Source organism: Carassius gibelio, chromosome A23 (assembly GCF_023724105.1).
Source record: "Carassius gibelio isolate Cgi1373 ecotype wild population from Czech Republic chromosome A23, carGib1.2-hapl.c, whole genome shotgun sequence".
In the NCBI taxonomy this organism is placed as follows: Eukaryota; Metazoa; Chordata; class Actinopteri; order Cypriniformes; family Cyprinidae; genus Carassius; species Carassius gibelio.
The window spans coordinates 23,479,251-23,767,608 of NC_068393.1; the positions used below are offsets into that span (position 1 = coordinate 23,479,251).

Consider the following 288,358-nt stretch of genomic DNA (forward strand, 5'->3'; position numbering starts at 1 on the left):
CTGAGCTCACATGGGAGACCCGACCATGTCAAAAGCAACAAATTGAGCTGGTATGTCTGTGTGTGTACGACACTGAAACTGTGTCACTAGTCACAGATCAATCACGTCTCCATCTCTCTTCTTGCGATGAATCATTTCATCTGATTTCAAAAAATAAGTTTCATTAACTCATACCACAACATTTTGTGCACTCTAAATATAATATAATATAATGCTTCTAATAATTTAAAAAAGTATTTAAATAGTTATATTATAAAAAAATATGAATATTATTATATTATATACTAAATATAAATATTATATTATAAAATAATAATAGCTATTATTTTTATTGCTGTGAGCTCCAAGTAATTTCAAGGTTTTCTGACTTTCTGTAACTGATTAAAGATATAATAATTATAATTAAAATAATAATACGTATTATTATTATAAATGTAAGAGTACTTTGTCTTTGTGTTTCAGAACGATATGAGAGAGAATTTAAAAAGACAATGTTTTTTTTTTTGTTTTTTTTTGGTTACCTCTTCCAATGTCAGGTTACCTCTGCCAATGTCAGGCTTATTTATACAAAAAATAAAAAAAAATAAAAAATAAAAATATTTACTAACGGACACTAGCTGGGTTTCCATCCAAAGTTGCGAATATAACTTCCAAATATAAATTCCAAAATTGGAATTTCACATACAAAAATTTGCAAATTAGCACCGTTTCAGTCCAACAAGTCAAAGATAATAAAATTGTCACTTCTTGATAAACTGACACTAAATATCATTAAGAAAAGTAGGAGAAGCCACTGAATAAAAAAAAAAAAATCATAAATAATAAATTACTTGTGCCTCAGAGCCAGCAGACAAAACACAAATGTATTCATTGCTTTCAGAGGTGGATGTTGCTGTTTGGGAACGCAGCTGTGTAAGACAGTTCAGGGAGGCAATTATACAGAAACAGTTTCACGACAAACTTTGCTAGGGCACTTCAGAACGACCATAACATTTGAGATGCTCTACAGCGAGATCTTTATTATTTGCATTAACCCTTTTTCACACAAGTCAAAAACCACCTCAAACAAGCGTAAAAACGTTTTGGGTGAATTAAAGAATTTTTTTCTGAAATTTGGCGTTTCCATCCATGCAATACATAATAAAAATTAATGATAAAAACATAGTTATGAAAACATAGCTACTGTCATAATGGCTCTCGAGTTGACCATATTTGATAAAGAAACACAAAAGATAAAAGGCAGGACCAGATTTTAGCAGTTATCCATTTATGTAGATATGCTTTTGCCAAAATACAATGCATAAATAAAATCCCAACAAATAAAAGTATCAGAATTTCCTGAGTGTACTCTTATAAAATTAAGCCTTGCATGTCTGTGATCCCATTCTCAGCACTGTTACAGATAATGGAATACTCATAGTGGCCTGTAATATGCAGCTTGTTCAGTACACTGGAGTCCTGGGATCAGATGGTAATAGACTGGAGAGGCTAAAGATGAAGCGGCCCGTGAAATCCAACACACAGATGAATGGCTCTCTATCCGTGATTCACCAACAGATTCTGTTCAGAAATGGAGAGAATAACAAAAACGGGAGACGATAAAGGTCTTTTAGAATCAAATGTATTTATTTAATATAAATTCAATTAATAAATTCAATATTACAATGCATAATTACAGAAAATAAAAAAGCGACGAGAACACTTTTTGTACACGAATAAAACAAAAATAACGACTTTATTGTATTCTCGTCGCTTCATGACATTACAGTTGAACCACTGATAGCAGATGGACTATTCTGACGATGCGTTTCATTCTTTTCTGGACCTTGACACTGTTATTTTCCTGGCAGTCTATGGGACAGTCTCAAGCCTCCCAGTTTTCATCCAAAATATCTTTAATTGTGTTCCAAAGATAAACAAAGCTTTTACAGGTTAAATGTATAATTGAAAAGTTAGACAAAACACGTACATAACAGTGTGTGTGTGTGTGTGTGTGTGTGTATTATGTCATCACTGCCTGTGGGACTGGGGCCCACATGAGTGAGGGGGGGAACTACATTGCATAGGTAATCATCACCGACTAAAGGTCAGGGCACTTAATTCCAGTCATTCAGATGTGCTCCGTACATTACAATGGGTGTGTGCCAGAGAGGAGGGCAGGAGGAGATAGAGGGAGGACAGGCCATGAGAAGAGGAAGGAGATGAAGAGAGAAACAAAGAGGATTAGGAGAAAGGGAGGACAATGCAATGTCATCACCCAGATTCAAAGCAACCCACATAACTATTATTTCTGAATGTTGGCCCTGACCTCCGTAGCTCTTCGGCATACATGCAGAAAAAGCGAAGAGGCTGCAAACGAAGAGGGTGGAAGTTAATTAAAGCAACCTGTCAGCAACACCAAGGGCCAGTTTAACCTCGCAGGATTTATGTTTTTCAACCCAGAGGTAAAAGATCAGCCTGGGTCAGGAAATCTGCAGCTTTGATACCAATTACTGTGCATGATCCTCGAAGAGACTCAAACAAATATAAAATTGGCTTTCTGAAAGGTAAGGGTGTTAGTAAAAGAAGAGATCATGGAAAAGATGTAGCCTACACATGAATAGATCTTTCTTCAACTATGGACACTTTTGGCAATGTGGAATTTTGGAAAACTCACTTTCAACACAATCTAACAAGTTTATTTGTCTACCAAAAAAGTTCAATACTAGACACATGTCATGAAGTCATGCACATTTGCACCACAATGTCATTTCCATCACATCTAAAAATTATGCATACGACATTTCAAATATGTTTTAAATAAAATGGCAACTTGCTAAAGTTTTAATGTAACAACTAATATTTAATGCATCCTCAATAAACAAATATGTTAATATTTTTTAAATTAGTTTAAATAAAATGTAAACAATTAAAAAACATTATGTTCACAAATTATATTAATCTTCATTTTTCTTTTTCTTTACAAAGCACATCTAAATTTAGCGATTTCCTTAGTAGAAAAAAGTGCACTAACCTTTGAAAAAATAAATGGCTTTAGAGGCAAAATGGTTGCTTGTCATGGAAAAGACGACAACTGAAGTTGTAATTGATGTAGTTTAAAGTGAAAAAATTATAATAATATTAGACTGTTAACAATATTTTAATGATTATTAAATAAGTTAAGTATAAAATGCTTCCAAGATGTTTTAAGTGAAAGTGAAAGTGAAGTGACATTCAGCCAAGTATGGTTACCCATACTCGGAATTTGTGCTCTGCATTTAACCCATCCGAAGTGCACACACACAGAGCAGTAAACACACACACACACACTGTGAGCACACACCCGGAGCAGTGGGCAGCCATTTATGCTGCGGCGCCCGGGGAGCAGTTGGGGGTTCGATGCCTTGCTCAAGGGCACCTAAGTCGTGGTATTGAAGGTGGAGAGAGAGCTGTTCATGCACTCCCCCCACCTACAATTCCGTCCGGCCCGAGACTAGAACTCACAACCCTTCGATTGGGAGTCCAACCCTTTAACCATTAGGCCATGACTTCCCCGATGTGTGACCTTTGTGTGACAAAAAGAAAAAAAGTTCAACCCCTGGGACATAAAAACCCTCAAATACAGGCTACATAAATCAGGAGAGATACTTTTAATTCACTAAAGCACATTCTCTATAATTAACACAACCTACATAACTGAGTATCACAAAGAAACTGCCCAGTGGTTGCCTTCCACGGCTTTTGCACAAGGCCACAGTCAGCTCAGCAAGCTTGTATATGTTTGAGTCTGTTATCGATTGAACTGTCTTTCCCAGTGGTTGAAAGCAGCCAAAGCCAGTTTCTGATAACTCTCCTGAGGACCTCCTGGACCAAAACAGGGAACTAACTGGTGGTGGAGGGGAGGCTGAACTAAGAGTGCGGGATATTGTGATAATTACAATAGGCCCAACACAGAGACCTGAGGAACGCCAATGGCACCAACTCTGCCAGTGTGCTGCATTGAACCTGTGGTTGATGGCGGTGTGGTGAGGAGTGGGAGTCATAAAAATGTTGAGAGCTGATAAACGTATAACACATATAAGACAGCTGATAGATCAATATCACAGCTTTGATGGATTACTCAACGAGTGTGTGAGCAGGAGTCAAGAGTTACAGAGCAAGATTCATTTTATTGGTGTGAAGAACACAGAATAAAATATATCTCTATATATATATATATATATATATATATATAGAGAGAGAGAGAGAGAGAGAGAGAGAGAGAGAGAATAATAAAAGCATACTAATACTTACATTTACATTTAATAATTTAGCAGACGCTTTTATCCAAAGCGACTTACAAATGAGAACAATAGAAGCAGTCAGGTCAACAAGAGAACAACAACAGTATATTACATATATTACATATACATAAGATTTAACCAGTGAGTTTAGGTAAGTTGGTGCCGTACCAGTGGTCGTCTTGTAGGCAAGCACCAGTACCTTGAATTTGATGCGAGCGGCTACTGGTAGCCAGTGTAACCTGATGAGGAGAGGAGTAACGTGAGCTTTTTTTGGCTCATTGAAGACAACCCTCGCTGCTGCATTCTGGATCATTTGCAGAGGCTTGACAGTACATGCAGGAAGGCCTGCCAGGAGAGCATTACAATAGTCCAGTCTGGAGAAAACAAGAGCTTGGACAAGAAGTTGGGTTGCTTGCTCTGACAGGAAGGGTCTAATCTTCCTAATGTTGTATAAGGCAAACCTGCAGGACCGGGTCGGGGGAGCAATGTGGTCTGTGAAGCTTAACTGATGATCCATCACAACTAGGTTTCTGGCTGTCCTCGAATGAGTTATGTTTGACGAGCCCAGCTGTATAGAGAAGTTGTGATGAAGCAATGGGTTAGCTGGAATCACCAGGATTCGTTCTTCGTAAGGTTAAGCTGAAGGTGATGGTCATTCATCCAGCTAGAAATGTCACTCAGGCTGAAATGCGAGCAGCTACCGTCGGGTCATCTGGCTGGAATGAGAAGTAGAGTTGGGTGTCATCAGCATAGCAGTGATAAGAAAAGCCATGCTTCTGAATGACAGATCCTCAAGATGTCATGTAGATGGAGAAGAGAAGTGGTCCAAGTCCTGAGCCTTGAGGAACCCCAGTAGCTAGGTGGTGTGACTTTGAAACATCACCCCCTCCAAGACACACTGAAGGATCTGTCAGAGAGATAGGACTTAACCCACAGGAGAGCAGTTCCAGAGATGCCCATCTTTCTGAGGGTGGACAGGAGAATCTGGTGATTAACAGTGTCAAAAGCAGCAGACAGGTCCAGTAAGATGAGTACCGAGGATTTTGAAGCTGCTCTTGCTAGTCGCAGGGCTTCAGTAACCGAGAGCAGAGCAGTCTCAGTTGAGTGGCCACTTTTGAAGCCAGATTGGTTGCTGTCCAGGAGGTTGTTCTGTACAAGGAACATAGAAAGCTGGTTGAACACAGCTCGCTCAAGTGTCTTTGCAATGAATGGAAGAAGGGATACCGGTCTGTAGTTTTCAAGAAGTGCTGGATACTTAATAATACTATATAATAATAATACTATAACTACTCAATTAGATGTCACCTGCTGCCAATGTCTCATTCTCCTCTCTGAGGTGTTGTCTAAACTACCCTTTCCATTAAGGGAAGGGAGAAACAGCTGCTGATGCTATGACGGCAAATAAAAGAGAAGCAGATAAAGAAGAACGATCAAACAAGACAAACAAACAAGGCCAAGGGAGCTCAACTCTGACCTCTGCAATGAGCAGAGCACATGAGGGGAAAAAAAGAGAAAGAAAGCAGCAGCGACAGTGATTTCAATCTAGGAGCAGGTTCCGCTGATTTTAACTTCATCTTCGGATGTGCTGCTCTCTGATCTGTCTGCTCCTTTCATTTCACTGTCAGATAAACCACACAGACACGGGCAATCAAATATGCGTGAGGAAGTACTCCACGAGACATCTGGCATAAAGCATGTCCTGAATAAGACATTTAATGAGCCTGATAAGAGCTGATCTACCTCTTTCTCACTTTATCATTTATTAGGCGGGATGTTTCAATGAGGTATGTCAATTTCTTTCTCTAAAAAAAAGCCAACATGGACAAAATACTTTAAAGGCCTATTCAAAACAAAAGAAAACAAAACAAAATAAATTGAATTAAAATGCAAAACAAATCGCCAATAAAAGGTCTATTCACTTCAAGAGTGAAACAAATTTTCATCAGGCTACATTAAAACTAAATACATTTTTGTACAAATAGGTGATTATCAAAGAAATGCATCACAGTTTCCACAAAATTATTAAGCAGCACAACTCTTCTCAATATTGATAATAAAAAGAAATATTTCTTGAATGGCAAATCAGTATATTAGTATGATTTCTGAAGAATACTGTGACACTTAAGAATGAAGACTGGAGTTGTGATGCTGAAAATTATGCTTTGCATCACAGGAATAAATGACATTTTAAAATATATTAAAATAATAAACAGTTACTTTAAATTGTAATAATGTTTCACAATATTACCATTTCTACTGTATTTTTGAGCAAATAAATGCAGGCTTGGAGAGCCTTTCCCAAAATAAACTAAAAATTACAAAAATCTTATTGATCCAAACTTTTAAACCTCAGTACAAAGTATATTTTACTAATGCTTCCGTTTATGTTTAGTGTTTCTGTTTAAAATCTTTTTCACAATGAACATTTGTTCCATACTTGGTGTGATAAGGCCCTAACGGTGGTTCATAGAACTGAAGCTGATGCTAAAACAGATTGCACTCTTCGGAGCATCAGAACATTTGGAAGACACAAACACACTCACACTTTATCTTTCAAACACGAGCACAATGTCAGTTACTTTCTTTTTCAAAGGTCAGGTGGGTTTCATGACCCCTAGCTCCCTGGCCACTACATCATGTCTGGTGTGACAGGACATTGTGAGGAAGAACGAATATATGCATGACCTCTGCCCTTTTCATCTCTGGAAATAAGCTAGAAATGCCCTTTGCTCTGACATCATCATCATCATCATCCAAACAAAAGCCCCATTTTAACAAAACAAAACACACTTCCAAAATCTCCAAAAAATACACTGAGTTTACAACATAAATATGGAAGAGGAAACTCAATATTATATTTTCAGCCTGCAGCCCTTATCCAATATCAATTCATTCAATAACAAGATGTACTGTATGGCACAAGGACTATATGAATTTATATAAATGAATTATTTTTAGATAAGTCAAATACTCCTTTACTGAATAACAAAGATCCGTATTTGGGTATTTCTTGAACTATGGTCACATATTGACCTGTGAACTTATAGAAAGTAAACTCTCTTAAAACAAGCTTTTAATTTCACCAATAATTTCACAGTGGATATATATGAATCAAAGGAAAATTTTGACATTACCATTTTCATCAGTGCAGGTTTGCGTCAGATTCTGAGTTGCATTATTTTATTCATTTTGAGGAATATTGAATCTTTTTGTGTGTGTGTCCTCGTTTTTGTGACATATCAGGACACAACTCTGTATAATGACATGGGTATGACACAGGTATTACAAGGAGAGGGTGACTTATGAGGACATAACCCATGTCCCCATTTTTCAAAATGCTTATAAATCATACAGAAAGAGTTTTAAAAGTAAAAATGCACAAAGTTTCCCGTGAGGGTTAGGGTTAGGTTTAGGGTTGGTGAAGGGCGATAGAATATACAGTTTGTACAGTATATTCTTATTTATTTTAGAACTACAGTAACATTTGATTTCTGTCAACATGAGGAGAGCTGTCAATCAATAAATTGAAAAAAAAAGTAACTTGCGTTACTTATTTGAAAAAGTAACTTGGATATTCTCTTGTAAATTAAAGAAGTAATGCGTTACTTTACTAGTAACTTGAAAAAAGTAATCTGATTATGTAAGTCGCATTACCTGTAATAGGTAATACCTGTAACCCCAACACTGGAAAGAACAGCAAAAACAATATATGCCTGTACTAGTTAGATGATGGGAGCATTCACATTCCACAAAATGCTTTTTCAAACGAGAAGACATTTCTTCCGTACGAATTGTCTGTAACACAATAAGCTTATTCTGAAAACAAAAAGGCAAACAAACCCCTATTTGTTGCAAGTAAAGGAACCCACAATTTGGTTGCTCTCCTTATGATGTTTTTGAAGGCAGTCCATGGAGGCACTTCAAACCTGCCTTTGTGGAAAGAGTGATGGCTGGTCCAAACAGTATTTTCTATTGCTCCTAACAGCATCAATAGAATAAAACACAGAAAATACCTTCTGGAGACCAGACAGACAAAGTGAACCGCCTTGTTCAGCTGCCGAATGGGAAACAGCACACGGATGCTTTTGGGGTAACAAAGCAAGAAAGCAATTCCTAATGCACTTTTAACACATGGTGAGTGTTGGGGAAAAAAAGAGAGTCGACTGCAGTGCTACTCAGTGAAATCCACACAAGAAAATTTAGAGATTCTATAGTTCAAGTCTAGACTGGTCAATGGACTCGGGGTTATCAGAAAGAAGGCATAGTGGTGCAACTGTGGCTCCGCTGTGGAAAGGTCACATCGGCCACTGTATTTCAGGCTCTTGACCTCGGGTTCCCCACTGACTGTTGCTTCAGGGCTTTGTAAAGATGTTCATAGGCCATGTGGCACACCTGAGCCAAAAAGAAGCCTTCAGAATAGGTCTGATATGCAGTTTGATAGTGCAAAGTGCAGACAATAGCGATAGACCAATTAGAGGGGGAAGCACAGAAGCAAGGCATAAAAGAAGTATAGATTGAAAGATGAACGGAGTATTACGACTACAAAGAGCGGTGAGCCAAACATGTAGTCAGACTTTTTTAATTTTATCTTTTTGTAGTACAAGCACAATGTATTATCATGCTTGTTTCCAATATCCTTCTTCCACACAAGGAGAACTGTAGGTGCAAATTTAATCTATTTTCGCAACAAAGGCCTAACTAACACAACTGCTGTAAAGATTTAACGCTAAGATAAAACCTTAAAGATTTTGATTTATCCAATTACACAGAATGGGGTCTGAATCTTTCAATCCTGAAAAAAGACACGCTTGTACCAGAAAGCTATCATAAAAGTGGTCCATACAACTCGCAATCTACATTCCAAAGGCTTAAGTCATACAAAAACTTTTTGTGAGGAACACACAAATCTTCAATCAATACCCAACACGTTCATCAGATTCATTCCAAGAGGAAACTTGAAGTTGTTGTTGTTCATTGGCACCACTGACTTTGAGTATTTTCCTACTATGTAAGTCAATGGTGCCAATCAACTGTTGATGGTGCCAATCAACATTTATCAAAATATCTTTCTTCGTTTTTAACAGAAGAAGCTCATACAGGTTTGGAACAACTTAAGGGTGAGTAAATGATAACAGAATTTCCATTATATTTAATGTACTTCCTTCTACAGCTTTGATAAAGGCAGAATGCCTTAAATGATCAAGAGCCATAAATCTACATGCATATGTTGTGTCTCCAGGCCTGAATACATTAACACATGTAATTGGGTCCACACAGCAGTGCACCTTTTTGATGTAAAGGCTTTCAGAAATGGCAAGGCAATGTCTCTGTGGTATAATTCAATACAGCACAAATCACAGTTTTCTAGTTTGCAAACCCACCCCACACGTTTCTATAGATGTGCAATAAAATTTAAATAAAGAAAAAGCCCCTCCATCCATTTCCCTCAAGGTCTTTCTCAGTGTGGCCACGTGAAGCTTTTCGAGTCACTATTGCAAACAAGATAATCCTCGCCATCTATTATATTGTGTAAATGTGCTGCTGGAACAATAAGTTTGTCCTGAACTCAAACCATTTTAGCTTGGCACTTTCGTAAAACTTTTCAAATCTGTGCTGCAAACAAACTAGCCATTATACTTGATGTTGTTTGTCAATGCAAGCTCTATTATTTCCTGACACAAAAGGAGGACAGAAAGGGAAGCGGCTGCTAAAAAGAAAGATAATGGTGTTCGCTTTGATTGGTTCCTTCTAACACAGGCAGACCGAGGATCAATTCACTTTTTGAAAAGAGGGGAAGGTTGTTTACAACGAAAGACCTGCAGCAATATGAAAATGAAATCAATAATCCCACTGTGAAGAATGGATGGATGGAGGCTCGAGGCGTCTGGTCTTACATGAGAAAGCGGCAAAAAATAATAATAAAAAAATAGGAAGGACGATATTGGATAAGCCTTGTGACTGCCATTGAGCACTGAGGCATGTATTTTTAGCAGGACTGTAGAAGTTAAAGTATGCGAATAGTTAAAAAGGTTTACCATCATTCTACACTGTTATTTCATTTGACAACAACCATTTTATTCTGTGATTTTTCTGAATAAAAGGAGAATGTTAAGTTATTCTCAATCAATTATCAATTTTTTTTTTAGCTTTTACTACAATACAGATTGTCAACGCAGCTTTGTAGTGTCAAACAGGAAAATAGTTTGTCAATAATGCAAGAAGACAATAACCAATTTTCTTTTAAGTTTTCACTTTTAACAAAAGTGAACTCATTTGCATTATTGAATGATGGAATTTAATAAATAAATAAGGAACATGGAACTTGTAACTATGGAAAAATTTATTAATCACAAGTAAATTAAGCTACTAATTTAATAAATTTCAGCTGGTTTACTTCCTAATACTTATTTCTATGTAATATTTATTAATTAATAAACATGTAATATTGATTACCCTATTAAATGCATACATACTACGGTAATTTCCCCACCTAAATTGTAGGTTCTGTACTAAAATGTGGAACAAATTCAGTGCACAAACTGTAAAAAAAAAATATTGTGCAGTTGTTGTTTAATGTACAATAGGGGAAAGTCCCAGTCAAGGTTTTAGACAGTCACATCTGAGCTACCTGCCTTTAGCTAGAGGGATTTGAATTAGGCTACGAAGAGCTCTTCACGCCAACGGTCGTGCTTCAATAAGCCATGGTGGAGTTGTGTCGGGTGATTAAAAGGTTGCTGTGCACGGTTTCTTACATTCTGTAACAAGGGCTTTGGAGGAAAAGACAGTCCATAGGGACACCGCTTCACAGCGGAGCTGTAACAGTAATCAGTCTTCATCAAATAACAACAAAAATCTTCATCAAACAACAACAAAAATAATGCTATTTGCTTTCTTAATAAATGTTCAATGTCTTATTGTTCAAGATTCATCAGTGCAAGTAATTCCCCAAAAATTATTTACAAAAAATCATAATTTACTCATGTCATTCAAAATAGGTGAGTTTCCTTCTTCATTTGGATAATTTCTACTGTACTTTTAGGAACTTTTGGGAGGTCACTGTCAATTAATGCTCGAACACTGAAAATAGTTCCAATAAAAGTCAAAGCAGAATCAACCATTGCACATCTCCAAACACAGTGGTTGTTCATTACTGAATGAATCAGGGTTTTTGAATAAATCAATTATACACCACTAATGTACAGACTGCAAAGAAGAAAAGTGATGAAAACAGTACAAAGTTCCTGTAGTGTATAGAAGCGCTCTTGAAATGCTGCTCGGTCAATCAAATTCAAGCACTGGAACTGGATCTGTTGTATAATAAAAATTCAGGTCACAACTTTTCACAACAATTTTCGGCAGTTTTAGGTATTGTAAAGGTATATTGTTAGGGCTGCACGATAATGGTTAAACTGATTATCGAAATTATTTTGATTAAAATTATAAATCACGATGATTAATAATGATTATTCTATCCTGCTGAAAAAAAAAACTGCTAAAACCAGCCTAAACTTAGCTGGTTTAAGCTTGTCTCCAAGCTTTCTCAAGCTGGTTTTAGCTGGTTGTTCCAGCTGGTCTCCCAGTCTGACCAGCTAAGGAAGTGGTCAAAACCCCTCTAAAACCAGCCTTCTGACCAGCTTTGACCAGCAAAGACTGGGCTGGATGACCAACTAAAATCAGTCAACCAGGTTAGGCTGGTTTTAGCACTTTTTTTTCTTGTTTTTTTATTTTTATTTAATTCAGCAGGGAAATGCAATAACATTTAATGTGTCCTTTAACCAACCTCAAATGACTATAGACCGACTTCATTTAACCAACTATAATAATACAAAACTCTTGGTTTTGGTTAGTGTTTTGTCATCTGTATTCACGTTACATTTTCTAAGTGACAATTTGTTTGCGAATGGGAAAAAGCCACTCAGATCGCACAGTAAATTTTCTCAAAGATCGTTAATACACACTGAAAACCAACATTGCCATCCCATTTTCAACACGAAAACTGGTAAAAAAAAAAAAAAAAAACACTTCGACACTCTTGATATAAATTGTACATATGTAAGTTTTTCCCCATTGTATTGTCACAGGTAGGAAAAGCACATTTATTCCTCAAACACAATAGATCCATTATTGAAACTCTGTGAAAGTTTGATCATGGCTAGGGCTGGGACAACGCACCGAGGTCATCTAGGTCATCGATGACGTCGACGCAAAAAATACGTCGACACAAAATATGAGCATTGATTCATCGACATGTTTTTATTTCTCTAAAAATGTTTGCAAAACGTTTACCTTATGTGCGCTGAATATACGCGATGGCCGGATCAACATTCTGTCCAACGTTATATAACCAATCCAGGGTTTTTTCTGCATTGATCTTTTTTTTGACAGCTGTCAAAACCTTATTTGATCGGTGAGTAATGTAGAATAGAATGACTGCTGCGCCTAACAGGCAGCACTTGTTTAGTTTTAAAGTAGACAATGACACGCTTTCTATAGATATCTCTTTCATGTCTCTTTGTTGAGTATCAGTTCATTTTAATGACGTGTTTGTAAATGAAGATCAGTGCAGACAAAGGCTGCAGACAGCACACCTTGTTTGTTATCTTTATTTTTTAAGTGCACAAAGTTATGTCTGTATCCAAAAAAAAGTAGACCCTTTCAGATTCGATTGATGTATTGCTCTTATCTGTACGATTAAATCTGAAAGTGTAATTTAAGTTCTTTTCGGGGTTATTGGGGAAAATGACTCATAACACACTGTCTCCTCGACATGATGCCATCACACCAACTGCTAACCAGAGCGTCTGTGTGTGGGGGTGGGGCAGGTCACAGTTTTGTTTCTCCCAAGACAGTAGGCAGAGATTATTTTGCAAAGTGTTCTAGTGACGTACATAGAGATGGGCAAAGGATTTGAAATCTATAACGACTCGTTTCAGCGATTCAGAGTCGACTCCTTACTTTAGAAGCCAATAACTTTATAAATCGTGTACTTTTTGGTTTAATTACTTTGCACATTGTTTACACTGATGGACAGCTACATCATACACTGTAATACAGGTAATTTTTGATTTCCCATCTGTGTGTCTCTGTAACCAAAATCATTAGACACGATAGAAAAAGGGCGGAACGCCAAAGTTTCACGTGGAGCATTCGGAGATTTTTTTTCTCCATGACAGTCTGCTGGCTCCCACTGTTTTTTTTTTTTTTTGGGGGGGAAAAGCACTCTCTGTATTAGCTTAAAGCCCTCAAGTTTACATTGGTTACTATATTCTTTCAATTGCTCTAAACAGGTATTTTGGGTGACCTTTTTTATTGAATGCTAGACATCAAGTTGTTGTTATTTTCATCTGAAAGAATGTGTTCAGTGTTCCCTATGTGTTCAGTAAGCTTGTTTCAGTAAGCTATGTGTTTTCAAGGCTTCAAGGTTTTATTGAATGCTATCTCTATACAAGTGAAAAGTAATGCATTCTTAGTCAGTCTGTTATTTTGTAATTTTAAGAGCAATAAACATATATTGCAATGTTAAGGAATTCATGTTTTTTTCATTCAGGTATGTAAATCAACATGTATAAATTGTTAGTAGTCAATTAATGGGGACATAATCGAAATCGAATCGGTCTGAAAAAATAATCCCTAGATTAATCGTTTAAAAAATAATCGTTTATCCCAGCCCTAATCATGGCAAATTTGGTAACACAAACAGTACAAATGGCTTGTGAAAAAACACACATTGTCTATAAGACACCTTCATGTAAGCAGAATATCGCTGTGTACAGATCGCTAAAATGTTTTCATATCATTATCAGCACTTGTTCCACCATCAGTGAGAATGCACAGGGTTTCCAGATTGCACAAATGAAGTAAAACACTGGGCAGAAAGTGTATCCTTAAAGGAGAAAAGCTCTATTTTGGGGCTTAAAGGTTGTCACATCTGGCAACCACAAGCATAAACGCTAGTAAAGACTTGTTAGCAATGAAAGATAATGCCAATATCCACATCATCTTGATCTGAGAACTCGCGTTAAAACAGCCTTGAGTTGGCACAGCAAGGGTCATGGAATGGCAATTAATTTACAATGCATTGTTATCTGAATATTTTTGCATTTTATTAATGTATTACAATATTTATTATTATTACTATTAAATATAAAATGTATTAGGTAAAAATAATATTAGTAATACATTTAATTATTTAAACACTAGTGGTTTTATTTTACTTATGATTGCTATGAAAACATTTATATAATTTATATAATTTACATTTATTTAATTATTATATGCATAATTAGATGCATTGTTGAAACTTTTTCCATAACATATTTATTATTATTAAATATAAAGATCTATATTGTATTATTATTATTAATGATAATAATGATAATACTACATTTAATTATTATTAATTAATGTAATTTGTATTATTTCTATTACTATTGTTATATATTTTAATATTTACATAGTATTATTATTAGTACCAGTGGTAATTTAGAAGTTTACAATTTAAAAGTTTATATTTTATTATAGTTATTATTAAATATAAAGTTATATAATAATAATAATAATAATAATAATAATAATAATAATAACAACAACAAATCTTGATTAAGACAAACCTGGGGCCTGTACCATGATGGTAGCTGAACAAATTCAGAGTTATAGGATTAGTTTTGAGTTGACAAAACAAAACCTCTCCAATCCGGCTCTGTTGGTAACATGCTGTTCATCAACTTTCTTTGTCAACTCAGGCTTTGATCCTGAGTTTGTGGAGCGCGTGCACATGAATGTGTGACATCACTGGCGAACAGCCAATCACGAGCCTTGCAACAAAAAGCAAGTTTGATTTACTTCTCGTGAGAGACCCAGCGAGATTCAAAACTAAAGGTTAAAGGTTTTGCTAAAGGTTAAGAGACTTAAGAATATGACAAATTTAAATAGGACAAAAAAAAAATAAATCATTTTGCTCTATCAGTGATGTCACAAGTGAAACTTGTTAACTTAGTTCATACATTTGAAAATATATAGTGGTAGAGACTAGAACATAGTGGTAGAGACAGATTTTTTATTTTTTTAAATAGTGCAATCTTTTGATATTACAGCTTATTTATATCACATGATCGGTATACATTTATATTTATTTAAAATAAAAGATTTATAATAACTGTTTAACTAAAATTGCTTGTGTGTAAAAGATAAATAATAATAATAATAATATGAACCACAATAATTATATAAATCATAAAATGACTGAGTAATTATCATTAAAGCCAGACTTCTATTATTTTTATTTTATTTTATTTTTTTAGCATTAGTGACATTTAATTTGTATCAAGATAAACTGGAGTGACTTTGTGTCAGACATGTGTCACTTTTCTCACATCTGATTGAAACAACTTCAGTTTGAGATCTCTAACCCAGAACATAACCTGCCCTGGAGCAGGTTAGCCGTGGAGTGTACGTTACTAAGGCAATGAATGCAGCTAAAAGCCAAGCCACTTACATGGTACCTAAAACCCAGGATTGGTGCAAACTAAACTGAAACTTACCTGGCTAGCCAGCTAATCCAGCTTCATGGTACAGGCCCCTGATGTGTGTATGGATCTCTTATATTTTTAAATGAAAATAATTTAAACTACATACAGCAGCAATTATTAAGCAACGCAACCCCGCAAACTCTCAAACGGCACTACATATATTCATATTTATAGTATCTCAGAGCTCATATGAGTGCTGATGTATATAAATATATGTGGACAGGCACTCTGAAACATGTGTTAGAAGAGCATGCACTGGCCTGAACTGTCATGCACACACACACACACAAACATGGGGCATTAGCCCTTGAGGCTGCAGTGATGCTGATGGCAGAGCTGGGCTGGGGCTTTGGGGGCAAATTTAGCGCTGGGAGAAACAGCATTAAAAGTTTTAGGCAGCCTCTCAAAAAGTTCAGCCTTGACACAACAGCCCCTGCTGCCCCACAGCATCAATCCAGCATCAGACATGGAGGACTAACTAGCCTATTCCCTTCTCCCACTCTCTCTTTCTCTTCCCTTCCATCGTTGTGTTTTTTTTTAATCTCCTTCTATATCTGCTCCCCTCCATCTCTACTTCAGCAGTCGCCCACAAACCTCTCTTTTCTCTTCCTCCCCTCAGTGTTAAATGCATGGGAGCTCGAGACATCAATCACCATCAAAGTCGGTGCATCTGGCCCTGGCTGTAAATGAGCAGGGTGCAGGACGGAGGAATAAGCCAATCTTGGAGTGATTATCCCAGACAATGCCCAGAGAAGCGTGGATGCCCCCTCAGAAGGAGAGCACGGGGTATGCTCTCAGCACAAATGGATCGCCCGTCTCCCGCTCTTTCTCTCCGTCTCCCTTCATTCCAGGGCATGCAGCTTTCTCAAAGTGAAGTGTGTCAAGCGCAAGAGAGAGTTTCTCTAATAAGAGCTTCTATAACTTCAAACTGCTGTCTTGGAGCTGCTATGAGGAGAAGACCCAACATTGATCTGTACTTAAAATTGAGACGGGCGAATTTACACATTTACAAAATTGAGGGTTGCCTGGAAAACTAGTCAACTAATCGGTCTTCATGGACAATCAGGCTGGGTTACTATCATTAAATATAGGAAAAATATTAAACAACATTTACAATAATAAAACAATCAGGCTGAATTTAAATAGACATTTAATAGCGGACTTCGCAGATGGTTTATGTGTTACAAATGCTTGTTTACCTTAAACATGTATTATACACAAATGAATTTAAATTTAGCTATAACTTTTTTCTTGCAATCAAGATTTAAAAAGTCGGTCTATAGCCATTTTGAATAACTATTATAATTTTTAAATAACCGTTTACTATTTTCATATACTTTACAATTTTATTTATTCCTGTAACGGCAATGCTGAATTTTACATCTGTAAAATCCTCAAACTCATTTAGTTTATATGCAAATATAGGGTTCCTTATACTAAAACCATATTTAGTTAAAATCATTGTCTTCAATGCCACAGCTTAGTGGGTTTAATTACTGGAGTCTAATTAAATGCAGCCCGATTTTAACAAGGTCGACTGCGTTATTTTTCACACCTCTAGCAAGCAAAGTCTGTTCTATAGAACTGACAGGTAACAAATGCTGAACTAAGAAAAATATTATCTAGAGGTGGCTCACCTAAGCAAGTGTTACGTATAATAATAACTGACAAGTCTATCATTTAAAGGAATTATACATAATATACTCACCCTCATGTAATTATTAACCTGTTTCATTTGGAGTTTTCTGTAAACACAAGACAAGATGATATTTTATGTTTTTATACATAGAATATAATTATATGATACCGGAGCCCTGCAACACTTCCTGTGAAGAAAGTCATTAAATTACTGAAAATCTTCTCCCCTGCTGTATAGTAGAACTGAACTAAAATGAAGGCAAATAATTATTTTTATTTGAATTTGTATGAAAAAGATCAACAATAACATTCAGCTAAACTACATTTATGACTAAAGAAAGTCATTCAGTTTTGGAACATGAAAAGGTGAGTAAATGAATTTCCAGTTTTGGTTGAACAACAATAAACACTCCTCACTTTTCTTCCATATCACATTTTTTTTAAGGTCAGTTTTGTTTTCATGTTCACTTCACCCACTTTTTGGAAAAAGGAAAGCCACATTAAAAGCCAACCTCTCTTTCCAGCAGGTATAGACTTATTGTAAAGCCTTGCCTCTGGCCCACAAAGTGAACACAAAAATCCAGAGACTTTGTGTGCACTGAGAACAATGTTCGATTAGTCAGTCAAACGAATCCCATTAATCCGGATTCGTGTTTACCACCTCCTGCTTTTGTAGCAATAGCTATTCCCAGCTAATGTGAAAAGTTGGACAAAGACGCAGCATGAAACTGCACACACACAAAATTGCTCGATCAAACTGCATTGAAAACCCTTTATCAACACTCTCAATTCAGAAAGAAAGACTGGCCAAACAACAAGGACATTTTCAAAGTCATTTTCCGGACTATAAGTTGCACTTTTTTTCATAGTTTGGCTGGTCCTGCGACTTATAGCCATGTGTGACTTATTTATACAAATTAATTTGACATGAACCGAGAGAAATGAACCAAGAGAAAACATTACCGTCTCCAGCCGCGAGAGAGCGCTCTATGCTGCTCAGTGCTCCTGTAGTCTACACTGAAAACATACAGCGCCCTCTCGCGGCTGTAGACGGTAATGTTTTCTCTTTTTTATTGGTTCTAAATAAATGCGACTTATAGTCCGGTGCGACTTATATATGTTTTTTTCCTCGCCATGACATATTTTTGGACCGATGTGACTTATACTCAGGTGCGACTTATAGTCCGAAAAATACGGTACCTGTGCTGCTAATAGCAATCAAACTGAGTCGACACTTGAATTTAATAGTTACAATACAGCACGGATGAGTGGAGGTGAGGGGAATGAGGAAGTGAGAGAGATAAACCACTGGCAGCAGCACACGGTAGGCCAGATACACATCCTGGTACTGGTAGCCATCGCCAAAGCAGTGATTATTACACACTATCTGTGTGCAGTGTGTACTAGTGAGCCAGCAACCCATCCACACACACTCTCTCTTTCTCTCTCTCCTTGTGACTGGAGGTGCAATGGAGTGAATCCATTATGCTGCTGTTGCCTGGCTACAACTGAACAATAAAAGTAAAAATCCTGGAGAATTAACACCTTGAAAAGGACACTTTCACCGACAGCACTGCAGCGAGGGCACCACCGACCAACACAAAACACTTCAGTGATCGTAAAGTCTGAAAATACTGGAACCCTGTAATTTATTTTGTTACTTAAAGGGATAGTTCACAAATTACATCATTTACGCTGCCTGATGTCGTCATTACAAATCTGTATAGTTGTTTTCTTTTGTAGAACACAAATGAAGAATGTGAAAATTAGGATATTTTCAAGAATATTCAGGTGCAAACAACATTGGACTTTCTACTGATTTTTCAAAATATCTTCTTTTTTAATTCCACAGAAGAAAAAAAAGCTGTTTTCTATCATGTGCCGTGCACAATTGTGATGACGCAAGATGAACGCAAATGCAACAGGGTTCGAAAGAATCAAGTAAGTGTGAAACCAGACCAACACTGCGGGGGATGCCTGTAACAATCACACTCTGGCACGGACCACTGCAAATGTGCTTAGTGTGAAAGCCCCTAAATGATTACAGAATTTAAATATTTTGTTGAACTGTGCCCTTTAAGGTCAACAAATTATTTTAAATCAAGGTTTCTTGCATCAGTAAATAAAATTTTCCACTTTCTCTTTCTGATCTTTAGGGGCATTCACACTGACAGCGATTTATAACAACAAAATAACTACAAAGTACGTTTTGAGGTGACGGGCTAAAGACCAGTGGTGAGAGACCAACTCTTTGCAAATGCGCTGCAATGCTATGCTGATGCCAATGGGCATTTACATTTTTATTTATGCATTTGGCAGACACATTTATCCAAAGCAACTTACAGTGCATTCAAGGGACAAATTTCATCAGTTTTGATTCCCCAATAAATTAAATCCATGATGTTGATGTTTCTAGTGCCATGCTCTACCAACTGGGCTTTACGTACACCTACTAGCAATGGAAGCGGAAGTGAAGTTTGCACATTCCCCTTCTTGAAGTTGGATACAACTGTTATGTAGGAGTAGGCTGTTAGCAACAAACGTTACAGCAACTTAACACCCTCACTAAACTAATTTTGTATAAAACGTGATTAATATTCATTAATGGTCGACTGATATATTGCCAAGGCCGATATATCGGCCGATATTTGGTATTTTTTAAATCTTATATTTATATATTCTCATTTCAAACTATTGATCACATTTTTATTTTCATATAACTAGATTACATTTTAAATTAAAGTTATTATAAATCATGTCAGTTCTATATTTAAATTAATTTTTGTGAGTACATTTATACCAAACAATTCTTTTATATTCACTTATATTTGTAAATTTGCTTAGTTTTTTTAATACCTGCTGGACAAGTATATGCATGCTCAACTGACATTTTAACATTGCAGTACATCAATTAACTTTGACTGTGCCCCTAAGAGTTCAACTGAGGTTACAAATGCTTCTTAACAAAAATGTTACCATAGAGTCCAGCTAAATCTTCATGGTTTCTTACCTTCTTAGCTGCATTGATGCACTGCATGTACTCTTTGGCCAGGTCTGAGCACTGAAGCGTCTGCTCACGGTTCTCTCGATAGCAGTTCAGGACACACCGGATCCACATTACGTTGCCTGTGAAAAAGGTCAGAGGTCTGAGAGAGGCGGGTCATAAGGGCATAAGTGTTTATCTAACTTTATCTAACTGCAGAGGGATATTGCTGTACACATCCTGGCAGGATCGTACATGCAGTGACAGTAAATATTTTATATGAAGCACAACCAAAAAACAGACTCAGCTGTAAAATACTGTCGCATGACTCACTCACTCACTCACTCATTTCCTTTCCTTCCTCCCTCTCTCTCTCTCTCTCTCTCTCTCTCCCACCACTCCCTCAATTCTGCTCTTCCTGTGAATGGTTTAGTAGAATAAATGAATGCGGGGAGACAGGTTAAACTGAATTACTGGCAGAGTGGATATTCATTAATAACACCAGTGTCAAGAGTGGCAGTGACTAGAACAACTATGATAAATAACCCAGCGAGCAGGAAGGAGGTGGAGCGGGTGAACAGACCCAACAAATTCTTTGGTACATCTGTACAGTTGATCCTTAAGGCAAAAAATAGTCATTCTTCTTCACTTCAGACAAACACCTTCACTCAAACTAATAATGCGAATCTGAACGGCCATTGTATAAATGACAGTTATTGACTCAGATTATGTAATCTGTGCAAGAAAATTGTACTAAAAGACAAAAATGAGTGTTTATAAAACAATCTACCCAATCATGCTAATCATTCTCAATGTCAGTTTAAAAGCTAAAAGAATTTTAATACAAGTATGGATTTGTATAATATATGTGCCACTCAAAATGTTTTTTAAATTATTAAAATAAAACAGCGACAACAAAAGGTTTAATAAAGAGATTTATCCATCTAGCTAATCAATCTGGTTGTCAAGTCAACAAAAAGATCGACTAGCTAGTTCTGACATCAAATTAATAAAGCACAACCAAACAGCTATTGTAGAATTATTACAATTACTGAATCAGATAATGTATGTTGTGAAAAAAAAAAAAAAAAAAAATTATAAATGAAAACTTTGTAAAAAATAAAATGATAATTTGTAAATAATAATAATAATAAAAATAATTGTTTCTTAAAGTAAAAATATTACATATATATAGTCATATTAACAGTTAACAAACCAAATTTGAAATGGCTCTAATTACATCACAACAAATTTATGACATGCAATCAGTCTGCTGTTTTTTTTTTGTTTGTTTGTTTGTTTTTACAAAAATAAAGTTTTACTTGTGCAAAAAAAAATTCTAAAGCGATAAAATGAAAGCAAAGTGGCGGAAAAAAATAGGTTTCATTTTATTATTTATTATTTTACTATTTATTATAAATACCCAATCAAGCTACTCACACAAAAGGTAAGATAGCACAAATAATGTATGGGGTAGTCAATGCAAACATAATCTAAAGAAATACCATTAAATTTAAACTTAAAAAGAGTGAGCTACAATACTTAGGCTTCACACCACAAAAATGTATTGACTACTGATGGCTTGACTGATAAAATAGATAATGTTTGTGGAAAACTGTATCTTTGTTCAATAATATCCTAAACCAACAAAACAAGGCTTTATAGTGTAATTTATCCAATATAATTACTTTGGCGGTCATGCTGATGAAAGCTCGGCTACTCAGGAGTCATGTTGAATATCAATGGACTGATTAAGCAAAGTGAATCCATGCATCCACCTCCAGCTTCACCACAATTGTGGCTTTCAGACAATCGACTGACATCCTGCTTAATTGAAAGGCGATTTAAAGGCTCAATCGGGCTTAGGTTTCACTTGCACGTTCAATTAAATCATCAACAATTGCCATCAATGTGATGCAGGGTAGAGATACTTGAATCCGTTGATCTCTTTTCAAGCTGTGTTGTACATCTTGTCGTCGTTCGGAAAAACCAGACATGGCTGAAAGCAGAAGGGCGAAGGTAAAAAAAAAAAAACTTCCATCAATAGCACATAGAGGGCCGCCACGTATCAGAATGCCGAAACCGTTTTTTGTTTTAATTACCAACCCATTCTCACTCCAAAGGCGTCAAAAACCGAAGCATGGTCAAGCGCCCCTAGCGTCACTTTTATGACGCCAAATGTGCCTCTCGGCGTCGACTATCGAAGCACTACGACCTTCATTGCTTTCAGTGGGAAACTTTTGGCGTCAGAATTCGACACGAGGACATGAGATGTTTATCGCTATGAAATCACGTTCAAGAAGTCTCATTCAGCACACATCGCGCGATACTTGCTATCAGTTCCACAGTTTGGGTGAGTAGTCGTATATACGCTCTTTTAATGCCTTTTATCAAATGTATTCTGTCTTCTTTATTAATCAGATTAGTGCCATATGTTTAATCGCTGTATTATATCGGTCATCCGCGGCTGTCTTTGAGTTTCATTGCGTTTAAATAAATGAACACAGCTGCTAATTAGTGTGATTAAACTCTATCTGTCACGTGACGTGCCATAGACCTTCGATTCCGTTTTATATTATTATTAATTTCAGGATCAATGATGTAAGTTGTATTTGTAGTAAAATCATGGTAATCACGACACAATAATAAATGAAATGTGAAGTTAAAACACAGTAAATGGGACATTAGTAACTGTAACTGTAGTTTTACTATGATATATTAATAATCAATACAACAATACAATAATCACCAAACCAGCTATGTTTGTATCACTGTAATGCTAGTGTTTTTATGTGCTTTTATATGACAGATATCACAGTAATCATGTGTTCTGTACCATGCTTTTAATACCTTTTAATGTGAATCCAAAAAAAAAAAAAAAATCAAATTAAAAATAAATAATAAAACATGTATTTTTCCATCTTGCAGTTCATTCATATCAGTTTATATATATATATATATATATATATATATATATATATATATATATATATATATATATATATATATTTTTTTTTTTAAATATATATATATATATATATATATTTATTTTCATATATATATATATATATATATATATATATATATATATATATATATATATATATATATTTATTTTCATATATATATATATATATATATATATATATATAAATATTTTGCTCACAGATCATTATTAACATTCTGTATATAATTCAATTTTATTTTCTCTCCCCTTTTTTATTATTTATATTTTTAGCTGAAAAGACGTAAAGGCAGTCAGCCCAGTGGTGTTTCTGGAGAGGGATTCCTTCAGAAATGGAGAAGACAGAAAGCTGCGGAGGCAGATATTTGCAGCAGTAAGTCTGTGATAGTTTGTCTCTTTTATCAAAAATTCCTGCTGTTATAATTTGTACAGCATTTGTTGTTTCTTAAACTGTTGCACTGTCCAAATACCCACACTTGCCATCTTTCCACTTGACCACTTGATTACTTATTTGAAGTCTTTCCTGTATTTGGCCTAGTGTTCGAGTGAGCATGATGACCACAAGTGTGTGTCGAACTTTTCATGACCTGATGACTGTGTTTCCCAATCCTGATCCTGGAGAACCCCAGCACTGCACGGTTTTGGCGTCTCTCTTATCTGCCTTGGAGTCTTCACTGATGAGCTGATGAGTTGAATCAGGTGTGTTTGATCAGGGAGACATCTCAAATGTGCAGTGTTGGGGTTCTCCAGGACCAGGATTGGGAGCCACTGCCTTATGGGACACTTATGTGTTTAAAGAGATTTTTAATATCTAATTATCAATATTTCACATACTGTACATTGGACAGCTTTCCGTGACCTCTTGTGAGATCTCGGCAAAAAGTCTGACGATTTATTCCAAAACATGATGCATGATGGGATACACTAAGCTTTGTATAGCGCTCCGGAGCAGTATTGGAGAGGTTTAGTGTGTGTTAAGGACGCTGTGCTTTGGCATTATTAAGACCGGGGACAGTCTCGTTCACACACTGTCATGTACACACACTCTCAAGTGGCCAAGACTGCAAGTGTGGGTATCTGGACAGGGTCAAAGTCTTAAAAATGATCCCTAAACACATCACAGTCTTAATAATCCAGTTTAACACTTGTATGATATTGTACAAGCCCCAGGACGGTCTCATCTGACACTATCAAAAGAATTCATATGACTATAGCTTGTTATTAATTACTTGCTTTCAATAATGGATGCATTTAACTTTTAATTATACAGCATCTTTACAGAGGTGTAATGTACAAGCTGCACGTAATTAATAATATGTCCTTCCTTCTGTCTTACAGGATTTTTTCCAGATAATGCTGTTCTTCTTTTTCAGGTCTAAAATATCAAGCTCAACAGCTCACTCAAGAGCCAACCCTCACAAACCTTCCTAAAACCTAAAAGAGCTATTACTGAGTCTCAGCGAATCTTGCCATGATCAGCTCTTCCCAGGTACATTTGTTTAGAATATTTTTTAATCAACATTTACTCATCAAATGCTCTGGTCTGAATCTTACTTTAAATTAACTTAATTATGTTTAATGAGCAATATTAATTGCTCAGAGAGTAAGTAGAGATTTTCTTGTTTCACAGAAGAGAAGGAAGACCAAGGAAATGATTTGCTCAGGATGAGAAATGAAGACGGCCATCTTGTGCTCAAACAAACAGAAGTCCTTTGGTATGTGTGTGTTGAAGCAATGTTATACAACATTTTATGATGATCTCTCACAGAACTGGTCATGTCAGCCTTGATTTCTTTTTATATTATTACAATTACAGCATGTTAGCAAAGTGTGACTGGACATTTTTAATATTATGTTTTTAAAAACACACCACCTGTTTTAAAAGCAGACAAGTATCATGAAATTGGTTTAGTTGATATAAACACCAATTGACATTATTTCATTGTTTTATAAATGTTATGTTATAAATTGTGAATTGATAGTGAATTGGTTTGAAGCCAGGCCTTACACTGCACCGACTAAAACACATTTGTGAGAGAAGTCAGGAACTTTGGAGAAAGATTCTAGAGGAAGAAAACACATTTACTGCAACAACAGATGAATTCTGGAGTCTCTGAGAACTACACATGCTAATGCAGTCTCATGAGCAAGACCTTTGCCTCTGTTACTTTTTCTTAATTCTTGCAGAATGACATATTTATTGCAGTATTTTTATTTGTACAGATGATCTCATCAGCCAAATGAGGGGTTTTGACCAAGTGATGCTCTTGAAAGGAGTGAAAGAAGAGGATGTGGTAAATTCTCTTCAGAGAAAAAGCTTCTCAAAAGGTCTCAAACCAGCTTGAAGAATGGTAAGTGTACAGTACTACAAGGGTCATAGTTGCTCACACTGCTAAAACCACACAGAACATAAGCTGCGCTCTCTGTCCATTAAACAACTTCTTCTGCATTGTTTGTTTGTTTCACTTTGACCAGGTCTGGGATGTTAGGACTGAGAGATCCTCTGGCTGAGAACAAGCTACACCACATCAGTGCTGGACATCAACCACAAACTGTTTCCAGACATGAGAGAAGAAGAACACGATGGGGAGATGAAACCAGTTTAGATGTGATGATAAGGAATCATTATTTTCTGGAACAGTATCACATGTCTTATATGTATCACATGATCTGTATCACAGTTGACTGGATGGGACTGTGTGACTTTTAAGGACATTTCATCACTCATCTGTGTGAACTGATTTATATATGAGGTTAATGTATCTTTGATGATAATTATTTTCATTGAATCTTATTTGTCTTGGTGCTACTTTATCAAGTTTATAGTCTATGCTTCAATAAAATGAAAATGGTGAATATTGTGTTCTGAAGATTCTTGGTAAATACATCATTTTACTAGGTAGGCTCATATGTGTTTATTTTAGACTTGGAAAAACGACATATTAATTATTGGGATTATTTTTTTATTTAAGACATGAACATTTTTGATCGGATTAATAACATCTGGGACATCAGTACACCAGAAAGTATTTTTTTTATATTTTAGTAACAAATATGCACATTTTTTGTGAAATACAGGGAGTTACAAGATTAATTATTCTGCATTACAAGATGGTGCCATGGGCTTTATTGTTACAAACACTTGACGGATAACTGAGAATGTAGCAGGAATGATCAACGTGGATCTTGTACTGCATTAAAACCAAGAGCACACACATTACTGATGTCCAGCACCTGAGGAGCAAGATACAGGGGTGAGGAGGACATTTTTACACTGATTTCGGCTAATTAGTTATATATAATGCTAATATATATATATATATATATATATATATATATATATATATATATATATAAATTAATATTCTTAGCACTGCATGAATTTGTCCTTGTGTAATAGTGAAGTATCACAATGTGTATACATTGTCCTTGATTACTGCTTTACAGTGGGGAATAGATAATGGCAAGTTGTTGCAGGTTCATCCATTATATTTCTTGCCATTTACTTCAAAAATCAAAGAAATAATCTATTATTTTCATTATTAAATCATTTCTTTCTAATTTTTCCATGTTTCATCAGATGGCCTCACAATGTCCTGTCAAAAGGTATAATAGTCATGATGAATAGAATAGAAAACAGAGGACTGTGAAAACTGTCAGATATAAATGTGACTCAGCTCAGTATGTTGTTCATGATGAGGAGAATACATATATGTAGGTTTTACTGCCCTGCTACCCCCAGGGGCCCAGTAGCACCCCCCGGAAGAGCTCAAAACTGTGCATTTCAAATGGCTGTAAATCAGAGTGCAATTAACATATCAAAGAGAAAATGGGCAGGATTATTACTTATGCTATGCTGATAAAATAATGTTGAGCTCAGTTTTCAGAAATAAGTGGAAAGCTGGCATAAAAGCATTTTAAATATTGCTCACTGTAAAATACCACATTTCAGCCTGCCTCTCAAATATATCACAGATGTTTGCACAATAAACATATTTAGATATCCAGTTTACCTTAAAATAAATAATTTATTTAGTTTCGTTAATAAAAAGTTTTAAACTACATTACCCACAAGCCTCCGTCGTTCTATCTATAGAAAGGCAACACTAGGGGGCTGTTTTTTGTAGTTCATTGAAGTTATGCTTAGGGTTAGGATTAGGATCTCGCTAGAGATGTCATTTTTATCAAGATAGCAACACTTCATTGTTGACTTAATATATTACTAATGTGATGATAGGAGCAAAACATACTTTTTAACATGATGCGCTGTTTAATATGGGTTAAAAGATAGTCCAACCACAGACTGTCCTGAAAAGTCATAGCCAATTACATCTAAGCTGAGCAGCAGCGTCACACTTCCTTATCCATGTATGACAGATGTCTTTCGTTTTTCGGCTGAAGGGATAGATTCGGTTAACAATAGATTAAGCTTGCTACTTATTAGATTCTGTTTTATTAACGTCTTCACCTTCCTCCGTTGTTCAGCTTGACAAAAATTGGGCAATATTGATGTGCACATGCCCAGCAGTCGCAGTTGTATCCAACAGATAGATTCCTCTCATTAAATATAAGACACATTTTTAAGATTTGTATATTTTTTTTTTGACCAAAGACAAATATATTTACTAATCAAATGACGTGCTTCTAAAATTTACATTGTATATTACATTGTGTTTTAAAGTTAAAATTGTTCACATTTGTGTTTCTGTGATTTCTGTGATTTAATGAACAAATAAATACATAAAGCATAATAAACATGCATATTTTTGTAAGGATCTTCCATTATTTATTGATATGTCAAACTCATTTAAAGACAACATGCCCAAATTACTACACTGCGTCCTCTGTCACCAAGCTCGTTTTTGCCACCATAAAGAATAAAAAGGCAGTTATGTTGTAAACATTAACTATTTTCAGTATGCAAATGAAAATGCTTTTATTAAAAAACAAAACAGTAAATACAGTATGTCTTTCAGAGAACACTGGAAAAAGATCAATTTTATTAAAAAAATTAAATTGACCAAAATGTTATACAACACAATGTAAATGTTTCAAACTCACAAAAAAACACCATGAAGACATGTATGTCAAGTGTGCAATATCATCTATAAAACTCAATCAGCACAGCATCAAATAAACACTGATTGTCTGAACAATGGAAGACAGAGAAAGTGTTCAGGAAAACAAACACCTGCTAGCTTTGACAATAACATCATGAATTCACTTCATGACTGGAGCTAGGGGATGACTGTGTATGAATATCTCCTTTACTAAAACTCTTAATTAAAGTCTAAAAAGTTCACTGTATGAAGCTTGAAAAAGAGAACAAAATGCTTTATCAATACGAAAAATACTATTTTTAACTATTGTTTTCATCACTGGTTCTGTAATGTATTCATTATGAGCTTATAAATAAAACAAAGTTACATCTTCTGCAAAAATCTAACCACTGCAAAGTCTAATCACTGATCCAGGGACCATATCTGTGTGTGTGGGGGATAAAGAGTTAACGAGGTGAGTCCTTGTGCGTGATGGAGAACTGCTGTGTTATCCTCAAACAATCCTGTAAAACAGAAATATTACATTACATTCAACTTATACATTACACTGTGTTTTGTTTAGACCATAAAAGCAGCCTCTGTAAAGATGCTGTAAAATTAAATGTTAAATGAATCCATTATTGAAAGCAAGTAATTAATAACAAGCTATAGTCATATGAATTCTTTTGATAGTGTCAGATGAGACCGTCCTGGGGCTTGTACAATATCATACAAGTGTTAAACTGGATTATTAAGACTGTGATGTGTTTAGTACAGTATGTGAAATATTGATAATTAGATATTAAAAATCTCTTTAAACACATAAGTGTCCCATAAGGCAGTGGCTCCCAATCCTGGTCCTGGAGAAGCCCAACACTGCACATTTGAGATGTCTCCCTGATCAAACACACCTGATTCAACTCATCAGCTCATCAGTGAAGACTCCAAGGCAGATAAGAGAGACGCCAAAACCGTGCAGTGCTGGGGTTCTCCAGGTTTAGGATTGTGAAACACAGTCATCAGGTCATGAAAAGTTTGACACACACTTGTGGTCATCATGCTCACTTGAACACTAGGCCAAATACAGGAAAGACTTCAAATAAGTAATCAAGTGGTCAAGTGGAAAGATGACAGTTTAAGAAACAACAAATGCTGTACAAATTATAACAGCAGGAATTTTTGATAAAAGAGACAAACTATCACAGACTTACTGCTGCAAATATCTGCCTCCGCAGCTTTCTGTCTTCTCCATTTCTGAAGGAATCCCTCTCCAGAAACACCACTGGGCTGACTGCCTTTACGTCTTTTCAGCTAAAAATATAAATAATAAAAAAGGGGAGAGAAAATAAAATTGAATTATATACAGAATGTTATATATATATATATGAAAATAAATATATATATATATATATATATATATATATATATATGAAAATAAATAAATATATATATATATATATATATATATATATATATATATATATATATGAAAATAAATATATATATATATATATATTAAAAAAAAAAATATATATATATATATATATATATATATATAAACTGATATGAATGAACTGCAAGATGGAAAAATACATGTTTTATTATTTATTTTTAATTTGATTTTTTTTTTTTTTTTTGGATTCACATTAAAAGGTATTAAAAGCATGGTACAGAACACATGATTACTGTGATATCTGTCATATAAAAGCACATAAAAACACTAGCATTACAGTGATACAAGCATAGCTGGTTTGGTGATTATTGTATTGTTGTTTATTATGATATATTGATTATTAATATATCATAGTAAAACTACAGTTACAGTTACTAATGTCCCATTTACTGTGTTTTAACTTCACATTTCATTTATTATTGTGTCGTGATTACCATGATTTTACTACAAATACAACTTACATCATTGATCCTGAAATTAATAATAATATAAAACGGAATCGAAGGTCTATGGCACGTCACGTGACAGATAGAGTTTAATCACACTAATTAGCAGCTGTGTTCATTTATTTAAACGCAATGAAACTCAAAGACAGCCGCGGATGACCGATATAATACAGCGATTAAACATATGGCACTAATCTGATTAATAAAGAAGACAGAATACATTTGATAAAAGGCATTAAAAGAGCGTATATACGACTACTCACCCAAACTGTGGAACTGATAGCAAGTATCGCGCGATGTGTGCTGAATGAGACTTCTTGAACGTGATTTCATAGCGATAAACATCTCATGTCCTCGTGTCGAATTCTGACGCCAAAAGTTTCCCACTGAAAGCAATGAAGGTCGTAGTGCTTCGATAGTCGACGCCGAGAGGCACATTTGGCGTCATAAAAGTGACGCTAGGGGCGCTTGACCATGCTTCGGTTTTTGACGCCTTTGGAGTGAGAATGGGTTGTAATTACCTTGCGAAAGGAAGAATGACTACTGTAGTCAAATTCTTTTCTCCGGCAGATAAGAAACTCTCCTTTAATTTAAAATAAACTGCCTTCATCAGGAACGGCAAAGGCTTCTGATAGAGCAGAGGGTTTATTAAAGCAGTCTGAAGCAGAAAATTGGCTTGCTCAAACCCGGGCAGAACTGTATTGAACCAAATTGAAGGTGAGGTCTTTAATAAAAATATTAGCCGAGCTGCTTACGAACTGCTCTGTTTGAAGAGCACAAGCCGTGCCTGTTTAAGGGATGCTCATTTCCTCATTTCACATCTGTAAATAAATAACACGGCGCTTAAAGATTAAATGTTAATTACCAGAATTTCGTCTATTATTTGTAATCTCCTTAACGGAGCAGAGTACTACAGAACAAAGTGCGACTTCAGAAACCTTTCCGAGGCGGAAACGCACAAAGCGCAATTCAAAAATATGAAAATGAAATGCAAAGAAAAAAGCAGCTACAAAAGATTAAATTAGCTTAACACACATTCTGCGTGTAGGAGCGTGTGCTCGTAAACTTGAAGAGACAAGCTCATTATTCTGAAGCTAAGGAGCCGCGCTAGCTGAAAAATTGGTAGATACCAAAGACCACGCAGAGGTTTAGCTTCCGCTCGCTCATTAATTATTTCCAATCAGCTCTTGCTGATAAGAGAAAACACGACTTTGGAATTACCGCACGGAAATCTCAGCAAGCCGTGGCTCCAACTTGGATTAGCGTCTGAATGCTTGAGAAAGCAAGATAAACAAATAATAGCTAGATGAGAACAGAAAACACAAAATCAAACTTGATATAACACATAGGTCACAAGGCTTTATCAGCTCAGAGTTCAGAATGACATGTTTTCCCGAGTCTAGAGTCTTAAATTAACTAGATTAGAGCGCCGGTGCCTTGACCTTGCTCAAGCTCAGCTGGTAGATGAGAACCTCGTCTTATCTCGTCGACTCTCCTTCCAGTGGCTCGCTTGCACTCTGACAGCTTTACAATTGACTGAGCCTCCTCGACCGCATCCCTCCAGCCTCCCGTCCAATCTCACCTGTAGGGGTCGGCGTTTTTTTGCAGCGATGGGCCCCACTTAAACTTGACAAGGCGAAAGGAGGATGGGAGGAAGAAACAGATAAAGAGAGAGAGAGAAAAGAGAAGAGAGGCACTCTGAGGGATCTGACAAAGCTGATAATTACTCCCGTAGCCGGGGTCCACATTTGCTAAACTGGCCGGTCACAGTTCTGCACCTCTCTCTGGGGTAACGGCCTCTGGAGTGCTGTGTTCTCACTTCTCTTGCCTCTAGTCAATCAGTGCGTGGAGCTCAACAGTCACGCGTGCTTCTGTAACCTTCGGCCGGCCGCGTGGAGACAGGGGTAGAGAGGAGATGTTACTCTGGTTTGACAAAGTGAGAGTTTTGTTGGGTATGAGAATGGTCTGACTTGTCATCAAGGCAGGAGGTCAGTTTAATCCAACTGGAATTCTCCACTTATTCTCATGTGTGTGTGTGTGTGTGTGTGGTGTGTGTGTGTGTGTGTGTGTGTGTGTCTGCTTGTGCAAGGACAGTCAAATTATGACCACTGTTTATTTGACTTCAGTTGGTCTCTAATAATTAATGCTAATACAAGTCTTACAAAATGACTGGGTTAAATTGACAGCCTTAGTATTCTAGATCAGGGTGGTTTAACTTATACTTCTTTAAATTGAGGAAAAATTTAGTACAGTTTTTTTTTTTTTTTTAACAGCAATTAGTTACTTTATTTCTGTAATGAGAATCACCACTGAGAATAATGGGTACTAAAACAAGTCTTCAGTAAAAAGACTGTATGGTAATAAGAATTTTAATGTTTACATGATCACAAGGAAGCAATTTTTTCTATGTACATTCTTTCACAAGCGTTCTTTCTTGGGATGGAACGTTTCAGTTAAATTCTTAAATTCAGATCTTACTAGGCCACATTACCCCCAATTACAGAGGAAAAGTTAAGATAAGAGTCTAAAATCCCAATGCAAATCCCTCAAAGCAAAGCATCTGCAAAAAATATACATAAATTACCCATGATGACAATGGCTCATTAAGGTCAAATAAAGTTCCTCATTTGAATAAACAAAAGCAAGGAGAGCATGGTGAGAAGAGAATATTACAGGATAATTATCAATATTCAAACCAGAAACCTAGCATGTGTGAAAAAAAAATAAAAAAAATAAAAAACTGCTGGTTTTTACTTTTATAAGGGTTGGGTTGAACATATACTGTTTGCTAAAGCAAACCTCATGACCCCACAGTCTAGTCGTCCCACACTTCCACCCACCCTTCCAGCCAACAGCTCCTCTAATGAGGGCCTTTCTTTTGAGAGACCCCAAACAACATCCATTGAGAAAGAAAAATATCAACAAATGCCTGACTACGGCAATATAATTGGCTGCCATAGAGCAGGAAAGTTTACTGGGAAGGGAGACCAACCACAATGCTGGCCAGATGCATTTCTTACTGTTCTTTTTCTTTACTTCAAAAATATTTTATTCTTAAAGAGATAGTTCACCCAAAATTAAAAACTATGTGTGTGTGTGACTATTTACTCACCCTCAAGTTGTTCCAAAACTGTATGTTTTCTGTGGAACACACAAATAAACTGAGGAATTCAAGATCAGCTACAGCCTGTTCTTATCTGACAAGAGTGAGCCAAGGTGTGGTCTTCTTCTGTAGCCCGTCTTCTTCAAGGTTTGGTTATTTTGTTGTTTGTTAACTGATGCCCTTCTGCATAACTCGGTTGTAACGGGTTATTATTTGAGTTACTGTAGCCTTTCTATAAGCTCAACCCAGTCAAGCCATTCTCCTCTAACCTCTCGGACATCAAGAAGACATTTTCGCCCACAATGAACTGCCACTCACTAGATATTTTCCCTTTTATACGATTCTCTGAGAATCCTAAAGGTGGTTATGCATTACAATCCCAGCAGATCATCAATATCTGAAATAGTCAGACCAGCCTGCCTGGAACCAACAACCATGGCACGCACAAAGTCACTCAAATTAACTTTTTTCACCATCCTGATGCTCAGTTTGAACTTCAGCAGACTGTCTTGACCATGTCCATGTGCCTAAATGCATTGAGTTGCTGCTATGTGATTGGCTGATTAGATATTTTCATCAAAACAGGTGTACCTAATAAAGTGGCAGATAGATGGATGATGGATTCATTCACATAGAATAACCAACAACAGCATTAGCAAACATCTTGTAGTGCACCCAATCCACCCCTCCTCATCTGCACTGCCTAGTCTATATTCCTGACTGACAGGTCAAGCTGAGTTTCTCAACACCCCTGTAGGTTCGGTAGTTCATCTTGGCTGGATCGCAGTTCCTCAGCAGGAATTTTCAATTTGAATTATCAGATCCAGCGCACTCCTCGTTTGGGAACAGGGCAGGATGGCCACGAAAATGTGGTTGTCGCACAGCTCAGAGTGTTGAAGAGGTGAATGACAAAAAAAAGATCCTGAACTGCCCGAGGCTTGTGAAGCGGGTGGGGATTAAACAGCAGCCTTGTCATGCTCCAGGAGACGGGGGTCTGGAGGCTGCCATAACCTCAAGGATTAAAACCAGGATTAAAACATCAACTCCACGCAGGTAGAAAAGCAAAAAATGCTTGCTAAAGCTCCCCAAAACATAACTGCCAACAAGTGGATTGAGTGAACAGAAATGTACATAAAATAGTGAACCTCCGTTCATCTTCGGAACACAGTTTAAGATATTTTAGATTTAGTCCAAGAGCTTTCTGTCCCTCCATTGAAAATGTGTGTACGGTATACTGTCCATGTCCAGAAAGGTAATAAACACATTTTCAAAGTAGTCCATGTGACATCAGAGGGTCAGTTAGAATTTTTTGAAGCATCGAAAATAAATTTTGGTCCAAAAATAGCAAAAACTACGACTTTATTCACCATTGTCCTCTCTTCTGTGTCTGTTGTGAGAGAGTTCAAAACAAAGCAGTTTGTCATATCCGGTTTGCGAACGAATCACTCAAAGTAACCGGATCTTCTTGAACCAGTTCACCAAATCGAACTGAATCGTTTGAAACTGTTCGCGTCTCCAATACGCATTAATCCACAAATAACTTAAGCTGTTAACTTTTTTAATGTGGCTGACACTCCCTCTGAGTCAAAATAAACCAATATCCCGTTGTAATTCGTTTACTCAAACAGTACACTGACTGAACTGCTGTGAAGAGAGAACTGAAGATGAACACCGAGCCGAGTCAGATAACGAACGAAAGATTGACTCGTTCTAGAGTCAAGAACTGGTTGCATTGGTTTTCGGATCACCAGTAGTGATGGGAAGTTTGGTTCTTTTCCACGAACCAGTTCTTTCGGATAATTCGATTCAATAAACCGGTTGAAGAAAACGGTTCACCGGTTCTTTTTCGCTCGACGTAATGATGTCATTGGCGATGATTGCCCTTCATTCAAGCCTTTGGTTTACCCACACTCATAAAATTAGCACAGAATCAGTTCAGAATCAATTATCAAAAGAATCAGTTTGGTTAAGACGCTCGGTGCATCAGTCTGCTTCACACTGAATCACACATGCACAGTTATCATCAGCTCCTCGGTTCTCAAATCGGACGCATCCGACAGAAACGAGGACTACTTTGAAGATGTTTTTCTTACCTTTGTGGACATGGACAGTATACCGTACACACAGCTTCAATGGAGGGACTGAGAGCTCTCGGACTAAATCTAAAATATCTTAAACTGTGATCTGAAGATGAACGGAGGTCTTACGGGTTTGGAACGACATGAGGGTGAGTTATTAATGACTAAAATTTTTAATTTTTCGGTGAACTAACCCTTTAAGTGTCAACCTTTCAATACCAGCCATCTGGCTCGATTCTGTCATGAAACACTCACTTTTCCACGTTTCACACACACACACACACAATCTCATTACAAAAGTAAAAAGGTTTGCGAACACCATATCATGTCGACTTTAAAGAGATGCTTTAGTGTGCTTTCAGCTCAGCTGTCTTAGTAAAAGAATAAGGTCATACACTAGCAACAAAGACACACAAAAACTGAAGTCGTCATGTACAGATGTTCTTCTGTGCTCTGATTGGCAGATGAGACATCCCAGGGGGGTAGCTCATTACCCAGATCCCAACATCATTTGTATAACCTCAAAGCACTCGACTCTTAGCCATCATTGCACCTACGACTGGCACTTAACGACAGCTGCTACGAAACCTGTGAAACTCAAGAGGACAGAAGAGGAAACAATCAAACACAAACACTTACACACGTAAATCACACACACTCAATCAGATGATCTGATCTCGATGCTCACACACTCACACACTGGGATTATCGTTTCAAATCCCTCTTTAAATCTAACACAAAGCATGCTGGGAGAGAATTAGTCACAAGCCATCTGCAGGTTTAATGGTCAAAAGTGTTATTTTTGTATTATCAAACAAAAATGTATTTTTAAGAGTCGTCTGGTGAATTCAGGATTCTAATGTTTTGAATGATTGCCCTTCTTTCAAAAAAATTAGCAAGCGCACACATACCCACAGTGCTTTGTTCTGTGGGGGGTTTGGATGAAAAGCCAGAATTAACAGAAGGGTTCCAAAAGAAAAATGACTTTCAGAAATATCAATAAAGCAAATTATTTTTATGTACATGCAATTCAAAACAGATCAACCACTCACTCTGGAGTTGATCAAAAATAGTATATTATATGTGTGTGTGTGTGTGTATATATATATATATATATATATTTATTAGGGCTGTCAAATGATTAAAATTTTTAATCAAATTAATCAAGATTTTCAGTGGATTAATCAGGATTAATCACTATTTGTAATTACACCTGAATCCTAACCAATTTTTATTTTCTGAAATGCATACCAAAAGATAAATAATAGGACACAAATACATAATTTTCATGTATTGATTCATCAATATGTGGTTCTTTTTTTCTGAATTTAAAAAGTTTAACATTTACTTAATCAAATTTACCTGAGCACTATATCAAACCATGCCATTTAACTACAGATAGTGAAAGAGTTTTAGGTGAACCAGTGGTTAAATATAGCCACATATCTATGAAATTATGCATAGAGAAACTCGAAAGAATGAACTCAAAAACACAAACATGCGCCCTCTGCACTCTGGGCACTCGCCAGTTTGCCAACAAATACGTGAGAAAATTATTGAAATGGCATAGATTATTGAAATTATTGAAATAGCATAGACCTCAGGGAAGGTCTATGCTATTTCATGCATTCTGACTTATTTACACTTAAAAAGTTGGATTTTCATGCTAAACAAAGACAAAATTTCAATGAGCTGGACATATGATGGAGTATTTCGATGCCAAATTCACTCCTTCAGGTTTTGTATAAGTTTTTTGTTATTTTTTTTAGAGTGTGGCCCTGTATGACATACTAAAGGGTGGAATTCCTTGTATGGGCACTGTGTGTGTTATGTCTACTTTAAGTCCACAACCACCTGAAAAAAGAAAAATATTAATTATTATTATATGAATAATATTTATAACTTAAAATGTATACGATAGATTGTGCCCTAGGTTTTAAAGTTTGGGGTCAGTATTTTTTTATATTTTTGAAAGACGTCTCTTATGCACATCAAAGCTGCATTTATTTGATCAAAAATACTGCAAAATATGAATACTGTCACAGTTTTACGCTGCCTGAAGGAATACGGAGTCGAGGATAAACGGAATAAGGCTTTTAATATATCCAACACAGGGGATATCCAACATGGAGCACAGAGGTAGACACACGTAAGTAGCAAGTGATGATCAAGTAGACCCGACGACACTGAACTGAAAGGAAAAGGTTTAAGTACAAAGGATAATAGGGAAACACAGGTGGATGGAATAACTAAATTAACAGGGCCATGAACACACATGAGGAAGAGAATAGACACACCTGGAAACTAATCAAACCAAATACGGAAGACAGAAACTAGGTCACAGGGGCAAAAACACTAAATGAGTCCAGGTGTGTGACAGTACTCCCCCCTCCCGGTAGGTGCGTCCTCGCACCGTAGAAGCCACCGAGGGAGGCGTGTGTGGGAACTTGGGAGGAGGTTCCGGTGGAGGACGGACTCCCAGGAGGGGGCCAGCAGACAGGGACCACAGAGGAAGGAGCCAGGGAGGAGCCAGGGAGGAGACCGGAGCAGGAGGAGCCAGATGGTCCACCAGAGACCAGCCAGGACGGAGATCCAAGGTGGAGTCGACGGCGGGAGGAGCCATGGTGAAGGAGGGGTCGACGACACCAGGGGGCCGACAGGCGGAGACTGCACCGGTGGGTGAGGAGCCCAAGATGGAGCAGCACAGCCGCAGAGCCAGGGGGACGTCGAGGTTCCGGAGGGCCTAGGTGGAGCAGAAGGCTCGGGCGACCAAGGCGGAGGCGGGGTCCTGGCAGACCGCTGTGGAGCCGGAGCGACCGAGGATGGAGGTGGAACCGGAGGGAAGGAGGAGCCTGACAGAGCCGGAGGGATGGAAAGACGAGGTGGAACCGGAGGAGTGGAGTCCCGAGGCGGCGGATGGTCGACGACTGACCAAGGTGGAGCCGGAGGGACGAGGGAGCCCGGTGGAGCAGGTGGGATGACAGGCCACGGTGGAGACGAGGGAGCTAAGAGCCAAGGCGGAGCCGCTGGGTCGAAGGACCGAGGAGGAGTCCAGGGCTCGGAGGCTGGAGGCGGAGACAGGGCCTTAACACGCCAAGGCGGAGCTGGAGACTGGCAGTCCAGCGGCGAACCACCGCGCCCCGATGGCGCGGACTGAGGGTGAGCTGCGGGACTGACTGGCACCAGCAGGGATGACGAGGAACTGGCTGGTCTAGGAGGAGGAGAGAGGAGAAGGATGGGGGGAACGACAGGAGGATCAGGGCTGGATGGAACCAGCGGAAGTGGAGCAGAAGGACCAGCAGGTTTGGGAGGAGGTGGGAGAGGGAGGCTGGGAGGGAATACAGGAGACACAGAAGATTCAGGGCTGGGTGGAACCAGCGGAGACACAGATGATTCAGGACTGGGCGGAACCAGCGGAGACACAGAAGATTCAGGGCTGGGCGGAACCAGCGGAGACACAGAAGATTCAGGGCTGGGCGGAACCAGCGGAGAAACAGAAAACTCAGGGCTGGGCGGAACCAGCGTAGACACAGAAGATTCAGGGCTGGGCGGAACCAGCGGGGAAACAGAAGACTCAGGGCTGGGCGGAACCAGTGGAGAAACAGAGAACTCAGGGCTGGGCGGAACCAGCGGAGAAACAGAAAACTCAGGGCTGGGCGGAACCAGCGGAAATGGAGCAGAGGAAATGACTGGAGGAGGTAGGAGTGGGAGACTGAGAGGGTATACAGGGGAATCAGGGCTGGACGGAACCAGCGGGGAAACAGGAAATTCAGGGCTGGGCGGAACCAGCGGAGAAACAGAAAACTCAGGGCTGGGCGGAACCAGCGGAGATACAGAAGATTCAGAGCTGGGCGGAACCAGCGGAGATACAGAAGATTCAGAGCTGGGCGGAACCAGCGGAGAAACAGAAAACTCAGGGCTGGGCGGAACCAGCGGAGAAACAGAAAACTCAGGGCTGGGCGGAACCAGCGGAGAAACAGAAAACTCAGGGCTGGGCGGAACCAGCGGAGAAACAGAAAACTCAGGGCTGGGCGGAACCAGCGGAGAAACAGAAAACTCAGGGCTGGGCGGAACCAGCGGAAATGGAGCAGAGGAAATGACTGGAGGAGGTAGGAGTGGGAGACTGAGAGGGTATACAGGGGAATCAGGGCTGGACGGAACCAGCGGGGAAACAGGAAAATTAGGGATTACCTCCATAGACCAGTCCATCAGATCCAGAACTTGCTCCATATGATCTTCAGAGACTGCATACAGCTCACCCTCAGTCGCAGGAGTGTGGGCAGGGCTTTCCTCCACGCCCTCGATCTCCACGAGGACTCCCACGATGCACGGTGTTGCCGGCTCACACACCTGGTCAGTCGCGCTCTCAAGTTCCGGCTCCCTGTCAGTGAATGGCTCGGGCTCTGCGGCTGCGGTGGGCTCTGGCTCCGTGTAGCGAGATGGTGGCTGGCTGGTCTCTGGGTCGGGAGTGGGACTGGCGAGATCCTCAATGGGGCAGATGGTGAAAGATGAGCCATTTCTCGCCAGAGTCCACTCCACAAATGCGGCGAAATCCTCCCGAGGACCATCTTCGGGCGACAACGCTCTGCACTTGGAGTTCAGGCTGGTGTTGTAGAAGGTGCAGAGCGCGTCGTCCGGGTAGCTGGTGGCATTAGCTAAAAGAAGAAACTGTCTGGTATGGTCCTCGAGAGAACGTCCTCCCTGCTTCAGCAGGAGGATGAGGAATTCAGGACGATAGAGGGGATCCATAGAACACTACGAAACAAAAAGACTTTGAAAACACAAAAACAAAACGGAGGGAAAAAACACGCAGTTTTCTATTTTCTTTTTCTGGTCGGGTCTTCTGTCACAGTTTTACGCTGCCTGAAGGAATACGGAGTCGAGGATAAACAGAATAAGGCTTTTAATATATCCAACACAGGGGATATCCAACATGGAGCACAGAGGTAGACACACGTAAGTAGCAAGTGATGATCAAGTAGACCCGACGACACTGAACTGAAAGGAAAAGGTTTAAGTACAAAGGATAATAGGGAAACACAGGTGGATGGAATAACTAAATTAACAGGGCCATGAACACACATGAGGAAGAGAATAGACACACCTGGAAACTAATCAAACCAAATACGGAAGACAGAAACTAGGTCACAGGGGCAAAAACACTAAATGAGTCCAGGTGTGTGACAAATACAATTTTAAATAAGTGTTTTCTATTTTAATATATTTTATTATGCAATTTATTACATACAAAGTAATACATTTATTAAATTTATTATATACAAAGCTTAATTTTCAGCATCATTACTCCAGTCTTCGGTGGCCCATGATCCTTTAGAAATAATTTGAATATGCAAATTTTCGGCAAAAGAAACATTTCTTATTATTATCAATACTGAAAACACTTGTGCTGCTCAATATTTTTAGGAAAATGTAATTCTTTTTCTCAGGATTCTTTGGTGAATAGAAATTTCAAAAGAACATTACTTACTTGAAATCAAAAAAAATTGTACACATAAAAATGTGTTAACACTGAAGAACTCTTCACTGTTGCTAATGATCACTTTAATGCATCTTTTCTAAATAAAAGTATTCACTTCTTTTTTAAATCTTATCAACTCCAAACTTTAAAACTGTAGTTTATATTTAAAATGTGTTTAAATATTGGAAACAGTTAGGAGTTTTTAAAGCAGTGCATTCAAAATTTGCATTTTTTTGTGCATCACTACATGATACTGAATAACTCAATGAATTTACTAAAATGCCTAAGGAGAAAATGATTGAGAAAAATACATCCGGAAACCAGACAGCTGAAATGTGAACAGGCACTTTTGAACTACAGATAGAAAGAGTGGCCAGAAAGAGGTAGAGAGAGAGAGTACTGTGGTGGAGATGAAAGAAAAAGGGGCAAGGAGAGAGAAGCGATTAAAAAAAATTGTGAAAGATCCTCAGCCTCAGTGAATGGCGAGCAGCTCTGGGCGCTGGTGGGGTCGTGGCGAGCTACACACAATCTGCATTAAGTACAGCAGCTGGAGATTCATTCGAACCCAGAGAGAACAAAATGCCTGTCTCTCCAGCAGAGGAGAAAAGAAACTTGCTCTAATGAATCTCAAATACAATTCAACCTCACCAGTTCCACGCCTGGCTTCAGAGAGGTGGGAGAAAGACAGACAGTAACCACAACATGAAGCTGATCGCAAAGAATAATAATCAATGTTTTGGCAGGGGCTTCTCGGATGTTGTATTTAAGATAATGAGAGTCCAGCCGTCAATCCTGGCATGTCCTGTTCCTTTCACATGAACTTACTTTCATTCTACCACCAGAGCACGCCTGCCACAGTACCTTGCTTTTCACCTTATCATCAGTTATAGACTATTTCATGAAGTAAACTAGAAGACCGCAAACAGGCTTACCATGACGCCAACATCATTAATTTAATGAAACATTTTCAAGGCACTAAAAAATCTCATCTCTTTTCAAGAAAGTCAAAGTTATTATGAGGCTGTGATCAACCGGAACAAAAGAACCACTTTTATTTTCAGCCATGTTTGTCTAGTAACGGTTTGCATCAACTTTTTTTGGAAGCAGAAACTCAGTTCACTTTTAACCAAAGAAGTTTCTTTTAGGTCTTCAAATTCGGGTGACCAATTTTCCTAGCTAATCATTAAATTAAAAAAAGAAAAAATAAACACTTGCAAGAAACTTTAGCTTGTACTTCTTCAATGCTACATCCTGCCTTGAATTCAAGTAGATGTTAGAACTCATTTTATTCTTAAAAATGTTTGTATTATAATTAAAGGACAATTTTGTAATCTCTTACTTTATATTGGCTTCGCTCCTGGTTGCAGCGGTGTGGAACTGTTCAGCAGACGTCTTGAAGCGTTCCTCATTCTGAAACACAAACAATAAAAATACTGATTATGACCAACTTTCACCTGAATATCTCAATAAACAGACTGCAAGAATGCAAGCACGGGATTATACAATAACCATAGAGCTGATAGAATAGAATAGAATAGAATAGACTTTTTTTTTTTTTTTTTTTTTTTACAATTATTGGCAACCTTATTTTGTAATCTTTGATCAATTTCTTTCTAAAAATATTAAGATTTCACAGTGATTCCAAACATTTGTAGTGTATATATTTTTAAAATGCATCATGATAAGACAATGGCACTTTTGAAAAGTTGCACCAATTTATCCTGTCTTTTCATGTTTGATATTTGCACTTATCAAGAACTCAGTGGTCACATTTCTGATTTCCCCTCTCCTAGAAAAAAAAATGAAATAGAAAAAAAGCCAAACTGTTGCTATGTGAATATGGGAGGTTATGCGGTAATGTATTCAACAAATTTCTCGGGTTCAAAAGACTGAACCTCATTCTACATGCATCTTGAGGCTTATAGAAAGTGTTAAATAGCATGTGGGCGGACCCTTTATCATATGCAAAATAAAGAGGGAAAACTGTTCGTATTATGGTGCAGTCTAGCAGGATTATGACACACTGACCCAAATACATTTCCTGAATCCCTTTATCCTTTCATGCAGCGATCCCTGACAGATCTTCAATTCAGGGTCATTTTCATGCCAGCAGGAAACACTTAATGCTGTAAAACAAAACTAATCCTCAATAACAAGCACTCTCCTGCTGGGGCCAGTGAGCTTAGGACCCGAATTCTGTAAATGAAAAACACTTGCATACAGATCTGAAGCAACTGTTGAGATTTACATGGGGCCTTTGAATACTTTCAAAGCCTTTATGACATTTTTCAAGTCTTCATTGCAAGATAATGATATCTGACCATCATCACAGCTGCTATTCAGATGGATTTATGCTAGAAATGAACAAGTGACTCTAAACGAGAGCACAGAGAGAAAAGATAAGGGTTACCGAATGAAAAACCTCTCGCATCCTCGCATACATTAGCGCTGGGTGGCCCTTCCTGTAGCATCGCAACAGGAAGGGATTTGCTCATTAAAATCACACAGCTGGCAACTGCTTTGTCATTCTCCACTTTACCTGGCACTGCCCATCTCTGACACCCTCGCCTTTCTGTCACATCCGCTGCATTTCTAATCCAATCAGCATTTTAATCTGTATCGGGCAGCTATGCTTCACTACAGGGTGCATTTGCTGCAAGACTTCCTCCCAAGGACGAGCACTTCCTGTGACAGACAGGGATCAGCACTGGGGAATCAATGTTAGACTGTAACCAGTGTTAGAAAAAAAAAATGAAACGTCAATTTTAGAGCCGTGGCATATGCGGTTAGTGAACATTTTTCAGACACTCTGTTATGGCGATATTTTTCTTTTACAGAATTCACGTTTAAAGGCCTACAACACACTGCTGGTAGGGACTACAACGAGCTTCTTCTTGGGTTTGTTACATCACCAGCTCTGAAATTTACATAAACCATGCAACGTCCTGCAAGAACAGTGCTTGCACAGGTTTTGCTCAATCCTCTTCACTAATATGCTCTGTATCTGATTCAGGCTCAAATTTATAAGGCAATATTGATGCCATTGTTTACCATTCACCTCACTGTAAGACTTACTTATATATTATTACCTGTGAGTAATAGAACATACTGAAAAAGGGAAAAAAATATTCTGCCTAAATTTTTTTTTTGTTTTGTTTTTTTGTACACCGATGCCTGCAGTGGCTATAGCTGGAAAACACAATGGGATCACAGCATGAAGCCTTGTTGGCGGTCTGACAAAGACACTGATTGTACCTGCTGTGTTGAATGCATCTTAAAATGATTTGCATCAATCGAATCACAAGCTTTTCAAAGATATGTGGCTGGCGGTAAAGCTAACATGTTAGAACAACATGACTATATTATTAAATATTTTGGTTTTTGGTCACTAAGAATTTTGTTAAATTAATAATTTTATCCAGAAAGGCTGCATTAATAGTTTGATCAAATAAGAGTCAAGAGTTTGATCAAAAGTGCCGAAAGTTACAAAAGATTTCAGTTTTAATCAAATAAACGTTGTTCTTTTAAACTTTCTAATCATCAAAGTATCTAAAATTGATCATGGTTTAATTAAAATATTTAGCAGAACATTCGTTTTCAAAATTAATCATACAGAAATCTTATTTGATTAGGATTATTTCTAAAGGATCATGTGGCACTAAAAGAAAAAAAACATTTACATTTTAACTTTACAATTTGGAATATATCAAAATATAAAATTGTTGTTACATTTTAATAATTTTTCAAAAAATTACTGTTTTTGTGCATTTTTGATCAAATAAATGCAGCCTTGGTGAGCATAATGCTGCGTTCACACCAAACGCGAATAGAGCGTCAAATTTGCGTCTACTGCGTCTAGTTTGCTGCTTGAACATTTTGAATGCATTCGCGCATCTAGAGCGAAATAGACGCGCGTAAAAAGCAAAAGTTTGAAGTGAAATTGACGCGCTTCCGAGGCGAAATCCAGATCTTGTAGGAGGGGCAAGTGCTAGGCAGTTGTCTGTTTGCAAGATGGCTGATGCTGATCGAGCATTCAAGGCTTTTCCATTTTTTCTGCACACGTCTTCTGAATAAACACATTATCTTGTTAGCAAAAAGTAGCTGTATATTAGGGGGAAAATAGTTGTAAATGCGTTTAGCACGGTGCAGTAGATGCAAATTCACCTCATTCACACGTCTAGTTTGCGCGAATTCGCGCTGCTAGACCTCCTGACGCACGTAAACACGTCTTTACATTGACTTAACATTAAAATAATTCATGCGTGCCTGATGCTCTATTCGCATTTGGTGTGAACACAGCATAAGAGCCTTCTATTAAAAACATAGAAAAATCGAACAAATCCCAAACATTGAATAATACAGAAATTATGAATTAAGAGTTACTAAGCCCATAGTATAAACTTCATCTCCTAATTTAAGTAAGGTCTTAATGAACAGCTAATGCAACCCTACCTGCTTTTAAGAGTGTGTGCAACTGATTGCAAAAGATTGTGGGTAACAAACAATCAACCACGCCAGAATTTGTTTGACTTTAGCCAAACTGTAAATATGTAGGAGATGGTCTTCTCTTAGAACAGCAAAATACTGATTTAATATGTCAGAAAAGGCATTTTTTACAACGTAAAAGCCATGTCCAGACTTCCTGTGGGCAATTAAAGAACCGGATCAAGCAAGAAACATAAATATGAAAATTTTATAAAGGCTGAATAAGCAGATGCAACTTATTCATCATACATCAGCGTTTACTTTGAACACTACCAAACAGAGATGCAACATAGCAAAAAACAATGCAAAACCATCCCTCATCTTGATTGAAATGCTGCTCCACCTCCCTGCTTCTCACCATTACAGAGTCAGCGAGCTATTACACTCCTGCTGCCCCTGACATCAACGTACACCCAACACAGAATGGTGAATCTTTGAAGAATAACTGTGCTTTAGAAATAAAAGAAAACAATTTAAATTTTAAATGCTTTGAAGTAAATTAATTTCAGATTTGCTGGTGCTGGTGTCCCAGGCCAGAGAGTGCTATAGATCTGCTGCTCTCCATGCTGTCCAGGTGAAGCCTGCCATAGCCGGTTAGGGAATTTCTAGAACAAGAGCTACCGTTGACAGCATGTCAGCCCGGCTGCCAGGTTTCAGGAGGATTATTATCTCGTACCCACGCTCAAGTGCTTCAAAGTGCTTTGCAACTAGTGACAAGGGAGAAAGAACGATGCGGAGCGGGGGGGACTAAAACGGCAGGGCAATAAAAAAAATCTTGTCTAGAGAGTGCGAAGCAGCTAAGAGCGGGACGCAGACATGAGTGGAGAAGCTTTAGCAGGATTAGGGAGCGCCAGCGCTAATTCAAAACGGTAGCTGAATGCTGCTGTTTACAGCTTTTGCTTTCAGTGGCACTAACTCACCACTTTTGGCAGAATTTATGGATGCTAGGCGATTATGTGAGCCACCTTCAAAAAGAAGGGGATGAAAAAAAGCAACGTTTGCTGTGATAAAAGGCATTCGCCACTTGTGCCGTGGAAAACATTCCTGTGGTGGCTCGTCTGCGCTGCTGAGATATACTTCTTCAGCTGCACCTGCCATCGACGGGAAACAGGAGAAGCGGGATGGATATGCCACACCTCTCAGGGGTCTGTCATGAAGATACCCCCCTTCTGAACCCATCCCAACCCCCCTGCTGGGTTAACAGCAGTGTGAGCAGACATGCCAAGAGCCTGCATTATCCCACTCCCGTGGTCTGACTGTGTCACACGGCAACTAAAGCCTGACTGCAAACACTCTGTGTGCCTTTTATTGCCAGCTTCTGATCCCTTTGGCAAACGGCGCTTCCTTGTAATGAGGTAAATATAAATACTGGGGCATCTGACACACTGGGATGATCCTATTTGCTATATGACAGAAGATATCTCGCCTGTAACCTCAATGCTTGTGAGACAGCAAGTGTGTGTATGTGTTGGTGGGAGGGGGGCTCCCGATGTAGAATGTTTATTTATGATGATCGCACAGTAATTAGCACTGGGTCGCCATTAATCCTCACAGCCTGTGTCTGCCCTGGGCCAGCGACGGAGATTGACACTATGCGGACCACCCCCTCATGTCCTGAAGGGAATTCTTGTTAACCGCTTCCATACCGCCTGTCTCAGAATGACTGTAAATCAAGTCTGTGCACCATTCATCTTAAATCTGAATTGACTTTGAATTGAGATAGCAAACAAGCTGCAGGCATCTGTAAGTCGAATTTGAATAATAGGAAGTAGAATTAAAATTGAGAAAATAATGAGAAAAACATCTTAAGTCAATATAGACAGACAGAGTGAGAAATGACAGACAGACAGACAAAAAAAACAGCAGACAGACAGTCCAACCAACAGATTGACAGAATGAATGGAAGATAGACAGACAGACAGGACAGATGGGGAAAGTTGGGGAAAACCATTTGAATAAATTCTTGTAAATGTGAAATAATTGCAATGCTCGGGCGAACCAAGCAATAGAGTTTGCGTCGCTATAGAGTTAGAACAGGTGAATGTAGTAAACAGGTTTCATAGAAAGAGAATGATATGCGCCAAATGAGTCACTGTAGAAACTGAATACTTTAATGGTTGCGGACAAAGTTTCTCAACACGAGAGCCAACGCAAATAAATGACGTGAAATAAGACTTCATGTTTTAAAGATTAGTGGCTTGATTAAGTGGTGGAAATGATTCGTATTCATTCAATACCAACAGTATTCACTTCATACCTTCCTATACAAGGACTCAGTTAACGTCTGGTGAAATATTAGTAACACTGATTTAATATAAACAGACAAATGGAAAACGGAGCTTGGAAGTGTAATATGACTCAGTCTGCAGCAAAATGAAATGTGAATTAAGTCTGAAAGACAGTGGGGTGTAAATCTGCTGCATGCGAAAATTGTTAACTGTACACCGTGGAACAAATCCCCTCTTTTGAGAGACACAAGCGTTAAATTATCAGCCCGGCAAAGCCACCATGGATGCTGTCCCAGTGTTAATATTTCCCTTTGCAATCCTTTGTTTTTGCATCATAATGAAGCATGTACCAAAAAAATTCATCTTCATCCCCTTCCCCCGAATCACTGGGCCCAAAGTGAATAAACAAAAAGGCAATTCTTCAAGCCAGTGAGTGAGCAACCCTCTTAGTACAGCTTATATGAACAAAGCAAGAGGAGTCAAATAGAGAGGAATTATCTCTCTAAAGCTGTCAAGGTGGCTGGGTTACTCTCTTGTTCTGAATACAGCGTTTGATAGAGAGAATACAAATATTGCATTTAATGCGACTTTCTTTGGTCACAGAAAATAAAAATGACACCTCACATTAATATTAATGGAGGAACAGCCTTGCCATATGTTTTGTTCCAAGCACTGTATTCAACCAAATTTGTCTGACATTACCATGTAACTAGATTAGAATTTTTCTTTGACTGAGGTTCTTTAAATATTTATGTGCATTCTGGGAAACACAGTAGTCAACGAAATTCATTTGGTGTTACTATGCAACTTGGATTAAATGTTTCCTTGACAGTCATTCTATAAATATTACAGTGCATTCTGGGAAATACAGTGATTCTACACAATACGGTAATGTTTAGGGGAGCACGATGTCGTTTAAACATCGATAATGGTAATGATGTGTGAACGAGTCATTATCTGGCTCGGCTCGGTGTTCATCTTCAGTTCTCTCTTCACATCAGTTCAGTCAGTGTACTGTTTGAGTAAATGAATTACTCCGGGATATTGGTTTGATTGAACTCAGAGGGAGTGTCAGCCACATTAAAAAAAGTTAACACCTTAAGTCATTTGTGGATTAATGCGTATTGGAGACGCGAACAGTTTAAAACGATTCAGTTCGAATCGGTCTGGAACGACATGAGGGTGAGTTATTAATGACATAATTTTCATTTTTGGGTGAACTAACACTTTAAGACTTAACTGCTATAAACAACCATGTACGTTAAACATTTCTGTGGCAGTGGTTCTTCAAATAGTGCTGTGCATTCTAAGAAATAAAGTAAATCAATATCATCATAGACAGTCAAATCTGTTTAATGTATTAAACCAAACTCATCTGACATTACTAAGCAACTAGGTTACAATGTCGCTTTATCAGAAACTCTTCAAATATTGCTTTGCATTCTAGGAAATAGTGTGACTCCCCTAAAGTTGACAAAATTCATTTGACATTATTACACTACTAGGTTATAATGGTCCTTTGTTGGTGGTCATTCAAATTCTGCTTCGCATTCTGGGAAATAAGGTAACTCAACCACGTGAAAAATGCCTTTTTTTGGACACCCACTTCAATACAACACGGCCACTGTTACGTGCAGGGCTGCTTTCCTACGGCATGTTGGTGAAGAGGGGAAAGAAGTTTTTTCACTTTTTTGCCTGCTGCATGCAGTCGATAAGACCTCAGAGAGCGAGAGAGAGAGAGAGAACAAGAGTGGGGACTGAGGAAAATCACAATCTTGGAGAGCGACTGACTTCATTTGCCAATAGTTGAATGGTTTTGAGGCTTTGGCGAAAGCACTTTCTGCACCATTGCTCCTCACCTCGCCGAGCAAGCTCTTTCCATTTAATGTAACTTTATTCATTTTTTTTTATGCCACTGGGCATCAATCAAGGTGTGAACACAGCAGATAAATGCAGTCGGCGTTCCTGCCCATCCAAATGGAGCCAATGCACTTCAGATTCCCACTTCAGTGCTGTATAAACCATTATGATCTCTGTCCGGTCATTTACGAAGGATAGATGGCTGAAGGTAGGGCAGTGGAAAATAGCCCCGTTTGGGCATTATCTCTCTCTAAAAATGACTGAATGCAGCAGTAGAGGATAACCGGTGCTTTCATCCTCAAATATTATGGCGTAACGAGAGTAGTGTACAAACAGAGGCGCCTTGCAGCAGAAAAACTGACAACAGCATGGAAACAAGTTCTTAACCACCCACTGATCCTGAAGCTGCTGTCTGCTTATGCATACCTTTCCTTGAGGCTCTGCGGCATAATTTTTTTTCTCAAAAATGTCAGGGATCAACTGTGAAAATTATATGTGAAGAGAGAACTTAAAAGCCAAACATTTCAAAGATCTTCAGAGAAACGCCACAAATGCCGTACTATGGTATTTGTGCATTTACACACTAAAAGCATTAGTATCTGTGAGCTATTTAAAGGGATATTCCAACCCAAAATGAAAATTGTCATTAATCAATTACCCCCTTGTCGTTCCAAACCCATAAAGCATAGTCCGCCTTCGAAACATGATTTAAGATATTTTGGATTAAAACCAGGAGGCTTATGACTGTCCTATAGACTGCCAAGTAAAATACAATGCCAAGATCCACAAAAGTATGAAAAGCATTGTCAGAATAGTCTATCTGCCATCAGTGTTTCAACTGTAATGTTATGAAGCCAAGAGAATACTGGTTGTAAGTGAAGAAAACAAAAATAACGACTTTACTGCCTATTCTACTCTGTGGCAGCTGACACAGAAGAGCGTTGGCAGTTTGAGTGATGTGGAGAGACACAGAGGAGACGACTGATAAAGGAATTGTTGAATAAAGTTGTTTTTGTTTTCTTCGCTTACAAAAAGTATTCTTAACACTTCGTAACATTACAGTTGAACCACTGAGGCAGATGGACTGTTCTGATGACATATTTTATACTTTTCTGGACTTTGACAATTTAACTTACTTAGCAGTCTATGGGACAGTCACAAGCAAAGCTTTTACGGGTTTGGAATGACATGGGGGTATGTGATTAATGACCACATTTTCATTTTGGTGTGAATATCCCTTTAAGCCTATCAGCATTAAGCAGGTTTAAAAAAAAAACTGAAACTGGGAAAAATATCAAAGATAAATTGGGTTAAACTGACAGAAAGACACCAACCTTCTTCTCTAGTTGTGTGATCTGTTCCTTGTAGAAAGCCTCCAGCGCCTTCAGTTCCGTCTCCTTTTTCTCCAGCTGTTTCCCCTGGAAAGAAGTAAATGAAGAGTTTCGTGTCATACAGCTGAGCAGCTGCAAAATTTCCTTTTGTAAATAAAAAATATAAAAAAAAGACGTAAAATTATAAGTAAATAATAAGTAAACACTTTAGTCAACAAAAAACTATGACAGTATTGATGAAGTAATGCGTTTTAACAACCCGCCAAAAATAAAAAATATTTTCGGTCAGTGGGTGGTCAGTCAATTGTTCCCGAATCTTGACCAATTCCAAAAATAAGGACGCTTATTGCAAAATAAATAAAATGTTTGTAAATAGAAAAAAATAACAATAAATTACAAATAAAAAAAAATAATATATTAAAACAAATAAAAAATTAAGCATTAAGGATTTTAAAAAAATAAAGTAACAATTTAGTGAATAAAAAACTTTTACATTTAATATTACTAGCAATTATTTTTTTTACAAATTCATCTTGATGCAGCCAGTGAAAATGTTGCCAGTACATGTAAAAATCTGAACTACTGGCCTGACTGGACATCAAGAAGAGCCCAGAATGTGCTGATGGAACTTCTTACTTAGAAATAAATGTGTGGCAAAACGGAAAGTGACACAATGGCTAAAATCAAGCCCTGGGATCTAGTGGGTGATATTAATAATTTTTATACCATAAGGCTTATAAGCTTAGGACATTGAAAGTCCAACTGTCATTTTTGGAATTTCACTATCTGTTGGCATTTTCAGAAGATTTGTCAAGGTTTTCAAGATTTTTGGGCAGTGAATAAGCAAATGCTTTTTTGCAGCATATGTCCCTACTGGTCCAAAACTGGTCCAAAACCAAAGCCATACACAAGAGAGGCCAGACGCAGGACATTGCACAGTACAGCTTCACTCAAACAGCATGGACCAAAGCTCTTAAAACTGATCAGCGGACTCTGCCAGAGACTTCAGGAAAAGGACAGCTGGTGTAAGATTTTCAGCCCTCGAAAAAAGCACTGAGGGGGATTCGCAACACGGAGGGATTCCAAAAATAAACAGAGAAAATGAGGACGCAAGATAACGATGTACACTTATTCGTAGGTGATTTCCTCCATGCATGTGACGCTCAAACAGGTGTGCAATATCTGAACATGATCGGCTTGTTTGGCACCGATTCTGAACTGGCGTTCTGAGATGATATAGACTATTTGTGAGCATGCAAATATCTATGCCACTGAAAAGCAAAAGCAGCGATTACTTTTCACAACACGGAGAGATACACAAGCACAGGCAAATATACTAAAATTTGTTCAAAGCTGCAAAAAGACTAAGTATTCAAACAATATTCGATCAAAGGGAACGCAGTAAGCGACACGCTAGCACACATGCACGCATCTCCCCTGTAATTAGCTTCCCTCATTCCGCAACTATGTACGTGGCACAGATACATTAAGCCCAGCAGGGTACAGCATTCACACAGACGTGCTTTCTCACATAGACACACGTGCATGAATGCTGTAGAGGAGAGACGCCCCGTGGCGCTGACCGGGAAAGAGGCACATGTACTGCAGCCGCCAGACAACAGTGCACAACAAAGCACAACCCCAAATTACGGGCATACATAATCACCCCCTTCCCTCTGCCTCCTGTCTCGGGCGAGCAGTAAATCACCTCCATCAGCACGAGCATCATATGCAATTTTCTAGCTGGGTAGCTCTGAAACCGCCATGAAGGCCCATACGGTTTGCATGCTCACAATCGGGGCTTATTGCACGAAAACCAAAACCCCATGTTCAAATGAAGACGCGGAGAGACAGGAAGAAAGAACGAATGAATGAGAGAAATGTGACAACGTCTGTGGAATATGTCATGCTTACCCAGGCATCCAGTTCAAAGGCAGGCATGAGAAAGAGAGAATGAGGGAAATAGAAAGGAAAACATCACTTAACACTTAGCCACAGGAAAAAAAATGGTTCACAGGAAAAACATGTAACATCATGTTTGAAATAATTTACATCCATATTTGAAATGTTACGTTTAAAGAAGACATGAAACCACATTTATGGGCCGATTATAATATATTTCTTTCTATTTTCAATGGGAAATACTAAGGTGCAGGACTTGTATCTATTGAGACTTGACTGGACGTTTTAGGAGAGCAGTATGTTTTTAATATTTCTAGTCAATATAAAAACAGGGCTAAAATGGTGGCCGGCAAATTTTCCATTATTATTGCTTAGAACTAAGGTTAGAGTTCTATAACTAGTGATTAAACACATTTTTTTTTTTCAGAAATACTAAATCCAATATGACAATTTTCATTTAGCTGAAAACCCAAAATAAAGTTTATTTAATAGTCAATTAATTAATCACTTGAGTTGCATATAAACATTTAAACTGCACATAAGGCAGGTTTATATCAACTTTTTAATGATGTAATTATGTTTCTACTCCAATTCATTGTTGAAATATAAACTATTGTTGCTTAAATTTTGTTATAAAATAGTTTGAAAGCTCAGAATTACATTCATATCGCAAGTGGCAAAGCACAAAGCTTATTATGATTATTGGATGGTGCACTACAAACTGCGTTAAGTGAATTTTTATGAACTGTCAAATGAAAAAAAAAAAAAAAACTACACAGACTAAAATATCTTGGTTCATTGGAAAGAAGATCAATTAAAAATGAGAAATAAATATTGTCTGACAAGTTGTAGATGATCCATGATGTTTGCATTAAATAGACACTGACATAGTCAAAACGTGCTACTGAAAAATTACTTCCTAAACATGACCGTTTTGGTTAACGATTTTAGCTCTACAAATCTGTTTCAGACATTAAGTAAATGGGGTCAATTTTGATTTAATGTGGACTTTAAATCAAAACCTTTAATGTAAAATGTAGTTAAAATATGACAGAATTCTCTTTGACAACTTCAACAAACGGTTTACATCTTATGTCTATTTTTTGTGCTTGACCAGTTAAATATCAAACATGAAAAGGAGACTGTAAAAGGCCAAGCATAAATCTCCAAGGGATCCTAACTGCAACTGTAAACTGGGTGCTAACAAATGTATGATGTGGTATGGAATCACTCCTCATTATAGAAGCAGCAGCAGGGCGTTTCACACGTATTTAATGATGATGGAGGAGAGGGTAATCTGGACTGCTTGCTGAAGCCAAGTGCTCAACACTGCCAGGGCTCACATGGATCTACAGCGATAAGCAAAAGAAAAGGCGGAGTTAAAACCTAGAGCTGAGCATATGAGGAGATGCACATGCTGTTAACAGAAATCAACTTCAAATTAATTAATCATTCAGTTTCCATTTGATTTCTTTGCTGCATTTATGAAAATCAGTGTTGATAACTAAAATTAAGACTAATAAAAGCCGTTTCCTTAATTGAAATAAAGCTGAAATAAAAACTAATATTAAAATTGGGTTAACAAACAATTTAAGTAAAAAGAATAAAAAAATGTAAAAAAATTATATTGCTTCGGCATCTACCTAAAATAATTTTTTTAAGTACTACAATTGCTAAAACTAAAGATGAAATTGCTGTTTGCATACCATTTTTACACGTGTCTGAAATGCATTTAATTTGTAATGTTTATATTTTAAGTGCTTGTTCAACTGCAACATATTACGAAAATGTCGCTGTTTTTGCTTTTTTTAATCTTTATAAGATTTTGATCAGATGCTGCGCTTTTCTAAAACAGCAAAACGGCAATATGATAAAAGAGACATCCATGTTTAATAAATAATTAAATGTATTCATATCAATAAACATGTTATGTTAAACAAGTAATATAGTTTGCCCACCTAGCTGTTGGCTATTAATATAAACCGGCACATTAAAACAGAATTCAACTGATGTCCAGTCACGGGCATAAATATATTGGCTATTTTGAAACACAAAATTATTATTATTATTTTTTTTACATATTTATGAAATGTAAATTTACAAAGCTACAAAGGTTGTTACCATGATGCCAAAAGAATGCAGACTGCCTAAAATAGCCTCTCGAGGAACTTAGAGACTTTATTACAACTCTTAGCTGAAGAATCAAGAGTTTGCTCCCTGCTGGTCTGATGACGGCAAACTCATCACTCACAGAGCCTGTTGAGAGCCACACACACACACACACAGAGAGAGAGACACAGCTCCTGCCTACACACACGCCTTGTCATTTCTTTATTTATCCTCTTTAAATTCTCTGTGGTGACAAAGCCAATCTGATGGGCGTGCTGCACTCATGTAACGCTCTGTTGGAATCTGGAACAGGCTGATAATACTCAGGCAAGCATGAATTACACTGATAAGTCTAGAAATGAGCCCTGCTTAGAGTTGGTTTACCGTAAACAATGGTGGATGCATGTGTGTTAGGCTGTAACTCAGCACCCAGGCCAGGATAGATGCAAAGTGACAGGCCGTACCCACAAGAAGAAGTGATGCGACTGGAGGAATGATGAACTGAAGGCTGCTGAACACATTACATCAGCTATAGAGCATTATAGAGCATTATCACTAGCCTTCACTTTGCTTCGTAGACAGAGTCTGGAATGGCATAATAGAGAAGTGTTTTCTCTCTCGCTAGGGGGCGCTTGTCTGAAGTTTAAAATCATTGGTTACCCGTAAGCCAATCAGATACGTTTAGTTATGATGTATGTTATGCGCCTGTACAGCCGCATCGAAGCACAGACATCATGCATCAAACTCAAATCTATGATTGAACTTCCACTGTTGTAAACACATGATGATGCGAGCGAAATACCAGAGTGAACATGGCTGTAAACGACTTTTGCAGATTATGGGAAGTTAATCTACGCATCTACGTCACGGCTCTCAGCCCGCCCTCTGTTCGTTGATTGGCCTGGCTGTTTCCAGACCGGTGGCGAACAGAAAGCTCTGACGTTGTATCAGACTGAGTACAGAAGCGAAATGAAATTGAGCGGAAGTCTGACGTAGTCAGGCTACATTATCACTGTTTTCTCCATCAAAGATTCAGCATGTAGTTTGAACAAAGTTGCTAAAACAGCTCAAATATCATGTTTTTCAAAAAAAAAAAAAACATCTTTAAGTAAGACATACTGCTTACCAATTAAACTGTGGAACAAAAAAAAATTTATATTTTGAAAAATGTCTGTTTGTTATTTTGTCCAAACAATGAAAGTTAATGTTGTTCAGACCCCAAAGACTTTTGAATTATGTTTTTTGTAAGTGTTTTAATTTTAGTTAAAAAAAATATAAAATTTTATTAGCTTATGTCTATATTGTTTTTATAAATTTTTATTTCAGTTTTAAGTGTAGTTGTTTAAGTTCGACTAGTTGTAACCTTCATTTCTAAAGTTGGGAAAGTCATAAAATTGAATACAAACTTTATTGGCATTTTTATAATGAATTTTTAATTTTACAGTTATGCCAACTTAATATATATATATATATATATATATATATATTTATATATATATATATATATATATATATATATATATATATATATATATATATATATATATATTATAGGGTAGAAACATTACAGCATCTCAGTTACACTTACAAATTTCAGCATTACATGTTACCAGTTCGAACTAAAATGAGATTTGGATGTTAAGATGTTTCAGTCAGACACCACATAATTCAGAAACATAATTAAAATGGCTCATTTCTGTTTATTACTGCCTCTAGTAATGATAATCCGCAATTAAATGCTCTCCCCGTATGAAACTTTAGATAACATTCCTACCAGACGGCTATTGATTAACCTGGGTCTTATGAAAAACTGATTTGATTTATTTCAACTATTGGAGGAAATATGACTGAAACACGCTATGAGTAACAGTTGCTGTATATTATCAGATTTGTCTCTTGCAAACACACACACACACACACACACACACACACACAGTGCATCTGTTGTGTCCTGCAGTGTGTGTTTATACTCCGTCATCCCCTCTAGGTTGGATGTGCTGCGTTACCATCTGATATCTGGGCACAGCTTCCCTCCCGCTTTCCTCGTCTATTTACTTGTCTGCGTTTATTTAACACGTAGCTTCCGGCTACGCAATAAATTAGCACTTAATATTCAAACTGACTACCCAGAGTGCCCGCCGCTGCGGTTGTCTGGGGAGGGGAAGGAAGGGCCACTTGCTTCTCTCGTGCCGTTGCCATGAATAATTTCTCTGCCGGCGTTTCGCCTCTTATCTGAGCCTGATCCGACCACCGTGTCAGAGAGAGCCGATGTCATTTTCCAGCAGGGTCTCGAACGTGATATTGAGGACATGAGGGAAAAGAGATTAGAGCAACAAGACAAATCAAAAAAAAACTATTTGACGGAGGGTTGGGATTCGTCCGGTGCCAGAGGGAGACACACAGGAGTCAGCCCGAAACGAACAAGTGCTCATGAGGTATAAAAAATTTATATTCTCATCTACCCTTTACTGAATGGCAGGTAAAGTGTATAGCTTGCACCCATAATACCGACTGCCTTCAGGGATCACCTGCCCCTAAATGATACCGTTCTCCATTATCTATCATAGTGGCACCTTTTTTTTTGTAAAAAGCTCAAGGAACGTCATTGCCATGTTCACACGTGTTCACATGGGAAATGTAGGTTTATATTTAGTCCAAGTTCCATTTCCTCTCTCTCCCAAAATAATTTCCTTCCCATTTCAAATTTTCAGTTCAATTAAAGATACAAAATAGTGGAAAATTTATTTTTAAATACTCAAAATAACCTTTAAGAAAACAGTCTGAGATGTGGGCTAGTGGTTATCATATGAGGTGAAATTTTGGTGCTCATTAGGGCTGGACCAGAATATTGGATTATTCAAATATTTGTTTGGTGGTTTGGCATTCAATTTTCAATTTTGAGATTTGAATGGCATCCCATGACACACAACCTATAAAGGTTCCGTAACGACGCATGTCATCAGGGCGTAACGTGTAGTGTACGAGTCGAAAACATTAGGCACGTTATACTTTGTTATACTTTGTTATACTTATACGATCTCAGCTTCAGCACGGAAAGTGCGGAACTAACTGATCTCTGCTTCATTACAGTTTGCACATATTTTTTTATAGCAAACGTTGATCTTCCTTCAAAAGAGCTGGTAAAAGAGTCACGCGATAACGTGCGTCATCACTACGACTCGGCATTAGATCTGACTTTTGTTCACAAAGCGCTCGTCCCGGGATTGAACCCGTCAATGTTACTAGGTCCCCGACCCCAGGTTCAATGCCGGAAAGTTTGCTTTCACACAGAAGGCGACCCGGCAATGTTCCGGCAATTTGCCGGGTCCGACGTGCAGAGTGAAAGGGGCTTAAGTAATAAACCTATAGTTTATCGTTGGTAAAAAAAAAAAACCGAGCTGCTTTTATCCTCCATGTTAATCAGTAATTTTACACATGATAAAACCTAGGGGTGCTCCGATCACGATCGGCCGATCGTTATGCGCGTCTCGTCAGTAAAGCCGGTTCTCTAATCAGCGGTTAATTCCATCAGGTGCGTAATTTCACATAGAGCAGCTGTTACTACACAGAGCCGTTGTTAATAGAAAAGATGCGCAAATCCACTTCATTTTCAGCGTTTATTGGCGCATCTTCTCAGTTAACAACGGCTCTGTGTAGTAACAGCTGTTCTATGTGAAATCACGCACCTGATGGAATTAACCGCTGATTAGAGAACCGGCTTTACAAACGAGATGCGCATTAACGATCGGCCGATCGCGATTGGAGCACCCCTAATAAAACCCCTTGGGTCTGCAGCAATACACCCAGCACATAGGAAGTCAATTGGATGAACGTTCTCGACATAATAAAAATGCAAACAGACAGACAGACACACAAAGATTCCTGTCTTTATTAGAGAGAAAAATGTTCAGCCTCTCTTCCGAAGCTTCGAATATTCTGTGTTGATTACTACCGAAGCTTCGAAGTTCAAAAATTGGTATTCGGACCAGCCCTAGTGCTCATATAGGAAATGAAGGTTCAAATCCAGCAATAATCTTATTTCCTTCCTCTGCTCAAATAATTTCTTGACCTGTCTCCGTTCTAATCCTTAAATCAATAAAAGTCAAAGAAAGTCCGAAAAAAAACTTTCTTTCAAACTAATTTTCTTAAAAATTATCATCCTGGAAAAAAAGGAGTTGTGGCCTAGTGGCTATCACACATTTCAGACTTGATGAGCCTTGGTGCTCATAAAGAAAACACAGGTTTGAATGCAGACAAACTTATTTGACTTTTGCAAGATTATGTCTTTCATTTCACTGTCCATAATGGGGTCAAAATAAGGCCCATTTCAAATTCTGACATCAATAAGGGTGACAAAACGTCTAAAAAGAGACAAACTTTGTTGGTTTGGTGCTCGTATATAAAATAAAGGTACAAATCCATCCACAATCCTATTTTCTCTCTGCTTCAATATTTCTGGTTCCGTTTCTTTTCTAACCTTGCACTCAGTTTGTGAGACAAGAAGAGTCAAGACTTTCTCTCCCAAACTAATTTTTTAGTTCTCCTTCAGGCGGTCTAAAAAAAAGTTAGTGTTAGTACGTTTCAGACACATAGAGCCTTGGTGATCATGCACATTTGAAAGCAGCTAAAATTATTTGTCTATTACAAGATAATTTCACTGTCATTAAAGTCCAAAAATCTCAGCATTTCTATTAAAATGCTCTCTGTTCATGTTGAGGCTAGGTGCCCGCACAGGAAACACAGGTTTGAATCCAGCCTTTGTTTTGTTCCATTTTAACTCTGACCCTTCCTCGACAAATAACTTTCTAATTGTTTGTTCAATGAGGGTCACAAAAAGTAGAAGTAAGTTTAATTTAACACACTGCTCAAACACTTTCATTTTGAGGTTGACATGGAAACTACAAAATCATTCTCAACTGAAACAAAGATGCTTACCAGAACAACCTGTGACACACTCAACAAAAGCCCTTTCGACAGAGTGATAAGGAAACACTTACAAACACAGAGACAACACAAGACCTAATCCTGCACCTAATTCCCTTTTATCCCAAACTCCTGCTTGAACAGCGACGCTAGAACGGAAGAAACGGTGCAGGGAGCACCGGATAACATCTATCCACTCCACCTGCCTGCCGCGGGCCCCGCTGGCAATTACCTGAGCTCTGGCCTGGCTTGAGCTCAGACAGCGCAGGAGTCTTAATGGCTTTGCATGCAGGACGATGTCAGAACTGAGATTACAATTACTGATAGGACTCTGCTACCAGACCGACTCTCTTCTCTCTCTCTCTCGCTACACTGGATTACTCACACTGAGCTTCTCTGATAAACTGCATGACGAAGGGTGATGAAAAGTAGGTAAATAAACGAAGGGATGAAGTTTTCACAAGTTGCGTGTGCTTATTGTTATCTTCTGCTGGAGGTTGTGGGGGGATGCTGATGTCTGTGATGAGGTTTGTTATGAGGCTGGAGTTTCAAAGCCTTAATGAAGAGCTTAAGCTTTCATTAACATTGAAAATCACTAGTCACATTTAATACACACATATGAATACATAAAGAGCTGTAGTGACATTTTCTATATTGTATATTTATATATAGAGAGAATTTGAAGGAGCTTTGGTGAAACTACAGTGTGTTACAGTCTGTTTATATTTCCTGAGTTAATTTAAATTGATGACATTTGGGACATTTCTTATCAGCGTTGCTTTTTGGCGAAATGGTGATACATTTTTTTAAAGATACTTTGATGATTGGAAAGTTCAAATCAACTGCATTTATCAAAAACATAAATATTTTCTAACATTATGCATGTCTTTACTGTAGCTTTTGGTCAGTTTAATGAGTCCTTGTTGAATAAAAGCCCATTCATTCTTCTTTTTTCAAGTACAAACCTTGGTTTCCACAAAAATATATCCATGCTTATATATGTAGTGTAACTGTTTTCAACATCGATGATCAGAAATGTTCCTTGAGCACCAAATGAGCACTTCACAATGATCTCTAAAGTATCATGTGACATTTAGACTGCAGTAATGATGCTGAAAATTCACATTTGCATCACAGCAATAAGCTAAATTTGAATAAACATTCTAATAAAAGTTATTTTGCATTCTAAAAAAACATTTCACAATATTATTTTTTATAAAGCAGACAAGCTCAAAAATTAAAATTATTTAATAGCAAAAAACTAAATCTAAAGGTCTAGCACTGATACTCACTGAAACCTAATGAATGAATGAATGAATGAAGTCTGCCTTGCTTCAGTTTACTCTCATGAGCTAAAACCACACCGTTTTCTCACTTCAAGAGACAGTGACAACAAAAACAGTGACTACTATTCCTAATTTAAAAACTGTAATATGTACCAAAAACATTTTACAATACCAATTAGCACTGAAGACCTTGTAGGCCTTTTTGTAACGTGATGTTATAGAGTTATTGCGCCATCTAGTGACTAAAAACTGAACTTACACTATTTTACTGCATGTACAAATTATATATTCAAAGAAAACAACATTTAAAGAACTACTAATGCAACATCAAAATACTGATCGGGGAATATATATATAAATGAATAAGTGACTGATTTGTATCACTGAACAACCTGATTATAGTGAACAACAGGAAATGAGCCCCCCACAGCCTCCATTCACACACAAGTGTGAAGCTTAGTGCAGTGATGTCATACCATCGCAGGTACACTCAAAAACCAAAATTAAAAAACATCATTAATTTTTTTCGCGAAATCAGGTATGAGAGGTTGGAAAGGCATCAGAGTGCTTGTCGCAGAGATAGAAGCACTCCGATTATTTTAGCATCTCTCATGCATAAGTAACAACGGAGCTAGAGGAGCAGGCAGGCAGCTCGGCAGCAAGCGTGAAGCGGTGTTAATGAGACGAGCTTTTTAATGGAACTGTGGAAAGAGAGCGCCAAATGCAAATGCAACTTATCACCTCTCCCTGCCAACAGGCCAGGAAACGCATTAATGCATTTAAGAGCAAAGAAATCACCCACAGTCCTCCCCTCTCTCCGTTATTTTTTATTAATCTTGTGAAGGCTTGTCATTTACAGTGAGAGCTCATGGAGGGCATCCGCACAGGTCCTGGCAGATAGGAGGAGGAAGTAAAGCAGGAGATGAACAGACAGTGAATGGTGCATTTCACAGAAAGTGTTCCAGCAGTCTGAGTGCAAGTGCACAGGCGGAGGTGACACATTACTGCATTTGAATACATTTGTACTGTCCTCTCTGTGAAAGACAGTATCTTAGAGAACAGCAATCCTTTATGTGAGGTGGTTTTCCAACATCAAATCAGTGTAATGAAAAGGCAAAATTTTAATGCAAGTACAAAACTATCCCCACTAAAATGTGAAAAAAAAAAGGTTTTTGGAATCACACAAAGGGAAAAAAAATCAGGGAGTCAAACCACAAACAAAAAAGCTAAATGAACAAGCAAACCAATCATCTTCAGTTGTTTCGAACTGTGACTCTCCATAAATAAATCGCTTCAAATTTGTAACAACATATGTATGCAACTCCACCAACAACAAGCCTGAAAAGATTTCTGGTGGTCAATCATACACTATAACACAGCAACAGACAAGACAGAAAATATTATATGCACAGGCCAAAAACACTACTGCCACTCAATTCAACTTTGGAACAGATGTGGAGTAAAAATACCAAATCATGGCATATTCATGCTGTCATCATTTACTGGAACACACTTCTAATATTTATAACGGGAACACTTTTATATCAATATTTGAACATCCTTTTGCATGAAACGGATAGCAAAGGATCAATTCCTCCTCGGATGGCTGTGGTGATATCTCACCAAGACTCATGTTTAACGAGAGGTCTCCAGTCATCAGGACATTATTGATAATCATGAATATTTATAGGCGCAGACCTTGATGTTGTGCTCTGAAATGCACCAGCAGAACAGAGAGGAGTTGCCATGTCACAGCTTCATTCTGATTAATGATGAGACTTCTCATTACATCTACATCACACAGAGACGCTGCATGTGGCTTGCAATCCACATATATAGGGTGATTCACTGATGGGTTGCAGGTTCGTAGACTATAGATCACAGAGAAAAGAATCAGAGCTAATTTAAATAATAAAATGCCAGCGACCATATTACAGTACATCAGTAGAATAGCTAATTAAATCGGCTTTTCAGCTTTCAAATGGAAGAAAACGTGATTTTTTTTTTTCCAGAATATTTTTCGTTGTTAAATAAAATCAATTCAGATTCTACTCATCCATCACTTCATATTTGATTGATTGATAAAACAGATAATATTTGATAATGCTGCAAAAAGCTGGACCTACACTATCGTTCAAAAGTTTTGTTTTGGTAAGATACTTTTTAATGTTGGTATCTTATGCATACAATCATTTAATTAGTAAAAACTCAATATTGTCAAACATTACAATTTAAAAGAATTGTTTTCTATTGTAATACAAGTTAAATGTAATTTACCCCTGTGATGCAAAGCCACATTTTTAACAGTCATTGATTTCAACTCTTAATCAGATTTTTATTTTAAGGATCATGTGACACTGAAGAATGATATCAGATGTGTGTGTCACATGATACTTAAAAAAAATCTGATTAAGTGTTCAAAACAATTTTTTTTTTTTACAAAATTAACAGTTGTGCAGCTTAATATTTTCATGGAAACTACAATCATTTTTTCAGGATTTTACTGATGAATAGAAAAGTTCAAAAGAACGATTTATATGTATTAGATAATAATTATAACTTTTGATCAAACTAATGCATTCTTGCTGAATAATAGTATTACTGTCATCTTGGCAACTACCTGAAATGAAAGTTTAAGTTGAAAAACTAAAATTAAACTAAACTGAAATAAAATTTAATAAATAAACTTATAAAAAAATAAATGAAAAAAAAAATATTCAATTGTAAAAATAAAAGCCAATTCAAATATTAATAAATATTTTTTAAGTATATAAAGTGAAGCAAAACCAGCTGAGAACCACTGGTGTAAAAAAATAGAAATCCATCCACACAAACATCCGAATCTCAGCTGAGGGTTGTGGTGACATCTGGCCATGTTCACACATCTGCTAAGAAAACACTGAGGTTGAGAGAGAGATGTTCAGGGATGAAAAGGAGGATTGAGCCATAATTACCTTCACAAGCTGTCTCCACACACACACATAGATGCACACGTTTACTTTTCAAAGCTTGAGCCCAGGGGAAGCTCTTCTATTAAGTGTCCAGAACATGTCAAGAGCTCAGATAAAACACACCATCAAGACGGGCCGTCACGTACAACATCACACACATAGTTCTTCAATCCAATTTCTACAAGACAACGACATGTACATGTGTAACTCGTATAAGACTAGATAAGGTGCCCCCTCCAGGGGCCCAAGAATGAAGGGACACAATCCCTAAAGGACTTGAATAAGTGGATGAGAGGAAGTGGAACATGGGACAAAGGAAAACACCGAGTGGAATTCAAAGAAGCCAATTTCACCCGTGTCAAGAGAGCAGCAGCGTGTTTCTCAGACAGGGACATGACCAGGCCGAGTGTTCCTCGCTGCGGGACTTTATTTAAAAAGAAAAACTTTCAAACTGGCAAATTAAAAGAGATAAGAATATAAGTAATCATTTTTTTTCTTTTATTAGATTTATTTATTGTGGAATTGTGAATTGCTACAGCTAAGAAAGCAAAAAGGCACTAAAGGCCATGTGTTAAAGTCATTTTAAATTAACATAGTAATTAACTTAGTCATATTTAACACAGTTAAATTAACAAAGTAATATTATATATATATATATATATATATATATATATATATATATATATATATATATATACACAGTATTGTTCAAAATAATAGCAGTACAATGTGACTAACCAGAATAATCAAGGTTTTTCGTATATTTTTTTATTGCTACGTGGCAAACAAGTTACCAGTAGGTTCAGTAGATTCTCAGAAAACAAATGAGACCCAGCATTCATGATATGCACGCTCTTAAGGCTGTGCAATTGGGCAATTAGTTGAATTAGTTGAAAGGGGTGTGTTCAAAAAAATAGCAGTGTGGCATTCAATCACTGAGGTCATCAATTTTGTGAAGAAACAGGTGTGAATCAGGTAGCCCCTATTTAAGGATGAAGCCAACACTTGTTGAACATGCATTTGAAAGCTGAGGAAAATGGGTCGTTCAAGACATTGTTCAGAAGAACAGCGTACTTTGATTAAAAAGTTGATTAGAGAGGGGAAAACCTATAAAGAGGTTCAAAAAATGATAGGCTGTTCAGCTAAAATGATCTCCAATGCCTTAAAATGGAGAGCAAAACCAGAGAGACGTGGAAGAAAACGGAAGACAACCATCAAAATGGATAGAAGAATAACCAGAATGGCAAAGGCTCAGCCAATGATCACCTCCAGGATGATCAAAGACAGTCTGGAGTTACCTGTAAGTACTGTGACAGTTAGAAGACGTCTGTGTGAAGCTAATCTATTTTCAGGAATCCCCCGCAAAGTCCCTCTGTTAAAAAAAAGGCATGTGCAGAAGAGGTTACAATTTGCCAAAGAACACATCAACTGGCCTAAAGAGAAATGGAGGAACATTTTGTGGACTGATGAGAGTAAAATTGTTCTTTTTGGGTCCAAGGGCCACAGGCAGTTTGTGAGACGACCCCCAAACTCTGAATTCAAGCCACAGTACACAGTGAAGACAGTGAAGCATGGAGGTGCAAGCATCATGATATGGGCATGTTTCTCCTACTATGGTGTTGGGCCTATTTATCGCATACCAGGGATCATGGATCAGTTTGCATATGTTAAAATACTTGAAGAGGTCATGTTGCCCTATGCTGAAGAGGACATGCCCTTGAAATGGTTGTTTCAACAAGACAATGACCCAAAACACACTAGTAAACGGGCAAAGTCTTGGTTCCAAACCAACAAAATTAATGTTATGGAGTGGCCAGCCCAATCTCCAGACCTTAATCCAATTGAGAACTTGTGGGGTGATATCAAAAATGCTGTTTCTGAAGCAAAACCAAGAAATGTGAATGAATTGTGGAATGTTGTTAAAGAATCATGGAGTGGAATAACAGCTGAGAGGTGCCACAAGTTGGTTGACTCCATGCCACACAGATGTCAAGCAGTTTTAAAAAACTGTGGTCATACAACTAAATATTAGTTTAGTGATTCACAGGATTGCTAAATCCCAGAAAAAAAAAAATGTTTGTACAAAATAGTTTTGAGTTTGTACAGTCAAAGGTAGACACTGCTATTTTTTTGAACACACCCCTTTCAACTAATTGCCCAATTGCACAGCCTTAAGAGCGTGCATATCATGAATGCTGGGTCTTGTTTGTTTTCTGACAATCTACTGAACCTACTGGTAACTTGTTTGCCACGTAGCAATAAAAAATATACTAAAAACCTTGATTATTCTGGTTAGTCACATTGTACTGTTATTATTTTGAACAATACTGTATATATATTGTAATTGATTAATTTGCGCGAGGGAGAGAGAGCAGGACAACGCTCCTGTTGTTTGAAGACGATGAGCGTGCGGCTGAGGCTCGCTCGCTCGCTCACTCTCTCTCCCTCTGTCTCTCACGCGCTCTCGCTCTCTCTGTCTCTCGTGCTGTCTCTCTGCCCCTCTCTCTCGCTCTCTCTCTCTCTCTCTCTTTTTCTCTCTGCCTCTCATGAGAGTCAATGAGACGGGTTTCAGTGATCTGTGGTGTGTTAATGAGGTTTTGTGTGTTGTTTCTGATGGACATCTGGTTTTGCAAATGTAATTTTTGTAAAAAAAATATTTCTTCTATATAATGTGAATTGTTGAAGATTTAGTGTTGTTTTAAATAAAGTTTTGTAAAACCTCTCTGCCTCTCTCTCTCTCTCTCTCTTTCTCGCTCTCTTTTTCTCTCTGCCCTGTTAAACTGACAGGACTTGAAAACACATGCAGATTGTGTTTGATAAAAATTTACTTTAAACTTTCACTCTGTGATGGTTAAGCTGTGCAATTAATCCGCGAATGAATCGGATTCGTCAAGGTCCGAGGAGCAGCTGACCCATACAGTTAATGAATAACGGAACAACTACAACAACCTACATCGCACATCCTGTCTATCGTGGATTCGTACATCGCGATATCGATGCTTAAACGACACATCGTGCAGCCCTAATATATATATTATATATGTTTATCAATTTGCACTGGCTTCAAATAGCTGCTCACATAAAATTCAAGGCATTGATGTTTGCCTACAAAACTACCACTGGCTCTGCACCCATTTACCTAAATTTGTTACTTCAGACTTATGTGCCCTCTAGAAGCTTGTGTTCTGCGAGTGAATGTCGCTTGATTTTGCCATCCCAAAGAAGCACAAAGTCACTTTTACGGACTTTTAAATGAAATGTTCCCTCCTGGTGGAATGACCTCCCCAACTCAATCCGAGCAGCTGAGTCCTTAGCCATCTTCAAGAATCGGCTTAAAACACATCTCTTCCATCTTTATTTGACCCTCTAACTTTAACACTCACTATTCTAATTCTATTCTTTAAAAAATCTAACTACCTTTCTAATCTTTTTGTTTTCCATTTTCTTTTCATTTATTATGCAATTGTATATGTATGTGTGTGTGTGTGTGTGTAAAGACCTCTAACTAGCTTGCTCTGTTCTTTTATTCTATCTATTTTCTTTTTATTTATTATATTAGTTAAAATTTCATGCTACGTGTACGGTGTTAACCTAACTGAGACTTGTTATAGCACTTATATATCATTGATCTTTTTGTTGTTTTTGATTGCTTCCACTGTCTTCATCTGTAAGTCACTTTGGATAAAAGCGTCTGCTAAATGAATAAATGTAATGTAATGTAATGTGTATATATATATATATATATATATATATATATATATATATATATATATAATACAAATATTACTATATTAAATGCATACATTTATGTGGGAGAACTTTTTTTTATTATTAACTTGATGCATTAATAAAGAATGTGGGGTCTTGGGTGACCTTTTTACTCATTTGTGGCGATGTAAAGAAAATCCGCCCCTTCCGTGCCCATATCGGGATGTGGAACAATTAAGGCAAAATTATAAAAAGGAAAAATCGCTTTGAAAAAGGGGGGGAAATGGTAAACGCGAACGCCAAGTGGCAGGGGAGCAAACCAAACAAAGGAGTTGATCGGCGGGAGTGAGACGCACGCTGTATTGGGTCGGTGAGAGTGCGGAAATAAAGATTCACCAGGCTGCAAAGAGTGTAACGAACTGCTGAAGGAACTCACAAGATCGCCATTCCGTTGGGTTTTGCTAATCCGGAGAAAACGCTGCCTCCCAAGGATCTTTTCCCTGCCAGACATGGTCAGCGATATTGCACACACACGCACACACACACTAACGCACTTCATCGCACGCACTTCCTCCACCCATTCGCGGGTCGCTTTGAGTGACCGATGTATTTATATTACTGACTTTCATTTAATTTCCCTTTTCGTATATCTATGACTTTGGTGGTTCAAGAGAAAAAAATATATACTAATCCTGTGTTTTTTTGTTTTTGTTTTTTTTTCTCGCTGGACCGCTGATGAGTGTTTTTGTTTGGAGGAGAAAGCCTCGATCTGCTGATCTTGTTTACTGGGATGTCTAAGTTCATTTAATTATGCCTGTATGAAAAACCTTGTCGTTTACAATTGTTGTTTTTCTATACATTATCATTATTATTTTTATTTTTGTTTTGTTTATTATTGTTCGTTTTTGTTTTTGTTCCTTTCCTCCTGATTATATGGGGTTTTTGATTTGTGTCCAGAATTGTGTATAAAGAAGGGACAAATATATAACAATGAATTCTTTTGAACTGCAAGTTGTTGTTGTTTGTCTTCTATTAACTACTGTACAAGCAACCCATGTAGTTTGAGTAACTGTGGTATTTTAAAAAAAATCTCCCTGGGTTATCACGGGATTTTGATATTTAATTGGTGACAGGCCAAAATCCTGTCTGGCGCCCGAACTATGAAATAGATACTGTTTCCAAAAGGTCACTGGGGCGTGCCACCGTTACACATTAAAAGAGTATAAAAACAGAATCAAAATTCAGAATCAGCACTATGGGTTTTAAAAAACAGGTTATTAAATGCTTAACAAAAAACTGAATAGATAACTATAAACTAGTTCATAATCTCTACCACAATACTTGAGTAATATAAAAATAAAAAAAATATGTTAAATCTGAGTTTCGAAAGAATGTATTGAATCAAACCATTTGAACTGACTCATAAATTAATCAAACATACAAAATGTAACGCTGCTGCTATTTAAATTAAAACGCGCTATTAAAACACCTCCAGACTAGAAACAATGGCAAAACTAGTCTGAACGCATGGTCTTTAGAAAACTTAAAAACCCTACTAACAGTAAACATCAATTATTAAAAAAGATACCGTTACCATGGTACACATAAAGAAGAATATCACCACAGTGCCATAAGACAATTTCAAAAACAATATGATTGTTACCAAACTGCCCTGACTAAAGGAAAAACCTAACATTATGTACAGTATTTACACCACTTGTCTGAGAGTACAGTGACGTCAGAGTGTGTTTGCATGCATCATTACACCTCTGTCCTGAAGTGTTTGTAGAAGAGTCTCACCAGCTGTTTGGTTTTCTCAGACTCCTGCCGCGTCTGTACTCGTTCTCTCTCCACCGCTCGAGTGATGTCCTGCCGGGCTGCCTCTCTCTCTTTGCGTGCGATGTGAGCATGCTCCTCCTGCTGCCGCTCATACCTGTGCAAGAACACACACAGCTTTATTTACATGCCTGTTGCCAAGCCATGATTCATTCACGGCAGTTCTCAATCCTACCACAGAGCGTCAGGGTTTTGTCCTTTGTTCTTAAGCTTGTTTCAACTGTATGATTCACACTTGAACAGCATCCAGGAAAAAGTGAGTCCTCTTATAATTTAAGGTTTTTTTCCCCTTGCGAGAGCTACAGTGTTTAGTATTCATGTCATATTTTATCAATGCATATTTTATTAGATTAGAAGCATAATTGGGTTAAGGCTCTTCACAAGGGTGCGTTATGTGGATCTGTGTTTGGGAAAAATATTGGTGGTGTCTGTCAGACTGGATCAGTTGTCTCAGCTCAAAATGGCGCTGTGTTATGTGATTTTAATATATTGTTGATGTATATAAAAACAGTTTTTCAAGTCCTAAATCCTGTCTCTAAGTGCAATGCCAAATACAAGTTTTTTTTAAAGGCAGCTATATATTTTCATGTACAAGACGCATTTTAGATTCAAATAGCTATACTATATCAAAAATTATATATTTTTGATATGACTAAATTGACTAAATATGAAAATATTTAGTTTGTATTAAATTGCATTTACTTTTTTTGTTCTACTCACTATAGTACTGTACTCTTAGATGTATTATTTATTTTATCAATTTCATCTTATTTTTTTTGTTTACTTGTCTATTTTAATCTTATTCGTATTATTTAACTATTTTAAATAAAATCTTAGAATTTATTCATTTTAATATAATTACATTTGCATTTATTTTAATAAAATATTATTTCTTTTCATTTTTAAGTAAAAGTTATAGAATATCTATTAACTTATCTTTTTTTGATTATTTAGTAATTTTTAAACAGATTTTTCTCTCTAAACTTTCCCACAGAAGGTTTAGCACTCTCTTGCCGAAAACCCTGCACTAGAAAACCCTGCACTAGAGCACCTCTTCCTGAGCTCCTCTTTAGTTTCAGGAGAAGTTGCCCTGGCCTGTGTCTTTGGAGGTTGCGGGTCAGATGTGCTGGAAGTTCGAGTCAGCTGGTTTGCAAGGTTACAGAAAAATTAATCTTCATTAAAAATTTAATATCTCACTAATTGCATCTGACTCAACAGCAATGCATATAAACTGCAAACATTTATGTGCCATACCTAGGTTTTCTTTATTGTTTATAGACGGTCTTGGATCAGCATTGGCATTCTGCATGCGCTGTAGGACGCCTTCAGAGAGCTAAGGACAAAAAAAACAGTGAAGAAGTTACACAGATGTCCTCAACAAGCCAATTAAAGTTTTATAAGAGTGCTCATAATTCATAAAACTCTTCCGATCTTTGGGAGCCAGCAAATACATACTCAATATAACAAGAAATATATACACACAGGGACGATAAAGCTTAATCTTTCCTTCTGGAGCAGCCTTGCAGATTTGTAAACAATCCAATTTTAATAAAGAAGAATAACTTGTTTTGGTTGACTAAGTGTTTCTTCTAACGCAGTCAACTCTATAAAGAGTAACGTTATTGCAATATTGCGACGCTTAACGTCCTGACAGGACTGTAAAGTTACACCTGGACTTGGTTTCAATTAGATTTCTGGACACCTAAGGAACTACTAGATTAGCAAGGACTCGACTGTCCTAAATCAGAGCCAGTCTGTCAATCACGTGCGAAAAAAATCCTACATATCCATGTGTTTGTGAAATGACAGACATCCGAAACAACACTGACTGCGTCGTCCCTTTCAGTGAAGGAAATTTGAGTAACCTGACGCAGATCCACGCTAGAGAAAAAAAAAGTCACACTGACACGCAAAAAAAACCATAGTCGTATGATCGTGAACCAGAATGATTGGTAACGTTAGGTAGGTAGTAAATACGGGATGCTGGATTATCGTTACCTTCACTCCGCGCAGAATCATCACCCGGTCATCCTCGTCCAGGCCGAAAGAAACTTTTTTTTTTTTTTTTTAGGCCGAAAGAAACTCTCCTAGTCGTGTTTTCTCCGGATCCCATTGCTTTTTTTTTTTTTTTTTTTTTTTTTGGCTACAGCTCCTTTAACGGATCTTTAATGAAATATAGATATTTTTATTATTATATTAAAAAGAACACAACACAAGTTATTGCTTAAACGCCGATATGTTTGACAGATTTTTGCATCTTAATTTTGGGAAGTGGCAGTTTGTGAGGGGCAGTATCCTTCCTGACCTATTATTGGCCAATGACAGTGCAATCAGCCAATAGTATTTCTGGATATATATCGGCAACTAGCAGTCAATAAGCCATACTTTTCAATTGCCCGTAATTTAATCAATGCTCATTTAATTTTAATGGTTTGGTGTACTTTGTATTTCACGAGGTTTTGCTTTTTTGTAGTGTTTTAAATTACGAACTGCAATGTTTATTATCTCTATCAATTTAAAAAAAAAAAAACTGAAAACTAAAGGTGTAAAGCTATCCAATTGTGTTGTATGACTGAGGCTATGCTTCAGTTGTTATTTAAAATGACTTCCAAAAGCCCAGGTAGGAGTAATGTTTCTTGCAACTTCTTTTTTTATTACCTCCAACCAAGTATTTTGTACAAAGTGACTGTGGACGAACCTCTCATAAACAGCAACTAGAGCCACAACCCACAAAAAAACGTCTTTTCTGACGTAATTTGATTCTTGGTGTAATACAATGTCGACCAAATAACATTATGTAGCAACTTTATATAGTCCTATATTGCTTCTGATTTTTAAGTCCTTTCAAATACAAGCGAGCAGCTTTTACTATCATTATTAGCCACTTAACAACCCATAAATTAATATTAAAAGCATTCAACAAATAACAATCCTGTCAAACGTGCACAAACTGACAGTCAGCTACTACTAAATATTGTAGAAACATTATTTTCTGTAAAGTTGCTTTGTAAACGATTCGTATTGTAAAAAGCGCTATACAAATAAACTTGAATTGAACAAATGCATGACACAAAATATAATTCAGAGACCAGACAATGTTCTCCTTCAGGTATTGATTTATTCTCAAATGCCATCATATTCCTCACACATAGCATCTTAAGCAAGTACTGTACATATAATAGCATTCCCTGTTTTACAGACAAATCAGAAGTAGTAATGTTTCTATGAAGGATAAGACAGATCTGAATGAGAGGAAGCTGCATTTTTTCTGTTTTAACTTTTGTGACAATGTGTCTAGTAAGTGCACAGTAATCAAAAATGACCTTCACTTTATTTATAGCGCAATCATTAACTTCAAGGGAGAATATTGAAAGAGGTCTGTCTGTTATCCATAACTGGTTTCCATTCAGAATATCCTAAAATTCCCACCTCTAATGTGGCACTTGATGCAGAATGTAACCATGCATGTTCCCTTTAATTCAACAGCAGAATTATAATACAAAGGTACTTCTTTCTTATTTTCATAGGACTGTCCCAGGAGAGGTAAACTGAGGGAGGGATATGACAGTGTGACAGTTTCATTGGACAATGATTATGAATGGGGTACACAAAACAGAAGGCTTGTAATGATTGGATGGGACTGAAAGGGGTCTAGGAGTCATTGACTGACATGTTCTCCACCTTGTTCTCTAGATCAGCATTACCACCCTGCTGTTTCTTCTTCTTCCCTCCTTCCTGCTGTTTCTTGTGCTTCTTGGTTGCCTCCTGGTCGATAGGGGCTGGCTTCACGAACTTGATCATTTCTGTCAAACCTGAGTAAAGAAACCATAATACTGACATATTCAGCTGGCGGCTTCTTGTCAGAGAAAACAGTCTACATTCAATGAACATCTACCTAAAGGACCTAAACATCTACCTAAATCTTTTGAAAACCAGTGTATTCTGATTCCTAAAAAAAATTAATAATTTGAGCCAAAGAATGACTTACGAATCTGAACTTTGTAATAAGTATAGCTAGTAATCAACCAAAACTAATCATTCTTATGAGTCAGATCTTTTTTCGAAAATCAAACACATACAGTAGGGCTGGATGATTATGACAAATCATAATTATTTCAATAATTCCCTTGAAATTGTAATTGTGATTAATAATTGCGATTATCACAATTAACATTGAATAATGTTTGTACCATTGTTTGATGCAACTGCATGCCATATTTTTATATGAAAATATATAGGCTGAAAACACTTACTGAAAAAAACTTTTAGTGCTTTACTATAGTATTAAACCTCAAATGTCAATTATACATCGGATTGGTTTCTTCTTTAAATGATGAAGAAAAAGTATAATAATTATATAGTTATACTAAAACTAAAATTAAAACAGTGGAAAAACCCTAAAGATAATATGTAGGAAGAAAAAGAAGCAGCACGCAGAATAACATAAGTGGACGATTAATTGCCGCTTTGAGCGATTACGTAATTGTGGCATCCGTAACTGTAATCGCGATTAGAAATTTGATTAATTGTGCAGCCCTAACATACAGCATAACAAATGTTGCCTGATTCCTGAACAAATTATTCTTATGAATCACTTCTTTATAGCAAATCAAAAACATACAGCACCAGCCCTAGGAATCATTCAGAGGAATTAGTGTCGGACCTTATCGAATAAGCTACGCCATCCCAAAACAAACAACTAGCACCTCTCAAGTCTTTTTCATGCATTTAGTTCAAGCTTAAACCAAATTTGTCCAAAATCACAGTTAGTATTCAGTGATACTCACCTGGAGGCATGAATGCCTTGAGGGGTTCTGGAATAACGATGCCTTCCTCTGTCTGAAAGTTCTCCAGGATTGCACAGATAACACGAGTGGTCGCACACATGGTGGCATTTAGCATGTGCACAAACTCAGTCTTAAAGAGAACAAACACAAAGACCCATGAAACCAGCTAGATACAGTAAATACAGATTACCCAGAATCCTAACTCAGAACTGTGGAGTAAAACTGTACCTTGTCCATCATTTTCTTGGTCTGCCCGTAGCGAATACGCAAGCGACGAGCCTGGTAGTCTGTGCAGTTTGAGCATGACACAAGCTCTCTAAAAGCCTGGGAGCCTGGGAACCAAGCCTCTAAATCCAGCTTTTTACTAGCAGCATGGTTCAAAGCACCTGTGAAATAAAGCAATTAATGTATTTAATGTATAATGGATAATATATTTGAAGCTTTGTTCTGGGATTACTGATTTTCAACAACAGGTGCCCAATGGCGCTATCAATTAAAATAAAGAGTAATTTTAGCAAACCTGACACAATGTTGACGATCCGGTAGGGGATTCCTAAAGACTGATAAAACTCCTCAGCGGTTCCAATCATCTCATCAAACATCTCCCAGGACTTGCCGTCATATGGAGAGGCGTAGACAAATTGCTCAATCTGGAAAACGATGGAGAGAGATTGTGATTTTGCTATTATATAGTTTTGTTCTTCTCATGTATACCAGATATTTCACTTTCTGCAAAACATGCTGATTTGGCTAGTGGTCTCTTTTTCGTATAATGAAATTAAGTAATCTTAATGCACATATTTAATTGTTCTTCCATTATTCTGGTTTTAGCGAAATTCGGACCTTCTCAAACTGATGGACCCTGAAGATCCCACGTGTGTCTCTGCCGTGAGAGCCCACTTCCTGTCTGAAGCAGGTGGACATGCCGGCATAGCGGATGGGAAGGTCTTCTGGCTTCAGCCACTCATCTCTGAGGAAGGCGGCGATTGGCTGCTCCGATGTGGCAATCAAATATTTCTCATCTACCGTATTGTCTTCAGACTTCTCGCTTCCCTTCCCGATCACCTGAACAAACGCATTCCAGGAAATGTAATTCTTTGCAGGTTCACAACTTTGTTTAGGGTCAGATAAATACTCCTCACATCAAATATATATGCTTATATTTGTTAAAAATAATTAAAGTATTATTAGTAACAGTATTAGTAAAGTATTATAAAGTAACAGTTGAAGGCGAAACCTTGTAGAGCTCCTCGTCAAACTGGCTGAGCTGAGCGACCTCCTGCATGACTTCTTTCCTCATGAAGAAGGGTGTGTACAGGAGGGTGTAGCTCTTGCTGTACAGGATCCGCAAGGCATAGTTAATTAATGCCTGTTCCAAAAAAACTAAAGGCCCCTGAAATCATAAAACAAATCAGCAAAGAAATTACAAAACTGGTGTTGAGGGATTTTTGGCTTGTTTGTTTAGAAGAACTGACAACAGAGCGTGTTTTAATTATTTAGAAAAAAGCTAATTGGCTCTAGGGCTGTCACTTTTGAGAAAAATCTAATTCGAACGGATATCGAATATCATGCAATGTATATCTACGTCTAATATCTAAGAAATAATTCTACTGCCCATATATTCTACTCCCCATATATTCCTTATATTCTTTATTGACGGATTGAGTGCTTTTGAAGCCTACGGACCACGCGCACCTGTCCGCGGTCTTCTGCTCAGAGCCTCGGCACACACTTACCAATGGCGATTTTTACGTCACGCCTACCTAGCGGTCCATAGCGGACTCCCGGATGCGGAAAGTATAAGAGGCTTAAGATGCAGTCTATAAGACGCGCACGGGAGCATGACCCTGATGCGCAACATTGCAGAAAATGTGCATTCACAAATGTAGCCCATGTTGATCCAAATATGGAAAGCACTTTCGAATTTAATAATATGAGGTTCTCTCCAGAGATGCTTTGCCACATTTCTTCAATTAAGGATGATTGCTGCGTGGTGTTTCCATTTGCTTGAACTTCTTCAAGTGAGTTGCGGGGAAAACCAAAAATCCTCTTTCACTATTGATACTGCGACTATTCTTTTGTGTTCATTCGCTGGCATTCTCCACATTTCTTTTTTTCTCCCTTAAAAACAAATGTGTCATTTCTGATGCTCAATTTTACCGAACTGATGGCTGTTGATGACTATTTGAATTGAATTCTGCCAAAGTGCGCGCTTGTCTGAAAACATTTTATGAGAAACAAAATGTTTTCAGATAAAAACATTAGGCTATTGCTTATATTTCTTTAGTAGCCTACTTTTTTTATGTAAAAAATAAAATTAATTGTAAAACCTAAAAGCTTTTTTTATTGTGTTCAGCATATGGTGGGCCGCATTTGAATTCGCGACGGGCCGCGGGATGAGAACCACTGCACGTAGCCTAATAGAGATTCAATCACAAATTTATTAACAGTGAGTCATAAACAGGACTATCTGGATTACTTTTTTTTTTTTTTTACTTAATGTTTGAAACAGCAGGTTATCAACTTAGAAAATCAACTTATATGAAGTGCCACTATACATATCCCAAAACATTAGGCTAAAAAAAAATGTAAAAGAAAAATTCAGAACAGGCACAAACAATAATGTGACAACTTAAACAGCAGCAGGAGTAAGGTATATAGCCTAGGCTAATTCATTTCTTAATATTTTTTGCAAGAAACACCAGTCTATCAACTTTTTATTTAAAATGTTCCTGTGTGCTCCGAACACAGATGTGCTACTAGCTCTTATTCGCTTGATGGGCCTACGCTACAATACGTCTAGAGTGCCCTCTACTGGATAAGATGGCAAAGAATAAAATACAAATAAAACGGTCTAATCATAGACTGTAAAAAATGCGCTACAAATGGCATTTTAAAAAAAAAATGATATTTTATTCATTCATGTTCGAATGCATATTCGGATATCGAATAAAAAGTGACAGCCCTAAACGGCTCCAGATTGTTCAGTGCAGTTATAGGGCAACAAACCTTGAGGAAGTATCCTCTGCTTCCAGCCACGATGGCTCCTTTTTCCCCTTCGTATCCATCCACCATGACAACCAGGTCCACATGAGAGTACTTCTTCTGCACCGTGCAGTCGCCCCAGGTGCGTTCCACCTTATTATCAGCATCCTGGGAAAGAGAATCACCACTTTATCATGGTCTCCAGATGAAGAAGTTAAACAGCATCATTGTAGTATGGTTCATTTGCTCTATTCTAATTCCATGAACGTTCCTTGGTGTTTGCAGTGTATTGTGTAAATCACCTCATCATTGCTGATGGGCACAGAGGGATGCAGGAGGTTGCCGATCTCTCTCAGGTACTCAAAACGCTCGGCCTCCAGCTTTAACCTATCGCTGTCTGTTTTCTGCACGGCCTCGTCCACCAGTAACCGCACCTTCTTTATCTGAGTCACCGTGAGGGGCTGACAGGGACAGGATGAAGAAATACTGGTCACAGATGGATGTGGATGATGAGTTTAAAGCACTTTAATTCAAAAGATGCTTTCAAAAGACGCCTCTCATCCACATCAAGGCTGCATTTATTTGATCAAATATACAGTAAAAGTAGTGATATTATGCAATATTCTAACCATTTAAAGTGTAATTTATTCTTGTTATGGCAAAACGGAATTTGCAGCAGCCATTAATCCAGTCTCCAGTGTAACATGATCCTTCAGAGAATTATAAATGTATTTGCTGTCACTTTTGGTGAATTTAATGTGTCGCTATTGCTTGACTCACTGATAAAGTTTCTCCTGTGAGGGCTTCCAGATTCTGAGCCTCTTCTGGAAGAGTGTCATCATCACCAACTGGCTCTTTTTTCTGCAAAAACAGAATAAATCATCACAAAACTGGCAAGCAGAATATTATAATTACTCAATGATGACAGATTAAAACAAACATCTGATTGACAGCTATTATTACATACCTTCATTTTTTCCCCGATGGCTTTGCTGCACAGATTCTTGGCCTTGTTAAGATTATCCGCAGTGAAGCGACCTGAAGGCAAACAAGAGTATTTTTTAACATCAGTGCATGCCACTGATATGCTGGCAAGAGGCCTGGTAAGAGTAATTATATTGTCTTAAGTTTGGAAATGGTCTGGAGAAGAGGAACAATGTTGGTAAATGAGTAAATGTGCTTTAGAGAGTAAATGTGGAATTATGCCAAATTAATTTAATTTTGTCTACTTTTCAGTAGTTGTATTTCTCATAACATTAAGTATTACACCAACTAATAAAAATCATACTAGAGCTGGGCAATATGTGCAAAAAAAAAATATCCAGTTTTTTTTTGTTGTTGTACTTGTGATATACGGTATATAATGGTATTTTTTTTTTAAATGATGTATTTCTTTTAAAACATTTATTTACATGTTGCCCAATTTTGTCCAGTGCAACATTGTTCATATTAAAAGCTATGAAAACAAATACAGTGAATGTAACTTTATTTTAAACTTTATTTGAATGTAACTTGTATTTTAAAGAATGTTATGTGCTCGCCTCGTATCAATTCACACTGTATACTGAAATAAATGGTATTGCCTCATACCATATTGTTAACAAAAATATATTGATATATCATACAAACTTGATGTATACAGTACAGTGTGGCCCAGCCCTAAATTACAATGCATTACAATATACTGTATTACCATATTTTCACTAGTAGAATAAGGAATACAATATAATATACTGTAATACAACATAATTTACATTAATTGAAATAAACCTTAAAAATATATATATAAATATTAAATAAAAAAATTTAAGTCACCACGAAACGAAAGTTGCAATAGTTTTTCTTCCCTATCATGATATATATCTAAGTAAAAGAGCTTCCTGAAATAGAAGAAAAATGGGGGAAGGTCATCAGATAAGAGATGTCATTGCAAGAGGGAGGATTGCTACTTTGATTAGATATTACTATTAATATTTATAACAACTGTATAATGATATAATGCAATACTAGTGCAATTTTCCACAACTAACTGAAATTAATATTAGAAATAAGTTTAAGTTAAAATTTAAAAATTAATAAAACTAATATATAATAAACTCTTAAAATATTATATATATAATCATAATCCATTACAAAACAAAGATGACAATTATGTACACACGCTTTGCAACTAAAAAAATTATTATTTCTCTATATTATAATAATTAGAATTGATTGGGTGTAGAGCTGAAACAACGAATCGATTTAATCGATTAAAATCGATTATTAAAATAGTTGTCAACTAATTTAGTAATCGATTCGTCGCTAAATAAATTTTATTTGCCATAAGCGGCTCATTTCGTGCATATTTCAAATCTGCGGTGACCAAAGTGTGGCAGTAATGAGCCACCGGAGGTTTTACTCAGCCAGTACAGCAGGTGAAGTAGCGAATAGCCAATAGCTGGCCTCGTTTTATGTCACGTGCTTCCCGAACAGCGTCTCTGCAGCATTCAGCGGGAAGTGGGAGTACTTTACTTTGAGCCTTTAAAATGAAGAGTAACCTGTAAACTCTGCACTACTGAACTGTTTAAGGGGCCGTTCACATATCGTGTCTTTTGCGTGCTCAAGTTCGTTATTTCCTATGTAGGCGCGCAGTATGCACTCTCATAATGGAAGCGACGCGTTCGCGACACGCACGCGGTGCGATGCGCCCGTTTTTCCAGGCGCGTCCACACCGCATCCATTTATCCTTTGCTGAAATTTCCGGGTCTTCATGGAGAGGGCACGTCATGGAGAGAGCACGTCATGGTTGCTTAGCAAAGGCAGACGCCTCAGGGGCGCTTCTGCCCGAGCGCTTTGGAAAGAAGGAGAAAGCGACGCGACTAGCGTTTTCCACGCGTTTTTAGGTGCGATATGTGAACGGCCCATAAGAATTTTATTTGTGCAGATTCTCCAGTACAAGGTTGTTTGCAAATGTTTAGTCGTAAAAGCTGATAACATTGCTTTTTAACAGTTAACATTTAAAGCTTTACAAAATGTTATGTGATCAGTTTGTCGTTTACCAGTTCATAATTCAGACTTGCAGCCTAATTATGACTGAATGAGAGAGGTAAAATGCACTTCTTTTCACTGCTCTTTTTCACACAGCAGGTTTTTTGTGTGTGTCCCATTTTTTTTTTTCTTCTGGACAACCTTCTGATGGATTTTACTTTAAATTGTGAGTTCCATTCAGGTTTCATGCCATTGGCACTTTTTTTCGAAGGATTGTTTACAATTTCACAGCATAAGCTATAAAGCTTTTTCCCAGTAAATAATAAAATACAATGCACTGCAATTTTATTCTGTTTTATCCTTATACTTCGTGAACATATGTTCTCAAAGATTCCTTAAGCTTTGTTTGGGATGTTAAACTACTTTAGGAGCTCTAAGGACTGCCATGGTGAAAACAATATTTGAAATCTCCTTGTGAATTTTGATAGAGTATGGGTCAGTGTTTTGATTGCAGAAGAGTTCGACAAAGGATTACTAACATAAAACAACTCCAGGTATATTTTTGATGAGGATATGACAATGCAAAATGGTTAAAATCTCTTAAAAATCTATGCTGAATGATAAAGACCCTTTATTAATAATTTACTTGGGGAAAAAATGGAAAAAACTAAAATATAAGTACATAAACCGATTAATCGATTAATCGTAAAAATAATCGACAGATTAATCGATTATCAAAATAATCGTTAGTTGCAGCCCTAATTGGGTGCTTAATTGTCATAAAAAATTTAAAGGATTCATTTAATTTCTTCAAAAAAAAATATATGTTTTGATTTTGTCCTGTACACGTTATTGCCAGCTTTCACAAGAATCACACAAAAGCATGACAACCATCTAAAGAACACACAACTAGCTTCTATGTGAGCCTTTGCCTGTGATAAAGCATACCAAGCTCAAATCTCTTATTAGTGAGACTTTTAGATTAATTTAAATGAGTACTGAATGAAAATGGCAGCCTGTCATTCCTTAATTAATACTTTCACTTTAGTGGCAAAGTCAAGAACAAGGTAAAACACTGACAGTCACTCGACAGCACTGACAGTCAGCAGCTCCTCCCGGTTCACTGCCAGAGAGATTGCATCAGATCCTGCCGGACCGGGTGATGCTGCTGCGACACATTTAATCAATACAAACACATAACTCTCCGAATAACATATGATATGAACATATTAGGCTCAGTAGTACATACTAGTTTTATTAAATGAAGTAAAAGAGGTAAAGCACACTATGAAAGCTGTGTTAACTATTTGTGTAAATGCTACATGCTAACGTTAAGTTACTCCACTAACGTTACACACGTATCGCGGTTTCTTAACATTTATACACATTTAATATGAACTTCATCGTGTGCTGTGGTGTAATTAGTCCGTGTTTCTCTTTGTAAAGTTTTAATGTTTAAAGATCTGTTATACGTGTCACAATCTGTTCTCATTCACAGGCTGCCATGCGTTTCAATAGCTGTAGCGTTAGCCTAATGCAACTCACATTTCCTCCATTCTGTGTCCGCCTCGACCAGTTTATCCACCAGAGACACATCTTTGAACCGTTTCCTCTGCGTTTCCCTCACGATTTCTGGATCGCCGCCTTTGTCGGTGCGAAACAGGTCTAAATCAAGCACCATGATGCCTGTGGACGAGGTGTACAGTCAGTGCGGATGATGGAAGGAACGAAAGTGTGTGGAGGGATATGAAGGGGAGGGGCTAGAGAGCAACTACTCATGAATATTCATCAGACTGCAGTGGCGAAGTTCAGAATTATACTACGGCGAAGGCTGAGCTAATGAATATTACTATTTTTAAACCGACGTTGCTTTGCCGGAGCAGGCGTAAATTAATTAATATTCATGAGCCAAGCTTTCACCATAGTGGCAGCATTCATCAATTTGACCGCTACTGGGACTTCATCTATTTACTGCCTTTAACTGCATGATATTAATTTCATTCTATGTGACTATAATTATTTTATCAGGTAAAGTTGACAAGTTATGGCCGATACAGGCCAAAAGGATTAGATTGGTCTAGCAGCTAGCCTACATAAATATTTAATTTGGCATTTAAATGACCAAATGCTCTATAAAGCAGTGCTGGGTAAATTACTAATCACACATCACACATTTTATTTACTTTTAGATGACTTTTGACGTAACTTATCACGCTGATGTATTTAGGGCAACATTATTGATATAAAAATACATGAAAAAGAAAACGTTCCATTCATTGTTATTTACAACATGAAGAGCATTAAACATTACACTTTGCCAAGTTTGTGGATGTAATAAAAAGCTAATAATTAATTAAAATGTGAGATTTAAATAAATATTTTTATATAATAACAATCAAAATAATACACTTACTTTTAAAAAATAAATATTTTATTTGTTTATTTGCATGTGCAAATGTTTTAAATATGTTAATTATTAATTTAAAAACTCAAGTAAATATACGAGGAGAAAGAGGTTAAGCTGACAAAGTGTCTTGGAATAACAGTAAGAAATAACATGATTTATACATTTTAATGTGTCTGAAAGACAACTGCCTTACAGACGCATACTGTAGTAATAACCCACTGAGTGATAATAAAATAAATAAATAAATAAAAATGAATGTTTTCATCAATAGCTGATGGAATGTTTAAATGTTGAGAAATTACTTCTTAAAATGTAAATGTTTGTAAACCCGATCAAATGGTGTGTGGCCTCTCAATTTGTGTGAATGTCCACAAACCTAAGAGACCTTCTGAATACAAGTGGTAAGCTATTTTAGAAAGCAACATTTAAATGATGAAATCATTAAATTATTAATTATTTATTGCTAATGTGTGAATAATATCTAAACATAAAATCAATAAAAAGGTAATTTTTTACTAATTTATTTTCATCCAACTCTGCAGTTAAGCTTAGCATATTCTTGTTTAAAAAATCAGGTTATTGCTCCAAAGTGTTATTATGCTCCTGTGTGACTATTTACTGAAATAGTTCAATGGAAAACATGCTAGAAGAAAGTGTAGCCCAAAGTGAAAGATTTCATTCTAAAGTAGTAGTCCACAATTGAATAAGGGTGAACGTTTAAAATACAAAAAAAACACCTGCATCGGTTTTTGTGTGTGTGTTACGCTAAACTTGAACTCATTCTTGTTGATTTTGCCAAGTTTCCAACTGCTTTAGCAAGATATAACAAGATTTAGTGGCAATGGAATTTACAATTGTTTTACTGTATTCTGGAAAGACAATTATTTGCCATTGATCAAATGCAAAAAAAAAAAAATTATGTCATAAACTTAATGTTGTGTTGATACATTTCATATTCATAACTCAAGGCTTTCTAATAGGAGGTATTTTGTGTGAAGAGCCAGCTGTTTCAGATTGTACACCAATTCAAAAACATCATGTATCAGTCGGACAAAATAGCCCTAGATATTTACAAAAGCAATGAAAGTTTATTTTTAAAACATCATGCATTCATACAGTTTCCTAAACATTTTATGTAACTATTAAATCATTAGCTTATACAGAGATGTGTTAATACACTGCAAACATGGGTGTGTTTTTAATTGTGTCTGAATTTCCTTGCATTATAAAAATAAAATGGTTACGCATTACACAAATACAAAGAGCCTTGAATTATTATAGTGTAAGACCATGCACTGATGTCACAATATATTTTGTTACAATAAAATGTAGTTATATACCTTCATGTTATACAAAGACAGATTGTTGCAAAGCAATACAATTGTGAGAAACTGGCACTATACAATACATAATAAAGGTAATTAAAAATGTAATTTTAGGTCAGCAAACTTAAAATTTTAAAGTCATTCACAGCAAAATTGTCCGAGAGTGTCCTCTTTTTCCATTTGCAGTGGAAGTGCACGCAATTACTAAGAATATTCACTGTAACATGGTGTTTAACATGCATGAACTTAAGCAACAGGACCAAAAAAAAAAAAAAACGGCAAGTCAAATACACATTTATATGAAGAAATCATTCACAGCATTCAGTCACCTCAATATACTTCAGGATCCCTCTTATATATTTTACACAACAATTTAAAGTGGCTCAAGATGCAATTGAGTTAAAATTAGATGGTGCTTTTTATAGTCTGGCATTCAAAAATCAGGAAATTGTAAAGATGTAAATCAGGAAAGTTAGATAACTAATAGCAGCTATGGAAGTCCTGATGGAATCCGTCGGTAAAAATCAACCTACCTAAAGGACTGTTTCCAAATAGCACACTTCCCTTTGTTTTGTCAGAATGGCATGAGTCCATTAATTGATAAAGTTTTTGAAGTCCTTATGAAATGATTGGAATTCCTACATGTTCCTCATCAGTAGGCTCCTCTGAGAACCGTGCCGTGGCCTCCTGGATGGCTAGCTGTAGTGCTGCCCCAGCTGGGAGTTTACAATAACCACTTTCTGAAATGTTCTCCACCTGTAGGTAAACTCCGGGCTTCTGCAAAGCCACTCCGTGAAGATGGGAGAAGAGCAAGGGTAGGTCTTTAGTCAAGGTGTACCTTGAAGCGAGACGTAGTGCTGCTGGGATATCAGACTCTTGCGAGTACTCAAAAGTGGCCACCATGTATTTGGAGAGGTCTCGACCCAATGCTTTGGCTTGGCACAGCTCCTCTCCGATCATGGAAACGATAGCCAAAGCAGTGTTCTCTAATGGTTCCTCATCCTCAGACTGGTTCTGAAGTAGACCTTGTGAGCAGATGACCAACACAAAGTCACACTTATTCAGTCTCCTGCAGTGCCATCCCATACTGCCCTCCTCCATAATACTCAAGACCTCCCACAAGTCCAAATGCACCTGAACAGAAAAAGAAGTATTAACAATAAATTTAATTAAAGGGGTCATATGATGCCGCTAAAAAGAACATTATTTTGTGTATTTAGTGAAATGAAATATGTTTATGAGGTTTAAGATTAAAAATACACATTATGTTCCACATACTGTACATTATTGATTCTCCTCTATGCCCCGCCTTCTGAAACGCATCGATTATAACAAGGCTCATCTCTCTGAAAAGCGAGGTGTGCTGTGATTGGCCAGCTATCCAGCATGTTGTGATTGCCTGAATGCCTCAAGCGTGTTACGGAAATGTTTCGCCTCTTAACATATTGTGAAGCCTTGTCCAGCCGGTGCGACGAGACAAACACATAAAACCCATTATAAACGTGATATAAACATGATTTCTAGGCATGTTTTCTTTTGTAGTTTTGCTTTCTCAAAGAAACAGCATCACACACCGCGGCCTTGAGTGAGCAAAGGCCGGATGCCTAGAGTAAGCCACGGCCAGCTTGAGTGTGCAGAGGCGGGCGTCTTGAGAACGATGCAGCAGGCGGATTCTGCAAAGGAGTGTACCTTGGGCTTGTGGCAACCACATGGTACGACCCCAGGCTGGACGCTGCTTCGTCCACGGGGAAAGCCGATTTGGTGATCCAAAGTGTAATGTTGATGTATTTCCTCAGCGATCAGCACGGATCAGCTCCAGACATGACGAAGCAGATATCGTCCTCTTTTGGAAGGCCAAACAAAGTAGTTTCACTTTCACAGTGAAACACACAGCGTCAATATGACATGGTTGCAGCAGCAAAAACAATACTACAACGAGAATAAAAGGTACGCCTTATTTATTTGCGTGAACATCTTGGCGGCGTTATGCAAATATTCCCACATAGTGACGTAGACATGTGGGGGCGTGTTAGAACGAGCCGTTTCAGGGGGCGTGGACAAGTGAGTTAACTTTTATAAAGAATATCTTTTTGGATTTGAGACTTAAGTCGTTGAAACTTTACAGATCTTCTTTATTCACCAAGAGCTTGTAACACTCCAAAGAGAAAGGAAAATTTTAAATTGCATCATATGACCCCTTTAAGAAATGGAGGCAAAATAACCTTGTATAGACATTATTTTTTAATGAATTCTAATAATTACATTTTTAAATGTGTCAATTTTATTTATTTATATCTTTCAAATTATTTTTTTCATTTTAAATTTTTATGGACAAAAAAAAAAGACTATCGAAGAGTAGTATAGTGTATCCCTCTCATAAATAACAAGGGAAATCTTACATTTTAACTAAAATAAAATTAAATCAAAACTTATTAAAAATAAATAAATGAATAAAGCTAATTAATATAGCTTAGTAATGAAAATTAAAACAGGAAATATATATATATATATATATATATATATATATATATATATATATATATATATATATATATATATATATATAAAAGCTATTAATTAGATTACATTTTTTATACAAAACAAAACAACAACAATTAAGGAACAAGACTACAATATTTATTAATCCATCCATCTCCAAACTGCTTAACCTCTGTAGGGTCACACGTATGCAGGAGCCTAAATACTATAATAATAAAAAAAAATACTAAATAGCAAAAAAAAATATATAAATCCTTAAATATTCAAAATAATCCATGACGTAACTTCTACAATGTGCAGCAGATACATATCTATTAATACATAAAATGTCTAGTAATCTCAAACAAATGTAATTTAGGGTTTCATGACCATATAATAAATATCAGTGTCTTTTGTATGATTTAATCTTAATACACTTACTTGGGTAGCCATGTGCTTCTGCAAAAACACAGCTAGTTGCAGCACGACTTTGACGTGGGCAGGACCATCATTACTTGAGTAGCAAATCAGGAGGCGAGGGGGGCGGGCGGTTCTGTCCAGCAAAACACACTGTCCTTCATCCAGTTTTTTGTCATAGTAATGTTCAATGATCTCTGACAAACAGGAAAAAACAACCCAATTCCCCATTAATACAAAACAACATGGACATTTTAGTAGAAAACAATGTCCCAGTTTTGTTGATGACCAATTTGTCAAAGAAATACCATTAGAAAATTCAAACCTGGTCTCATTTTGGTCTGAACTGTTTTCTTTTTGAGTCGGTTCTTATAGACAACGATGAAGGTGAGCACTGCGGTAGCAGTAAGCAGGATTCCCACAGACAAGAGCACCATTAGTGAAGAGCTCTCTGTGAAGTGTGAAGTCGGCGGTTCTGATCGTGAGAAAGAAAATTACCAAACCGATTACGACACTGGGTTTTTCATTGAAGTAACAGTTTCAGTGGGTGTTGTCGATTTAAAAGCTGCCTGGCATGTTGCTCCACATGTAGGTACTGCACTTGTTGAAAGCAGTGTAAGACATTTTCCCTCCTTGTCACTGAACATGTCTTTATTGGTTTACACTAAATGTGACGGTTCAAAATACCTTCAGAACTATGTTTTATTACAACAATGAATGTTTTCCTGACTGCATCCACAACATCAGCAGCAATCTGGAGGGAGGAAAAGGACAAAAACTACTCAACATGTAATAAGATCATAAACTGCTGTTGTAAAAAAAAGAAAAGAAAAAAAAAACAGCTGGAAGTTATACATTTAGAAAATGACAGCAAGAAATGCACAGCTACTTATTTGCAGAAGACTATTGGCACAGCGTTTTATGTCTGAATGGTTGTGACAGAATGAGAGATAAAATTACATAACTTTTGATTTAATAATAGAGTACACCAAAGCAACACACACCCATTTAAACTGGGGAAGTCGTGGCCTAATGGTTAGAGATTTGGACTTGTAATCCAAAGGTTGCAAGTTTGAGTCTCAGGGTGGCAGGAATTGTAGGTGGGGGGAGTGAATGTACAACAATCTCTCTCTCCACCCTCAATGCCATGACTTAGGTGCCCTTGAGCAAGGCACTGAACCCCCAACTGCTTCCCGGGCGCCGCAGCATAAATGGCTGCGCACTGCTCCGAGTGTGTGTGTGCACTTTGGAATGGGTTAAAGCAGAGCACAAATTCTGAGTATGGGTCACCATACTTGGCTGTATGTCACTTTCACTTTTAAAATGAAGACTCACCTCACAGGTGTAGTTTGTATCTGCTTGGAGATTCTGCAATCGGTAGGTGTGATGTGTCTTATTGACACTGAAATCCTAGGAGGACATCAACAATCATATTCTGATTTAACAGATAAGAATTTATTTTTATTTCAATTATTTATTCATTTTACACTTCGTTACAAATATTGTACAAATCTATTCATTGTTATAAAAAAAAACCTCACTGGTTTAATGCTTGTGTAATTTCGTAGGCCACCTCCAAAACATGATGAAAAATACTGATGGACTTTGAAGTTCTCAGGTGCAAGGTTAAAGGTCACGTAAACATCCCGGTTCTCCTGGTGGACTTCAACGTATCTGGGATACCAGTCTAGAATGATTGACAAAATATACATGAATGCACACATCTTATGCCTATGTGCCATGAACAACAGAATGCAAGTGATAACTACGACACTCACCTTTCTTACACTCTTCAAGACCATTTTTTTCAGGGCATGCTGAAAACACATAAGAAGTGCTTGACAGGTTTATTAAAAGTTGACAACTGATTTCCTAAATGTGCGGTGGCAGGTTGTCAACACTGCTTATACCTATAAAACTAATTACAGGGTTTGTTTCTTTGTTTTTTAACCAGAGAAACTCTTACTGCGTGTGAAAAACAGTTTCCTCTGATAGAACTGGTCCCACTGCTCAGGGACGGGCAGTGCCATGACAGTCACGACGTACTCGCTATCCAAAGACAGATGTGTGAAGGGATCTGAGTGATACACCTGTGGAAATATGTTAAATGAATTGAACATTAGGCACATGCAATAGAAAGCCATAAAGAAAAAACAGGGTTCAAATAGCTCAACATATAAAAGATGTAGAATGTGGGGCTGTCTGTCGATTTAATGTGTTAATTTAGAAGGATTAATTTTGGAACAATTATTGTACAGTTTTTATTAAATAATAAACATTATTTAACATACCCTCTGGGCATGTGCAGGAGTGAGCGATAGATTGGTACCCAGAAGAAAGAGCTGACATAAGACCTGAGACCCACCAAGAGCCTGAAGGGTCACTTGAAATCCACGTAAGAATGCAATACCTGTGTAAATCAGTCAAATACTTAGATCGAGATATAGACAGAATGATAGACAGATGGACAGAAGGATAGTTGTTTGGAATTAAATTGATTGCCATATTAGATTTATCCGCTATTACATGGCAGATACAGATTGAACTGTGAGGAGGTTCAGAGTCTGGAAGGAAGAAAACAGGGTTGGCTTGCTTAGACTTTTTGAGTTTTTATTAACTCCAAAGGAACAAAACTGTGCGTTTCCAGAAACATCTGGAAGCAAGAGTTTCTTGCTTTGCCTGAGCGTCTTAGGTCACTCGATACAACCTATCTTTTAAAAAAGAAAATTAAGGACAGTGGCTGAGCCAGATGTAGAAGCTGCCCATCGACAGAACAGACCTGTTCAAATGCATTTTTCAACATTTCAGCCTGGGACTGTTCTAGGAGAAAATCATCCCGCACTGTGAGGATTAGCTTCTTGACAGCGCTCTGTTCCTCTGGCTCAGGTCATTGGTCCTGGTTCACCTTCTCCTAACTGTGTGACTGCTCTTCTTCTCCGTTCTCCATTTTTCCAAGAGACATCCGCACATACAGTAAATAACCTAATAAATGACTAAAAGCTGGACAATTTGTCTCCAAAATTAGTTGATGTCTGAGGTGCGGGCTAACTCCATCCGCCACACTATGCTTTTGTCCTGAAATTGAATAGCAAATGACATTAAGGGATACTTCACCACACCCCAATGCCCACAACGCACCTGAACCACTCAGCTCTTACTCAATGGCTCGGGCTGAATAAGGGTTTGATGAATCAAGGCTTGGTTACATCCTGAATCCTTCGAAGCCTGATAAGTACCCCCCTTGATAATATTTGGTACAACCCAGCTTGATCAGGGGCAGCCTACGGTGTGTCTGGAGCCCAGATCAATGTCCCCATCTCCATCACCAGACACCGATCAACATAGTGTCCTGGATCCCCACAATGCCAACAGGCTGACCCAGACCACCCTTGTGGCAGGAAGAGGGTCAAGGAATTGACTCGTTCGGCCTGGCCCCCTACCTAGCCCCTGGGTGGGGCTCTCAGGCCAGCTGTAGGTTCAGGAGCCAGACCATACCTCCATTGGGGGTTGGGCTCAAGGAGGGAGATTTCCACTGGAACTAAGGGAAGGGACCGGTCTAGAGGAACAGGGAGCTGGGGAAACCAAAAGGGAGTGGAGAGAGAGAGAGACCGTTGATAGTGACTCGCCAACCTCTGGGGGACGCCACTATCTGGTCCTCTGCCAGTTGAATGGCTAGGTCCAGCATCACTGGGTGATTGAAATGGACCCACTGCATGGTTTTCTTTGGCAGTTGCACAATTAACTGTTCCAGCACCGCTCGGTCGATGATTTGCACAACAATGCTACCCCCAGCCAACATACACTTCCAGCAGATGTCCTGGAGCTGCTGAGCCATCACAAAGACTAGTCACTGTCCCCCAGGTCTAACGTTCTGAAGCTCTAGTGCTGGTGCTGCTGCACAGGGCTAAGGCCGGCCAACCGAACCAGGAGGTTCTGGACTGGCAGCTGTTATGCAGCCATCTTTGCCTCTTTCGAAAGTAGCAGGATGAGGCACACTTGCCAATTGGACTGGAGCCACCCCCATGCCTCAGTGGTCCTCTCAAAGATGTCGATAAATGCCTCTTAATCATTCTGAGGACCCATCTTGTTTAAAGGCACATGAGTGGGCAGGGGGTGGGGCAGATGGGAGACCCCCCAGCCCAAACCTCCCAGTCCATCCAGCTCTGGAACTGTCTGCGGACCTCCCGCTGTGCCTGCCCAATTGCTTGCAATTGAGGTTCCTGATCATCCCTTGTGTCTACTAGTGTTCCTGTAGCTGAATTGGTATAGAGCATTTCGCTATCAAGCACAAGGTTGGGAGTTCGATTCCCCGGGAACACATGATATGTACAAATTTATAGCCTGAATGCACTGTAAGTCGCTTTGGATAAAAGCGTCTGCTTTTTTTTTAGTAGTAGTGCAGGATGGTGTTCTTGAGTCCCTAGAGAAAATGGATGACCTCCGCAAATGGCAAACCTTACAGGGACTGCATGACTGCGGCAGCATTTCTTCTTCCTTCCAGAGTTTTTTAAGGTGTTCCAGAGTGTAGGAGGAGGAACAAAGTGTTGAGTTACTTTGATTTGGCATTTTTATTAACAATGAAGGAACAAAACAAAGTTTCCATAAACAGACCCTTTTCAGATCAAGTACTGACTGTACAGCTCTTATTCTCCACATCCATGCACAAGATCTCAGTCCAGGCTTTCTCTCTTTTTTTCCATTTCCCAGTGGCTTTTTATCCAGCCTCTCCATGCCAATTACTACAATCAGACACTACTACTACTACTACTACTACTAATATATCTAGACAGAAAGATAGATGAATGGATGGATGGATGTGTTGTATCTACATTACCGTATAGGCTTGGGTTCCATGACACAGTAATAGCATCATATGTTGGTTCTTCATTGGCTTCAAACTCAATCTGAATATTGCGTGGTGCATGTACATAATGCTTGCAGACCTCTGGGGTTTCCTCACCTAGAAAAGAGTGACAAGGCCAAGGCACACAACCTGGCCAATGAGAGGAGTTACTACACAGTAATACTAAATGTGCTGCTGTTGTCTTAATGGACTGTTCATTTTACACCTAGTGAAATTTCTTGTACCTTTGTATAGATTGAAAAAAAAAAACTTTACCGTAAATTACCATAAATACATAAAAGTAAATTAACGTTTTTTTTTTTTTTTACTAAACAACATTACTGGCAATATTGTAGAATTGTTATATCTATAACCAGTGTTTGGTGTAACACATTACAAGTAATGAAAGTTACGTAATCCGTTTTTAAAAAAAAATAATTTATAAGAAAAAATCTGAGTAACTTTTTCAAAGAAGTAAGGCCAGTTACTTTCTTTTCCCATTAATTAACTGACAGCTCTCCCCCTGTCCCCATGTTGAGAGAAATCAGGAGTAAGCGCAGAGGTTTTTTTTTTTTTGGCTTATTCGAAAGTTTTTATGCTTTTTTGTCCACAAGTAGCATGTACAGTGCCTTATCCCACTATATAACAAAAACATTTCACATGCCTCAAAAAGAAGGAACAAGAAAAAAGAAAATAAAAAAAGAAGAGAGGATACATAAGAATCAGTTTACAGATAAACAAATTGTATACATATATTTACATTTCCATAGGATATAATGCAATTTTAATACAGAAAATATACTTTGCAGGTCAGAACCATTATTTATTTATTTATGTGAAAATATTAAAGGAGGAGCTTATATTAATGTTGTGTGTGAGTTGGATTCTAAGACCTGAACATGCATTTACTTAACTCAGTTGCACATAAACACATTTTGTATTCCTCAAAATGAATTAAGCACAGCTAAAAGGTTTGTTTGAGTTGTTTGTCAATTGACATTATCATCAGCCTCGAGCTTATTCATTTCACTTTTGCTGTGTAGGGGCTTTTTCACATTTGCCAAAAATATAATCTTTTATTTTATAAAAACAAACAAGCAAGCCCAGCCCAGGTGAGAAAAAGTTAAATAAAAGTTATAAGTACTTTCCATAAAAAGTAACTAATGCAGTTAGTTAATTTTTTAGGGAGTAAAGCAATATTGTAATGCATTATTTAAGTAACTTTCCCCAACACTGTCTATAACACAAATACAACAACAATTTCACAGTCATGTATTCTGAAGAAAGCATTTAAAGTTAGTACACCTTATATAGATTAACGATTAGGTACATTGTTGAACAGTAGAATTCTTGGAGATGTTGTCGCAGTTAAAAACACCCGAAACATCAGACAGAGTATCATAATGAGCTCGTCTTGGAAAGCATCTGGAAAGAACAATCATACATATGTATACAGATATATCTTGGCTCAAGTAAATCCAAATATAAAAATGATTCCCAGAAATGCTGCACCTGATTAAACCGCAAACCAACGTGTTTTGTTTAGTGAAATTATCGCAACAACTGGAGATACAAATCTAACAGAGAGAGTAATGTTCCTACATCACGCAACCTGTAGAAGACTGCTTAATTAATTCTTACACAACATGTGCAAACAATTCTAAATAGCTGTACAAATACAAATCATCATTTTGGTATGTGTCAGCACTGATTGCTGTAAAAGAAAATGTAAACACCTTTCTCCAAATGTTTTAATTTAGTGAAGCAGTGGATGTAAGTCTTCTAGGCACAACATGCATCAATTAAACACACACACACACACACCAGCAAGACTTCAACAATCATTTACTTCTTGTCTTAAATCTTAAAAATAAAGCTAAAAAGACAACAATTGAATCAAATTCAATGTAAAGCTGTAAAACAAAGCTCACCTCATTGATGGTTTATCTACAACATTGTACATAGGTTGTTTTAAGTAAATGTCTATCACGCTTGCTCAGCAATCAAATGACTTACATGAGTTCCAGAGCTGGATTTTGTTGTTTCATTAGGTCTAGGAGTGCTAATAACGGGACAAAATAATGACTTACTTCCAAAAGGGCTGGAGGACGGAATGCTGGGAGATATCTGTACATCGTCTGCTGAGATTCTGCAGTATTCACATCTGGGATCTCCCTGAAAATACATTGTACTCTTTAATATATATATATATATAATAAAACTAAACAAGGCTGATAGTATAAAAAATGCACACTTATGCACATGATCTGAAGAAACCTGAAAAACCAGATACAGAAGATGGTCTCAGAAATCTTCAGGGAGCATGAGAGTGAAACAAATGAGCAAAAAGAAAGCTGCAGAAATGAAATGAGTTTAAAATGCTCTTAATCTGGGAGAACAACTGTTAGGAGTAAAAGTGAAGCTTGCGCAGTGAATAGGAAAAAAGTGTATTACATTTTACATTTTGGGGTCCGAATCAAATATACAAAATTACATTTACAAAAGAGATTTTATACGCATATTACAGGCAAGTGTCTACTTTAATGTTTTAAGTAACTTTTGTGAAAATAAAATGTCCCATCGTCATTCAGTGTAATAGATATATTATAGAAAAAATGAAATTGCATACTTATTCTGGTATTCTAATGTATGAAAAACACATAAAGGTGCATTAAACTTTTATTATTATGCTAAAATAAAATATAAAAATATATAAATAATACATAGATGACAATTTTAAAAAAATTATGTGTATGACAATATTTCTAAAACTTCATTTCCAGGTTTAAATTATTTCATTTTCACATCCACATATTCATCGGATTCTCATTGGGGAATTTTGAGCCCCAACTTTTTGATATATTTTTTTTCTTGGTCATGTTTAATCATGACATTTAGTGTGTGTACTACAATATGTATTTTGCATTTGGTTATATTGCCTCGAAAAACTAACATTAATGCTTTGCAAAATGGATAAAAAAAAAAAAGCACAACTGATTACTTAAATTTTAACACACTAATCTGCAAGTCAAAATATGAAGTCTTACCCGACGGATGCATTCAAGCGTGCAGTTCTGAGGTCTGCAAGACATTTGTTCACCATGGGCACAGAGGGACAAGCTGACCAACAGAAGCAGATGAAGGATAAGCATGGGTGGCCGCATCCCGCTCCCTTCAGGTGTCTGAAGAACCCTGAAAACTGTCTTCAATCCCCAGCACAGCTACGTCCTCGAAGCAGATAAGCCGTCTTAGGTCTCGTGAAGAGCTAAAGATCAGTTGAGTAAAAGTGGAATGGGAGGAGGTAGGCAAAGGGTTGGGAATAAAAACAACAGCAACTGAGGGTGTGGTGGCCTGGGGGGAAATATTAGAGCTGAAGACGCTGTCAAAATACATCTGCTGTGCCACCAGGTATGCTTAACCTGCTATCCTGTCTGTTTTGAAGTTGTTTTTGGCTTTGCACTCAACAGTGCAAATGGAATAATGACCTTAATAACCTCACACCACCACATATTCCTGCAGAACTAACAAGCCAACGGCCAAAAACAATATTCTGCATCTGTGTAAATTATATTGGGGTTCCCCTAACTGCAATTCCACGAAACGCACCATGACAGATTGATAGTCTATGATTTGACATGGCTGTACAGCCTCACATTTGAGATCCAACAATGTTGGGTTTTATTCCAGGAAACTACAAATCTTTCAATACGTGAACAACAACAATCTTCTAAAGTGCTGGCAGCAGCAATGGAGCAATTATGAAATGATTCAACAGGAAAACTCGCAACGGTACATAAATGAGGAATTTATTTTTGGAATGAGATTCAAGAGATCATGGAAACGGTCATGACTTTATTTACAATCAAGGAGAACATGTCAGGTTAGCTCTGTGCAAGATCTGAGTACGAGCGTAAGACAGAATTCACAATCGGCCTGGTTTAGGCATCATCTTCATACAATGAAAACGTGGGTCCAAACAGTTATAGACACTCAAAAGTTCTATGCAAGATGAAGCATTTTGCTGCCTGGTAGCAATAAAACCAACAATACAGTAAGATCGTTCAGGAACTCTTGTAGATTTAGCATCTCACCGAATCTGAAAAGCAATGCGAAATTTGTGTTAACATGCTATGAATCCAACCAAAGTATCTTTTTAACCCCAGTGGACACACTACATTGTCGTGATTTATTTGTACTCTTGTTGTCATCAATCAAAAACCTTTTTAGCTAGTGCTGGGACACATAGGTTTTTAGTTTTAATTAGGATCATGTCAGACCATGTCATGATTACACATGCCACAAAGTTTCTTTCATATGGTTCAGCTCCTGAACATAAAGCTGTGGGCAAAGTGGAGACTTGAATTCAATCCAGAAAAGTAAAATAGCAATTTTAGAGTCAAGACAGAACAGGTTTTTAATGCAAATGCAAAGAAAAAAACAATGACTGGCCTGCAAATACTCACAGTGTATTTGTCCCATTTCTTTTCGGGATCATATGGCTCCCAGCGGCTGGCAGGGAAGATGTGTTTGTTTTTCTCATACCAGCTCCTCAGCACCACTTTTCCCGCATGAGACTAGATACATGAAGAGACAACGATTTTTTGAATGTAGCCAAGGCTATATATATATATTGTGGCTGGTTCTTGCCCAAAATGTGGATCAGACATTATGCTGACAGTCAGCCTTACCTCATCTTTCTCAACAGTGGCATCATTCACCAGCCGAATGTCATCATGCACATCAAAATTGAAAAGAGGCCCTGAGGAGAAAGATGAAAGACTCAATCAGTGCCATAAACAAAGATACAACACAGAAAACAGCAGGCTAGTGTTAAATTTAATAGCTGTTGTCTGAGTCATGTGTGAAATAATACCAGCCACATGAAAGCCTGTCAAACTTAATCTGGGGGATAAAGTAGGAACTTACCACTTTTGCCTCTTGCTTTTGTGACAATGAAATCATAGAAACTGTGGTGCTGCAAGAAAAGCATGTTTTTAGTGTCTGAAAGATGTGTTTTTTTACAGGACAAATGAATTATAATCTGTGTTTTGCTTATGCCTTTCTTTGTATTTAAGGAAACGCTTACTAAAATGCCCTTAAAACATTGTAAAGCAGTTTACGCTGTCAAATGTGTAGATGTGCTTGTCACAAATTCTGACATTTATGCGTTGCATAGGCTTTGTGAATTGTTAACAGTAACACATTGTGCAATGATTTAGTCTTACATAAGAGAAGTTTTGGAAGAATAAACATTTACACAAGCACTTGAAGTTTTGATCCTTCGAAAGCATTCGTTTTGTTGTGGAAACCTTACTCACATGTGGAATGATCAAATCCTCTTTAATGTACATGAGATGCTCCACACCTGCTGATCTGAAGCACAAAAACATACAACATAAGAAGCCTTCTTTACTCAGAGTATTCATTCAACACCAGTTACATGACACTAACAGCAAACTTGAAAATTATATATGCTTTATGATATTTACTTATTGTGAGTTGTACTGTATTTACACAAACTAACACATTTATTAACTCAGAATCCATGCCTGGAAACCTGAGATTATCTACACTATTCATAAGTACTTTCAAGCAATTTTACACAGCTAAAAGATTTTAAGAAACTCTACAACTGTCAACTATAGCTGGACTAATTATTGTGTCCTTAAAAGTGTTCTAATAGCAGGAGTTAAGGAATGAGTTTACCTCAGCTCACTGAAGTCTTTTCTCAAAACTTCCAGGGCCCTCTGGAGAAACTGCTGAATTGTGTTGCCTTTCTTCATCTACACAAACAAATGTATATTTAACTACATGGAGCACAATTTTACAACACAGAGCATGCATTAGAACATGTTTGTCCAGTTTGCACATGCAACATGGTAGCAACAATGTAGCAAATTTTGGGTTACGTGTAGTTTTCTTAAGTTAGAAAATTGGATAACCTGCATTTACCTTGACAGTTTTGCGATGTCCTGAGCCATCCCAGTAGCTGAAAGTGATTTCAATTTCTTCACCTAAAAAGAGCCAAAAAAACTGGTTTGTAGTATGCTGCTTTTGGCTGGTGGTTGCATGAGGATTTATGACTAGACAAGTCAAAGATCAGGAACAAGTCTATAGTTTTAACTGCATCTTTGACCAATTTCAGAAATATTAAATAAAAGATAATTTCTTCATATCTTACTTTTGATCTTCTCTTGTTTTCTTTCCCACTCCTGCCGGAGTTCTTCTCTTAATCGATTTTCTTCTTCCTGAAACATTTCATGCACAGTTACATACACAAAACATCTTATTCATAAGCTTTTAGATATGTTTTCCCATAATCAACTGTATTTTTTAAATGCTTAAAGCTACTAAATACTACAAAAAAAAAATGTCACAAATTTTTAAGAGTTCATGAGTATACAGTCATGGACGACAAGCAACAAAAATGAGAGGGCTTTAAAACTAAAGACTCTTAAAAGGTTTAAAGAAAAATGGCAGTTGACGGCATATCAGAAAAGCTAATGCTGAAAAAGAAAAAATGCTATGCTGAAAAAAAAATATATATACAACTAATTGATAAAATCGACAATGAAAATAATCAACAACAATTGTTATTATCGATTAGTTGCGTCTGCCCACCGCACATGGAAAACTTCCTCCAGTCACATCACACTGCAGCAGTGAAAAAAGCATTTTTATATGGACAAAATGCATCTAAAAATACCAGTTGCTGCAGGAAAGATGCGTGATCCGAGCTGACCTAAACATGAGAATGCTTGATTTTAAACTTCAAGCTAATGCATTAGCATAGTGTTTAACACTGCTCGTCCTGTCAGGTGCTTTGACAGATGCATGTGGTGTTTAATGAGAGAGCTAGGTTTCCTCAGCACATGAACTGCATTTTACGGTAACGTCCCTTTTCTGTAAATGTTACATATTCAGGTGAATGTTTCTATTTTGCTTGAAGGCTCGTCCTGACAGTCTGCGTTGAACTTCAGACGTGAAAGGGCGCCGTCACATGCGCGTCAAACAGACGGAACGCAGTAAAGAGGGATAAATTAATATTCAGCATAATAATATTCACTTAGTTGATAAATATGTAATAGGATGTTAAATTTAGGTTTAAAAGTCAACAGTAATTCAAGTGTTTTATGATAGTAACAGTAAAGGAATAACAGAGTGTGATCGTAAGATGTCTCTTACATTTACAGAAAAAAGAAATGACAGTAACAGGTTACAGTGTTGAGAGTGAAGGTGTGTGTTCCTGCAGAACATTCCTCTTCTCTTTCTAAAATATTATTTCCATTTTTACATAGAGATATTACATAGTCATTTGTCTGATTAAACTGTCCATTTAAACTGTTCTTTATAACTATTTTAAACAATGTATAGATGTGGAAAAGTGTGTTCAGTCAATTAAAATAAAAAGAGGCTTTTTTTAAATAGGCTTTACAGCCCTAAAAAGAGCCCTCCACACATAGAAAGCAAATGCAATTGTTTTATGCAGTTTATTTATTTTTGCTTCTCTATTCGGTTTATTGAATATAAACTACATATTTATTCAGGATATTCTAAATTCTACAATATTTACCTCTCTGTCCCTGTCTGGCAGGAAACTGGTGTCCACATCTGGGTTCTTCCCTAGTTTTTTCTTCTTTACATGTATGCCTGTTAAAAACATTCAAAATGTTATTAGTGTAAAACATTTAAACACATAATAAACATTTTTATAGAACAACTTCATAGCTGTTATTGCCGTAATAAAAGCAATTTAACATATTGGCTACACAGCTTTAAAATACTGGTTAGGAATTAAAAATCTTAGATTCATTAGCAGTACTAAATATGCAGACCTTTTCACAATTTTTATGCCGTTTTTAGGCTAAATATGCAGAATGCATTTAAATATGGTTTGGTATTAAATATCTGCACTTATTGATAGCTTACTGAAACATTTGTTCGAAAGAGTGACAGTTTTGTGGACATCTGTTCCAACTTCTGTGGAAAACTGCAAAGTAAAATGTCATACATATCTCTTCCTCGGGTTCCTCTTCCTCCTCTTCTTCTATCTCTCCTTCATCTGGACTGAAGGATAAACTGGCAATCTTCCTTTTCTGCTCTTCCTTTCTTTTCTTCTCCTTCTGTTTCTCCAGCTTCCTACAAGAATAGCCCAAACATGAAGCTTTAAGATCAAACCGTACACCGATTTTAAAAGAAAAAAGAAACAAAAGAAAAGCAGGATGTATTCAACAGTGTTCAGCCGTCTTACAAGGCGGCTAAAAAAATTACTAAATCTGATTTCTAAATTTATCTGGGCAGAGCTGAGGCTGAGAATTAAATGTGAAGCTCTACAGTTTATAAAGACCAACGGAGGAGTGGGTTTTTACAAGTTAGATCATTATTACTGACCTATGCAGCTAAAGCCAATTGAGACACAGCTGAAGGAAAACACAGACACACTGGCTGACCGTAAAGAAAAGTCTCTGTAAAGAGCCCAAGAGTTCACTCCCTTTTTTTGATGCCCCCAGTCAGCGACAATATTGCAGGTAACAGGTAATTGGACTTAAAAAATATGGAATAAGGTACAGTCACCATTGAAATAGAAGTTCAATAAATACATTTTTATCTGATAAATTTGCAACAGGTAAAAAAAAAAAAAAAACGCTAAACCTATGAACTTGACTTTCTACATCAATTAATTAGCAAAGACCATTTTAACAAAAAGCAAAGTTCAAATGAATGAAACTGGCTTACAGCAGTAGCTCCTTTGACTGCTCCTTCTTGGCAAGCTGTTTCTCTCGTTCTTTGACCAGAGCTTCCTGCTTCGCTTTCATGTCATTCAGAGTCACCAGACCTGCAGAGAACAACATACTTCACTCATACAGCGAATTAAAACAGAATTAATTGGATATTTTTTCACAGTCATCTTAAAGACAAAAAGTGAGAATTCACCCTACAAATTAAGCCTTAATTAAGGCTTAAATAAAATGATTCCAACGGAGGATATGCATTATGACTAGTGTTGCCAAATTCAGAAGATAAAAATTGAAGTATTTTTCAGTGTTAAGACAATCTAATGATAGTCAGACATCAGCTCTAGTCATAGCAATAATGTCTAACTTTTTCAGATCTGTAATAAGTCAGAACAATTCTAATATTCACTTACCAACAGTGCTGGACTTGAGCTCTTGCTCCACGGCGTCATAATGAGCCGAGAACTTTTTATCAATGTTGGACTTCACCATGTTGTCCTGGAAAGGAAAAGGTTAAGGTCATTTAGGCTGAATGTTATACATAAAGTAAAATCTGTTTAGAGCGACTTGGGTTTTCATTACATCAAGTTAACAGATCAGTAGTTGACATACAGTAGCTTCAAAAAAGTAAATAATGTTTTATAATTGATTGTAAAATAATTATTATTCAATTATTATTAAGTGCTGTCAAACAATTATGTATAAATACACAATCATACATATTTATATTTATAAAAATTTACACACACACACACATATATATATATATATATACATACATACATATAATTGATATATGTAAATATACATATTTTATATATCAACAAAACATATTTTTCTTAAATATATACATGCGTGTGTGTGTGTGTTTATATATATGCATAATAAATACAAACAGTACACATATTATGTAAACAAAAACTTTTATTCTCGTTGCAGGTAATCACGATTGATCATTTGACAGCCCTAGAATTATTTAAAAAATATTATGGTATATCATATATTGCTATCATAAATTACTTAAGTGCATACCCTATGAACATATCTGTGAACACATCATGATTACAATTTGACAAGCACATGATTTTACGTATACTAAACTAATGAACGAGCATATTTTTTTAGAAATCTGTGATAATTATACTCAGTGTTGTTTGTAGAATATATATATATATACATTTAATATGGAAATGAGGAGCCAGTAATGTTTTTAATTAAAATAGTAATGTTTACATTAAAACATAAACTACACTAATTGGTTTAGCATAACGTGACTTTATGATGTCTAGAATGGACAAGATAAATAATAATCATATTCTGGGTTACACAATATATATTGAGCTATATAATGGAAAACTTTATATGACATTAGATTTATGAGGGAACCCTGCAGCTATTTAGAGCAGGACTGTAGTCAGAACAGGTTGAATAAGCATAAGAATAAGTTTGTATGTTGTGGTTGTGTTTGTTCCTCAGGCTCACATGCCTCTGCTATCCTCTGTTTGAGCTGCTCGAGCTGCTCTCGCTCTCTTTCTCTCTTCTTCATGAGCTGCATCGCTCTCCCCGCTTCACTCGCCGCTCCCTTATACTGCGCCATTGCTGCTCTTTTACAAGATATTTGGAAAAATAAATAAAAAATACTAAGAAAAAAAAAAAGGCAAATAACTCCAGTCAATAAACAAACGAGAATCTCCTCGAATGAAGCAGGCGGTTGTGGGTAATTTACCACAGCTCTGCTTCCGGTTGATGAGTGACATAACTGCATTCCAAAGTAAAAGTCTTCTTGGTTGCTTTTCTGAAACATTAACTGTTTATAAAATAAATTATCAATTAGTTGTATTATTATTAGTAGTAAAAGTAGTAGTATTGCTACTTCTAAGAATTATAGTTGCATTTTTATTGTTTTAGGATTATTTCAAATATATTGTGTGTAAATTTAATGTGAAAACCACTTTTAAATAGATTAATTTATTTTAAATAGAAAATCAGCAATACGTATACAAAACGATACATATATTACCTGAAATCTAATATGTTATTCGTTTTATTACTATTTTATTACATTATTACATTATTTAAGTATGTTTTCTTCAGATAAACTTTCAGAAATGCTTCTCGTGAATTTGAGCGGACTTTTACTAAACAAAGGTCCGTTGTGAATGGGACTTGGGAGTGAGAATCGAGCGACTCTGAAATCGATTCGCATCCCTGGATTGAGAGAGAGGTGATTTTGATGGAGATGAAGGCGGTGGTGTCCAGTACAGGGCTTATGCTTCTATTTGCGTGGCTTTCTCCAAGCCAAGCCCTTTATTTCCACATCGGAGAGACGGAGAAGAAATGTTTTATAGAAGAAATACCCGACGAAACCATGGTGATCGGTACGTCAATTGTCAAATCGGCTCTCTGTGATCGGTTAGCTTTGTCGGCTAGCAGATCCATCCATCCTGATTTATCAGTGTAGTACTTCACCTTTTGTTTTATTTAAGACACTTAGCATGAAGACAACTGATATAAAATCATATTTAAATATGGATGTGCTTATATGCGTCCATCTGTCCAAATAAAGGAGGGCTTTTAGTAGATCAGCATGATCAATGATGTGGCAGGTGCAGCATCCTGCTCGAGTTCCTGACATACAGGTGCAACCAGTTCCAGCCCGTTTACAGTCTGTTTATAATAATCAGAAATAACAGTAATGTTGACAGTAGACAATGCATGTGCACATGTACTAACAATATACATACTGTATATTGAAATAATAATCAGAATGTTATTTTAATAATTATGTTAGTACATTTTTAAAGGAATAAAATGCCCTCAGAATGGGAATCCAAACAGCTGATAAAAACATCACAATAATCCACACCACTCCAGTCCATCTGTTAATGACTTGTGTGAAGTGAATATTCTTTTTTTTAAACTAGTCCTTAAATGGTGCTGTTGAAAATGCTGGTTAAATATTGTGGTGCCATTTTTAGGGAGATACAGAACACAGTTGTGGGACAAACAGGCTGGCTCTTTTCTCCCATCCACCCCTGGTTTAGGCATGCATGTGGAAATCAAAGATCCTGATGCAAAGGTAGCCTTCATATTTGTGTTCATACTCTACAAACTATATGATACATGTTTGCTGTGTAACAGTTAATAGGGTTATAATTGGCAATACATGGCTATAATATATTTGGATACCAAGATAATTCTCTGAAGTAGTTTTCACATTCTCTCTGTTTTTCAGATCATCCTGTCCCGTCAGTACGGCTCAGATGGCCGTTTCACCTTCACGTCCCACACACCAGGCGAGCATCAAATCTGCCTCCACTCCAACTCCACCAAGATGGCTCTGTTTACGGGGGGAAAACTGGTATGGCTGGAACCATGATAGAGCAGATAGATGAAATTACCTATATATCAGTATAGTGATTTAACATAACAAAATTACACATATAGTATCAATTTTAATATAATACAGTATAACTGAACATAAACAAGGGAAAGCTTATAATTATGCTGTTCTACAGAGAGTCCACTTGGACATTCAGGTTGGTGAACACACCAACAACTACCCCGAGATCGCAGCCAAAGACAAACTGTCCGAGCTGCAGCTGAGGGTCCGACAACTTCTGGACCAGGTGGAACAGATCCAGAAAGAGCAGAACTACCAGCGCGTGAGTTTCAACTGCAGAAACAACAGTAGTTTAAGGTTACGGTAGTGACTGGCCAACTGAAGCCATTTAAACTTTTTGCACAATTGCTGAAAACAGGTACATGCTCTGGATGTTAAACATCAGTCAAACGTCTTGTGAATATTAGGACTGTATCTAATGGTGTTATTATAGTTAAAATTAAGACCATAAAAAAAAAGAAAAAATAGAATGTGAAATGGAATATACGTCCAAGGCAACATTTTTTATTTTCATTTAGTTTAATTTGATTCATTAAAACGATTAAAACTACAGCTGAAATAAAAATGTATATAAAATATAGGTATATTTATATAAGAACAAATAAAAAATTACAAACTGCAGAATTGCTACAATTTTAATTAATATTACAATAAAAATGGAAAATATAAACTAATACCATAAAAAAAAATATTTTGTTACTTAAAATAGAGTAAAATAAAATATAAACATTTCAAATTTTCATTTACTTTAACCTGATGTACTAAAAAACTGAAATAAAAATAAAGAAAACTATATATACATAAAAAACAGAGACTAATAAAAATGACAAAAACAGCAAAATTACAAAAAAAAAATGGAAAATATAAACTAAGACCATTAAAAAATTTTTTACTTCTTAAAAAAAGAATTAAATAGAATAAAATATTAAATAGAAAAATTTAATGGAATAAACATAAAATATTAAAAATATTATTTACTTTAACCTGATGTACTAAAAACGGAAATAAAAATTAAGAAATACTATATAGACATTAAAAAAACAGGGACCAATAATAAAAAAAAATACTACAAATTTAAATAAAATGGAAAATATAAAGTATGACTATAAAAAATATATATACAAATTTCTAAGGTAACATTCCTTATTTTCATTTAGTTTGACTTGATGAACTAAACTAAAATTCTGAAATAAAAATTACAAAAAAACAAATAAAGATAAAAAACAGAAACCGATAAAAATGGCAAAAACAGCTAAATAACTTAAATAAAAAAATTGTATAATTAATAAAAATCTATATTTCAGTATTACTAAAAAACACTGGCATCTAGTCAATGTTATCGTCCAGTGTCTATATGGGTTGTTTTGCGCTCACAATGATTTTTTTTCTCACAGTACCGTGAGGAGCGTTTCCGTATGACGAGCGAGAGCACGAACCAGCGAGTTCTGTGGTGGTCTATCGCTCAGACCTTCATCCTCATCATCACCGGCATCTGGCAGATGAGACACCTCAAGAGCTTCTTTGAGGCCAAAAAGCTGGTGTGAGGATCAGACAGCGTTACAGAGACAATAACTCAAGTAACATTCATTAACGTTATGGTTTTCAAGCAAGGAAATACTCAGTGCTTCATTTTAGTTTTTTCTTTTTAAATTCAGTTCAGTACAACTTTATCTTGAGCAGATAAATTAGGTCACAATGAGCTTAAATAGGTAGAACATTAACAACCCTTAAATCTACAGTACCCCTGATACCCATTTATCATGCATGATCATTTATCATACACATCTAGCATCTAGAACGTTGTTCATTTTACTAAACTGTGTGATATGAAAATGCTATGCCTTTAAAGTGATGATCATTATGGGTGCATGGAAACTACTGTTGACTTCAAGGTTGTATTACTGGTACTTATAAACGTGAAGAATCAAGCTAAAACTAATTTTTAGCATTTCTCAACATTTTTAATATGTATGTTTTGATGTATTTTGATGACTTTGACAAATGTGTGGCTTTGGTTTCATATTCTATCTGTCTTGGGCTCTCAGATAGGTTTGATGTTCATGATTTTGAGGGAGAATGATTCAAGCTAATTGACTGTGTCTTGCATAGAAGCTATTTAGGCCAAAAAAGAAATGCATTTTGACTTTGTGGTTTACAAAATATGATTTCTGTTGTTCTCAGTCTATGCTCTGTTTCGTGCTTTATTTATTTACTGGACCGGCCACATTTAAAATACAATACAAGTAGTTATAACACTATAATTCATGAAAACTAAAGGTTTTCTGGTTTCTTTTTCAATTTTACAGGATCTTTGGAAATTTTTGTACTGGCTTCTTACAAGTACCAATTTATATGTAAAAAAAAAATGCTGGTTTGCATGATGCACAATGTCAAAATCCTCCATTTGTGAAAATTGGAAGGTTAATTATGGGTTAATGCAGCTCTGTATTCTCAAGTGTCATTCAAGCTTTGTAATAATCGGTTCATCAGTGCATGCAAATACTTAACTGTACACTCGGTACTCAGTCTTTACATCATGTTTGACACATGATTCATTAACACTGTCTTAGTTTCTGTGGCTATTTATTTGAGTTGTTTCTTTAAATTAAATGCATTTTAAATTTACAAACGTTCTTTGTCTTCATGAATAAGCAGCATAATGTACTTATGATCGAATAAAACTGTATCTTTTATATATAAATACACATACACTACAATTGTAAACTTTGAGGCCAGTAAGGGTTTAAAAAATATTTTTAAAAGATTAACACTATACTCTTTTTCACCAAGGATTCATTTAATTGATCAAAAGTGACTACATTTTTTATACAAATGATCAAATAATTTCAGCCTTGGTGATGAGCATAAGAGTTCTTACTTTAGAATCAAAATCTTACCAATTATTTTGTGTGTGTGTGTATATATATGTATGTGTGTGTGTGTGTGTGTGTGTATATGAAATACTAATGTTGACCAGTGCATTTATACATGCCACACACAAACCATTTCATTTTCAATTGTTTTTTTTTTTTTTATTGCTCAACTCACCTAAATCAATTAAATTTTATAGACAACTATCTATTGTCAAGATACAAGACTTTATTTGACACACTGATTGAAAAAAAGGATGTTGATTTCTGATCTGGCTTTTTCACAACTAACCACGAACAGTAAACCCATTAGTTTTAACACAATACTGTATTAATCAAAGAAGAAAAAAAAGTGATGCGTTTGCCTCTAAACAAGCTTCTAAGAATCAGGAAAATCTCTCTCTTGCATAGTAAAAGGCCTCAGACCCTCAACATCTCCAAAACTCCGTGTAGCTGCTCATCTCTGCACTCATTTCATTGCATATTTCTATGTTCTGTACTGAAACCAGTATGGCTGTTGATCAGTGCTCAATTCAACACCAGTGTTTAGAGCGATATGAAATACTACACGGATTACATGACGACAACACCACACGAACATCACTCCCCACAAATCTCACTGACACTGCTTTCAAAGCAACAAGTGGATACTAGAGCAGTACTACAAATTAACCATTTATACAATTTACGTTTATGACACACTATAAAATATACCTAACACACTTCTAGGAACAAAAACAATCCATCCTATTGTTTTAAATAGATGTTAAACGTCTAATCTAACGGGAATGACACATTACACTACACATCTATGATTGGGCAAAATGAAACGGAGCATGTGCTGACCCTGTATCTGTTAAAAAATAATCACAAAACCAAGCTTAAGTATTTTACAGAGAGCTGGAGGACACTTCTAGAGATCTTTCCACAATAAAAACACCTTCAGGAAGTAAATTTAGTATTCCGGTTATTAAATGACACTTTTTTTTTTTTTTTTTCCAAGTTCTTTCACCAGAGAAGACCAGGTCAGCAGCATTAGTTAAGACTTATTAAAGGCCCTTGACTGGTGAATGGTGAGCTCAGTCATTGGGTTCAAGCCCAATAGTTCCCACGTTTAGTTCAGAAACCTTCCCCACCCCCCATCATTCATTTTTCTGTGACCGTGAGCCGGTCCATTTTTTTGGCTGCTTCCTCACATACGACCTTTGGCTTTCTCTCTGGACTGGGGCTCGGGGTGTTGGGGTATTCTCGGGTGCCGAAAATAGTGCTGCCGACACGTATGTTGGTGGAGCCGACCTCAATCTAATCGGAGAAATAACTCAAATGTATAATCAATTGAACAAAATCAACATTGCAATAAAATGAACATGGATTTGAAGTACAGTTGAAGAGGATTTTTTGAAATTATGCAACACTTACCGCATGCTCAAAGTCAGTAGACATGCCCATACTGAGCTCCACCTGCTCTACTGGGATCTTCAGACTTTCACAGACTTCCTCACGGTGTTTCAACAGCATCTAGACACACCATAAAGTCATTTAGCTTCTTTTATTACTTCCCATGTTGTAACATCCTTTTAGCATGCTGCTAGCTTGTATAAACTTAATTATTAAGCAGCAAAACCGTTGTCAACATTGAGAATAATAAGAAATGTTTCTTGAGCAGCAAATCATTATATTAGAGTGATTTCTGAAGGATCATGCGACACTGAAGACTTAAGTAATGATGCTGAAAATTCAGCTTGGGCATCAAAAAATATATATTACATATATTTTACAATATTACTGTATATTTTTATAATATTAATGCATCCTTGATGAGCATAAGAAATTAAAACTAAAAATATCTTCAAATATATGCACCTGGAAATCAGGGTTGGGGCCATCGTTGAGGTCATAACCGTAACGACCAATCGTCATGAGCCCAGCGAAGTCAAGAGCAGAACACTCAGACACGATGTGTTTTACCACGTTTACAGTCTCATCGGGTGGCAGGCCATGTTTACCTGATAAAACACGGCGAGAGAGATGATCACGCTGAGGTTACAGGCAAACAGTCATCTGATACACTGAGAAAAGATTTCATACTGCTGAACTGTTTTTGTAAGATATTCACGTCCTGTCCGAAAGGAAATCAAACAGCGTCTGAACCTCTGATATTATGGGCTTTTTCAACAAAATTGCATAACACATCAGCATCCCACTATGATGCTCCCCCACTGTGTGTACCAATACATTTTATCATGAAAACAAAGCAGCAAATGTGATTTCATAACAGTATAAACATGCATCCAGCTGTAATGCATTTAAGGACACAGTTAGACGCAAAATGGGTTTTGCAACCATTGTTCATTTTGATAACATGCATGAAACTAAGGAAAAGTTGTCTGTGTTGACGTTGAAAAAAACTATTTAAAAAAAAACAGGCTTGAGAAATAACAAAATATTAAATTTGCCACAAAATTCTTAATTTTATTTCTTATAAAATAGCAAAACACCATAGGTAGATTTTATATAATCAAGTTTGAACAATTTTCAGAGCTAAATGTTTAGAGCAGATAAACAATTATTCAGGTGCAGAAGACTCACTTCCCTCTCCACTGGTGTTGATCTGAACCATAATCTTTAACTGCTGTGTGTTGGCAGCTCTCATTTTTTGCCACGAGCTGTTCACTTTCTCAGCCAGTTTCACAGAGTCTATCGTCTCTACCATATAGAGGTTTGGGACACCTATGAAGTAGTTAAATAAATGTGGGTTAATTCAGAACAACAGCAAAAAAATGTTAAGTGAAGCTAAATGTGAATTGCTTTGCTCACCCAGGAGTTTGTTGACATTATTCTTTTGCAGATGACCAATGAAATGCCATTTTATTTCAGGACATGATGACTCTACCTACAAAGATGTTATAGATAGATTAAGACGTCTGATCAAAAACAACTAAACCTATGCATTCCAATTTGTCTGACTTCATACCAGAGGATGGGACGCTTTCTCAACAAGTTCATTTACCTGTGGAAAAAGGGGATATTTAAGACAAAACAACAAAACACAAAAGCTACAAAACATGCATGCTTAATTTATCGACTCACATAATTCTCTCCAAAGTTTCGTTGTCCGTGTTTGTAAGCCTCCACCACCATCTCTGGAGGTTTGGTCTTACTAACCGCAACCAGTCGAGGGGCAATACATGGTAACGTCTGCAAGAGAAAAGTTAAATATTGTCAATTCAGATCAACAATATCGGAAATAAACTTTTTCTTATTACAATATTTTCCCCATTAGAATGGATTCTGGGGGGCAACTTTTGCTTTAACCATAAGAAATCAAAGCATGTTTTCCTCTTATGTCAAATGCTTCAATTGAATCAATTTGAAACAATCTTAACTATAAACGCTCAGCTAAAAACTGATTTTTAATAACTGTCTTTTTAATAACGTATCCCGATGATATTTATTTTTTATTTATTAATAACACATTATTCAGCTCTCTTCAGTATTTAGAAAGTTTTAGAGCATAATACAACCAAATACTAAATGTTAGATAAGAGTTTAAAAAAAGATCATATCTAAAAAAAAGAAGCAAAAAAAAAGATAGAGAATTGCAGCAATAGTACTGCAAAATGTTAAAACAGTTAATTATTGCTAGTTAATATATAATATATACAGATTATCCAACATAACAGATTAATATTTGATTAATCAAATGTGGCATTTACATTACCTTCAACTGCTCTTCATATGATTTACTTTAAACATCCCAGTTAAAATCTTCATGAGGCAATATATTTGCTACCTTTGTATACAGTCAAATATATAATTCTAAGTACTTAATATAATGTCATAAAGTGGAAATATTTGTAATTGACAAGTGTCGTGCAGATTCCATTCCCTGGAGCTGAAAGCATTTCAAGTAAAATGCATTCATTCACACACAATAACCTTATTCCTTGAGTAGAAGTTGCACGGTATTCAAACTGAATTCCATAATTCTGAATGCCTTGCAACACGTTAATACATTGTATCGCAAAAATAATTCGTTATAATTAAAAAGCTGTCACTCATTCCTTACTATATGGAGCTCGCATGTGTAAAGGTTGAACAGATTACATAACGCTACAATAACAACACGATGAGCACGAGTGGAGGGTTTGTTTTTTGGAGCATTTCAAAAGCATATTGTTGTTTCGTATCTTACTCGAAAGAAACCCGTGAAGACTGACCTTAGGGCGTCGGGAAACTGCTTGATTCACCCGGTCCACCACCGCCTGCAATTTCTTCCCAACCTCCTCCGACATCACGACTCTCAACATAGCCTCAGCGTGGGCACGATGCACATACACTAGCAGTGTGACGTCACGGGCGAATCCGGTCAACTCTCCGACAAAATAAAAGTCCTGTCTTATTTTAAAGGAGATTGTTTGAATCTTATTGTCGCGCAGTAAATAAAAATGGCAAATTAAAGTATACCGGTAACATAAAAAATAATTTAATAAGTTTCTAATTTATTGCACACTATTTTTATACAGCGCTTATTTTAATGGACCAAGACATTTTTAACTATTTATATAATAATCTGTCCGATGATGTGCAACAGAAAAACAAACCATTAATGCTAGATAAGACAAGGAGTAAGTTAATTAGAAGGAAAATACTGTGCATTTAAATTTTTCGGACAAATCTCTCAAATTAACCAAATTTGACTTTCAACTCCTAACAAGTCAAGATTATTTAAATTCTTCAAAATGAATATTAAATTAAATATTAATCAAAAGTGAATTTACCAGAACACTTTGTTAATCATCACACTGTAGTCCATTTATTCACAAAAATGTATGAATGGTGTAAACAAATTTCTACAGTCGAAGGAAAATACATAATACAAGGAAGGTGTTTACAAAATATTGTTCAAAAAAGTCAAGGATTTCTGCTTTCATTTTTAGTCTTCGTTGTAAACAGACAGGAGAAATCCATTTTGATATTTGCTGGATACAAAAAAAAAAAGTGAAAAAAAAAGTGGGCATCATCCTCATACTCGTTCGAGAGCCTCCAACATGATTATACTGTTTCCTCTGATCACCTGAAGAGACACAAAAACAGAATAAATCACATCACATAAGTCTCTCAAAATAAATATTGATCTAAGAAATCAGCAAATCATGGGGGAAATGTGAGAAGTGAAATATCTGTTTGTTGATCTATTAAATCTCCATTATGATTTAAATATAGCAACTAAACTAATCTGAACATTGTGTCTTTCTATATGATACAAGTGCCAGCTAGTTATGTTACACCATGAGTTGTGTAATATGTTTGATATTAGATTGCGGTTTTAAGTACTGACCACCATGCCAACATTGTTCATTTGTCCCCCAGGAGCCATTTCTATAGAGTCATCCACGACCAGATTCATGAAGGGATCAAATCCTCGCAAGATGCCCTGAACATGACGGCCACCATTGAGCTTCACTGAAAGTGTGCATGAAAACAATGTCTTTACAAATTAAAGAAAGAAAACAGGCCATTTGAAGTGACAGTGATTAATGACAGAGACAGTGTAGTTTTTAACGCATGCTGCCGAATTTTAATTTAGATAACGATCAAATAGTGTTGAAATACACTATTTCTAGGATATTCTACTTCAGATTTTCGGAATAACATTTTTATTTCATTATATTTCACACATGACACTCACGTGATAGCTTCTTGTCCATAAACCTAAAAGGAAAGAACAAAACAAATATTTTATTAAAACCACGATTCTAATCAGACCAGTACTATATAGATACTGCAGCTAACATTCAAACAAAATTCATATGAACGTATAATACATTTTAAACCAATAGCAGGTGGGTTTTGTGGGTTAAATGAGAATAATTTAACGTAATTAGGAAATAACCGCAAACAAACCGACTAACATTAACCTAGCGTAGAAGAACGCGATGCTCAAATGTAGTCTGTCGCATTTCTTAGAGACCCACGATCAGACTCAACAAAAGGCTTGAACTACTTACTTTTTCAGCTCGGGTGGGTGTGCTTTGCTCATGTTTATTTCGTTAGATCAAATAGTTTTGTAAAACAAAAACGTTCGAAACACGTTTCAAGCAATGAAAGAACAGTGGCGGAAGTGGTGTATGTGCGGGGTTTTCTGTATCTGTCACCGAGTGTAATATCGCCCCCTACTGTAGCGGAGGATGAAACTTCAATAACATTAAAAAGTGTCCTGTAGATGGTCGAAGGAAAAACTAAATATTCTACCTCAAATGTAAATGCCATATCAGGGCTACATGTGTGCTTTTTAAAAGCGATAAAATACCAACAAAAACTACCAAACCTTTTTAAACAATTTATTCAAAAACAATGTCAATGTAATGTGTAACATGAGGTCAATTTTGGTAATGGTGAGAAAATGTGAATTTCTTTTAATGAACTATTCCTTAAAGAAATGGAAGCTCTTTCAGTCATCACTGAATTCATCATCATTGTCACGTATCAGATGTTTCTGGCAGTAGAAAAGTGTCCAGGGCACATTGCACACAGTGATAGACTTTCACAATCTTCTCAGCGAGGGGAATCCCACCTGTACACACACTACAACACCTGCACGTGTCAGCTGGTTGATGATGTTCTTCGGGGACTTCCTCTTGGACACACAGCTCAGCTTTGGAGATAAAGACCTGGTCGCATGTTGTACAAGGGTACTCAGCATCCTCACCATCACTGTCGTCCTGCTTAACTGTTTCAGCTGCTTCTTCTTGCTTAGTTTCTGTCAAAACAGGTCGATTTTTGGTCCTCTTCTGCTCTTTGAAGGTCTATTTTCTTGAGAAGGTCTGAGATCTTTTGCTCCCTTTGGGCGGAACCCAGTGGCAGATGATTTGCCACTTAATTTAAGGTTGGTCTGATGGTGAAAGCTGTAGTGAAGGAACTCTTTTCCGCAGTGAAGGCATGCAGGTGGTGCAGCATCCCGTGCTTGTGGCCGAAGGCTTGTCCACATTGGATGCATGCATAGGGGCTGTTGTTAAGATAAGGGATCTTCTGAAGATTCAGTCCTGAAGGAAGGGCAAGGCGAACCCCTTTGAGGTTCCCCCCTGCACGTCTGGCACATGGATGAGGTGTGAGAGCATTTGTGTTGCGGCAGACTAGAGAGCATAGTAAATTCTTGGCCACAGTGTTGACAGCGATGGAGCTTTTGCAGGGCATGCTCTCTTTCCTGGTGATGCACAAGACTGTTCAGGTCGGAGAATTTGTAGCTGCAGTCTTTGCAGATGGAGAAAGACAGCTGTGGTTTTGGTTGGACCAAAACTGGATAAGGTGTCCAACATGGGTCTAGCTCTAGTGGAGATCTGGTGAACCTTTGCTCCATCTATCTATCTATCTATCTATCTATCTATCTATCTATCTATCTATCTATCTATCTATCTATCTATCTATCTATATATATATATATATATATATATATATATATATATAGTCTATATATAAAATTATATATATAAAGTATATCAAATTTATCAATAAAACACTGTTCTTATTAACTTGTTAACTACAACTAAAACGATGTGTTTGTTAGTCGAAATAAAGCTGAAATAAAATAAAATCTAAAATATTAGATGAAAAACCCAACTACTAAAACTGAAATAAACAAATAAATGACGAAAACACTAAAACGCAAACTAAATCATATACAGTACGCAAACATACTATATATAATATAGTATTTAATGATATTTTAATTTCCTTTTTCGTTATGATAGATTCATATTACGAGCGCAAGTAGCAGACTTTTATTATGAAATGTGCTCAAACGGCATCACATCTTCCCCTAGTGAGGTGGAGGGAAACGACACCCCTCTTACTGGGATTATTAATTTATGCTCATTGTTGTCATTGGTTTTTTATTCACCCATATCATTTACTACCACGATTCAAATAAAACGCGCCCGTTTAGAGATGAAATCATAATATTTGTGCTCCTCATGTGACACCGTGTCCTCCTCCGGTCCTGTTGGCGGCAGCTGCACCTGTCTCCGCGCGGTGCCACATCAGAACAGTGTCCCTCACAGTCACCGGCGGCTTATGAAGGCTTCACCGGTTTAACCTCAATCGGGGTTAGATCATAGACAGTAAAAGAAAGGTTTAGACGAATCGCAGGGGAAAGGGCTATTGTTTCAGTTAACGTTAGATTATTATGTAGAAGTCGAAATATGCTACTCGCACAGCGGGGGTTTGATTAGTGAAAAACAGCCGACATATTTATTCACAGAGATGACAGCGCGCGCTGGTTTATTACTGTGCTAATCGTGTGATTGGAGATTCCTCGTTTTCATTTTACTCGCATTGAATAGGCTGTGTTTTTGATGGCCGTGTCAGGAGGCGCCCGAAGGATCCCGATGGGTGTGCGGACATTCAGTGAGTTTCTGGAAATAGCGACGGTCGGTCCGTGTCGCCCCAGCAGAGAGAGAATACAGCACTGGCCCGTCAGGTGAAACACCGCAGTTAACCTTCATATAGATGCTGTTATTATTGAGTGATTGATGCAGCACGTCGTTGACCAAATATTGGAACAAAGCGAGCTGGAAAATCATCTAAAATTACCATATTTTCCGCTAAAATAACTTAACGTTGTGGGATTTCAGTACAAAAAGCTGTAAGAATCTTATTTTATGTATTTTAGTAGTGACAGTATGTACACACTTTTATTTTAATAACGATAAGAGTGGCCTAAAATGACGAACATGATATGTAAATTAATATAGAATACATAAAACAAGGCATATTTAAACAAAATCATTAAAACAAATATACATAGTCAAGATAAAATCAAGAAAAATATCATTTAAAATAGAATACATACAAAATTATATAATAAATTGTAAAATTGTATCGTCAATTCTGTAATAAACCTCCTGATGACAGTTTAGAAATATATAACACATTTGATGATCAGTTATTATACTTAGTTTCACAAAAAACATAAGTATTAGAGTTATATAATAAAATCGGTAGCAGCTGTCATAATAATAAAAGTAAATAAAATGACCAAAAGATTATTATTTCATTTAAATATAATGATATATGAATATACCACCGTTCCTGTATGTACTCCATGCATTGTATTTATCAGAATCCTGTTTTTTTTTTTTTTTTGTATGTCAGACACCTGTCCTCCTGTGGGATCTTGATGACCCGTCATCCTCCTGCTTTCTGTCTCTCTGAAGTGGGTCTGACTCCCACTCATCATCACAGGAGATCTTTCATCAGCCTCACCAATAAGAGAAAAGAGTATTCAGAGAGGAGAATACTAGGGTAAGTTGACTAACTCATTCTAGGGTAGGTTAAGATGAACTGATCCTGAACAATGACCCCTTTCTTCTTTCCTCACGGAGGATGAAGGTAAGCTTTTGTGATGATAAATAATAAATTCACAGAGCTGTATCTAGTGGAGGTGGAGCAGCTGGAAACACAAATCTAAGACAGGGACATAAATACCGTTAATACAAAAAAAAGTTAATAAAAAAATAAAATAAAACTAAGACTGAATAAATAGTAGTACCAAAAATAAATGAAATAAAAGAGAACAAAACACATTTATAGCTTTTTGTATTGTGCAAAAATAGCAGTATCTGTATTTATATTGTGTATTTTATTGCAGTGTATTTTATTTTTTGGTATTCTATATATTATTATTTTATATTTATATTTTTAGTTTTAGTAATTTAATTTTTTATTTTTTTTATATTTATATTAAGCTCTAATTTAATTCCAGTTTTAGTTTAAGTACTTCTTAGTACGGCACTTTAAACATATTTTATTTCATTTAGTTGCCAGTGCAACATTTTCATTTTTTATAAAAAAAAATGTACGTTTATTTTTCATCTAATATTTAGATTTTATTTTATTTACACTCTATTTCAGTGGATTTATTTAAAAACAACAACACTGTTTCATTGTCTGTTTATAAAGGAATTGTATTTATTTCAACTTGAAACTCAGTTTACACTTCGAAAAGACCCCCCCTTAGTTACTGTTGCTATGTCCATGGCACTCTCGCGCCACAGATCATGTTTCACTAACGCAGTGAAAAATACATTGTGGAGCAAAGAGGACACTGAAAATGCACCAACAAGACAGTGCAGGTTACTTTTGGTATGTAATACAGTTTCAACTTTCAAATTTTGTAATTTTTCTTTAAAGAAATTCAAACAATAAATACCATTTTGTGTCTCTTTAATGCATTGTGACAGATCACTGTAGCGCCTCAGTTAAAGCAGCACGTGAACTGATCATCTCTTCCTCTTTACTAGTTGTAACATGAAATAAACATGAATGAACATCAGAAAACGATCTTGTTTCAACTGCGGAAAGACGTCAATAAACGGTATTTTTCAAGTTCAAGTCCACCAACATTAATCTCCTCTCCTGGCTGGTTTGTCGGATAAAATGGTAGATTCAGCATTGTGATTGGTCAGATCGCCTGTCAATCAAAAGCCCTGCGAAGGGTCAGTTCTAAAAATAAAAAGATGTACCTGTGTTTTGTTCTTTAGGTACTCGATGCAAGAGATGTATGATGTGGTAGCCAATGTGGATGACTACAAACACTTTGTACCATGGTGTAAAAAGTCGCAAACCATCATGAAAAGGGCCGGTCATGCCAAAGCTCAGCTGGAAGTGGGCTTTCCTCCTGTTGTGGAGCGGTACACTTCAATGATAAGCCACGTCCGTCCACATCTGGTCAAAGTAAGTCGTCCTGCGTGCATTACAACATCTTTAAAATCATCCCTGAAATTAAAAGTTCATGGTAAATCATTATATTTCAACCCGTCCCGTTTCAGGCAGTGTGTTCGGATGGTAAACTCTTCAATCATTTAGAGACAATATGGCGCTTTAGTCCCGGTATTCCTGGCTATCCTCGCACATGCACTGTAGACTTCTCCGTAAGTATTGTTTACAAACATTTGCTTCCAGTCAACCCTTCACTTAGCCACACCCCCTTGGTTACTGTTGCTAGGTCAGACAAGCTTACAAAATGTAAAATAGAAATTTCTGCACAGTTTTGGGGTACAAATCAGTTTACAACCATCCAAACATGCAACACTTTTATTCATTTAATCAGACAAAAAAAAAAGTTTCTAGTTTTAGTTGATTTAACGTTAGTTGCGTTTTTATTGGGGTTTTGTTTTTAATGTCTGTTTAGTTTTTATTCATTATTATTTCAATTTGGAATAATTTTAGTTCATCACCTTAAACTGTAAAAATTAGGTGGAAATAAAAATTGTTTTTCTTTGTATTGTATTTTTTTTCACTTAACGCCTTTTTTTTTACCGTTTTAATTAGCGATAACACTGGTAGGCCATAATGTTTTATCAAAGAGTCAGTGTTTGTTAGGATGTCAAATCACCAGGTCTCTTTCTTTGAATGTGGTTGGTTTTCAGATCTCGTTCGAGTTCCGCTCATTGCTACATTCGCAGTTATCGACGGTGTTTTTCGACCAGGTGGTGAAGCAGATGGTGGCCGCGTTTGAGCGGCGAGCGGCTAAACTGTTTGGACCCGAGACGAGAATACCCCGCGAGCTCATGTTTCACAAGGTCCATCAAACGTGAGGTGCTCCTTCTCACTGGACTCCTCTGTATCTGGAACTCACAGAACTCTTTAGACCGTTATCACATGACAAACCAGATCACTAGAATACATCGTGATGGTACGAGAGATACCATTTACTTTTAGAAAAAGATTTCAGTTCATCTGAGGTACATGTCCATTTTTGTTTAGATTAATTTATTATTGCAGCCCTGACCGGGAAGGTTCAGACGTTTCTCTAGGGTTTGGTCTGGTTTACTCATTCTGTCTTGCTGCCAGATAATCAGGGCCAAATCTGACTGATTACTGGAACTGGAAGAATATTTTAGGCCAAATCTGTCGCACACCGTTGATTACCACACAAAATTTGTTCTGATTTATACCTCAGATTTTATTAACCTACAATAAAACGATTACGTTCCTCTTGCAAATGCACATCTGATGCAGAAAATTTCTATTGTTTTGTTTTGTGTGGTAATCAACGGCATGCAAAAGGCACAGATAAACCCAGAATATTCTTTCTCAAATGATTTTTTTTTTAATGTAGTGAAAATTCAGACCTACTCGACTTCCACACTGCACTGAATTTATAACATTCATCTCCAGAAGTCACACTCAAGAGGTTTGTGACTCCAATCACAACTGTAAATATAATGGAAATGAATCATGTTATTACAGTGACAACAAGTATTTCTCTCACCTAAATATTTATCCTTACAGACAACACAAAAACATTTGTTTATAGAAGTAGTGAATTGTAATGGAAAGATAAGAGTTATATTTAGCATGCTTTTGCATTCTTTGGATGCATTCACGCAAACTCAGGGCTTTGGAGAAATTCAAAGGAAAGAAAATGTAAGAAGAATTCAGCCTGTTCCTAATAGTGATCCCAGTTCGTGCCTGTTCATGTAGACCGTGCCATTTCTTTTTGTTGCTACATTAATGTTTTAAACACTACTGTATTTGTGTTTTGTGATTTCTTGGAAAGCGAAGCATAGGATACAAGCATAACGGTTTCGTTTTTTCAACATTTTATGAGATTTTATTTTTTAAACCGTTTCAATGCCTTATCTAAGTGTTCATGGCATTTATAAATGACTTCAAATCATGTGATTGTCAAGATGTGGATTGGTAATTTACTTGTGCTGTATCAAACACCTGTCTAACAAGAGTCTTCCGGAGAAATAACGTCACCAATCGGTAGATTTCCAGGGTTTGTCATAAAAAGACCTTGTTAGATGTTTGGTTGAAGAACTGTGAATAAGACCAAAGAGATGAGCAGTGCTTCATTTTTGGAACAAATTCTCTCTGAAATGAATTTATCTGTTCAGTAAACTTTAATTCTGAGTTAACGGGCCTATCATCAGTGTATAATAATCTTGCACAAGCATTTCTTTTAACTTGAGAATCTGTTCATTTATTTCCAATCAAATATGTTGTGCATTTTCTGCTTGAGATTCATTAGGAGGCCGATTTCCTGCTTTGAACTGCGACGTATTTGATCTTGAAGTACACATGGTTTCTTACCTCAGAATGGTAGCTCTATGATTGCTGATCAGATGGATTACACTAGAATCCTGTGTTGAGGGGATGCACAGGGACTTGTGAAAACTTATCCGTGAACAAAGAATACAAAAAGTGAATGAAGAAGCGGAGGCTGAGGAAATCTGAGGAAGGTGGTGGTATCTGGGTCATGTATTTATAACAGCATGAGAGACTATGATGGAGCTTCTTAATCACACTGCACTGAACAGAAGATTGTTTCCATGCAGATCTTAAAACAAAATTCACCATTAAAACTAATTATTTAAAGATGAATGACCAGGCATAGATCTTATTTAGACCATTTATACTGCATATAGTTTGAACAATAACCATATTTGTGAACACATAATTTACAGAGTAAAGGAGTAGTTCCCCTAAATAATTTAAATTCTGACTTAATTTACTCACCATGTCTTTCCAAACCTGTATGTATTACTTCTGTGGAATATAAAATATATTTTGAGAAATGTCTCCGTGTTTTACTTTAAAAACATTTTTATAGTGCATTTACTATGATGTATTATAGTTGTTTTTTTTTTACATTCTCAATTAACTTTTTTTTTTTTTTTTTACGTTCACAAATTTTTATATCTATATAGCTTTATTTTGATTTTTTACTTGTGTAATTTTTGAATTCCATAGCAACATTTTACATTTTTTATTCAAATTACTGAAACACTTAATAATAACAACACTGCTCCATTGTTGATTCCTAATGCTCCTTTGAAAAAAAAAAAAAAAATCATAGCCATTTAAGCTATTTCACTGCTATTGAAATATGGTTTGATTTGTTTGAACAAGTTGCACCCACATTTACTTTAATTTGGATATGTACTAAATATAAATGTATAAGGTAAATGTATAAAATGTTAAAGGTTTTTCATGGAACCGCAGATGCCAATCAAAACTTTCTAAGAGTATCTTATTTGGCTTGGGTTAACAACTTTACATTGGCCTTTTGGATTATTATGGACAGCTGAGTAGTAGAACATGACCGAATTTGATTGACAACAAAATAATATTGTTCATTTAGACAATAACTGAGTGAGGGGTTATCATGTTTAAATAACAAGAGGAAGAAAAGATAAAGTCCAGAGGGTTTGTTAAAAACATTTATTGGTTTTCCTTTTTTGTCAAGTTTTTCCCATTTTCGGTTTTGTTCGCCTAAGCTTCTTTTTCCCATTCAATCCGGAGTCATTTCCCTTGTTCTCGTTCCCCTCCCCATTTCCCCAGGTCAATCCGACTTCAACCAATCCTCTCCATATTCACATTCCTCGTTATTTAAATGAACCCTACAGAGCATAAGCCAATCATGTACATCATGATGAAAACAGTCACACTGGAAAAGGGCATGGAAACCTGGACAGTTATTCTCACGCTATTAGATGAGGAGATGATGAGTGGGGGAAAAGTGCCATTGAGTTAATGGAGTGCTTATGGACTCACTAGCTAAAATAGCTGCTAGATTGTCAATAAAACAACAACAACCACCTGAGAGCAAGCATGCAAGATAGCAGGACCAGTGAGCAGTACATGTTATCTACAAGTCATGTTTTAAATTATATTAAAGGTACAGTATACTTAAAATAAAGGGTTAAGCGAGTCATCACAGATAAGTGGTTTGACTAACAGAGATGGAGACTGTTTTGATATGCAGTACATACATTCAAGCTATATTTACATGAATAAATAAAACCACAGCTTATGTATACCTACACAAAAATGATAGTTTTTCTCTTTATACAAGACATCATTCTTCAAAACACCGGGGAAAAAAAAAAGACACTATAACTCTAAACAGGTAAAAAGAAGCAGTTTTTGAGGGCTCTTGGATGAACGTACAAATAAACGCCACAAATTTGACTTGCTCAAAAGTTGGTACACGCATCACCTGCGCCTAGACTTAACTTGAGTGAATGACACAAATCTTTAACAAATTAAAGCCAACATATCCGCTGATGAAATTCAGAATGCCTGTTCATTTCAAATAAAGAGGGTACCACACGTGCTTCCAAACAACACACAGGAAAATGAAGACGATTGGTTGAAGTCAGAGAGCAATATGAGAGATAACCTAAAGGGGCAGTACCCATTTAAACAAATATACAAGCTTCCCAAGTTGAACTGAACTCATAGAATCAGTTCTATTGAGAGAGGACTGTATTGCCAACATGGAGTGCTCTTAAAAGAAGAAATATGATGTTAGCTAGAGGGACGCCTAGTCAAATTTCGCTCAGAGAGGCTCAAGAGCAGGGTGTTGACATTTCACTTCCTCATACAAACAGAGGCTCAAGTGAACATCTGATCTCAGGGGAGTAAAAACACAAGGCTAAAACTGAATTTATTGTTATGAGAGCTGAGAATAAAGGCTTTATTTACATACTAGGTGAATTAACTCTTCTGAACTAGTATTTCATTGACATTATTAGTTTGAATAAGGAGAGAGGTGATTTCTGGAAAGACGCATCGCTCTCGGCTGTGTTCTTGGACAATAACACAGCGTTCTCCATCAAACCACCTCGCTACATCCATAGCTGCGTCATACGGTCGGGAAAATCTGCGGGAAAACTTAAGAGGAGCGACCGCAACCAATGACTGTGTAATGCTTCTACACGTGCATGTTGGGTGAGAAAGACTAATAAACGTGTAAATGGGATCTGTAATCTTGATGTTATATTAATAACAAAGGCCTTTTTAGATGAAATTTAAAAGTGTACTGTCTCTTTAAATCCCTTAGTCCAGGGGCTTGTTTCTAATTGTTTAAGTTCCTCCCTTTCCTGTCCCCACTTCGCTGGCACGGTCCCTCCCTCTCTAGCCTGATTTGGCCCCAACTAGACCCATGAGTCCGTCTGTGCTCATGGACTTGGGACGCTCCAGAGGGAAGCCGAGCGCTCTGCTCCACACCAGCTGGGAGAGGACACCCAAAGCTCGGGATACGCCAAACAACACAGTGTAATAGTTCATCTCAGTCATGCCATAATACTGCAAAACACAAGAGGAATAACATGAGATGAGTTTCAACCAAGCAAGCGGAAAAATATATAAACACACTTTTTTTTCTGTTATAGAAGACATTAAACTAGCACAGTATGTCAATTGGCTGGGAAAATGTTTACTTTTTAGCATTTAAAAAAAACCAAGTACATTTATGAAGAAAGTAAATTGGGTAAATTAACTTTTAATCATAAATGTACATGTATTACTGGAGTTTCTGGATTCTTACTTGCAAAAGGACTCCGCTGTGGGCGTCTACATTGGGCCAGGGGTTCTTAGCCTTGCCCTGCTCCAGAAGCACGTTGGGTACAATCTTATAGAGTTGAGCTACCAGCTTGAACATGGGGTCGTTGGGAAGGTGCTTGAGGGCGAACTCACGCTGACAGGTATAGCGAGGATCTGTCTTCCTCAGTACAGCGTGGCCATAGCCTGGCACCACCTGAACAATGACAAGAGAGAACAAACTGTGTGAATGATAATCATCCATCATATTTTGATAAATCTGCATTGAGTTTTTATGCTGATGTAGTTCCTATTGAATTGGGAAATAACAAAGGCACTCACTCTTCCTGATTTGAGCGTGTTCCAAATGTAATCTCTCATTTTCTCATCTGACACCTCACCACCGAGCTCCTTCTGTAGGGCTGTCAGCCATACCAGCACCTCCTATAGGACACAAGAGGACATAAAAAAAAAAAGCAAAGCTGGTTAGTATTTTATAACCATGTCCTGTGCAACACGAAGCACTTAAGGCTCAAACCTGATTGGCCAGTCCGTGAAGAGGTCCGGCCAGACCATTCATAGCTGCGCTGAAGGAGAGGTAGGGGTCGGACAGGGCACTGCCAACCAGGTGACTAGTGTGAGCGCTGACATTTCCACCCTCATGGTCACTGAAAAGCAACAAAAGCACACAAAGAGGTTAAGGTTACGGTCAAAGGACACTAAACTAAGTCAGACTGGTAAACAAACATAACCGCAAGAGGGCAGACTTGATTCACTTATCGTCTTTCCTCTTCCATCTTCTTATATATATATATAAATATGTCTACTATATACACAAACACGCACACACACACATCTCGTATAAAAACCATATAAAAGCACTTCAACCATTTAATAAGCAATAAAAGTAATAACTGGTTTTGGTAGAACAGATGGCAGGTGTCACTGGCCCAAAGTCCCTTTTGACACAGCTGTATATTTAACATCAAATAACCAACAATTATCTTGATTAATCTGTCAATTATTTATTGATCCACAGCTTGATCAATGGTCATTGCAGCCATAGAAAATTACTACACACTGCTAACTTGTCCAAGCTGGGGTTAGCATGTTAAGCAGACTGTTTGCATTTAAGAGTACACCAATGCTCTTCATTTCCTTTTTTTGGTTCTTTTACAAATAGCTAATTCACAGTATTGAACTAGTGGCCTGAATGATCCAGCTTGGTAATGGGCATTAGATGCATTAACATCATCCCGGCAGGTCTGGAAGCACATGCTTTACTAATGTGCTTTTCTCCCTGAGGCAAAAATCTTGACTCCTCATAGAGAAGGGCAATCACAAAGGTTAAAAGCCAAGCCGACCTCACTCCTTAAGACTGCCTCGAATGAACCAGTAGAGGAAGTGTTTGTAGGGCATCACCTGTGGATGGTGAGGTAGAGCCTCATGAGTTCTGTGAACTGTGGATCGCTGTAGCCCAGCATGTTGGTGAAGTTGTGTGACCAGTCCAGGTTGGAGTCGATGGCTCCGATGCTGCTGCCTTCACGGTACAAATTACGGTAGATCTTGGCCGCCACACAGGGGAGCTTGGCAATCAAGTCCATGGAGTCCTCATACACAAACTATATAGAAATGGCGTGAATTTTTGAGAATGACTCACTTTGCATAGTAAATAGTTATCTTAGTCAAAAGCTGTTTTTGTCATAGTATTTGTCGCAACACCCTTGACCTTTTAAGTTTCTAGCACAAATGTTTTCTGTGGCTCACCTCCCAGTACTTGGCCTTGTTAACTCCCTCAGAGTACGCCCGAGCGAAACTGCTCTCGCTGTTCAGAGCCGTTACGGCAGCACTGAACTGAGACATGGGGTGCAGGTTGGTGGGGAAGTTGTCCAGCATGGTGACCACATGAGAGGGAAGGGCCGCACGCTTAGCCCACTCCTTAGACAACCAAGTCACCTGAGAAATCAGCCAACAAAGAGTTAATAAAAATGGCCACAGAGGATAATCTAAATTTATTCAACAGATTTTTTTTTTGAGAGATTTTTATTTATGGTTGCCTGTTCAGGGGCACAATTTGATTAACATCACAACAAGTCTTAAACAGTTTTTCCCCCATTTTTGTGTTCAGGATTTTTTGGGCGGGGCTGAAATCTTGTATCTATGACGCCCTGGAACCACTGTGCATGGCCCCTCCCCTAACACTATAATAACTAGAGCTAGTTACTACAGTCTACATCTAGTTATACCTGTCACGTAAATGCATATAACCAAACATGTATGGCCGTGTAAATCCAATTAAGCTGCTGGAGTGAGCATCCACTGAGGTTGTAGCGTTATTTGACAGTTGAGAGAGGTGGCAGCTTTCCCTCGAGTGGGCGTGGTTTTTAAATTCAAATTTGGCTGGATTGTTAATGACATTTTTCTGTGGTGTGAATCTCAACACATTTAATATTGCTTTACACATACTTTAATGTATTTGTCAACCTCAGAGCAGTCAATATGATCAATATAGTCACAGCTATAAAAAGATCACATAGTCTTGCAAATCACATAAACTGCTTGAACTTTTTTTATTTTCAAATCTTTTGTGTTCGCTCACAAAACATTTGCATTCCCCCAAGAAACTTTACATTCCCTCGCAAAGATATTTGCATTATCTGGCGAAACCTATTGAGTTTGGTCAAACATTTCTTGCTTTCTTTACAGCTTGCAGTGGTTCATACAGCCTGAAGAAATACAGTCAGTGCTTAGTTCGAGTCAAGGTTTTATAAATAAAATATACTACAGAGCCTATAGGAAAGCAGATAAACCCAGAATATGAACTGAAAGTGCTAAATTGAAATTAAAGGTTCTCCTCTCATAGAAGATGTTAAAGAAAATGCTTAACTCTGCTTAAGGAAAACTGTGATAAAAAAAGACCAAATTTACTATAGAAATGATGAAAAATATATATTGTGTACATGCAGGCAGATGAGCCCAAATTATGAGCTGAATTGCACAAGAAACACATTTTCCCCCGTGCTGGCTTAATATAAGATAACACAGTGATATAAAAAGCCCACATTTTATATATGTACAGGCAAGCAATCCATTAAGCCACAGTTTGCTTTATAATCCTTTTTTTCTATGGGGGATAAGACACGTGAAACTTTGCAGATTTCGTTCATATTCTGGGCTCATTTCTGTGTGCAAAATATATTTTATTAATATTACAGATTTGGTCTTTTTATATCATATGTCTTCATCCATTGCCCTACCTTAAGTGTTTTCTATAAGGTAGAAAATAACTTAATGTGCACTAGCGCACTGAGTTCATGTTCTGGGCAATTCTGCTTTATTAATAGTAATATTTGTAATAAAGTTATTAATATCAATAGTGTTATTAGTATTAATAGTAATTATTAATACAGAATTTGGTCCTCCACTGTCAATATTTTAGTACTTAAGCCACAGTAAGTGTTTCAGAATATTTTCATAAGGCTGTGCCTTGAACAAAGAACTGATTGCATTTCTTTATACTAAGTTCAAAATAAAACTGGGTTTGAATCCCCGGGAACACATGATATTGTAAATATTGATAGCCTGAATGCACTGTAAGTCGCTTTTGATAAAAGCGTCTGCTAAATGCATAAATGCTAGGTCACTAAGACAATTGACAAGAGCACGTTCTACATGCAAGGCCGTGATTCTGACAATATGACACAGTTTCTTTAATATGCAGTAAATGTGAATATATCCTCACCTGCTCCTCAGTGGGCACCTGTCCTGTGATCAGCAGCCAGAACAGACCCTCTGGCAGCGGCTCCTGTCCATCAGGAGCCTTGGGCAACAGCTGCTGACACTCTGGAATGCTGTAACCACGGAAACGGATGCCCTACAGATGCAATCGATAACACAGGGAGTGCGTCAGTATGTTTGATTGAATAATCACTACAGCTTCGAACTCTGAGAGGGTTCAGGGGTTAGCGGGACAACTACTGACGCCAATATTTATTTATCCAAGGCACTATGGTCCCACTTTCTATTTTCACGTTCCCAGGACGTGTTTGCATACACACAGAAGGCACTTTTTGGGCTATTTTCGGGGATCAACATGCTCTGTGAAAGGGGCTTATGACACACTTTCATCATGCCTTCGAGTTTCATAACCGAAAATGCTAATTTGACATGTCAAGGCTCAAATTTGCAGACTGATGTCTCAATTAATTTTATGAAAGACAGAAACATTTAGTCATTTTTTTTACTTCATTTTAATACTAACAATAAATAGTATGTATGACAAATAATTAAATATTAATAAAGTATTACACAACTATTAATACATAACACAATATCATTAATTTTTTTAATATTAAATAATTATTTTTATGATTTTGTAATCTACAACTTTGTGACAAACCTGTAAAAATGTATTCAATTAAAACTATTTAAAATGAATTACAATTACAACATTTTTGCAATACCCAACAACGTATCTATGAGAGAGTACATAATTGACTCACCTCATCGGGGTCGAGCACAGATGTCTCGTATACTAGACCCTTCATGCCTCTCATTCCTCCATAAACCTGTAATACACAAACATTATTGAAATACCTTTGTTAACACCTGTTTCTGAGCTACAACCCTTCAATTTACTTCTTTAGCCTCTAGTTCAAGTATCAAACATGAGAGTAATAATGCCCCTCAGTTGCAGTTTAATCTGCAAAATAGAACAACTGGCTCTGAGACAAAGACTAAATGACTCCGCTCAAACAACGGCCATGAGAACAGCAGCAATATATATATTAGTAAATACTATAATAGTGTATATATATGTATACATATACTATTAAAATAACCCAGCATTCACAACAAGTTTATAATTATTACAACTAATTTGATTGATTTTAATGTAGCCTCAAGTGATGACATACAGACATGATTTACAGTAACGGTGAATGCAGTGATGTTTCTCTCACCATGTCCACTGTGATCTGACCAATAGTGGTTTTGCCATGCTGCTGTCTGAAGTTCTTGATCCTGCTCTGTTCTTTAGGGATGAGGTCTGCCAGGACGTCTTTCAAATTCTGTATAAGGTCAAGGGAAAAAAGTTTTCAGTTAAAGGATCAGGCACAGATTTAACAACTGTCTTGTACATATATATTATAAAAGCCCCAGACATGTGGAAGTGACTCAACCATTTCATCAAAAGCAAGGCTGCGATCTAATCACTGTAGTGCAATTAAAATCTAAAGTCTGGTTCTGGCTGTGATTATTGATCCGGGATATCTGAAGTGATGCAAACACTTACCGTGGATGCGCTGGCATTTCTGGCAGCCACAACAACACATGCTGCATTCTGGAAGAGAAAGACAAACAATGACTTTGATGAAAGATGCAATGCAGAGGAAGCTGAGCAACATAACCTGGACTAGAAGTCAGATTTCACCGCAGAAGGCCTGCTGACAGCTGCAGGGCAGGTGACTTTGGCTGCACAATGCAAAAAGCATCAGGGGCCCATTTCTTTTTATCCAAATTACAAGCTACTTACTACAAGTTTCTACTGGACCAAATGTTTTCAACTAGCTCTGAACAATTAAAACATTTAAAGTATTTTTCTTCATAACATTTTACAGCTTTGGTGATTAGCTGCTGTTTTTTTTGTTTTTTTTTTGTTTTTTGTCTAAGAGAGTCACAGCACATATATTGAATAGACAAGACTGCTAGAGCAACCAGAAGTGAACTGCATTTTAAACCATTACCACTGTGCCATTCATTATGACAGTCTTATTTGGGGTTCAATACAATTTAATTATAGCAAAGATATACACAATGACAATACTTCACAGGAACATAAAAGGTGCTCAGGTGCAACAGAACACAACAAATCCTGCCGAGACAGGTGTATGGATCCAACTGCTACTTCTGTTACAGAATTCCTTCAGGAAGAATTATGAGTTTATCTGCACAGCCCGATCCATTCTTACAGTGAGAAACATCCTTCACTTCTATATATAGCTTTAGATTAAGAGTCATGTCTGATTGACTCACAGCAGGACCAGATAAAAACTGCCACTGCAGAATCACTCAAGCACGGTTGTAATGCCGAATCAGATTGGCAAGGCATGCAGTGAGATAAAGGAGGCTATGATTCTCCTAACAGAATAATAGTCAGTGGAATCACCATTAATCCTCTTCATACAAACTGGCAGCGGTTAACAGCATTCAGCTGCAGGGTGTGGACTACTCAAATGTTGGTTAGCTTCTAAAAATTGATTTACCTCTGATTACTAGTTAACATTTACATTTATGCATTTAGCAGATGCTTTTATCCAAAGCAACTTACAGTGATTTTTTTTCAGTATGTGAATATAATCAATCACATAACAATTAATCAATCGTTATACATTATGTCAAGTAGTATTGAATAGACAAGCAAAGCTCACATTTTCTTTAGCAAAAATAGTGATGCACCAATTTTAAAATTCTGAAGTTCTATATGTCTTTATGTTTACATGTCGTTCATATCCAAAACAAATAAACATCACACATCACATCCAGGCTTCCTTTCAACTCAACTTACGCAGGGAATGACTTCACCTTCCTGAACAAGAACCAATGCTTCCTACACCATGGACCTCCTGATCACCATCTGGGTCAGTGCTCTGACACCAGACACCTGTCACTCTAAAGATCTTTCTAACACACCTTACACAACATACAGTAGCTGTGAGACCAGAAAGACACTCCAATCAGGTTTAGAGCTCATTTATGGGGCAGTCTGCATTGTTATTGATAAGTAGGTGCTAGTCTCTGATATTCCTACAAGTCTGCGGCCGTGTAATCTGTGGGAAAGGTGAAGCTACCAGCAGCTGTTCGCCTGAACCCAGTGTGAGCACAGAGGAAGGCGATTACATACAGCCTCTGAACTGTAGTAGCGGAATACCTCCAAACGTGTCCAAAACAATACACTTCTCATAACCTAGAAGTGTTAATATTCTAATGTTTGTTATCAAACTGCACCAGACTGATGTATTTAACTTTAAAACATACAAAGTTGAGGGGGAAAATGATACAATGTAATAGAAATTTGTTACTGCAATTTGCAAATTGTTACCGCATATGTAACATTTTTTATTTTATTGAAGCTAAGATGTATGCTATATAAAACTGACTTTCAAGGTAAAAGCACCATCAGAAAGGCTGCAGAAAATACAGCATAGCAGACAGGCTACTAGCAGCTTAGCAAGCTGGCAATCTTAGACCTTTCTATGGCCTTTGACTCAGTTCTATGATATGGAGCCAAATTATATGCAAAATAGATGCAAGAATCATGTGTTTGCAAGAGTCACTAAATACCATATGGAGGAATCGCTGGTCAGGCAAAGAACTCTGAGTTTTTCTTTAGGAAAGGAAAATGTATAAAAGACTCACAGGTATGCTCTAAGAATTTTCAAAACCCTCTGTGCTTTCAGACAAAAACATCTCGTTTTTTTCCATATTCAAAGCAGATGACAGGTGGACAGCGGTGTCAGACAGGTCCGACATGCTTGTCCACCATCTGAATGCTTGAAGAGGAACAGCTCTTACCAATACAGAAAAATCCATTCACATACACTTGCAAATCTCTCTGCAGTATCATTCAAACCTATTAGCATCCAAATATTTACAAAACCAACTACTGGACAGAGGTCTAAACAGAGAAACTCTTCATAGTGCACAAAGGTCATCCTGGGGTGTGAAATGAGTATTAACCCTAAATGACAAGAGCACAGTAACCTATTACAAAGCCAAATCAGCCTTAAAAATTGCAATCGGTGCATCTCTAGTTGGTTTTATCTCTATAGCAGGAGCAATAAAAGACTGCATCATCTTATGACAGCACATCTGAGACAATATATTGATAGAATGCCGGTTTCTATATACATGCCCTTTGACACACCTTCCACTTATCTTTGCAAAACACAATCACAATCTAGTCATATGTTAAACGTCACAAGTCACACACCTGTAAAAATTTAAATCACAGAACCTGAAAGATTACAACTGCAAACCCTAAACATGTCATCATTCAGGAAAATCCTCAAAATGGATTAATTTCCACATTACGCAACTATTTCTTTAATAAATTATAAATATCTAACGCACACACATATATACATAATACATCTACAGTACTATCATGAGAAGGGAAAAAAAAGTGTTATAATATAAAGTAATATAAACAATTTTACATAAATATATTCTTTCATTGTATAACCTGGGTCTTTATACGTAAAATTTTAGCATGGGAGATGGTTTCAGTTTGAGGATGACTTCATTTAAACCCTACTGAAAACCCTAGATGTATACTTTGCATAAACCCTATTCAACCCCTATTATTGTCTATTATAGTGATCTATCAACTTTGCAAGCTACTGAAGCCTGCCATTAATAAATGAATGACAATTATGAAGGTCAGATCAGACACAGAGAACATCAAAAATACTAACTTGTCACACTAAACAGGTGCAGATCACAGATGTCAAAGTGACTGTCAAATTTAGTTATTTTTTATTATAACAACTGAAAACTGCTTAAAGTGTTCAAAGCCCTGTGAGAGGATGACAGCTACACTTCAGAAAGGCCTTGTAATAAAGGAAAACCCTCTGTAAACCAAATAAAAAGCTTTTCTTTGTCAGGTATGTTTCAAAGACACCATCTTCAAGCTAAAATACGACTTCACATTTGCGGTGTCTCAAAAAAAAAAAAAAAAAAAAAAAAAAAAAAAAAAATCACCGATTCCCTACTTACATGCCTTTTTTTTCACCATTTTTGAACGTTTGACAACATTTATGAGTACCTATGTTGTGTAAAATGCTGTCCAGGTAGTCTGTTCATTAGGTTTTTCAAACTAACCACTTACTTAAACATACACTGAAAGAAATAAACACATAAACGATGTTTTTTTATGGATAAATTACCCAAAACAGATACGGTTTCTTATACAGTCTGTCTGTTACTAAAGAAAGTAATCTATGCTATGCTAAGCTAACCGGGAAGCAGCCTGTGTTTTCTTCACTCATATTAAAATAAAACTTTCATACCTTTGAACTGAGAAGTCTTGGAGCTAGTCTGCTGATAGAAAGGAAGGACATTGTTCTTGTAGGTGTGTTTAAATTTTACAAGTGGTTCTTTATCGACCCCTGCTTGAAGGTGCCCCTCTCGTTACCGCGCTCGCAGTGAAGGTTGAAAAGGGAGTCGGGCCCTGTTCTAGGCGCGGGTTGGATCAGATAGGGCCTGGTGAGGGTGGATCGGATACGCGCGTTCTGATTGGTTGAAAATGAGAAAACTGATTTTGATTGGTGGATCATCTCATCGCTTCTTGACTTGATTGGCTCAAGAAAGGAACGCACATTAATTATTCAGACGTAGAATCTAGTTTCGGCTGTAGATCGTACTTTAAACTGCCTGACTAGAAATAGAATGACAGATACTCATGTAAAGTCACGTGCGTTTTTTTAAATTTAACTTAAATCAGTTAATTTTGTAGCTTCAAGGCACCTTCATATTTTCACTATTAAAAGGAATTTATCTTCAAATTATAATTGCATTTTAATTTAATGCCTTAGATTAAAGTTTTGAATTATGATGCTTCTTGTCAATATCAACTAGTCTTGTAAGTTATGTGCATTGTCCCTAAATGACTTGAAACTGCATGTACACAAAGATTTCAGACTTTATTGGAAAAGGCTCATTAAATACAAATATACAGATACAGAAGTTCAAGGACGTTCATTTCAGACTTCATGCTGCCTGTTACATTGTCGTGGCTCTGGCAAGAAGGATTTTCTTGGACCTACGGCACAACAGAACATTCTGGGATATGTAACTTGCTTAGTTGCATCACAATGTCAACACACAAAACTTACAAGGTTTCTACATACACATTTCAACAATACATGAAGGTCACAAAAATAAAGTCAATAAAATATTGATCTGGTACATGAGAAAGTTGAAGGCAGGTGGGAAAAATCTTGTGTTCTATGACTAGAAACTTTAAACTGGCCTACTTATAATACATTTTATTAGCATTTTGCCTGATTTGTTTCCTCAAGCATAGTCTTCTAAAGTTTTATGCCGTTTTAAAAATATGTTACTATGGCATGAGCTGGTGAACTTCTGGATAAAACCTGCATTTACTGAAGAACACTACTGTTCAAAATTGTGGGGTCAGTAAGATTTATATTTTCAACAAGGCTGCATTTATTTGGTCAAACATGCAGCCATATCGTGAAATATTTTTCACTTGTAAAATAGCTGTTTTCTATTTTAATATATTTTTAAATATAATTTATTCCTGTGATGGCAAAGTTAATTTTCAACCGCTTCAGTGTCACACGACGCCTAAGAAATCATTCTAATACCAAGAAATATTATTTTTTATTATAAATTATAAAACAAATTGGTAACACGTATTAATATTCTTACTATTTCTTCTTCTTATTAATGTTGTCCTGCTTAATATTTTGTGGAATTACATGTTTTAGGATTCTTTGATTAACAGAAAGTTAATAAGAGCTTGTAACATTATAATGTCTTTACTGTCTTTTATGTACCATGCTAAATAAAAGTATTAATAATAAATAAATAAATAAAACAAAACATTTACTATAAAATTAAGTATGCATGTTTTTTTTGTTTTTTTTTCTGACATTGTATATAAAAGTGATCTTAACAACTGATTAACTAAATTTAAATATTGTTACAGACTTCTTTTGTCAAAAATATAAATTAAGGTAATCCTGCATAAAGAATCTTAAAGAAACATTTAAAAATACTAAATGCACAAACTGCCACATTCAAAATTGTAACACAAGTCAGTACTGCAAGGTTTGGTCACGTAGTATTTGGCACATTTGATCTGTGAACATGAAATCTGCATATGCATGACAATGGCAACTGCACAAAGCAGGGCTCGATGTTTATGAAAAGATATGCTGTATGCTGGAGACCTTATGAGGCTTCTGTAAACGGCAGCATGCAGTGCGAGTCATTGATTTTGTAGTCTTACAGTAAGGACAGTTTACTGTGTACTTATACCACAATGATATGGAGATGCTCAAAACTTGTTGTCTTTCACACAGTGAAGTATTTTTTCATTAATTTCTTTTGCGTTCGGCACAGAGATTATGAATATACAGCACCATGCAGCCGGTGTGTCATGCATATAAAGAGCCAGGTTCAAATTACATTTTGCAGTTCATTCAATCAAAACAGGCTAGTGATAGATCAGATCTCAGGACATTTTTGAGATTATCATCCAACAACAATGTCAGTTTGGCTGACTGACAGATGTGCAAGTTTAGTTTGGTGTCAATGTCTGAAAAACAATTTCGATTTCCAATTGTTTTGTTAAGAATTTCCTGCCAGCAATCTCATTTGTGGATCATATCTCTCCTGCATCATATTGTCCACCTTTCTAGATATCAGCATGAGATTCATAGCATGAGGTTTTTAGTACTGTTTATATACAAATTCTAGTATTTATAACTTTTAATTTTTATATGTTATTTTAATTTTAGTTAAATAGTAGTTTATTTTTAGTCATTTTATGTGCTTTCATCATTTTGACATTTCTATTTAGCTTTAATTTATTTTTATTTTAGTTTTAGTCATTTTAAAACTATTTTATTTACATTAATTTGCAAGGCAACATTTCTCATTTTCACTCAAGATTAATAATCTAATATTTATATTTGATTGCAGATTTATTTCAATTAACAGTGAATTGTTATAGTATAGGGTCCGTGTATCTTTTGGTCATTTGATTTTCTATTTAAAAATAGTAAACGATAACACTGAATCAGGAAAACCACTAGTATTTTCAACTTTCACAATCCGCAAACCATGTCTTGAAATATCCATCTTTGACCTCAGTGTGGCGCTGCAACATAAAGGTTGATCATCTTTTGCCCATTGTACACATAAACTGCCTAAATATGTTGATTGCATGGGGCCCTTAGTCATTATTCCCTGTATGATTTACTTGAAAAGTGTATGAACCAAAGCAGTTCTGTTGGATCTTCCTGGACGCTCGGGAAACGTTTACGATTGCAGTCTGGGAAAAAAAAAAAAAAAAACTTTCCAAAATTGAGTTTATGGTAAATAGCTGGTGAATTCGGTCCTCTTGATCTCCATTTTGCTAATTTTCCTTAGGAGAATTAATGCATCCACCAGTACTGGGCACCTCTGAGGACCGAGAGCGGACACAGTGGAAGAGATCACTCTTCCTCTTCATCCTCCTCCTCTTCCTCCTCTATGCTGCGGAAGGGGTCGTATTCGAGGCAGTTGTGGAGGTAGTGAAGGAGTGTGCGGTGGAGGTGTTGGATGCTCCGCTCTTCTCTTAAAGTATGGCCTTCGTCTGGGTAAAGCTGAAGGCTGTAGTTGGCCTCTACCTTCACCAGACGACTCAACAACTCAGCGCTGTGTTGGAAATGTACCCGTGCTAAACACACAAACAATCAAACATGACTGGAAATCCACAAATGATGTATGTGAAAGATTTATAATTCTGAAACTGACCATCTGCAGTCCCGTGTATGAGGAGGAAGTTTTCATTCTTTAGCTTGTGAATGTCGTCCAACAAAGATGCAGCCTGCAAAGAAACAACATATAGGCATCTCAGTCTCAGTCCTAATATAGAAGATTGTTTCTGAATGTAAAACGAAAAGGTCACCGCAACTCTGTTACTCATAAATCTCACAACTATAACTTGTACCGGTAATTTTGTCACAATGTGTTTTATTTTACATTATATCTATTTTCCATAACTTAATGTTTGATAATGAATTAAAAGGTAATGCAAATGTCTACCATGTATGAATGATCCTCTTTATTTGGAAGGCCCAGATATCTTTCTGAGAAGGCAGCACCTGAAAAACAAGGTTGAATCCATTTCCACAGATATAAATGTGAAAAGAAACAGTAATGCACTACAGATAGAAATATTGTTCTTGTTCTCGTGGTGTTTGGAGCTGGGACTCACTATAGAGCTTGAAGTCTGTGATGGGAGCCATGACAGCAGCACATTTGAACATCTGATTGGTTGCTGTCAGCATCTTCAAACCTAAATAGCCACCAAGTCCCTGTGAGGTCAAAAGTAGGCTGATGTCAGAGCTCTGCAACTGTAGGTTTGGTTCATGGTTTTTAATGTTTTGATGAATACTTTTTAAAAATGGCTACAGAAAAAAAACTTCCAATCCCCCTTTTTACAACTGACTTTAAAAAGTTGAAAAAAAAAAAAAACTTTTAAAACTTTGCTAAGATGCTATATATAATATAGAGTTCAACAGGTTGGTCCTGAAAGTAAAAATGCCATTAATAAAAAAAAATTTTGATAACTTACAAACCTTGAAATACAGATCTTTTGTGAGTTCTGAGGTTGTTATTGAATGGTAAATGCATTAATTACATCCATCAGTTCATATTATTTGAATTTGATGTATTTTTAAAGAATTGTGTGAATTTATTTGTGAAAAACTACATTACCCATGATGCTGTGAGGAAAATTCCAACAATCAGAGTTGTGGCAAGCAAATTGCACCAAAAGAGCTTGGCATTGAATGCCTACTCCCATAAATCACCTTGAATGATATAATTGCGTCTTGACACACTTTCAAAATACTTAAGGGTTTGTACCGTATATATATATATATATATATATATATATATATATATATATATATATATATATATATATATATATATATATATATATATATATATATATATATATATATATATATATAGACACACACACGAAATATAGTTTTGTACCTTTGTCTTTTTGTCCAATTTTTAAATACTCTTTTGCTTCAAATAAAAGTTTGTAATGCATTGATAATTAGCCTAACTGTAGGCTATTTACAGTTTCCAACTTCCATAAATCAGCTATTTACTCAAATATAACTCATTTAATCAGAAGTTTGAGTCTGAACCCTCATTTTTCTGAACATATATTTTACCTTTCCATAAACAGCAACTCTTCTCCCATCAATGTATGGCAACTGCATTAACCATCTGAAATAAAACAAGGAATTTCAGGTGGCATTTAGGAGTTATGATAAATGGCTGGTGATTTATAATCAGCCAGCATATTAACTCTGCAGAGACATAAACGTCGATTTTTTTGCCTGGAGCAAGAAAGGTTAAATTCAATTTTTCAAACAAGTGTTCAAGAAAATTTGAAAGAAAACCCAGCGTCTGCTTTAAAGCATGAAGCATTTCCTAATCAGATATTTTGTGGTGTAATGTGCAAAATGACTTTACTAATAGAGCTATTACTCTTAATAACTGAAAAGAGAGAATGACTCACTCCACGACTCCAAGCTTATCTTTAATGCGGAGGGAACTGAGCTTGCGAGGGTCCAGGATGCTGCCTTTCTGTCCCTGTGAGACCCAGCTTCTGCTGTCGATCCAAGCCAGCGCCACTCCATGCAGGCTGGATAAAACCTCTGGCCAGCCCAGGGCAAACTCCTCCGTTACCGACTGCCTCCCGGGAATACTGTCACTACAGGTGCAGAGAATGGTGGAGGTGGAGGTGTTGACATATAACATCACATTGTAGATTAAAAAGACATCAGCGCACTGATCTGCATTCTGTGAATGTGTTCACAATTGCTGAACACTTCTTGCATCTCAATCGAGCATGTGCATATTGCTTATTAACGCAGCATTCATAAATCATGTAGCCTAACCAACTACGGCGAGGGAAAGGAGAGTCCTAACTAGATTTGCATTTCCACAAGGAGATACCACTGCTTGCAAGGCAATAAATAAGTCTTAGGCAAGCTTAAGATTTTGGCTTGTTTGGTGTGAGAATCAGAGCTGATTTGTCACTTTCAGGACACTTAGCACACATCTTGTTTTCTTAATGCAACACTGACCATATTACATAATGCCTACTACTGTATAAAAAAATCGTGAGTAAAGCATAGGCATTCGCTCACCATTAATGTTTGAAGCAGTAGCATGCTATTCTCTTGTCATGTGACTTTAAAACGATGTATCAATTCAGCAAATGTTGGTTTCATTTTTTTAAAAATGAATCTTTAGCATTTTTATTTCCATATTGTGTAGAAATTGAAAGTTTAATAAAAAAAAATGTGTCAGAAAAACAGATTTTTAATTTCATAACTAATATTACTTTTGGTTCATCCATCATATTGGAAATGGAAGTTCGAGTCAAGCAACTTCTCATAATTGTGACTTTTCACAAATTTCAACATAAAACAAGCTGCCAACTTATTTCTCAAAATTGTTACTTTATGACTAAAAATTTAAATCCCACAATGTAGAATTTACATTGCACAATTTATATTTAGGGGTTATATTTTTCAGGGTTTAAAAAAAATGTATTCATTCTTTCACTAAATTTAAGTTTCATTAAATTGATTAAAAGTTGACAGATGCTGAAAATTCAGCTTTGCATCACAGGAATAAATTAAATTTTAAAATATAAAACTAAAACTTAAAATAGAAAACAGTTATTTTTAACGACAATAACATATTAGAAAAGAATTTGAATATGTCTGTTTTTACTGTTTTATTAATCAAAATAAATTAGCATAAGATACTTCTTTCAAAAACATTAAAAAGTCTTACCAAATACAATCTGTTGAATTGTAGTGTCTCACAAAACTTTTTATATACATTTTATCTCATAATCACCGGTCTCATTTTTTACTCTGGAAAAAAAAGGGGCATCCATACAATACAATACTGCCGTACTAACAGTATGAAACAGGCACTGGTGAAGTGCAAGGAGACACTTACATGATAATAAGGAGAGGATGCAGGTTTCCTCCGTACCCAGGAGGCAGGGACATCTTTAGATCTAGGTCTGTAATTATTCACAAAGGCAGTTAAAACAGAATAAAGGGTCGTTTCAACAGCAAGGAAGTCTGAGTACCGACTCATCAATATTTTAACCACTGGCAAATGAGCTCCCGTGAGCCTGCTGGTTTTCAACAAACTCTCAATAATACACATATATGCACAAACAAACACAGTCGGGGGACCTGATGTACAGTACAAGTGCAATTTATATACACATGCAAACCTCCCCTTACACATTACATACGCAAAAATACACACGCTGCAACAGGCTTCCCCCAAACGCACCACTAATGGCACAACTGTGAAGATCCAATTAGCAAAACCGAAACAATTATCTGATTGTTTCTTAAATCTAGTTGGCTTTGTAAAAGCTTGAGATCGATTTATACTGAAAGGAGGAATGTAATCGGTTACTTAATAAATCTTTTTACCACTGTTGTCAGAGGAAAGCGTCTGGAAAACTGTCTCAGAGAGCCTCTTGGTTTCAAGAGACATAGCGAGGAGGCTGTTGTCTTCCACCACTGTGTATCCTGCAAGGAAAGCACCCAGACTTAATACATTTTTGGCATAAAACCACAACAGTTCACCACCTTGGATTTAAATATTAGGACTCTGAAATAATGAATCCAGATAATAAAATTCAAGAAGATACCATAAAGCACTTTTAGATGTTTTAGAGAACACTCGCACTACAACAAGCTTTATTAATACTCACTAGGGTGCTTTCATTCAAAAATATAATGATTTTCTTTTTTTTCTCAGAATCACACTGGCAATTAAAGTGATCATTAAGGTAGTTTATAGGTGGTACTCTATGATATTCTAGTCTTTAGATACGGTTCAGAGCCCTCCTTCAATGTGTGTACTGTAGATCAAAAGCTTAGCGTCTGCATGACTTTTAAATTGCAGAGGTCTCTTAGAAGTCTGCAATATTATGAAATGTTATTTCAATTTAAAATAACCATTTTCTGTTTTAATATATTTTGAAATATAATTTATTCCTTTGATGCAAAGCTGAATTTTCTGCATCATTACTCCAGTCTTCAGTGTCACATGATCCTTCAGAAATCATTTGCTGCTGAGGAAAAATGTCTTAATATCAGTGTGGAAAACAGCTGTGCTGAATAAGTTTATATATATATATATATATATATATATATATATATATATATATATATATATATATATATATATATTATTATTATTATTATTATATTATTTTTTTTTTTTTGAATAACAAATTTACAATAATAACAAGTCATATTTTACATAAATGCTTAATACAGCATTTATTTATAAGGTGCATTTATGCATAAACAGTTTTTGTTTTTTGACACAATTGTTTTAGCAATTAAAATCTTTCTTTCTGTGAGCCACAAATGGCTTATGAGAAGAATATTAATTCTACTCACTGGAAGGGTCACTTGTGCTGTGAATGGTCACCTTTGGGACACCTGGGCCTGAAAAAAGTATAACAGAGATGAGAAACGTCAATCTATTTTCATATACTTACGTGTGTTTATATTTGTGCATGAGAGACGGCGTGATCTTACCCAAGCAATAGAGAGTAAAGTATGTCTGATTGGGGCTGAAGTCTGCTTTGAAGATGCTGCATCGCTCAAACAGGTTGCATGTCAGACACTGGCGATGAAACACTCCTCCGAGCTCCACGCTAGTCAACAAGCATGCATTTAATTATTTCACAATCTGTCATCAATCTCAATGCTATCTACAACCATCACATTTTAAATATTAATTTTTTTCTCAATACTGTCTGGGGGTCATATGATGCAATTTCAAGTTTTCCTTTCTCTGTGGAGTGCTTCAAGCTGTTCATGCATAGATAAGATCCCTAACATTGCAAAGACTAAAGTCTCCAACCCAAAGAGATATTCTTTATAAAAGTTAGACTCGTCCACGCCCTCCTAAAACACCTTGTTTAAACACGCCCCCACATATCTACATCACTGTGTGGGTAGATTTGCATAACAACACCCAAATGTTCACGCAAAGAAAGAAGAAAGCAAAACTTTGGTCTTCCAAAAGAGGACACAATTAGAAATCAGTGGTTAAGTTATACTTACAATACTGCACAAAGGTTGTTCCTAAAAGTGGGGCAATTCCATCTTTGCAATGACAGTCTGGCGCTTCGGACTTTCATATTTAAAGAATTTGCCACTGATGACTCAAACGCGAGTTGTTGTTTTTTCCGATCACAACTGCAGACATGCTTTTAAGTTTATGCAGTGTGATATGCAACACAACACATAAAAAGTCTGTATAAGTCATTATAATCAGTAATTATGTCCCCAATGGATGCAGCAAATGCCTTGTTTGTAATTGGTTTTATTGGTTTTGTCTTGTTGTGCCGGGAGACGGGATCACAGTATGGTAAGGAACATAACATTTGTGTCACACGCTTGAGGTATCAATCAGTGCGGACCTCGCTTTTCAAAACGATGAGCTTTGTAAAAATCGACGTGTTTCAGAAGGCGGGGCATAGAGAAGCAACATCAATGTACAGTATGTGGAAAGTAATCTGCTTTTTTAACCTTAAACTGCAAAAACACATTTCATTACACCAAATACACAAAATAATGTCCAAGTAACATCATATGACCCCTTTAAAGTAATCGTTTATGCATAAATAAACATTCATAATTTAGTAAATCTCATGCCTTTCCAAACCTATCTGAACTTCTTCTGTGAAACGGAAATAAAACATTTTTAATAGTCTTCATGCTACGTATAGTAATCAGGACTGTCAAAATGAGATTTAACAGCTAAACTTAAAAATAAACTTTTTGGCTCTTGACAGCCCACTGTATTTTATAAAAAAAAGCATTGTGAACACTAAAAATGTCTCTTTTTGCATTTCATAGAAGTCATGAAGATTGACATGAACTGTTTTCTATTTTAATGTATTTCAAACTGCTATTTATACCTGTGATGCAAAGCTTAATTTTGAACATTGAAAACAGTGGTACTGCTTAATACTTCTGCAGAAACTATGATCCAGTGGTTCCCAACCTTTTTCAACTCGCGGCCCACACAACCAAACACATACGTTTGCACGGCCCACTGCAAAAAAATGAACTGACCCCGCTATAGTTGGGTTAATAACTTAGAAGCTAGATTGTTAACTGGCGGCCGTGGCCCACAGGTTGAAAATCACTGCTGTGATCCATTTTTTAAGGATTCTTTGATGTATATAAAGTTAAAAATAATTTATTTGAAAAAAAAAAAACTGTAACAAATGTTGTTTTCAAAACTGTCATTTTGATTAAATTAATGCGTCACTGATTAATAAAAATGAAATTATTTAAATAAACAAACAATAGTTTTTTGAGCTGAACTGTCCCTATAAATTCCAGTGCATTATACACAAACTCTCTCACACTCACACACACACACACACACACACTCACACACACACATGTTGAGCTTGTTTTCCATTATCTACTTGCGTTAAGCTCAATGCTGGACCTTTGCACTTTCACCATATTGCTTGGATAGCCGCAATAAAAAAATCTTTGAGAACTTGTGGCCCACTGAGAGCCAGTGAGAGTCTTAAAGCATTAATCAAAGGTTAGAGAACACTCTTTAAATCGCTGTGAGGCGCAGCACTTCCCCCTCTGCCCATCTCCTTTTCAACCTTCTCTAGCGCTCTCTGCCTCTCGCGTTCTCTCTCTCTCTCTCTAAGCTGTCGTTCTTGTTAAATGAATTAGCTTGCCTGGAGCTCACTAGAGGGGAAAAAAGTCTATTGCCTTTTCACGAATGTCCCTGAAACGCATCTCAGATATAGAGTGGAAAGATTTAACTGATTACAACACAAGACATCAATGAACACACATTCTCAGAAACTGGATGCAGAATATCAACATGTAATGAGGACATGGACGTCCAAAATCCACAAACATACTGAGAAAATGAAAAATCTCACAACACAACACAACACAACAGGGAGTGCAAATGCTGACAGAACCTACCTGTATAAGTGTCTGCTCTGTCGCGACTCCTCCGTACTCAGAAAATAGCTACATGGGAAAGACACATGAAGTAAATCTGAAAAGGTTTTTGAGTTACTACATGTAGACAGTCATTTATCCTCCACACACTACCTTCGTACAGCTGCATACCAAGTAGGTTTGTAGCTGTTACACATGCAAAGTAGGGAAGCTAGTGACATGCATTCATTTCTGTCAGTAGCAGATTAATTGTAAGTCATCGATTTGTGGGCTTAAACTTTGATTTGAGCTATAGATCTAACTACTTATAAATATTCATTAATTGAAAAGATGCTCTGACTTCTGGGATGGTTTATCAAGAGGGTTTGTTTTATGTGGAAACAAAGCCGGAGAGAAAATGACAGTCATTACAGCCAATTCAACATTAAATTACTGTATTAATTTTAATTAAGTGCCATCTTTGCTGATTCGGTGGGCTAAATGGGATCGCTAGGCGTGAATAATTCAATAATTACTCATATTAGGTAGTTGGGTTGACTATGGGATGCTTTACGACACAGTCTTGAGGCTTTCGAGTTGAAATGGTTTGCTCATAAAATTCGATCTGTCGTACATTTTATCGTTTTCCTCGTCAAGGGCGCACAGTGAGGTTACATCCCAGTTCCCTGATGTTAGAAAGCGAGGAGAAATGGAAGGAGTGGAAGTCTAAAGAAAAAGAAAGAGAAAGAGATATATAAAGCTTACTCGAGAAGGCGAGCTATAATGGAAAGAAGTGGACAGGAAGATAAGAAAACAATACATTTAAGTGTCAGAGTGCAAAACACGATCTAAAGAAAATAAAAAAAAGTTGTAATAAATGGATTAAAATGTGTGAATATATTTTTTTTTATCTATATACAAATATTACAAATAAAAAATATAAAAAATATTATTAATAAGAAATCGTGTAATATATATATATAAATACGATTCATAGAAAAGGCGGGTAATAATGGCAAGCAGTGGGCAGAAAGATAAGGAAGCATTAGATTTAAGTGATATTTGAAAGACAATAAAAAAGTTATAATAAATATATTTCTAGAATATTTCTGTAAAATTTAATGAAATAAAAATAAATATAATTATTTACATTATTATTATTATTAGTAGTAGTAGTAGTAGTAGTTGCAGTATTATTATTATTATTATATTTTTTTATTTTAGTTTTTTTTTTATCTCTGTTATTTAGGAATTTAAGAACAGAGCATGACACGTGTCACTTCAAGCTCATTATATAAATTAGTAAATGACTGAAAAAAAACAAACAGGAATCTAAATTAAGAGCTAGTGCACGTGAAAACCTAACTATATATTCAAATCAGAAGTCTAACACTTCAATAAAGAGAAACGGGGAGAATGCACTTTACAATACATAGGGGTTCAACATCGCCCCCACACATCCATAAAAAGTCACATATATGCTGGGTACTTCAGGTTTCTAATTATGAAGTTTATGACTGCGTCTAATTTCATTGTGCATAACGTGAGTAAGAAATGATTCTACCCACAGACCTGAGCAGGGAGGCTGGCGATGTGGAGAAACTCCCCACGGGCCCCTTGCTTGGCCGGCAGGATGAGGTAAAACAGAGAACCATCTGCCGTGAACAACGGCTCCTCCTGAAGGACAAGCCACCGTCAATATACTTTCCTCCAACAGATCAACAAGAGAAAACACCATTTTGATGCATTTATTTTCCGTCCAAGTTGGATGCAGCTTTTAGGAACCGAGGAACGCAGCCTGAGAATTGATTGGGATGCTTCCCTGGAGAGAGTGAAAGAGAGAGAGCGAGAGGCTGAACTTACCTGCCGCTGGTTGTTGTGCCAGAAGTCCATCGCCATTTGGTGCCTCTGAAGATTAAAGATGTTTTAAAAGGATTAGACATGTCATAAATTATAAGTAAAATATGTGTTTAAATCATTTGTTCCCTTCTGCCTGCCATGGAGAGTTGTACATCAAACTCCACGGCTAACGCAGAGTTTCAGTCAATCCATCATTCTCACTGGCATCACATTAAGGAAGTGCATGTTTCATTTTCATCTGCAGTTTAGATGTGCTGTCAGGAACAACATCAGGCTGCTCTTAAGTGAACTTTATTGAAGATATAAGCTACACATCTCCTCTGTTTTTACATTTAGATTGCTTTTGCCGTCAAATATCAATTTTTCATATTGTACAGTACATTACAATTTTGTTATGCCTAAATAAAACAGCATTTTAACACTTTCTATAAAACAGTAAAACGATTTTAACATTGATCATAATAAATGTCGAATGTTTCTTGAGCACCAAAACAACATATAAGAATGATTTCTGAAAGATCATGCGACCCTGAAGTACTTTTCAGTACATTTTTGTATATAATATTACATGTAACAAAATTATTAAATATTAGTGTATAATTAAATATCAAGTCACCAGTACTGAGACTAAAAAATGATTGCATCAACAGAATCATCCATCATCGCTTAACAACCTTAGAGCACATAGTCTTAAGAGGTTTATACAATATTGTTAAAAATCAATTTCTTTGTGGAGAAAATGAATGGGATTTGTACTTTCAGCACACGACAGTTGCGCTGTGTTGTGTATTTCAGCACAGCTCCCAATGCCTCCAATTATAAAGCGCTGTTGACAGATTTGTCCACACACAGAGTGTAGAAATCAAACAAGGACTGCACATCTCTGTCAGACACAGAAACTCCTTTGCACATGCATTCAATCGCTCACAAGCACATTCATAAAAAGGGAGTGACCTTTAGGTGTTAAGACCGGCTATACATTACAGCTGAGGCTTAAAAGTAAAGCTGAGTTAGTCTTTCACGCCTCCAGAAGGAAATTATAGGCTGAGCCGGCAGAATAGAAGTAAGAGATTCTCTGCATGTTCTGAGCAGAATACAAAATGAGAGGCGAATCGATGGGACACTTTTCGGGTTTCCAAGTGGGCTGCAGTGGATGAGCTGGTGACCCCTCACCTCTGAGCAGGCTCCGGTCGTGGCCTCACACACACACAGCACAGACTGGTTCTGGACGCGGTTTAACCAGCGCACAGTCAGACGAGTGCTGCTTATCCAGCTCACCATAGAGATGTAGCTATCTCTAGAGAAAGACGAGTAAGAAAGACAAACAGAAAGACAGTGCATTCAGAATCACTACTTTGATTATTTATTTAGATACTATCTTGAAAATTAAGATTTAAATTGGATTTTAGACACTCGTACATGGTTATTATACAAAACCGATTCCAAAAAAGTTGGGACGTTTTGCGAAATGCCATAAAATCAAGAATAGGTTATTGGTACATTCTCTCTTTAATAATTTGACTAAAGTACAAAGAAAAAGAAAAAAAAAAATCTAATTTTTTTCACTGGCCAACTTAATACTATTTTGTAAATATAAACAAATTTTAATTTTGATGGCTGCAACACTCCAAAAAAAGTTGGGACAGAGGCATGTTTAACACGATCACATCAACTTTCCTTTTAATTACAATGTTTAATAATTTTTTTGAGCAAAATTTTTGCCCAATTTCGCTTGATACAATACTTCAGATGCTCATCATTGTCTAATTCTCATTTTCATGACTGGTTATACATTTTCAATAGGAGACAGATCTGTTTTATTATATTTACAGTTTCACCTAACAGAAGCTTTTATCCTAATCAACTTGAAATGGGGAACATTACAAGCAATATTACAGCCCTGCTTTATGTTTATTAACACTACGTGATGTTTAATGCTACTATTCTAGCCAGGTCTCTCTAGCAAAATGAGACTTTAAGCTCAAGGGACTAACCTTGTGAAATAAACGTTAAATAAAAGCATGCTCTGGGGATGATTTTTCACCAGGAGGAACTGGAAAGTCGATTGCAATCAAGGACAAAATTCAGCCTGAAAGCTATGCTTGGAGTGAAGATTCATTTTCCAGCAAGAAAAAGACTCAAAGCACAGCAAAAACAATGAGGAATGGCTTAAATACAGAAGGTTGGTATTCTGGAGCGGCACAGCCTGAGCCCAGACTTGAATCCAATTGAAAACCAGCAGTAAGTCCTGAAATTGCTGTCCACCATCATCCTCCATCTAATCTGGCAGAGCAGAAGCATATTTGCGCTGAAGAATGGCCAATAATTCTACAATCTAAATGCAGTAAGCTCACACCGACAAACCTGGGATGATGCAGGCTGTACTTTTTCGCTACAGGACTATTGGGACAATGCAAAGAACTGAAGGGGTTAGGAACAACATAAAAAAATATATATTAAAATTTTCGGTGAGTAACATCAAACCACTCTCAATAACCCAATGTTGCCCAACAAACCCATTTTCTTCAGTTGGCAAATGCATGATGCATTTAAAATGCCAATTAAAAGGTTTAATAATGAAGGAATTACTTTGAATAAACTACTAAATTCTTTGATTTTGTCGCACTACATCCATTTTGACATCTTATTCTGGCATTATGCACAGTGTTGAGACAATTCTCCCTCATCAAAGCAACTGTTCATCTTGTTCATCCATTACAAACATAATTCACGTTTGTTAAAGACTAAACTTGATTTTAAAACGTGCATATCATAAAGAATTGCTTCGATGTGTCTGCTGCCTACAACCACCACAGCGAAATGAATACAAATCATTTGCAATTTTTTTTTTTTTTAAAGGATAATAAAAATTAACACTTCTGTATCCAAAGCCTGTACATTGCATAAGCGTACTTGTGGACACATGATAATTAAAGACAAACTTCACCTGCTGTTCTGGGAGTCTGGAGGAATCATCTCTAATGTGTGTGCTGGGCCATATAAATTCACCACAAACAGACTGGCTGATGGGATTCTGGAACCCGCCTGTACAGAGCAAATACTTTTAACATCATCAAATCAAAGAATAAATGCTCCGGCAGTCAGTGAATAGTGCATATATTTGCATTAATTATTCAATTCAACAGTGATATTGGATTCATTTGGGGCTTTTTTCATCTTGTAAAACAAAATAGTTGGCTGTATGTCCACTGTTCTTACCTTCGGATACGGGTAGAGAACATTAGAAGGGTAGATCCCACCCAGGAAGTGATGTATCTCCATAAAAGGAGTTGCTGAGTTGTTAATAGACAGATATGCCAGGCGTGCGCCGTCTTTGGCCCACCAAAATGCAGGATATTTCAGCAGTATCTCCTCTAAATTTTAATAAGGTGACACAGAAATGAAATTTTGATGAGGCTAATTAACCCATAGGTGGACCTACGCTGATTATCATGAATCTCATTTACCTATCTCACTGTGTATCTATGAGGCCAATTGAGATAATAATCTCTTTGTGAATACTGCAATGTCTTCAATGGGTTGTCAAAATTGTCTCAAAGAAACACATCAAATTAAAGGTGACTTATTAAAGTGATGGACTGCAGTGAGAGCGTCGAAGGGGACGACATGTCCAAGATCACTGACCCTCATAGGTCCAATCAGACAGCCCATTAACAACCATTCCGTTCCTGCCCGTGGCTGTCAGACGCATGGCTTTGCTGGAAACATCTGGCTTGTAGTAGATGTCATTCTCAAAGACATAGACCTGGAGTCAACAAAGAGACACAGCCAGCATTAATACAGACGGATCAAACCGATATTCCAAGAGTATTACCGGGATATTCAAGAACTTATGAGGGCTGTATATTGCCACAGTAAATGAAAACACAGTAAAATATGAAGGAAAAACATAAAAAAATAAATAAATAATAAAATATAATAAAAAAACATTATTTGAAAAAATAACCATTACCTGAAATAAAAACATATATATTATATCAGCTAGTTGCCACAATTTCTCATTTTCTGAAGTACAAAAAAAGCTGAAGTACTAAAATTACTACAAGTACATGAACTAAAACTTAATTTAAAAAATACTATATGTACATGTTTTAAAAACATTTAAAAATGAAAAAAAAAAAAAATTACAATGACGCAAAAAGCACAGTATACACGGAGCAGTATTTAGTAAGATAGTATTCCATTCCAAACAAAGCCCAAAAGTTCATTTTAAGGAGGCTCGCTACAGTAAAACAGAGATTGACCGTGGGTTCATCCTCACCATCTGGTTCCCTTGAGGTCCCCATGCTGCATACTGAAGTACAGATATATCCTCCTCGGATGGGGTGAGGTCTGTAATCTCCCTAATTTAAGCACACAAAAACACATCACACCAAGACTGAACTATTACTCCACACATATTTGAAGCCCAAAATGGTACACATTCATCAAGGTCTGGGTCATCTTTAAAGTGCTTGAAAGGGTTCATAAAAACAGCACGATGCAGATGCAGAGTTAATACAAAATGAAAGTGAAGTATACAGAGAGGCAGGGGTCTGGTCATGCAATGACGCCACAGCTAAGGCTAAATAATTGGAAAATTCTGCCAAAACAAGCAAATGGGCTTCAAGACATTTGTTTAAGTTTCACTGCTGTGTCACAACCACAAGCAAAAAATCTCAGGCTTTTATCAACAAACAGAACATAGCAGATCCCCATCAGGGCATTCTATAAATTGCAGGTTAGTGTAAAAAACATTTCATCCAGCAGAGACCTGTCAATTCCAGAACAAATAGTACCTTTCCATACTTTTAAATAATCAATGCCTGATGCATAACGTTGGATAAAAGCACAAACGCTGAGGGACCTCTGGACTGGTTTTTGGTTGTGCACATGCCCAGTGCAGGCCATGCAGAGAGGGAGCTCCGTCTCTACCTACCCACTGGCCACTGTGTAGATTGCATAGGATGCTGTGAAGGACTGTGAGAATACCTGGAAAGGGGCAGAGGACATGGTAGATCCCTAAATTGTACACAAACACATAGGCTATGTGAGGAATTGCATACTACCACAGTACGTCTTCTGTAGTATTTCTATCGTGACCGCATTCAAATTTAAAGTATGCATGAAATTTCAGGATTTCTTACTTAACTAACTTGCCAAATTGTGCAGTATAAGAACACAATGCAATGCGCCCAACTTGACCTTTTCATTTCAAGTGTGAAGTCTGGTTGGGGTCTTGGGGGATTTTTTGTATTTCTCTTTTGCTGTGTAGGTATGAGGGTGCAAGACCATTAAGAGAACCAATTTAGAAACAATAAAATATGACTAATATGTAAGAGTTTGCGGACTATTTGATGCCTTGTAATAGAGGACTGGGAAGTTCCAGCATATAAAGAATACAATAGTCCTATCGAGATAAAATGAAAGCATGTGTGACTCTTTCAAGATCTTTGGGGGACAGAAACAGCTTTACTGCATCAGCATCAGATGAAAAAAGCCTGACTTTACTACTGTGTTTATGTGATGATCAAACTTAAAGGAAGACTCCAGAGTTATTCCCAGAATTTTCAGTTGGTTTGATATAAGAGTGCAGATTTCCAACATCAAAAATGTTTTTTCCCTTCCCCACAGAGGGCCCAAACATAATTGCTTCAGTTTTAGTCGCATTAAGGTGTAGAAAATTTAAGGACATCCAGGATCTTATGTTATTTATAGAGGCAAGCAAGGCTTCTAAGCCTTTTATATCAATGTGCTTAAAAGGCAGATAAATTTGAGTGTCATCTGCATACAAGTGAAAAGATACTCCCTGCCCGCTAAGAGTAGAATCTAGAGGTAAACATATATAATGAAAACAGAACTGGGGACAAAATGGATCCTTGAGGAACACCACAGGTAAGAGGAGCTATGGATGAGACAGAGCCTCCAATGCAAACTGAAAAGGTCCTATCAATAAGAAAAGATTTAAACCAACTGAGGGCATTTCCACAGATGTCCACATAATGTTCAAGACGTGACAATAGAATGGCATGATCAACAGTAACAAAAGCTGCACTCAAGTCTAAGAGAATTAAAATTACTGAGTCTCCAGTGTCAAAAGATAGCAGAATGTCATTCAAATCTCTTAATAGTGCAGATTCACACTGTCAAATATTGGTTTAAAATAACGAGTTGGAACAATGTAAAGAGAGGAGGTAGTAGGGTTCAAATTGTTCACTATATCTGTTAGACAACACAGTAATTGGCTTAAAATAGCTTAAAAACCTAATGGCCATAACAGGATCGTCTGGATCAACAGATGAGGGTAATATAGACCGTCTAATCACTACTATTTTGTCAACAAACTCAGAAATTATATATACACTGTGCAGTATGCTTGTATTCCATTCTGAACAAAGCACACACACTCACATACAATTTGCAGCGCTCATAATCTTTTTTCATTCTCTCACTGCATGGCAACACAACTGTGGATTCTGGTTAATGGATCATTTCAATTTCAATTTCAAGCTTCATTCAGCTGATTCATCTGAGAAGCACCATGAACAAAAGAAGCAATTCTTTAGAAAACATGTGAATTTATTTCACAATCAGTAGCTGGAAGGGATCCGGGAAGGCTTGACTCTTATTAGAACGGTATATCACATGTATGGGGTCTTATGACAGAATGATAGCAGCAAACGCCCTGCCTCTATCAGCGTGATCATATCCCTAAAAAAAAAAACATATTCACAGACAAACCCACTCAACTGGATTAGCATGTCAAAGATGACCTAAATCAATAGAAGTGTCTTTTGGACCCCTAGGGACATTTGTGAATTTTGTCAATACAGCAGGACATTGTATTACAAAGAATTTGGCTATATGAAGATATATTGATTAGTTAGGTCTTTAATGATTTGAGTACAATTAGATTTGTATCGATTGCTGCAGCATCAGTTCAGAACACAATGTGACAACAAGCTTTACACTGCACTCCTTTCCCAAAATCCTAGTAGGATTGAAATTCATGCCCTGTACTGCATACTAAAAACAGAACACTGTCGCACTGTCTGATACTGTCTAGCAGTGATTATTTCAAACAATTATTTCTTTAAGATGAATGCTTATGGTCAGTAAGACTGTTTATAAAATGAATGAATACTTTAATTTTAGCAAGGTCACCTAAATTGATCAAAAGGATGTTTGCATAAGCAGAAGAGACTTATTTCAAAAATATTAAAATCTTACCAACCCCAAGCTTTTGAACAGTACTGTATCTCAATATTAAAATGACAGATGGCAGGTGAAAGTAGGAATCTCAAAGTGCCTAGTTCTGAGCTTTAGCACATTCCTTTTTACAGTTAAAATTCTCTTTTTGCAGGAATCCTCAAAATAATATCCATACTGTAAACACTGGAAGAACAAATATTGCTAATGAGGGAATCTGCATCATTGTGACACTGGCATTGTACTGATACTCACACAATTCTCAGTGCCAAAAGTGCAAGATCTGCCCTAGTTTGCCTTCCCGTCTGCCTTTTTTCCTTTCATCCTGTTCTCTTTTCTCTGTAGTGTTGCTTCTGACTGTAAAATCTTTTGATTCATGTTCATCATAACACGTCTTCCTCTCCACTTTCAGTCTCAGGTTACCCTGGTTCACATAATGCGTACCTCTTCATTTCGCAATCTCTGTGGACGTTTTAGATTTATTCCTAACTTTGACTTCCTTCCTCCTTGACTGTGACATAATAAGGATAGTCCACCTAGAAATGAAATATCTCTCATATTTACTCAGCCTCATGTCATTCAAATCCTAATTACTAGCTTTTTCCGTGTTTCCAGTTGACAGGTAATTTTTCTATTAAAAAAATCACAATGGCTTAAACTTTCAAGATTTGAATATAGCATGTATCGTAAAAAGTCAAATCAAAGTCATTTATGTAGCAGTTTTCACAATAGTGTTTCAAAGCAGCTTTACAGAAATCATGATGTCAATGTTTATAATATCTTATATCTTCATGCCTTACAGACGAATTCAGAAAATTTAGTATAGGCATACATTTTGCAATGATACAAGCAATAAAGCAGCTAATAAAGCAATATATACTACTTTATGTGAGTGTATTGTGTGTACACAAGCAAAGTAGGATGTGCTATATAAAACTTTTAACATATCACTGGGTGACAAAAAGAAACAAGATGGTCATATAAAACTATTTGAAGTGTTCTGAGGTCTTAAGAAGTGACAATGTTATTTACTGGTCATGTTCCCCTCCAGTTATACGAAGTCAAATCAGTCTGATTCATGAATGAATCATTCAGGGATTTGTTTCCCAAAAGCATTTTAAGCCTAAGTACATCAAAGTGACAATTGGTTCCAACAGTTTGCAATTATCTACTGCTTTTGTAAAATATTTCTATGATGCTTTTGCATCCTTTTAGAAGTTAAAATGCCTTTTTTGGCATTCTACAGAAGAAAGAAAGTCATATATGACTGGAATGACTTGTGGGCGAGTAAATGATGACAGATATCTTGTTTTTGGCTGAATTATCCGTACATTTTACATTTCCTATATGAAAGTGTCTCTGTATCCTTTGATTTCGCTCAGACTACCCTTTGTACTGTCTTCTGCAATTTCATCTTCATTCTTTCAGTATATATTTCCTTTTCCTTCACAACACTCACCTTCTTTTCCTTCCTTACCTCTTTCCATTTTCTTCCTTCCCTTGCCATTTCTCGTTACTATTCTGCCGTCCCCTTTATATTTTCCTATCTCCCGCTTTCCATCTCTCTCAATTTCCTTTCCAATCTCTCCGCACACATTCCCACATCCCATTCATCCCATCTCTGTGATTGATTGATTTTGATTGGCCAGCATGATCTAAGGGCGACTGCAGATCACATCTTTTTTATATCCTGGTCTTCTTCAGTCGCTGTAACCCCCAGACCCCCACCCCCCATGCTGCTTTCAGTTGTTACTTGAGCAGCAAACTGCCTCAGTCAGCACATATTCTCTAGAGATAGCTGAAGTGGGGGAGAAAGAACAGCGATTGTGACTAGAGGAGGTGGAGAACTAACAGAGAAATCCTGTGTTTCCCTGCAGATGTGACCACACAGACTGACATTATTTATCCTGTGAGATAGGAAGCAACATCAAAAGAAAGGAATTAAACATTCCTGTTCCAGGACCATAAAACCTTTTTGCATCTTGACATTTTTTCATGAAAATTCAACATATTTAATTTTAATTCCCAAGCAAAGCAACAAAAAAAATGTAATTCATGTTTTGTATAAAATATAATTCTAGCATTTTTCATTGTTATAAAGCATTGAGAATGATAGTCAGTACATTTACATGGTCAAGCTAAAGTCTACAGAATTAAACACAACATTATTTCTTTATTTAACAGGGCCAAATGGACAGACAAGGACTGCCCCAGAACTAACTACAGAGCTAAATTTCATCTGCTGTCCATGCATGTCACTAAAGTGTTTAAATTACATTTTAAAAAGATTAATTATTGAAAATGAAAGATTAATTAGTTTAAATTAAGGTGCATGTAAATGTGCTACACCTGCAGCACATCACAACTTGCTTCCATCATATCAAGTGCTGCCGAACTAGCCACTTTTCTTTGTGTGTCCATAATAAACTGATTTAATTTACAAATATTACATATATGAATAATAAATTGATAAAACTATTGTAAAATAGCCCATACAACATCAGTTATATAAAATGTAGTTATTATGTATTATTAATTATTTACAATTACACTGGAAAATAAGGTAAGATATAGTGTGTGTGTTTGGGGGCGTTTGTTTCTCTCTCTCTCTCTCTCTCTCTCTGTACATCATTCACCAGATTGCATGGTGCACAATACAGAACAGAATTTTAATCAGCAACAAAAGCAATATTCACAAGAGACATCAACAGAGAGTGCAAGTGCAATTCAAGAGAAAAAGAATATGGATTTTACTGTCAGTGTTTTTCACTCACTGCCTGTTTTTCCCTCTTTACCCTGTTTTTCTTCTCTGTTACTCATGTCTACGCCCTGTTCCTTTGAGAAGAGAGAACACTACAGAGATGATTATTTTCTGAAGTGGGGATACAGCAGGGAGACAAAAACTACAGATTGCTGTGGTTGCTCAGACAAATAGCCTACAAGTTGTTTATTTTCAGCCGGTTACTAAAACCTGCTGTAATCACAAAGGCTTGCCCCAGTGTGATGCTCATTACAATTCAGTACCAAGCAGCTCCTCATCTCTGTTTCCATCTCTCCCATTGCCTGTCTGTATCCCTCCTTCTTTCTTTCTATATACCCCAGATCCTCTGTGTCAGGATATTCGATTCCTTCCACGTTTGCTGTTGATCATAGCAGCGCTCATGCTGCAGAAATTATGGACAATGTGAGTGGTCTCTCCTGCTATACATCTGCAAGAAGTAGTTCACTCTTGTAACAATAGCTTACAGCGCACAAATATGCATGTACCATTAATACGTGCACAGCATGTCAAGTTTTGCTATCTTTGTGAGGACCAAAAAAGCCCAAACTACATAGTGGGGATCTATCTTGTCTAAATTACACATGTAAAATCCAAGGTTTTTATTTTAGGGCTAGGGTTAGTCTACTGTATATCTCATTCAGAAATTGCTTGTAAATTTCCCAAAAATAATTAAATGAAGAAATGTGAAGTAGAAGACTGAATTAAAGGTAAAACTGAAGTACCGAAATAGTGTTTTTTTTTTTGTTTGTTTTTTTGGTAAAGCATACTCCAATACTCTGATTTATTTACAACTGTGACCCTCTTCAAATACATATAACATTATGGTGATATCTTCTTCTAGATGATAAGATATTAAAAATAGCATTTCTGATAATCCTTTCATAGCAATTCTTGCAGGATAAAAGTGCATAAAGGTTATTAACTATAATAAAATATATGACATGATTTATCCTATTTACATACAATAGGCAACACTTCATACATCATTAAGCGATTTTCTCAAAATCGCTCTTTGGTCCGACTGGAATATGATTCTGCATGGTGATAGAAACAATAAAGAAAACTATTTTAAAAAAATCATTTTTTTCTCTAACAGACAGGTAACGCAGAGATCAGATCGCTTCTTGATGTTTTTCTATTCATATTACTCACATGGTGGATATTATAAGCCATCAGGATGAACTTCTTATCAGCTGAAACCTGGAACCTCATGGACTTTAGATCCTAAAGCCAACACCAAAAAACAATGCCTTAAAATAATAATTTGGGTTCAAAGAAATTAAGCTCTATCACACACATCTAGCATGCTATAAGTTACCACAGACAATAATTTGTATATAAAAAAAGCAAACAATGTATAAATTATTCATAATTGGAAAAATTAATTATCAATTAGTTATTAGATAATTATACTATTTTGGGCTTATGTGTTTTGACATTTATCTTGGTGCAATGTCTTATTCCCAATTCTTCCGTTATTTTATTTTTATTCTAATTTTTCTAATTTAACATGTATCTTGGCAAAATGTCTACCTCCATAGACTTCCATTCTAAATGTATTAACACAAATACCATTTTTATTTAATTTAGAAACATTTCTGTGGAAATCAATATTGCATTGAGCTCAACTTGTATTCTTCCCATCAGTTGCAATCCATGAATGAGGTAAATGCATTGAGGGTAGACGTCGTTGGGGCATAAAGTCAATGTGACGAGTGTACAGTAACAGTGTTGACAGTGTGGGGAGAAGAAGTATCTGCCATCTCAACAACATTTCATTGAGCATCTGAGGCAATGACCCATATATGTTTCTCAGTGTCACCCAGGAGCAGCGTTCAAAGGGTGGCCCTGCTGAAACAGTCTCTTTGAAGATGCATGCTATGGGATCAACTTGGGGGGAAGCACAGAAAATGGGCATAAAAGACGTTAGAGCATTAACTCTCGAGCCTGTAAAGCCGAAATTCCATTTTCTCTTTGCTTATTTTTTTTAGAATTCTGATTCTTTCTTCAAAGACGTTTAGCTACCAGTTCATTCCCTCTCTCTTTCTATGAAGTGACCTATTTGTGAGGTTCCATGAGAATGGAGCTAATGGAGTTGTATGTCTTGTCCCGCTCACATGCCTCAAGGGAGTAGTAATTCTCCAGAGAGCTGCTTTACACTGGTGGTTTTGGATGAGTAGGCTGTATGTGTGTGTTTGCATGCTCTTTATTTACTATGTTGCTGTCTTTTATGTGAGTGCATGTATGCGTAAGTATCCACTCACCAGAGTGCTGTTGTCTAGTAGCGTGGTAGTTAGATTGGTGCTGAGATTGTGGATTAAAACATGACCCTCCCGTGTGCAAAGTGACACCTCGTTCTCTGAAAACACAAAGATCAACATTTAACAGACTGGCGTGCACCTTGATAGCCTCCTAAAGACTATGTACTTCGCTGATGATGGAAAAGTACACTAGAGTACCATGATTATTTATATCCAACAAGGATCCATTAAACTGATCAAAAGTGATGGTAAAGACATTTACACTAATAAAAAATGTATATATTTAAAAAAACAGTACGTTTTAGCTTTCGATTTGTCAAAGAAAAACAATGTAGTACACTTAAAATCTAAATATTAAACATCATTCTTCTATTGAAATACTGCTAAGGCAACCTTGACTACACATTCCTATTTTAAAGTACTCCTCTTCCGTACAGAAAGGTGTTGTGGGCAATATTTGCCTAAAACCATGCAAGAATTCACACTTTAAGTTTAAGTAATATAGCATTCAAGCAGTTTAAGAATTCTGTTATCAATATAATAAGGTTTGGGATGCAGTTATCCAAATCTTGCATGCTATATAATACAAACTGAATTTGAATTGAAAGGCAGCCTGAATGAATGCCATAAAAAAATATTTTACCCATTAGCAGAAAAACACATTTGTCTCCTGTTGCATTACAAGAAAATGAATTGTTGCACTCCAGGAGCCCTAAATGAATGAACTTAAACCATTCCCTCAAACAAACACAGTTTATACAATAGGAGTTTTCACCATTTAGCCATGTCGCACATGGGTCATGAACTCGGAAATCTTCGCTCTCCAAGTTCTCTAGAGTGAGACGAGACAGCAGCAGGAGGTGAGACTCATCTGAAATACAAGATCCGGTAGTCAGGTAAGGACAACCACAACTCTTGAGGAAAAATAGTGTCTGTAGCAAGAATGTACAGGACTGTTAAACAAAACTCAAAATGTATTGCTACTAATGCAAATGAAAAAAACATATATATATATAATAAAACAAAATGGAATGAAATTGTGGAAAGTGTCTCCACATGTCTCCACATGCACTTTTTTTCATTAACAAGAACGTTACACAAAGAAATATATAGGATTTTAGAAAAATATTTAGTTATAAATAAAGTAAGCACCCCACTGGTTTTATTTACTGAATTTGAGGGGAAAAGAACAACATATTATTGTTTAATGTCCTGTTACGTTGGGAATTGGAAAGGGCTTCTGTTGTGTTGTGAGTGGGGCACGAAATGAAAACTCGCCTACTGGCAAAAGTGGGTCAAACTTGGCTTTAGCCATTTTATTCCATATAACAACACAACCCGTCATCAAGCCCAAACAAGACTCCCCTTTCTTATCTTGCACAAAAATACAACATTTTACTCTCTCTTTCCAGGCTCCCCAAAAGCATACCGGGAAATAAAAAGTATAAGTGAACAAAAACGAACAAACATTGTGTAGGCAGTCAGACTAAGCAAATGTCGGATTAATGCAAATGGATTAAGCAAAGTTCTGTTATAGAAAAGCAAAAAAACACATTTGTTGCGCCAACTCATTTTTTTAAAGCTTAACCGAGCAAACTGTTTCTGCTAGTCTTTTTGTACTGTTGTTTGTGAATGGATGTCTGGCGCTCACAGAATCCTCTATAATCTTCTGTTGTTTTCCCAGTTCTCTTTCTTCACATATTTGAGTTGATCTCACATTTCTCCTGCTTTACCCTTGGTTCGAATTTGATTCAGTTTATATTCATTTACTCCTTCGATCTCTGTCTTACCAGGTGTGAGCAGAAAAATTGAGAGGGAGACCAGAGACATGACCCCCAGGATGACCACCATGGCTATCCCAATTCCCTTCCAGTTGCGAGGAGGTCCTCCCGTGCTTCCGAGGTCCTGCTCAAAAAACAAAAGCAACTGCATTAACTTTTCCCCCCTCACAAATAGTCTCTGCACTGCCGAGGGAGAATGTATTAGTGCTGCCTCATTTGCACTGCCTCAGAGCAGGGATTTCATGTGAGATGTGTGTATCAGTGCAGCAACCCTCCGGGCGAGAACCAAAGGACCTCATTCTGACAGAAATCTGTGTTGTTTAGAGCATTCCTTCATAAAACCAGCAAGAAAAGAATTCCTCAAGTGGAAAATGAGAAGCTAATTGAGCCTCATAATTCTGTTTTGTCTTAATTTACACCGAATAGTGCCTCATTTCACCTATAACAGCTTTATGTACATGAAAGTGTGCGTGGGGGTGTCATTTTCCGCTATGCAGGGGACGAAGTTGGCGTTTTAGGGCTTGGAAGCATGCAGAGATGCGTTCTCCACTGTTTTTCGAAACTGAATTTACAGCAACAAAGCCGAATGGAGGAGACGAGCAAGAGTTTTCTTATGAAACAGTATATTTGATGTGTTTTCAGCTCCCAGAATGCCTCTGTGACAGCCAAGGCTGAAGCAAACACTATAGCAGTGTTTCTGACAGGCAGGTTGGGACGGTTACGAGACCATCGATCATAATCAGGAACAATAAACAGCCACTTCATGGCTAGTGGAAAATTACAACTGGTGGCAGAGAGGGGGGAACATGGAGTAGTTACGAATGCACACACAAAACGAGGGATCCAGTTGCAGTGTTGGGAAATCCAAAAATCTAATCCAAAACAGGTAAGACGTCAATAACAACGAAGGCAGTCCAAAAACAAGAAACATGAAAAACACGAGAAAGCAGGGTGACATGAAACAAGGACTCCATGAAACAGATAGAAACAAACCGGGTTTATATGGACAGGTGAAAACCATGAAAGTGGGGACAGCTGAGTGCAATTAACAGGTGTGCAATTAACAGTGATGAATGGGACAAAGACTTGTGGGAAATGCAGTGCCTGCAGTGGGGTGACCCTATTGGGAAGTGACCAGACACTGTGACAGGAGTAAGTGTTTACTCATTGACTGTCTATAAAACTTATTCTTCATTATCTCTGTGTCTTATTTTTGTGGTTTCAAAAGGAGAAGCGAAACTACCACTTCTCACCTTTCCTCTGGGGTAAAGGTGAATGAGGGATCTGTATTAGCTGGGGAGGGGGGCGGTAAAATTCATAACTTAACCAGCCGCCATCCAGTCAGTCTCCTTAACCTGAAAAGAGCACAGTGAGAGAAGCTGCCTGCTATTTCTTACCTAAACACCTTCTGACTGGCTGGTAACTCTGTATAGCAGTAGGTCTAAAAGCTGCTGGGAATGTTTATTTTGACTTTTTACATCAAGTCCTGACATTTTCTTTTTTCTTTCTTTTTTTTTTTCTTATAAAACCAAATGAAAGCTGCAAGATGATAAATAATAATGCATCGCACAACTGTTTTTAACCTGTAAATCCAGACATATGAAATAACAGTTACATGTCTGGCTTTATAGTGTAATTTGGTGCAGATGTTATTTATATGGCCAAAACATTCAAATGAAAATCTGTACACATCATATGTCTTAGTGAGATGACATATGATGCTTGTTGTTATGCTAGTCTCGCGAGAACCAAGTTTTGTTTGCAGCAAAGGAAAACCAGTCTCCTCTTGGCTTTTATCAAAATCCTCTGCATATTTTTCTTTACAAATCCTCGTTTTAGGTTTCCCCACAGTTGGTATATTCTGCTGATATACTGTGAGCAGAATGCACAATGCGCTAGTGAAGAATCCTAGTATGAGCGTTATTCTGTAAACATGCAGATTAACAAGAAACACAACCCTGCTGTGTGAAAGGAACCGGACCAGACAACTTTCTGTAATGTCATACATACAGTGTGAGTTCGGTAATTTACAAATGCGTGGATATAATCTGTATCAGATGAAGGATTTAGATTCAGTCACTGTGTTCCATCAAAGGTTCTGGTTCAAAGAAGAAAGTCATATACACTTTGGATGGTTTAAGGGTGAGTAAATCATCCCTTTAAAGAGTGAAAGTTCTGAATTTGCTTGTAATGCTGTCATTCTTAAAGGTGGGGTAAGTGATTTTTGGTAGCCAATGCTATCATTTCAAATAAACAAAACAAACATGCCCCTATCCCAAATGAGTCTTGCCCCTTTTTTAATAGCTCCTCCCCACACATATGTACACAACCCAGGCAACGATTATGGTGAATTTTGTTCCGCAGATGTTTTCCTCTTTTGTTTTTTATCCGTCATCTCTATCATTCTGTCGTCGCTCGGTAATGTCCATCCTGTGCAGCTCTCTCCTCCTCATCATGAGTAGACACGCCCCTTACTGCTGATTGGCTACAAGTATGTTTTGGTACTTGGCCGACTCAGTTTTTAAAAGCGTTTTTGAAAAAATACATTCCCCACTTTTAAAGTACCGGTACTAGTAAAATTAGGATTTGTACCATTTTTAAAAGCAGGGTTTTCACACCAAAAGACAGTACCTGAATAATTTCTCAAAATTATACAAATTCTATTACAGTATTTATTGTACACTGTGCAGTATAAGCAGCACACTAGTATTGTAGTATGTTTGGAAAACCTGTTTGGAAACAAGTATTAGAGGCACAAGTATAGCTTTCACAAACTTTTATATTAAAGTACTGATAAAAGACAAAAGGAAAATGTTTCTTTGGCCTAAATTCACAGCTTCAGAATGTCTAATTAGAACCTCTTGGAAGAGTTCTTGGATGCCGTTCGTTGTTGTGAAACATAAATATAACTTCAAAAGCTTTAGAGGTTGCCAGCATGGATTCTAGCCAGAGGCTCATTATTAATAGATCTCACTGGTTGCTGCACACGATTAAAACAGCTGCTTATAGTGTCTGATATATCTATCTGATATATCTATCTAAAAAAAAGAATCACAACACAACTGGCCTCATTTCAGATTCTACAAATATATAATACTTGTGCTTTAGAAAGTCCTTCCCTTACATTAAGGAGATCAACAACTTCCTCATTATGTAAACCAACAAATGTCTCAGACCAACGTAAAAGATAGCCTACTAGCTCAGAGCAGGGATTTCATGTGAAAAAAAAAAAATTAAAATTGAAAAAATCTAAAATCTGGTTTTCTTTTATTCACCAAATTCATTAAATTGATAGTGACCGTAAAGCTGCATTAAAAAAGACTATAATTTTTTTTTTTTTTTTTTTTTTTAGCATAAATGTGACATCATTTAGTGAGGTCTAATACAATTTACACAGTTGGGTAGGGAAAAAAGACGAAAAGAAAAAAAAAGTATTCAAATGATGCAGATTTTGCAGTATAAACTTGTGACCCACAAAACTCCCCATATAGTTATGGTGGCAGCCACAAAAACACAATTACTGTAATTTGTTCACACTACTTTGTACAAGACTGACACTGTTTTCATTTCAAAGCTGTCTCCTTCATTACGGGCTGAGAGCCCAGTACTGTGTTAAAGCTTTATCAGCTTGGTTTCCGCAGTTCCCCTGAGCTCTGAAATGTTACTACACCCACAATTAGGACGACTGTTTTGGGAAACAAGGGAAGAACCCTGCATCACAGCTGAGAGAGTATCATCAGACTTGTATGTTAATGCATGTAATATTTGGAGAGAATTACCCATGTGATGCAGAGATATGACCAGTTTTTATGTTAACAGATAATCACAACAAATATAAAGACTGCTGCTGACCAACCAAAACTAAAAAATTGTATTTAATTAACTTATATTACATGTTAATTATAACCTTTATTTAATCATATGACACAGTCTTTTTATTTTGGATAATCAAGTGAACTAATTTCTTTAGCATGCATACGATAAAAAAAAGGAAAATCAGTTTTTGCCCATTCAATATAACTACTATGCAATAATAATAATATTTTTTATTAATATTCAGAATAATAATAGTAATAATAATAATAATAAATGTTTCAAAATAATATTTTTATTTTATTACTATTATTAAAACTATTCAAATCAGTAAAACAGGCGACTGTAAAATCTAAAAGTGCTTTTGAAAAAAAAAAGTTTAAATTACACATAGAAATAATGTGTCTTAGTTGAGACTTGAAAGAAGCAAACTAAAAGATAAAATTATTTACAGCAGATAATACAATCATGGTTCATCAATGCAAAACTACTGTATGCAAAATGCAATAATATAACAAAACCCTGTATGCAATATTTTTGTTAAAAACAAAACACTCAAATGTAATGTAATATCTACAACTCTCATATTCCAGATCAAGAATTTTTACGATTCTGAGAGCCTTTGTGAAAAGAGAGGTGACAAAAAGATATAGAGAAAAAGTGACAGAGACTGGCCTTCAAAAAAAGCTGGCAATGATTTCAAAGTGACACATTGTCGGCCGGGCAGAGTCCCAAACAGACAGATTTCTCATTGTATTTCACTCAAGTGCTCAGTACACAGAGCAGCGCCTCTACAAAACTGTCAGTCACAAACATTGTGCCACTCCTGCAATGCAGAAACAAGGCTTTCCGCGTGGGCGACAATCTCATTAGAGATGCTCCCGTGCAATAGCAGCGAAATAAACATGTCTAGAGGTTCGATAATGTACATCACGTTAGAAAAATCTTAACGTAGCAATCTCAGAACAAGCAGTGGAGATCGATACCAAGAGAAGTGAGGGGAACTCCAGCGGGAAATAATTAACATTAGAGCGGGGAGCTAATGTTAGTGTTCCCGAGAGCAATGTGGTAATGTGTGAAGATGTTCTGGTAGAATGCAGAAACAAAACGCTTGGATGATGTGAACGCTGTAAATAAACGCGTATGCAAAATAAATAAAAGACATCAAATTACCACTATAACCAGTAGGTGGCAGCAGAGGAGCAATTATTGGCTAATTAGTCATTCAATTAGTCATTCATTTCCACTTTTTGCTTTATATTTTGAAATTATAAAATCACTAGTAGAAAATGTCAGATTTATCAAAAAAATTTAATTGTCAACGTTTTGCTTTTTTTGTGTATATGAAGTAGGAAAAGTCGCAAAGTACCGTGAAAATCACACGAAGAGCTCTCCTTTATAAACACTGAAGGTGGGCAATTCCGTATAGTAATAAATAAAATACTCTAAATAAAAAAGTACATTATCAACTAGGCTAATCGCTTATTTTATTTTGACAGGTTGTAATTTCTTATGATCTGGATTCCACGCGAAAACTATTAGATGTCAGCTGAAGTCTCAATACAATGTGATTCACTAAATTCCAATTCGCCAAATGTAAAATAGTCACATATCACCAAGAGATTGTGGAATGCCAGAGACTGATTTAAAAAAGTGATCCGAATTAAAGTCATTTCGAACAACTGATCAGAATTGCTTATGAACGTAAATGTTTTTGATTCGTCAATCAGTAAAAAGTACAAACTTAGCAACAATCTTATATATGAATGCTACTCCTGTCAGAAAATGAGAAGTAAACACATACATCTCACTGAAGTCTGAGTGTCTCACTTTACCTATGTTTGCCATTCCAGCTGAAAAACATTAAATGAAGCGACAGCGCGATTTTTCACTCTGCTCTCTACGGATTCTGTCTGCTTCTGTGGGGATGGAGTAATTCATAAATGAGACTCATGGGAACTTTTGAACTGTGTTTGGTATTGATGAAAAATCACTTTAAGCTAAATCATAGAGCTGTGTGAACTTTGCATAGTTCTGGAACATATGGCGGAGTCCTGCATGTTAAGCGAACTTGAAGACAGTTTTTCAAAACCCAGAGGACAAACAAATGACCTGCAATTCAATAAATATCAGCTACAACTGGTAAATGGATACATATGAAACAAATATTAAAATATTAATTACACTGACTGGAGTCATACAATGTGTGAAAATGTTGACTGATGCTGACTGAATTGATGGAGCTTCTAGACCTTATGTAGGTCCGTCCCTTTTGTCTTCTGTCTTCCGGTTTGTATTTCCACAGCGTGCAGGTAAGGTCGCATGAATTGATAAATGAACAGCTCGTTTTAAAATCTTTCCGGTCTTCTGACATTTGTTATGAAATCTGCTTTGAACATTACAATGCACATGATAACTTTTGTTAACTTTACAACAGGTAAATTCACTTCACCAGTTACCGTATTTTTTGGACTATAAGTCGCACCTGAGTATAAGTTGCATCAGTCCAAAAATACATCATGATGAGGAAAAAAACATATATAAGTCGCACCATACTATAAGTCGCATTTATTTAGAACCAAGCACCAAGAGAAAACATTACCATCTCCAGCCGCGAGAAGGCGCTCTATACTGCTCAGTGTGGGCTACAGGAGCAATGAGCAGCATAGAGCGCCCTCTCGTGGCTGGAGACGGTAATGTTTTCTCTCGGTTCATGTCAAATTAATTTTCGCACCTGACTATAAGTCGCAGGACCAGCCAAACTATGAAAAAAAGTGTGACTTATAGTCCGGAAAATACGGTAATTAAACAGCGGTGCTAGAGGTAGCCTAGCACATAAACAGAAATTCAAAGACAAAATTCTAAAGTGCTGCGCACTTGTTTCTCTAATAATGCATAAGGTCTTGCAATATCCTGAAACATCCACCTGCACAGGGGAAGTGAACATACGCGGAAAATAAACGGTATACCGCGAGCACGAGAAACTGTTTAATCGAGCATGCAGACGGTTCGCAGATTTTTCCCGTATTCTTACAGATAACGTTAGTCCCAATTAAAGGAAACTAATAATAATAATAAGCAACAGTCTTACAATGCTAACCAACCAAAAAAAAACTTCAAAAGCCCAAAGACAATCCCAACTAAAAGCCAAAAAAAGTAATCTAAAAGTACAGACATACAGTAAAAATAAATAACATTCATAGAACAATGCAATGCTGAGAATGAATTAACTTTCAAACATATATACATATAGTACATAACTTCAAAATCCAAACCTTCAGTAACCCTGCATACAGAATGTGTAAATATATAATCATACCAAAAAATTTAACGCTTTACTTTTAACAGCATTAAAAACAAGTTCAAACTGAAGCATTATCTCTCTAACCAACAGAACAGACCAGCTGTATAGTCATAATGACCTGCTCTTGATACGAGTTCAACACATTCGGTGCCAAACATATGGTGAACTCCATAGGCTCAGCTTCCGTGATACTATGCAAACTGAAAACACAATTCCAGGACAGCCTATATACTCTAACCCCCCGTGTGCAACTTCATGACACCAGCGAATGTAGTGTGACACAGTTCTTCCTCTATTGCATTTTTTGACTATTGAATTGAATTTGAATCACATTTTTAATCCCTGTTGTTGATATCTAGTTAGACTATGCTGCTATGGCACTCTTTTATATTTCTCCCACAGAAGCTGTCAGTGGCTGGATGGGAAGGATGTCATAACACGAGGAGGTGGAGAAAAGGCACCTACAGACCTTTCATTATCTATCCACAGTGCAGCTCTGGTCCAGAGTCATGACAGAGTCGACAGCGTGTGCTCTCTGTGCTCCAGTAGCTCCCGTCAGAAAGTCTTACCCTCCCGCCTTTACTTTTCAAGCAACTCACAGGTCCTCAGCTTCACAAGGGACCCTGTGGATGGAGCACGACAGCCCCCACAAACCTGTCTCCCTCACTCTAGCTACAGACAGGAGAATATCCCAGAGATGGTGTTCAGCGTGCAAGTGAGTGGATCATACATGTCAAATATGACTAAAAAATAACAACACGTTTATGAGCTGTGACTTGAATTCTCTGAATTTACACAATGAAATGAAAAACATGATGAAATAAATCAATGATATTGTACCATATGTATATAATACTAGTTATTATTATCACAGTGTTTTTGCTGCTTAATATGTTTGTGGCCACAATTTCTGTCAGAATTTCTTGATGAATAAAAAAGTTCAAAAGAACCTAAACATTTTTCCCCCAAATATCATAAATGTTTTTACTGTGACTTTTTATCAGTTTAATGCGTCCTTACTCAATAAAACTTTTTTCTTTTCTTTTTTTTAAAGTCTTATTTATCCCAAACTTTTGAATGTCAGTGTATCATGGTGGATGAGTATTTTATCATTGAAAAAAAAAGACTAAATGCAATTCATTTTACACATTGCTTGCTTGCTTATTTAATTACATTTCAACACTATATGTAAAGTGTGACCCAATCCTTATTAGACAATTAAATGATTTCGAGAAGTCATCGCAGAATACAAGTAACCCTTGTACAATGTGACAGGGCTCTACATTTTTGCCTTCACTGTGGTAATGAGAGGAAGCTAATTCCCAAAATTCATTTTGAAAGATGTCACTGCACGCAAATTGTCTGACTAATCACTGCCATTTAAGCACCAACCGCTGAATACAAATATAAATGGGCTTGAGGTGTTCTCTAATATAGTCACATTTGTTGATGGACTCTTAGGAGTGTTTATATTATGCCTATTAGGCCTTATTGCGTAGCATATCTTTCTTGAATTTACCCGTCACTGTGCAACAAACAACGGCGCGCTGGTTTCCTCTGCATTGAAGCAATTGCGAAGAGTCAAAAAACGACTGAAGACTCACACTGTGTCTACACCGGAATGCCAGAATCTTATTATTACCCATTATTATCAATGATGTTGTCCACATGGCATGACAAATCCTCAACAGTAAACTGCTGCCTCCTTCTATTTGATGTGCTGACATAAAATACAAATGATTTGTAACCGTCGTTTGTGGTGTCCAGTTTTATATAGCTTCCATATAGCTTGTTGGTTTTTATTTTATTTTATTTTTTTGTGAGGGGGTTAATGGAAGTTATGAATGTTGGTGATATATCTTTCACTTCTTTCTCTTACAATTTCATCTTTCACTTACAGCTGGATAAAACTAAAATTGTGTCCATCTTCATTTCAGGCTACAAAGCAGCTAAATGTGATTATTGTGAAAGGGGTGAATATTTTCTATACCCACTATTGCCATATCACAATAATCATAAACAAAGATCTTAATAATCATATGCAATGTTGTTGCCACTGAGAAAAACTAATTTAATTTACTGATGAATAATTACTTCTTATAAAACATATGTTCCTTCTCAAGTAAAAAATGCATAGCTTAACAATAAGATATAGCCTAGAACAAAAATGGAGATGCAAACAGCTTAATTAATAAAAATACAAATTATATTACTAATAAATAATACAAATTAAATAATTACAAATAGTGTAATGATCATATTGATAATATTGATCATAAATATTATATTATTAATTACAATATTAATAATAATACAAATTATAAATAAAATCTATATGAAACTGAATATATAATATAATGCAAGTTATATATCAACACAGTTGATATATGCAATATTGCACAATCTCTGAGGTATATATTGTATCGAGGACATTAATGGAGTATATCTGCACTGAATGAACAAGCAAAAAAGCAAACGCTTTAATGAATATAAACTGCTCCCATTAGCATAACAGAATGTTTGGGGATGAATCATTTACAGCTGTCAGGCAATACAGTCTAAGAAATATGACTCACGTTTAATTGGCATCTATAGCTAGATTTATAACAATGAGAAGACACTAAGCCTTACTCACAAAGATATTAGACATAGAATGCTTTATTAAGGATCTTTTTTAAGCAAACAGAAAGCCCACTCAATCATAATCAGTCTAGGAGTAACTGTCAGGACGTGCCTAAAGCGGATAGCACAAAGTCAGCTCATATCATGGTTTTCCTCTCACGGTAATGACATGCTTTGCCTTACTGAGGTTTAGGATGTGAAATATTACCATCAGAAACGAATCTGCATTCTGAAGAAATAACATCTAACTGGAGGTGGTTGCAGTTATATTCTTTCAGATATACATTCCCTCTGAGCAAACTGATCATAGTCAATCACACTTTTCTGAAAACTGCCAAAGCATCCTTATATAGCGTGCTCAGAAAAAAAGCGCACTTGTGTTTGAAAATGCAATGAGGATCCGCACTAACCAATCTCCAGCCAACTCCAGCCGTTTGATCCAACACCTCCTGCATAGTGAACGCTTGCTGTGAAACAGCTCCTCATGAATAGAGCCGAAACAAAGGAAAGGCTGGAAAGGTTATTATGCAGCTCATATATGACACAAAATACAGTTACATAATTAATGAGCTTCCCGCATGGCCTCATTCATGTTAACATTTCAAGCAGGTGTCTCAGGAGACCTTCTACCTGTCAATAATCTGAGAGGAACAGATAAAGTAAAAAATAATTTCCTCACATTTATTTCTGATGGATAACACTTTCCAAATGGATCAATAGATTTTGCTCCAGATAACATTTTAATATTATTTGATTTTAGCATATTTTGTGGATTTCATGCAAAAGAGTAGTTGCCAGGACATACTATGTGATTGCCAAAATGTGTGCTTTTAAATAACATGCTTCACATTATATTAAAGGATATATGATGATATGATATGATATGATATGATATGATATGATATATGATATGACATGATATGATATTAAGGTATTTTACATGCTATATTATATCATATGAAATTTCATCTATATTTCAATATTTCATACATTATTATATATAATATTTTTATTTTTTTCATTTATTTAGATATTTTGTTTATATTTACTTTATGTATTACATATATATATATATATATATATATATATATATATATATATATAAAATATAATAAAATATATTAAAATATATATATAGTATTATTTTAAACTTTATTTCATATAATTTTACATATTATATTAATTAATTTTAATGCATTATAATATTATATCCTGTGTGATTACAAATCTGAAATAATTTTTCAAAAAACTGCACACACATTATCAATATTTTTTAGTCTCTGACAAAACACAATAATTTAATTACTAAAACAACATTAATATTTTAAATGTCATTTAATCCATTTTGTAGATAGAATAATATCCTGTCTCTCAACATTAAGATGATAAACCATCACTCACTCAAGGTCATTTTATCCTCATTAAAAATGTTTTACACATAATAAAATGAGGGGAAGTTTTGTAAATGTGTTTGAAAGCATATCTCCGACTTAATAAAATGGTTGTATTTCAAATCATGCGAAGTTCAGATCACGTGTCTAGCCCGAATATTATTCACTTCTTCAAGGTAATCGCACCACAATCAATTTCACTCGTGAAATAAATTATTTGTTGCTAAGAACATCTTTAAGTGAAAACACTAAGGAAAGCAAAAACAATACATTAAAAATGTATCTTTAAATGAATACAGTGTTGAATTATGTCTGCACACTAATTGCACAATGAATTTCATCAGTGCAGTAGTTATGTAAAAAACTATTTTCAGGAATGGTGCAGAACATTAGTTTTCAGATGTGAAGGGGGAAATACAATGCAAAAGAAACGAATTACTCTGGGTGTTTCTTATCTGTTGGAAACAGAGCTGTATTCAGTCCCACTCACTCCATAGAACCATGCTAATAAAATATAAAGACGATTACTAGATAAAAAGAATTTGCACATTCTATTTTTCTATATCTTTTTATCTTTCATTTGGCATCAGATTATTGACTGTCATAACGTTGCACCTTGTTCTCTAACACAAATGCAAAAATAACATTTTGTCATGCTGACATTGCTGACATGTCAGCAGATCTGTGGCCATTAACTGCAATCACTCTATGCACGCAGGTTGCTTTTAAAGGGTTAGTTCACCTGAGAATGAAAATTTGTCCATCTTCTACTCACCCTCGAAGCATCCTAGGTGTATGTGACTTTCCTTTTTCAGAATAATCCAATCAGAGTTATATTAAAAATTGTCCTTGCTCTTCCCAGCCTTTCAATGGGGTTACTGGGTGTTGGTATGATAAATATCCAGATTTCAAAAGAAATAAACAATTTTTTCGCACTTCTGCTGACAGTGGGGAACCGGAAGACGTGCAGGGAGAAGCTGGAAGACGTACGTGTCGTACACGCGCCTCTGGGAAATGTAGGAGCAAAGGAAACAAAGTTTCCTTACTTTAGCAAAGGAAAACCAGTCTCCTCTTGGCTTATTTTCATTTTTCGTTTTTCTCTACAAATCCTCATTTTGTGCTTCTAATTCATGGCCAGCATTTTGTTTTGATCTATCTCCGTGCTCGTCACAAACCACACAGCGCTGACGAACTACAACATCTGCCTGCACGTCTTCTGGTTTCCCACAGTCAGCAGAATTGAGAAAAAAAGTGTTTACTACATTTGAAATTTGGATATTTATCTTACAAAGATGCATGGATTCACTACAGGGGGCCTTTATTCACCCCCCGGAGCCATGTGAGGGACATTTTATTACAGATGCGTGCACTTTATTTCACGTCTTCTGAACAGTTGACAACAAACACCCGCTTACCCCATTGGAAGGCTTGGAAGAGCAAGAACAATTTTTAATATAACTTCGATGGGATTATTCTAAAAGAGGAAAGTCACATACACCTAGGATGCTTCGAGGGTGAGTAGAAGATGGACAAATTTTCATTCTCGGGTGAACTAACCCGTTAATGGTCATGGCACCAGGCAGAATATATGCAAATGAGTTGGAGACTACAAAGAGAGGGGGTGATTTGATTATGTTTCAGTTAAAGATGCATCATATGAGTCATCTGCAACCATAGAGGAGAAATGCTGCTGCTTCACACTCCTTTACACTCTAACAACCTTCTAGAATAGGCTCTTACATAAACAGAAATAAGCGCCGTTCGCTAGGTGATCATGTTTATCAGTGCAGCATGAATTACTGTGCAAACACTGACCAGGAGCAATAGTATTCTAGAGATTGTTTTTCCTGGCAAGGAGTACAGACGAGAGTATAATCTGTATTTGAAAGGGATGTGAAAATAATATTTATATGGTGGAACATGCAAACAGTTATATTTCAGCCCAAATTCAAGGGAAAATGGAGAAAATATAACCTGTTGTAGGACCTTTCATATTTTTTGTTATTTTCACAACAATTATTCACCATTGTCATTACTATAATGCAAAAATAATGCTATATTATTTAACTTATGTTAATATCAACTTTATTGTGCATTCATGAACAATTTGTTATGCTGCTTGATGTTGCAAATGCTGTTATCAAATTATTTTATTTATTACTGTAATCATGAATACTCTGGTTTGTGGTGCAAATAGTTTTACCGTTTATTGCACTTTGTTATTCTTCCTGTAGAGGCTAATGAATTTGAAGTCTAAACATTCACAATAAAAAGATAATTTCTGTGTTGAAAAATATGGATATCATGGAAATATTTGTAACACTTACCTTGATTAATGAATTAAATTTGTATTACAGTAATATTTTGAACTTAATATTGCTTAATTTTGGCATTAAAAAATGGCACAATTTAAAACACTCTTAAATCTTCTCAGTCACATGAAAATAAAATTGCTTCTTTCATGTGGGTTTGCTAACACTGATTTGGCAGACTAAGTAAAAAAAAATGTTCTAAGAAAATATTTTAATAAAGTAGTAAATAAAATAATTCACTTCTTATTTTTAAATAAATATTTGTAATATATATATAAAAATGGACATTTCGCCACGCTACCATTTCCTTCTTTTTTAGCATTTTAAAAATGATAGATAGATAGATAGATAGATAGATAGATAGATAGATAGATAGATAGATAGATAGATAGATAGATAGATAGATAGATAGATAGATCTATTAGTTTAAAAACCTACAAATAATGTTAAAATGACTTTTAAACATTATAATCATAGGTATTCTAGTCATTTTGTATGAACTATATTTTGAATATCATAAAAGATCCGGCCAATGTCCGCCACGTCACTGACTCTTATGCAGATTTTAGTGTAGGGTGGATAAAAAAAATCTCATTAGGGTTTCTTTCAGATTATTATAACCTTAAAACATGAAATAAACGTCCAGAGCTTTTGCCAAATTCACACTAGAATTCACATCAGTTCAAGTCAGCCGTCTGGTTCAGTTGTGCGACTGAACAACACCAATATCGAGTTCAGATATCAAAACCTTTAAGAAGTAGAAAACGACATGCTGATAGTAGCTCTAATCTCTTTGGAAAAGCCCTGCTTCAATTAACCAGTCACTGAAAGCAGTAAGCACTGCAGTAGTGCGAAGCAGATGGAGGGATACGGACAGCTGTGAAAGTATGAATGAAAACCGAAGCGAATCAATGCCAGCAACACCTGAACCGAAAAAGCAAGTGTTTAAATGTACTTTGACGGATACATGCTTTAAACAAGATTAGAAAGATCACAAACAGGTAGAATGCTGGTCGCGTGCACGGATTTGAATTCTCTCGCACGTGCACGCGCTCTTTTGCTGCGGCTCTAGTTCACACAGATGTGTAAAATCCGTTTTATCGTCAGCCTGCATGTAGTCTTTGCTCATGCAATACATAAGACATGCTGTTTAGCTTCGTTTACCAGCTCCGTTGTCATGTTCTGCTGTGTGGTGGCAATCATGTTTGCAGGACTCAGCACTCCAATTCAGCGCAGATCCAGCTCCTGATGCAGTTCACTGCTCCTCTTCCAGCACTTGAGAGAGCCTTGTTTTGAGTTGGTGCTGCAAGTTAATCTACACACCCCACTGGCGGATCCCTTGAATAGGATGGTGTAAAGTTGGCCATCTCTCTCTCTCTCTCTCTCTCTCTCTCTCTCTCTCTCTCTCTCTCTCTCTCTCTCTCTCTCCACAGTTACAGTGTCAGTGCCTATTGACCAACTGGGATATTTCTGAAAAAGGCTTTTTTCTAATTTGTCTAAGGCTTTACTGTATGCTACATGCTTGATAATCAGTGAGCTTTGATAGATAGATAGATAGATAGATAGATAGATAGATAGATAGATAGATAGATAGATAGATAGATAGATAGATAGATAGATAGATAGATAGATAGCACACATAAAAAAGGTAAATCACAGTCAGACATACTATTTAGGTAGAAGGAAAATAGTCTTAAATGATAATTTATGCATCTACAAAGAGGAAGTATTAATGAACTAATCTATCTAAATTATTTATGCCTGGCCCACTTAAATTACCAGCATGAAAAGCAGCCCTAGGACAAGGTTTTTAAATCTTAGATGCCCCAGACCCCTAAAGATTATCCTCATGTGAGGGACCCCCATTATAAAATTGAAAAGGCATGAATATACTGTATAAATACCAAGTTTATAATGTGAAAAATGATATTATAAATATGGGTAAAACATGATTGGAAAAATATTTATTTTTAGTTACATTACTTTTTTCTAAAAGTTAGATGTAGCATTTATATATTTATTCATTACGTTTAAATAACTTATTTTAATATTTTTGTTTATTTTAGTCAAATTTATTTATTTATTTAGTTAAATCTTAATTTTTATTATCTAATCATTATCTTTATTTTTTTACGCTGCTTTCCTCTAAATTTATTTCACGGACTTCTTTATACCAAAGTTCCTTTCTATTGTTTATACTCCCATGCCTTATTCGCTAGCTTTAAATAACAACCAAACGAGTCAGAATGTTACGTTTTTTTAATTAATTTATTTGTAATTTATTATTTTTATTTTTTTGTCCAGTTTTGCATTATTTGTGTACTATGTAGTACGCAATTATAAACATTTTTTGAGGGTTGAGTGTACTATAACAATCATGAACACCCCTAAATTCTAGGGAAGACACAATTTATCAACAAGCAGTCAAAAGACTACAGAATCATAAAGAGGCTTTGAAGCAGTACAGCAAGACTCGCCGCCTGTACGTACTGCGTCGACGCACTTACGTCAACACGCCCGGCCGGCGATGATTGGCTGCCGGGTAAATTTGAAACGCAACTTCTCTAGATGCTAACGTTAACAATATACGTTACCCTGCTAAACCCGTTTGAACAAACCGGTACTGTGCTGTTGTGCCTGAAGAAAAAAAATATTTTTATGTTAAAGTTTTGAATTAACTTACATTGTTTCACGCACAAGGCTGGACGTCTACGCAAATCCGTAAGTTAAAATATCTGACGACTTACTGTAATGAATCAGTGTTTGTTTGTCGTGTTTGTTGCTAAAGACGCGTCGTTTTTAAGACACAGGCTAACGTGAGTGTTTTATTGTTTGTATTGTGTTATCAACAATTTTAGCCTTACAACCCCATCAAAAACGAGTTTAATACTACTTTAATATCATTGCTGTAGAGTGTAATGTTAGTAAGTTACACTTTTTTTTCTCAAGGGATTTTTGAAAATAAGTTACTATTTAATATCGTCACTTTTTTATGCACTCTTTTAGATTTTTGGTAACGTTAGTAGTAATATTATCATTATTTTATATGTTTTATTCAGATGCATATTATTATAAATTGTTTGGTCACGCCCCAAATATTATGCATGACTGAAAAGCCACAGTGTCCAAACAGTGTCATGCATTGTCACGAGATATTAACAATAATCATATGCCAACTTCAAATAAAGTTGTTGGGTATCAGAACGATATTACTGGAAGCAAAATAAATCTGCCTGGCTAGTTCTATGAAAAGGTGGACTGCACCCACTTGAAATTTTTTTTTTCTGCAATGTAGGAGGACATGGAGACTGCTGTGATTAATCTGCACAGCATTTTTGAAAGCCTGCGGGCACAAGCTGATGTTCTCAATGAAAGCATTGAGCCCCGTAAGTACTGGTTGTGGCTTGAAAATTTGAAGTAAAATGCATGCACTCACTAAATATTCACTGCCATTCTTCAACTCATGTCAGAGTTCATTCAGATGGCCTTGAACTTTGAGCACAGCCGTCGTAAATGGCTGAGACTCGAGCAGGAGCTGAATGCATGCAAGGAGGTGGTCACCAAGGCTGAGACGGAGCGAGGAGCCCTGGAGGTCAAGCTCAAACATGCCCGCAACCAAGTAGATGTGGAGATCCGTCGGAGACAGAAAGCTGAGGCTGACTGCGCGAAACTGGTTTGTAGGCCTCTTTTTACATGTTGCTTGTGCTGTAGACCTTTTCTCTGAATTTTAGGCTAAAACCAGATGTTTCCTTGTACTCTGCAGGACCGTCAGATACAACTCATCCGGGAGCTGTTGGTGACTGAAGGCTCCAGTAACAGCATCCAGTTAAATGAGGAGCAGCGCTCTGCTCTGGCCTTTCTGAATGTCCGCGCACAGAATCCTGCTAACCTCAACACTAGCCGGCGGTAAGAGAAGAAACATTAAATCACATTATCAACTAATTTTACTTCTGGTTATAAACCTGGTTATTCTTTAAGAAATCATTCAGGATTTGATTGGAATCATAAAACATTAGATCAGTGTTTTTCAGTCTTTTAGATGCCAAATGTGAACCCAAAATAAACCCAGATATGATCATCCTTTTGTGAGAGAAGCCCATCATAAAATTTAACGGGCATCTGTGTAGTTTTTTTTATTTTATTTTTTTATTTACTTCACAAATAACATTACACTTTCATCAAACGCACGTCAGACATTAGATATCTAAATACTTGCATATGTGAGCACATACACATCTACGCTCACATTTACACGTATGTACATGCCGATATGTGCCCATATATATATACACAGATTACATATGTTGTGTACATATTAGGGAAGAAGGAAGAACAAAAAAATATATACATATAGGGAGGGATCTTTCTTTGTATATGAATTTTGATTAGAAAATAAAATCAGGTCTGTGAGATGTTGCATATTTGGTTCATTTTTCTCAGTGCAAAACAAAAGGTTCCATTTTACATGTGTGTAGTTTCTTTTATAAAGACCCAATTTAGTCTGTTGAAAATTAGTGCTATTACAAAGTCAATTTACTTTTTTTATTATTCTTTTATTTCACTCTTATATTTGTATTTTAAACAAGTATTATCTATTTTAATCTTATTTTTTATTTGATAATTGAACCCTTCATTAAACCTTTCCCATGGGCTATTCCAGCAATTCCTTGAGGAAAATTGACTACATTTTGGTGAAAGATGATAAAGATTGTGAATTATATATTATTTTAAAGCATTTTTAATGGACTGTATCTTATAAGGAGATAATTACATGAATGCCATGAAGACAAAAGAGTTGGTTTTTATGATTGAATTGTATCTTGCTGCTGTTAATATTGTTTTTCACACTCTATTTCTTTTAGACTGACCACCATTGATGAATCAACCTCTATCTTGTCAGACATCAGTTATGATAAAACTGATGATTCTTTGGTATGCCATTTGCTTCAATATTAAAAACATTAATCGTATGTATATGCCTGTCTCAAACCTGGCAGGAAGAAAGTGAAAAGTTTTAAAGAAATTAAATCTAACGCTTTAATTTTGTTAGACTGGCATATCTTTTATTGACTGGAGTTTTGTTGTTGCAGTAATTTATTTTTAAATGACCTTTTTTTTTTTAAATAAAGGACTGGGACTCTTCTGCAATCAGGACTGTTCGTCTCAAGAAACGGCAAAAGAGAGTAAGCTTTCCAAAAAAAATCTGTATTTAAACAAATTACTTCCAAATTTCAATCGATGTCTGATCATTTAATCTGTCTCAATGCAGCGCTCCTCCAGAAACCACACAGATGGCCCCCCTGCCGCTGCCAAGAGGTCCCGTTCCACCGGCCGCACCTCTGAGAAGGTAAGAGAGGGATACAAAAGCACAAGACTCACTGTTAAATATTATGGGAAGACTTGTCAGTTTAAAGGCTTCCTGTAGGGCTTTGCTTTAGTCATTATGAGTAAAATGTTTCCCTACAACACATAGGAGTGTGAATATTGGAAGGTTTTGTCTTCTTTTGACATTGTGAGAGCCAAGGGGCTATTACCCGTTTGTTTTTGATGTCGGTATACTGTTAATGTCCAGTTAATACCACCATATATTAGTTGTGTAGTAAGTTAGAAATTGTTAATTAATTCAAGTCACGTTTTGTCAGGGTAATGAGTCTTTGGTGGCTAAGACCACTGTGACCGTACCCGCTGATGGAGGACCCATTGAAGCGGTCACCACAGTGGAGGCCATTCCTTACTGGACCCGGAGCCGGCGAAAAACTGGTACGCTTCACTAAATGTATGGTTGTTTGTGAGGCCGCACTGTTCAGAGCAAGAGAATATTTGCATGAGTCATTGATTATGTGATTGTCTTATTGACTGAAGAATAATGTGCAGGCTACTGTAAATAAATAAGATCCGCAGTGAGTCATATGTTGTTTTTACTATCATAAATGTGTTTTATCAAGTTTTCACAAGTTTTATCAAACTTGGTCAAAGATTATTATTTTTTAAAATCATTTAATACATAGTTTGTAGGAAGGACTCTATGGTGTTTTATATTGATCCCTTGTTGAGTCTCCGGCATGGTACTCTTTATATTTAGATTTGTTTTTGTTTAGTTTTATTATTAGAGGGCTGTTTGGTATGGGTTGTTCTCCTTGATCATTTCTCACACTTCTTTGCCTTTGCATTGCTGTTTAAGTATTCTGCAGTAGTGAGCAGTGCTTCTCTCTGCTTTGTTCTTCAGCTGCTCTGGAGTGGGACACTGCTGACACCGACTCTGTTCAGTCCATGGATGTGTTCAAGCAGCCCAGTCAGCCCAATGGAGAGGTCAAGGCAGGGCCCAGCACTCCCCAGGGCAACGGAGGTGTCCGTCTGCATGAATTTGTCTCCAAAACGGTATGATGCGGTGTTGCATACAAATATTTTTCAGCTCTCGAATCAATGCACGTCAGTATCATTGCTCTTGAGTCCCCGCCAGAGTGTTAATCCATCCTAGTTTTTGCACAGTTCCACTTGATTGCATAAAATTTGGTTCTTGATGGAAAAAGCAGTTGTAAGTCGCTGGGGTATCGTTTTAGCAATAGCCACACAAAAAAAAACATTATATAGGTCAAAATTATAAATTTTTCTTTTATACCAAAAATCATTAGGAGATCAAGTAAAGATCATGTTCCATGAAGATATTTTTTAAATTTACTACTGTAAATATATCAACTTAATTCGATTAGTAATATGCATTGCTAATGCAATGGGCATTATTACTCAAAAGCAGAGGTAGATGATTGCAAGCTTGATTTAACTGGACTAAATAATCGGAGAAGAGTTGCATACGTCACCAGAGACAAGTCTGTTTTTACACCCAGAGGTCCAGTTATGACATTCTGATGTAAAGGTAAAAACAGAAAGAAAAAAGGTGCTTAGAATTGTTCACAATAAGATATGTAACATTTAGTCTGAATTTCATGAAAAATGTTTGGGAATTCCTTGGTTCAGTGATGAGTGCTGATATAACAAGTAACATTCATTGTTCATACTGATCTATGGTTTGCAACTTTGTACCCGTTTCCTATTTCATATCATATTGTCATAGTTATCATATCAAAGAGCAAAGTAGAAGTCCATATTCAAATCAATGAAGTTATGTGCACAGGTCTGTGTTTGTTGCCCTCACAGCTCATCTCTGCCTTGCCCTTACGAATTTTCTTAGGTGATCAAGCCAGAGTCTTGTGTGCCATGTGGTAAGAGGATCAAATTTGGGAAGATCTCTCTGAAGTGCAGGGACTGCCGTGTGGTGGCCCATCCCGAGTGTCGTGAGCGCTGCCCTCTGCCCTGCATTCCAACCATGACTGGGACTCCAGTGAAATTTGAGGAGGTTACAAATCTTTATGAAGCTTTATCATCAAGCTTGAGTGTTTCTGCCTCTATTTACTGATTACTTCATTAAAATAAGAGGCTGCATTGGACTCTTAATTTCTTTAATCATATATACCTTATTCACGGATTGCTTCTGGTGTGATTTTAAATAGGGCATCCTAGCAAACTATGTGTCCACCTCCTCTCCCATGATTCCTTCGCTAGTAGTGCACTGTGTTAATGAGATTGAGCAGAGAGGCCTACATGAGGTAAGTCGATAAAGAGGCTGACTTCTTGAATACTAAACAAGACCAGAATGGTCTGAAAACCTGCATATTCCTTTTCATAGACTGGTCTGTATCGGGTATCTGGCTCGGATCGAGTGGTCAAGGACCTGAAAGAGAAGTTCCTTCGTGGGAAGGCTATTCCTTTGCTCAGCAAGGTGGAAGATATCCATGCCATCACTGGCCTCCTCAAGGACTTCCTGAGGAAACTCAAAGAACCCCTGCTGACCTTCCGCCTCACTCGTGCCTTCATGGATGCTGCTGGTTAGTGTCGATGTATTGAATGTACACCCCTGTTCAAAAGTTTGGGGTTTGTAAAATTTATTTTGAGGTTTTTGCAAGACGTCTCTTATCCTCAACGAGGCTGTGTTTATTTGATCAACATTACAGTAAAAATGATTATTTAATATATTTTATGTAATGTAATTTTTTCCTGTGATGGTAAAGCTGAATTTTCAGAATCATTTCTCCAGTCTTCAGTGACACATGATCCTTCAGAAATCATTCTTATATGATGATTTGCTGTTAATCTAGACAATGTTATAAATATTTAAAGCGGTAGTGTTGCTTTATTTATTTTTATGTGGAAACCATGATGCATTGACATGGGATTCTATGAACTGAAAGTTGAAAAGAACAGCATTTATTGAAATGGTAGTCTTTTGTAACATTATGAATGCCAATTTTTTGCTTTTCAGTTTTTTTTAAGGTGTATATATTTAAATTTTAGTAATATGTACATTCATTATTAACTATTCAGTCTTTTCTCATAGAGCTCTCTGATGATGACAACAGCATCGCCTTGATGTATCAGAACATAAGTGATCTTCCACAGCCCAACAGAGACACTCTGGCCTTCCTCATCATCCATTTGCAGAGGTAAACCGCACACGGTCTCTGATTCTACTGTCTGCTTTATAGCTGGTGCCACTTGCTAATACTTATTAATTTAAAAAGCCAAATGTGTTTCTTTTACCAGATTACACTTACATTTGTGACATTAAAAGAGTATTCCAAGTTTTAACACAACTTGAGCAGTTTGTGAAAAACATCAGTGCCTTAAAGGAACACTCCAATTTGTTTTTTTGAAAATGGGCGTTAAAATAATTCCCAGCTAGTTTGTGTAGTTGTAGCAATATGCTAACGGTCTAATCGGATTCAATGATCTATGCTAAGCTAAAAGTGCTACCGCCAGACCCGGAGATTGGCTGAATGGATAAAAAAAAAATGGTAAAATCAACTGTTTAACTCTAAGGGAGTTGGAAAATGAGCCCCAAAAACGTGGAGTGTTCCTTTAAGGGGTCGTTGTACTGGAGGGTATAAGAGCCTAAATGTTTATTTTTAAGCATTACCAAAAACTTTGCTTTTAGGATGATGGTTATACTCTTGAAATGGTGTTAATTTATAAATGTATTTGTTGTGCTGTATATTCCCTACAGACATCAGCATCTTATTAACAGTTAACCTGTATTTGACCATTGCATTATTTCTACAACAAACAAAATGTTAACAATATTACAGTTACAAAATTGTTACCAGATATGTATGTCATTAATCTTGGAAACAAGATTGTTGTTCCTCAATGATGGTTTCTTCCCCTTTTTAACAGCAATAATATGCTATATAATAACATGGAGATATCTTGCAGACCATTTATTAATCGGTTAAAGTCATTGTATGGGTTGATGTATTAGGTCCATTATACCAAATTACACAGGGAACTGTTTAGATAAAGAAAAGTCTTTCCATCATGCATGCTTTTTATGATATGTGTTTCTCAAATTTGTAACCCTATCAGTTAATTTAGAGCAACATTCTTGGATGTTAAAACCCAAAACGTGTCTAGGGAGGCGGTTTTTAGGCTGTGCGAAGTATTATTTCCATATAATGAAACTTATTTTTAAGTATTGTTCCATCATCTTCAGGGTGGCCCAGAGTAAAGATACAAAAATGGACGTAACCAATCTGGCTCGTGTATTTGGGCCCACAATCGTGGGTCATGCTGTTCCTGAACCAGAACCAATGACCATCCTGCAGGACACAAAACGTCAGCCAAAAGTAAGTGATCTTACTTGGGGTCTGCAAAAGTGCACCTTTTTAATTTGTTTCGTGTGTTTTGGGCCACAGCTTTTCATCAATCTCCTTTTTTTTTTTCTTCTTCTTCTTCTTCTTCTTCCTCTCTCTCTTTCAGGTGGTTGAGCGCCTCCTGGCTCTGCCTGTGGAGTACTGGAGCCAGTTTATGATCAGTAACAATGACCAGGCTCACAATGATAACATGATCATTGAGAACACCAATGTCCATGCAACTCCCGATCAGAAAAGTATGAATTTCACAGGCAAACACTTAAAAAAAAAAAAATCTTCATTTATTATATAACATCACCTGATCTTGATCAATTTAGTATATTTTTTTTTTTTTTTTTTTTGGTATTACAATTTGTTTCTTTCTCCTTTTTTTGGCCCTGTAGCGAGTATGTTTGGGCCCCTTACGACTCCTGACCAGCAGATGAGCAAGACCCCATCGTCCAGCTCTCTCTCCCAGCGCATGAAGAATGCAACTCTCAATGCAATCACTCCAAAGTATGTTTGAACCCTATCAGGTCTGCCAAGTTCTTTGAGTAGACGTGAACTAACCATTATGAACATCCCTCAGGTTTTCTAGCAGAAGCAGAGCTGCTGTCAGCGTCCCTCGCCAGGGGCACTTCTTCGCCTCCCCTCTGCTGAAGTAGCCCTGAAGCTCCTCAACGCTAAGAGTTTTTCTTTTCTTTGGGAAACAGCTGCAATATATTACATAATCCTACATGTATATTTTATGTCTGGTTTGTCCATCAATTTGAACCGTATTAACGCTACTCATTTTATCTGTCAAGTTTTCCAGTAACATTTGTATTTTAGTTGCTTTTAAAAGTTTTTATGTACTGTTAACATTCTCACAACCAAAGCGATGGGCTGATATAAGCAGTTCCATTCTCTGAATCCTCAATCAACAGGATCTGCATCAGTTTGGGAGTTCTTTATCAAGAAACCTGGACTTGAATGAAGTATCTAGAACAAAAAAGGTTATGCTGTATGCAAGATTTGTATGTAGTATAATCTGAAACTGTAACATTGTGTATTGCTTGTGTATTGTAATTGTATATTTTACATGTAACGACAAGCAAAATCCCAATCTCTTTGATTTAGAGGGTTCAAGGCTGTAGTGACTATCAGATTTTTTTCTATGTAGAGTGTAAACCGTTTTTAAACCTGGTCAAACTTAGATTTCACAGCCAGTAGATTTAATACAGAATTTTTCCAGATGATGCTGCTGAATGACGTTTAAATTATTAATTTGTTGTTTGAGAAACACTGCGTTTATGAACCCTCTGAGATTTGTGCATGGATGGGTTCAGGATGGTGAGAAAATTGAGAATATATGCAATTTGTAATGAGAAAACAGTGTAGTTGTGCTTGGGCATTTTGTCGTTCAGCATCATAGTTGTTTTTTGATCATAAATGAACATGGCCAGAATTTTTTCAGGTTTTCACTTTGGCATTCATTTTTTATGCAGTTTTGGCTTAATTTATTGAGTTTTGTATGGCATTTAAAGTAGAAAGAAAAAATGGTGCCCTCTGGGATTATTGACTGATTTTGAAGGATCTAGTGTACCTCATCCAATTCATAAAAGATTATACCGATTGAACACTCTTTATTGTATACAGTTAGTCATTTTCCTTTCAGTGGTGCCACATTTCTGGACCAGTAGTTGTGCAGCACTGAACTGTCAAGCTTTCATCATTTTAAAAAGGCAGTTGTTTACTGTGTTGAACACTGGAGTTGATTTATCAACTCTGTTGCTTTTCAATTTGGGTGGTGTGATATTTTGTAAGACTTGTGCTGTTTGTAAAATACATTCATTTATTGCAAGTCCTTTGTGTCTGTCTTTTAACACATTGCATTGGGATTTAGAGTTGGACTGAAGTGGTGAGACTCAAATGCAATACAAAATCACTGAGGCACAAAGTGTGCCAGAATATAAGACCGGGTAGTTAAATTATTGGAAAGAGAGAAGTATTAATAGGTTTCATGAAGATAGTCCTTGTGGGTTACAACTGCAAAGTCATTGTATTGAAAATGGAATGGAGTCATGTTGTGGATTATTGTGATGTTTTTATCGGCTGTTTGAATATTCATTCTGACGGCACCCATTCATTGCAAAGGACCCATTGGTGAGCAAGTGATGTAATGATACATTTCTCTGAATCTTTTCAATAGAAACAAACCTACAGTATTGTTCAAAATAATAGCAGTACAATGTGACTAACCAGAATAATCAAGGTTTTTCGTATATTTTTTTATTGCTACGTGGCAAACAAGTTACCAGTAGGTTCAGTAGATTCTCAGAAAACAAATGAGACCCAGCATTCATGATATGCACGCTCTTAAGGCTGTGCAATTGGGCAATTAGTTGAATTAGTTGAAAGGGGTGTGTTAAAAAAAATAGCAGTGTGGCATTCAATCACTGAGGTCATCAATTTTGTGAAGAAACAGGTGTGAATCAGGTAGCCCCTATTTAAGGATGAAGCCAACACTTGTTGAACATGCATTTGAAAGCTGAGGAAAATGGGTCGTTCAAGACATTGTTCAGAAGAACAGCGTACTTTGATTAAAAAGTTGATTAGAGAGGGGAAAAACCTATAAAGAGGTGCAAAAAATGATAGGCTGTTCAGCTAAAATGATCTCCAATGCCTTAAAATGGAGAGCAAAACCAGAGAGATGTGGAAGAAAATGGAAGACAACCATCAAAATGGATAGAAGAATAACCAGAATGGCAAAGGCTCAGCCAATGATCACCTCCAGGATGATCAAAGACAGTCTGGAGTTACCTGTAAGTACTGTGACAGTTAGAAGACGTCTGTGTGAAGCTAATCTATTTTCAAGAATCCCCCGCAAAGTCCCTCTGTTAAAAAAAAGGCATGTGCAGAAGAGGTTACAATTTGCCAAAGAACACATCAACTGGCCTAAAGAGAAATGGAGGAACATTTTGTGGACTGATGAGAGTAAAATTGTTCTTTTTGGGTCCAAGGGCCACAGGCAGTTTGTGAGACCACCCCCAAACTCTGAATTCAAGCCACAGTACACAGTGAAGACAGTGAAGCATGGAGGTGCAAGCATCATGATATGGGCATGTTTCTCCTACTATGGTGTTGGGCCTATTTATCGCATACCAGGGATCATGGATCAGTTTGCATATGTTAAAATACTTGAAGAGGTCATGTTGCCCTATGCTGAAGAGGACATGCCCTTGAAATGGTTGTTTCAACAAGACAATGACCCAAAACACACTAGTAAACGGGCAAAGTCTTGGTTCCAAACCAACAAAATTAATGTTATGGAGTGGCCAGCCCAATCTCCAGACCTTAATCCAATTGAGAACTTGTGGGGTGATATCAAAAATGCTGTTTCTGAAGCAAAACCAAGAAATGTGAATGAATTGTGGAATGTTGTTAAAGAATCATGGAGTGGAATAACAGCTGAGAGGTGCCACAAGTTGGTTGACTCCATGCCACACAGATGTCAAGCAGTTTTAAAAAACTGTGGTCATACAACTAAATATTAGTTTAGTGATTCACAGGATTCTTAAATCCCAGAAAAAAAAATGTTTGTACAAAATAGTTTTGAGTTTGTACAGTCAAAGGTAGACACTGCTATTTTTTTGAACGCACCCCTTTCAACTAATTGCCCAATTGCACAGCCTTAAGAGCGTGCATATCATGAATGCTGGGTCTTGTTTGTTTTCTGACAATCTACTGAACCTACTGGTAACTTGTTTGCCACGTAGCAATAAAAAATATACTAAAAACCTTGATTATTCTGGTTAGTCACATTGTACTGCTATTATTTTGAACAATACTGTACATCTCAGGATGGCCTGGGGGCAAGTCAATTAGAATTTTTGTTGAACTATTCCTATAACCACTACTACTAAAGACTATTGTGTCACTAGCTCTCAATGTTCATTTGTAAGCATGAGAAACTACTGCAAGTTCTGTAAATATGCTTTATTCTCCTTTAAATTTAAAAGGGCCATAGGAGTGGAGTGTTCTTGATGTAGTTCTGGAACGCAGGGTCTGATCCCCACTTCTTCATAGCTTGTTTCTCAAGGATGGGTATCCCACTAACGTGTCTCAGTAAAAACCAGACAAAGAGAGGGGAGACAACACTGAGATATTGAGGACCATGCATGACGGAGGAAGCAGACAGGAACAGGCCTGACCAATTCAGGATCTCCCCCAGATAGTTTGGGTGTCTGCTGTATGCCCACAGTCCGTGACGAATAAATCTTCCCTGCAAATACAAGTAGGCTCAACATTAATTAAAATGTCATATGCAAATTAATAAGCACTCAGGAGGATTTCTTGAAGCTAAATTCCAAATGTTTAATTAAAGGTGAAGAGTGTAATTTCTGCATCACTTCCCCTGTCTGCCATTGCTTGGACAACAGATAGCTCCGCCCCAAACACACACCTCTGGTTAAGCCAAAGTAGCTGGTTAGAATATTCAAACAAACTTACCATCAGATGGTTCACATATAGTGTCTGTATATTTAACCCATTTGAAAAAATATGCACTTCTTTGGTGTTCCTCTCTTGGTAAAAAGTAAATAAAATAAATTAATTTGGTATAAAATGTCCAAAAACAACCAGAGAGTTAAGAAAGGACAGTTTGATCCAGTTTACCATTATTTACTAGAGCACAGGCTTTATAAAATGAACACTATTATATTAAAATATCACTTTTATGATACAAGCTATATGATTTACATGTCATAATTTGGTCGTCTCTTCAAATTATTATTATCAGTGCAAGTTATTACTCACAGCGTTATCTGGATCACTTCTAAAATTCCACTTCTGCTGGTCGGCAATGGCCTCTGTAGCAAAACCCAGCCCCCATATTCCCCAGCCGATGTAGTCACGTGGGCCCAGGGGCTCGTCTCTTCTCTCACTGTTTAGAATTAGGGTGGGCAACAGGGTAATAAAGACCCACAAAGCTAGAAAAAAGGAGAAAATTTGAATTTGAATGAGAACTTGATGGCCGTAAAATTACTTTCCAAGTCATTCTCAGTTTGTAGAGCACTGGGATAGAATAAAATATTCACATAGAATAGAACTGAGCTATATGATCACTATGTATATAGAACAGAATAGAATACGTGCACTGTTCAACTTCTACTTATGTAATTCATGATTTAATATAATGCAATAGAATAGGTTGAATATTTGATCTTTATAACCTGATACAGAACAGAAGAAAATTGTTGAAACTTCTCAACTTATACGTTAAGGTTTTTACTTATGGTATTTGATTCGTAATAGAATACAATATAGAAATAGAATCAAGATATATGATCATTATGTGATACTAGTAAAGGTACTTTCCTAGTTATCGTCTTGTTGTGACTGAACGTCAAATAACATTAACTATGCAAATAATCAATAACCGTGGTTGAAATACCTTGAATGGTCCAGTAGACGAAGAATGTCCCAGGGCTGTCTCTGACATTGTTAAATCTCCGGTCTTGTCCTTCCTTTAGGATTCTAAGAAAGAGAAATGTCCCGAGCCTGCAGGACAAGGCCCAATCTGTTAATTATTGACTTATTAACCAGACCTTAATGGATACATTAAAACAACAAGAAGCTGGACTGACTTCAATTTTATTAATGCTCTTAAGCAACAAGACCTGTCTATTTATTGTCCAAAGTAAAGACTATCTTACCTCAGACCCCAGGCAGTTACAAGTCCAGTTTGTACGTTCTGTCTAAAGTGGCCATTTCCACCCCATACCCGACTCAGATGAGCCAGCAATATGAAGGTACCAGATCCTAAAAAAAACAACAAAATTAATCTGTAGTTAAACTGATAAGGCATTCAATATCCTGCCAGATATGGGCAGAGCAGCCAGTCACCTGTGTCCGTCCGTTTTAAAAGTGAGGCGTGTTCACTGAATACTTTACCAATGAATCTAGAGACAATTGGTAGCAAAGTTCAAGGATCCTCAAGAGCACACTTCTCTTGAAGAGAAAGAGAGGGAATAGCGTACAGTGACCTGGGTTTGAAAAGACTAAAATGATTGGATAATATCTGAACTACATTGGAAAGAAATGCAAATTGAATGCTGAAAGGTGAGTAGAAGCTATTTTTATGCAGAGAATAAGACTTTGAATAACGTGGATGATCCACAAATCCTCATGGATTATTCTCACAACTTCGAGATGTGATTACTTTCTACATGCCATGCATAAGTTGCTAATCAGTACAGCTGTTAAAAATAATTTATGCAGTATTAAACTGTTTATGTATAACATTATAAATTGTTTTAAAATTGTGTTGTAATGTATTGAAAATATCTGTACAGAGGTCATTTATGTTTCCGTATAAATATAATCTAGTTTCGAGGTTTGTGCAAATCTGTTTATATAGATTAAAATAGCTAATTGTTTTGCACTTCTACCAATTTATATGTAGGATCATATCCGAGTTACAGTCGTTCGTTTTTTCCACTACAAGTCCCGCCTGACAAGTCCCGCCTATCTGCAGGATTGACAGTGACGTATATAAATTTGACCAATTATACGACGGCAACTCTGTAGTTAAATCGACCTGATTGGTTGAGAGGCCGGCTTGTAGAAATAATGGGTGCAATTCAGTAAGCTTCAGCATCGTGTCTTGTGGGGGTGGAGAAGTATTTACGGTGGTTTCACAACACGTTATTGTAGTTTAGATAACCACCTTCTCGTAATACAATTAATCTAACCTATTTTCACGTAAAAAAAAAAAAAAAAAGCTGCATGAGTTGCGACGCAACCAAACAACTGCAATATCTTTTAGACAAAATATACTTTTTATGTATGCATACTAATGCATGAACATTAGTACAAAGCATAAAACATAATATTACTATAGCAGTACCGCGTGACTACGCCTTTTGGATAAATCATTTACCTGCCAAGTCGTAAAACTTTTCCGTTTTGAGCGCAGACGCTAGTGCCCAGCCAACCCACTGAATGGCCAAGTCTGTGGCAGCACACTTGGCCAACGCGCTTCCCATGATCATGTCCAGCATGTCCTGAAGAATCAGCAATGTTACAAACTCGGTTCAGTCAAAAAAAAAAAAGCAGGGCAAAGTCCATAACATCCACATTTATGAGGAAGAGGAGTGGCAATGTTGCTTCTGTATGTACCGTGGCTTATGGGAAATGTAGTTTGGAAATATCTGTAACGCTTTTTATGTCTTAGGTCAGGGATAGGCAACGTCCCGACGTTACCTACTCCTACTTACTGTACAAAGCTACAAAGCCTATGTGACCCAGAATATAAAATACTAGAACAAATGCAAAATGTTACGTCTACTTCTCTGATTAGAATAGAAAAGAATAAGCTGAATGTTTGATCTTTATTATGTTACATAAAATACAATAGAACAGTATAGAATGGGTGCAAAGTAAAGCTTCCAGTCTCATTTCTTACATTTATTTGTATAGTGCATTTTACAATATCGATTTTTTTATGTAGTTTCATAGTAATAAACAGGAAAATAACCATGTTAATTCAATTCAAGTTTATTATAGTGCCTTTTACGATAGAATAATTGCAAAGCAACTTTACAGAAATTTACGTTTCTACAATATTTAGTAGAAGCTTATCAGTGGTGACTGTCAGTTTATGTGCAAATGGCAGAAATGACATAATCAAACAGACGATGAACACTATTAACAGCAATTATTATATAATGAAATCGCACTTATAGCAAGATTTGTTAGTTCTGTACGTTGTTTCAGGGTTAGCATCATCTGAGGTCCTCTGAGGGGGTGACATCATCTCTTCTCAGGTGTTCCAGCCAAGTAAAATTGATTAGTTTAATCCAAGCTAAAGAATAATAATGCGCATTTGATCAGATATAACTACAGTCCAAAATTATGAGATGCATTATTCGAATACTTGGCGAAAGAGATGTGTTGTTAATCTAGATTTAAACAGAGAGAGAGAGAGAGTGTCTGAACCCCAAACTTTATCAGGAAGGCTATTCCAGAGTTTGGGAGCCAAATGCCAAAAAGCTCCTTTAGTGGACTTCGCTATCCTAGGAACCACCAAAAGTCCAGCGTTTTGTGACCTTAGGTTGTGTGATGGATTGTAACGTGGTAGAAGGCTAGTTAGATATGCAGGAGCTAAACCGTTAAGCGCCTTATAGGTAAGTAATGATAATTTGTAACTGATATGGAACTTAATAGGTAGCCAGTTCAGAGACTGTAAAATTGGGGTAATATGATAATATTTTCTTGACCTGGTAAGGACTCTAGCCACTGCATTTTGGACTACCTGTAACTTGTTCATTGAGGAAGTGTGTTACAACAGTCTAGAGGTCATGAATGCATGAACTAGCTTTTCTGCATCGAAACAGGTAACATGTTTCATAGCTTGGCAATGGAAGAATGATGTTTTTGTAACATGGGAAATATGGTTTTCAAAAGACAAGTTGCTTTCTAATATAACACCCAGATTTTTGAATGTAGAGGAAGTAACAGTACATCCGTCTAGTTGCAAATTGTAATCTATGAGATTCTGTGTACTGTTTTTTAGTCCAATAAGTAATATCCCTGTCTTGTCTGAACTTAATAGGAAAAAAATGTTTTTTTTAATGTTGCTGAATCTTTTTAACAATTTAAATTTGAGCTGTAAAGTAGCTCTACGAAACAGATTCGGCTCAGTTCAATGTTAATTCATAATATAATATTATATATTATATAATAATATACTATAATAAAAGCCATATGTAATGTAATTTCAGCATTCTTCCTTGGGCCCTTACATAACCATTCACTATAAAATATGACTCAGGAGCCACCACAGAGCTCAAATCATGACCTGGAAAGATAAGAAGTTTATGACTTATGATTGTGGAAGAAGCCAAGAGTAGGTGTGTTTGGACAGAATACAGACATATGTAAAGACACCAAGTCCACCGTCGTTTGTTATAAAAAAAAAATGTTCTTTTATTTTTTTCAGGGTTAGCCAGGTAGTTTAAGGGTCTAACAAAACATTATTCAAGAAGAAAACAAGTGGAGAACATGGCAGAGAGCAAGGCCAGCATCAACTCAAAAGGAGGACCCAATGTTCTTGCTAAACGGGTGCAAAAACAGTTCAACAGAGCACAGGAGAAGGTACGTGTCTGGAATCATAAAACACAATGTCAAGATCGCCAATGTGATTTCCAAAGAGAACACAGAGACTTTAGTGTTACTTTCATCCAATAATCAATCCAGTCACATGACATGGGCGTAGCTGACACATGTTGCTTTATCTATCCAGTGACAAGAGCCAATGTAAACAAGCAGCTTCTTTCCCTGTTGTGTTTTATTTGACTACTAAGGCTGACCAAGTCACCGTTTACTGTTCTGCCTTCACCTACTGAGTCTGTTTAAGCCAGGGGTATCCAGTCCTGTTCCTGGAGAGCTGTCTCCCTGCGAACTTCAGCTCCAACCCTGATCAAACACAACTGAACCAGCTTATTAAGATTTTCAGGAGCACTAGACAGGTGTGTTTGGGCAGGGATAGAACTGAACTCTGCAGGGAGATCTCAAGATCTCCAGGAACAGGACTTGACACCCCTGGTTTAAGCCCTTCATATCTTGTCATCTTAAAGTGTCTATTTGGAGAAGTCAGGTGAATAGTTCGATCTTCAACCATGTAAGCAAGCCTTTCTCTTCACTAGTGTGCGCTTATCAATATTTCAAGGTTCAGGTGTAACATCCGTTACAGTGCTGTTAGTATAGTTTGAGAATCCCCTCGTCATGGCTGTCAGGTATGTAATATGTGATGCTTTTGCAGGTGTTGCAGAGGCTTGGCAAATCTGAGGAGACCAAAGATGAGCACTTTGACCTTTGTCTCATGGACCTCCAATACCAACAGGTGCATTAGATCTGCTATGGTAAATAAAGTAAATGTTTTGAAGATCAAACGATTGCCTAATATGTTCTGGTGATCTCCTTTGCAGGGCGATGGATACAAAATATACAAGGACCTTAAAGCGTACCTCAATGCTGTCACAGGTTGGCTCTTTACCATGAGACTTTACATAGGAGAATCAGCTTCTTATGAACAGGATTACTGATATGCCTTATTGTCTTTGTATGTTTAACAGTAATGAAGGATGCTTCTAATCGACTGTTTCAGTCCTTGTATGATGTCTACGATGATAAGTGGGATGGTGCAGAGGATCTTGGGGCGGTTGTGGAGGTTAGTCCCAGAGACCACTGTAAGAATATATAGAAAAACAGAAAAGGTATGCTTCCAGGACATTATCCGTGAAGTTTACGTTTCATTTAACCCTAAAACAATTTTTTTTAACAGTACACAGCCCCTATTTTTATAGACTTTTCTTAGAGTCTTGGACAGTCTTTGTTGTTTGGACATGAAAGTTCCACTTTAAAATCCAAATGCGTGGTAATCAGTAATATTTCATGGGCAAAGTATGTTCATTGTGCATTTGTCAATAGCGATTTATGAAGCGCTGCTTACTCAGAGGTCACTTCTAAACTAAGCAGCTTTATATTCTTTATACACACTATACACACTTACAAGCCTCAGCTTCATACACACTTTATTATAAATGATTATAAATTCTCAAATTATGATTACCTATATTAATACAAATATGCCTCTGTATTACAAAGGGAGAAGAGCTTCTGTGGAAAGATTATGAGGACAAGCTGCGTGATCAGGCATTAATCACGATGGAGTCTTACATGAGCCAGTTTCCAGATGTCAGGGTAAAAATGGCTGCCTACTGGCAAAAACACTTTGCACAAAGCTCTCAATCATTTCTTTAAATGCAGTTTGTCAACTATTTTTCTTCATGATTCAGGAAAAGGTGGCTAAGCGAAACAGGAAACTCGTAGACTATGATTCTACTCGCCATCACCTTACAGGGCTGCAGAATGCTAAAAAGAAGGATGATATTAAAATTGGAAAGGTATTGTATGCCATCTTTGAATTGTTTCACACTTTTCTGTTCTCCACTCACTCATAAAGTTTGTTTGCAGCCTTACTGAAAAGTTCCAACCTTCCGGTCATATTCTTAACTACCAAACATAATGTGAATCATAATTCAGATTCTTGGAGACCATGTATGTATAGATGTATAGCATTTTCCATATATGCTGGTGTATTTATAGGCAGAGGATGAGATGAATGCAGCAAAGGTGATATTCGAGGACATGAACAGGGAGCTGAAGATAGAACTTCCTATTCTATATGACAGGTGAGTTCTGGAGTTGTTTTTATAGTACACCGATGGATCTTGTTTTAAGATGCAATATTGATTACCCTTCATTTCTGTTTGTTCTGCATCATATAGTCGCATTGGATGCTATGTCACAGTCTTCCAATCCATCTGCAACCTCAGAGACATCTTCTACAGGGAACTTACCAAGGTACAGCAAACGCTGAGAATACAGCTGAAAAATAAAATACTTGGATCAAACAAAACAGTGTTTCCTCATATTCTGTAACTACCTGAGAAGTCTTTTTTTTTTTCTTTTTTGGCCTCAAGAACAATGAGGTTCTGCAGACTGTGATGAAAGAGCTGAGCACCCAGCATCCAGACAAGAGCTTTGTTGTGAAGAACTTCAACCGGTATGAGGCTTTATTGTCTGTTCTTCTATATATTTTTTCCAATGAGCAAGTTAAATAACAGTAGTATAATGTTTAAGTGTATACAAATGACTCTTTGTTTTCCTTTTAAGCTCTGGTTCCTTGAAGAGAAGGTCTTTTAGAGACACGTTGTCCCCTAGATCACTTAAAAGCATCAGTTACAACCCCAGGGGCTCTCTAAGGTGAAAAAAATCAGTTTCACTCATTGCCTTGCAGATTTAAAAATTGGTAACTAATGCCATCTGCTGGTGAACGTGAATGATTACTGCTATTACAGGAGAGACAACTCATCCAGTTTTAGGTCTGACAGACCAACATATGGGTCATACAGCCCGAAGCCGACCAGCCCTCAACCCCTTTGTGAGAACGTCTCTGGTGCAAGAGATGCAAAAGGCAGCCCTACAAGATTAGATCATCATACAGAGGAAGGCACCTCGCCCCATGAGCCACAGGTGAACACCAGCACCTCTGCAGATAAACCGGTGGAAGAAGACAGGAAAGCCGAAAAGAAGGAGTCCTCACAAGCCTCAGATCAAGATCCACCAAATGAGGAGGAGTCTTCTGAGGAGGACTGTGATGAGAGTGAACTGAAACCAAAAGATATCGTTGAATCCACCAGGATCAAAGATCAAAAATCACCAGAGAAGGTGGGAGACGATGGGCCTTCTGGTGTGGAGAATGGAATAGCTTGTGACATTAAGCCAGATGTGGGACAAGCTGAGGCTTCAAACAATGTGAGTTCTGTAAAGTTGCAAACACATTATAAAACAAACCAGAGAGAGAGAGAGAGAGAGACTTCAAAAACATACACTACTGTTTGTCATTACAGTTAAAAGTTTGGAATAATTAAGATTTTTTTTGTACTAAGACTGCATTTATTTGAAGAAAAATACTGTAAAAAGTGATATTGTGAAAATATTGACGTTTTGCATTTTAAGTACATTAGTCACATGATCCTTCAGAAATCATTCTAATATGCTGATTTGCTGCTAAATAGTTTTTTTTTTTATCATTAAAGGTTGTACTAGTTTTTATTTGTGTGGAAACCATGATAAAAACAAATTTCCCCCAGATTTATTTAATGAATAAAAAAAAAAAAAAAAAAAAAACATAATTTGTTTTAATAGAAATCTGTTGTAACGTCATAACCTTATGCCCGTAGGAAATTATATCCATGCTTTTTAACAATTCTGAACAATTCCTTTCATAATTCCTACTGTTTTATGTATTGATTTAAAAAATATAGTTCATAGTATACAGAATATATACTGCAGTGTTCAGTAATTTAGTAGGCTATTCCATTATGAACATAGCCATTATGTTCATTCTTTAAAGTAACATAAAAATTTAATTCAAAACAGGGTGTAATGTTTATTTGTTTGACCTGTTTCAAGGCTCTTACCAAGGGTGACCATCGGTCAGGAGAAGTGAACGAGTGAGTGACAACAGAAGCCCCTGAATAGCAATCAAAAGGTCAGCATAATTTGAGAGTACTTACAGCTCATACTCATGTTGTGCTCATGTGTTTGATATAATCCATGAGCAGGTGGCTTAGTGTGTTTTTCACTTAAATTTCATATCTGTTTACAGAAAAGACGACTGCAACTGCACAACATACAGTAAAAGAGGACATAAAACACTGTACTCGAATGTATTCGTTTTTTTCCATCCTTGATTTTATGAAATATGAGTTTTCAGATAAATATTTAAATTCTGGGTTATAATCTAAGTTTTTTTAAAAAAAAAATATAATCACTTTCTTGTATTGTCTTTTATCATATGTGGTGGTCTTCCTTAATATATTTGAATGTTTTTAGATAAACTCTATATATTACATACATTTATCTAACTGATCACAGGAAACCATGTGAAATATTTATGTACTTGACAATTATCCAATAACTTATAAATAAAAATTAACTTGTCACTTTTCTTTACGTTTTGTTCATTACACACTGAGGCAATTAAACTACTGATCCAAATCTCCTTTCTTTATTTTTTAGAGGTTAGTCTAGAAAACAGGGTGGTGGTGGTTGTTGGTTAATAGTCATTTCGTGGAATGCGACTATTGTTTGATTCTTCACGGGAGCGGACAGGAGGAAATACTCGTGAACGCGCCTACGCACAGCAAAGAGAAGTCACTCGTTTGGGAGAATCGGCTCTTTAGAAGAGTTTGTTTCAAAGAACCTGTTCCAAAAGGATTCAATAATTCTTTACGCCATGACGCAATTACGTCAGCTGGCCGTATGGTTCCACAATCAAACGTCCTAATGAAAGCAAATGCAGTTAATTCGGTTTTTTCTATGTTTTATTTATTAGTTTGTATGTTATTTCATGTGTCACAGTTCAGTTTGTTTCAGCTATGATATAGCTCATAAAACATAAACTCATTTAGTAACAATTTTTTAGGGGATTAAACTTAAATTCGTTTAGTCACACACACACATTTTCTGCATGTTTTAAAAAAATAGTACAAACAAATAAGTGAATAAAATTACATTTTCGTAAAGCGTTGGTAACACTATTTTCATAATTCCTGTAACGTTACATTTTCAAATCCCGGTTTGTGACTGCTAATGCTGTGTTCGAATTCGGGAATCGTTTAGGTTACTGACTCGAGAACTGCTCAGTCTACTCTAGTAGAAGTTTGTGAACTGGTTCAACGGATTCAGTGAAAAGATCCGACTCAAAAGAACGATTCGTTCAAAAATAGTACATCGCGCTCTCAAGACAGTTTTGTTGACGATCTTGTGGCGGCTTCATGCAGTTCTGCCTTGGCTTGAACGGAGCTTACTTTTCATGATTACTCGGTCTGAAGTAGAATTTTTATCGCTTTGATCGGCATCTTTAACTAAAAGTAGTTTATCCGCGACTCTGACACTCAAACAGGTAAGTTTTTCGGTTCCCGCTGGGCTGGAAGAAACTTAGATCTGATGGTTTCAAATGGGTGAAAAGCTGTAAAATTACGAGTTTCACAACTCTTTGAAGTGATTGTTCACAGTGTGTGACTACAATCGATCAAAACAAAAAGATGGAATCGTGAGGATTACAGTTTTGGGTTGTCTCTACTAACAGTTAATGTTACAAACAAGCAATCTCACCGGTCGTGTTTCTTTACAGCAGCACTTCTAGCTTTCTGTGTAGTGTGCCTACATCACGACGAGAGCGCTTTTAAAATGAGCTTTGTGTTTGAACCCTGCGAGATTTGTAAGAAAGCAAGTTAATTCAATTTAGGAAGCGAGATTCAAGGCTACTGTCAAATAATTTTATAAGTTTAAGGGTCAGTCGACAAAAGGTGCGTTTGTGTAAATATGAGTTCAGTTAATAAAAAGCGAATGCAACATATCTGACTTGTCTCCACCCGTGAATGCATCGTATATAGTCGTTGTAATGTATAATAATAATGCAAGTGATTTTGTGTGGTAAAACAGAATCAGCATGAAATTATCTTTCTAATTTTGTTGTTTAATAAAACATTTTTAATGGCAGTATAAAGTTTAAAACTGTTTCATTTCAAAACAGGCTTAATTGTGGTCCAACATATATAAAAAATGCATTAAATGCATATAGTCTAATGATGTAAATTTGCTTAAAATGTACTCACTCATAATTATAATAAAATGATCTGACAGAATGTTTGAAAACTTACCACATCATACAAGAAACACCCATTTTATAGAATGACCCTTAACATTTAATGTATAGCTGTAGATATATTTTGAAAAGTGGGTCGACCTAAGTTCTTACAAATTACTTATTATCTCCCAAAATATAGAAATGTCTAGAAGATGGTTTTAAGTCCCTGAACAGTTAATACACAATTTTTTATTCCTCCTTCCACATACAAGTGTCCCTCTCTTCAAGCAGTTCCGATAAGCCTCAATGGGACACAAACTGTACATATGTCTCACAACCCAGCCATGTTTGTCCACGTTTAGTTAATGTTTAAGTCATATTGTCTGTTACAAAAAAAAAAAAAAAACACAGTTGGTACTATATATTTTTGTTATTGAATTGAGTCAACAAGGTTTATTTTGCTCCATATAGGTGTCTGTTTCAGTTATGACTTTCAGCATGACTAGCACACCTGCTGGTAAGTTCTACACCTTGTCTTCTAATATAAAGAGCAAACCTCTTTTAGAGCATTAAAGGGTTCCCTTACAGGCTTTGGGTGTGTCATATATCAAACAATGAATCTAAACATTATAATAGGCTAGTGTAACAATCTTGGCACTAACACAATTTATTTAGCATATAATAGCCTATTTGTACACTCGTACCTGACCTCCTTTGGGCCTTGAAATGTTTCCTTCGAGGCTGTACGTAAGCATTAAATAAAATCTATGCACAGTGAATTCCTAACTTGGTGCCATGTTGTATTTCTGCTAATCTGATTACTCTTCAACAAAACAGTTCCTCCAGCTGGAAATGGTTGTAATTCCACATTTCAGTGAATGTAATCTTGACATTCGGGTTTAGTGCGTCATTCTTAGTGCGTTTGTTTTTATTCCTCAGATATAAATGTCACATCAGCAACTGCAGCTCCACCTCAGACAGACACGACTGTCATCGGAGGTATTTGACTTCTAGTGTAATAGTGCAGATCATGATATTAGACTAAAGCCAGGTGTTATGATGATGCTACATATTAAAGATCTGCAACATGTGCCAACAAATGATCAGGTTTTGGGTAAATCATCATGCACAATTTTCTGTTTGCATCCAGATTTGGGGTTATAATAAAATGTATATATTTGATCTATTGCATATTGCTTGCAAAATGATTTAGTCTTTTTTTATCTTTTAGTGGTAATTGCATTGATCCTGGTGACCCTTGTTGTCTGTGGATTCCTGCTGTACAGATACCTGTGCCACAGTAAGGGTGTTTACCGAACCGCAGGTGAGCCCGCTCCAGGTGTGGACCCTGACCAGGTCTACAATGACACCGTCACTGACAACAAGAAGGAATTCTTCATCTGAACTGGTTGGCATCAGAGGGATTTAACCCATGATCAGTACTATGGGTCATAAACCAATGGTCTGTGATCTATGAAAGAATGTTTAGTTGAAAGGAGAAAGGATTGAGTTTGGTTTTTTGTGAGGATAAGTTGCTTATTCAGGACGTCAATAAGCTCACCATCAGTTTTCGTATGGTAAAGTTACTGGGACAATCCTTTTTTTTTTGCTGACAATTTGTTATGCTTTGTATATAGTTTATAGTTCACTAAAAAAAAGTATTAACTCGCTACTTCAGCAGAAATTACATGAAGGTTCATATACAAGATTTATTAATGAATACTTTATCAGTAATAATTGGATTATGTTAAGCTATTATTAGAGTTCAGGTTGCATAAGTGGCACTGCACCTCAATCAAACGGCAAACATTATAGGCACTGTGCAAATTTGGTTTTATTCAGTTATAAATCAATATAGTGTTAAATTGCGGCATTTCAATATGCCTTTTTCCTTTGATCATATTGCCTGGCTTTTTATTACAAATTTGTTTTTTATTTATTGGCATAATTTTTTGATAAGTGCCTTGTAAAACGTTCACATGTTTTTTTTTTTTATTGACATTTTATGATTCAAGTTTTTTTTATTATTATTATTATTACTTAAATATATATTTTTTTGTTACATAGGCTTGCTGTAACAGTGCCAAATATAATACCTCTGTCATTATTTATAATACAAAAATGATGATCATAATATCAGATGCATATATGATACTTGATTTTTTTTTGTGTGTGCAGGGTTACATTAGTATCTTATGTATATTATTAGTATCTAGTATCTTATGTTACTGTAGTTATTGATATAACACATAATACAATGTCAAATACAAGTGGCTGGTATATAGCTAGTAAAACCAAAATATATATTTAATTTGTGCAAAACTGATATTTTCTTAGATTTTTAAATTCTATTATTCCTTTGATTAGGATTGTGATTGACAACAATATAACCCATAATCTCCAATCTTGCCTTTGACTAAATTTGGATTGGTAGTGATTGGTCATTTAGTCAAACATTTGTCTTAACCTGTAGATAAACCTCTGAATAAACAACTCAGCAGACAAAAATATAAACATGAACCACTAAAAGACATGATACAACACAGATTGTCAAAATTCAAAATAGTTTTATTCTAAATTTTGTTTTATACTTAAGGTTTAGTATAAAAAAAGTTAAGTGCACCACAATTTCATTGGAGACCTTTTTGTCATGTAGCAAACTAGGAAGGACCTCTGTTCCTTGATGCTTCAGTATGCATCCATTACAACCCATCACAATCTTTTAATATTATATATATATGTAGAAAAAAAAATCAAAAGGGTTCCCTGAACTGCAGTGCCCACATAGACGTATACCATCCATGACTGTCATGGTATTGAGGCTCAAGATAAGCAGTGTATCCGCTACATTGCATACACAAAAACACGGTGCCACATGCCATGATAAAATGCTGCGATAAGATTGATACAGGAATTGAGTTCTGAAAGCTTTGCCCTCATGTTTTTTGCCTTATTTTCCTAGCGAAGTAAGAATAAATGAAATGAGTTTTAAATAAGGAATGACAAAGTCAGGTTAGGAATAAATGTGAAACTACCAGGTCAGACGTTCCATACTAAAATAGAAACCTACATCACAGAAAATAATAGAAATGGTGCTAAGGCAATGCCAGCACACTTGGCATGTTTTTTTTTCCTTGCCAACATAATCAAAATTGTTTTTCCTTTATTTGCAGAGAGAAAATCTACCTGAATGGTCTTTTGTATTCAAATGGGCAAAACCTTTAGAACTGTACTGAAGTGTCGGATACCCAGTGATGCACCTGATATATGTAAAGCTTAAAAATGAGCCCCATTTGCCGGGCTAGTATAAAATTTCCTATTTCTTTTGTTAATTAAATCAGAAAATATGTATGGTTTAGAGAGAAAATTATTTGATAACAGTGAATGTGTGGAGAATAAATTTGAGTGAGCATTTATAAGCATTTCACCTCTGTGCTATCTAGCAAAATAAGCAGCATTATAGATTTATCGTCACATCGAATACATATAACTGCTACGGAACTTATGTGTTGTAGTGTCGAAGAAGTAAAGGCTGCAATTTAATTTATTAGAAGCGAGGAAAAAAAGGGGTGTACGATAAATATCAGCCGATAATTAATGCGCATCTCGTCAGTAAAGCCGGTAAATTCCATTAGGTGCGTGATTTCACATAGAGCAGCTGTTACTACACAGAGCCGTTGTTAACTGACAAGCTGCGCAAATCCACACCGAAAGTGAATGACTCAGAGAAACAGCTATACTGACAAGATGCACAATAATTATCGGCCGATATTTATCATGCACTCCTTAAAAAAAAAGCAGTGGTGACAACTGCTGGTGTAACTCATGTGAGGTTGTCCTTTTTTTAAATCAGGTAATGTTAATGCGAAACATTTCTTAAACACATTACAGATGAGAGAGAGAGAGGAAAACTTTAATCCCTTGCGAAACATTTACAAATCAACACCACAATTTCTCAGCCTTTGTATATGCTGCTACGCATCACCGCACTGCTTTGAAAAAATCATCAATGCAGCAACAAGTATAACTGACGCTATTTGTATTTAAAAGCATATGTACAAAAGAAAGCTGCAAAAACATTTCAGAATTGGTTGACAGTGCACATAAATTAATTTTGTAGTACTCCTAAAAAATTTAACAATGATAACACTTTATTAAAAACAAAACTACTGAAAAGTGCATGCAGAAACATCAAGATGCAACTAGGAAACATTGATATATTTTTAAAACACAAACCCCTAGAAAATGCAGTCACAGCAGGCTTGTGCTCTGCCTGGAAAGTAATCACCATCATCTAAATATGATGTTTGTTTGTTTGTTTATTTCAGAATGAATCTGTTTGCAGATGTACTATGACAGAAGACTTACAAAAAGCAGAAAGCTTTTAGTGCATTCTTGTCCAGATCTTTGGTACAAGCAGCCTCCCAGACAAAGAAAAAAAAGCTTGATGTGCCAAACCATTTAAAATACTGAAAATAAATGGTCTCTTGATTGAGCCCTGGCCTCTGTAAATAGCTTTACCTTTGTGGAAAATGCCTACAAGATTTGTGTAGAAGCACATATAGCTGGAACGCACATAACACATGCTAAACAAGGTGAAACTGCTATATGTACAGCTCTGGGTATCCGACATTGGAGAGAATATTAAAAAAAAAAAAAAAAAACGGACTTTTCTGAACCAGTTTAGTTAATCTTGTTCACTCTCTCTTTTACTGCATTAAGGTTCACCCATGTGTAAATTCCTTTGCTTTTAAATAATGGTGCAGTTTTGGCACCTGATAATATTTATATAAGCTTGCCCAAAGGTACAATACGCCGCCGCTGTTTGAATTTGTAAACACACCTGTCTCTTTGATAGTGCTTAAATCTGCATTATACATATCTGACAAGACCTTAATAATGATACGAATGAAAGGTGTAGATAAGCATACTATTCAAAGAGAAAGTTTCAAGTGCATAGCTACTTTACACAGATGATCAAACTGACTCTCGGCAGTTCTCTTGGCATGATCTCTGGCTCAAGAAGACAACTAAAAACTAGAAAATGTCCTTTAAAAATGAAGTTGTAAGAGGTACGCCAGTGTCAATAAAGGAAAAAATGGCTTGGCCTTCACCTTAGAAGTTGTATACTCTAAATTATGGCAAATGTATAAATGATCTCTAGAAGTTAAACTTACAATTATCGTGCACTTTTTAATTGTGAATACACAATAATTGTGTTAGACGTTATATAACTGTGATATTACACAATTATACCAATAGCGGCGTACTGTACCTTGAGTAAGGGGCTCTAAAACATTACATTCCATTAGATTAAATCAGTATTGTGGCTTAGCCAAGCAGCCCCAAGGGAGGCAGGGGTGGGAGAACAGGTAAAGGGAACCAGGAGAAGGAAGGAGGGCTTCGGTCCAGGCCCAGGGGGGTGCTCACTGTTACCAGATGGTGTAACCGCCGCTGGAGCCACCCATGAAAAAGTTGCCCTTGCGTTGGGTCATCACAACATTTGCACCTTGCATGGCTGCCATCTGAGCCGCGTTGGGGAGGTGTCCAGGAGGTGGAGGCTTGAATATGAAGAGAAATATGTAAATCAAACACATATTTCATCAGCTACATTTTCAGTTATGTCTATGCCAAGAGAAAATTGTGAAGTCATGACTTAAAGGATCTCAGAACAGACTGAACATACAAGGAATTTCTTACTGAATGTTGAGTTGAAGGACAAAAGCTACAGAATAGTGGGGGGAAAAAACTTCACATATTGTGGTGTTTTTTTATTTATTTGTGAACTAGTTTAGACCAACCTCATACTTATTGTTATTAATATACTTACTCTTTTTTTTTTCCAGTTTTTTTTGTGACGTGTCAACACTCTCAGATATGAAAACATTTCGTGTCAAAAGTTCTTCCGAAATATTGACAAATTCAATTAAATGAAAACTAGAACTAATGTTTTCATCTTTTTTTTTTTTGTCATCACCAGTTTTACATGTTGACAGCGGAGTTTCTGATTTTAATGGCTCGCTCAAAACGAGGGAAATAATCAAAAAATACCAAACAATTTTTTTTACAATTTGGGTGATGGTATCATACTTGATGTCATGATGACATTAAATGCAATTATCTTCAATACCTAATAAATATATATGTACATAATAATAAGCTAAATTATCAAAAAATATAAACAAAATGTAGTTTTTAACCAACAGTTTCTTTCTCTGATTAATTTAGAAGTGTAAATGATGGACGTTTTCGAAACTATTAGAAGGTAAAACTGTAGGTCATGTTTTGTCCCACATCTCAATAAATCATAAGGAACTGCCACTGATATCGTTGTTCATTTAAATCGATCTCGATCCTCCAACAAAAACTGGATTTGGCTCAGGCCTTCCAAGATATATAGATTGTTTTTTCACTGAAAAAGAATTGGAGAAATTTAGCATTTCATTACTTGTTCAAAACCTTGTTCTGAGAGTTGAGTACAAGAGTTCAAAAAGCTGATGAAAGATCACAGTCCATCAGGTGACATCTTGTGTAAATCTGCATGTTTATAAGAAAAAAAAAAACATCAAGATGTTTTAACTAAACCATCACATCTGACAAAAATACGATGGTAATTTCGTGCCGTTGTCTTCTCACATCAAAATCCACAGATTTATTTGTTTCTAGTTTTGTTGTAAACCGATTCGGCTTGATCTGTGCATATTTCTCTCCTGATTGAGACAAGATGACTTTTTCACTGAAGGCATTATAAATAATTATGGACTCCTATTTAGCTAGAAGTAGGGGTAGGTGATATTACCAATAACTTATCACATTAGAAGTCATTTTATTTCACGTTAACGGTATATATCACAATATAGTTATTTTTGCTTTAAATAAGAACCATAGAAATTTCACAATTCTTGTCACCCGTGTCAGTATCACAAAAAAACTATAATAGAAATACTTAAAAAAACACTCAAGTGAACTGAAGATAAGTAAATACAGCGATTAAATAAGAATAAGAAACTAATTACAAGCAATAGGACTAAAAACTACAGTAGTGGAATAAATAATTAAGAAATGCTACATAGTATAAATTAATCAAATGTATAAAAACTGCATAATCTTCACTGTGTAAATGAAATGTATCTTTCTTGTTATTAAAGTTGCAAAAGTGGTTTAGTCAAGAGCAGTGAGAGATTTTCTCTCTTTTGTTGTCTGATTAACATCAATGACAGTGACAGCAAGAATGCTATCACTTTAAGAGCTGCCTTGATCCAATATGAATATACAGGTCCTTCTCAAAAAATTTGCATATGGTGATTAAAGCTCATTATTTTCCATAATGTAATGATAAAAATTAAACTTTCATTTATTTTAGATTCATTGCACACCAACTGAAATATTTCAGGTCTTTTATTGTTTTAATACTGATGATTTTGGCATACAGCTCATGAAAACCCAAAATTCCTATCTAAAAACATTTGCATATTTCATCTGACCAATAAAAGAAAAGTGGTTTTAATACAACAAAAAAAAGTCAACCTTCAAATAATTATGTTCAGTTACGCACTCAATACTTTGTCGGGAATCCTTTTGCAGAAATGACTGCTTCAATGCGGCAATCAGCCTGTGGCACTGCTGGGGTGTTATGGAGGCCCAGGATGCTTCGATAGCGGCCCTAAGCTCATCCAGAGTGTTGGGTCTTGCGCCTCTCAACTTTCTCTTCACAATATCCCACTGATTCTCTATGGGGTTCAGGTCAGGAGAGTTGGCACGCCAATTGAGCACAGCAATACCATGGTCAGTAAACCATTTACCAGTGGTTTTGGCACTGTGAGCAGGTGCCAGGTCGTGCTGAAAAATGAAATCTTCATCTCCATAAAGCTTTTCAGCAGATGGAAGAATGAAATGCTCCAAAATCTCCTGATAGCTAGCTGCATTGACCCTGCCCTTGATAAAACATAGTGGACCAACACCAGCAGCTGACATGGCACCCCAGACCATCACTGACTGTGGGTACTTGACACTGGACTTCAGGCATTTTGGCTTTTCCGAAAAAAGTACTTTGGACCACTGAGCAACAGTCCAGTGCTGCTTCTCTGTAGCCCATTTCCTGCACACGCCTGTGCACGGTGGCTCTGGATGTTTCTACTCCAGACTCAGTCCACAATCTTCCTCAGGGTCCGGTCACCTCTTCTCGTCTCGTTTTTTGCCACACTTTTTCCTTCCCACAGACTTCCCACTGAGGTGCCTTGATACAGCACTCTGGGAACAGCCTATTTGTTCAGAAATTTCTTTCTGTGTCTTACCCTCTCGCTTGAGGGTGTCAATGATGGCCTTCTGGACAGCAGTTAGGTCGGCAGTCTCACCCATGATTGCGGTTTTGAGTAATGAACCAGGCTGGGAGTTTTTAAAAGCCTCAGGAATCTTTTGCAGGTGTTTAGAGTTAATTAGTTGATTCAGATGATTAGGTTAATAGCTCGTTTAGAGAACCTTTTCATGATATGCAAATTTTTTGAGATAGGAATATTGGGTTTTCATGAGCTGTATGCCAAAATCATCAGTATTAAAACAATAAAAGACCTGAAATATTTCAATGAATCTAAAATATATGAAAGTTAAATTTTTATCATTACATTATGGAAAACAATGAACTTTTATCACAATATGCACATTTTTTGAGAAGGACCTGTACTGTTAAACATGTGCTTTCTTTCTCAGCTGTTTGCTTTCACTTAAGACATTAATTACTGTGTTTACGATTCTTGCAAAGATGGGCATTTTGACACACAAGTGTGTGTATTTAACCTTTCAAGACCTATAAAGCGGCAAAAATAACGTTCAATACTCCTGCGCTCTATGAGCAGCGTCTTCATGTTTATGCGCATCTCTGAGTACGCATGTGCATAATCAGTTAGAGTATAGCAAAATTTGTTCTCTTTCACTGCTGACTGCATTTCAACTGATTAAAATCACGTGTTTTTAAACCGCAGTGCTTAAATATGCATGCAAACAATAAGCTTTTCACTTCACAAGAGATTGATTGATGGACTGGAGTCATCTGCGTTTCTGGTGAAATATTGTGATGTTTTAATAAGCTGTTTGAACTCTCATTCTGATGGCACCAATTCACTACGGAGGATCTATTGGGGAGCATGTGTTTTTGAAAATTTGTCCCCGAATCTGTGAAGAAACTAACTCATCTATATCTTGGATGGCTTGAGTGCAAGTAGATTTTAAGGAAATTTTCATTTTAGGGTGAACTATTGCTTTAATTGTAGGTTGCTAAATATAAATACATATTATTTCCTGGATGTTTATTGGGAATACTCACAGGAATTGAGGTACTGGTGCTATGCCCAAAGCGAGCTCCAGCATCGAATCCACCATCCACCATGACGGTGGAACCAGGGGGGTACACAGGCCCCATCTGATAATATGCCATTGGGACACTGGGGCCCATGGCCCCCATTGGCACAGACTGAGCATGCATGGGCATGTACATCTGAGTACCAGGGTAAGCTGAGGTCATTTGGGGCATCTGTCCATGGGCTGGGGGAGGAGCCATATACCTGGGCTGATAAACCTGCGAAAGGGTAACATACACAAAGTGTAAAAATCGTAAATTATAGTAAAAAAAAGGTTTGGTTTTTTTAAATGAGCTGCACTCCAAGCCATTTTAAAATGCAGATAACCACAAATCTGCAACAGTATAACAGCCTAAAGTTATGAATAATGAAATGAACATGATTGTTTTTTTTGTTTTGTTTTTTTATCACTTTTGCTGCATTTTTATATAACAATTTAGGGTTTTATTAAGGTTTTAAATTCATGATAAAATCACAGTAATGAATGCTCTCAAAATCAAGTTAATTTGTATACATCTAGCATACTAGATAGAATACCTCTTTCTTCTGGGAGTTTCATGCTGACTAACTCATTGCTAAAATTGCCTTTGTCTGTTTGAGTGGCGACACTTACATCACAACAGATGATTCATCAAGCGCAATTTCCAAAAATGATTCATGTTCTCAGAAGACTCTTTAGCATGCCGTCTTGAGTAAGGGAGCATACATTTTTGAAAATGCTTCTAAAGTGCTTCCAAAACATGCTGTATATTTTTTATATAGTACTAGAATAGGAAAGACCCATTTGAATGAGCAGACAGAGAGTATTTAGCACTGGTAACCTCAGAGTATGGAGGAGGGGCATCTGGATATGGAGACACCTGAGGAGGGACTTGCATAGCAGGCGGGTAAACGGGTGCTGTGCTCTGCTGAGGGTAAACAGCTTGAGGATATGAACCTGCATGAACACCAATGGGGGGAAAAGAAGACAGACAGTTAAAGGTTTAAAATTAATATCACAACAGAATCTTAAATTGATTTACTGTAAAAATAGCCAGCAATATTTTGGTTTTGTACTAAAGATGATGACCAAGAAAAACCATTCAACGGTTTTCCTTAAACCAAAGTAAGTACACATGCTTGAAATGTGGATTAAATTGAAAAAATTAAATAAATTGGCTAAAGACTTAAAAAGGACCCAGAAATGTTATTTAAAGGTTTTGTGATATTGACCGAAACAGATATGATTAACGACAAATGACTTACTATAAGAAATATGGATGCGGAAGCGTATGTATTACAATAAATAACATCAAGCCACACAAACAAACAAACGACACAAAAAGGCACGCTAAACAAGACCGCTAAATTACAATAGAAAATAAGACAAATTGTTCTTGAGTGGATACCAGAAAGTATATTGATGAAACACGTTTAAATAAGATTAATTAAATGATTTAACTGATGCTGTAAGCGTCTCGCTTTCTTAACGAGGTCACCTTTCTGGTCACGTCATCGCGCTGTAGCAGACTAGCTAGTCACCCTTTACCTGTTTTCAATCCAAAACATTGCCATGTCCGCCAAAATAAGACACTACCGGGTTAAATATAACAGTGTCCGTCGGGACACAGTCGATGGCAGATGTTTTTGGCACATAATCGATAAGAATTCAGTATGTAAAATCGTTTGTTATGTAAGTCAGTTATGCTGGCTAACTCCATTGGTAGTTGCTAGGAAGCGGCTAAGCAAAATAGCAGAAGAGAGGAGATGATCGCGTATTTACCTTTGTTGTTCATTGTTCTTCACTGTAGGTAAAATATTCTAGTGGATGAGAAATTCAACAGACCGAATTCGGCGTTTATTTGGCAATAAATATAAGGTTTAGTCAAAGTTCCTCGTCTTTTTTCCTCGTTACTTCCTTGTTTTCGTCGGGTTATGCTTTGAGTATATTTGTGTTGGGAGGAGCTACGTCACGCACGCATCAGTTTTTGGACGCCACTCCCTGTTAAAGAGAAACTCGTGACTCATTATCTACAAAACGAAAGTCTCTGTAAGCCCCACTTTATACTATAAAAATAAACGTTATGTTTACAGTATAAAACAACAGAATATATATTAAATTTTACATATTAATATGTAAAATATTTGCATTTACATGTAGGGAAGGTGTCACAGATGGAGTGTCACAAAGTCCATCCCTTTCATAATAGACAATGAGTTTGAGTCAAAAGTCCAGTTACACGATTGTGTGTTTTCTCAAAAAGTGGTTTTCATGTCCGTTTCAAACGCCTAGTTCAAATGGATATTAAATCAAAATAAAATACTTGTGTAATCAACATTGGGTAAACAAGTGTGAATATAATAAAACTACATAGCATACATCCAGACAAGAAAATCAGATGCATATTCTAATATGTGTTTTTAGAATAAGGGTCCTTTTGATAAATGTCAGACCAGGGCAAGTTTTTAAATGCTTTTTCATGGCCTGGTTTCACAGACATGCATTTTATTTGGGGACTAGGCTTAAGCCTTGTCTGTGAAACCAGGGCATATGTGATAATTGAATATGCCATTTATTAATTACAGTTCTCTGTAATGACAGGTTTCATTCTGACTTCTTACCCCATATATAATAGTGAGATAACATGCCCTGCTATTACTCAAGTGTCAACAATTAAGTATGTTGTTTATATGCTTAAGTATTTATTTTCTATCTGCCTAAAATTTTGATGTGAATATTTTTATACTTTACTTTGCCAATAACATTTTAATTGACATGAGCATGTAATATGAAATACTGTCTACTCATGGGGTTAGTTAGTATGAAACAATACTGCACACTTGAACCTAAATTAATATTGCATAATTAGACCCTGGGAAGTATGCCAAGCAGAGCAGATGTTTCATTAAGGTTGTTTAATTTAGTTGCAGAATCCAAGCCAATGTATTTTGTATCAGAATTTGAATAGGAATGATGATCCAAATTTTGTCTTGCACTTCTGTGACTAAATTAAATGTAGTTTATGAAATTTTATGGCTGGGCCCACAGGCTCTTTAGGTAGTATAAAGTTGCATTTAGTGTCGGCCCTGCATCTATACAAGTATAAAACAGAGCAGAGCTTTGTCAACTTAAATACTTGAATGAACTTTAATGAACACTTTTGTTTGCAATGTATATGTCTTTATATCAGATGTACATTAGTAAATTAGTTGGGGCCTGAATACTGGATGTGAACCTAATCACAGATTCATCTGTATTCAGCAATCCCAGTACTCCTTTGAGCTCCATGGCAATATGCTGCTAATGCATGCAAATAGAAGTGTTTGCCAGCTGGCTTGGCAACAGAGGAAAGACATAGAGTGTGTATAGAGACACTGTGTCTTTTTATAAGCCAGTTCGTTATAAAAAAATGGGAAGATGCCTTGTAAATCACATATGCATGTGCATCAGTATGCATCTGACTTTTCTTTACTTCATTTTGAATGCATTTAGTGGTGTGCTTAAAGCTTTCACAGAAAAAAAAAATTAGATCATCACACAATAGAGATTCACATAACAATGCATCAGATGCATCTGGCTGCAGTTCCCTAAAATGATCCTCTCTGGGGAAGAGTCAGAGGAAGAATTGTGCTTGAAGATTAAATAGATGGGCTGTAGCCAAACTTTTTTCTTTATGATTGCATTTCTTGATTTGCATTTAGTATTCCTCATTCAAGTGAGTGAGTGACATGACTGACCCATACTCAGAATTTGTGCTCTGCATTTAACCCATCCAAAGTGCACACACACAGCAGTGAACACACACCCGGAGCAGTGGGCAGCCATTTATGCCGATGTGCCCGGGGAGCAGTTGGGGGTTCAGTGCAGTCCGTGGTATTGCCGGCCCGAGACTCGAACCCACAACCCTAGGGAAAGGAGTCAAACACTAGGCCACGACTTCCCCAAGTGTAAATGTAAGTGTAAGTCACTTTGGGTAAACACATCTGCTAAAGTAATCCAGTATTGTTAGTGCTAAAGTGCCACATAGAACAAGTTGTAATAATTGCATTTAATATTTTAATTACCCCTTTTGTTTATTAATATTTTACATGGAACCATATAATATGACTGCATGTTTTTATTTGCTGCGGTGCCCAGGGAGCAGTTTTAGTGCCTTGTTCAAGGGCAACACAGTCAAGGTATTGCTGGCCCGAGACTCAAACTCACAACCCTTGGGTTTGGAGTCAAACTCCCTAACCACTAGGCCACGACTTGCCCAAGTGTAACAGTAAGTCACTTTGGGCAAAAGCATCTGCTAAAGGAATCTAGTATTGTTAGGGCTAAAATGCCTGGTAGAGCAAGTTGTAATAATTGCATTTAATATTTTAATTACCCCTTTTGTTTTGTTTATTAATATTTGACATGGAACTATATAATATGACTATGTTTTTTATTTCATTTAGACTTTTAAGAGGTACAAGGAAGACAGGTGGAAGGACATGGATGTCAATATATTAAATTCTTAGAAAATGTCCATTCACATTGCTATTCTGAAGATACAGAGCAATAGTAATAATATTAATAGTAATAAAGATAATAATAAGCATGATTACAATTACTATGATGATGAACATAATTGTTAATGATAATATATATATATATATATATATATATATATATATATATATATATATATATATATATATATATGTATGTGTGTGTGTGTGTTATAATAATTATAATAATATTATTTTAAACACATATATTTATAATCACATCATTGTTTTGGGGAAATAACAACGATATAATAGGAATATTAATTAAAAAAAAGCCTGCTAAAATTATTATTATTATGTGGCTCATTGGGAGAGCATTGCGTTAGCAGTGCAAAAGGTCGCGGGTTCAATTCAGGGAACACACATGCTGGTAAATGCGTATATGTAAATAATATTTTTTATAAATATTATTAATACAAATAAATTGATCTCTTTATTAATATTAGTAATTTTATTATTAGAGAACAACTTCACTCTGTAGCAATATTACAGTTGGAATCAAGAGTTTGAATAGTGCAGTAACTGCAGTAACATTGTGTACTGTCTCTTTAAGACGGCCATCGCTCTCGTTCTGTCGACCCAGCGCCATTTTTTCAATACAAGACTCGGCCTGCATAAATTATGTTCATGACGTAGTGCAAAAGAGCAAAATTGTGTTAATTTTTCGGTACTTTTCTGCAGATAAGGTTTTACCTTGGCTATTAAGGCACACTTGCTTCACCAGCACGACAGTTAACGGAAAGACGTCATTAAATATTTAGTTATAAAGAGGACCAGCGCTTTCCCGAGCCTCCTTATCAATGCAAATAGCTCTTTTGTGTGCATTCGTAGCGCGCGTCGGAAGCTGTGAGATGAATTTTTAATTATGCATATTTAAAACAAACTGTGGCAAAGCTCGCCGAAGGAGGAGAAATAAAGGAAATACCCCAGCTTTCAGCGGGTAAGTCGTGAATATGATCACAGCTTGCACGTATTTTTGCACAACGCAATACGAACTCGCGGACTCGAAATGAGTTTTTGGTTAATATGCAATGGTCTTAATTAGCATAATTTATATATTTATGATAAAGAGAAAGGAAATACATCAAATGCCCTCCCGAGTCATGGCATATTGGCATGTGAGGAGTGTGATAAGTAGATGAAGTGTGTGTCCCGTGAGGGGAGTTTTTATTGCATTGTGATCGTGTTGGGAGGACTGCATTAGAAACGTTACCTCACAGGCCTGCTTGATGTGAAAATGCGCAAGGCTTACATAATGCTCTATTGTTTTCTTTTTTGGATAATTACATGAGCAAATTTATAATGCAAGACACACACCTTAAACTGCACTTGCACAGTTATGACATTCGAACATGCTCGGAAATAATGTACCAAATCTTTAAGAACTGTGTTTACGTATTTCTGAGGTACCTGGGTTCAAGTATTTAAGTTGACAACCTTGAGAGCGGCTGTCATAGACTACGACATGATTATCTGGTTAATGCCTCGCATATATTTAATATGGTAATCATAAGACCCGCCAAAAGACCAGAGTATTTGCTATACTTAATGTTATTACTGTAAAACATAATGCATGTAATGTATAATGTTATTGAACGACATTGATGGCTATCACATAATTATTGCAGTAACAACTGCAGAACCAATGGTGTTCTAGCAGAAACTTTTTGGAAGGGTTAGCTGCTAGTTACCGTCATATTTTAAATGTAAAATATAAAAAAAGTAGGTATTCATATTGTGGGAAGTAACCTGGTAGTTTTAATGCCATTAACTGTAAAGTGCTCTATTGGAATGTTGTATGTTTTTTTTTTTTTTTTTTTTTTAAAGACAATTATTTTTTTCTAAATTATTTGTTAGATTTAATTGCACTCAATCACATAGCAGTTTTTACCTTAATAACTTAACTCAAAATTTTCTTTCCATGTGAAGTATTTGTGATTGAAATTTGATGTTTGTCAGATTTAGTTGCACTTAATATATTGGTGCATATTTATTTACCTTTATAACCTAAAACCGATTTTTTGTTTCATATTATGTATTTTTATTAGAACTATTTGTCCGATTTCTTACATACTTTGAAGTATTTCTGATTAAAATGGGATTTTGTCAGAACTATTTGACCTTTATAACAATATTTAAAATAATGCTCTTACATATTGTAAAGCATTTCCAATTGAAATGGAGTATTCAGTGATTAAAATTGTGGCACAGGACTTCATTTTATCTAGGAATTCCCTGAATTGTGAAAAATTGTCTGTAGTAGGTGGTTGCAGGGAAGGGGCTGAAAATATAAAAGCTCTTGGTGAAAAGTAAATGTTAAAGTTGTTTCGTAGGTAGATCAAGTTATTACATTTTGGAATTACATGCTCTGATTAGTCATTTGGAATAAGAGCAGGAATGTGTATTAAGGAGGTAAATGGGGTCAACTTTCATGTCATGGTGAGTTTATTCTTCGATTATTGGTATCTAGTGCTGACCAGCTTATTTAATTTTTTTGTCTCAGGTGGTACTGTGGAGCTGGTAACATCCCCTTCAACCACTATGCAGAATCAGTGATCTCCTCAGAGCCTAGACTTCATCATGGACACTGAGGATCTCCCTGCAAGCAATGCGCCTCTCACTGTCAATGAACAGGTATTCCTGAGTCAAGTCATAATTTCCATACGTTTCTCACTACTTACATGAAGTGTAACAGATTGCAGACACAACAAAACACGGATGTACCTTAACATTTCATCACATATCCAGCCTCATGCCCCACGTGTGTGAGTGTTCAGTCTACGTTCACAGCACAAGCAATTCTCTTCTGGTGGTGAGGTGTTGACCGAAAGCATCGCTTGTGCCAGTTTTTGGTCAGACGCTCTTGTTTGTTTGCTGTACTCATGTCACTTGTGTCCTTGTTTGGTTTGTTCTTTGTGTCCTAATGTGTGCTTGGCATCTCTGTTCTCTTTAGCCATTCACTGTCTGACTGCAGAAGTGTTTTCTCAGCTTTTAGGTTCCTGCACTTTGAAATTCCCAGCACAAGACGACCAGGTATGCACCTTTTCCTGCCTCTGTACTGCTCTCTGTGCTGCGCTGAGCTGAGCTGAGCTTCCATCTCTGCCTGAGCCCTGCATTTGCACCTGTGATGCTTCTCTGATCTCGACTGAAACATGAAATGTTCTTAAAACAAAAGCTCATCGTTCTGAAAAGCAAGGTGTACGCTGATTGGCCAGCTTTTCAGTGAGTTGGGTTTGGAACTTTAGTCTTTGCAACTTTAGGATAACTTATCTATGCAATAACAGCCTGTAGCATTCCAAAGAGAAAGGAAAACTTGAAATTGCATCAAATGACCCCTCTAATCTCTGCAAAAGCTTTGAAATTGTGACATGCAATAATACAATAGAGTTTAAAAGTTGATAATTAGATATTTCAAAAGAAACTTTTAAACCGTAGTGTCACAGTTGGACAGCAAAATTAGCTTGGATTTCAAAGGCTCATGTTGACAACAAAGTTGACATGTTCTTCATGGGAACCTATTAGCGTATTTGAGCATCTTCTGCTACTTGTTCTTACCTAATTGGCTTTTTTCAAATTACTGAGCCTCTTGTACAGCTGTTAAATGCAAGTATGGCTGGGTGATATCGCAAAAACTTATGTTTTACAACTTATGTATGTTAACTGTTATCTTTAACCTTTATTCAATAAATGAACCCAAGGAACAAGATATAAGGAATGAGATGTGTGTGTGTGTGTTTGTGTGTGTGTGTGTGTGTGTGGTATATTGTATGCACTAGTATAATACTGGATAGTAAAGAAAAGCAATATTTACCTAACTACGTGTAATTTTTACTAAAACGTTTTAATACTTAAAAATGTGTAAATTCATTGGATATATTCAATATATCGACCCGCCCCCCAGCAGTTCCATGCTCTTTTGCTCCGCAGACATCACTAATAATTAAATGTCTGAGAGATCAGAATATGCACACAGGTGTGTGAACTCATCCATAACAGACCATGATCCATTTTCATCTTGTAACACTGCCCCTCATAACTCCGGACGGGAGAGCATTTATAACCTGTTAACCCCCTTCCTCCAGGTCATTGTCATGTCAGGACAGGAGACCATCCGTGTGTTGGAAGTGGAGGTGGATACAGCCTTGTCCTCTTCGGGGACTGATGGGAAGGGAGAGTCAGGGGGCGAGGAGGCTACTGTTCATATCCTAGATGTAGCTGAGGAGGCTCCATTGGACAGTCCAGTAACCACAAACACTACCACAGCTGGTGAGACTATTCAAATTGACTGATATAAATAGCCATATTAGTTTGGTATCATAGCAACCCAGTATTCAAAGCCACCACCATCAAAGAGGCATTTAGTGGCATATTAATGCATGGCTTAAAATAGACATCACCATTTGTTATGTTTGTCATGCTTGGAAATGTCCTGGATTTTCTTTTTTTTTTTTAAGGATTCAGCTAATTTTTCTCTCTTTGCATGTAGTGTCTCTGGAGGTCTCAGCACCTGCAGTCCAGACCGTGGTCTCCAAAGCCCCCATCAGTGTGTCACTGGCCCAGCCTCAGTCCAGCTTACCCATCACTGTCCAGGCCTGCCCACAGGTGAGCTCCCCATGTAAAATATTAGTATGACTTTCAATGTCATTTTTGCCTCAAGCGCTTGATCATTCTCATATGACTCTGGTGGTCATATCTGAATGTACTCATGGATGTTCATGTTTCTAATTTTCTGAACAAACATTAACAAGTGATCTAATATGCATTATGTAGTGCAAAAATTGTATTTAACGACATGATAAAATGCATGCTTTACATAAGAAAATGTGTTTATATAAAATTGTGAGACATGGGTGAGGGATGGCTCATTCTGTAAAGGCTTAAAACACCTGCTTTAAATTAAGTAATTTTAGTAACATCCCCAATTGAGCAAATCAGTGTTATTATTTGTATACCATTTATAATATATATTCGTATATAAAAATAGCTTTGTTTTTGAAGTGTATATTGTTATTTTAGTTTTTTAGTATTTAGTAATTTTTGTTATGTTTAATGCATTTTTATTTAGCTTTAATTTGTTTTAGTTTTGGTAATTTTAGTTTTTAGTTAGTTTGACTAATTTTAGTACTTGACTACATGACTTGTTTTTGCAAAAGTTTTTTTTTTTTTTTCAGTCTGGAGTTGTCACTAGTTGACAAAATTCAGCACTCTGTGGATTTGAGCTGATTGATTTCCATTCCTTTTATTTGAAATCTTTTATATTTTTTAACCATTTACAAAGTTGGCTAGTGCATGATGCCTTGTTTTAAAATAAAAAAAACAGCCTGTTTATTTCATTGCCAAGGTGAAGATTAAATCAAAGTGTTTTCCATCTGATGCTTATTTTTAATATCATTTCAGCTTTTTCACATAACAAAACTGATTCACAATAGGTTTAGGTCACAGTAACAGCATTGGTGCAGAATGTGAGCAAAATACCTATGAACGTCAAAACATTTGAAAAACCTTTCTCAGAATAATTAAATCTATATGCCATTAAACCGCCAGGTCCTGACTCAGGATGGTTTGGCCTCTCTGATGACCGGCATGCTTGCACAGCAGGGTTCTCTGGGTCAGCCCCTGCTCATTCCTCTGAGTATGGCCGGGTCTGTAGGGGGTCAGGGGGGTCTGGCAGTGCTCACCTGGCCCACCGCCACTGTCGCCACCCTCCCTGGTCTTGCTGCAGCCAGCCCTGCCGGAGGACTGCTGAAGCTGCCATTTGCAGGACTGCAAGGTAGTATGCTCATTAGGCTTGCAGCGATAGACGGTACTGAAGGTGATACCGTAGAAAAGCCGTAACACAGGTTACATCACTTGCCCACCGTGGCACCCTACCCCCACAGTTGTTTTCATTTTTGTATAGTAATATATAATAATATATAGACAAGAAGAGTGAGACCTGCGTCTCAGGTGAGACAGACAAGACGATGGCGGATGATTTAGTTTCGAAGACGGAATGCAAAAAGCATCTCTTTGGCAATATTTTAGATTTTGAAAAGCCTGTTGACTTGCCGTTCATCTAAGGTGATTTTGGAAGGTTTTTTTTAAACATTTGTTTCCTATTTAATTGGTCAAAGTGTATGCCGTGCCTCCAAGCTTTCTTATTCATCTTGCTAATAAACGTCCTACGTTTCTTATTTATTTGGTAATATATTATACATGTTTACTTATTTCCAGTTTTGTATACTTATTGTATACTTAACTTTATGCAAGTTATTTATTTTATATTAGGCAAAGCCTAACCTATAGCATGGTCTGTTTTTATTTGTTTTGTTAATAAAAGTTATATGTTTTATATATAGGCTAAAGGGAGTTTGACTTTGTATTTTGTTGTTTTGTTTTCAAGCAGTGGACGCCGAATTGCCACTAATTAAATTAATTAAGTGAAAGTAAAATGCGCACGGCGTTCTAAGATTTTTAAAAGTGAAAGGAATTGAAGGAAAGTGAGCAAAAGAGCTAAAAACAAGCAATTGCTTTACGCTGAATTGCTGCAATTTGAAAGTGAAAGTAAAATGTGTATCCCACTTTTAAAAGTGAGGAAAAATGGGAAAATTTCTTCACTGTAACAACCCTGTTGCCATGGAATTCAATTTAAAATACATGGAGTAAGGGCAGCATTTGATGTTTACATGAAATGGTGACTTGTTTAGGCCAGTCAGTATTTCATAATAATACAATTTTAATGTTACAATGTGTTTTACTGAGGAAAGAAACTTCGATACAACAGCTTGTTTTTTTCTTTTCCAGCTGCTACTGTGTTGAACTCTGTCCAGACGCAGCTGCAGTCACCTGCGCAGGCGGTCCTACAGCCCCAGGTGTCTGCTCTGCAGCCAACCCAGACCACAACAGCCACCACTGCGTCTGTTGTTCAGAAAGTGTCAGAGCCCAGTGCCTCAGTCGCAACACTTCAGACTGCAGGCCTGTCCATCAACCCTGCTATTGTGAGTATGGAGCACTTCTGTTGTGGATACAAACATGTATTTGGGTTTAATTGTATCATATATGTGAAAATTAGCATTTTTAAGACATTTGAAATGGGAATGGCCAATATATTGCAACAATTTGGGGTACTAACTGATTTTAAAGGTTTTATTGTCTAGTATTCGATATTTGAGAGGTAATTTCTTGAATACAGCATTCATATCAACAATTCATCTTAAAAATGTTTTGATTTTAGCTTTTATTGTAAATTATTTTGTAGAAAGAATTAATATAGAAATAATATAGATTTTATTTAGGCCTATATTTTAAAGTTTTAGTATTCCAGGGCTGATTACTAACAATGATGTTTGAATACTTCTGTTAAGAGTTGTATAAGAGACTGACTTTGTTTTATAAACCATAAAAATAATATGAATAATAATAATCATTAATATGACTATTAACTATTGTTGGTCATTATTTATTCATTATTCATTTTTAGATTTATATATATATAAATATTTATATAAGAAAGAAAATTCATAAATCATATGCAAACTAGAAAAATTAGAAAATCTTAAAGCTAAGCTCATCTAAAACCTCTTTTGCTGTTTTACAAGAAATTGCATTTACTTTCAGGAAATGCATATAGTCTTGCATTACTAAAGATAACTGTTTAATGAATTTAGTCTAATCAAATTATTATTTTTATTTTTCAGATTAGTGCAGCTTCTCTGGGAGCTCAGCCTCAGTTCATCAGCTCTCTAACTACAACTCCTATCATCACCAGTGCTGTGTCTAATGTGACCGGTCAACTCATTACCAATGCACAGGGCCAGGTTAGTACACATTTAAATGTACATTTTTGTAATTTACATTACATATTAATTTAATAGACAAATGTGCCCTTTACACTTTTTTTTTTATACAAGTCTCATTATTTTTAAACCTGTGTTTCAGGTGATTGGAACACTTCCCCTGCTGTTCAACCCTGCGGCAGCTTCTGCGTTACCAGCTCAAGGCCTGCAGGTCCAGACCGTGTCTCCACAGCTGTTCTTCAACTCCCAGGGCCAGATCATTGCTACGATAGGAAACGGTCCAACAGCTGCTGCCCCTGCTGCCACCTCCGTCCTCCCCAAAGCCACTGTGCCCCTGACACTCACCAAGACCACCACACCGGTACTGCGGTGCCACCTGTGGCTCTTCATTAGTCTGTAAACATACAGTTAACATTTAGTCATCTATGTGGCATTTCTGTACTTTCTAAGCATAAATATATCCTTTTTTATTCTTAAACGTGTAAGAAACCAATCCGAATACACCAGCAACTGTTAAGCAACCATCTAGCTGAACACTGTAGCATCCATTTAAAAATGCCACATAGGCTCATTGGAAAAACGTGCCCCCAAAAATGTACCCATACTTACAATTAATTGCAGATTCCAGCTTAAATGACCACTAGTGGCATTAAAAAACTAACAGCTTTTAATCCTGTTCACTAAAATTCATAACATGGGCAGATTATTGATTAATAAAGGTTTTTTTCTTACAGAATCTTGCACAATACTATGTTATGTTCTGAATACTGTTTTATGAATTGTGCCGGTTTTGTACATATGCTCCAGACAATGTAAAAAGCTTGTCATATTTGTTGATGGACTGTGATTTGTTCTCTAGGGTCCCGTTGGGAGAGTGGCCCCTTCTAAAGTCATCATTGCTCCTCAGCCTCAAGTGGTTAAATCCGTGACATCCCTCACCTCTGCCGGTGCCATCGCCTGTGGAGACATGCCTACCGTGGGGCAGCTTGTCAGCAGTAGGTTTATGTTTCACTGGTACTTCACTGTTTATGTAATGTTTGCAATATTGCATTTACAACTTTCTTCTGTCACACGTTTGAATAGGAGCAATTCTGTAAGGTGTTTTCAGATCAGATTTGAGTTATGAAGATTGATGTTTCAGTGACTCGAGGGTAAATTACTGGTGTTGTTTATGATCTGGAGAGGATCCAGAAGTCCTGATTCAATTTTTGTTTTCATTAGAGCCGCAGTCTGCTGTGAACGAAGAAGAGGCCATAAATCTGGAGGAGATCCGAGAGTTTGCCAAGAATTTTAAGATTCGACGGCTCTCTCTGGGGTTGACACAGACTCAAGTGGGCCAGGCTCTCACCGCTACGGAGGGTCCTGCCTACAGTCAGTCAGCCATATGCAGGTTATTCTCTTTTCTAAATTTCTTTAGTAGTTTCTGTTTTTCTTTATTTGTCTTACATGACTAATTTGGACCACTCCCACTTCATTTAGATTGTGTAAATCGTGCCATTAAAGGAAGAAAAAGTAACCAGTGAAACACAAGGCTGTTCTTTGTATCCAACATTGAATCATAGATTATATATTAGGGGTGAAACGGTACAAAAAAATGGACTGTTCAGTTCGTGTCTAGGTTTTTGTAATCCCCGTTCTGTACATTTTTTGGTACAGTGTGGCACGGGAAACATACATTTCTGAACAGTGAACATATTGTGGCTCTGTCTTCAAAAATAATTAGAATTATGTTTTATAATCAAATCAAATAATCAAATATAATTAGAATTAAATTTAATGATGTAAAAAATATTTCTTAGCTAATGTTGTAAACTATTTATGGAGCCCTATTACTTACACATTATGGTTAAAATGAACAGAGCCCAAACTATTACAGTAAACTGCCATGTATTTATAGTTATGATAATCAACACTCAAAAAAATACAAATAAAATTGTAAGCATGTAAATTGCAGCTTTATTTACATGAACTTCTAAATCTAATTATGAAACATATAATCATTTACACGTTGACTGTCATAACATTAAGACATTACTAACAGGTTAAGTAAGATATAATGAATACTTTGTAATATATATGCTAATGTAGTGCATATATTTAGTGAAATGCTCTTCTCTAGACTGGTGAACTAATGAGCTGTGGACATGGAATGACTCTGAGCAATAACATGAGACATGAGATGTCCGTTCATGTTTATTTTATGCTAATTACCAGGAAAGAGGAAGGGATGAACACGTTCACTCGTGCTCCACTGCCGTTTGAACTGAAGTCACACTACATAAAAGAGAGTCAAAATGGCATTATTGTTTGAATTTCCTGATAAAATGGACAGAATTTAAAATGTAAGACTATGTTTCTTATTAAAAGTAACAAAACACAAAGCTTATTGTAATTATAGGACAGGAGGTGCACTATTAAAATGTCTAGTCAGGTTTTATTCATGCATCAACTGAAACAGCGTATCTTAATAATAGCTATCTTGGGATTTAAGAATTTATATTTATTCATTAAAATGGTACACATCCCTTATATATCAACCATCAATATCCATTCAATGTCTCACATGCACATACTACACTTCATTATCTTGTCTCTCTCTCTCTTGTTTCAAGATTTGAGAAGCTTGACATCACTCCTAAAAGTGCCCAGAAGCTGAAACCCGTGCTGGAGCGCTGGCTGGTAGAGGCTGAGCTCTGGAATCAGAAAGGTCAGCAGAACCTGATGGATTTTGTGGGCGGAGAACCCTCCAAGAAGCGCAAACGGAGAACCAGCTTCACACCGCAGGCCATCGAGGTCCTCAACACTTACTTTGAGAAAAACTCCCTTCCGACCGGCCAAGAGATTACAGAGATCGCCAAGGAGCTGAATTACGACCGAGAGGTGGTTCGGGTCTGGTTTTGCAACCGTCGACAGACTCTGAAAAACACTAGCAAGATCAATGTGTTTCAGGCCCAGTAGGGTGTCGGTGTGTCTCTTAGATTCCAACAGAAGAACTTTTTGGACGTTGATGTATTGGTGCTAGTTGCAAAATGATTGATATGACTGACTAGCTGTTGTGATGAAGCCAGCGGCACTCAAACTGTGTGCAGTCATAGAATAGTCTCAAACAAACTCTTTCTGTTGGTTTTTTGTTTCCGTTATGCTGCATGCAGAGTGACTTTTTGCCGTGCCACCACAATTTTCAATGCTAAAATAGCTTTTGGAACAATTTAAAATATTGAAGAAGCTACGAAATCCTGTAGTTGCTGTTTTTATAGATGAAAAGACCCTTCATTAACACACAGGAAAGAAAACGTCCAAAATATTCTCCATTATTTAGTGTTATTCCTGACCATTAAAATTTGTTTTTTCACTGTAGAAATTACAACTATTGCTTTTGACTACATGTAGTACATTCTTTTGAAGGTTTCATTTGACCATTTTTTTTTCTTGTGTTCATATAGTTTTGCTGTAAACTTTAAGATATGTGGTTGTTCATTGCCTGAGACAACAAACTGGTATTTAGTCATTTTAAACTTCAAAAAGTCTGTCTAAGAGGGCGCATTCAGGTTTTTGCTTCAGTTTCTATGAGTACAGTGGTTCCCCTGTCTTTGTGATTTAATACTGTAGATGTGGTTTGGTTAACTGACAATCATAGTACTCTGAATCAGAAAGCATGCCCTGCTTTTATGTGGCTAAATCCAATTATTCCATTTTAGCTGTCATCGTGATTTAATATTCAGATTTGTATGATTTCAACTGTTGTGTCTATCTGTTGATCTAAATAGAAAACTGTAACTGTATCAAAGATTACAATGACCGACGTAGAATATGTCCTATGGATTTTACGGTTACTGTTTTTGCCATAACCTGTCTAGTTAAGCAGATCGTAATATCAGGAGATGCTATTAAAGAGAGACTTACATCTATATCTATATGGGGCACTTAAGAAACATGAACAGCTGAAAGTTTGTTTTAATGTTGACAAGTGTTAAAAGATATTACCACTATAAATGCAATTCATCATAATGAATTTGGTTTGTGCTCTCATTTGTACTCTGTCGCAGCTATATTCACAGGTCATATGAACCTTTCCCCATTTAGTAAAACTGTCCGGACAGAAATATGTTGTAACATGTTTCACATGTTTGTTCTAAGCTTAAAGCTATATTGTTCTTATGGACCTTCTGTATTTATCTACTGGATTTTTATCTTGATTGGTACAGTTCCATACATTTACATTTTAATGTTGTGAAGGAAGGAATGCTATTAGATATAGTGTTTTAACTAATGCTATACATAGACTAAACAAGGAAAAAACAGCATCTGTTCAACACTTTAATCTGCACAGAGCTTATGGATTTTAAAATGATGCATTTACATATAAACAGTTGTATGGTACTCCATTAACTATATTTATTTTGTATCAGTTTTAATGTTTGGCATTAACTTGTTATTTGAAATAAATTAACACTAAAAAGACTTGTTGTATTTGACTTGCCAGTCATGATTATATTCATCATACCGCGACTACTAAGTTCACAAATTAGTTCTCAGAACACACAAAAAGTAACCCGAAGATATTAAAAGTATGTGGATCAAGTTAATTTTAAATACATGTGTTCAAAATGATATTTTTCCTAACAAATGCCGTAAATGAAAAGCATGATGGTACTGGGGGCAATCCAAGGTTTTAAGTTCAAGTTCAAGTTCATTTATTTATATAGCACATTTGTGAAAATTAATTCTCTCATCCTATAAATTTTCTTCACATTTTTTGTAGCGTCGACACTTTCTAGTGCGTTCAGTGAAGAAAATAATCTCTTCTTTCGATCCAAGGTTTTAAATTTTCTTTATTTAAATTTTTATGGTTTCTGTATCCTTAAAATAGCACTGATAACCTATTTTTACTATTCAAGAAATAAAATTGCCATTGCATTGCTATCTATATATATTTTTTTGCATTTATAGCCTTCCCTGAAATCAATAATCTGTCTTTATTTGGAATGTATCTATTGTTTTGTAATTTAATAGCATATAATTTAAATTGTTTATTTATTAATAAACATACGTGTTATATTATTTCTTATTAAATTATTAAGAATTTTTATTTAAAGTATAATTTCTGTTTGTGTTAGTTATTTCTCAATAAGAAAAGCCACTTGTTATGGCTCACGCGTAGAAATGATTTGGAGGGCCGCTGTTCCGTCTCTGGCTGTTTGATGTCATAGGTAAAAGGACAATGCGCCTCCAGAGCGATAGGGGCCGCTAGTACACTTGAGCCGTTAACTGTTCCAGCCGATAGTGAGGAAGACTACTGCGGATATTACGGCTATTTCTACAAAACAGATAAATAAACATGTGAATTTACAGAGAAGACATTTACTTAAAGAAAATTAATTCTTCCCTCATCCTATAAATTTTCTTCAAATTTGTCGTAGCGTCGACACTTTCTAGTGCGTTCGGTGAAAGAAAATAATCTCTTCTTTCGAGCTAACGTTACACGAAGTTGTCTTGCCAAAAGAAGGACGATGGGCTTTACATCATTCTTCATCTGACTGCTGTCAGAGGTAATTTACACTCTTATTATGCAATATATGATAAAACTATATCTGTTAAGTATTTGCTTCCATTTGACTTATGTAGTCTAATAAATGTGTTTGTCACGTGTAAATAAGATTGGTAATTTACGTGCTTCTGAATTTAAAAGTCATTTGTCTTCGTCTTTAATATTATATTTGAACTAGTAATAATACTTAAAATCTCTCTCTAACTGGAAAACTGAAAACGTAGTTTCCATTTCAGAATGAATGTTGTATACCTTACAAATAAATACATAATTGATCTAACGTTTATCCAAGGCTTCTGCCTCTTTCTGTAGACAGGTGTCTGTGTTCATCCCCAAAAGCCAAAGGGAGACTGTCAGGACTGTGATTCATTTCCTCCTAAGTTCTCTTGAATTGGACGTCTAAAGTCATGGCTTGGGCTCTGAAACTGCCCCTGGCCGATGAGGTGATTGAGTCTGGTCTGGTCCAGGACTTTGATGCCAGTCTGTCAGGGATCGGCCAAGAGCTCGGAGCTGGTGCTTACAGCATGAGGTGAGATTGTGCACTAACTTATTCCTTTTCAGGGATGTTTAGATTTCAAATGATTTCTGATGTGTACAGAGACATATGGGGCTTAACAGATGGCATTTTTCTTTTCAATTACAGCTCTTTAAAATACTGTATGTTCAGTTGATCTGTGTTTTTTATTTATTTTTACCTTGTTGAGAAGTGTTGTTTAATATGTTTTACATGAGGGCTATGTCTATGCCAACTTCTCCTGGGCTGTTGTTTAAAATATCAAGATCAATGTGTTTTGGCACATTTAGTGTCTGACCGTCCAGAGAGGCACACTCAGTATCTTGTATTCCCTTACATAACGGTTGTGCAGAAAATTAACCACTTAGAATAGTACAGGTCTATTTGTGCTGATATTGTCAAGTGTGGGGGTTCAGTGAAGTGTTTAATTCAATATGTTTGAAAATTTAAGTAATGACATGACCGCTGTCTGCGTGTTATATTTTATTCTGCTGGTTAATAAAACAAATATGGTTTTAAAGTAAAATGCATTCCCATGATGATATGCAGTCACTCTGTCTAGCCTCAGTAGTTGGTCTCCAGATAACAAAGTCGTCTGTTATAAATCATATCTTCCAGTCCTGCTTTGTCGTCTTTGATGATTTGTTCCCAGATGTTTGAGTAGCTTTAGAAATGTGCCTTTTAAGCTTGTCTGAAATGTAGTTGTATTATAAAGAAAAACAAATTTTTTTTTCACTCTTTTCTTTCACGTGCTGTTTTGCAGTGATGTGCTAGCTCTCCCCATCTTTAAGCAGGAGGAATCTAATTTACCTCCGGAAAGTGACAATAAGATCCTTCCCTTCCAGTATGTACTGTGTGCCGCGACCTCCCCTGCCGTCAAATTACACGATGAGACACTCACCTACCTCAATCAAGGTCTGTTCAGCAACATTGGCTGAAGAACATCTCAACATTTTTCCTTAGCTTTATATTGAAAGTTCATTTAAGTCTATTAAACTAAAAGAAAACAATGGTGTAGAGAGAATTTCCCCTTAGAAATTACTAGTAAATTTCACAAACAATTACAGAGAAACAGTAAGACACACTAAATTAAACATGGCATTTTGTATTAGACAAACTGAAATAATAAATTCTTGTAAAATGTGCTCCAATAATCTGTTTTATTTATGACTTCGAATACATTTTATAGTGCAATACACAGACATTATTGAGTTTATTAAAACAACAAATTAAGTTAAAAGAGTTTCTGAAGACTTGAAATTACAATACTATTTACGAGGTTAGGTCAGTATTTTTTTATGTAATTTTTCGGTGAAATTAATTATACAGCAAGGATGCATGACAGTGAAGACATTATAATGTTACAAAAGTAAAATGTTGTTAAAAAATTAAGTAGCACAACTGTTTTCAACCTTCATTATAACAAGAAAAGCATACAGCATACTCAATTAAATTCTACAGGATCATGATTATGCTTCGCAGTGAAATTAATATATTATATTTAAAAATTTATCCAAATCAAATCTTTCATATTTTATATTAATCTTACCAGCATCTGTCCAAGTTCTCTTTTATTGTATGGGAAAGTCTGAATTATATATTTGATTTTATACATTCTCATTGATGCATGATAGGTAAGAGCTTCCAACTTTACATTATAATGGAATTTAACCGTAAACTGATCCATTCCACATTCTTTTACAGAGGGAAGCATAATAAGCAATATAATAAAAACAAACAGGTGTCAAAATGTTTTCACTGGTATTGCTCAAAAATAAATTCCCTATTGGCTGCAGGACAATCTTATGAGATTCGAATGCTGGACAATCGAAAAATGGAGGAGCTTCCTGAGATCAATGGGAAAATGGTGAAGGTGAGGATCTGTTCTTTCTCATCCCCTGAAATTCATGCTTCCCACATACAGGATTGTGCTTGCATCGAGGCTGAATCACTGTAGCTGTTGAGTGTCCTGCTTAATCTATCTGAAGAGAGCTTGATGAATCATATCTCTACTGCTGTTTTTCTTGCGGTTACTCCCTGCAGAGCATCATCCGGGTTGTGTTTCACGATCGCCGTCTTCAGTACACTGAACACCAGCAGCTGGAGGGCTGGCGCTGGAACAGGCCCGGAGACAGGATCCTTGATTTAGGTAAATACTGTAACCCATTGCTAACAGAAAGTGAAAATCAGTAGTATAGTAATAAGATGATTGTTAATAATTGGCACTTAAAAATAAACAGTACCGATTAGGGGTGTACGATAATGATAAAATATCTCCTGATCTATGGAGAGAAAAAAAGTCATTCTTCATGTAATAGTAACTATAACAGATGATATAAATATAAAAAACGAATTTGGGGGAAATCTTAATGTTTTTTAATAGTCTAAATCAGGCAGAGAAAGTTTATGCATACACTCTCTGGGTGTTCGTTTGTTTTTCGCGATATACTCTAATGTCAAATCGTTTATCGTTTCGACAACAATTACGATATTATCGTAGACGATATCTATCGCACACCACAACAGTGTTGTGGAAATGCAGGACTTTATTAGAAGTAATAACATGCTTGCGCTGAAATCCTCAGATATCCCGATGTCAGTGGGGGTGGTCGATCCCAGGGCAAACCCTACACAACTCAACACCGTGGAGTTCCTCTGGGACCCCTCGACAAGGACCTCTGTGTTTATTCAGGTATCATAGACTGCTTTTTTGCTAACCTTAAGAACAACTTTCCCATATACTGTAATTGAAGCCTTAAAAATACCAACATGAGGTTTCATTTTTGAGTGTGTGTTTAATTTAACTCACCATTGACCTCCTCATTAGGATGGATTTTGACTTCTTTTTTGAAGGGATAGTTCAATATTTTGTCAGAATTCACTCACTCTCAAGTTACAAACCTGCATGACTTTCTTTCTTTCTATTGAAAACACAAAAGAAGATATTTTGAGGAATGTTTCAACTGTTTTTGTCCGTACTTTCAAAGCCTGTAGGGTCTAAATCAACACTGAATTCCATTGACAAAGACAGTTTCTATGTTTTTTTAATACAAGTCACTGTTACTTATTGTCCTTTTTGTTTAGGTCCACTGTATAAGCACAGAGTTCACCATGCGCAAGCATGGAGGTGAGAAGGGAGTGCCGTTCCGTATTCAAATTGACACTTTCAAGGAGAATGAGGCTGGGGAGTACACCGAGCATCTGCACTCCGCCAGCTGCCAAGTCAAGGTTTTTAAGGTGGGCTGAGGCCTTCTCTGATCAGCATTTTCTGTATGACAATGAAAGTAGTTTTCATTAGTGCAGCATCATTTTTGTACAATCTAACAACCAAAACAAGATCTTAGAAAATTAGATTCTAATACAAGGTTTGTTTAGCCTAAAGGTGCGGACAGAAAGCAGAAAACGGACAGAGAAAAAATGGAGAAACGAGCACCGCAGGAAAAGGAGAAATACCAGCCTTCATATGAAACCACCATTCTCACTGAGGTGTGTATCTGCTTGATTGGAAAGCAAGGGGTTTGCCGTGGATAGTTCATATTTATGATTGAATCTGTAATTTAGACGTTTTTATAATGTTATAACATTTATATAAAATAATATTTATAACATTATTGTTGTGTTTGAATCTTTTATATTGATATTTGATATGTGATCATTTTTGGTGTGTGTTGTATTGATTCAGCTCTCTCTATTGTCCGGAAAGCCTGGATTTGATATTAATATTTACATTAAATTACGGAATTTGTCTTTAATAATAGTTAGAGACTTTAATTTATGTATATTTTTTATTATTATAATTAAGATTTAGAATTTTTTCCACTTTATTTGAATATATGATGATGACATTTGGTGTTTTGTATTTATCTAGTGCTCTCCATGGCCTGAGATTACATATGTCAACAATTCCCCATCACCAGGTTTCAACAGCTCCCAAAACAGCTTTCCTGTGATAGAAGGGTAGGACACATTCGTCAACGTTGTCGATGCTTTATAATGCTAAAGCGAAGTAGAATATTGAATAGGAAAATAATGCAATTTATTCTATTTTGATTAAATACTATGCAAACATTGGTCTTCTTTGGAATATCTTGCACTGATTAACTTTAATTTAATGGCTTATGGTTTTGTCTTGCAGAAATGGTTCACCCACTCTCCAGCCGGAGCCTGTGGCACAGTTAGCTGATGTGAGTGTGACTGTGTTTATCTTCTCTCATATTTACGATCCACTGCTCCCAGTAACATTCATTAAACATTTCTATTGACATTCCAGGATCAGCATCACTCTGTCCATACATATATATATATATATATATATATATATATATACACACACATTTGATAGGCAAACTACTTTGCAATTACACTGAGACATGGTCTTTGATAGATTAATTCCAATGTTCTCTGTGTTTCTTCTCTTACAACATTTATGCATTCTGCTTTTTCTTATTTGAACAATATATAATGTTTGTATAAGCAAACTTATCTGTGTTCCATTTGCATTTGAGTGGGATTTAGTTCATAACTGGTTTTAATATCTACGTACTTGTTAAGTAGTTGAGCTGTATTGGAAAAGGGGCAGTCAATAGCTGCTTTTCAGTATTGTGTGTGTGTGTGTGTGTGTAAGGCATGCTCCATGCTTCCCTGTACATTAATAATCTCAGGAAAACTCTACAGTAGTGCATCAACGACCCTTTGTTTCCATTCATATCATTGCAGGTGCTATTATAAAATAGCTGTAAAATATTTTTTGCTGCTTCTGTATGTTCATTAGCACATTTCACATACACTATGTTGCCCTTTTTAGCTTATTTTTGTTAAATCTAATAGTTTATAATAGAACATCGAGATGGGGTGGGCAGTTTATATTTGTTTAATATAAATGTAATTCAATATATTTAAATATAATTATTATATGTAAATAAATGTATAATATAATTTATTTAGTAGATTCAATAATTTATAATGCTAAGTATTTAATGTGATTTTATTATTTTCTGCAATTTTTAAAGCATGCTACAGTAATACTAAAACAACATATTTTATACGGGTTGACATATTTCTACTGTTACACACTGTGTGTGTGTGTGTGTGTGTGTGTGTGTGTATATATATATATATATATATATATAGATAGATAGATAGATGTGTATGCGTGTGATATATATATAAATAAATATAATACTGCCCAGCCCTAATATATATCTGTTAAAAATAACATACACTACTGTTCAGGGTAAGGTTTGGGCTATGTTAAGTTTTCTTTTTTAAAGACATCAATAAATTTATTCAGCAATGATGCTTTTAATTGATCATAAGTGACTGTAAAGATATTTGTTATGTTACAAAAGATTTGCATTTCAAACAAAGGCTTTAAATACTGAAGAAGAAAAAAATTATATCGGTGACACTAAAGACTGGAGTAATGGCTGCTGAAAATTCAGCTTTGCCATCACAGGAATAAATGACATTTTCAAATATATTCAAATAGAAAACTGTTATTTTAAATATTAATTATATTCCACAATATTCCTGTTTTTACTCTATTTTTGATCAAATAAATGAAGCTTTGGTGAGCTTGAGACTTTTTAGAGACAGGGAACAAATTAAATGTAAAGCCTTAAATCAAAGTTTACAGGCTGATCTGCAATAATCGATTGCTTTGGCACTTTTTTTCTTTAACAAATCGATCTTGATTCCCTTATTTTTTTATGATTGCTTGCTGACCGACTAATGGATAAAACATTCTTTTTGCATTAGTTTATAGGCTGATGTTACACGAGGTTTTAGCTTTTTTTTTTTTTTTTTTATTCGTAATGTATAAGCCCCGTTTGTCACCACATGCTTCCTCATAACAAGATGATTGAGACACTTGAGACAATCTGAGATTTTAAAACTGAGAGACGTTCTGCCTTACAGTTGTCGTCCCACCTATTTAGAAGAGAGAGTGAAAGCAATCAGGTACATGCATTTATTTGCTATTTGAATGTGTTGAAATGTTTATTTGCCAAAGGTAACTCTTGGTTGGTGTGCAAAGCTTTTTAAGTTGTATTAAATCTTTTAATAAAATCCGGATTCAGATTTGAAATGGGTTTAGTGAGTCCAGACAGTTTAAAGGGGAGTGTCTGAGTTCAGTAGAGGAACTATACAATGGGAAACAGACTGATTATGATCCGTGTGCTAAGGCCTATTTTGTCCTTTCTCTTTGCCCCCGAACAAACAGAATCTGTTGCCCACAGCAACACCACAGGAAGCACAGCAGTGGCTCCATAGAAACCGTTTTTCACCATTCTGCCGTCTCTTCTCAAACTTCTCGGGTAAAGGGACGAGGCTTACATAAGTGTGCATCATATTCCATACAACTCTCACATTAGGCTTCTGCTCACTCAGCAACCATACAGTGCCACACCGGTCCTTACATCACTCTCATTTAGATGACACATGCTCTCCAATCTCATTCTCTTATCACAATGTGTTCAGAAAAAATGTAATCTGCCTCTTTATTCAGTATCACCTTTTAGTGTAGTATAAAAGAATCCTCTTGTGAGTGTGTTAACTGTCCTTTGATGTCACCCAGGGGCCGATCTTTTAAAACTGACCCGAGAGGATGTCATCCAGATCTGTGGACCTGCTGATGGCATTCGGCTGTTTAATGCACTCAAAGGACGGTAAGAGTCTGTTACAGGAATATTCTAGTTAATTAAACTTAAAACCATAATACATTTTTGTTACTTTAAATAAAACATTATTAGATGATTAGATATAGATGAAAATTACTAAAACGTTTAACTCAAATTAATTTCAAAAATATAAAAATCTAACTCTGATGTAAAACTCATTCAATAAAAACAACTAACTGCTATTGCTAATGTAATGTAATTTAAAATGTAATTTATTTTTTATGTTCCTGTGGCTCAAGTGGTAGAGCAGGGTTTTCTAATCTTGCTCTGGAGGGCCAATGCGGTGCAGAGTTTGGCTCCAACTCTAGTCAGACACACTTGAGCATGCTAATCAATATTTTTGGGATCATTAGAAAATCACAGGCAGGTGACTCTGATCAGGGTTGGAGCCAAACTCTGCACCGCATTGGCCCTCCAGGGCAAGATTTGAATAACCCTGTGGTAGAGCATTACCACCCTGTGGTAGAGCATTAGCAGCACAAGGTTGTGGGTTCGATTCCCAGGGAACACACGTTAGGTAAAAATGTTAGCCTGAATGCGCACTGGAAGTCGCTTTGGATAAAAGCGTCTGCTAAATGCATACATTTATTTAATTAATTTATTTCTGTGATAGCAAAGCTGAGTTTTCAGCAGCCATTGCAGCAAAACATTTGTGCTGCCTATTATTTTGTGGAAACGGTGATTCGTCACATTTGTGCATTTAGAAAGATCCTTCTGTTTAGCATCCATGTTTCGCTTTTTCTTGGCTTTTGATGTTTACATCTTATGAATCAACATTAATGCTGTGTACGTTCTTGTATAGGGTGGTCCGTCCAAGGCTCACCATCTATGTGTGCCAGGAGTCCCAACAGACTCGTGAACAGCACCAGAAACATGAGAACGGAGACGGGTCTAGCAACACATTCTTCGGTGAATTTAACATCAGCTATATCAAGATCGCACTTGATTACATTTGTGCTTAAAGTATTTGTAGGAATGACGTGTTAGGCTGTGATATTATGTAATCAATTTTTGCGACCATTGGAACTAGATGTTATTTTGTGTTTTTCCTTTTTTTCTGCTATGTTTTGTTAGTTAATGTCTCATGTTTCTTTACCTTCATCTTAGTGTATCATGCCATCTATCTGGAGGAGTTGACAGCTGTGGAACTGACAGAAAAGTTGGCTCAGCTCTTCAGCATCTCTCCAAGCCAGATCAGTCAGATCTTCAAGCAGGGACCCACTGGTATCCATGTGTTAGTCAGTGATGAGGTGAGGACTTCTACAGGATTTCTTTTTCTTCAGTGTTTAGGCCATGTGGTTTGTGAAGCCATAGGGATTCATAAGTGTAGTGCAGGAGGTTCTTGAGTGAAAAGCTTATGTTTAAATGGAATGTTAAATTAAAATAAACAAATGAGACTGTACAATTAATTAAATAAAATATAAATAACAATATAGCTTATTTTTAGATTTAGTTAAGCATAGTCTTTTGCACTGTGTGCTTCAGAGATTTTTTTTTTGTGCATTTTGTTTGTGTTTTTTGACCACTGTGTCCTCTTGGGTCGCTTTATTTACACATTTACATAATTTCCCAAATTTTTGTAAACAAGTTCACAGAATTTCACCAATATTCCCCAAAATATAAGCTTGAAATGTTAAAATCTTACTAAAAGGTTTTGGAAATGAAGTATTTAAAAGGATGGTTCACTCAGTAATGAAATTCTGTCATCATTTACTAATCCTAAAGTTCCAAACCTTCCTTTTTTCTGTTAAACATAAAATATATTTAGAAGAATATGGGTTACCAAACAGTTTATGACTTCCATAGTATTAAAAAAAATAACAATATGGAAGTCGATGGGAACCATCAACCGTTGAAATTAATTCAGGTTTGGAACAACTTGATGGTGATTGATTTTTCATTTCATTAATTTTCAACAGAATTTTCATTTTTTTGCGACCTATCCATTTAAGACAAGACAATTTTATAATAATCAGATTTATTTTCATTTAACAGTACAACTGTAATTTACCACAGTATTATATGGATGTCTTTAATCATTTTAGTCTTTAATAAAGTTAAAATTAATAATAATAAAAAAAGACCCTGATATGAGAGATTTTCATATGAGATGAAATCATATCACTGTTAAATACATGGCATACATGGCCAAATAATTGCAGTGTAAAAAACTTTTGCCATGTTGTGCAGCTGTATATGATTTAAATAAAAGTGATCAAAAAAAAAGTTTTACTGAAAAAAGATTAAATATTTTAATCCGTTTGGCTCATGTGATTTGACAGTTAACTAAGAGAGAACCCTGAATGTATTGTTAAATTATTGAAATAATAATTAATCTTAGGAGTTTGTTAAGTAAATGTATTTATATCCAAGTGTTATGGCTGATAAAATGTTTGGAAACCCCTGGTTTACACAATTTAATGTTTCTCACACTAACCTGTGCTCACTATGAAAACATTCCCTTCACTTTACAGGCCTGGCAAGGATCAGTTTACTGCTGAAATTAGCTTTCTTGAACTTAGAAATTCATCCTCTAACACCTAGTTTATTCAAGGACACAACAAAGAGGCATGCTAGTAATCCCAGGACTGTGACCCTCCATTTTCCCATGCAATTTTAACTTTATTGCTACTTAATATTGGGGTAGATTAAAGCTATTTCCACACTTTATGTCCTTTTGCATCGCTTTAGTTTCAAAATTAAATGTACAGTACTAAAGTACCGGGAAGATTTTGCGCAAACTATTTCCAAGTACCATTTAAAGGGTTGCATTTGCACTGACAGTATGTACTAGGATGTGGTGTAAGTCGGTCAACAGCGATGTCATTTGTGCGCGGCATAAAACAATGGAAACAAAGAAGAACATACGTAAAGCAATTGAAAGAACGGAAATGAGCACTAAGAATCTCCAACAACAACTGCCAGTACTACTTTGCTACAAGTGCCTGCACTACAGCATCCGTCCATCTATTGCTGTTCATCATACTTGCGAAATAGTTGACCATCTTACAAAATTTTTTTTCCCTTTTTTTCTAAATTCGATAATGTGATTTCACATTGCAGAAGAAAAGATCTGGGGCTACTTCCGTTTTATTCGCGACTTAAGTAATATCTCTTATTCTCTATTTTTCTGACGTAATCTTTCCGTTCTCATTCAAACAGATGATTCAGAACTTTCAAGATGAGATGTGTTTTGTCCTGGACACAATGAAAGGTATGAGCAAGCCAGTTTTTTTTTTTTTTTTTCAAAGTATTGACAAGTTTAAACTTGTTTCTAGGGAACCTCTGTTTTATAACTTGCACTCTTTCGATTAAATTTGCAGCTGAAACAAACGATGGCTATCACATCATTTTGAAGTGAAAACAAAGGATGTGGGGGAGTGAACAGGCTCCTTGTTTTTCTTAAGATTCAACCCAGAGCCCTTTCCGTGCACACTTTCCCGGACGTTACCGAAGATCGCTTGGGTTGGAATAATAATGGAGGCGATCATGGGAAAGGATAAAAGGCACCTTATGCATTTTAAAACCTTTACTGTTTTATCCGTGGAGTGTGTGCTGCCTTGTTCCACCCCTTCCCATTTACACTTGCAAAACAAGTTACAGAATATCTATTTTACTAACTTTGCATTTATTTGCTTTATTGCTGTTTTTAAAGGCATAAAAATATGTTTATTATGTGCTACGGCCTTACTGGCTTAAACAGAGAGAACTGGCTGGCATACATTATTATTTGGTGTTGTCTGCCTGTATGTCACCTCCCGAGAGTATTTTAGCTGCTCATGCTATAGTCCCAAGTTAAGTGCAGTCTACAGGGCTCAATGAATACATGCTTTATACACAACAGAAGTGGAACATGCTTTATAAACAACAAAAGTGGAAGTTTATGTCGATGTGTCACCCCAATTTTTACAGAAATGGTTTAGCGAATTATCTGGATATGATCACAGATGTTGTGAGGGAAAGGATGTATGAAATTCCCTTTATATTCCAGATTTTGTGGCAGATTCACAACGAGCAGCTTGACTAAAGCATTGCGTGAATTATGCTTTTCATAAGTTAATTGTTGATTTCTTAAGCCTTGTGGATGAGAGTGTGATCGTTGGACATGATATTAGGTTCAGTAGCTTTGATCCCTGCTGATTTTTCAGGTGTTGCTGCAAATGCACTTCATTTTAGAGTCAGGTGATGAACAGCAGCAGTGGGCATTATATATGTGTGTCTTTTTTTTTTTTTTTACATCGTGCTTAACACCTTCTCCCTGTTTTTTCATCATTGCATATACTAGAATAATTTTTACAAATGTCCGGCTTGCGAGAGTACTATTTTATGGTATAAGAGAGATCATGATTTATTTTCTTTTTGTTTTATTTTTTTGATATGACCACTTATCTACTATCTTTTCAGGTCAGGTAAAGGGGAGAAACATTGCACTGCATGAGATATGGTAACCGTGGTTAGTGCTAGACACAAACCAGACCAAGATGGTAAAGACGTGAGGTATTATCTGTTGTGACCCTTTACCATGTCATTGCAATTATTAAAATTACTTGCCTTGAAACAAGCTGTTTTTATTAATTTATTTTTTTGTATGTTGCATTAACTTTTTTCTCACACAACCCTGTGGCTAAAACAATTTTAAGCACTTAACAATTTTAATGGGCATTTATAACGTGAAAACACTTTGGTTACCTGGGTTAATTTCACAAAAAAATTTACCTGTGTAACATTTCACGTCAATCAAGAAATACATTTTGAATAAAGAAAATGATAAACATGATTTTTTTTTATGACAGTTAAAAATAAAATGATAAAATTACTAAAATAAAGGGCTATGTTTGTATATAAATCTGCAGTATAACACTGTTCTGTGATGTTCAGATTGAGTTTAAAGACGAATGTGACCCTAGCATGTTCTTAACATCCTTTGTGAGATTTTCATAGCTATATTGTTATACTTTTAATTATTTTTTCATTATCACTCTCTTGATAATAGTGTTTGACTACAGTTTAAAGACGACCCACTTAGTTTCCATGGAAACCGAGCTGTAAAAAACAAAACTAAAGAAACCAAAGCGAGGACTACAAATGGGCCCAGCTAGCCTAGCATAAATGGCACAAATGGGACGTTTGTTTGCGATACAGTTGCCCTTTATTGTTACACACACCTTGTTCCCAAATATAACCACTTAGAAAAACAGTATCCGTTTTCCTGTCGAACAAGACAGCGTACCTTCCCATGCTAACAAAAGGCACTCTAGAACTACATTTCCCGGCAGGCTTTAAGCCGGCACGTCCCTGACGTCACAATAAGTATATATGTGTCCCGTGTGGCATTCCTTCCTCTATTGTTACGTTGTAACAAACCGGGGCAGAAGAGAGGCCCGTAGGGTCCTCGGGCCGACAGATACTACACATCATTTTTTTTCTTTCTTCTTTCCTTCGGGGTGGAAATATAACGTTGCGATTTGGCTAAACGTAGCGCAGAACACAACCACTTATCCGGAGTGGAAAAACCCCGAAGTCTCGGCTCTATTTGGTCTATTTGGTTTTAAGGATCACTTAAATATTTTATCTGCATTTATTTGATGCATCTGCGCCGGGATTAGTAAATTTTTTTTAATGAAAATTGTCATTGTCTGCCTTCGTCTGCCCCGTTTTTAATTTTTACAGAGCTTGACTGCAACGTTGAATGCCCGCATAGCCTTCTTGATACACAAAACCCCCATTTATAGTCTATGGCAAGACTAAAATCTATTGTTTACGATGCTTAAATGTTCGGACACCACTATATCTTCGTGAAGAAACTGCTCTTTCTCTATTGTTCTGTCCATTTCGATGGGCTGAAGTCGTTTTTGTCTGTCATCTTGTAACCTTGTGGAAGTCTAAAGCTGAAATAGGCTCAAAATCCCCAAAGAAAAAAAAAAAAGGTCTAAATTAAGGAAGCACTGATCGAGCGACAGCTTCGCCGGTTTAAAGGCTCTCTGTTTCTGCCTAAGGTAAGCCTATGAGAAAGGTTTTGTGTTTCACTTCTGCCTGTCTTTCTCATACAGCCCAGCCTACGAGGAAAAAACTAGTAAAAATTGGTTGATCATTAGACCGGTTGCAACACAGCATTTTCTGCTTTGTCATAAGACCCTCTGTCTGCTTTTTATAGTAAAGAATACAAAATCATGGGATAGATCATATGTGATGTGTCATCCAAATCATAGCGGGATGCATTATGGCAAGCCTTTTCAACATTTAGGCATATTCCTTTAAAAGAACCAGTGTCTTTATGTTTCACTAGCACTTCCTATTGCTTATTTTACTAGTAGTGTTTCATTGCACACTCTTTCTTTGCTAATAGCTATTAATCTAGTACTGGTAACCGTTTTTGGAATAGCGTTCTATAGAAATATGAGCTTTAACTTATTATTTTACTGGATTTGTTGCTAGTACTATATTAGTTACTTCTTAATCACCAGTATTTGTACCAGAATCACTAGTACTTAATTGTTATTTTAATTAACACACAGAACTGTAGATCTCTTCAGAATTAACTGACAAATATTTGCAATTTGTTTCTTTACTAATATTTCTTAAACACTATTAAAATAAAATTATATACTAGTTAGTTTAAAGGAATAAATTATACCAGTGCAGTGTATGATGCAGTCATGTTTTAAAACCGTGTGTGCATATTGTATGATGTACATGTTTTGTAAATGTGATACAATATTGTATTAAATACTCCACTCCTTTTTTTTTGCTTTTGCTAAACCTCTTTAAATAACATCTTCAGATTGTGCATAGAAGTGGTGCATGGATGCGTCCATGGAATGGGAATAATGTTTGCATTTCCAGAAACTGCAATGTCACCGGTGCAGATTTAGTGATGTTTATGTGTCATATGTCTAGGACAAGCTATTTCAGTGCAGACCAGTCAAACAAGCTGATGTGTAGTCAGTACTGTAAGGTAATTATTCACACTTCGCCTCAAATAGGCCACTGAATGTGTGTCAGGAGGTATGCAAACATATTTCAGCTTCGCAGTTGCTTCTCTGCTTTTAAATGACCTTTGCTGCATTCAGAAACGAGTTAGTTTGTCTCCATTTCCTTCATATATCCTTGTGGATATTACATTTAGCAGACACTTTTATCCAAAGTGACTTTGAGTGCATTCAGGATATACATTATTTATTTATTTATTTATTTATTTATTTATTATTTTTTAAACCAGTATGTGTGTTCCCTGGGAACTGAACCCACAACCTTTTGCAGTGCTAAGGCAATGCTCTACCACCAAGCCACAGGACATCTTTGGAATATGCAAACATTTTCTTATCCTAAATACACAATCTAATAATTTTCATTTGAAAAGTATTCAGTGTTATTAGTGGTTGACAGATTGTTTTTTGACAGCCAATGCCAATATCTTGTAAAGCAGGGGCCCGATATAAAGCAGATATTTTTTTTGTTTTATTATAATTAATATTTAAGAAAGTTTAAATCTTTTGACAATGGGTTAAAAAATAAATCTGTGAAAGAAACATACTTTAGATGACAGTATTTTTCACAAATAAATATTTAATAAAAATATAATTAAAAAGAAAGTTAACACTGTAACCAACAGGGCACTCAGTATTCTGGGAAGTTTGTGTGCATTGGGAATTGTATTTTTCAAAAAAAGCCAGGGTAACCCTCATCCTACATACAGCACACACAGAAAATGACATGAATATGACAGCGGGCAAAAGCAAAAGCACAGCATAGTTTGAAATCATGACTTCAAAGTTTAAATCATTCAAGTCGTACTGACCATCACGAATGAAATTAAATGTTCATTAGTCATTTAAAGATTTGTTTAAATTGTGTATGTGCTTCATGCTGACTTCAAACAAGAAAGTATAATGTTTGCCTTTCTTTTACTACTAGAACTAATATAAAAACAATCGTTATAATACCGTTCTGATTATTAGACAGACTTCTATCCGTATTAGACAGAACTGTAAACGATGATGACGAAGGAGAGAGCGAGTGAGAGCACTGTGTGCGCTCAGGCGCTGCCGCTCCCAGTGCTGTCAAAATAAAGGTCTCACCTCGAACACATCGGCCAAGCAGAAAAACGTATGGGCCAATGCCGATATTTGAAAAAGGCCAAAATATGGCTGATATATCGGCCTTGGTGAAATATCGGTCGACCACTAATTGTTATACCAAACTTGCTCAGCTGTTTTATTTATTTAGGTTTTATATACATGTGATCTACCTAAACATCTCCACCATTTTGGGTTGGGATGAGATGTTTATTAATAACCTTTGCAGATCTTTTGGTTTGGTACCATTGCAAAGCTTTCTTTTGTCATTGCTTGCATGTAAGTGTATTGCTTTAGCATATGCATATGTATGTTAGACCATATGAGTGCACATGATGGTGACCAGTAGTAGTGACATGATTTAAGTTTGGCTTTGAGTCCGAGGAGAAATCTTGGCACGCTTCACTGAATGCACAGTAATTGCCATACTGTATTACACTGTGCTAGTGGCTTACTTGTACATCACCACATAATTTCTGTGTATTTTACTGCATCACCACGGTAGCATTAATTATAAAAGGTACACATGAAAGCGAGGTCCGTTTCACAGCGGGCAAAAATGGACTTGTTTCTTAGCATTTCTAGTTTCTAGAGCATCGCCTTGTGTGTCCAGTAGTGGATACTCAATTGGGCAGCTTTCATTTCATCATCCTGATGTTTGTTGCAGCTGTTTTTGATGCTTCAAAGTTGCAATTAATTTTTTGCCAGCGATCAGTAATTGGCATGAATGTGGCTGGAATTCAAGACTACCATGCCAGATTATTGAATGAATGAAAAATTTATAAATAAGACATTCATATGCCCAAGCTGGGTCAGGCTAATGATATTTCCATAAAACAAATCCATTTATTATGGATTTCACAAATCTGTGGGACTAAATCCATTATGCTTTGAGTTTAATTGTCAGTCATAATTCACAAGTCATCTTTTTTCTCCTTGACATGGAAAAAGTTGATTTTTCCTCAAAGCCACTGCCAAACTGTTCTCATTTAAACCAGCAAAATGCCACTGACTGTTTAAAAATAGTGTTTAATCATGAAATAAATCAGGCATGGAGCTGCTCAAAGAAGTTGTATTACACCGCTCCCTCGGGCTAAGGAGGTGGTCTGATCAAACATCCCGACTCGGCCTTGAGTGACCTCTCTGGTTTGACTGAACCGGTCTTGTCATCGGCTTGCAAAGGCTTGTTGTTTGTAAGGCTCCAACGGTTTTAATGGAGGTGAAAGAGACCCAAAATGTGGAAGCAGTTTTTCCATGGCTGTTGCTTTAAACCAGTTACCATGGTGACGTTTGCGGGCTTCATGATTTTTAAGCAGGACTTTCATGCTGGATGGAGAAAGTGAATGTCAAGGATTAGGTAGCAAAATAGGTAATGTTGCCTAAGCTTCCAGATTGTTGAATGTGGCCTTTTTTTGATTGCATGTTATATTTGGTCACTTTGACCTCCAGAATGAGGTATTTTTATTTAGCACTGCAGGCGTTGATTGATTAATCTCTGTTACTTGCCAAGTTTCACTTGTTTTTCCTTGTCATAGTGTTAATCAATTCATTTTTTATTTATTTATTTTGTAAAACTTAAAATCATAAATCTAACACTATTTGAAATATTACAGTTTAGTTTTAAAAAGGTAATAGTTATTAATGTTAAAGTAAAAAACAATATATAGAATACTTATAATATTACAATATAAGCAATTAAGATCCGCACCAAATTGATTTACAAAAAATTATATATATTCCAGTATATATATATATAAAATACGTACAGTATTTTTGGTTGTTTATTATATAAATTGTATAAGAATGTGCATTTAGAAGCGTTCAAGTAAAACTGCCACTCTTGGACATACATATCCTACTGGCTATGCAAACTCTTAAATCATGATCGTTTATGTTTTTACATTTTGCCAGTAATATTCTTTCAGTCTGTCAGACAAAGCTTTTACCTAATCTATAATGCCTCCAGACGCAGGGTTTCCATGGAGACAGTGTCATCTCGTGGCCTGAAGCGCAGATTCGAGGAGGTGGACAGTGGCTCGCCGTGTTCCACACCCAAAGATTCGGATGATGACATCTTTTGCAGTGACAGCGCTGATAGCTGCGACAGTCTCAATGCTCCCTCCAGCTCTCTCACACGTAAGAGCACACCACAAGTTAGCCTTATAATTTCATTATTATAACAACGTCTTGGACGTAAGTTATGAAGGAGCGTTTTTTTGTTCCTAGCCCCTGAGCTAATTACACATATAACAATTCCACTATTGCAGCAATTGCAAATCACAACATTTCAGCGCCAAGTGCAATAGTTTCTTAATAAGCTTATTTACTTAATTTTACATATAGGTACCCATTCAGAAATATAGTATTAAGACAGTCTGTGGAACATGATAACCTCTTGAGTCAGTTTTTCAACCAATTTGGAAGTTCTATTGTGTTTGTAAGAGCTACAAGACCCTCATTAGGCCTGTCACGATTGTCGATAAATCAATTAATCGCACGATAAAAAAAAATGAGCTTGATAAATTTTTAGGCCGCAGTCCTTTTATTTTTTTCAATTTGTGTTAAAAAATGTAACACGTCATGATGTGGAGTCTGGAGCGCAGCCCGCGGAAGAAACCCCATCTCCGATGGCACAGATGTCCCGGGAGTAAAGAGATGACGTCTCGCTAGAGAGACCAGCTTTGGGAAGCACCTTTCATTTGCTTGTGGATGTTTGCATCTCAAGTGATATTGCATTGTACTTGCACTAACGTTACTGCTTTATTTTAATACCGCGTAGCATATTTTGCAAGTAACTTCATTGCCCTTTCTCTCAAAATGGGCTTACTTTTCACTCGCTTCATTTGGCTTGCTCAGCTAAATAAATCTGTATGCGTGTAGTTGCGTGTCAACGAGCCCAGTGAGTTCACACACACACGCGCGCATCGTTTTCTCTTTCTTTCCAAAGCGCTTGGGCAGTAGCGCTCCTGAGGCGACTGTCGTTGCTAAGCATCCATCAGCTATGATCTCAGTTACAACAAGGAAATTCCAGTAATGGATTTCCACCACTGAAAAACTCTTGCTGTAACTCTGCTACAAGATTTATTTTAAAGAGTAAAAAAACTGCAGTGTTTGGGTGCACCCCATTTTTCAAAAACATTGAATTTAACCCCGAAGGAAGCTGATTGAGTTGTTTTTTTTTTCACATGACCTGGTGCGCTTGCGTCATTCTGAAAAGCTGAAATGTTTTTGACTAGATGTGGTGCGGACGGGCCTGGAAAAATTAGCGAGTTGGACTGCGTCGCTTCCATTATGAGCGTGCATACCGCATTTGAAATGACGTACTTGAGCACAAAAAAAGATGTGATATGTGTACGGCCTATTCATCTGTCAAAATGTTTACTTTCGGTTAATGGTTAAACTGTCAATACGAGCATCCCTAACTGGCATATAAACATAATATACAAAATTAATTAATTAAATTAATTAAAATTAAATGGTCCAAGAAATTATCGCAATAAACAATAATATTGTCGTTCTAAGACTAGTTTCAACTAATATAATGGTAATGGCATAATAACGCAGGTACACCTTTTCAAAGATCAATAAACTTTTATTTTATGGCAGATTCAGAGCAAGAAATACCAACATGTTGACTTTGTGTGGCTTAAAATTAATTAATTTTGTATATTATGTTTATATGCCAGTTAGGGATGCTCGTATTAACAGTTTAACCATTAACCGAAAGTAAACATTTTGACAGATGAATAGGCCGTACACATATCACATCTTTTTTTGTGCTCAAGTACGTCATTTCAAATGCGGTATGCACGCTCATAATGGAAGCGACGCAGTCCAACGCGCTAATTTTTCCAGGCCCGTCCGCACCACATCTAGTCAAAAACATTTCAGCTTTTCAGAATGACGCAAGCGCACCAGGTCATTTAATTAAACCATTTATCGTCCAGCAAAATTTGTTATCGTGACAGCCCTACCCTCATCCATAGATGTTTCTGGACCAACATCGTTGTCAGAATGGAGCAACAATGCTTTTAAACAATCAGATTTAGGTGTAGGTTTAAGGGTAGGGTTAGTCTTGCACCGTAGCTATGGAAAAATATATACTTATCAATTAATTATTTCCCACAGATGTTAGTGAAAGGTTATGAATAGGGGTCAGAGTAAGGTTTAGTTTTCCTTTATATAAATGCTTTTCAAGGACCAACGAACATGTCTTACTTGGTCATTGTGGCTAATGCAGCAAACCTTGAGATGAAAAACTCTTAAACACCATTTTGGGATAAAGTGAGAGGTGTAGGTTGAGTACTAAAGCAATAGACCAAAACATTATTGTTTACACGATCTCTTTATCTTGTTTCTATAGCCCACTCCATTCTCAGAAGACACAAAGCATCTTTTGGTCGTAAGCAGGTACGCTTTGACGCAGTGACAGTCTATTACTTCTCCAGAAGGCAGGGCTTTACCAGTGTGCCCAGTCAGGGTGGCAGCTCCCTGGGCATGGCACGCCATCACTGTACTATACGACATTACACCCTTGGCGAGTTTGCACGAGAACAAGAGAGCAGCCACAAGCATGTGCTGCGTCAACATCTACGGCAAGAAAAACTCAATGCTCGCAAGTTAAAGGTTAGTTGTTTGTCATTGTTCTGTTCTAGCTTCTGTTGTTCCTACATGATTCTGTTTTTGCTGTAGGGTAGCCATTTTGTTTTGATTTTAAGATCTCTTTTACCTGACTTTTCCCAGCTGACACGGAATGGAACTGTGGATTGCCCCGAAGCTGAGTTGCTTACCCTGGATGACATATCCGATGAGGATCTGGACGTTGAGCGTGTAGAGGTAGACGATTGCTTCTTCCTGCAGCCTCTTCCAACCAAGAGGCGTCGGGCACTACTGAGGGCCTCAGGAATTGCCCGTATAGATGCCAGAGAAAAGGCTGAGCTGCGTTCCATACGTTTGTCCCGGGAGGAATGTGGTTGTGACTGCCGCTTCTACTGCGACCCTCGGTACTGCAGATGCAGCCAAGCTGGAATTAAGTGCCAGGTACGGCACTTGGTAGTCTCAGAAGTTAGACATTTTACTATCAAGCTGTCTCCAGTTCACCCAGGGGTGTACCATCCTACTCCTTGAGGGCCACCATCCTGTAGAGTTAGCTTGAGCACACCTGCCTGAATATTTCTAGTGATCCTTAGGAACTTGAGTTGCTGATTCAGGTGTGTTTAATTGGGACTGGGGCTAAACTATGCTGGAAGGTGGTCCTCCAGAAGCAGGAACAGATACCCCTAGCTTTGGTCTATTTGCCTATTCAAATAAAAGGACATGCTCTTTATCTTGTACCTTTTTCCAAAGGTGGATCGGATGTCCTTTCCATGTGGCTGCACCCACGACGGTTGTGGTAATACAGCTGGCCGCGTTGAGTTCAACCCTCTTCGTGTGCGTACCCACTATCTTCACACTATCATGAAACTTGACCTGGAAAAGAGAAGCCTGTTGGGTGTTAGGTCTGGAGGGGATTGTGGGGAAGAGATCGAGTTATTCTCCTCGCCATCTCTGTCTCTTTCTCCCTTGGACTCCGATGTGGAGGTGGAAAGCCAAGGTGTTCAGGAGCTGCAAGATGAGCAGTGCGACAGCCTGGAGCGAGAGAATGAAACCGCTGTACTTCATCTACAGAGTGCGGAGGAATGGGAAAGGAGACTGGAACAAGAAGAGCATCAGGTCGAGGAGGCGCACACCTCTGAGCCAACCCTTTGCCTCCTGCAGGGCGCCCTTAACAGCCAAGCTGGGATAGAGGGCATGGAAGGTGTTGAGGGAGTCCTTCTAGAAGGGCCTTTTCCTGAAGGTGCCACCCTGCTGTGTATTACAGAGAACCATGCAGATGAACAGACCGAGCAGAGGCTGCTCAAAGATCCTGCTTCTGTCCTCTATTATCAGGTAGGTCATGTAGAGACCGCAACCTTTGAGACACTTCCTGCACAAGTAGAGGAGGTGGTGAGCGAAGGTGGGGATCCAGATATGGAGAGTGAACGGCAAAAACAAGAAACCTGCAGGCAGGATTCGGCCAAGAGCTTGTCTGTTGAAGTACCTCCACCTCTCGAGAATGGGGACGAAGAACAACTTTGTCCTGAACAGGCCTCAAATGAAAAGGAAAGCGCTGAGAAGTGCCTGTCACTGGATGAAAAGGCAGTACAACTTCCTCCAGAAGTGTAGAGCCCATCACCTCTGCAGATGTTTTGCACAAGTTAGTCATTAAATTCATAGAGAGCCTACTCCAAACAGTGCGATATGTTACATGACTGCATAATGTTATTACACGTTAAAGAAACAAGTTACCTTCATGGGTTTGTATCCAATTTAGCTGGAGATGAGCATGTACTGTGTTTGAAGTAGGTTGTCCATGGTAAAATAAGTTATTAAAAAAATGAAAAATAGAATAATTTATAAAAAAAAAAAATGAAAAAAAAAAACTCAAGAAAAGCAGAGATCCTGACAGCAAGTATTTGTTTTTCTAATATGGTATCCGTTTATTACTTGATGCTAGTGGGGAAAAAGTGGCCTTTATGTCGAGGAACAAGCATTTTCAGGATTATCCAGGCCTTTGTATGGATTTTCCAGTTTGTAGAGTTTACGATACTGCACTCCAACAACTAAATGGCACCGTCAGGAATGGTACATATTGAAGCTTTGCTCATGTGTTCAAATTACCACAGTTATGAGATGAAAACTCTCAGCTGTTCATACGGTTTCTGTAACGATGCTCATAACGCCAAAATGTATTCACGCACAGCTTTGTTGCTTATAACAACAACAACAACAAAAAATCACTACATTAACCTTGGAATGGACCTTTTATAAAATTAATAGGTTCAAGAGTTGTAATTGCTAAATATTCCAAAGGCCTTGAATAGTTTTTAATACTTGGAATCCTATAATTGTGGGAATTCTTCCAGGACGTGAAAACAACATTAGTAATAAGCATATGGATAATGATAACTAAAGGGGTTGCTAATTTTAGAAGAGGGTGTTGCTTGTAGCATCCTTCCTGTGAATAGACCCAAGAATCCAGGAAATACTTGGTTTTCATGTACTGTACAAGTGCTTTGCTAAGAGCTAGCATGAAGATGAGTGAAAAAGCTACTTGTTCTCTGTATGCACGTTGAAAACTTGATTTGTTTAAAGTTGCTGAGAGGGGATCGGGAAGATTAATAAATGTGCAATCCATCTGCACAGTAGTTCTTTACTGATTTATCATAGTCTTGACCTGACACCATTTGAAGCTATAGCCTAACGTCCCAATTCATGGACATTTATTTATTTACCACCGCTTTGTATTGTTGGGGCGAGGACAAGGAGTATTGTCATCTACAATCATTTTTACAACAATTTTACCACTATCAAGTAGTAAACTTGACAGAAATAAGAACTTTGGGTGAAAATCTGTTTAATTTACAATGACACAATGCAAACATTTACTTTAGATTTTTAAAATGTAATTGCTTATTTTGTGCAAAAATTATGCACTGTGTTGTTCTTAACATATTTTGTGAGATTGTCCCATATAATTTTAACATTTAAACCCAGTACTTAAAATCCAAGGTGATCTTATACATCATGTAGGCATTTATGTGCTGTATGGCAAGTCAAAGAAGATCTTGAGGAGACTATATATTGTAATTTTGATTTACTCATTAGCCTTTTTAGTTCATCTCACTAATAGGCCCACAGTTTTTAGTTTTAAGTTAGGCTGATTATAATTTTGTAAACATTGCACCTCATTTTAAATGTCCAAACCCACATTTAAACTATGTGAAGGCCATCTATCGCACCTCTTTATCCTTCCTCTTCTTTTCTGTTGTATTTTTATAGTCCATTCCTCTCTCATCCCTTGTTTTAGAATATGGATAATGTTAAGTTTGTAAAACAATTACTTAAGATGCTTTCTGTTAAAGTTGTTTCTGTTCAATTCTGTTTAATTTTAAAGACAAAGTAGTCATATGATTGGTTACATAAAAAATGATGTCTTCAATAGTATGAGTTTTGTGATGTTGATAAATTATTTAAATGTAAGGAACCCAAGAAAATTGTCCTTTTGCAGTATGTATGAGTGTTTGTATGTGTGCCAGAAAGATTCATGCTGATTTGTGAGATGAACCTGTTTTTAAGTGCAGTATGAGGTCATCATATTTCAAACTGTGCTCTTATTTTACTTTTTGCATATTAATATTAACACTATATGTAGAATATATGTAGAGAGAGAAAAAAAAAGAGACGTTAAAATTCCACACAGTTGGTTGTAAATGCAAATGTTGCTGTTATCGCACTGCTTCAAGTTTACTCATCCTTACAACACCCTTAATTCATGAGTAAAGGAGATGCTTCATTATGTGATCATATTAGCTAAAATAGAGCATTTGAGGTTAATCATGAATTTGTTAGCATGATTGCATCCTCATATGACCTAACATTGTAAAGCATTAAGGTTGATTCAAATCTAAATCTGCAATAATTTTGCAAATGACCAATCAAACGAGAAGTATTTTTTTTCTTTTATAGTTTTTCTTAATTCGTTTTTGCCTCATTGTATGTTATCATGTCTCTTTGTTTCAGTTTACTGATTTATCTTAATGTATAGGCTATGTGTGTTTTATTTCTGTTTTTATGTTGAACATAAGAAAAATAAGCCACCTCCACACATTCCTGCACTCAAATTAGTTTGTAGCAGTGTCTGAGCTAGAAATGGACTTGTCCTTAAAAATGGTGGTCGAAGGGCCTGATTTTGACCAAACTGAGACTCTTGTTTGTTGTTCATATTTTTGACATAATTATGAACATCCACCCGTCCATTGGTCTAAAACCCAATACCTTTAAAAGGAGGCTTGAATGTTGCACGTGCTAATGTAGCTGTAATGCTAAATATCTTTTTAGTCCGATGTATTTTTTTGTTTTCCATATCACCTAATTTTTAAGAACTCAGATTTGAGACCACTACAGTAACTGAACTTACATTATGGCAGTATGTGATTATTTGTTGTGTGTGTGTGTGTGTTAGAGGTGCTGTACAGCATCTAATAAGGCTGAATGGACGTGAATTGTACGCTGTAAGAGTGACTTATGCTAACTGTTGCCTACAGAGGAGATAAAACATACAAAGTTTTATATGAAAATGTGAGTGAAATAAAATCTAAAATAAAGAAAACAACTGTGTCCATCTTCAATGTGAGCTTGTTAAGTTGCATCAAATTATATATCCGCAGCATTCATGAGTTAATCAAAATTACCTTACAGCACAGGAATGGCCCGGATTCAATACGAACTCAACCGACAGAAAATAACTGAATCGTAACTTACCTAAAAAAAAGAATAATAATTATATATATATATATATATATATATATACACACACACACACATATTTTCTCTAGTATCAATTCACGTGCCGTAAAATAATATTAAATCTTGTACCGTTGTCGCCTGTTAAATACACTCCCAGCTCATCCGTAATTTATTTACCTACAAAATGTTATGATTTTTAGTAACTTAGTTTGAGGTAATTCAATTGAAAATATTAATTATTAATCACATTTTTATAGAAAATCGAGTAAATCTTTTTAAAACGACCACATTCGTGGAACTTGACACGTTTTGAGAGCAAATGGTTTGAGGGAAGGAACAAGTCACGTGAAAAATTCCACTTTGCATTTAGCACAAAGCGCACCGTTCCACTAGAGGGCGAAACTCTCCCATGAGTGAAGCAGATCTAAGCATCTTCTCTTCTGCCTTGTTCACTGTATGTCCTTGTTCTTTGGTGTTGAACCAAAATTAATCCATGGCAGATCCAGGAAATGTAGTTGTAGATGAACTCCAAAACTATATGTCTTTGATGATGTCAAATATGAGGCCTACCAAGCCTTCCCAAGATCCTCAACACATTCACTGTTTGTAGTAGGGGTGCTCCGATCACGATCGGCCGATCGTTATGCGCATCTCGTCAGTAAAGCCGGTTTTCTAATCAGCGATTAATTCCATCAGGTGCGTGATTTCTCATAGAGCAGCTGTTACTACACAGAGCCGTTGTTAATAGAGAAGATGCGCAAATCACGTTAATTTTCAGCGTTTATTGGCCCATCTTCTCAGTTAACAACGGCTCTGTGTAGTAACAGCTGCTCTATGTGAAATCACGCACCTGATGGAATTAATCGCTGATTAGAAAACCGGCTTTACTGATGAGATGCGCATTAACGATCGGCCGATCGTGATCGGAGCACCCCTAGTTTGTAGTAATCTTCTGTTTATTCACACCCCAGATGACCACTGTAAAACCAGCAGAAACCAGCTGGTTTTTCAGCTCAGCTTTCTCACCGTCAGTCATTTATTATTTTAATGTTTGCAAAAAGAGTTTTGGTTAAAGAATGTGAGTAATGATGATATCATTACCGACATGTTGTGAAACCATACAGGGCTTTCGATAAACACATGAACGTCTCTAATGTTCCACACAGTTATTCAGAATGAAAGAGGAAGGAATGGCCTGAAGAAAGTTGCTGACATTCTGGTGAAGAATTTCATCTTAGGGAAAGACCAGGCTTATTTCAATGTTCATTATGCCTTCTTGTGCACGTTTAATTATAGGAAATGGTAGAGGACGGCATTAAGCCATTGACCGTTAAACAACTTAAGTGAAGTCTGTATTGTATCTGTTTTGTCGCTCAGTAATAAAACTGGCGACTATCTTTTCAACATCACTTAATGCCTTGCCTGGAAAACAATGACATTTTCCTGTATACCCTGAATGGGAGGAAACAGCTTGGTGGGTACAGTGACCAAGTGACTCTTTGTCTCAGGGGTGTCTGTATTCTCTTCCTGTATGCATTAGCAGTGGAAAACATTAGCCACACACAGCCTAAATATTGCTAAAATGTTGTGTTGTCCTTTAAGGATGTCCCCAGCCACTGCAATTTGCTATTCACTTATTCATTTTGATGGGTATTGTAAAACATCTACATTTGAAAGACACACATCTATGTAAAACATTGACTTACTTTAATTCTGAAGGAATACAAACCAGCACTTCTTTCATATTTTTGCTGCGTGCATGGCACTAATATGTCACCATTCCAGGATCTGAGCATTATAAGAAGTGGTAAGGAAGATTTGTCAGTCATCCATCACTTCCTTTCTCGGCTTCACCATTGTGCCGTGCTTCCAAAAGCCGGAAGAGCTGAAGGAATGCAGATAGTGGTAGAACAAATGACTGTACAATACAATGCAATGGTAAGGAAATGCCAAAGTGTTAACGTGGTTTTGCTGAATAACTAAACAGAATGATGTGAATAAGAACACTTGAACATTCAGTAGCAGCTTTGCGTAGATAACCTGAAGAATTTAGTCAGGAACACACATAATGCTTTCAGATAACAACAACATCCTTTAATATGACGTGCAAAAGCAGAGTTATGGGTGAAAAATGATTCAGAGCACCAGTCTTAAAATTGATCACATTTACAGGAAAAAATATTTTTTTACCCCTTGTTACTGAAAAAGACTTTATTACCCTTGAGTTCGTGTCTTTTGCTTTTTAGTCAATTTTTTATTTACAATATTTTTTTTTTGTATTATAATTATAATCATTATACGGTTTTGTTGACTAACATTACTATTTGTCTTTTTCCAGCTTTTCAATGTGAGTCGTTTTATTTGACTAATCTGATTACTAAGCAAGCAACTAATTTTTTTATTAAAATACTACATTTACATACAAAATATACATTAACAAAGACTCATTTAAGGTGGAGGGCCGGATCGGAGAAAATGTCCCCTTGTGCAGGCTGAATTACCTTTTGTTAAACTGTAGTTTGCTCACAATTACATTAATATTAACCATACAAACTACAATACAATTTAGAAAAAAATATAGGAAAACTTTTTTTAAAGATGAGGTTATTTTAAGGGAGTGCAATATTTACACCAAATGTCTTTTATATACACATATGGCAATTAGGCTCCACAGAGAAGCTCGAGCTGCTTTCACGGGCAGTGTGACTGTGAAAGATGTTATTATGGGCACAGAAAATGTTTTAGTGCTGCTCTTGTATGAGGTATGAAACAGGCCTCATTTAAGCATTATCCTATTAGAGTGACTTGACTAAAAATGAATTATAGATCAGTGGCCACCAAAGCACTATGCTATTAAAGGGAATCATCGGTCTGTAAATCTAAAAAAGACCAGCATTTAATTAAAAAACAACAGTCTCTGACCACATCAAGCTCACCATCTTTAGAGCTTCACAAAGTCTGATGAGCCACACTGTTTTCCTTCATAATCGCAGCCTGAGGGTATTCTGTGATTCTTACAAAGGGAATCCGAATTAGCTTTATTCAGAAGAATGATACAACAGTCTCCCATTGACACATTTGCACTCCGGCATCCACACTCAGAATAGATTTAACACCTCCCTGTGGAACACATTGAATGGAGGACAACTTAACGTGGGGAGAGAAGTAAAGCTGTAAAAATGTGACTCAGGAATGATGGAAAGGTACTTTTTGTCATTTTATGCACTTGTAAATTGCACGTGCAAGTTAAGAACTTGGGAAAAAGAGACTGGTTGACAAATGGGAAATATGTTTCTTGCAGAAAAGAACTTAATAGTATGCTGAATGTCAATGTTGATGATTTTTCTGTTTAGTTTTAAACTTTTCTAGTGTTTTGTTCTTTTCTAGACAATATGACATTGGCGGTATACTCACTAGAGCCAGTGTTATTTTTATTCATATATTTTATTTATTTAACCTTTAACCAGACAATAGTAACTATCCAAAACCCTAGTGACCACATAGTGACATGTTAGCAACAGAATACCTTACAAAATACATACAACCTCCTAAAAAAACACCATAGCTGTGAGTTTTGCACAGACATTATCACATTTTCCTCAAACATTATACAAATTTAGTTTTGCTTTGTCATGATTTTTGTTTGTAGTAATACCATGCGCCCTCTTATGTTACGATTATTATTGTTATTATTTTTTACCTGAAGATAGAACCATAAAAATGATTAAATAAACAGTAATCAAGCCTCAAGATTATTTTGGCTGCATAACTCAGTAAGGTACATGTACATGTCTTATTCCATTCCATGATTTCTTGTGGAACTTAGAAAGTTTCCTTCACAGGTAACGGAAAAAACTTCATGTTCTTGTTCCAGTGAGGGAAGAAAAAACACAAAGGCTGCCATAACAGCTGAAGAAACATGGTGAGTGGAGACATTTCTGTTGTACATACTGTGCACTGAACTGTGCTAGTGACTCATTTTGAACGAGTAAACACTTTAGCTTCTAACAACCATTTGTTGCTTTGTTTGTTTTATTGTTACTTGTGGTTATAGCAACATTTATTGTTGTAAAAGCACTTTACATCCAATTAAAAATTGCTTAAGGACTGTTAGAACGTTCAGTTACTCTCAGCTTCATAAATAGAATCTAATTATGTCATACATTGTGGCAAACCAAATCCTGAGTGAATATTTGCAAAGAAATATTCCCTTAGCAAGCTAAGGTAGCTGTGAAAGGAAGTTGTGGTAAGTGACATTTCCTTTTCAAAAGAAGATTCAGTTCTATGGGAGCAGAAGAGGTGCTAGTAGCAGATATTGTTGTGATGTACTTCCTCATTTTGCATGCAGAGGGAAATCTGTGAGACACACCCCACATGGAAAGAACCTATATGTGGATATATGCGCATATATGAAACCTATATGCGGTGTATATGCACATATATGCTGCATATATGCACATATATGATAATATATGCTGCATATATGCCATATATATACTGCATATACTGCATATATGCTGCATATATGTGTATATATGCCACATATAGGCAAAATTGAGGTGCATTATGTGCATATACAGGAAATATAGGTCTCCTGTATTGCTTCTTCATATCCACGTATAAGCCCTATACATACAAGATATGTCTTCTATATAGCTAATGGCAGGATCTGGTCATTTTGTAGCTCATATCCCATTTTTTACTGTCATACATGATGCCTAGCTCATATTTCTATTAACAAGGCAAAAACTAAGAATTAACGAAAAAAATTATGCAAGAACTTATTTATGTGCGAACATGTTAAATTGGTATCACATGTAATAGGCATGTTATGGAATTTAACTATGGCAATATATTAACATGACATACAGAGCTGGACAGTAGGTAACAGAGTACATTTACTTGAGTACAGTACTTAAGTACAATTTTGAGGCATCTGTACTTTACTCGAGTATCATTTTTGGGGAGTACTCATGACTTTACTCAACTACATTTGAGAGGCAAATATTGTACTCTTTACTCCGCTACATTTCTATCCATAACCGTAAGTATCCGTTACTTCTTCGGCCCCATCCACACGGAGACGGACCCCCGATCTTTTTTTCCCTCGTCTCAAGAAATATCCGCGTCCACACGAAACCGATGTAGTTTACATGCCAGACCAGCATGTGGCGCTGTAATTCTGACACAGAGATACACTTAAAATGGAGAAGAAGACATGGATATGCTGTTCGTGGTACACAAACAAACATGGAACAATACATTTATTAATCCTTGTTAATGTTAGCGTTCAGTGTTTGTTCATGTTTTTGTTTCTGTTACGTGATGTAGTGGTGTTTGACTAGGGGCGAGACGTGGGCTAATGACGCCATATTTTCAGAAAATGTACGGATTCGCCGTCGAGACAAAAGGAGGAAGAGGAGGAGGCGCGTCATTAGAGACCTTCAAAGAAAAATAAAGATAATTTTTTTTCTGTTCAGTTTTTTGTCTTATTTTTGTTCTTGTACTATTTGATTGTTCTTGTAAATACATAATGTACAATTCTATATTTTGGACTTTTATTTATGTTGCTTAGCAGGTTTTTTGTCTTATTTTTGTTCTTGTACTATATTTTTTGTTTTGTACTATTTGATTGATCTTGAGTAAATAAATAATATACATTTCTACATTTTGGACTTTTATTTATGTTGCCTAGCAGCTATGGATTTTAATTTTACATATAGGTACATATATACATGCATATATGTACCTATATAGGTATGTGTATGCACATATATATATATGTGTACATATATGTGTAAATATATGCGTGCTTATATGTACATATATGTACATATAATATAGGAAATTGGCCAATTTTATATATCGCACATATATTGAAAATCTATATCAAAACCTATATTGAAACATATATGTTTATATAGGTTTTTTTCCATGTGGGACAGTTTAAATTATGGTTGACCTGGACCCTCAGATGTCACAACAGGAGTTCCTGTCACATTATTGACAAAAATATGCACATCAAATCCTAACATACAATTGATTATGTTACAGTACACACTTTAAAATCTTCTTTGCCCTATGAGATTTGACCGTTTGACCGTTGCAGCAGAGGTACTACTGAACCATACGGCAAGAACCATACGAAATCAGTTATGTCATATATTTGCAGGCGCACGGCCATTGTGCAGGAAATTAAGAGAGAAACTTGACAAAAGCAGAACATGGCAGAATATTCAAGCTGTTCCAAGAGGACCCCCCCAAAAAACAGCTGTACATCAGCTGAAGAAACATTTCTAAAAAGAAAAATGGGTTTATAGGAAAAGAGTTTAAGTCAAAGGATGAATCTCACAAAAACTGTCAAAAACATCTCTGGCAAGTAAATTTTTTTTTAATAGTGGTTATAATTTATTGTAAAATTAATTAGCTTATTTTCTGTCAAATTCAAATTATCGCAATGCAAAAATTAATACTATATACCAAAAGTGTCATATTACATAAAGGAAAAATAATTTGAATACTGTATTCATGTGCACCTTAAAAACAACTGAAATTATGACACATTAGCTAAAGCCAAAGAATTACAATTATCCTTATTTTTTAGCAACAATGTCATAGAAACTCACTGAACTCTGTCCTTGCATCAATTCCTCAATGCTGCTACTGCTATTTGAGACATGTCCTGCCACATCTGTGACCTTGTTTTCAGCATTACATCTGTTGCATCTTCAGCATACACATCAAATTAGCTCAACACTCTTCTGTTTGCAGGACCTGAGTGCATCTGGGTGCTCAGGGGCCTCGTCTGACATGAATTGTGCATGGTGATGTCAACAGAAAACCGTGGTGTTCCTGAACAGAGTTTTGTGTGTGTGTGTGTGTGTGTGTGTGTGTGTGTGTGTGTGTCTGGGGGAATGAAGTGACATCATCTCATTTTGGCCATGAAATCATTCCAGTGCATTAAGAGCATTGCATCATGGTATGAAAGTATGAGGGCAGATTTTTAGTTTCCGAGGGTTTCTTTCACACCATCATGGTGAGTGTTGTCAGTTTGGGTGTAAAGGGTAGATGATTTCTGATTTTCATGTCTGACCACATGAGCGAGTTTATCTCACATGTGATACACTCTTGATTAGAAGGAGGATTTTCAATATCTCAAGGGTTGCTAGACAGTGCTATTGAGTGATTTAAAATGGTTAAGGGTTTCAAATCAACAACTAAGAGAGGTAAAGATGGACAGACAAAGATACAGGCAGGGTGAGAGGTCACCACCGAGTCACACAGGGGCTGTTCAGTGAGGAGAGATAATATATTCTCTTAAATGATAACACATGCCAATGCATTCAATACCCAAATGCTTCCTTTAAACTAGATAGCAGATCAGAGAGGGAGAGAGAGAGAGAGAGAGAGAGAGAGAGAGAGAGAAAACTTTTCAGATTAAAACAAAAGAGTATACTTGGAATGAATGTAAAAACCTTTTATTTATTCATTTTTGGCTTTCGTTTACTTTATCATCATGCACTACGCTGATGTAGTAACTGATCACCCACACAAAATCAAATCTGGTGAAATCCGTCCACATTCAGGTCACCAGTCTGACCCCTGTGATCAGATTATCTGAGACGGATGTTATTACCCGGGCTAAAATGGCAACAGTATGTTGTAGAGATATAGAATGAGAGCATAACAGCAAGAGAGAGTTTGGAAGAGAGATGGAGAATCATTTATTACTAAATAACCCCACAAAAGGCCCATTCACTCAAGTCACATGAAATCATTGGAAACACAGAGAAGGATCATGCTGAGGGATGGGATATATAGAGGGGCGATTCAGGGTGAAGGGACTGTTTCCTGTGTGCCTCAGAGGGAGAAATCAAGCCCTCTGGGTGAAGAGAAACAAGAGGCTCAAATAAGAGAAAGAAAACACTTGTCTTTTGGGGGTTAATACGGAAGTGGTTTCTGTATAATTGGAGATACAGAGGATGCACTTTTCCTCTCTGCTGCAGTACATTTCTTTTTATGGTAACTGTTTCCTGGAATAAAAGAAAACCAAAAAAATATTTTATGGATGTCCAATTATTTGGATATAATTGGAAATTATTTGTTCTCTTTGCTAAGAATTAATGCATAAAGTAAGAGCACAGGTTAATTTCTGTGTTGAATCCAGGGCCATTGCGCTCTTTAGGGCACTTTTTGTTTTACATTCTCAAAGAGATGCTTGTAAATTTGGCACCCTGGGTTGTGATAACAGGTCTTGGTTTATTTTCCCATAAGAACACCTGTTGTGTTTAGTTTGGCAGTATTATCCAGGACTGCTGGTTTTCCTTTGGAGTTCCTGTTTTGGAGTAAATGGAATGAGAGGAGGGAGTCAGAGCTTTATTGCCAGAGGGTGGGTTTTGATTATAATATTGCTAAAGAATAAGTATAGTAATATTTCTAAAAGATATTTTGTGAATTGTTTGCATAGTACCATAAAACTTTATATAATTTAATAAAAAAAAAAAAAAATATATATATATATATATATATATAATTAAATATTTACATCATTTAAATAATATTTATGTCTAAATATTAAAGTAAATATAAATATATAAATAAAAAATTATGAAAATAAATACTACAATAACACACACACACACACACACACACACACACATATATATATATATATATATATATATATATATATATATATATATATATAATTTGTATATTTTTTATTATTTATTATTGAAATGAAATTTCCGAACAACTCATAGCTGTTAAAAATTATTACGCAAGTTATACAGTGTAATGCAAATAATCTCAGAACAGAAATAGGTGCACCGATCATAAGACCAGCATGCTTTCGAAGTTGATGTATCTTTAATTGAACCCAGAGTGGAGGAAGTGTAGTGTTAAACACATTCAGATGTGAACGGATTTACTGCTAAAGTCTGTATAACAGTCAGAGGGAGTTAAAAAGACACTAGCAGGACAGCCACTGTTTCTGGTCTCTAATGTGTTGATTTGTCCAGCACTTCTCTGGTTCCACAGTGACCATTACATCGCAGCATGAGACACTAACCAGGTTATCGGAGGGAAAACAAGCCCAACATGGACTCGATAGGTGACGGTGGGTCCCGAAGGACGACTGGGTGTCATAATACATTCTCCTGTAGGGATCCCCTGCCTGTAATTAATTACCATTTGAAATGAGCTCATGATGATATTTATCAGGTCTCCCCAGGACAGGGGGCTTGCAGGGGGGGATCATGTGATCATGTTATGCTCTTTGAGAATAAAAGACATCTGGGCTGTATGCTTTGAGAGTGTGCTGTGAATCATATTTTTATCACAAATATGATGAATGTTTGTAGTCATGGGAATGGAAATGGGCTCTATTCCGAGCCGAAGCGCATATATAAACTGTATGTTTGTGTGAGAGCACATCCTTGGCTAACATTTATAAACCAATGAGGCCATCCTTCCTTCAGTTCATCCTGTAAATAACATTCCTCAAATCCTCCAAAATTAAAACGCTCCGGTAATTACCGAAGAATCCACTGCCTTTTATGATCGTGGATAACCTCCCTTCATCGCTGAGCATAAATCAGCGGACAGAAGTCCCCATGTCAGCAAGTGTTCTGCATAAGTGAGTCCTCATCAGGATTGGTTCTTAATTTCATCACTCTTATTTGCTTGTAATGCTGCCCTGGTGAAGCCGAAAACTGTAGACGGGTAAAGGGTGGGGGATTCCGACAGGCACGGCTGGAATTTAGGGTCAATGCACCACTGCTGACCGTGTCCATGATTTAATGCCATTTTTGAAGGGGGGATTTAAGATAAAGCACCACCAGCCGCCTAATCTCTTTCCTCTTTTTTGCATTGCATCGCCCGTCACCTGTGCCCCTCGACCCAAATACCTCTAAGGGAGATGTATCTCTCCCTGCGCTTCCTCTCAACAGTGGGATTTCATGGTGCTAGGCTGCTCAGGGTACTCATTTATCTCGCTCTCCCAAAACGAATTCCTGAGGACTTCAGAGGAAAAGCTCGAATCGCTGCAGATTTACACTATACTCCCATGCTGGCCGGCTTCCAGAAGAACTGATAAAACAATTTCAATGGCAACCCGATCTCGCCTACACAGGATCCAGCTCAGAAGGAGGGTGAAGAACGGCTTTTAGCCACCATAAATTCTCAGGCGGTAATTCGAGCTGGCTTGAGATGTTAGGGTTTGTTCCTGATTAGTTAGTGGCCTTCCACAGAGTCTGTATATTACACATCCACACCATCTAAAGCACATGTTCTTCTCTTCTCTGTCTAAATACAGGAAACTCAACTCCACAGGAAAGAGGTGGATTCTTGGCGTGCATCATTGGCATGCATCACAGAAATACCAATAAAGGTGTGAGGCTTGGCATGGCTGGTCTTTAACTGGAAAGGAAAGATAACATGCATATCAAATTAATTTTTTATACCGATTCCATTTTTTTAGTGGTGCTTAACCATGCAAAAGTCATTACCATGATGTTAGGCTTTTGCTACGCAGCTGCTAAGGTGTTTTGATCTTATTTTTAGGCCAGCTGCTAGGGTGTACTTGTGGTTTCTAGGTGGTTGCTTACTAGCTTACTAGATTTGTGACATGGATGTCGTTAGTATAAAAGACATAAGAAGCAAAAGTGAATGTTGTTTAAAAGCATCTCCAAAATCCTGTTCACTACACATAGATTATTCAAAGAATTTAAAACTCAGAAAAGTTGCATTAAATTGTTCAATTTTATTCAGCAGAGTTGCATTAAACTGTTCAATGGTGTCAGTAAATAATTTTACATGGATACATTTTTTAAATATTTTTTTTAAAAAATTGTGAAATAAATGCAGACTTGGTGAACAAAAACTTTTTTTCACAAACAAAAAATTGGACCCAAACTTTTGAACAGTAATGTAAGTTACCGAATGTAATCTCTTAAAACTAATTTTGGCTTTAAATCATTCATTCATATTTATTGCATACCTCACTCAGCAGCTAATGTAATCATAAAATTCACCATTATACTATAATATCAAATATTAAAGCATGATATAAATTTCCCATATGTAATTGACACTGAAAAACAGGAACAACTAATCAAAACAGATGTTTCACACTAAAGGAAGAACCGTGTTGTGTGTTATGGCTGGGAAAATAAATGATAATTCTCATTTCTTTCTCATCCATCAACAGCTGAGGTGGCACAAAGCCTGAATAGTCCACACTTAAGTTTTAATATGAGGAGTGGTGTTCTCACACAGCAGGTGGAACCTGTTGTCACTGAAAATGTGTCAAATTAATTTTCAGGATAAATTTATAAGACTGAAATGAGCGGGTAAGTTGTAAAGAAAACAGTTGGCAATGTTTAGTCTTCACGAAGGATCCCGTCTCATGATATTTGCCATGGTCTAAACTGTTTAACATAATTGGTTATGGACATAGTGGATGAAATGAAATGCTAGAAGACATGCAGTATAATTCTGTGTAAGATGAGCACAGCACATTTAAACACTGACTAAAAAATATGCCCTCTAAATCTGTCTTCTTGCAGGACTTGAGTCGATGCATGCATGGTTTATTTAATTAATCATTCCCTTGTTGTTTCCCTCCAGTGTGTTCGTCCTCTCCTCAAAAGCTCTAGTCCTTTGTGATGATGGATGTCTTGGGGAGTGAGAGGTCATGAGTTTCTCTTTAATGTATAGTCACACTCTTACCTGTTAGGTAAATCAAAAATCTTCTTTGTAAATGGGACTGAAATTCGTCTTTGGTGAAAATAAAATTCAAACAAAAACAACAAAATACAACTTAATAGAATTACTAAGTTTTAGAAAGGCTCAATAATTAACCAGTTCAATAATTAACCAGTTTAATCAAGGCAAAAATGCCACTTAAAGTAACAAAAATGCACCAGACAAGGGGACAAAAATCGCTCCTTAATAAAAAAAATAATTTCTGACCTGGTTTTAGACCAAGGACCTTGGTTCAAAAATAACAATTCAGGTGACTCGCACTTCCATTTGTTGTCCCAGTCTTCAAGGACTTTTCTTCCTGTAACATCTTTTTTTTTTAAAGAAAGGCAAAAAAATGGGCACTGATTTTAATGGCTTCTAAAACTCATGCTGGGATAATGAAGGTGGATTTGCTCACTGTGTCTACCCAGCATGAATGCTCTCTGGGTGGACTGGATGTGTGGAAATAACTGGTGCTGGAGGAGCCTTTCCCTAAAACAAGAAGCTGAGGAATTTCAGTAATGAAAAGTAATTAAATAGAAATTCTAAACAGCCACAAGAAAAGACTTTAAAGCCCACTGTGTCTTTTGAGGAATCTTGATTGAAATGTTCACAGCATTAAATTCATTCAAACAGCTGGAAATAACAAAAGCAGATTTTGAATGCATATTCTGGTATTTAAGTGAAACTGTTGAGTGCTTTTACACAGTAAGCAACCTGTCCAGTCTAGATAAAGTGAAAATAAATTTGAAGAATTATTTTAAATATCAAATGTGTGAGCAGTAAAACAGTCCCTTTTGCATGTGTTCATTTCCTCTCAATGAGAAATGAATCACCATTCAATATGCCAGAATAAACTTCAGGGGAAATCTAACACTCTATGACTATTAAAAAAATAAATAAATAATAAAAAAAAATCCAAGAGCATTTCTTGGAAAAAAATTGAGGACTTTAAGAATTTCTGTTGTTGTCAGCATATTTTTCCCCTATCTACACCTAACATCATTGTTTGCATCAAGAAGAGTAAAAAAAAAAAAAAAAGGATTATTTTTATTGAAATGGAAGCAGAACTTCCCTTCTGAGCTCCAGTGACTGCGAAGTTTCAATTGTGTAACTTTGGTCACTCAGACGTGTCGAATGACCCTTCAGGATAAAATAAGACTAAAAATGCTTGTGTTTGGACGTTTTATTTTTGGCAAGTGTCAGCTACGTCGACTACATGTCCACTTCACTTAATCTAGCATTCCTCAAACTGTGATATGGTCCTCCTGAGGTCACCAGGCTTATGAACTCCTCACTAGGGTCAGAACAGGTCAAAATATCCTGCTTTACAACAGGACGTCCTGCTCCTTATTTAAGTCTTGATTTGAGGACACATTACACCATACCAGGTTGACAACTGATGCTCAGAGTTCACCTTTTCTGTAGGGATGGATGATACCACTTATATTAATGATACTTGAAATTATGTTTTTGTGATTTCTGACAATAAAATAAGCAACAATTATGACTTATATATACTGCCAGCCAAAAGTATGGAATAAATAAAATTCTCTAATGTTGACCAAGGCTGTAATCAGTATTATGAATTTTTTTTATTTGATTAAAAATACTGTGAATTTCTGGAAACAGAAATATTATGACCATTTTAAATAACTGTTTTCTTTTTTAATATATTTTAAAATCTCATTTATTCCTAAAGTTTTAGCATCCATTACTCCAGGCATATAGTGCTCTGATGATTTAAAACATGAATGAAGTTTAGACTTTGTAATGGGATGTTAATTTGCAAAAGCAATAAGGACGAGGACAGATACATAACAGAATAACGCTGTTACTCTCTACCATGCAGTACCTATGTTTATTCTATAGTTTTTTCCTCAAAACATTCCAATATGACTCCAGACATTAGAGAGAAAACAGAAAGGAAAGGAGGGGATGATGAGAACAACATAAGAGAGAACATAATTCCTCTTCCCCTTCCTGTACTTTTTCATTCATAGTGCATGTCAGTTTGCATGTTTTGCATGAGAGCACAGATATATGCATTCGTGACTTGCTCAAACATGTGACCTTTCCAGAGCAGAGATGCAGATAACATCTAGGGCCTATTCTTTGACCTTGCGCTGTCTTCAGCAATCAAACACGGTGTGGTGCACCATGACCTAATCACATATACACAAAAGGAAGAAGGATATACACAAAAGGAAGGGGGTGGGGGGGACTAGGGAGGTGAACTTATTGCTTTTTAGGCATAAACTTTGTCATAAAATGTAAGTTTTCCAAGGCACAGCCATGACTGAAGGGAATTTCCCAAAGATGTAATTCTCACTGCACAGAAATGCAAGCTAGGCCTCATTATATTAGACCTGGACATCCTCCAGTAGATGTGAACATTTAAGCTGACGCTCACACCCTCCCAGAAGTTGTGAAAGGGACTAAGCATTCACATACTTTCTCGTAAGAAAACTTTGCCTTTTCATTTACACAGATTGATTTGGTCAGTGCTTCCTCATTATCATGTGACCTTAGGAGAAATACTCAGACAGACAGCAAGCAGATCCTATCTCTCGTAGACACATACACACTTTGTCTCATTTTCCTCCACACTCATCCTCACAGTCATTGCTGTAAGTATCTTCTGCATGCACTTGTGGGCACAGCATTATTCTGAGCATGTGTGTGTATATAACTAACCAGTGTCATTCATCAATAGGAGTCTGTTTTGGCTCCAGCAGGGGAGGTGGTGATGGCTTGGGCGGTAGGGTTGTAGCGTCACTCACCACAAAGACTGTGGGAACTATTCTTTTCTGTTTTCCTTCAGTTAAGTTGGCCATTGTAGGGCAAGCCAAACAAGGTCTCGTGCCGACTCCCCAGGTAAGGGTCTAATCAGCTCAGCTGGAGACTATGGAAATAAAATGACTCAGCTCAGGTTTACACAATGGAAAAGAGACAGGTCATGGTTACGGCCCCTCCCCAAAGGATAAGTGAAACAGTGGTTCTGGTTACAACATTCTTTTTTGTCAAGGCATAGCAGTGAGACAGAGCTTTAACAACTTAATGGCATGCAGGGACTTCTAATAGTGTAATTTAAGGATAATAAGGCAATCTTACTATTTCAACCATGGAGCCCCTGTTCACCTAGTCATCTATCCTTATGCCACCCTTCTTTAATTCATATTTTTAAAAAATGTGGTTAGGACACACGTGGAGAACAGTAGGGCTTAGATAAAGCACACATGTGGAATTCAACATCTTCACCTGCTGGGAGAGATTTGGGATTAGCTACCTGCCAATTCCCTTTCCATCAATCTTTATTGATACAAAAGAAGCAGGGTTCCTTTTTTTAATCGCAAACTCAATGTGCTTTATATGTAGACTTATTTATGAGACAGAGCATTTGCTGGTGGTGTGGGTGGAAATAATTTGGGTTTAAGGCCTTGTAATTATGCAATCTTCTCCATAGCGATGGACCTAACTACACCAGAAGTAAAGGACTCCATGCGATTCAACTTAGAATGCCGAGCGCTTCTTATCAAAAGAGTAGGAGATTTTGACATCTGAGAGTGCAATGTGATTTCAATTGAAAGCTCTCATTTCTCACTCTTATTCAGCAAGTTGTTGTAGTGGAAGTTAGAATATATTGCCATCTTGCATATAGTTTTTGTTCAGATTTGCCTCACATTGCATTTCTCAGATCTGTTGTTTTGAATATTTTGGGATTCTACATACCTTTTGTTCATCTTTATTACATTTACATTTACTCATTTAGCTGACACTTTTATCCAAAGCGACTTACAATTGCTAGGATCCAATGCAAATAAAAATAAATCATAACTAGGTGATCTAATCTTCCTATCCCCTTCTCTTAGCCCTCCCTGCATTAATTCTGTAGCAGTTAGCGTCGAATGCACCACAACTGAGAGAGATGGAAGCAATTAAGGCTATAGGAAAGCAAGGGAACATTTCAAAAGACAGAGCTCTCAGCGGTGGGATCAAAGCAACCCTGTGTTGGTGCCTGCCAAACCACTGATCAACTGTTTGAGACTCTGTGACACATGTGAGATGGGAGGTGATATGAACTCGAGCATGGATGAGAGGATAGATGGCTTTACTGTGGTGTGATCGGCTATTTTGGTGGGGAACTATAAATGACAGATGATATTACAGTTAATGGAAGAGCCCAAAGACCTGATGTAGATGTTATTGAGGGACAAACTCTACACTGAGCTGAACAGGACAAAGGCGTACCTAGCTCTAGTGGTTGCCTGGAATGACATCAGTAAACCTGGCTGTCCGCCAAGTTTATAAACTCCCTCATTCAGATTTCCCTAAGTCCCTGAGTTCATCATGCATCATATATCTCTCTCTCTCAAATTCTTGCCTGTGTTGTCTACATGTTTTACATTCTCCAATAATGCTGATATCAAAATTGAATACTCTGGACCTTCCCCCAAATCCCCAGCCTTAGCACAGGGTCTACAGCAAGAACATGACAGGATGGGTTAGCCATGAGTGTGTATGCGCTCCTCACAGATTCCAGCTTAGCAACCAGCTTGCTTACACACCAAAATTCTAGCTCACGCACACGTTTCGAGCTCTGGCCAAGAGTCTAAATATTCTGCTGGGAAAAAGGGAGGGTGGTGTGTGTGACTGTAGGAGGCTGGGAGGCTTCGATTGGTGGACGGCACTAAGACAGGCGGGGGTCTGAGCAATGATGGCTCTCGTGGCTGTGTGAACCGCCCCAAGGGTAGCTATGCCAAATTGATAATGTAAGCCAGACCTCTGGCAAATGGAGGAGCAGGACTTTTCACAGCAGAGGAAAAGAAATGAGAGATATACATAGAGGAGAGGAGAATAGTAATACGGGGTTCCTCTTGTTTGCTCTTTGCCATGGCTATGTGGAAATCACAAACAAAAGTTAATGTGACGTGAGATCTCTTCCTTAAAGTTTATTTCTTTACATCCTCCAGATATTCTCCAGACAACGTCACTCTCTCTAGGCTTACCTACTGTGTCATGGCCGGGACATCTGGAAAGTTGACCTTTTGTAAGGGAAATAAGAGGTTGATGGGATGTAGACCGATAACATTGGAGCCAAGTCCAATCTCTCATGAAGTGAGACGTTACATGATGTTCTGCTGTCAGGCTAAGACCCTGGCTAGTACTTTCTGGATCCCCAGTTTGAGAGCTATTTATATCCTATCTACCAATGTGCAGAGCTGACTGTCTGGAAGTTAAAAAGATGGGAAGTGTGTCCACAGGACTGCCCAAAATGACTCATACTCGGAGGGCAAGGAACGGAAAGATGTTAGAGACAAGCAGTGGTGTGTGAATATTACAAGGTATAAATCATTGTTTGTGACTCATATTTCCCAAGAACTTTCAGGGGATAATAACCCCCAACCCCCCGAACTATTATGTAGTCAGCTGCCATGATAGATATAAAGCACAACATTCAACTTCTGAACAGCTTCATGTGATCCTGTCAGAATGACTCCACTTACCCTGGCCTCTTATCAGCAGATCTGGGATCATTTTCCCTTTCCACTATTGAAATCATGTCGGAACAGACTCTGTATCATTTCATCTGGGAACCTTTGTATTAGCTTTTTTAGTGGGGGTATGATGCTAGGAACGATATAGATAAGCTGAGAACTGTGTCTGTGTTCTGTTTTGAACCTCTCACTCATCACAGACATCATTATATGAATCAGCAGTCTAATAGTCTAAGGCCTCTGGAGAATATTCAGCTGAATCTTTTTGAAAATGCTGATGGCCGTACAGGGTGGTGGCTTGGTTAGTTTAGTGTAAACAGTTGGATGTTAGTGTGTTTCCTTGATGAAGGATGATGAGCTGATTCACATAGATGCCTCACATCCTGTAGTCACAAACGAAAATCTGTTTGCATGAGACCTTTCATTTAAAGGTTATGTTTGGCAATACAAATATACTGTGGTGATCCACATAAACGTGGCTTACACACACACAGCATGCAGTAAGTTTACAATAATTAAAAAACAAACACTCACAAAATGTAACATGTAAACAGTCATACAACATAAAAACCTTTTTTATAGTCTCTCAATGCTTACATGCTAAAGAAGAATGCAATATCAAATACAATATCAGTTCTCTCACCTAAGCAAATCATCTGAAGATTTTTTTACTGCTTTAAAAACTGTTCTAGTTCTTGGTTAGTTTGGATTAGCCGCTAATGGAAACCCTGTTCCCACTGTTGGCCTAAAAGTATTTAGGAAGCCTGTCTCTTGTTTTTATTTTATTTTTTTAAAATTTTTTAGTGGCTTGTACTGTTAAGTTTCCATACAAGGAAAGAATTAAAGGAATAGTTCACTCAAAAAGGAAAATTACCCCATGATTTACTAACCCTCCAGCCATCCTAGGTGTACATGGTACACGTTATAATGTTATAACGTTATAATGGTAGTGAACGGGGGTTAAGATTTTGAAGTTCAAAAAACTGCGACCATCCATCATAAAAAAGTACTCCACATGGCTTTGCATTTGTGTAAGAAACATACCGTATTTTCCGGACTATAAGTCGCACTTTTTTTCATAGTTTGGCTGGTCCTGGGACTTTAAAATCAGGTGCGACTTATTTATCAAAATTAATTTGACATGAACCGAGAGAAACGAACCAAGAGAAAACATTACAGTCTACAGCCGCGAGAGAGCGCTCTATGCTGCTCAGTGCTCCTGTAGTCTACACTGAGCAGTATAGAGCGCCCTCTCGCGGCTGTAGACGGTAATTTTTTTCTTGGTTCTAAATAAATGCGACTTACAGTCCAGTGCGACTTATATATGTTTTTTTCCTCATCATGACGTATTTTTGGACTGATGCGACTTACACTCAGGTGCAACTTATAGTACGAAAAATACGGTATTGATATTTAAAATTTTATAAACTGGAATCCTTAGCTTCCTCTAAATGTCATACATGCGTTCATGAGAGAGACGCTTTTCAGTGGATGATGTAGGATGTAGGCGGAGCGTAAGCTCCGGTGAGAATATGCTGGTGAACTATCCCTTTAAGGTTCAAAGATTTGAGAAGGCATAATCTCTTCTGCGTTTGGTGTTTCTGTCTCCTTATTTTTTTGTGTATTGGTGGGTGTCTTCAGGTTTATCTGTCTTATAGTGAGGTGTCATTGTCTTTAAAATACCTGTGATGGATTCTCACTGGCCACCAGCTGGTCTTGTTTATTTCAACTCTCTGATGTCAAATAAACTTAAAGGGAGCATTCAACGTGACCTGGTGCTCTGTGAAAGCCCTGACGATTTCAACAGATTTAGTATTTACCAGGGGTTTGCAAACTGGGCTCTGCGAAAAATTTAAGACAAAAAAATAAAATAAAAATAATAATAATAATAAAACAATCATATCAAAGGGACATGTATACTATATATTGTTACATAATATTACACAAAATAAGTATATGAATGAATATAATTGTATTTGATAATTATATGGTAATTTTAATTAATATAATAAACTGATTATGGATTATGTACAAATATAAATGTAAACTAATAAATGTATGCATTTTATAAATAAATATTTTCTAATAATTAAAAAAAAAGTATAAAAAATTTAACTCTTGCAATTTCCTGTGGTGCATTTGGATGATTTGTGCTGAACGTTGAATTAAAATGGCACACCATAAAGTTTACCTGTGTAGATCTTTTTTGGTTAGCCCCATTCTTCTTGGGTGTTCCAGTGTAGCAGAAAACACTAAAAGACAAAATTGGTAGAGTAGAGCAGCACATGCCACAGTGTTAAAGAAACATCACACATTAAGTCCACCAGAGTCTGTCTCTCAGCAGGAAACACAACTGTCTCATCATTCTCTAGCTGCCTCTCAGTTGCTAAACACATTTTTAAGAATTTTGTTTTGTTTTTAAGTTGCATACCATTCATTTTCTCTATCCATTCTGCCACAAACAATACAGTCTGAATCCCAGACCTTCTTCTTGGAGGGATGAGAATGAGCAGATGAGACTCTCACAGTAGCAGATGTTTGCATGCATCTTAGAATCCTGTGCGGTGTCAGACTCCCTGAGGCAATCCTCTGAGCTGTAAACCAAAGCCGTGTGTCATGAAAAATGGTCAAAAAACATTTTGAAATGGAAATATGAGGCTGATATTGTAGTAGCATTTAAACAGACTGAAGCACATTCTTTTATGAACAGGCAGTCATAAACAAGCTTCCCCCCATGCAGTTCAAAACTGTACATCATGTAATGCACCATATTTTTCAACAAAACACCAATATGGAAAAGCTGCCATGCATCAGACTCACCAAACAAAGCAAAAACAGAGCAACATTCCTTTACACAATAGCAGGAAGTGATGGATTGTTCCTGTATCAACATAGGAACGATACATCACTTCCTTATTGAAACATGGAATTGTCTCAATTAACACCAGTGAAGTATGGAGTACCGCAAAGAATTGTCTTAGGCCCTCTGCTATTTTCAATGTACATGTTGCCCCTTAGTAATATTATTAGAAAATACAGGATTAGTTTCCATTGTTTTGTGGATGATACTCAACTATGTATTTCAACAATACCAGATGAAGCTTTTAAATGATCTAAGGTAACAGGATGTGTTTAAAATGTAAAAGATTGGATAGCAAATATTTTTCTCCTTTTCAATTTGGACAAGACAAGAGATAATTAGATATTACTTATTAGACCAAAAAACAGAACACAGAATCTCTTAGATTACAATTTGCATCTAGACGGATGTACTGTTACATCCTCTACAATTCAAATTAGAAAAATTTGTTCATTAAAGGGTTAGTTCACCCAAAAATTTTAATTAGCCTGTGTTTTACTCACCCTCAAGGCATCATAGGCATACATGATTTTCTTCTTTCAGACGAATCCAATCAGAGTTATATAAAAAATTGTCCTGGCTATTCCAAGCTCTATCATTGCAGTCTGCGGGTTTTGCAGTTCTACAGTCCACAAGTCGTCAAATAAAGCTTGTGCATTCATAATATATGTGCCTCTTAATGCTCTGGGTGATCACTTCCATTATCTGCCATATGTGGAAGCCGTTCCACCACTGTTTCTGAGAGGAGTAACTTTTCTCCACTTTCTCCTCTGCTGACAAACACTGGAATGAGCCATAAAGGCACTTCTGACTGCACGTGATTGATGAATCTGATGAATTACAGAATTTATGTATTTACGTAAACATAATCTGTTTTGTCTTAGGGTTAGGGTTAGGGTTAGGGAACTGTTGGGGGAAAACATCTGATGTGTAAAATGATAGCCTTTCCCATAATGTTTGGGATTCAGACATACTCTCTTAACTGCAATATGGACATCACCTTGACATAGTCACCACTGATAATCTAGTCATAAATATAATGTAGAAACTTACATATTTTATGATTTTTTTTTTTTTTTATGATTTGTATTGTGAAAAGTGCTATACAAATAAACGTGAATTGATTTAACTGAATATAGTCTGGATTTAACACTATAAATGGTGTCTACACAAAGTGTCCTCACCAGGAGACTTAATCAGCTACACGTCCTTGGTGACATCAGAGGAATGAGGCACACTACTAAAATATTTCAGGCAGGATATGGAATAATGATTCGCTATATATGTATATAATATAAAATGGAAATAAATCATATAAATGTATCAGCTTTGCCATCACAGAAATAAAATACATTTTAAAATATATTTGTAAATATTAAAATATATTAAATTGAAATAAAATTTCACAACATTACAGTTTTAGATAAAAGCAGACTTGTTCAACATACAAATAGTAATTTTTGACTGGTAATGTATACACACGCACACACACGCGCACACACACAATATCTATTATTTAGTCCTTGATATATACATTATGCATTTTGATTATACAGTACATCATCTATTTTAAACATTACAGACTGTTGACAATTATCTAATAAATTACATGAGTATAGGGAAGTTGGGTCATCCCAACAGGCGGAGTTGCCTTCACAAATGGAAAATGAACTGGCATTATTTAGGGTCGACATATCTCAAGTTACTCACGCAACTCCAATTGTCAGCATGCCTTGGACTTCGCCATTAAAAGAAACATCTCACCCCTTGACCCAAGTTTGTTTGTGAAGACAACTGTGGTTTATTTTCACAGAAACACGACCCTGCAAAAGAAAAGAAGTGTAAACCACGCTTCATCAGCCCTTCCCTGAGTGTTTTAAAAGATCCCATGCCTCTTTGAGATGCACCCTAAATGGTTTCATATTCCAAACAACTGCTCTTAGAAGGTGGAGGATGACCTACAAGCAACTGAGTTTAACTGTCTAACAGAATAAATGGTCCTATTCACCACACAGATATGCAATATTGTAATCATAACTTTTTTTGCCAACTATATAAGGTACTCTGCTGTATGTCACCCTGTTTTGTTGTGAACATGGTCTTATAAGGAAGATTCTGTCATATTCTGAGAGTCAGAGTTACAAGGCGGTTAGAAAATGCTGTGAGTCACTCCAGAGAACACCGTGTTTCATTGCAGTTGGGCTACTACGATGCTCTTAGACTATGGTGACATTTTAATGTGAGTGCCAACAATCTTGCTCACCAAAAATGGCAGAACCATGTCTGCACAGGATCCAAGGAACAGAGCATTAAAGAATGCTTCAGAGCCAAACACAACACACAGAAGCAGTGACCTATCAGCGGGCTTCGTTTTGAATAGTTTTCAGTTTAAGACTGAAATATCACAGGATTGTATTGTTTTACTCTTGTCCCTGACCGGAGTATTCAGTCATGAACTATGAATATAAACATTTCATATATCAAAATATGAATTATAAAATTATTATTATGCCAAATTTGAACATATTCCTTAATATCCACTGTGTTCATATGCTTAAAATGCCATTTCTGCAGTTTTAAAATGCAACAGTTGCATTATCAATTTGAGGACTCTGAATGGGAATTATTTGATTGTAAAAGGATTTATGGTCTACAGCTCACCATTCTTTTGAGCATAATACTTTTAACTTTAGAAGCCCATGGATGTGGAATGACTGCAGTGGTGATTTGTGTTTATTTATGTGTGCATGAGTATGTGTGTTGGGGGTTTAAGACAAAGGGAACAGCGTTCCCCTGTGGTATCCCCTAAAAGACACACATACTCACCCATACAAACACACTTACCCACACTCCATCTTTTTTTCCCCAGTGGGCCTCATGCCTGCCTTCTAACTTGATTTAACCCAATGAGAAAACACAGAAGGGCATTGCTGGTGGAGTCCATGAGGGGAAGGTGTTCAATTGTTGAATTGCAAATCTTATAAAACAAAGAATTATTAGAATACAGTCAAGTATGTTTATTTTGTTCCAAACCCATTTAAAATAAGAATTTGAAAAATGGCAACTATGTCATTAAGTGTTTGACTCAATTGTACAAATTCAAAGGAGCTCATTAGCAAGTGACCAGAGATCGTTATGAGATTAACAGAGATTTTGTCTCGTATGTTCTCCGTTTTCACTTAAAGAGAAGAGCAAACACTAAGATGAACCTTGAGTCTCAAAAAACAAAAGCTCTGGTCCAAAACCTACTGAACTACATTTCAGGAGACTCAACAACTCAAAAGTGGTTCAAACTTTTTTGTTTTCCAGTAGCATGTTGTAAGCTAACTACACACAACTCATTAAGCATTAAAACTTATAGGAACAAATACTGATTTTAATTACACGTAACTATTATTATTATTATTATTATTATTATTTGCATATTTCAGAATTTAATAAAATATTTAATAATATAAAATAAGAATAAAATAAGTACTGGGATCGGTAAGATTTATTTATTTTTTTTTATGTAAAGGCTCTATGCTCACCAAGGCTGGATTTAAAACACTTCAACTTAATTTTTTTCTGTTTTAACATATTTCAGAATGTTATTTATTTCTGTGTTGGCAAAACTGATTATTCAGCAGCCATTACTCCAATATATTTAAAAACAGTTTTATTTTTTTGATGCTGCTCAGTTATTTTATGATTAGAAACTTCAAAAGAACAGCATTTGTTTTAAATAGAAATCACTTGCAACATCATTAATGTTTTAATCTTTATCAGTTTAATGTATCCCTTCAAAATAAAAGCATTAGTTTGTTTATAAAATATATATTTCATTCACTTCGTAATCCACCTTGAATTGCACTGTTGTGCAATAAATTTTGGGATTGCCTTTATTATAATCTATGATACACTGTTTTAAAACAGCGTGTATATTTCACAATAATCTCAAATACATTGTGCAATGTATTGTGCAAGCTAAGCGAACTTGCCCTTTGAAAACACAGGGAGCGCACCCATGATGCGGTTTATGTAGGCAGTTTTTTAGGATTGGGGACAGAGCTCAAGACACGTTAGTTTATGTTAAACTGACGTTAACTTAAATGTTTGCTCTAAACGTGCTCACCCTCTCACCTCTGCTGGATTTTAGGTGACCCTGAAGGCCTTCATATAGACCTTTTACACTCTATGTCAACATATCCGCTCTGCTGCTGACTCTGACCAATGTTCTATTCCTCTTCTGTGAAATGATGTCACACATTTTATGTGATTCCTAAACAAACGTGTAAAAGTGGGCGATCTTCTCAAAATAATGGCAAAATCTTAATTCTACTTCAGTGGAAAAAGCTGTAAATGAAGCTGTCTCTAAATTTTTGACATTTCCATCTAATAAATTGAAATAAATCATAAACAGCATTTTTATAGATGACAACTGATCCTATGCTAATGCAACATATGTGTGTTGTAAATGACATGGTGGGGTGTTTGTGTGGCTTATTGGTTGTCTGTCGAACTCTGCACTTGGGTTCAGTGCAGAATACTACACCTCATGTTTCAGTGTGGGATCCTAGAGGATGTGCATTAAACACAAGCACACGTCGTGAACCATTTTGTGGCTCTTTAAAGAAGTTTTCGAAACAATACACGCTTTAATATAATTTTAAAGCGGTTTCCTGTGGTGCCACCGTTACAGCATATGTTTGGAAATGAAAATAGTGCAGTGAAACTTTAGACACAACAGATGAGAGTCGGAGTGCTTTAAGACACGGTCAAACTTAAGTAACACTGCATTTTCTGTTTTCTAAATTTACACCATCTGAACTTGACCCCAACTCCGGTGACAAACGTCACCACAGGGACTTTATTTTTCTCTGAATGACGAATATTCTCTTGTTTCCCATCGAATAAACCTGGGTGATGTGAACTGAATGAATCTGAGCTCGTTTAAAAGTTATGTTTACTATAATATGCAATGAAAATAACTATAACTGTTATTGACTGTTCAGTAGAGGTCATCGAGTTTTCTCAATATGAATATGGTTCCCAGCTGGTGGGTGGCAGACAACAGCGAAAAACCAAAGCTAAATGCAAATTTTATTTTATTCTGCTAAATCTTTTTGAAAATGCTGATGGCTGTACAGGGTGGTGGCTTGGTTGGTTAAGTGTAAACAGTTGGATGTTAGTGTGTTTCCTTGATGAAGGATGATGAGCTGATTCACATGAGAATAGACGCCTCACATCCTGTAGTCACAAACGAAAATCTGTTTGCTAAATGCAAATTTTATTTTATTCTGCTCAATCTTTTTGAAAATGCTGATGGCCGTACAGGGTGGTGGCTTGGTTGGTTAAGTGTAAACAGTTGGATGTTAGTGTGTTTCCTTGATGAAGGATGATGAGCTGATTCAAATGAGAATAGATGCCTCACATCCTGTAGTCACAAACGAAAATCATTTTGCTAAATGCAAATTTTACTCAGAGAATCTGAAGGAGGTCCAAGCAACACAAACTAAACATAAAAAAAACTATTCAGTGCACCGTCTGCCTCATACGCTAAACTTTATCACAGTATGATATTCACATTTATAAAACTGCGGCAGTTTTGATATGTTCTGAAGAAGAAAGGTGGTTTCCAGGTGGTTGCTTACTAGCCCAAGTCAAAAGAGGCATCCAACAAAATCCCTAAATGTATTAATGCTAGTCTATAGGGTCTTTTTAAAAGCCAATTTATTATCTGCCAGGCTCTACATTTGATCACTTTGATTAATAGCACTTGAGATATAAATTATGTACAGATGATTAATGCTATAAAGTTTAGTAATCCTGTTTTGGGGGGTTGTTAAAATATTTACTCTTACTATTACTGTCACAATATTATCTGTAGAATTATAAAGATCAAGTAAATTTTTGCTCTGCTTCTCAAGTAAAATGGAAAGCCCAACTCTCCCACTAGCCAAAACCCCTTTCCTTAAACTTACATCAGTCTGCTAACTCACATGAGTAGTCTGAAGCTATCAGCAACATCAGCTTCCCAAACTTCCTCCCTTTCAAAGTTTTAAACATTAACATTATTTAAAATAAATATCACAGTCTTTACTATAAAGGCAATAAGTGGAAGTAGCAGGAAGTGAAGGCAGGTCTTTATGTCAGAGGCATTTCCTGTCAGAGTGATGCATGGCAGTTTTTTGAAGTTAGGTGAAGGGATGTGTGACAGAGAGGGAGAATGAAAAAGAAAGCACTCTTGTTTGTGCATTTGGAGCTTGATAAGAGATTGAGAGATTAAGGCATACCTTCAACACAAATATGAACATAACTTCACTCACTTTAAAATCAAATAACTACCACATGAGTCTAGTCGAGTATGTAAGTAAAAGTAAAAAAAAGTGTTCTTGTTCTTGCTTTTGAAGTTCAAACATCTGAGAACATGGCATTTCCTGCCTTTTTCACATTTTCTTTGTTCTTTAAAAAAAAAAATTGTTTAGTAAAACTCTAATAAAGAATCAAACGATACATTTATGGAATGTTTCATACAAGTCATGAGGAAGATGTCAATAATCAGAAAATATTTGACGTACCATTTTGTAAATATATTATGTCTTCACAATGTTATTTGAACTTGGTAGCAATTCTTCACTCAGGCTTTGAAATGAAGGACATGTACAGTATTTGGTATCATGTGAATATAGCACCTGTGCATATACAGTATCTTCAAATCCACATGAATATGAGTATGTATAATTTTAACAGTATATGCTCTTAATACAGCTCACCAGCTTTTTGAAGTACAGCATGAGCAGAGCCACTCACACTATTTTTGTTGTGCTCACTATTTATTGCCATGGCAGCATTGTGAAGTCACAATTATGAAAGTCCCTCACCAACAAATTTGTCCAAGTAAAAGTTTAACCAAACATACAAGCCACATTGTAAAATAGTACTCTATAGGAAACATGTATGTTTCTGAAGTGGACTCAATTTGGCTTTTTTTCTGTTTAAAACCTCAAAAGAAATATTAACCTAATGCTTATGGTTTTGCAATAGAAATGTTTACAGAAAGCTTCTTTGTGGGGCAACAATTCAGAGCTCAGTGTGTGATATCCTGTAACCGAGAAGTGTTTTTTTTTCAGTAGTGTGACAAACCTCAAGACATGTTCTGAGAGAGACAGATGAAAGACTCATGTAGAGTCTAAGATGCCTTGAGTATTCTCTAGACTCCAGTCATCCATGATAAACCTCTTGACTCAGAGTGGAACAACCAAGTACTGCAAATTTCACTTGCCTACCAAATAGTGAGCTATCACTTTCTGTATATACTTACACCCTTTATGTACACTGAAAACGTAAAAGCAGTTCACTCAAAAATGACAATTCTGTCATTATTTGCATTCATGTCATTCAAAAATGTTTCTTCTTCTAAGGAACACTGTATCTTCTATGCAATGAAATTGAATGGGGAATGGGGAAGTGAAAAGGACAACGATTCTTTATTCCAAGGCTTCTAAGATAGCTTTGTGTGAAGAAAAGTCTGAAATTTAAATTTAGGATAGTTTCAGTATATCCTGCATGACAGGCTTGTGTGGTCACCCTTAATTTTTGTATTGAACAGGGATATTTTGCTATAAAAACCTCATTTTTTCAAACCTGTATGAGTTTCTTTCTTTTGTTGAACACAAAATAAGTTATTTTGAAAAATTAGTAGCCTATATATTAACAGTTGATCATCAGTTGATCAACATCGTCAGTTCATTCCGGAAGTGAACTCCTTTAAGTAATCAAAACCTGTGACAAAAGATCGTCAAAGTATTTATGTTCTCACACATTTGTAGCTACCTGTGCTGGATGGCTTTGAAAAAAGCGGCATTCCAACCTTGCAGCACTGCTAGTTAAGACATTTTTTTTGGCTACCACCTCCACTTGTTAATGCCCCTTCATGTATGACAACATCGAGGTAATATCCTACAGACATAACACCCCTTTTCAGACCCCATGAAATTAAAAACTGACCCAGATGCAGCCCCATTACCTAATATTTTCCTGTTACTCCAACTCAACATTAAGTACCACCAGATCTGGACAAAGGCCTCTCATGCCTTGGATTTAAAATGAGAAATGTACACCATTCATTCTCTTCAAGGTGCCAGAAGCTGAGTTGCACAGCAGATGTATCTTGGAGCTTCAAAAATAATTAACATGATTGCCCACGTGTTAACAAGACTATTCCTAACCGGTCCCATCCAGTCACATAAAGACTAGGCCTACAACTATCAATAGAGTTTGAGTTTACTTGATGATGGTGATACCCCAACTTATATTATTAACTAAATAACAAAATGTAAATTCAGCACTAAAGCATTTGTTATATATTTAGACATTTAAATGATAAATATGAACTATAATTAGGCTATTGCTAAACTTTTCTCTGTTATATGGGCCTTCTAGTTTGCACAAAGTTTGGGACTCTTTTTTTATTTTATTTTTTATTTTTTTCCGCGATCACAAACACGTAATGGACTCGGTCCGTTTTTTTTTTCGAACGGTATCATTTCAAACAAACGATTCCGTGGTTCTTTACGCTTGATTCGATTATGTTACCACGTGTTTCCACTCTAAATATTTAAGTACATCGATATTTAATGAAACGATGCAAAAACGCGTGGCTTACGGTAATCTAAAATCTTGTTTATTGAAACCATGTCTGTTTTTAATGTGTGGTTTTGTGCCTAATTTGATAGGCTCGAACAATATTTTTAGGTCATTCAGTGAGTTGACTCCAGCATCGCGGTCGTGAATGAATCGTTAAGATTAACTTTGTAAAATCGTTCATATCTGATTCAAAGGTGCTTCTCACGGCGAGTTCCCTGTAGCCATAGGCTAAAGCCAAATTTGGCTCCCCATTTCAATCCCTTGAGCAGAGGTTGAATCAACTAAAACAACACAATCTAATTCCAGTCTGTGGAGTGGCTTTCAAAGCTCAGCTCTATAAATGGAGATTGCTTATAGTGTATCATAAACAACATTTCTCCAAATTAAAACTGACTCATAGTCTACTTAACACGCGGAATTTGTAGTATTGCAGTAAATACTTAAGCGATGGCTTTCCTGACAAGCTTTATTAGCGTCTAGTCTCGATCCTGATAAGGTACACTTTGAAGGCAACAAGTTTAGAGATCTTTTTTTGGAGGATAACGGACTTCAAAAACAGATATTTCACTGTTTAAAGGGTTAATCATTCATTCAGCTATCTTTGACAACTACAAAGAGTCCTTCAAGTGGACAGATAAACTGTTGAATAGGTCACAAATGTTATTTGTTTATTTTATTTTTTTTACTGTAGCCCATATTTTAGAAGTAGGCTAGGTCTAATTCTCGATGATGCGTCCCCAAATATTGAATTGTAAATGTTATTATATGTATTATATATGTATTATTATATGTATTATATAAATATGTATTATGTATTAGCGTACTGCGTCTGTATAGATCACTCTGTCTCTTAGTTGTATGTTTTATCTCGTTCGTTTATTCAATGCATTTCTTCTTATTTGATTAATGAAGTATCTAACTCAATCTTGTACTGCATCTTTTTCCTTACTTTGTGAATTGCGCTCTTTGCTCCACCTCTATGGGAGTTTTCACGAGTGGAAGAACTGAACCTCCTCCTAATTCTCCTTCAATTAAACTGGAGGGAGGACGCAGAAAGGAGAGAAGGGGACAGATAGAGACGGAGGCGCGGAACCAGAGCGCTTGGAGAAATAACGATCAGACGGATACCCTTCACAAAAGCATGAGATTTGCGTAAGGCAGCATCTTCAGGAGGATTCTGTTCAAGTAACACATTTTGTTCTGAGAGAAGTTTAATAAAGAGGTGGATTGTAACATATCGATTACTATGGGCTCCAAAAAGCACCGTTCAAAGACTCCAGCGTCTTCGCACAACGCGCGCTGCTCTCCAATGGGACTTTCACTGTTGATTCTTCTACCTTTGTCTGTTGCCTTCAACTTGGATATGGAGAACCCAGCGGTGTACACCGGACCAAACGGTAGTTACTTCGGGTACTCGGTGGACTTTTACATGACTGGCTCAAGGTAGGTTTCCTTCTTTGATTTTTAAGTATTGAAAGTAAAGAGACTTGGCGTGCATTCAAAGAAATGTAAAACTAGACCAAGTTCACTAATCATTACCAACGCAGAGTTGTTTAATTTTACCATATGTAGACAATTTAAATGCTGTTTAATAACCTTTAAATGCCACATATTAGTGTTTTGTCCACCCTGCTATTGCTGTCCATCCTGTTTTGACTGTATGGCTGTAATTTTTGCTCATATGCACTTTTGTCTTACAATATTTAGAAATTATAATGTACTGACACACCTCTGTGGCCTCAGAATAAGGTGTTGTACCACAGTATGATGTACAATGCAATAGTATGAAGGGTTATTCTCATTCAAATCCATGAAAGGTACTATTTCATTTATCATTGTGATGAACCAAGCGTCTCTGAATGTACTCCACAGGGAATGGTTATAGATGGATGGTTTTTAACTTTTTTCTTTTTTTTTTTTTACTTTGTATCCCTATATATGTTTTTTTTTATATTGGAAAAAATGAAACTTTTTCCAATGCTCAGGGGATCCCTGAGTTGGCCGAGAGTCTGGGTTGGTGTTCTTTAAAGGCTGAAAGCCAAACTTGTTTAACCTAGTTCATTCATTGATGTGTTTGCCTTTCGTTCAGATAGACTTGTTGTGTTCTAAAGTCTACTAGAGCTCAGCTTTAGCTCACACTTTCCAGTACAGGGGGCAGTGAAACCAGGGGTATCACCCAACTGTCGTTTACAATCCCAATCCAGTCTGTGCACTGGCGTTTAGATCAAAGTGCATCACCACAGTTGGGGAGCGACAGTCCTAAAAGTGTGGTTTAGTGTTTGTTTTGTACAAGCCTGAAGTGTGAGTGCATGTTTAGATGTGAGCGGATGGCAATGGCAATCAGTGGCATAGCTGGTGGTTTTTATATAAATAGGACTTGACTAGGGGAATGTAGATTGCCCCCATAATTTCCCCTGATTTCATGTGATATGGTCACTTAAACCTTCTACATAATCTAACAGGAGAATCACCAACCATTCTAAAATGACCTTTGCTAGATTATGAGCCACCCTTGGGGAAAAAGCCAAAAGTTAGGCATTTCGGATATTGTGTATATCCAATTTGTGTTTGTTTTTACCTGAGGCCGAGACAACATTGGATCCTGTTGCAATGTAGGGACAAAAAAAACACAGAGACGGTTTTTTAGGAATAATTTCTTTTGTTATCCAAAAAGGAAATAAAGACATGTAGGTTTGAAACTCTGTGTGTAAATTATGACAGAATTCTGAAATAACTATCCATTTAAGTACTTAATGAAGGTTACCCCAAGAGCCAATATATATGTACAACTGCTTTTTTAATATGAAGACCAAATACTTGTAGTCTGCCTTCGGAAACAGCTCTGAATGGAGAATGTTACTGAATGGAGCAGCAGTTATCATATATGTAATCTAGCTTTGATTGCAAGTCCACATGATCACCTTTCACCTGTGGATATGATCTTTGTTGCCATATGAGGTGATAAATCCAAGGGGAAATCACAGAGTATGAGGCATTCCATTCAATCACAATGCTGATCTGTTGGGTTTCCCTGCACTTTGGCTGCTTCACTCTCTATTCAAGCTGCAGACAGCTGTGCGTGCAGCACTGTTTGATTGCAGTAATAATTAACTCACGCATGCCCTGACTAGAAAATGTCTAATACTCTAGACTGTACGCCCCCCCGACTCCTACAATGTATCTTGGCCTCATTCGTATGAATGGTGAAGTCATGGCAAGAGGCAGCACTCTCAGTGATGACTTCATTTGAACTTTTCACTATTGAGATGACGTTGTGGAGGAGGATGAATGGGCCTCAAACTGGAGGCTGAGTGATGGGGTGAAAGAATGTATGATATCAAGAGTTTTCTTCCCAGGCATTTGATAGAATGTGTATCTCTTAGTTTTCTGGTGCTGAAGGTTGACCAACAGCTGTCTATCGACTACTGAAATTGTTGACTAACTGATCTTTATTTTTTATGGATTTATTATTATTTATATATATATATAGGAAACTAACATAAAATGATTCCTTATTTTTTTCTATTAACCTTTAAGCACCTTTGGTAAAAGAATAATAATAATAATAATAATAAAAAAAAAAAAAAAAAAAAAAAAAATATATATATATATATATATATATATATATATATATATATATATATATATATATATATATATATATATTATAAAGTACCAGTCCTATGAAAACACTTTTGTCTTTTGTAACACATTCCCTTAAAGTCATCTATTAAATATAAAGTTATTTATTGTATTACATTTGAACTATTTACTATATTTATTTGGTACATTTCTGACAGTTACCCTATTGAATGGCTGTTTGCATGTATTTTATGGAAAACCCTTTAGAACCAGGTCTGGGCTGTGTTTCCCAAAAGCAAAGGGGTCTCCAAACTCGATCCTGGAGGGTCTGTGTCTTGCCTCAACACACCTGCCTGGAAGTTTCTAGTAGCCTACAACCTTAAATAGCTGGTTCATGTGTGTTTAATTAGGGTTGGAGCTAAACTCTGCAGGACACTGGCCCTCCAGGACCAAGTTTGGAGACCCCTTCCCAAAGGTGTTGTGAGCCTAATTAGGTTGTAGATACTACTGGTGCCAGTGTTTTCTACCATTGACTTGGCTTATGATGCTTTTAAGATTTAAGATTTAGTAGCCAGCTGTCTAAAGACTGTTCTTTTTCTTAAAATGAAGAATCTGGTGTCAGGTATAATCTCTATCCTGCATGTTTCTCTCATTCTTTCGCTCTCTAAATCTTCCTTTTATACAAAACATTCTGGCCTCGTCCACTTCTTGATAGTCTGTTCCCAAAGTTCTGAGGAGAACAGTACTCTTTGGCACGCATTGATAAAATTAGCTAGTGTGCAGACCACCACAGAGAACTGCCCGAGGACAGAGTTCATGATCTTGGTGTCAGGGGGCTTTACAGCTGTATACATGGAAGACAAATTTATGGTTCATGAATGTTGAGAGAAGAACAGTGCATTTCCTATGTAGGGGCCTTATCCGGATGGTCTGGTATATAAACCGAATTAGTCCTAAAAAACTCTGGTTGGATGTCCTACTTGCTAAATTAACTTGTGTAGATTCTCCAGTCTTTTGGGTAATTTTCAACAAGTGTCTCCTTGTATGTTCTCATCAGATACCCAAAACCTATTCTGCTTCAAAAAAGGGTGATGTGTACCACATTCTACACACTCTTTCTTTTTACCTTTGGTAAGAAGACGAAAGGGCATTGGTTGAGGTCTGGATGTAGGGTTGAATGTCAGAAAATGAAATGGCTTAATTATAATAAAGTTTGGATTGCAAAAACAATGGAAACTAAACACCATCTCTGCTGGGATTTATGTAGCTCCAGATGACAACTGTTGTTTTCAGAGAATAATGTATTCCTATGTATACATTTATTTTGTGTTTATAATGTTCAAAAATATTTTCTTTGGTGTTTGATGATTGTTGGCGACCATTTGAAGCTTGTGGTTGAATCTGAGGAGCTGGACTGTCTGCATTAGTGGCCATTAGCGGGGATGCACTGTCTGCATTAGCAGGAAGTCGTGGCCTAGCGGTTAGAGAGTATGACAATGAAGGTTGTGGGTTCGAGTCTTGTGCCGGCAATACCACGACTGAGGTGCCGTTGACCAAGGCACTGAACCCCCAACTGCTCTCCGGGTACTGCAGCATAAATGGCTGCCCACTGCTCCGGGTGTGTGTCCACAGTGTGTATGTGTTCACTGCTGTGTGTGTGCACTTTGGATAAGTTAAATGTAGAGCACGAATTTGGTGTATGGGTCACCATACTTGGCTGTATGTCATGTCACTTTAACTTTGTCACTTTCACACTACACTTTCAAAAGCAACACATTTACAGCCACAATGAGGAATATTAAAGTAAGAACAGAAAAAAAATCTTTCTCACCTCCCTCCGTCTGTTTTATTACAAAAAGATTTGCAAAGTTGAGGTTTACCAAGTTGCGTTGGCTGTCAAACCCTTATGCACTCTTCGTATAATGACTTCCTGTGGCTAGATTCACAAAAATCTTTAGAAATTTATTTTACTCTTAAGATAATAAAAACATATTTTTGTCTGTCCATTAATCTCTAAGTAGCAAGCACCTCATGATAATTTTTTTACTAGGGGTGTCCATGGTTAACCGGTTAACCGATTAACCGTTAAAAATTGCGTAACCGAGTGAAACATTTTGCTCGGTTAAGTGACGTCAATGGCGTGCATTGAATTTAGTTGTAATACATTTTTGCACCACCAGAGACCGCCAGAGCGCTCCCAGACATTTGTAATGTCCACAAGAAGAAGTCATTTTTCTAATATGAAGCGGGCAAAAAAAAGTACAGCGTTGGAGCACTTTAAAATTGAGAGTGACGGGGCAAAATGCAAGTATTGCAATACAGTGCTTAGATATACTTCAAGTACAACCTCGTTGTTGTAATCTCAACAGCCAACACCCGGGCATCATTAGGCCGGTCAGGACACACTGGATGCGTGGCGATGAGCGAAAGCATCTCAGCTGCGTGGCGTGTCTGTTTTTAATTCGGCTCCCATGTTAACAGGTTAGAGCTTGCCGACTGCCTGCGTGAGACGCGCGGCTCAGGCCCGGCTCGACGCGTGCATGCTTGAAATAGAACTGACGCCTTGTTGGAAGCGTTTCCAGGCAAAATATAATAGGAAAATATGTTTATATGTCATTTTGTACACAAATACATATTAATTCATGACATTTTGATATTTGAAAGTCTATAGGTTGACATAAATTCAGATATAAATGTAATTAAAAAAAATAATTATCGATTTTCAAATATTGTACCTGTCAAACATATCATAGTCATAGCCTTAGCGAGGCGGCCGCGGAGCCTGCTTGTTACCTTCGCCTAAACACGGAAAGTTACATAACCATTACTAGAGCCTGTTCCTTTATAACATAGCCAAAGGTCGGTGTATATTTGCTTTATACATTTTAGGCTTATTCTCAAATTCAGATTGTGTTAGTGGGCGGGATTATTAGGTAGTTTTAATAGGACAATTTGACCAGAGAGATTAAATTTTGTCTGACATTTTTTTTTTTTTTTTTTGCCAATGTCTGGAAATTACCGGACAACGGAAACCCTGGCGCACACTATGGTTAACCGATTATTAACCGCTAAGGGCCTCGGTTAACGGTTAATGAAAAACTTGAAAACGTGCAGCCCTATTTTTTACATTTTGTAGTAGTATCTTTCTGGGTTTAAGATAAGTTGGAGGTTATCCGAACTTTAGGAAGTTATTTAGAATGATTTTAAGGAAATTCCTTTCAAGAAGGGAAGAAAGATAAGAACATTCTTGAATTTTTTTTGGGGGGAATACAAACTTGTAGTTAGAGAATAATAAAGTTGTTGAATAATTTTGTTCCAAAGAACATTTCAAGTATCGTTTCCCTGGTCTTATTTCATGTATTTGTACGGAGCAGTTGATAAAGTATTCAGTAGGTCTTCCTCAGCTGTGTTCATCATTCTCAAAGTTTACTCTCTCTAAGAAGGTCATTGCTAGATCAAAATTGGCCTCGGTCCTTGAGCTCAGGTTTTCTTTGCTGAATAAATAGACCTGCTTTAGCACTACCAGGGTTTCGTTTGCTATTTTATCATTTTCAATCTTCTTTTATGGATTAGGCTGTCTGTCTGTAGTCTTGCATCCTGCTGGAGATGGGTGTCTATACGTTGACTGCCACGCTATTCTTCACCCAGGTTCTCCCTGCGACGACTAGTATTTTCCATGGAGTCTGTACAATAGAAGCGTTTGTGTGTCGGTAGAAAGGTCTGCTGTTTTCAGTAGCGAAACATTTCCATGTGACTTAAATCTCTATTTATTTATTCAAGATTTTGGCTCTTTTGCTTCTTGATAAAACCTTGTTTAGATATTTTGGCCCAATGACATTTGGCTCTAATGGTGGTGTCAATCAGATTGGCCTGTTGTAAAATTATAGTCCACTATTTGGGTGCAACCTTAGCTGATTGGGACTGTGGGTTAGATTATCTTTACCATTGACAAATTGTCTTCTTTTTAAGACCTCGTTGGACCTGGCAATCCCGCATAATAGGCTATTGTGTGCAAGGGTGTACATGTGCCCTGGTGGAAAAACAGGCATGTGTTCATTCAACTTTGCAGACGCTTTGCCCTTGGACTTCACAATGGCTTTGGGTTGATGCATGGATTATCTCTGATCTCCATTGTTTCTGATGTACATCTTGGGAAGATCATTATCATTTGGATCTGTTCTGTTTTGGCTGGGCTGGCAATGACCGTGAATGTCCAATCAGCCAGAATTTAGATGGCCTGATTATTGCCTGCAGGATTACAAACAAAGGACGCAAGGCATAGCATGCAGAGGTGAGTGATAGATGCTAATAGTTTGCATCTGATGGTCCCTCTTAGTCTTTTCAAGTGTGAAGATCGGACTCCATGCTGAGAAAGCTCCCTCAGAGGTGTCGATGGCCAACAGTTGCAACTCACACTAGGATGTTTTCTGGTCTCTGTGAATGTGTGAATTATAGCTCTTTGGGGGCTGGGGTTACAGTTTGGTATCAAGAAATTAAAGAGGTAAAACCACATTCTGTGTTCATGAAAATGTCCTGGGTGGTTTAAATTGGTGTCCTGTCACATACGAATATGTGGCTTGCAGTCGAATAACATTCCTTGTACTTTCTTAGATGCGTTTTGACTTAGAAGACAATTGTCACCTACAAAATGTTGTTTGCTTTTTTGAAGTAATGTAGGGATATCATATTCGTACCTAAAATCAGCATATTGGCTGCATCTGAAATGGCAAACTTCACTGCTATGTATTTGGTGAAAGTCAGTATTTCAGAGAAGTAGCATGTCTGAATTCACAATATTCATTAAACTGTAGGCGAAAAGTACCCAGATGACTTACTACTTCCAGACACTTTGCTATCCCATGAGGCCATGGGTGAGGATTTGTGAATGAAGTGACCCAACTGATGCTGTAGGTGACAATGACAACATGACGAAAGTAGTATGCCTGGATGAAATTCATACTAAACACATATGCTATAGAACATAAATTTTCAACAGTCTCAAAGTAATTACTTATTAAAAGGAAGTAGTTTTGGACACAGCCATTGTCTGATTTGCAACAAGTTGATGTTTTTGTTTTCTAGTGGATACAACAGTAGTTTCAAACTTAATACTGACACCTAGTGGCATGGATGTATTATCAAATGCAATGGTAATGTTTTTTGCTTTCAAATATGGTTTCTGAAAGCCCGATTTGTACGAATATTGGCACTTATTCGATAAGAACATACTGGGTTTACTGAGATAAAGAGATAAAGAGAATATTAATTTGCCAGCCTTGTGATCTCAACATAGCATAACCATATGGGCAGAACTGGTGTTTGAATGCCAATTGATCATGGATGAACATGATTTTACACTTCTGTCAAAAGTGTATTTTTGTTTACATTTATGCATAATTAAGTGGAAAAAGTGCTCTTTAAATTGCATTGAGAGTAACAATTCACACACAACACTCACTTTTTACTCCTTTCAAATGCACCTTTAAGCATGTTGTTCTTATTTTTCCAGTTTAACTTCCCTCTGGTTTGATAGTTAGTAGATTAATTGGCCTAGCAGGTAGTGCAGAGCTTACATTTTGCACATCAAGCCAAGTGCTTCAGTTCTGGTGACCTCTCAGACTCTGGTGTAGTGATGGTAAATGGTAAATGGTAAATGGACTGCATTTATATAGCGCTTTCAACAGACCACATGGCCATCCAAAGCGCTTTACAATTTGCCTCACATTCACCCATTCACACACACATTCACACACCGACGGCGGTGTCTGCCATACAAGGCGCCATCCAGCTCGTCGGGAGCAGCTGGGGTTAGGTGTCTTGCTCAAGGACACCTTGACACTTGGTCAGGTGGAGCCGGGGATTGAACCACCAACCTTCCGGTTTGTAGACAACCTACATGAACCACTGAGCCACTGCCGCCCCATGAACCACTGAGCCACTGCCACTGGTAATTTGAACCATAACCTTTGAGAGGAAATGTTTTTTGTGGTTACATTTAAAATGTTACTGTGTAAAATGGGGTGGGGAAGTTTATCAGATCAACAGTTGAGTGCATATGTGCAGTTTTAAGTTATTCCAGACCAGCACAACACTGGAGCAGACGTTGCACAAGACATTTTTTTATTTAATATTTTTTACAAGGCCTTTTTACATATCACTGTTGGAACTAGAGGTAGTTGTTGCATCTTGCAACATTTCGCTGCATTTTGCAAACTTGATCAGTTTGAATTTGAGATTACATTTTTTATGTTGCATCATGCAAAGTTTAATTTTTGATATTAATAAAAGGAGATATAGTGACTGCTTTTTCAGCTTCCTCCATTACTATGCAGCTCTCCTCAGGGCTCTTAGCACACCAGCTGTTAGAGTGAGCTGTTGTCCCCCAGTGCCAGCTGACCCAGCGGTCACTGCTTTACTCATCATCTTTGGGCTGCAACTCCCAGACAGCAGAACAGAGCACGTGCGTTTCAGGTCTAGTGAGTAGACTGGGGCCCACATACAGAGCATCTTTGGCTTTACTTTTATTCATCTCTTTATTAGCTGCTTCCATCATAAATGCTTATTGATGTAGAGAAAGACTGGCATCCGAGTTAATGCTCGCTGGCATCACACAAAGTAAACACCCCAAAAGTGAACTGTCTGGGCCTTTGGCTTTCTTAGTTTTGAAAATTTTAGCTACCGAGATCATTGGATTTTTCTTGGTGCCAGAGAGTTGCTATAGTGTACACTTTGTGTTGGATCCACTCCACATTTTCTGGGAGGATGTTTGAGATATCACTGTAACCGATTTTGTTAATAACAACATTAAGATTCTGCTTGCCTCTGGATAGCTTAATAATTGTTCAACTTTGTTTGTACAGTTTCAGAAATTTTCCTAAGGCCACAAACAGTAATCAGTTTTAAGCATTCCAATCATGTTAATATGTCTGGTGGGCATTGGGAAAACTGGAATAATCAGAAATAACTAAAGTTGCTTACAGAAGTGACTGATGGTAATGAATTGTTCTTGGCGTGCATATTGAAATCCAGTTAGCATGATTGATTTTGTTGTTGTTTTCACACAAAGATAGGAAAAACACTTC

At 36.6% G+C, this 288,358-nt stretch overlaps 17 protein-coding genes, 2 long non-coding RNA genes and 1 pseudogene across 26 annotated transcripts in view; 9 read left to right on the forward strand and 11 right to left on the reverse strand.

Annotated features, from left to right (window-relative positions):
* Nucleotides 1-867: 867 nt before the first annotated feature.
* Nucleotides 868-71,623, reverse strand: LOC127944348 (MICOS complex subunit mic25a-like; annotated as a pseudogene).
* On the forward strand, nt 22,514-26,172 carry LOC127945160 (uncharacterized). The gene is made up of 6 exons (XR_008150537.1): nt 22,514-22,764; nt 23,650-23,749; nt 24,750-24,865; nt 25,007-25,091; nt 25,600-25,727; nt 25,852-26,172. It is a non-coding gene; the product is annotated as an uncharacterized LOC127945160 (long non-coding RNA).
* LOC127945161 (uncharacterized) lies at nt 28,181-30,825 on the reverse strand. The gene is made up of 3 exons (XR_008150538.1): nt 30,578-30,825; nt 29,627-29,726; nt 28,181-28,939 (listed from the first exon to the last, which is right to left on the reverse strand). It is a non-coding gene; the product is annotated as an uncharacterized LOC127945161 (long non-coding RNA).
* A 1,068-nt stretch (nt 71,624-72,691) lies between the features above and the next one.
* LOC127945133 (serine--tRNA ligase, cytoplasmic) lies at nt 72,692-82,088 on the reverse strand. The gene is made up of 11 exons (XM_052541726.1): nt 81,881-82,088; nt 78,333-78,403; nt 78,146-78,226; nt 77,668-77,826; nt 77,390-77,533; nt 75,618-75,773; nt 75,224-75,445; nt 74,901-75,030; nt 74,609-74,766; nt 74,381-74,510; nt 72,692-73,405 (listed from the first exon to the last, which is right to left on the reverse strand). Exons 1-11 carry the CDS (start codon nt 82,014-82,016, stop codon nt 73,245-73,247), a joined length of 1,548 nt encoding a protein of 515 aa, XP_052397686.1. The 5' UTR covers nt 82,017-82,088; the 3' UTR covers nt 72,692-73,244.
* Nucleotides 82,089-83,808: 1,720 nt separating this feature from the next.
* Nucleotides 83,809-95,268, reverse strand: LOC127945130 (interleukin-17 receptor D-like). The gene is made up of 12 exons (XM_052541723.1): nt 94,853-95,268; nt 93,896-93,980; nt 91,797-91,955; nt 89,254-89,372; nt 88,929-89,052; nt 88,741-88,779; nt 88,504-88,649; nt 88,298-88,372; nt 87,650-87,716; nt 87,288-87,437; nt 86,987-87,159; nt 83,809-85,201 (listed from the first exon to the last, which is right to left on the reverse strand). Exons 1-12 carry the CDS (start codon nt 94,967-94,969, stop codon nt 84,686-84,688), a joined length of 1,770 nt encoding a protein of 589 aa, XP_052397683.1. The 5' UTR covers nt 94,970-95,268; the 3' UTR covers nt 83,809-84,685.
* A 322-nt stretch (nt 95,269-95,590) lies between these two features.
* Nucleotides 95,591-102,278, reverse strand: LOC127945137 (protein FAM50A-like). Its single transcript, XM_052541733.1, has 13 exons — nt 102,027-102,278; nt 100,954-101,038; nt 100,542-100,641; nt 99,817-99,944; nt 99,379-99,455; nt 97,987-98,053; nt 97,758-97,819; nt 97,512-97,588; nt 97,124-97,178; nt 96,732-96,780; nt 96,494-96,564; nt 96,269-96,379; nt 95,591-95,901 (listed from the first exon to the last, which is right to left on the reverse strand). The coding sequence occupies exons 1-13, from the start codon at nt 102,135-102,137 to the stop codon at nt 95,893-95,895; spliced, it is 1,002 nt and encodes a 333-aa protein (XP_052397693.1). The 5' UTR covers nt 102,138-102,278; the 3' UTR covers nt 95,591-95,892.
* Nucleotides 102,279-102,726: 448 nt separating this feature from the next.
* On the forward strand, nt 102,727-106,572 carry LOC127945148 (transmembrane emp24 domain-containing protein 4). Its single transcript, XM_052541746.1, has 5 exons — nt 102,727-102,918; nt 103,519-103,619; nt 103,776-103,901; nt 104,059-104,205; nt 105,338-106,572. The coding sequence occupies exons 1-5, from the start codon at nt 102,774-102,776 to the stop codon at nt 105,485-105,487; spliced, it is 669 nt and encodes a 222-aa protein (XP_052397706.1). The 5' UTR covers nt 102,727-102,773; the 3' UTR covers nt 105,488-106,572.
* A 450-nt stretch (nt 106,573-107,022) lies between these two features.
* LOC127945142 (pyridoxal phosphate homeostasis protein) lies at nt 107,023-111,201 on the reverse strand. Its single transcript, XM_052541739.1, has 8 exons — nt 111,034-111,201; nt 109,904-110,011; nt 109,788-109,823; nt 109,631-109,706; nt 109,403-109,543; nt 108,677-108,819; nt 108,233-108,331; nt 107,023-108,115 (listed from the first exon to the last, which is right to left on the reverse strand). Exons 1-8 carry the CDS (start codon nt 111,121-111,123, stop codon nt 107,960-107,962), a joined length of 849 nt encoding a protein of 282 aa, XP_052397699.1. The 5' UTR covers nt 111,124-111,201; the 3' UTR covers nt 107,023-107,959.
* A 401-nt stretch (nt 111,202-111,602) lies between these two features.
* LOC127945151 (small nuclear ribonucleoprotein G) lies at nt 111,603-112,980 on the reverse strand. Its single transcript, XM_052541749.1, has 4 exons — nt 112,825-112,980; nt 112,506-112,528; nt 112,155-112,279; nt 111,603-111,890 (listed from the first exon to the last, which is right to left on the reverse strand). The coding sequence occupies exons 1-4, from the start codon at nt 112,854-112,856 to the stop codon at nt 111,840-111,842; spliced, it is 231 nt and encodes a 76-aa protein (XP_052397709.1). The 5' UTR covers nt 112,857-112,980; the 3' UTR covers nt 111,603-111,839.
* Nucleotides 112,981-114,673: 1,693 nt separating this feature from the next.
* LOC127945146 (coenzyme Q-binding protein COQ10 homolog A, mitochondrial) lies at nt 114,674-120,399 on the forward strand. Its single transcript, XM_052541744.1, has 5 exons — nt 114,674-115,292; nt 115,967-116,116; nt 117,355-117,547; nt 117,643-117,744; nt 118,243-120,399. The coding sequence occupies exons 1-5, from the start codon at nt 115,168-115,170 to the stop codon at nt 118,408-118,410; spliced, it is 738 nt and encodes a 245-aa protein (XP_052397704.1). The 5' UTR covers nt 114,674-115,167; the 3' UTR covers nt 118,411-120,399.
* Nucleotides 120,400-121,031: 632 nt separating this feature from the next.
* Nucleotides 121,032-132,385, reverse strand: LOC127945135 (citrate synthase, mitochondrial). Its single transcript, XM_052541731.1, has 11 exons — nt 132,217-132,385; nt 128,442-128,489; nt 128,110-128,217; nt 127,651-127,716; nt 126,891-127,022; nt 124,916-125,104; nt 124,571-124,770; nt 123,687-123,816; nt 123,491-123,592; nt 123,156-123,365; nt 121,032-122,914 (listed from the first exon to the last, which is right to left on the reverse strand). Exons 1-11 carry the CDS (start codon nt 132,265-132,267, stop codon nt 122,744-122,746), a joined length of 1,407 nt encoding a protein of 468 aa, XP_052397691.1. The 5' UTR covers nt 132,268-132,385; the 3' UTR covers nt 121,032-122,743.
* Nucleotides 132,386-132,830: 445 nt separating this feature from the next.
* On the reverse strand, nt 132,831-173,599 carry LOC127945152 (inactive dipeptidyl peptidase 10-like). Its single transcript, XM_052541750.1, has 25 exons — nt 173,456-173,599; nt 158,859-158,976; nt 157,844-157,939; nt 157,072-157,166; nt 155,960-156,031; nt 149,756-149,808; nt 149,099-149,180; nt 148,462-148,582; nt 148,036-148,190; nt 147,764-147,861; nt 145,990-146,113; nt 144,820-144,864; nt 144,529-144,633; nt 143,591-143,682; nt 142,999-143,046; nt 140,563-140,681; nt 140,422-140,469; nt 139,441-139,539; nt 138,947-139,013; nt 137,487-137,681; nt 137,137-137,191; nt 136,158-136,257; nt 135,986-136,044; nt 135,695-135,767; nt 132,831-135,617 (listed from the first exon to the last, which is right to left on the reverse strand). Exons 1-25 carry the CDS (start codon nt 173,492-173,494, stop codon nt 135,394-135,396), a joined length of 2,382 nt encoding a protein of 793 aa, XP_052397710.1. The 5' UTR covers nt 173,495-173,599; the 3' UTR covers nt 132,831-135,393.
* Nucleotides 173,600-174,843: 1,244 nt separating this feature from the next.
* LOC127945128 (rac GTPase-activating protein 1) lies at nt 174,844-183,817 on the forward strand. The gene is made up of 17 exons (XM_052541715.1): nt 174,844-175,012; nt 175,587-175,677; nt 175,762-175,964; nt 176,055-176,197; nt 177,154-177,223; nt 177,421-177,474; nt 177,561-177,638; nt 177,934-178,051; nt 178,518-178,669; nt 179,481-179,645; nt 179,800-179,895; nt 179,976-180,174; nt 180,684-180,789; nt 181,836-181,968; nt 182,102-182,231; nt 182,379-182,490; nt 182,564-183,817. Exons 2-17 carry the CDS (start codon nt 175,593-175,595, stop codon nt 182,637-182,639), a joined length of 1,920 nt encoding a protein of 639 aa, XP_052397675.1. The 5' UTR covers nt 174,844-175,012; nt 175,587-175,592; the 3' UTR covers nt 182,640-183,817.
* A 2,120-nt stretch (nt 183,818-185,937) lies between these two features.
* On the reverse strand, nt 185,938-189,096 carry LOC127945143 (uncharacterized). Its single transcript, XM_052541740.1, has 5 exons — nt 188,897-189,096; nt 187,671-187,776; nt 187,409-187,515; nt 186,772-186,944; nt 185,938-186,238 (listed from the first exon to the last, which is right to left on the reverse strand). The coding sequence occupies exons 1-5, from the start codon at nt 189,015-189,017 to the stop codon at nt 185,969-185,971; spliced, it is 777 nt and encodes a 258-aa protein (XP_052397700.1). The 5' UTR covers nt 189,018-189,096; the 3' UTR covers nt 185,938-185,968.
* LOC127945136 (bridging integrator 2) lies at nt 187,909-195,336 on the forward strand. Its single transcript, XM_052541732.1, has 14 exons — nt 187,909-188,076; nt 190,958-191,112; nt 191,780-191,860; nt 191,946-192,000; nt 192,093-192,187; nt 192,625-192,720; nt 192,816-192,923; nt 193,126-193,211; nt 193,308-193,383; nt 193,503-193,585; nt 193,696-193,785; nt 193,881-194,337; nt 194,998-195,076; nt 195,194-195,336. Exons 2-13 carry the CDS (start codon nt 191,020-191,022, stop codon nt 195,040-195,042), a joined length of 1,365 nt encoding a protein of 454 aa, XP_052397692.1. The 5' UTR covers nt 187,909-188,076; nt 190,958-191,019; the 3' UTR covers nt 195,043-195,076; nt 195,194-195,336.
* Nucleotides 195,337-199,726: 4,390 nt separating this feature from the next.
* On the reverse strand, nt 199,727-208,469 carry LOC127945149 (DAZ-associated protein 2). Its single transcript, XM_052541747.1, has 4 exons — nt 208,295-208,469; nt 207,354-207,469; nt 206,499-206,750; nt 199,727-202,740 (listed from the first exon to the last, which is right to left on the reverse strand). Exons 1-4 carry the CDS (start codon nt 208,305-208,307, stop codon nt 202,612-202,614), a joined length of 510 nt encoding a protein of 169 aa, XP_052397707.1. The 5' UTR covers nt 208,308-208,469; the 3' UTR covers nt 199,727-202,611.
* LOC127945129 (POU domain, class 6, transcription factor 1) lies at nt 207,369-223,283 on the forward strand. 6 transcript variants are annotated; one of them, XM_052541717.1, is made up of 12 exons: nt 207,369-207,637; nt 213,551-213,681; nt 214,036-214,080; nt 215,130-215,313; nt 215,534-215,649; nt 216,592-216,817; nt 217,831-218,024; nt 218,724-218,843; nt 218,965-219,183; nt 219,682-219,817; nt 220,044-220,212; nt 221,435-223,283. In XM_052541717.1, exons 2-12 carry the CDS (start codon nt 213,628-213,630, stop codon nt 221,778-221,780), a joined length of 1,809 nt encoding a protein of 602 aa, XP_052397677.1. In that variant the 5' UTR covers nt 207,369-207,637; nt 213,551-213,627; the 3' UTR covers nt 221,781-223,283. The 6 variants fall into 6 exon arrangements, with proteins under 6 accessions (XP_052397677.1, XP_052397678.1, XP_052397676.1 ...); XM_052541718.1 differs by lacking the exon at nt 207,369-207,637 and adding an exon at nt 210,448-210,465; XM_052541716.1 differs by lacking the exon at nt 207,369-207,637 and adding an exon at nt 211,629-211,987.
* Nucleotides 223,284-224,061: 778 nt separating this feature from the next.
* LOC127945134 (transcription factor CP2) lies at nt 224,062-236,122 on the forward strand. Of its 3 annotated transcripts, none has more exons than XM_052541727.1 (17): nt 224,062-224,371; nt 224,683-224,899; nt 225,648-225,799; nt 226,681-226,757; nt 226,928-227,033; nt 227,470-227,576; nt 227,969-228,121; nt 228,260-228,370; nt 228,753-228,841; nt 229,020-229,068; nt 230,801-230,842; nt 231,105-231,198; nt 231,459-231,549; nt 232,364-232,470; nt 232,669-232,811; nt 234,724-234,775; nt 234,885-236,122. In XM_052541727.1, exons 2-17 carry the CDS (start codon nt 224,778-224,780, stop codon nt 234,920-234,922), a joined length of 1,533 nt encoding a protein of 510 aa, XP_052397687.1. In that variant the 5' UTR covers nt 224,062-224,371; nt 224,683-224,777; the 3' UTR covers nt 234,923-236,122. The 3 variants fall into 3 exon arrangements, with proteins under 3 accessions (XP_052397687.1, XP_052397689.1, XP_052397690.1); XM_052541729.1 differs by having other exon boundaries at nt 224,068-224,371; nt 224,687-224,899; XM_052541730.1 differs by lacking the exon at nt 230,801-230,842 and having other exon boundaries at nt 224,068-224,371.
* Nucleotides 236,123-236,855: 733 nt separating this feature from the next.
* On the forward strand, nt 236,856-246,857 carry LOC127945132 (cysteine/serine-rich nuclear protein 2-like). The gene is made up of 5 exons (XM_052541725.1): nt 236,856-237,557; nt 241,603-241,772; nt 244,000-244,262; nt 244,380-244,676; nt 244,983-246,857. The coding sequence occupies exons 2-5, from the start codon at nt 241,616-241,618 to the stop codon at nt 245,838-245,840; spliced, it is 1,575 nt and encodes a 524-aa protein (XP_052397685.1). The 5' UTR covers nt 236,856-237,557; nt 241,603-241,615; the 3' UTR covers nt 245,841-246,857.
* A 31,754-nt stretch (nt 246,858-278,611) lies between these two features.
* Nucleotides 278,612-288,358, forward strand: part of LOC127945123 (integrin alpha-5) — a 49,826-nt gene continuing 40,079 nt past the window's right edge. Inside the window, exon 1 of the mRNA XM_052541702.1 lies at nt 278,612-279,137. Within this exon, the coding sequence (XP_052397662.1) occupies nt 278,941-279,137 (197 nt within the window). The 5' untranslated portion in view covers nt 278,612-278,940. The remainder of the gene's footprint in view (nt 279,138-288,358) is intronic.

Bases quoted from the DNA above. Each gene is read 5' to 3' on its own strand.
- LOC127945133 (XM_052541726.1), bottom strand. From the start codon at position 82,016: ATGGTGCTTGATTTAGACCTGTTTCGCACCGACAAAGGCGGCGATCCA. The intron at 75,031-75,223 runs GTCCGAATTTCG...ATCGTTTTCCAG, and splicing joins GGGTCCATCAGTTTGAGAAG to ATTGAGCAATTTGTCTACGC. The intron at 74,767-74,900 runs GTTTGCTAAAAT...TTTATTTCACAG, and splicing joins GATCGTCAACATTGTGTCAG to GTGCTTTGAACCATGCTGCT.
- LOC127945136 (XM_052541732.1), top strand. From the start codon at position 191,020: ATGGCAGAGAGCAAGGCCAGCATCAACTCAAAAGGAGGACCCAATGTT. The intron at 191,861-191,945 runs GTGCATTAGATC...TCTCCTTTGCAG, and splicing joins TGGACCTCCAATACCAACAG to GGCGATGGATACAAAATATA. The intron at 193,212-193,307 runs GTGAGTTCTGGA...TGCATCATATAG, and splicing joins CTTCCTATTCTATATGACAG to TCGCATTGGATGCTATGTCA.
- LOC127945143 (XM_052541740.1), bottom strand. From the start codon at position 189,017: ATGCTGGACATGATCATGGGAAGCGCGTTGGCCAAGTGTGCTGCCACA. The intron at 187,777-188,896 runs GTAAATGATTTA...TGTTTTTTTTAG, and splicing joins AAAGTTTTACGACTTGGCAG to GATCTGGTACCTTCATATTG. The intron at 186,945-187,408 runs GTATTTCAACCA...CCTTTTTTCTAG, and splicing joins CGTCTACTGGACCATTCAAG to CTTTGTGGGTCTTTATTACC.
- LOC127945148 (XM_052541746.1), top strand. From the start codon at position 102,774: ATGGAGATGAAGGCGGTGGTGTCCAGTACAGGGCTTATGCTTCTATTT. The intron at 102,919-103,518 runs GTACGTCAATTG...TGCCATTTTTAG, and splicing joins CGACGAAACCATGGTGATCG to GGAGATACAGAACACAGTTG. The intron at 103,620-103,775 runs GTAGCCTTCATA...TCTGTTTTTCAG, and splicing joins TCAAAGATCCTGATGCAAAG to ATCATCCTGTCCCGTCAGTA.
- LOC127945146 (XM_052541744.1), top strand. From the start codon at position 115,168: ATGGCCGTGTCAGGAGGCGCCCGAAGGATCCCGATGGGTGTGCGGACA. The intron at 116,117-117,354 runs GTAAGTTGACTA...TTTGTTCTTTAG, and splicing joins TCAGAGAGGAGAATACTAGG to GTACTCGATGCAAGAGATGT. The intron at 117,548-117,642 runs GTAAGTCGTCCT...GTCCCGTTTCAG, and splicing joins TCCGTCCACATCTGGTCAAA to GCAGTGTGTTCGGATGGTAA.
- LOC127945135 (XM_052541731.1), bottom strand. From the start codon at position 132,267: ATGTCCTTCCTTTCTATCAGCAGACTAGCTCCAAGACTTCTCAGTTCA. The intron at 127,023-127,650 runs GTGAGTCAATTA...TTGCATCTGTAG, and splicing joins CTGTGCTCGACCCCGATGAG to GGCATCCGTTTCCGTGGTTA. The intron at 123,593-123,686 runs GTTTGAGCCTTA...TGTGTCCTATAG, and splicing joins TTCACGGACTGGCCAATCAG to GAGGTGCTGGTATGGCTGAC.
- LOC127945149 (XM_052541747.1), bottom strand. The intron at 206,751-207,353 runs GTTACCAGTGCT...ACCCTTTCGCAG, and splicing joins CCCCTCCTCCATACTCTGAG to GTTTATCAGCCCAGGTATAT. The intron at 202,741-206,498 runs GTGAGTATTCCC...TTCATATTCAAG, and splicing joins GCACCAGTACCTCAATTCCT to CCTCCACCTCCTGGACACCT.
- LOC127945137 (XM_052541733.1), bottom strand. From the start codon at position 102,137: ATGGCGCAGTATAAGGGAGCGGCGAGTGAAGCGGGGAGAGCGATGCAG. The intron at 101,039-102,026 runs GCATGTGAGCCT...TTTCCTTTCCAG, and splicing joins TCAAACAGAGGATAGCAGAG to GACAACATGGTGAAGTCCAA. The intron at 96,380-96,493 runs GTAAGGCTGACT...TCATGTATCTAG, and splicing joins CCACTGTTGAGAAAGATGAG to TCTCATGCGGGAAAAGTGGT.
- LOC127945134 (XM_052541727.1), top strand. From the start codon at position 224,778: ATGGCTTGGGCTCTGAAACTGCCCCTGGCCGATGAGGTGATTGAGTCT. The intron at 228,842-229,019 runs GTAGGACACATT...TTTGTCTTGCAG, and splicing joins AGCTTTCCTGTGATAGAAGG to AAATGGTTCACCCACTCTCC. The intron at 232,471-232,668 runs GTGAATTTAACA...CCTTCATCTTAG, and splicing joins GTCTAGCAACACATTCTTCG to TGTATCATGCCATCTATCTG.
- LOC127945152 (XM_052541750.1), bottom strand. From the start codon at position 173,494: ATGATTGCCACCACACAGCAGAACATGACAACGGAGCTG. The intron at 143,683-144,528 runs GTCTGTGGGTAG...CTTTTTCTTTAG, and splicing joins TCGCCAGCCTCCCTGCTCAG to ACTTCCACTCCTTCCATTTC. The intron at 135,618-135,694 runs GTCAGTTTCAGA...TTGTGTGTTTAG, and splicing joins CATACACGGGACTGCAGATG to CACGGGTACATTTCCAACAC.
- LOC127945128 (XM_052541715.1), top strand. From the start codon at position 175,593: ATGGAGACTGCTGTGATTAATCTGCACAGCATTTTTGAAAGCCTGCGG. The intron at 178,052-178,517 runs GTACGCTTCACT...TTTGTTCTTCAG, and splicing joins CCGGAGCCGGCGAAAAACTG to CTGCTCTGGAGTGGGACACT. The intron at 178,670-179,480 runs GTATGATGCGGT...GAATTTTCTTAG, and splicing joins ATGAATTTGTCTCCAAAACG to GTGATCAAGCCAGAGTCTTG.
- LOC127945129 (XM_052541717.1), top strand. From the start codon at position 213,628: ATGGACACTGAGGATCTCCCTGCAAGCAATGCGCCTCTCACTGTCAAT. The intron at 214,081-215,129 runs GTATGCACCTTT...CCCTTCCTCCAG, and splicing joins TCCCAGCACAAGACGACCAG to GTCATTGTCATGTCAGGACA. The intron at 215,650-216,591 runs GTGAGCTCCCCA...TTAAACCGCCAG, and splicing joins CTGTCCAGGCCTGCCCACAG to GTCCTGACTCAGGATGGTTT.
- LOC127945130 (XM_052541723.1), bottom strand. From the start codon at position 94,969: ATGCGGCCACCCATGCTTATCCTTCATCTGCTTCTGTTGGTCAGCTTG. The intron at 88,650-88,740 runs GTGAGTGTCGTA...CAATCATTCTAG, and splicing joins TCTTGAAGAGTGTAAGAAAG to ACTGGTATCCCAGATACGTT. The intron at 87,717-88,297 runs GTGAGTCTTCAT...TCCTCCCTCCAG, and splicing joins ATACAAACTACACCTGTGAG to ATTGCTGCTGATGTTGTGGA.
- LOC127945142 (XM_052541739.1), bottom strand. From the start codon at position 111,123: ATGTTGAGAGTCGTGATGTCGGAGGAGGTTGGGAAGAAATTGCAGGCG. The intron at 109,707-109,787 runs GTATGAAGTCAG...ACATCTTTGTAG, and splicing joins AGAAAGCGTCCCATCCTCTG to GTAGAGTCATCATGTCCTGA. The intron at 108,332-108,676 runs GTGCATATATTT...TGGTGTGTCTAG, and splicing joins GCCCCAACCCTGATTTCCAG to ATGCTGTTGAAACACCGTGA.
- LOC127945132 (XM_052541725.1), top strand. From the start codon at position 241,616: ATGGAGACAGTGTCATCTCGTGGCCTGAAGCGCAGATTCGAGGAGGTG. The intron at 241,773-243,999 runs GTAAGAGCACAC...TTGTTTCTATAG, and splicing joins TCCCTCCAGCTCTCTCACAC to CCCACTCCATTCTCAGAAGA. The intron at 244,263-244,379 runs GTTAGTTGTTTG...GACTTTTCCCAG, and splicing joins TCAATGCTCGCAAGTTAAAG to CTGACACGGAATGGAACTGT.
- LOC127945151 (XM_052541749.1), bottom strand. From the start codon at position 112,856: ATGAGCAAAGCACACCCACCCGAGCTGAAAAA. The intron at 112,529-112,824 runs GTAAGTAGTTCA...CTTTCCTTTTAG, and splicing joins CACCCACCCGAGCTGAAAAA to GTTTATGGACAAGAAGCTAT. The intron at 111,891-112,154 runs GTCAGTACTTAA...GTGTCTCTTCAG, and splicing joins TGAACAATGTTGGCATGGTG to GTGATCAGAGGAAACAGTAT.